This window comes from Trachemys scripta, chromosome 2 (genome assembly GCF_013100865.1).
Source record: "Trachemys scripta elegans isolate TJP31775 chromosome 2, CAS_Tse_1.0, whole genome shotgun sequence".
NCBI lineage: Eukaryota > Metazoa > Chordata > Testudines > Emydidae > Trachemys > Trachemys scripta.
Genome location: NC_048299.1, coordinates 58164993 through 58429254, shown reverse-complemented (window position 1 = coordinate 58429254; position 264262 = coordinate 58164993). Strand labels below are relative to the sequence as shown.

At 42.3% G+C, this 264262-nt stretch overlaps 3 protein-coding genes across 4 annotated transcripts; 1 reads left to right on the top strand and 2 right to left on the bottom strand.

Moving 5' to 3' along the window:
• Positions 1–40995: 40995 nt before the first annotated feature.
• Positions 40996–210617, top strand: IGF2BP3 (insulin like growth factor 2 mRNA binding protein 3). 2 transcript variants are annotated; one of them, XM_034760624.1, is made up of 16 exons: positions 40996–41087; positions 41559–41736; positions 43558–43618; positions 68232–68280; positions 131230–131281; positions 131381–131444; positions 148823–149107; positions 152557–152691; positions 153987–154109; positions 162950–163085; positions 166608–166739; positions 193086–193205; positions 198872–198946; positions 207557–207688; positions 208178–208291; positions 210161–210617. In XM_034760624.1, the coding sequence occupies exons 2-16, from the start codon at positions 41562–41564 to the stop codon at positions 210260–210262; spliced, it is 1755 nt and encodes a 584-aa protein (XP_034616515.1). In that variant the 5' UTR covers positions 40996–41087; positions 41559–41561; the 3' UTR covers positions 210263–210617. The 2 variants fall into 2 exon arrangements, with proteins under 2 accessions (XP_034616515.1, XP_034616514.1); XM_034760623.1 differs by lacking the exon at positions 40996–41087 and having other exon boundaries at positions 41407–41736.
• A 3444-nt stretch (positions 210618–214061) lies between these two features.
• Positions 214062–227673, bottom strand: MALSU1 (mitochondrial assembly of ribosomal large subunit 1). The gene is made up of 4 exons (XM_034760625.1): positions 227457–227673; positions 223495–223673; positions 218714–218795; positions 214062–216605 (listed from the first exon to the last, which is right to left on the bottom strand). The coding sequence occupies exons 1-4, from the start codon at positions 227656–227658 to the stop codon at positions 216448–216450; spliced, it is 621 nt and encodes a 206-aa protein (XP_034616516.1). The 5' UTR covers positions 227659–227673; the 3' UTR covers positions 214062–216447.
• A 5889-nt stretch (positions 227674–233562) lies between these two features.
• GPNMB (glycoprotein nmb) lies at positions 233563–260401 on the bottom strand. Its single transcript, XM_034760622.1, has 12 exons — positions 260236–260401; positions 253761–253913; positions 252522–252665; positions 250529–250702; positions 248354–248512; positions 246567–246875; positions 245156–245215; positions 243069–243191; positions 242400–242502; positions 241217–241422; positions 238898–238991; positions 233563–237002 (listed from the first exon to the last, which is right to left on the bottom strand). Exons 1-12 carry the CDS (start codon positions 260309–260311, stop codon positions 236849–236851), a joined length of 1755 nt encoding a protein of 584 aa, XP_034616513.1. The 5' UTR covers positions 260312–260401; the 3' UTR covers positions 233563–236848.
• Positions 260402–264262: the final 3861 nt, after the last annotated feature.

Genomic DNA, 264262 nt, shown 5'->3' with positions numbered 1-264262 from the left:
GGGGATCATCACCTCAAATATTTTTGCTTCATGGCACCACTAGTCTGCAATACTGGTTTGTTGCCTTGCTGCAGAGGAAACACTGTTGCTTAACCATCTACTCCGTTTGGTCACAGCACTGTCTTGTGTTACCTTGAAGTTCTCCACTGACATGGTAGGAGTCAACTTCTCTGGAACTAACATTTTCTGGACAACTGATGGGAACAAAAACAAGTGAAACCCATTCTTCTCCCTTGCTCCCTACAAGGGGTAGCATTTTTTATTAGTTAGGCAAATGATCTAAGCACAGACCCTCCTGGAGTGCCTTCTGTCAGGCATGCTGTCCTCTATACAATATCTGCAAAGTCCTCCCCAGGCTGCATCAGAAAGGGGGGAGGGGCTATATCTGTCTTAAGCTGGCAAAAGGGCTCAAAGGCTAGAGAGGAGCCTTTTCCCTTCCCTTCCCCCCCATTTCCACACAGCACAGGGAGTGTTCAGGGTGGCCTCTGTCCAGAAAAAGATACATAAAGGACTCTAGCTCTCATTCAGGGGCACCCAAGGAACACTCAGTGCAAAACCCTTCTCATGTACCAAACACATTACTTGAAAAAGACCTAGGATACTTAGGTCTCTCCTAAAGTACTTAAATGGGAGCTAACTGGCTTAGGGAAGCAGACTGGTATCTTTCAGATCCCAGGACTCCCTAGTGGTTCTTCCTGCCCCCAAAGGAACACTGCCCAGTGACACTATTGGATTGGTTTGCCCCCAGTTGAGGACGTACAACATACAGTTGCCCCACCTAAGAGCAATTAAGGGAACCATGTCTGAACAGCACAAGATACCACTCTCCCACTGCTACACAAGCTTCTTTAGACAGTAATAGTTGCTGAAACACACTAAAACGCCTTGGGTACTGAAAAAGCCAGAAGTGGTAGTTCTTATACACACATCCTGCCCTCGCACAGGGCAAGTTACCTATATCAGACATGACCAAATCAGAACCAAATTCTTTCCATCTACCTATTTTGATGCCACATTAGCGATAGAGGAAAAAGGCCTCAAAACCTATTAAAGCTAGGATGGTTGCAGATTTTTCCTCCACAACTTTATGAATATCAGGAGATCTAAACAAACACTTAGAAAAACATGAAGGCTGAACAAAAACACATTTTAGAAGTTGTGTAAGTTGCAGGTGCTTAAGGTTGATACAGCTGTGGCCTTGCTGACAAAAGACATCACGATCAGCTTGGGCAAGGGAGTCTTTTTACCAAAGGATCCCTTAGAGAGAACACTAGAAGCTACCCTCTGCAGAATGATTGCATCCTAGCCACTTGGTTAGAGACTATTGTGGCTGTATCATGGATCGTTGACAGTCATTTCCAATAGATACTCTGCACATCTAAATGAACAGACATTCCTCTCTGGAGAAAACATTAAAAATGGTGACTCCTAAAAAAATAAGGAAAATCAAAAGTCATGTTACTAAAGCCTACAAAGTTGTTATAAAAGGCTACAAAGTTACAAATTTTCCCATACCAAAGTAATCCCTGTGGAAGGGTAGGCACTTAAGGTTTCTGTCTTTAAGTATAGTATAAAGGAGGATTACAGTGCTTCTTAGGCAGCCACAAGAGCAGCCATCTCATACATACCATCCTCCTTTTCTTACTTTAAGGGGATGTTTTCCAACCTTCAGCATTTCAGACCCTGCCACAACAGAGAGCCAGAATAGTTGTGAATGTTGGGCACAGAAAAGGAGTGGTGGCATGATCAACCCATCTCGTGATCCAGGAGATTAAGAAGTTGGGTGCAGATCCTCTGTACAAAATCCCAACCGCCCCAATTTGTCAGCTGCTGAAACTTCTGGGCCTAATGCATGCAGACACAAATTCAGTTAGCTGTCCTGCATCAGACCTGTAATCCATCCTAATACCGTGGATTGCCAAGAAGAATCCATGGCACAAGGTAACACTCTGCACAAGTAACTATAATCCTTGAGATGGTGGCTCAAGCTAATTTTATCCTAAGGGAAAGTACTGACGAGATGCTCCCCACAAAAATAACTGTAGATGCATCAGTGTTGGGATGAGGCGCTTTCATGGGTCTTCACACATCATGGTAAATGGACCAGGAAGAAACATAGCAAGATTAAAAATTGGAGTCAGGGCAGTGCTGTTGGAGACCCTTAACCCTCAAATTAAATTTAGCTCCATCCTTCAGAGCAACAGCTCAGCCAGCTATTCCATCAAATTTTACTTTCTGCAAACCCTCAGTGTGTGGGAAACCTGTCTTGGATACACATAGCCAGTACAAGGTCAGCCTTCAAGTTGACTAGTTAAGTTACCAAACTCTCTCCACAAGGGAATTTGAGTTGACATATACAGTACTGATCAAGCTCTATGAGAAATGGGGAGGCGGGGGGAGGGGGGGAGGCTCAGATCAACTTATTTGTCTCAAGCTGCATTTTTCTTGATTAAGGCTCTAGGATATAGAGACTACAGAGAGTTGTATTCTCACTCAAATAGACTATTTGATGTACGTCTTTTGTTGGCATGAGTAGCTAAGAAGAGCAGGCTGAGCCCATGGAATTCTTACTGCCTTGTATTATTTGTACAGCACCATGTGTTATGAATTTGTTGCTTTCTGGAGATATCTGTATGCTCACCTTGGATAGCCCCAATCCCCAGATAACTTCTGAGGTGGGGCCCTATCTTATGTCAAAAACCCACTACTCCATGGAGTTTGGTTCACACCTTCACAAATCACTATTCTCACAAAGAACAAGGGCAGGGCTTTAGCTAATGTTCAACAAGTGGTGGTCTCAGCCCACCTCCTGATGACTGTCACTGCTAGCTAGTTCTCTATGGCATAGTGCTGTTGAGGCAATGTTATGAAAGCAAACAAGGGTAGTCTACCACACCAACACGTTCTTCAACAGCATCACCTCCACAGATCCACACTGGTCCTCCTCTTTGCTTCACCCCTAAAGCTCCTGGAGGAAGAGAAGGACTGAAGGCTGGTTGGAGGGTGTCTGTGGTCAAGGCACTATTAAGCTTTAGGAATTTGTGAGTGCCCAACTGCCCATCGAGTTACAAAAGGTTTGTGAGACCAGGCATGCAATCCTACAGCATGGTTCTGTGGAGGCAATACAGAGAACAAGAGCTACTCTGGTAAGTAAATGGATTAAAATTTGGCTACCTGATAGATCTCAAAATGTAATTGTAAATGGGGAATAATCAAACAGATGTGTGTATTGAGATCCTGTGGGGAATCTGTTTTTGTCCCTATCCTATTTAACATGTTTATTAATGGCCTAGAAGAAAACAGTCATCACTGATAAAGGTTTGCAGATCACCCCAAAATTGGAGGAGTGGTAAATAATAAAGAGGACAGGGCACTGATAGAGATCTGAATCACTTGGTTAAGCTGGCCATAAGCAAAAAATATGCATTTTAATATGGTTACATGTAAACATATCTGCCAACAAAAAACATAGGATATACTTACAGGCTGGGGGACTCTATCCTAGGAAGCAGTGACTGAAAAAGATTTTGGGGTGGTGGTGAGGAGGATCATCAGATGAACATAAGCTCCCAGTGTGATGCTGTGGCCAAAAGGTCTAATGCAATCCTTGTCTGCCTGAACAGAGGAATCTCAAGTAGGAGAAAAGAGGTTATTTCACTTCTCTGTTTGGCACTGGTGTGACCACTACTGGAACACTGTCCAGTTCTGGTGTCCACAATTCAAGAATGATGTTGGTAAATTGGAGAGGGTTGAGCGAAGAGCGACAAGAACGACTAAGGATTAAAAAACATACCTTACAGTGATAGACTCAAAGTGCTCAGTGTATTTAGTTTAACAAAGAGAAAGTTAAGGGATAACTTGACTATATTCTAAGTACCTCCATAGGGAGCAAACTTTTAATAGTGGGCTCTTTAATCTAGCAGAGAAAAGTATTACACGATCCTAAGGAGATGCTCTAGGAATTAGTTTAGGGAAGTTCTTCTTCGAGTGATTGTTCATGTCCATTCCAAGCAGGTGTGTGCGTGCCGCATGCAAGCGAGCCGGAAGATTTTCCCCTAGCAGCGTCCGTAGGGTCGGTGTTGGCGCCCCCTGGAGTGGTGCCTCCACGGTGCCCTATATAGGGGCCCGCCAACCCTCCACCCCCTCAATTCCTTCTTACCGCCGGTGACGGCTAGCTGGAACTTTGCTCGCTCTTGCAGCAAGCATAGCAGTGTCCTGTTTAAGTGTGTATAGTTTTCCTCTCTCATAGTTTAGAGTTAGTGTTATAGATAGTTAATAGTTGTTGGGGGGTTCCCCCAATGTACTCATCGCCCCGCTGGGGCATGCCCAGGTCCCCAGGGTTAAACTCTGCAAGAACTGCAGGAAGTTCATGCCGAAGAGTGACCCACACTCTTCCTGCTTAAGGTGCCTCGGAGAGAGCCACCAAAGAGACGGGTGCAGTATTTGCAGGGATTCCGTCCCAGGACTCTTAAGGACAGAGAGCAGAGTCTCAGTGCTCCTGATGGAGGCGGCCTTTCGGCCACACTCAGACCCCGAGCCTGCCGATCCGGCGCCCAGCACCTCTTCCTCGGTGCGCAGCACCCCGGCACCGCTAATAAGACAGGAGGCCCAGTCTAAGACCTCTAAGTCCCAGTACCGGAGAGAATCGGCACATAGAAAATTGGCCTCCGTAAGGCACCGATCACCATCTCCGGTGCCCGCGAAAAAGAAGAGGCCGGTGAGGGGCTGATCACCGCACCAGGACCTTAAACGGCCGGCGGCGTCCATGAGTGCGATGGGGACAAGCCGTGCCACAACCGCATCCTCCCATGGTTCCGTCGACTCCCGCCCCCGTGGGGTGCGGTCGAGTCCGGACCGGTCGAGATCCCCGGACCTCAGCGAGGATGTGCGTCTCCCATTGATGCCGGAGGCATTTGAGGTGGCCTCTGACTTATTAAGCCTCCCGGTGCCGGTCTCCCTGCACCGGTGGAAAGAGCCGCCAAACACGGCCCCACCCAATCAAGGGGCAAGTTGGCCATGATCTCGCCCCAGTCCCTGCCCCGCACCACTCCAGCGGCACCGGCGCAGAGAGAGCCTTCCCCGGCCTCACGGCACCACTCCCCGGGGACAGTGGGTACTGCTCCTCTCCGGTCCTCCTATTCGGAGACCTCGGACTCGGAGGCGGAATCCTACCGCTCCAGTAGATCAAGGAGCAGGAGGTCGGCCTCACAGGCGAGCCAACAACCTTACCCGGCGCAGTGGCAACCACCCTCCCAGTGGCCATCCTGGACTCCCTGGGCCTACCATCAGACCCTGGGACAGGTGCACGGCCCGCGCTCCAGGTCTGCGTCGGTCTTCTCGATGTCAGTGGCTCCAGCGCAAATGCCTCCACCACCAGCACCGCCGTCCAACAGGAGTGTGCCTCAATAAAACCTGGAACCCCCTAGTCAAACACCGGCACCGGCGGGGTCCATGGTTCCGATACCACAGGCACCACCCAGCACGCCTCGTCGTTCGGTGTCGACCCCGGTACCGGCCATGGTGCCGCATCTTGCATCCGCATCGGCCACACAACCACAGTACCGTGTGCCGCAGGCCCCTGCAGAGACTGAGGGCGCAGAGGAAGTCCCTTTGCAGGTGATCTCCTCCGCCTCTTCTCTGGATGAAGCAGTGGCGGGAACTTCAGTGGCACCAGCCCTAGAGGACAACCGGGTACTTCAGCAGCTACTTAAGCGTGCCGCTCAGAGCCGGACGATCCAAGCAGAGGAGATCGAGGTGGAGACAGATCCGGTAGTGGACATCCTGGCCCCCTCGGGCCCATCTAGGGTTGCCCTACCGTTGATCAAAACGATAGCTGATACGTCCCGCACCTTGTGGCAGACGCCAGCTTCGTTGGCCCCTATGGCCAAAAAGATGGAGAGGCGCTACTTTGTACCTCCAAGGGCCATGAGCACCTGTTTGCTCATCCTCCCCTGGACTCTCTGTGGATGCGGCCAACCAAAGGGAGTGTCAGGGGTTCCAAGGGTCTACCCCGAAGAACAGGGAGGCGAAAAAGTTGGACCTCTTTGGCAGAAAGGTGTACTCAGCAGGGGGTTTGCAACTATGTATAGCCAACCAACAGGCTATAGAGAGCCGGTATGGCCATAACACATGCTCGGCTTTGTCCAAGTTCGCTGAACTCCTTCCCCAGGAATCGCGAACAGAGTTTTTCACTCTAGTAAAAGAGGGGAAGCTAATTTCCTGGGCATCCCTCCAAGCATCCCTGGATGCAGCAGATGCAGCCTCCCGCACACTGGCAACCGGGCTTGTTATGCGGTGGGGAGCCTGGTTTCAGGTCTCGGGCCTTCCACATGAGGTCCAACAGACCATCCAGGACCTCCCTTTCGAAGGGCCCATGCTCTTCTCCGAAAAGACGGACAAGAGGCTCCATAGCTTAAAGGACTCATGGGCTACCCTATGCTCACTGGGCCTGCACACCCCAGCCACCCAGCGCAGGCAACTCAGACCGCAGCCGGCCCCGCGACCATACCAGCCCCAGAACCGCACAGAGGCCACGTGTAGGCAGAGCAGAAACAGCAGAAGGAGACAACAACAGCCCTCCGGCCAGCTGCGTCCCCTACCGGGACCTAGATCCCAAATTTGATGATGCGGTCGAGGACGACCTACCAGTCAGGACTCTGGATCCTACCAATCCTACATTCTCATCACGTCTGTCCCCCTTCTATCGTGCCTGGTCCCGAATCACATCAGAGAGCTGGGTGCTACGCACGGTAGAGAGGGGATATTCTATCCAGTTCTCCTTCCTCCCTCCCGCCCCACCAGCCCCCCTCCCCATCCCTCTTCAGGGACCCCTCTCACAAGCAACTTCTAATGCAGGAAGTGCAGTCCCTCCTCGTTGTAGGGGCAGTGGAGGAAGTTCCTCAGGAACTCGGGGCAGGGGTTTCTATTCCCGGTATTTCCTAATACTGAAAGCAAAAAGGGGCCTCTGACCCATTCTGGGCTTGCGGCGTCTGAACAAGTTTGTAAAGAAGCTCAAGTTCTATATGGTCTCCCTGTCCTCCATCATTCCCTCCATGGATCCAGGGGACTGGTACGCTGCCCTCAACTTGAAGGATGTGTATTTTCATATTGCGATAATCCCCCAACACAGACGTTACCTCAGATTTGTCACGGGCAACACCCATTTCCAGTTTGCAGTTCTGCCTTTCGGCCTGTCAACGGCCCCGAGGGTCTTTACAAAGTGCTTGGCAGTCGTGGCAGCCTTTCTGCACAAGCACGGAATTCAGGTGTTTCCCCTATCTGGATGATTGGCTCATCAAGGGCCGCTCCAAGACACAGGTGGAGGCTCAGGTGGTCTTTATCAGACGGACCTTCCTCGAGCTCGGCCTCCTGCTGAACGAGGCCAAGTCCACCCTGTCTCCCGTCCAGAGGATAGAATTTATAGGGGCAGTTCTGGACTCGACGGAAGCCAGAGTGTATATACTGGAATCCAGGTTCCAGTCTATGTCCGACATCATTCTCTGTCTCCAACGTTTCCCGACCACCACAACGAGGAACTGCCTCAAGTTGATGGGACATATGGCTGCGTGCACATATGTGGTGAGCCACGCCAGGCTCAGGCTGCACCCTTTTCAGTCCAGGTTAGCGACTGTGTACCGACCAGCCAGGGACGCGCTGGACTCTGTGGTGACGCTTCCCCGAATGGTGCTAGATTCCCTCCAGTGGTGGCTCGACCAGCGGGAGGTCTGCGCAGGAGTACCCTTCGCCAGCCCCCAGCCATCCCTATCCTTGGTAACAGACTTATCGGATCTGGGGTGGGGAGCGCATCTGGGGAATCTTAGGACCCAAGGCCTTTGGTCCCCAGAGGACCTGTCCTTGTACATCAATGTCAGGGAGCTACTGGCGGTGCGTCTTGCCTGCCAGACCTTCAAATCTCGCCTGGCGGGCAGGTGTGTTGCAGTTCTCACGGACAATACCTAGGTGATGTTCTATATAAACAAACGGGGGTGCACGCTCCTCTCCCCTCACGTTATGGGACCTCTGTGTACAGAATGCAACTCACCTGACAGCATTCTACCTCCTGGGGGTGCAGAACGGACTAGCGGACGCCCTCAGCCACTCGTTCCATGGTCACGAGTGGTCCCTTCGCCGAGACGTAGCACGCTCCATCTTCCGTCTCTGGGGCTATTCCCAGATAGACCTGTTTGCCTCGAGGGACAACAGGAAGTGTCGACAGTTCTGCTCCCTCATGGGGCGCAGTTTGGGGTCTCTAACGGATGCCTTCCTCCTCTCTTGGGAAGACGGCCTGCTTTACGCCTTCCCCCCGATTCCCATGGTCCACAAGGTGCTCCTCAAGATCCGCAGGGAGCATGCTCGCGTCATACTGATAATGCCGGCATGACCACGCCAGCATTGGTACGTCGCTGCTGCACAAGTCGGTACAGGCGCCCCTCACGTTGCCCCTGCTCCCAGACCTGATCACACAGGATTGGGGCCGCCTCCGCTACCCAAACCTGGAGTTGCTCCACCTCACAGCCTGGATGCTCCATGGCTAAACCTGGTGGAAATGCAATGCTCACAGCAGGTCAGGCAAGTCCTCCTCGGTAGCAGAAAACCCTCCACCAGGGCCACATACATGGCCAAGTGGAAATGCTTCTCCATCTGGGCCGAACAGTAGGGAGAAGCTCCATTGCTCGCTCCAATCCCTCTCATCCTGGATTACCTGCTTCATTTGAAACACCATGGACTTTCCCTCTCCTCGGTTTGGGTCCACTTGGCGGCCATCTCCACGTTCCACCCAGGAGCTGAAGGTGGTTCAGTCTTCGCGAACCCATTGGTTTGTCGCTTCCTCAAGGGCCTGGATAGACTGTTCTCGCATACTCGACAACCAGCCCCAGCCTGGGACCTCAATTTGGTCCTCTCCGCCCTCAAAGGGCCCCCCTTTGAAACCCTGGCTACGTGCTCTCTGCTCTCTCTCTCTCATATAAGGTCGCATTCCTAGTGGCTATCACCTTGTCCAGGAGGGTGTCGGAACTCAGAGTACTGATGTCCGAGCCTCCATACTTTGTCTTCCACAAACACGAAGTCCAATTCAGGCCGCACCCGGCATTCCTTCCTAAGGTGGTCTCCGAATTCCACATGGGGCAGGACATTTTTCTCCCCGTGTTCTATCCTAAGCCACACTCATCCAATGCGGAGCATAGGCTTCTTCCCTAGATGTTCACAGGGCACTGGCATTCTATATTGAATGAACTATGTCGTTCAGGAAGTCAACCCAACTCTTCGTAGCTGTGGCAGACAGGATGAAGGGGCTCCCCGTCTCTTCACAGCATATCTCTGCATGGATCATGGCTTGCATCCGCGAATGCTACAATCAGGCCAAGGTGCCTGCCCCGCCAATTACGGCCCACTCCACAAGGGCACAGGCCTCTTCCGTGGCGTTCCTGGCTCAGGTCCCAACACAGGAAATATGCAGAGCTACCACGTGGGCCTCAATCCACACTTTCATGTTGCACTATGCCATCACTCACCAGGCCAGAGACGATGCAGCCTTTGGCCATGCAGTGCTCCAATCTGCAGTAAACTCCAACCCCAGTGCCTAAACTCAGGCTTGAGTCACCTGCTTGGAAAGGACATGAACAATCACTCGAAGAAGAAAAAACAGTAACTCACCTTTTTGTAACTGTTGTTCTTCGAGATGTGTTGTTCATGTCCATTCCACTACCCACCCTCCTGCCCCTCTGTAGGAGTGCCGGCAAGAAGGAACTGAGAGGGTGGAGGGTCGGCAGGCTCCTATATAGGGGGCGCCAACGCCGATCCTACGGATGCTGCTAGGGGAAAATCTTCCAGCTGGCGTGCACACGGTGTGCACACGATTGCTTGGAATGGACATGAACAACACATCTCGAAGAACAACAGTTACAAAAAGGTGAGTAACCATTTTTACTATGGCTTGTGTATGCAGGTGATCAGACTAGGTGATTTCAGTGGTCTCTTCTGGCCTTTGGATCTATAAGTATGAAAAACACTATCTGCCTATGAGAGAATTGTAGTTCTTTGAGTGCTTACTCATGTCCATTCCACATTAGGTGTATGTGCTCGCCACATGCACTGGTGCCAGAAGTTTTTCCCTCAGCAGTATCTGTTGGGGAGTGGCCCTGGCGCCTGCTGGAGTGGCACCAGCATGGCATGGTATAAGGGGCGCCGCCAGCTCCCCCCACCCTCAGTTTCTTTTTGCTGCCAGTGATGGTGCAGGGAACGTTTGCTGCTCTTACTAGCGTTGCTTAGGCTTCGTTTGTACGAACTAGAGTTCTTGTAAAGTTAGTATACATAATAATTGAGTTAGTTAGCCCTTAGCAGTAGTTAGTTTGTTTCATTGCTTTAAGTCCTGCAGTCGCTGCAAACGGTCCACGCCCGTGAGCGATCCACAGAGTAGCCGTCTCTGGTGCCTCGGTGAAGGACACAAGTGATAAGTGCCGAATCTGCAAATCCTTTAAACCTAGGACCAAGAAAGAGCATGAGATCAGACTCAAAGTGCTCTTGATGGAGTCGGCGCTCACTCTGGCCCCAGAGCAAAGGTCTGACTCAGCACCCAGCACCTGTGGCATCAGTGCGTAGTGCCCTACCGCTGCCATCAACGAGCTGGCACCAATCCCCATCCATAGCCCTGGCCAACAAGTCAAAGAGGGCCGGGGTAGGGGACGGTCTCCTACTCCCCGCAAGGGGAAGAACAGGGCTGGGGGTGAGCTAAGACCTGCATCAGGTGGCTCATCTCCCCTGTCGGGAAGTCGGGCCTCAGCTCATGTCAAGCGATGCAGCCCATCCCGTTCTTTGCCTGGAAGCCCGGATACAGAGGCAAGCTTTCATCAACTTCTGGTGCCGTCTATGCCTGAAGAGCTCCAGGCTGTGCAGGAAATCCTGATGCTCCCAGTGCCGTCAACACCAGCCCCGGCGGTGCCCAGACCTTGGGGTAAGCCCGCCTTGGTACCTTTCCGTCCGCCCTCGCTCCAACCGTACTGCTCCCCATTGTGAGGGACATCCTGCCACCATTCACTCGCTCGAAACTGTCATGTCTTGAAGTTAGGGATGCAGATGCATTGGCGCTCGCTACGGTCACCAGACCTTGGGCAATGGCAGTGGGATTTGAGGCAGACTTTGCCGGTTACGTGGCGCAGACCCACAGAGGCATGAGCTACCCAGCAGGAACGTCGGGACCGGCCCTTCACGTCACCAGAACACTATTACACATCCCGGGAACGATCAGAGGACCACAGCTGCAAGCCCCGCCAACGTTCCCCAAGACGGGTGTCACCGTACTGGGGGAGATCTCCCCCCAGCGCCTGGCCTGCGATACCTCCAGGTCCCACTCCTAGTCCTGGTACCATCTCGAAGCGCCAGGTGTGGACCGCCGGTTTCCCGTCGCGGATCTGGCGAGTGCTACTGGTCACTGAGGTCCCCACTAAGGGGCACGTCCTGCTTGGACCTGTCCTCCTCTAAACATGACCGTGATTATCACCAGGCATGGGGTCGCTGCTCCAGTGGATCCAGGTCACTGGGCAGCAATCGCTCCGCATATGGCTCCGGTATGGAGGAAGGCTTCATATCAGTGGGGCAGCCTCCCAGACCCTCGTGCAGCCTGTATTGTCGGTACTGAAACCTGCCCCAGGCCCAGTGGCTGGGCCTGTGGTACCCCGGCACCCGTGGGGGTTCACCCAGCCTGCCCCGCCTGCTTGCTCGGCATCAGGAGCCTCGGACAGGCCTGTGGCATTGACCACCCAAGCCTGAGTCCCCGGGGGATAAGCTCCCGCAAGTCCATGTGGACCAAGAGGAAAAGCCTGCTGGACCACCAATGGGTGCCGTGGAACTCGTGGTACCGGCCTCCTTCTCCTTGTCACCGGGCGACGCCATCACGCAGCCTCCTCACCCGGTTCCTCAGGATGATGCTAAAGCACATCAGGAGCTGTTGAAGAGGGTCACGTCCAACCTTGGCCTGCAGGCAGAAGAGTTGGAGGAGCAAGTGGACTCCGTTTGACGTCATCTCCTCCACAGCCCCTGCTAGGGTGGCCCTTCCCCTTCACGAAGGGTTATTGAAGATATCCAGCGCCTTGTGGCAAACCCCCTCCTCTCTGCCCCCCATTTCTAAACGAGCAGAGCGTAAGTACTTTGTCCCAACTAAGGGGAACGAATACCTTTACTCCAGTCCTGGCCCAAATTCCCCAGTGGTTGAGGCAGTTAACCACAGGGAATGCCAGAGGCAACCTGAAGCTACCACCAAAAATAAAGATTCCAGGATACTCATCTAGCTTACACTTGAGGGTGGCCAACCACCAGGCCCTCCTTGGCCACTACGATTTTAATATGTGGCAGTCCGCGGCGCATGACAGGAGGAAGGCATCTGAGAGGGAGCCCTTGCTCAGGCCCTGTCAGGAGCAAAACCAATGGCACTCTGTTTCACCTTTCTGTAACTGGTGTTCTTCAAGATGTGTTGCTCATGTCCATTCCATGACCCGCCCTTCTTCTCCACTGTCGGAGTTTCCGGCAAGAAGGAACTGAGGGTGGGGGGAGCCGGTGGCGCCCCTTATACCACGCCATGTGGGCGCTACTCCAGAGGGCACCAGAGCTAGTCCCCTACGGATACTGCTGAGGGGAAAACTTCTGGCACCGGTGCATGTGGCGAACACATACACCTAATGTGGAATGGACATGAGCAACACATCTCAAAGAACACCAGTTACAGAAAGGTAACTTTTTTTTTAATCAGCTAGTCTTACAAAAGATCATGTAAAACTCCTTCATCAGGGATTAGGACATATTCAGCTAGTACAGTGGCTACCACATGGGCAATGAGAAAGTGTTTTATTACATGATGTGGACAGCAGCAACATGGCTGTCTATAAGGTGGATGTCTTTCACTTGTTGAATTTTGCAGTGTGCTATGCTTTCTTCACATTCCTATTTCATCCTCTTATCTGACCTCCATTTCTTTCTGTTTTCTAATTGCTAACAGTTCCTCTTCCTCCAGCTTATCTCACTTTGTGTATGAGAATGGGATAGGGGGAAGTTACCTCAAGAACTAGTTGCTGGTCTGGTATGCATTTAAAAATCCTGGGCACAACAATTGTCTGGCAGTTACTTCTAAATTTGTTTTCTAACAAGAATCCAGCAGTCCTAAAGACCCCGCCCTTTCAGTAAGAGTTACCATGTATTATAGCATTTTCAGGTTGTGAGTTATACAGTGTGCAATGGTTTATTGTTCAGTACATGTGCGGAAGTCTTTAGAAGCTTGTCTCTAAAGTGGGGGAAGTGGCTCAGTAAAAAAACAAAACAGAAAACTTTCTAGTGGGAGACTTCATCCCAATAACTTCCAGGAGAACTGTATTTGTGTGACTCCTTGGGACTATTTCCAGCAGTTCCTCTTCCTCCAAACGAATGAGTTCTTATCATGGGAAGATTAGTTTACGGGTCACAACACCATTCTTCTGTCACCAGAGCCCTGTGCCTTCCAGAAATTGCTGCTGATAGAGGGCTTGCTGCAGAAGTCTATGCCCTGCTCTGATTGGCTTTCTCATGCCTACGCTGAGCAGAGACATTGCTCCAATCAGTGCTTCATTTTGCCTGGGCATAGGTTCAAGTCAAGGAATGGAGTGCAAATTACAAAAATGTTTCAGTCCTCTGCTGCAGGCATCCTCTCTTTCCTTTAAATACCAGGTGGACAGCACGATGGGGAGATAAGAAGTCTACACTCACCCTCCTCCCTGTTTGATTATGTCTGGGTAGGTTAGGCATACCCATATACTATTGCCCAACGGCCCAAAAACCTAGTCCAGATAACCAATATTATTTACTGCCCACTGGACAAGCTGCCTGCCTGCATTTAAGAATTCTACATGCATTTAATTAAAGATGGATGATAATTAAAGAATAGATTATTTGGAGTCCCTGATTCTAGGAGTCATGGCTGCAGCCCCAAATAACCCACAGCAGAATCCATACATACCTCAGAATTTGTAGTAATAACCACTAAACCTGTTTATCCCTCACAAAATGAATGACTGACTTCAAGACGATTCAACTGTGAAAAAACAGAGTTTTTATAATACCCTGTTTCCCCGAAAATAAGACAGTGTCTTATATTAATTTTTGCTCCCAAAGATGCGCTAGGTCTTATTTTCAGGGGATGTCTTATTTTTCAGAAATGAAAAATGCCTTATTATCGGTGGATGCCTTATTATCGGGGAGGTCTTATTATCGGGGGGATGCCTTATATTACAATGAGAGGCAAAACTGTAAGTAGGCCTTATTTTCGGAGGATGTCTTATTTTCGGGGAAACAGGGTAGTATCTGCAATTGCTTAACGCTGACTCTTCATATTTAAATAAGAGTGGTTATGCAGCAGTTCAATCTCTTCGTACACTCAATGAACCAGCAGTAACAAAGAGCATATCACTTATCTGGGGATGAGGGAGGAGGTAGGGCAGTTTTGTTTTTCTTTCTCTGTTCTCTTTCCTCCCTAGTTCCATTGGTTGTTTCTTTTGCTGTCCCTCTTCTTTTCCCCTGCTACAGCGTACTTTAACTTCCCTTTTGCAGCTGCTCCACACACTCTACCTTGCTTCCTATGAACCTTCTTTCACTGCCTGTTTCTCCTCCATAGGTTGAGGGGAGGAGAGTGGAGACTGCTGCTTTCATTCTGCTTCCTTGAGGCACCTCTTTCCATCCCAGATGGCACAGAACCTTCCAGAACATCAATGCTAACATTCTGTCCCTTCTCCTCACAACAGGCCCCCACTTGAAACATATTGCTTGTTATTTGAATAGCAATACAAAGGAAAGATATCGCTGTTTGAACAGCATCTAGCACAATGGGGTCCTGGTTCATGACTGGAGCTCCTAGGTGCTGCTGTGGTAATATAAATAATTTGGGTGTACTCATTAAAAGTTGACTAATCTATACCCCCAGACAGCAGCAAAGAATGAAAACTGGCCTCTTGCCTCAGTTTGTTAAAAGCGCCACACAGCTTTGAGGAATGGGTGATTTGCCTACCCTTCTACTTGACTCCATTCTTTCTCGGACACCATCCAGCCGGTAGCCTCACATGCTGGAAGAATAAACATGGAAAATGGGGTGTGCTCTCCCCAGACTACTGTATGGAGGTATAACTGAGATGGGAGTCAGTACTAGATTCAGTCAGTTGACACACCCAGGGTTTTAAATGAAAGTCAGATCAGCTGCTTTGGTCTTGAGGGAAGGTAGCTAGAACAAATTTTATTTTAAAATACTCCATTCTGGTTATACACACAAATGGAGACAATCCTATTTTTCTGTTTTTAACACAACATTCTAAATTGGAGATTTACCCTGTCTTTGGACAAACCATTTTACAAAAAATGTGTAACTTATGTCTGTGGGAGGCTAGAAGAGGAAACACCCGGAAACCAAGAGTAGAATTGTTTAGAAAGGAGACAAACAACAGGGACATGTCAGAGATATATACAAAATAAAGAATGTGCAGAAAATAAATTGTGTTCTATTAATCCTTTTTAATATTACAATAGTGCAGTGAAATTGAAATACAGCAGATTTAAAATAAAGAATAGAAAGTATTTTTTACAATTAATAGCTGAAACCATTGCCACAATATATTAAAGCCAAGAGCTTAACAGAGTACAAAAAAGGATTAGACATTGGTATGGCTAATGAGAACAGGAGCCCAGGAGGTCTCGATTAAATTCTTAGAACTGCCACAGCCTACTTACATAACCTTGGACAAGTCACTTAATATCTCCTTGCCTCAAGTTCACAGATATAAAAATGGAGAGAATATTTATTTTCTCCCACCTTTTACCTGTATTAATGATGAGTTCTTCAGGGCAGGAACAATGCCTAGCAAGCAATCTCCAGGACTCTATGTACTCCTGTAATACAAATAGTTATTATTAGACAAGATAAAATTTACAGAATTATAAACCCTCATGCTCCAGGACATAAAACAGCCTCTAACTGACAAGGATTAGGAAGAAACTTCCTCAGTAGGCAAGTTATTTTGTAATTGTTCATGATGGGGTTCTCGCACCTTCTGAATCATCTGGTTCTCTTCACTGTGAAACAGAATACTAGACTAGATGGACAGCTGGTCTCACACAACATGAGTATTCCTGTGTCAAGGAAGAATTAGAGCCTTTGCAGAAAAGCTGTAGGTGATTTTTCAGAGCCCTTCACTCTGGAGCTGGGATGAATGGATGGGTTATAGTCTTCTCATTTTCCCAGTCGATAGGAAATTAAGGAACATGGAATCCTACTGCCTTGATGCAATCAGAGAGAAGGGGCTAAGGCCCCATTTCCCATCCCAAGTTTAGCACTGTTGATCTGGGTAGTATCTGGAGTAAGGGCTCCTAATTTCTGCCTCTATATATACACCTGTCTTGCATTCCATAGTGAGCTGTAAATTGCACTGCAGATTGAAATGTATGGAAAGCCATTCAAACTTCGAGGTTTATATTAAACTCAGTATTGCAGTGTCAGTTTAATGCTATTTTAATATTCAATATAACCTCAATTTTTAATGTGCCTTTTATGCTACCACAAGATTCAGCACCATGTCAGAAATTAGGCACCCTTGCTGCAGAATTTAGGGCTGATGTGCCACAGGAGCACTGGTTATCATCAGTATTAATGGAAAACAAACCAATACTCCACACACCAAGCATTAAAGCCAGCAGCACCACTAAAAAGTGGGAGCTAAAACGACACTACCGATCCCAGGTGCCGTATGTAATTATACACTCTCCACCCTCGTTCTCTCAAGGAAAAATGTAACAAAGATTTTAGATAGCAAGATTAGATAGATAGACAGACAAGGATTAAATAAGGGAGGATGGCAACACACACAGTTACTGGTAGGTAATTCTCCCTTTGTTGTCTGACCCCTCTTTTTCTAGCTTTCAATACAAGACTGAATAATAGCTAGGAATGAGAAGCAGCAAGAACAAGGTGGTGAACTTTTCTTGAGTAGCAGTTTGGAAAACTCTAATCAAAGTCAGCCTTGTGGAATGGCGATAGGTCTAGACAGCAGCGAGCTACAAAGAGTGAAACTAGATCCATATCATTTATTGAAATTTAACATTTTAAAGGATGACTATCCCAGAAGGTGCCCTGACAACCATTAAAAACACCAGTCAAAACAAAGAACAGCAACTCCCTCCCTAAACAGCAAGAACCCTTAACAAAACAGCCCCACCCTGAAGCTTTGGAGAAAAATACTTACATTCCACCCACATCCCCAAATGCTTGTTCAAATAAATGGACTACGCAGCGTGTCCTGAACGGCAATAGATTTTGGAACTGTTTCAGACCTGGGGTGCAGGGAGGGGCTGATATAGTGCCCCTAAATCCATTGCCCTCTCTGCCTCAGAGGGAGCAGTGATTTGTCTGTTGTACAGCATGTACAAACTAATGTTGAGGTACAGGGGTCGTCTGCTCATATTGACAGTTTTTATTTCACCAAGAAATTATTGCTCTAGAAGCACTTACAGCCTTGTTTTGTCTAAGGAAACAAACAGATTTGTAGACTTGTAAAGAGTCTTTGTCAGGGCTAAACAGCATTTAAAAGCCCTCTTAACACCTAGACTCTGAAGTTTATGGCACAGAGCAGTTACTGTCTGGGGGGGAATCATCTGATCCTCTCCGGATCTGTGGGGCAATCCATTTGTAACTCCCCAATAGGAAGTCTAGAGAAGCCTTAAACACAAGAATGGCCATACTGGGTCAGACCAATGGTCTGCCTAACCCAGCATCCTGTCTTCTGACAGTGGTCAGTGCAGATGTTGAACTCCTTTGTCAAACATAGTAGGATTTTCTAGTGTAGACATAGCAGTATAGTGTCACGTTTTGCAAATGCAGTGTAAAAGTATAAATTACATGTACATTAGTGGTAGGAGCTAATCCCCAGAAGCCCTGTGTTTTCAGAGATACAGTGAAATATGTAATATGGTCATTTCCAGCTGTGTAATATTACTGCACAGCTAATCTGAATTAATAACCTGCTTTGTAATGTTGGCTTTATTGAACCTCTAAGGCTAGCTCTCTAGAGACTATGTGCATCATTTATACTGGGTTGGGATTCAGTTGTTTAGCAGGAGAAGAAATGCTGTAACAAATATAATTACTAATACTTAGTATTTCCACACAAAAGGGGGCAAATAGAGGTCTTAAATGAGGTGGGCAGGCAGATGGCTTTAGAGAAGTTGTTTCAGGCATTGCAGTAGAGAAGGCTCTTTCATTTACACTGGTGAGATGAGCTGCAAATAGTGCCAGATATATGGGAAGGGCAAGAACTGCCTCATCCTATCCTCACACAAATTTAAACATTTTTCTTAGTTTATTTCTCACTGCTCGATTGTGACTTTATTAACACGTTGGCTCCTCTCCCGCCATGATCAGGAGCTAGCTTAGAGGGCAACATCTACATATGTAGTGCTGGGAGTCTAATTCACCCTGCCTCTCCATTATGGAGATAGAGAATGTGGGGGAGGGCGATTTTTACTTTACTTGTGACAGTGTCTCAGCACTGAGCTGCTGCTACTTGAGCTACTGTCTAGTGCTCTACATGTCATCACTGGAGTGACTTCAGTCCCAGCCTATCATTAGGAAATAGGAGCAAAGCACATTCCAGCCCTAAATTAAATTTAAACTTTCTTACAAATTCAAAGATAAGCCAGCTTTGCCCAGTATTCTTTTTATCTTAGCATCTGGTAACATTTATAGCCAGCCTTCTTCTCTCTAATTTGTTCACCCGGCCTCCCAGCCCACCAAAAAGAATTTAAAAAGTCCTTATCAAACACTGCACACTGTTCAGAGGTGTGCTGTGAAAACAAATAAGAGTGCCCCTCCATCCATTTCCCATGAAAACATCCTATGTCCTTTACCACTGTTCTATGGAAGCAGAGGATGCTGGGAAACAGTTGCCGCTTCTGCTGGCCCTCACAAGAGATGCTGGCTGTGAGTGTTGGGAGACCTTGCAAAATAGACAGTAGCAGATACAAACAAACAAACAAAAAGAAGTCTGAAATTCAGCCATTTTATAGTGGGAATTTTATTTATGTAACAATGTGACAGTCCCAAATGGAATATCTGTACCCAAATCCAAAGTACTTGGAGTCACCATTTCTAGACACCTCCGCTTCCCTCAAAAATAAAATAAAATAAAAGAGAAATTAATACATTTTAAATTGTATGCAGGATCTATCCAAAATTAGGTGAGATACACTTAATATGTTACCTTCTCATACAAAAAAATCAAGGCCTCCATTACACTCTCTTTGATGAGATAATTTCACTGTCCATTCCCACATACAAATTATTTGTATTATGTTGAGGATGAGATGGAAGAGGGCTTAAGAAAGAGGATGAGCAGCATGCAATAGGCGAAGCTGGGTTACCTACCTAATTCAAAATGGTTGTTTGTAACCCTGCCCTGGGTAATGTTGGGTAAATCCTTGAAGCCCAGAGTAGTTAAATTACTCCATCTGTAAACAGGGATAATTCCTTTGTTAAAGAACTGAGATGTATGGATGTGTGCTATAGTACTGTCCTGTATATTAAGTCTTTTTGATAGCCCGATGAGGAACGGAGTGGTGATCTATGGGTAGGTGCCCTTTGTCTCCCACTGAACAAATTGAAAAGGGAGGATCACTTTGCAGGCGATCGTAGAGTGCTCACTTGTTCTTTACACAGGTGCGCATCATGCTTTGCAGGTAAATAAAAGCCAGGAATCCCTTCTAGTAATCCAGTATATAATGTCTGCATCTGTAACTTTCACTCTATGCATCCGAAGAAGTGAGGTTTTTACTCACGAAAGCTTATGCCCAAATAAATCTGTTAGTCTTTAAGGTGCCACCAGACTCCTTGTTGTTTTTCTAGTAATCCAGTGGCTCAGTCCTGTAAATACATATGACTCACGTGTAGTCCCATTGACTTCACTGGGACTTCTGTGCATAAAATTACTTGTTTGTTTGCAGGACATAAGGAGAAATTATACCAAGAAGCTTCAAGTTGTGAAAGAGCAGCTGTTCCCCATTGTGGGCTTTTTGTCTTGGTGAGCTTTTCTGCTTCTCCTTTTTTTCTCTGGTCTTTTCCTATAAAAAAGGAGAAAGGGAACAGCAGCCATTTGGAAGTGTTTCTGGAAAGGTATTTCTTTATATTCTAAATGGAGAATTATTGTTTTTGTTTAGGTTTAATGTGTGCTTTCTTCCTAGCATACTCCTTTCCAGTAACTGATGTTTTACATCTGGGAGAAACAACCAGATGCAACCCTAAAATGGCCATTTTGCAGCTGACTGCTTCCCTGTCCTTCCAGCTAGTATGTATTTTGGCTTCTGTTACATTTTCACCAACTTAATTCTGCGGTTACAGTCTAACCTAATACATTTATACTTGTAAAATATTGCTCATTGAGGGAGGATTTGCATTCTGCACCAGCTCAGGTTTGTGAGTGTCTTTCAAATGTAACTCCTCAGAGATGAATCTGGTTTGGAGGTGAAAGAGCTATGGTTGTCCAGGGTAAGGTCTGTATCAAAAGGAATAGCAGCACCAATCTTCCAGCTAGGCTTTGATGAGGAATAAAACACTCTTGGCTACTGCTGCTATCCGAATAGCCAACGGCAGCCACATCATAACACTTTGCTAAAAGGGAAAGATAAACCTCCTCAAGGAAGAAGGCTGATAACCCCTTCCTCCAACTCCTGTGGTTGAGCCTGGACAGCTAGCAATAATCTAGACTCAGTCTCAGCCAAGAAATGAGAGAGTCCATCACCCACGCCGTTTGGGCTGAATGAAATGACAATATAGAGGCAAGTGTCAATCATATAATGGAGGTATTCAGTCTCCCCTACTAGCCTCTCACTGAGCAGAAGAGGTGCCAGAATGGAATCCTGCCCACGTAAGAAATCCCTCAGGACTGAAGAGCAACTAGGGCATTGATCCAATACCATTCTCTAAACCCTTGGGGAAAGAAATTGAACTTACCTACTGTTGTCTCCTTTTGTTTTCCAGGTCTGCCCCTTAGCTTCACGCAAGCCACATTCCTTACTGCCCCCTTTGTAGCCTCCTACTGTACAGACCCTTACTCCTGGAATCCACCTGTTGTTTCAGTACTAGCAACGATGGTACCAAAGGGAGCTAAAGAATCAGAATGGCCACTTGATTGTTGTTCAGTGCCAGAAAACAACTGACCTATAAGACTGGTGCATACTCTATGCTTAAGAATTAAACCAGGCTAGTAGAGGTCCAGAAACTCTGACGATTCCAATCACTGCCCAAGTTGCCTTCCAACACCCTTCTCAATAACTTCTCAGGAAGAAAGGTGAGCGACAGCTGCAGTTGTCAAGATAATACTTACATAGCCATTTCTTAACAACTGCTCATTTAAGTGTCGCTACCACTTTGCTTTCCAAAAGAAAAGCACTGATAACCTCTATGCAAAGTCTTCCCACAATCTTTTACCAATCAGAAAGATCACAGGTCAAAATGTCAAGTCTCAACCCAGACCTACCAAGAACTTCCAGAACTTCATAGACTCCAATAGATCAGACGTAAGCAGGGAAGACTGCATTTGTACCTCCTCCCACCATGGTAATGCACTGCCTCCACAAAAAGGGTCAATGCAATCTGAATCAGAATAATCTTATATATAAAGTGGTTAGAAAATTCCCCCTGTGAGAGAAATGGAGGGTAAATGTTGTTTAGAGATGGGATAAAGAAAGAAATAGACAGGATTTGGTGACAGGATGGATGTATGGGAAGAGGAATTGAACACTACACTAAGATTGTGTGCCTGAATGACTAGAAGGATAATGGAATTTGATGTGCATAAAGAAAGGAGGGAGATGGTAGAGAGGGAGTTCAATTTTTGCTATGCTGAGAGTTGGTGTTGGGACATCCAGGGGGAGATGGAGACTCAGAGACGTGAGACTGAAGGTAGGGATACACTGGAGTTGGGAAGATCAGAGGTAGGTTTGGAAGTCATCAATACAGATGAAGGCATGAGAAAAAAGGAAGCTATCCAAAGGTTAAAGTAAACAGAGGGGACAGGGATCTCAACAGATTGTCAAGAGGGGGTTTAGGAATATTTGGAGAAGCAGGAGAACCAGGACAGTTCAGAATCACAGCAATCTGAAGACAAGAATGGTAGATCATGAAGATTTTGGACTCCTGTTGACTGAGGATGGTGAATGGACTGAAGGAGATGAAAGCACAGAAAAGGTTGTCGGTTTTGGTCAGGAGGTTACTGGTGATTTTGGTATGAAGAGTTTCAGTGGAGCGTATGGCACAGAAACTGAATTGCTAGGCACACATGCCAGAACAGAGAGCAGAAATGTGCTTACAGATCTCTGAGACAGTGTGGAGAAAGGAAATAGAGTGATAGTTGGATGAGCAAGTAAGGGAAGGTGAAAGGAGAAGTTTTTTAGGATAAGAGCTACAAGAGGATAGATGAGGCCTGAAGAAAAGGAGCCAGGTGAAAGAAGTTGAGAATAAGGGAAAAGATGAGAGGAGAAAGCGAGTCAGAAAATGAGAGGAGGTGATAAAACAATAGGCTGAGGAATCAGAAACTGAGAGTAAGAGAGGTCTCTCCGCGTCAGGAAAACTCCAGCTAGAAAGAATCCATTTTTCCTGGAAGAAACTGGCAAGATCCTGGATAAACAGGGTAGTATCATGGATATTGAGTTTAGAGGAGATAGTCAAAAGCAGAGAAGAGTTGTATGTGGTTCAAATCACAGGAGTCAGACAGGAAAAAGTGAAGTTGCCGAAGCAGGAAGATAAAGTGGGGAGGAGGGGGAGGGAACAAGTCTGTAGGGCAAATCACATACTGTCCCTTGATTTTATAGGAAGGAATTCTGTAACTCAGGAAGAAAGCCAGTGGAATTGGATGCAAGAGGAAAATGAAGGCGGTTTCTTGGACTCTCTCTGAAGCTAATATTCTGTGCTCTGGCTTCCCTATTAGTAGAAACATCACACTATCGTTCTAGCAAATCTCACTGCTATCATGAAATCTCACCAACTCAATGAGCAAACCTGAGTGGCACTGTGACCCCACGCTCTAGGTCAGAATGCCCAGAGCAGGGAGCCAGGCCCAACCCTGCAGGACAGGAGCAGGCTTGCTCTGCAACCCAGCCCCCTCCCTCTCTAAAGCCCCACTGTCCCTTTCCTCTACCCATCACCTGGGTGGAAGGAAGGGGAGAATCTGCTGATGGTGGACAGACAGGGAACCTGCAGCTGGCTTTTGCTCTCAACTACTCCAAGCAGCAGGAGAGGGAGAAGACTCAGTTTCAGAAAAGACAGAGATGCAGCCTCCAGCCTGACCCGAAAGGGTACCAGCGCACTCCCCGGAGTCAGGAGGCTGCATTGCATGCCTTTTGAGTTACTGAGCCAATCGCTGTAAAAACTAACATTGGGTGTTTTTATAGCTGTGGCTAAATTAAATTGTAGGTTTTGACCTGTAATGCTCTAAAGAGTTTGGATTCTGGGTGCTATAGAAATTGCCCCTCCCCTCATAGGATACATCACACCAGCTGCAATTAGCTGAGGCAATGTGATGGGGCCAAAAGCCACCCTGAGAGCTGGGACTCCTCAGTGAGGTATCCTCAAATCTGGAATGCTTGCCCCAGTTTGCTGGAGACCCGAGTTAAGGATTTACTGCAATACTGTGTGTTTCTCTGGTTTGAGGGAGATTTTATGGGGTTGATGGGTTAATGAGGGTTCTGGAGCAGGTGGATGGGCAGTAATTTGTTTGTGTGGATAGGAAATCTTTAATGCCTTGGTACAGCACCCAGGGCACTGAATGGCGGGCATTGCAATACGTCTTACGCTTTCTTGCAGTCTTCACATCTTAGTAAACAGGTAGCTATGCTTATGCCCCACTCCCTCACTAACTGCCAAAACCACTCAGCATCTCCGTGTCTCCTCAGAACTATGAACCCTGTCAGCTAGCAGCTCCTCTAAGAACCAAGTTTCCTGTTACAGAAAGCAGATCTGTAACAAACCCACTTTAAGTGTATTCAGCTGAACACAGGCTCTTAAATATTATGTTGAATGCTATCGCTTGGAGCAGGCTGCTGGGCCCAGCCCCATGGGGCAGGAGCCACTGCTGTGGGGTGAATTTTTTATTTTATTTCATGTTCTTTCCCATTGGCAAAAAACACACTGTTCTACCAGTGGGCGGCCATCTAGGGTGCTACAGTACAGAGGGTGCCAAAGTTCCCATCCTGCAGGTTTACAGACCCTTCTCCTCTCTGCCTTATGGCTTCCTTAATTTCTTTCTCTCCTATTCTGCTGTGCACAGCTGCAGCAGTATCAGTGTGGCCAAAGAGCAGTGGCCATCCCACCCCTGATGGTGAATGAAACTGCTTTCTGCTCCCAATTGCTGTAGGGCACCACATGCTGCTTTGAATCCCCAGCCTGGCTCATTGCTGTTAGGAGCATCACATGAGCTGTTGCCTGGAGGAGGAGGAAGAAAAAGTCTGGAAGGGATGACAAGGATTGAGAAAAGGGGAGCTTGGAAGGTGGAAGGGGGCACAAGGTTTAGAGAAACAGCCTGGAAGGGGATCCTGCGAGGTGTGATTTGCATGAACTCTGGTAAGAGCCCAGTATTTATTTCTTAGCCTCAGACAGCCGACATGGGTCAGGACAAAAGGTTAATATTCCTGTCACATCCCATGGGTACTATTACACAAGGCTGGGGATGGGCAGGAACCCTGCTTAAAAGAAAAAAAGATAGTGAGGTGTTGGGGGCATGGGGAAGTTACCCAGTAAAGAGGAGAAAAGAATATAAGAATGTCCAAATTGGGTCAGACCAATGGTCCCTCCAGCCATACGTATTGGAACGAGGGGTGCTACCACACCCCCTGGCTTGAAGAGGTTTCCATTATATACAGGGTTTACAGTTTGGTTCATTGGCTCTCAGCACCTTCACTATGAACATTGTTGCAGCACTCCTACATCCAGTCCAGCCTCCTGTCTTCAGACAGTGGCCAATGTCAGATGCTTCAGAGGGAATGAACAGAACAGGTAATCATCAAGTGATCCATCTCCTGTCACCCATTCCCAGCTTCTGGGAAACAGAGGCTAGGGATACGTCAGAGCATGGTTTAGCATCCCTGCTCATCCTGGCTAATAGCCATTGATGGACCTATCCTCTATGAACTTATCTAGTTCTTTTTCGAACCTGGTTATAGTCTTGGCCTTTACAACACCCTCTGGCAAAGAGTTCCACACGTTTACTGCATATTGTGTGACGAAATACATCCTTTTCTTTGTTTTAAATCTGTTGCCTATTAATTTAATTTGGTAAGCCCCAGTTCTTATGTTATGAGGAGTAAATAACACTTCCTTATTTACTTTCTCCACACCAGTCATGATTTTATTGACCTCTAGCATATCACCCTTTAGTTGTCTCTTTTCCAAGCTGAAAAGTCCCAATCTTATTAATCTTTCCTCATATGGAAGCTGTTCCATACCCCTAATAAGGTGTGTTGCCCTTTTCTGAACCTTTTCCAATTCCAATATATCTTTTTTGAGGTGGGGTGACTACATCTGCATGCAGTATTCAAGATGTGGGCGTACCATGAATTTATACAGAGGCACTATGATATTTTCTGTTTTATCATCTATCCCTTTCTTAATGATTCCCAACTTTCTGTTAGCTTTTTTGACTGACCCTGCACATTGAGTGGATGTTTTTGGAGAACTATCCACAATGACTCCAAGGTCTCTTTCTTGAGTGGTAACAGCTAATTTTATATGTATAATTGGGATTATGTTTTTCAATGTGCATTACTTTGTACTTATCAACATTGCAAGGAAGGGGAAATAGGTAAGAGAAAAAGAGAATAGGGAGCATATAGCAAAACTTGAGAGAGACAAATCTGTGAGGGCTAAATATTAAGAGACGGGTGAAGAAGAGAAATGAAAGATGAAACACAGTAAGTGTAAGGAAAACAATAGAGAAAAGTCAGAGTTTGGGGAAGGTTGAAAAGGAAAAGAAAAAAATAGATCACATCTTTCAGGTTAGTAAATATTTGGTTTGTGTTTGTATAAAAGTGTACATGTCACAGTACAATGGGCCAACTGTGCTAAACAATTAATAGATTCCTCTGACTGAGAACCTGCAGTCTAAACACGAGTGAGGATAGTATTGTATAGTGAGAAACAAAACAGAACAAACATGCACTGGGTTATGGTAATTTACACATGTTCATTCCAATCTGCGTGTTAGGGGAAAGTCTCATGAAGAGATTATATATATTTAAATTAGGGCAGTCGATTAATCGTGATTAACTCACACGATTAACTCAAAAAAATTGTGATAAAAAATTTAAAACTGTGATTAATCACAGTTTTATTCGCACCACTAAACAGTAGAATACCAATTGAAATGTATTAAATATTTTGGATGTTTTTCTACATTTTCATATATATTGTATTCTGTGTTGTAATTGAAATCAAAGTGTATTTTTATTACAAATATTTGCACTGTAAAAGATAAACAAAAGAAATAGTATTTTTCAATTCACCTCATACAAGAACTGTAGTGAAACTTTGTCGTGAAGGTGCAACTTACAAATGTAGATTTTTTTTTGTTATATAACTGCACTCAAAAACAAAACAATGTAAAACTTCAGAGCCTGCAAGTCCACTCAGTCCTACTTCTTGTTCAGCCAATGGATCAGACAAACAAGTTTGTTTACATTTGCAGGAGATACTGCTGCCTGCTTCTTATTTACAATGTCACCAGAAAGTGAGAACAGGCATTTGCATGGCACTTTTGTTGTCAGCATTGCAAGGTATTTACATGCCAGATGTGCTAAACATTTGTATGCCCCTTCATGCTTCAGCCACCATTCCAGAGGACATGCTTCCATGCTGATGACTCATTTAAAAAAAAAAAAAAATTAATTAAATTTGTGACTGAACTCCTTGGGGGAGAATTGTATGTCCCCTGCTCTGCTATATATTTAATGTTATAGCGGTCTTGGATGATGACCCAGCATATGTTCATTTTAAGAACACTTTCACTGCAGATTTCACAAAATGTACGAATGTGAGATTTCTAAAGATAGCTACAGCACTTGACCCAAGGTTTCAGAATCTGAAGTCCCTTCCAAAATCTGAGAGGGATGAGGCATGGAGCATACTTTCAGAATCTTAAAAGAGCAACACTCCAATGCGAAAACTACAGAACCCAAACCACCAAAAGAGAAAATCAGCTGTCTGCTGGTGGCATCTGACTCAGATAATGAAAATGAACATGTGTCAGTCCACATTTGTAAGTTTAACTTTCATGATAAAGAGATTGCACTACAGTACTTGTATTGGGTGAATTGAAAAATACGATTTATTTTGTTTTTTTTACAGTGCAAATACTTGTAATAAAAAATAAATATAAAGTGAGCACTGTACACTTTGTATTCTGTGTTGTAATTTAAATCAATATATTTGAAAATGTAGAAAATATCCAAAATATTTAAATAAATGGTATTCCATTATTGTTTAACAGTGCAATTAATCGTGCGATTAATCATGTTTAATTTTTTAAATCACTTGACAGCCCTAATTTAAATATTATTGACTACTTCCCTTTCACCTTGTCTGGGTAGCAGGAGAATGCACCAAAAATTCTTGCCTAGGGTACCATTACACTTAAGATTGGGCTTGCACAGAACAAGGAGTGAGTACATGGCATTTACCTCTCTGCCCCCTATAATGGAGAGAAAGAAATAACATTTCCCCCTCCTCACAAACTTCTTTTCTCCTTGTTGATAGATCCTAAAGACTTTCCCCACGCTTTGCTTGGGACTGCAACCAAGGAGAAGAGAAACGAGTACCCCATTCCAGGCACTTGTTTAAATAGGTGCAAGCTTAAAAATACCCCTATTTAAATACAAACAGCATTTGTTAATTGGACATACAAAATATGCACATTTTAAAACACACACACAGAGCAGTCTGGGATTGTTTGGACTCTCCCTCACCTCAGGCTTGGGGCTCCTCATGTGGGGTTAATGGGGGCGAAAACATCAGTGACTCCTCTACTGCTGCTGCTTGGGAATGAGGACTTCTCTTGTGCATACCTGGTCTTCAGTGACTGCTGCAAATGCACCTCACATAAGATGAGAATTTGTTACAGCCACTGGAGAACAACCACTCCCTCTCCCCCATCCCCCTCACTCTTGCTTACACAGAGAGGGCCCCAAGCAGTGATTTGTCTCCTCTTCTCTGTCATGGCATAAGGAATCAGGGTCTGCACAGGCTTGGGAGAAAGGAGATAAGAAAAAAAAAGAATGAGGAGTACTTGTGGCACCTTAGAGACTAACAAATTTATTTGGGCATAAGCTACTCCATGGATCCGATGAAGTGGGTTTTAGCCCACGAAAGCTTATGACCAAATAAATGTGTTAGTCTTTAAGGTGCCACAAGTACTCCTCGTTCTTTTTGCTGATACAGACTAACAGGGCTACCACTTTGAAACCTGTCACCATGCAAGGAGATAAGAGAGGATTTCTATTGGGTGGGAAGGGACAGTTGGCAGCTCAGTGGGGGATGGGAGGGCTTTAGGCAGCTGGAGGAGAGAGGAGGTAATGCATTGGGAATATGCACATCCCCAATGAGCCACACTTGCAGATCACTGGAGATCTACATCTCACAGTGCTCAAACTGTTCATGCTGCCACTAGTTAGCATAGAAGATTTAAAGTTTCCACATCTATAATTATAGGATGCAATTTCTTCAAACTTGTCCTGTCATAAAATGTGGCAAGTTTGATTTTAAACAAGCAGGTTTTGAAGTTATAAACTGCACATTTGTTATGAACATGAACAAAAAAATCTTTTTCAGCTCCTCGTTCAAAAATCACACGTTTTCAAACAAACATTTGCCTTTGGGAATAAACTAAACATGACATTTCAGTCCCAAAAGGATTTTTTGTGTGTGTGTGTGTGGGGGGGCGAATTAAATGGAGTGGAAACAAGACTTTAGAATGTAAAGTTCTGGCAACTTTGACTGTCTCTTTCTGATAGTGGTGACATAATCTCATTCTACTAGTAACAGTGCTACTTCTAGCTTCTATCCTATGCACTTTCCCCCACTGGGTTTTTAGTGCCTTTCCAGCAAATTAAAACTATTACATTGTTTAGATGCCCATAGTTTTGCAGAATTTAATTCTGCCTTTCCCACCCCTTTCACTAGCCGATGAGCAGCAGAGGAAGATGACTTTCCTGTGGTTTCCTGAAGTAAGCTAGTATTCTGGCAGTTTTTATTAATTGCTAGACTTCAATTGCATTTTAAAGCAGAGGCAGAAGAGAGTCAGTTCTTAAGTCAAAAAGCCTCCCAGTTCATTTTGTATACTGTAGAATCACTACCATAAATGCACCCTTTACTCAACTGGATTTAGATTAATTAGTTGAAGTCCAATAGGTGTTCTTTAAGGGAATTGTGTGTATAAAACCAAGTTCCACCACTGCCCCTAAGTTATCTGCTAGATTGATCATAAGAACTTGTTTTATGAGCTTGTAAATGTCATTAAATCTATCGGGTTTAATAGCAGATTCCTATCCAACCTCCATTCAGTGGATTCCACAATATGAAACTGGAAGCTGTAGTTTTACAGATAAAATGGCATATATGTGGCCATCTATCACCCATAGCAACAGTGTAGGTTTATGCCTAATAGAAATAATAAAAGCAGTAACTTTGCACTTACTATAAAGCAGAATACGGTAAAAATGATTTGTTCTAAAGAAATTTTCCAAAGGACAATTCTCTCTTTGCACCTACAGCCTGGGGAGCTGGGGTGCATGAAAGACAAAAGACCTCACCTACACCACTCATCAGTCTCACAGGCAGCTATTTCCTTTCCCTTCCACTATCTTTCTAGGTCCAGCCAAACACATTGCACAGTACTTAGCTAGCGTATTTCTTCAACACTATTCAGCAGATTTGCCAGAATATGGGTGAAATTTACCAGAAAGGAAAGTACAGTGAAATTTTATTATAAAGCAAACAATACTTATTTGTGTGACCATCTTCTCTTACAGTAAAGAGACAAGACCAGTGACAGCTTAGTAAGGTAAAATGTTACATTAATGTATTTCATATTAATCCAACTTTTTCAGTTGTATCCAGTTGAAAATGTGTCAATACTTTGTAGTATTGAAACTAACAGGTGACTAAACATTAAAAAAAGTATTTTCTCTATGCCAAGGAAAAGGAAGATGGTAAACTGTCACTTGATTGCAGCGACAATCCTAACTGATGGCCACTCAGAAAACTTAATTTGTGGCCATGTCTAAAACATTTCCCTAAGTTTACAAGTATTGTACAAAGGAAAAAGAACTATGGCAAAGAATAGAGAGATCATTTTGAAAATTTTAAGTGCAGTGCCTCAGTATTTAATTTCAATAAATGCCTCATCTCTCACATAACAACATCACACCATTATTCTATTCCATTGACATTAAGAGATAATGTCTAATATTTGGTTCTAAGAAAGCTTTATATATCCTTAACATGTATGACTATAAGGACTATGGAGGACAATAACAGAAAGTCTATAAAAACAACTCAAGAGTAAAAGATGAGGGAATAACGATTAACAGAAAAGTTAAATGGTCATCGAATTATTTCTGTAAAAAGTCTTAAACCAAATACTATTAGTAAAATAACTTATTCTAATGTAACAAACATTTAACTAGACAGAATAGGGAGACAGAAAAACTCAATCTAGTAAGACTCCCCTGAAAATCTAGTAAAAAACTAAAAAAAAAAAGACCTGCTTTATTATTTCAGAAATCCAATTGTACTGAAAAAAAGAAGAAAACAAAGTAATGTAGATTCTAAAATAAATGTTGTATGTTGAGCTATGTACATGTAGCATTAGAATCTGGAATAGTAATTTGGTAACAAGACCTCAAGATTGTTCAGTGTTACACATTGTTTGACCTAGAACTTCAAAATTGCAAGCAAGACCTATCTTGTTTTATCACCTTACAACAGCCCATGAAAGACTTACCCAAACTGAAAATGTGTGTATACAAATGCAAGTGTTGCATTGTGGGCAACAAAAAAGTTAGACTGCCATTTTTATGTTTAGAAGATGAAAACCCTGATGCTCCTGTATAATAATGTTTTCATGGTAGTTTCAGTTATAAGCTTCTCATCTCTTTTAATCACTCATAATCTTGTGACAAATTATTCTTTTAGGCTAAAGTTTTCATGCTTATTTTCTGCTCAAAAGTGACTTAAGTTGGAGGTGTGTGTACACACACACACATATATATGCATCTGTGGAAGGAATGGCAGTACATTTTCTATTTTAAAAAAAGTGGCACCCCCACATCCCCAATAATTAAAAGATAGCTATACTTTGAAACTTGACATTTAAATAGTCCTCACTGGAGAACATCCATGAACAAGTCTGAAGCCTAGAAGTTAGTTTTGAACATCTGAAAGTTACATACTGGACACAGGAGACAATGTCACTAAATCCAAGAATTTGCACTTATAGAAAGATATAGTGTGTGTGTTTTTTTTTCAATAATGAGCATTTAAAAATGCACATTAATAGCTATTGAGTAGAACCTCTTAGTTAGGCTAGTATGTGCTTTGGTGAGGAACTGAGCAGGCACCTGTTGGCCTTTGACTTACTTGAGCCTGTTTTCTCTATCAGTGAACACTTTTGTCCTATTCCCACTCCTTTCTCTGTTTACTGCCGCTCGCCCCTTTTCTCTCTCTCTCAATAAAACAAAACAAAAAACAAACAAAAAAAAATCCAACATCACCAAAAAACTCCTAAAACTCTAGGGAAATATATTCATATAAAAATTAGACTATACATTGTCAAAAGATTTAATGCAACATTAAGACCTCACAGCTAAAAATCACAAGATCAGGAAACAAAAGTTAAGATTAACAGAACTAGCTTAATTTGACCATGTTGTCAAATGTAGTATTTTCTATTCCTGTTTTTCTTAAATGTATAGCTTAATACATATATTTTGATATTGTTAAATCTTAGAAGGATGTGCATTTTGGCTAGCTTCACACATCCTTGGGAACTCTAACCTGAGTTTCCTGATTTACAGTTTAATTAAGCAACCTTAACACTGAATTAAATTAGGTTATTTTGCATTTTACTTATGTTAGTACTGAAGTCAACATTTTAATTTCCTATCTTGAAAAAAGATTAAGATCTTATTTTGCCCGTGATCTTATGTTTTTAGCTCAACATTTTGATTTTAGCTTTAACTATTATTATTTTAACATTGTAACCAAAGCAGATATGAATATACAAAAGACAGTGATATAAAAAATACACTTTCTGAACCTTCTTGAAGCTATTATTGAATTTCAAAAAGAGTGATATCCAATGTTTCAACAGCATCATTCAAGGTCTCCCTTTAAAAAACAAAAACAAAACAAAGAACAAACATAAACCAAAGTATTGGTATGTCTTTGTAAAAATAAAGTTATTTTAGCAATGTTAAGTTACAGCAAATAATGTAGATGTTATTCTGCACTTAAACTACTACATATCAGAATGTGTCATAGAATGTTTACATATAGGTTGAAGTTTTATAACAGGTCTGATGCAACAAAACTGATTCCCCCCACCCCCCCGGCCTCTGTGACCCCTATTATACTATTTTAGTGTGCCTTCAGTGACCTGAGTTTTTAAATGCATGAACCACAAACCTCAAATAAGTTCACCATAAAATAACAAAATAGAGTGAATTCAGTATTAAAATTTCAGGCTTATCTAAACATATTGCTTAGTTTTTCTCTGTATTTTATTGTTGCTCCCAATTCCAACTTTAGTTCACAGGAGGCTTTATATTTGAAGGAGACACATGGGTAATCTGTTTCATTACCTATACTTTAGAAATAGGATTTTATCACTTATATTAGACATTTAAAAACAGTCTTTAAGGGAAAAAAAATCAATATACAGAAATCAGTTATTTATCAACAGAAACATTCTAATGGCCCAAATTTTACCAAAGACAATACAACTTGGATGTAAATTAGAGATTTTAAAATCAGAATTAGTTAGCTTGGGAGTAGCAGTATTTTTCTTTGCCAAATTAAGTTACATTTATTTCCACAAATTCTAATTATGACTATGCAGGATACTTTTTGGATTATGGAACTTTTTCTTCCAGGGACAAAGAATTATATTGTTGAAACAGTGGTTATCAATCTAATAAAAAAATAATCTTTATATAAATCCTAGTTACTTGGTTGTACCAGATGATGTTTTACAACATCTGGGAACATAAGTAAATTTGTTCTGACTACTTAACACTTGCAGTGCCATAACTGAGTAAAAAGGATGGTCTATGTATTTTTATTATATATTATTGTGCAGATTATTTTATTTTGACAGTGGTTACATGAATACATCATTTGTAGTTTGATTTTCTTAACATATTATTTTAAATAGCAACAATATGTTAAGCTAACCAGTTACAGAGGAAACAGTTATATGGTTTGTATGAAAAACATACAACTGAGGAGGATTTGTTTAAAATTAGGTAAAAATAACTGAAGTGACATAAAATTACTAAGGGTATAAGCACTATTGTCTTCAGGAGGAACCAATCTCAGCTGTTAAACTAAATTGAAGAAAGAACTGAAGAGCAACAAAACTGGATTGCAATTAACATTGTTACTTTGTGATATTGAGAAAAATAAAAAGCATCAAGCAATGAAACCCTAATGTGTTTGAAAATTTGCTTTAAAAAAATTACTGACCAAATGTTTCTCGTGTAAAATCATAAGTAATTTTATATTGTAAGCAACTGTTTTGATGATGATTTCTTGGAAATTTTAATATTTCAATCTAATGAAATACAATTTGTAAAAGATAGAAACAAAATCTAAGGTAAACATTAATGAAGTGAATTACACATACCAACCTCAGTCTACAAAATAAGTTACTTTTAAGACATGGGACTAATTTAAAACATTTTATTTGTAAATCCTAGGAAACTTTCCAATATTAGCAAGTTCAACTTTTCTTTTGTTGACATCACAGAATAGAGTATTACAGGTGTAAGTCTTTCAGAGTTTTGTTAAAGACTGGCAGTGCATCAGATTTTTCTTCACAAATCATGAAATAAGGTAAATTTTGAAAATCTTCCCAATGGAAATGTAGTCTATACATGTTGGTTATTTAGACAGAAAGGAGAGACCAAGATCCAACCACAAAGCACTATTAAAAAGCAAATGTAAGGCTCCCTTCCTGTAACCTACAGATATTAAAAAAAGGTTCAGGCTATGTTCATCAGGTACCTATGATGTTGAATACTAGCTGAAAACATCAGAATATGTTTTGCTTTACTAATATTATAGTGGAGAGCAGCTTCTCATTGTTCTCCAGTGGGATTTCATGCTTGGGTTGCTGTCCCATTTTACTCCATTAGTTAATACATTTTTCCCCTTGGCAAGAGACCTGCTAGATCAAATGAGTAGCAAACAAGAAACATATTTTGACTTCTTCCAAATTCATATATATATATATATATATATATATATATATATATAAAGATAAATTATATTTAAATTAGGACAAGCATTTTGATTGTTTGTGAAATAACTACTTAATTTTCAGTTCTTGATTTCTTATAAAGGGTCCATAAACCCTTTGTATATAGAGGAAGCCACATAAACAATTACTACTGTCACTTTTTGAATTTTCCTGGTTCTTCACTAGATATGTTTTACATGGGGTTTATAATTTCAGAGATATATTTTCCATACAATAATCATCTTTCCTCCTGTACAGTACAGTACTATAAATTATCCACAAAGTTTCAGATATTAATACACTAAACATTTGTAAGTAATTTTGAAGCTCAAACTTTAAATCCATTTGTGCCATGCAAATTAATATTGTGCTGAATATCTGTTTTACATATAAGCAATCTTAAAGGAGTTTAGGCTACATTTATCTAATGTAAACATACAAAAATAATCAGGTTTTCATTTTGCAAGAATTGTTTTGGGAATGTCTAACAATTAGAAACACAATAAACAGAGAAATCAGTTACTGCATAAGAATATTCTTCCATAAAATGTAAGAGCAAGTTATTTAATTTTCCACCAAAATATATAGCACCGTGTATACATTGCAATTATTTCTCTTTTGGATTATAATGGAATATTTACATTTTGTTTCTACCATTATTTTCAATTTATGTAAACTCTTTAACAACTATTTTTAGCATTACAAATAAAGCAAAAATAAATATTTTTTTTTGGTAAATCAAGCCACAAAAGTTAACCTCTATGTATTTTCTTAAAATTTTTATTAAGTGAAAAAATTAAACAGATTTCTTTGTTGCAACTATTTTTACCCCAACCACTAAAACTCAATATAGTTCTCATTTATCTGCCTCATTATTAGTAAGTATCTATAGCAAATAACTGCATACATATACACTATACTGATTTAGTTCATTCACTTACTGTTATGGATTCAAGATTAAAACTTCAATAAATAACTGTTCTTCAGTAAATGGTCTGTAAAGAATTTCTATACTGTTGTAACTTTGCTAATAGCAAAAAACAATAAAGTGGTACAACTCCTTTCATCCCAGTTCACTACATAAGTTATGAATAATTTCTTCTGTTTATCTGGATTTCATTATTTATTTAAGTGATTAATTTTAGATAATTTTCTTAAATGTTTTAAAAGTAATTTATACTAGTACAAAATACATCATTTAGTTCTCAATGGATGTTTTCACTCAGTCTTATTAGCAACACAAATCAATATGACAGGTATTGGCTGGTGTAAGTGATTATTCCAGTTAAACCTGCAAAAAAAGTTGTATGTGCTTATATGCTTGATAGTTTTTGAATGCAAATAGTAGCAATATTGATCAGATATTGGACTGCTATCATGTAATCGAGTGACAAAATGAACTGCAGCATCTTGGTGAATGCACTTTTTCAGTCTCTCTACTCTTCATCTTGAAGACTCCTATTTAATTGGTTTTCTGTTTGTCTCTGAACTGGATTTGTTTTTTGCCTTACCACCCCCATCCCCCAATTTTTACATCTTCACAAAATTAGGCTGTATCAGCCATCCTAGAACTAGCTGTTCAGCCATAAAACTGCAGCAACCTTACCTATCCTGTGGCTGTTTCAAACAAAAAGGTTCTTTTATGTATTTTGTCCATTGCAAAATAATTATGTACTGTTTGTTAGTCTTTTTCGGGTTTTTTTTTTTTTAAGTATTTTAAGATTTAGCTTTGCAAACTCTGGGAAAGCTACCAGTTTCTTTAGAAACGTTTGAATATTAGCGGTCATTTTACCAAAAAAAAAAAAAGTATTATAAATACCTACAACGGATCTTAACGGCTAAAGCACAGTCAGAACGTGGAAAAGAAAGAGGCACACGAAAATGGTGAGAAGCTGCATTGCTTGTGCTGCAGCGTGGTACAAACTTACACGTTTACAAAGCACCAGCCCCAGCAGAACCCTCCATCAGCCATTAGAGGGTGAACGAATCGCAGGAAGAACTACACATTGTATCGCTTCATCCTACCCAGTAACACTTTGTTTCCTTTTTTTAGGGGCCCAACAGAACAATCAGGGGAAAGAAACAAAAACACCCGAGAGAGGAAAGGGGGCTGTTTTCGCGCCACAACCACTCCAGTTGCAGGGAATGTACGCAGGAGGCCAATGAATGGGGAGAAGAGCAAACAAATCAGGCAGCCCGTGGCCCCAGCACAAACGAGGCTGGGAGAGCTGGTAGGTGCAGCTCTGAGCCAATAGGATGCAACGCTCACTCACAGCCTCAGAGTCATAGCTGTGAGCTCCATGCTCTGCTTACTACGATTACTACGGCGGCTCCCTCCCAGGCGCCCTGTGCTTGTTGCTGCTAAACTGCAACCTTGCTCCTTTGCTCTACGTGCTGAGTTTGCTCAACTGGCTTGTGTAGAAGGAGGCGTGTAGTTTCCAGCTGGCAAAGAACTTCTGCACGATCCAATCCGTTGTTTTTACAATTCATTGGATCATGACAATAAGGTTGTTTGATATATTTATATAGCATATATGTCTTCTGCAGCCTGGTTAGTCGGTCTCCGTGTTAATGTGGTGCTACGGTGGGCAGTGTGTGGTCGTTTTCTTTTCTCCTTCAACTGCCTTTGGGGTGTCCTCTTCGTCTAGGGTGTTAGCTTCATGCATGAGTCAGTTATGCATCCATGTTCAAGCCAATTAAAGGTCGCTGCAAGCTATAGGAAGCTGTAGTTGTGGCAAAGACAAGGCAGGGCCTTGAAGAAGGGGGAGGGGAGGATGAGAATGCACCAGAATGCTGACCAATTGAATGATATTTCTAACATTTGCTAATCACGGGTCGAGTCAAATACAATCATCTTCCCCCTTCCCCTAAAATTGTATTCATCTCTCTTTCCTTGTTTTGGGACTAATACAGTGAAAAAGAGAATTCCCTTCAATGACCTTTCAACTCCTTGCATTATATAAGCAACTGCAATATTCCTAAAACAAGTAAAATGCATATTCTTCATGCAGATCATGGATGCCAGATCTCTATCATATCCTAATCCTTATCTAATGCCAGTTGAATTCTTTCTAAACAGGTAAGAGTTTTACTAGATCATTCACAGGCCCTTCAAATACCTCTACTCCATAAGTATATTATGATTTCTATTTTTTGTTGTTTATGGCAGAGAGAGACAAAAATTCCTCCTTGTTTTCCACCTTAATTATCACTTAAACAGAAACTTAAAATAAAAGATTAAATAATGTTCTAAAATAGAATTATCTTCAGAACATACTCACCTGTATCTTTAAAAAATTTTTTTTTTTTTTTTTTTTACAACCCTGTGACAGAGCAGTATTAGTTAAATCCACATCTGATGGCAAGTACTATTGCGTCATATAAATCTATTGTGTGTACTAGTATTGAGGAAAATAATTTCTTCAACAGTCTTTCTCTCAACATCTGTAAAGGTAGCACATGTTTTGTCACTGGGGGGAGGGGAAGCTTTAGATAAATGATTACACTTTCTGTTACACAAGCGATAAAACTTTAGTACAGTTGTTACTTTTAATTTTCCTATGAAAATATTGTTTTAAAAGGAAATTGAGCCAATTAAAAGTTAGTCTCGTTCAGCTTCCTCATATGGGATAAAATTCAGTAACTACTTTAATTTTTGTTGTACATACTTTTAACATAACTCAAATGTTTTGAAATTTGGTAAAACTGGAGCCACACGTTTCTAGCATACTAGGCTTGCTAAATATCTAACTGTAAAATATTTTATTTGGGCTTAACAAAATAAATTACATATCAAATTATAAGTTTTATATCAAAAAGATGGTCATCTAATTAAATTTTGGGTGTTTTAATTAAATTTGTATATGGTATTCAGAAGGGCCCTATTTATCTAATAGCAAACAATGTTTTATGTTAATATTTAGAATTTAATTTTGAAAACACTAATTCACTTCTTTGCATTACAAAGAAAACAATATAGTTCTGTATAAACTGCTAAGTAACGTTTTTGCCCTGTGTTATAAAAATATTTCCAGTATATATGGCTGATAATATGCAGGGTTCTTCTTCCCCTCTAACAGTGGACAATTAAATATTTGTAAGTTGTTGTTGTTGGATAACTGATGTATGGTTTGACTTAAATTCCCACTTCTGACTTTTCTAAAGAAAAAACTGGGTAGCAAAACAGATTAGCTAACTAGAACATTAAATAAAATGTATACATCCTACATTTAACAGTGTAAAGAGAAAATATATGCAAAGTGCTTTTTAGACCACACATGTAGAAAAGAGCACATGCAGACGGATTGATAAATTCAATACAAATCAAAGTTCTAAAGAATAACACTAGATACTTTGAGAACACTGACTAAACCACTTTGCAGTTTTGACTAATAGATAATTTTTTTTAAATCAAGATGCAGGTGTTCTCTTTTAATCAGACTTTACAAGATATTACAATAAATACAAGCTCATTTAAGAAAAATTTCTTGTCCAGAACAGACTGGTACTGTTGAGTGAAGATTATCTAACCTAAGGAACTATTTGCCCATTTTCTACAAAATAGAAGTTGTGTATAAGGTCTAAAGAGTGGAACACAAGAATACCCTTTGTCTACTACAAGTAAAAGTCATCAATTAAACAATGGATTTAAATGATAGAGATTAGTTTCTTGATAAGCACTTGTAAAATTATACATACTGGCTTATGAAAAATTATGCCTCAAAAGTTAAACTGAATGTTATGATCCATATGTGTTTATTTCACATTAACTACTGTTCTTACTTTAAGGAATGCCACATTGAATTATACCACTCTGTGCTAAATCTTCAATAACTGTCTTTACTGTGCCTTTTGTAAACCATGTGTAACAGTACATACAGCTTGTAGTGTCCAAAGTATAAACAACAAAAGAACTTGTCAACATTCATCAACAACATAGTTTCAAGTTAAATTAAATTACAGGTATTTACTTATGTAGGTTGTAGAAATGAGGTACAAAACTGTAAGCCTTAAGGTATTTCTCTTTATGCGTATTTCCACATAAACTACAGCACATGTGGAAATTCATTCACTGTTAACTAATACACGTACTTAACTATTTTCCATGGAATACCTATTAAAATCTACCACAAAAAAATCAACCATGGAATAAAAGAAACCTTCCACTAAAGTGCATTGAATTATTAAACAAAACCTACTAGATTGCTATATTAAATACAATGCTGGCTTTCATTTCCGTATCCTTTCTTCATCTTCAGGCAACATTTTGTTTGCACTGGAAAGGCTCCACACACCCAAACCCCCTCCCCCCACAAACCCACCATTGTACTCTTTACAAATGTTAAAAATTATGAATGGTTCTTTAAACCAAAGGGGGAGGTGGAAAAATCTTTAAAGTGCTGGGTGTGTTATTACCATCCTAGGGTAACGCTGGTTGGTCATTCTTCACATTTTCTAAGATAAGAGCCACCATTAACTAGATTAAAAGAAAGAAGGAAACATTTTTCTTTTTCTTTTGGTAGGAACTAGAAGAGCACGTTATTCTCTCACTCTGGACTCTCCCACTTCTCAATCATGCCCCAACTGTCCTCCGCCCACCTCCGCCCCTTTGTCCTTTTTTCCATACTGCTCAGTTCTAGAGACACTGCAACCCACGCTAATCGACCCGCCAGAAACATTACCAGATGGGGGGCTCCTTCGAGGCTGGAAAGACCCTAATTTCCCCCTTCCCGCTCCCCTCCCTCATTTAGTCCCTTGTCTTTCTGCAGCGCGCAGCCAATGGCAAACAAGAGCCCGAAAGCCACCAAACATGAAATCGCAGGCAAAGGTGCTGCGCATAGAGAGATCGCTCAGGGCGCTGCTAATAAGAATAAGAATATTACCCCAGCAGCACGCAGCCTGCCTAAGTACCCCTCCCCTCGCTGACCCACCCACACAAAGTGCTCAAGCCATCTTGCCAGAGCAGCGGAGCTTGCACGAACGACCCCTATGAATAATACGGTGGCTTCGCATCACGGGGAGCGAGGAGGAGGGGGAGGCGTGGGCATTATATGGCATGTTTTCCCTCCTTCCTGGAGTCCCCTCGGCGATTGCACCCGCCCCGAGAGACAGCGCGTCCTCGCCTCCCCCCGCTGTTTGTGCACGCTTGCAGGGGAGCGAGCTCGGAGAGGTTGGCCCCAGACAAGCGAGGCCGGGCGTTATTTGTGGCGCTCGGCGAAGGGGTCCGAGCCGCTGTCAACAACAGTGGTGACTAGGGGCAGAGCGGGAACACGCGCTCAGGGCCGGCGCCCATCAAACTCCTGAGCTCCCTCTTTCTCGTCCCCAGCAGCAGCAGCCCTCTCTAAACTTGTCCCTGTGTGTGCAGCCAGGCTCTCTCCTCCTCCCTGCCTGTCCCTCACCCAGTCTCTCCTCCTCCTCCTCCGGTGAGTGTGAGAGCCGAGCTACAGCTACTATCTAATTGAGGCGCTGGGATTCCTCACGTGAGAAGTTGATTTGTAGTTTGAACACGTGGCTCATTCAAAAAGCCGGAATATTCAAGTAATTTTCTTCCACTCCCCTCACCCTCCTCTCTGGGGTTTTTTTTTTTTAATTGAGAGGCGGCGCCAGCATGCACGTAGTGTGACATTTTCATAGTCCGCCTGCTGCTGCCGCTGCCAAACGGGCTTGGGGGCAAGACAAAAAAAGTAGTTTTCCCCTTCCTTTCTCCGCCCGCCATCCTGGTCCCCAAGCTGGGTGTTTCCCCCCCTTTCTCCCCTCCGCGCCCGGATCACACAGCAAACACTCCGGATTCCGATTTGGATACAGTTTTTTTACCCCGACAGACGAAGGGAGGGTGGGAGGGACTCAGGCTGCAGATCTGATTTTTTTTCACCTCGCTCTCGCTTTCTCTCTCTTTCTCTCTCCTCCATCGCATTTTATTTTATCCCCCCTCCCCACCTTATTTTGCAAGCCGAGGCTGTAAGTTGTTGGGCGTGTGTGGATTGTGTTTTTTTTTTTTTAACGAACAAGACCATGAATAAGCTGTACATCGGCAACCTCGGCGAGAGCGTGAGCCCGCTGGACCTGGAAAGTCTCTTTAAGGAGTCCAAGATCCCTTTCAGCGGCCAGTTTCTGGTGAAGACGGGATACGCGTTCGTCGACTGCCCCGATGAGAACTGGGCTATGAAGGCCATCGAAGCACTTTCAGGTGAGTCCCTCCGGGCGCTCTCCACCCCCGGCCCCCTGTACCCTCCACGCCGGCCCCGGGCACCCACCCCCGCACCTCTCGCCATCTGCTTCCTGCCCACCCACAGAGAGGGTCCCCCCTGTCCCCCAGCTTCTCTCCCCCACCCATGTGACCCCCCCTTTACCTCGCCGGTTCAACCCGAGGGGGGGGGCGGAATCTGCCTCTGCCCCTTTCCCTGCCAAGGGGATGGGGGCGAAGCGAGAGCCGGCTCCCCGGGCCGCGCGGGGGCTGTGTGTGCACGGGCTGCAGGCGGCCGGGGCTGGGGGGCTGCGGATCCCGGGCACGCCGGCAGGTAACGTGCTCGCTGCCGTTTGACACCCAGCCGCCTTCTGGCCTCCGCAGCTCCTCGCGCCCGGGGGTTACGCTGCAGCCATGCGGGCTGTGGGAGGGGGCCCGGGGGGCGCTAGGCTGGCTGGCTCTAGCGGCGGGGAAGGCGGCCAAGGAGGTGTTCCTCTCCCACCCACCCCCGCTCACAACAGGCCAGGGCAAGAGGCAGCAGCCTGGGCCCAGAAACATACCACGATGTGGCTCCCCTATACCCCCTCCCGCCCCCGACGGAAAAGCCTGGCTTCTCTACGAGCCTCCCGGGAATTGGGGGTGGGGGAGTATTTGGAGGGGGGAGGCCATGCGATTTAATGTTTGCATGGTGCGAAGGCAAGGCTGGCGATGGGGGGTGGGGGGGGAAAGTGAGCCCTGCTTCCGGCATAACGTGCAAGGACGGCGGGGCGGACGAGCCTTGCTCTGTATATACAGCGCGCACCTATAGGCGTTCTTGGCCCCGCATCTCCTGCCCAGCGTGTATCCCCGGCAGCCAGGCTGCGGGCTTGGCAGAAGCCGCCTTCTGGGTGCACTTGGAAGGAGTTGGCTGGCGAAGCTCCCAGCCCCACGCGGGTTGTTGCATAGAGGCGACGCATGCTGTAGCTTTCCCTGCAGGGAAGGAGAGTAACCCAAACTTGGGAGGGAAAAGCCATCGCCCCCCTCCCCGCGCCGGCCAGAGGGGCTGGCAGGGCTCGGGCCCTAGAGGGCTGCATTCCTTCGGGATTATTTATTTCGCTTTCCCTTTGACTGCCTCTCCCGCACCCATCACCGGTTGCAGGAGCCAGGCCGCCTCTCTGCCTCTACATCCTGTTTTTGTGTAAAATGTAATGTTGCCTGTTTAATACGGTTTGCAGAGGCTTCAGGGGGGAGGTTCCCAGGGCTGCGGGAGTCCTTCTGAAATGCGCTCTCTTCACCCCCATCTCCCTCCAGAAAATGCCATGAAGTTTAAATTGAGGCCTGTCGCCCTGCGGGACGCGTTGGAGGTAGCCGGGGGAGGGAGGGGTGCCCTGCCCAGAATAGGCAAGCAGGGAAGACACAAGCATTTTCACACAACCTTGAAGCATTCCCAATCCCTCCTGTCTCCTCTCTTTGGGTTGAAGGGCCCAGATCAGCTCATCTGATCGAAATGTGTGTATCTATATTACAGAGCCCTTGGAGAAAATGGCTCAAATATAGGAAGAGGTCCACTTTAAAACAGCGTCATTCACTTAACTCTTCGGACAATTATTGTGCTAAAAGGAATTATTAAAATTCACGTCCTTGGCTTGTGATAGCAGCAGCATAGTGGCAAACTGCAACACCAGTTATTAATGAATAAGCTAACATGTTGCACTTTTAATTTCCTGTGCTGTTTTAAAACACCACAAATTAAATTTGGGAAAGTTGGGGAGATGAGAGAGAGAGAGAGGGAGACATTCAAACACACTTAAAAACACTTCTCCCTAATTTTGATTGTATTTGCAGGTAAAGTGGAACTGCATGGTAAACTCATAGAAGTTGAACATTCAGTCCCTAAAAGACAAAGGTAAATAATGTTTTTTCTTGCCCTCGATGACCAGTCTACCACAATAAAAAAAAAAATGCTTAAGATATGTTTGCCTTCTTTGTGGATAAATTAGCTACTTTTATTAAACTAAAACCCCACCATGATATCAGAAATAATTCCAGAATTCTACCCTTATATTTTTAATGTAATGTATTATCAGTCTGCACTGGATTTATAGAAACCAACTCTCTTCATGGAGGAAGCAGGTTGTGATTGAATGACAATTTATTAAAAAATTTAAATTCCCGAGAAGAGTTACATTTTGTGCGTTAGCAGGAAATGAAATGGGATGTTTTGAACTGTGTAACAGGCAAGCATGTGAGCTTTGCTCTGCAACAAAAAGCATCTTGTAAATATACTTGTATACATACAGTTTTTTGATCCTGCCATGCTGGAGGCTGCAGCATTTTATAACTAAGTGGTGTAAGTTTCATCTAGATTTAAGGAGGAATTTTTCTTTACTGTTTTGATCTGGCATGTACAGACATATGAGGAAATGCCGATTTCTCTTTAGTAAAGACATGATTTATGCATACTTCATGTATGTGTGTGTTTCATTTTTGCAAAGTGAGTACTTCAGGGCTCAGTAGCATGTAGTTTTGTGGGCCTGATGTGAAGAAACAATGCTCAGATTTTTGCAGCAAAGCAGACTAGTACTTCTGTACTACCTAGAGCATTGTATTCTGCTTTTTTTCCCACAAATGTTTAAATTATACTGCACTCTAGGTTTTCTAGAGAGTAATAACAAAATAGATCAAACTTTGCACTTACTTGTTCCTGCCCTCCATTATACAAACAGCCATACTTCCCAGATTAAATAACTTTATTTAAAAAGTGCTCCTAACACATCCCTTAGACTTTTACAAAAAGACAGAATTTCTCAAACAGTTGATTAAAAAGGTGTGTATAAATATTAGTTGCTTTATTGTTGGAAATCTGATTGTGGGATTAATCTTTGTTTAGCAGTGGAGGGAAGCTTTGCTTGAGAAAGTATGATTGTGGGATTTTTGTTGGTTTAATGCTAGTAGGAAAGTCTTTGTATTTATAGTGTCTGGTTAGTTTTGTTATTTGGAAACTAATGTAATATGCAGTCTTGTTTATGATGCAAGATGAATGTGTCAACTGCAAATTACAGTAGCATATATTCAACTTTTTGAATGTATTATATTGGTTAAATACATTCTTGTATACTTCAAAGGTTATTAGGGTTAAATAGAAGAAAATGCAATGGCAAATGTAGGAATTGATCAGTCTCAAAAGTACATTCCAGTCTTTGTAATATATGCCAATATAGCAATTAAGTTGTAAACAGAAATTTATTAATTTGAAGGACATACAAAAAGTGCACTGATACATACACCATTCTAAACACACTAATTTTATAATCACAAATGTAGTTTAGAAAAACTTCTGTACCATTTTTGATGTGTTTAAATGCGTATTTCCCTGCTTTTAATAGAGTTCAACTGAAAGTATAAAAACACATTGTTCTTTGTGTTGGGGTTAGGCATGTTTTCATATTTGTGTGTGAATTAGCACTTTCTCTTCTACAACTTCCTTTTTTTTTTGTTTGTAATTCTGTAATTTATTGGAAGAAATGTTATATAAAACTTGAGAGTAAAGTTAAGTTTCCAAAATATATTGTAGGGATACAGGTACATACTCATCTTTGTATTTTTATGAATATTTAGTTACCAAAATATCAATATTTCCCCTTCAAACCATATGTATTAAACATTATTTAAACATGCTGTGTCTGATCAGAATATTTTTGAACTTTTTTATAGAAAATTAAATTGCATTTCTCATAATTGAAAATAAAAATTCTTGCCTGTAGAAATCTACTTTAAAATGAATTCAGTAACATCCATGCAAAAGTAGTTTTCCTGGCTTTCCTTTGAAAACTATGTAGTATTTCCCTGGCACCAGCTCAACAAGTTTGATTTTTTCCCCCCCTCTACCATGGATCTCTCTAAGTATTGCCTAGTTGTTATGTTTCCAGAGTTACTAGATACCTTTAAAAGTTAAGCCTTTAAATGTTGAGCTAAATAAGTAATTTAGGAAAAAAGAGATTATTTACATGTGTTCAAAGTATGGCTGTAAAAGAGATGTATTTTAAAAAAGCCTGTATATCTGTACCTGGTAAGTGTGGCAAATATAGTTGTTAATGAGGTAGTCAGTCACAGTACTGTGGAGAATCCTGTGTGGTGGTGGTCAAAAGACCCACCCAGTTTGTTAGTATGTTGAAAGTCTAGGGTTAGTTTTCCATGGAGCCCAGCTTGTACCAGTGTGTTTTGTTTGTTTGTTTAAATAGATGTTACAGTAAAGAAAATTATATGGAATATAGGTCATGTCCTTCTTTTAGCATGCATAGCCGTACAATTAACAGCATGATCAAATTATTGCTTCATAAGAATAACAGCAAAAGTTGTTTGTAGTGCATTTAAATCGTTCAGTGTATACTGTTGTATTAACCTCTATAACTGTGTAGCTGCTGAGTGGGAAGTTCCTACTCAGTTTTTAAAAATATTTATTTTTGCATTTGCCTGCATTTCTCCACCCCCCCCCCAGAGGCTGGTGAGGTTGTATATGAGGGGTGAAGGTAGGGAGCTGGTAATCCATAACCTTATCATGGAAAGGAAGGTCAAGAGGTGGTGTCAGTTAGGTTTCCCATAATGTTGTGGAGTGTCCAGAAGACTCGACATTGCGAAGTGTGGTTTGTTATTCAAAGTGAAATTCTTAGACCCAGTAGTCACTGTATTCCAAACTTTATTGGACATTCCAGTCTGAAGTGGGCACACCCACATTTGCAAAAATTACCTTTATACCTGCTGTGAAAGGCAGGTTGGGGATATGGTACTGAGGAATGCCTACTGAAGCGTTAAGATAGATGCTGGGTACATTGCAACTGTAGTTGGGGTGGGGAGGGCTGGTAAAGGTTTACTTGCAAGAAGGGTGGAGATTTTTGGGTGGGAGGTGCCTGCTGTTTCATAAGCCAAAAGTTTATTCCTGATTTACTACTGAAATCTCAAGGGAATGTGAAAGGGAAATGTGGAATTTTTGCATTCAGACCTTATGAATCATGGAAGACTATTGCAGTACTTCATAGAACTTTAAGTCACTTCATTCAAAACTTGGAGAAGGCGTTGTAACAATTTTGAGTGCTAGTCATGCTTCTCAAGAGAACACAGAGCATTGTTAGTTCTGATCAACCCTTCACATTAATTTTGTTTTGAGAAACAAAAATGCAGCAAGATTGATATATATGTACACTTGTGGTGGAGCCCTTTAGGGACCCCCTTTCTGTGACTCAAGAGCAGCTGGTATCTAGTGGGGCAATGTACATGCTGCAATCTGATTATTCAGATAGCACTGATGTCACTGGTGTGATGTGCAGTTTAGCTTAGTGGGGGGAAGGGTAGGGAGCGGACACTAGCTACCTGAGCATTGCACATTGAGTCAGTCCTTTAAAATTTCTGAGAACATTCTTAAATCTCTGACAAATGTATAGACCTTCACCTAAAATTAGGATTTTTTATTTTATTTTATTTTTTGCTTTAGGGAAAGCTTGCTGTGACTATCTTTTTAGGAGCTTAAAACGTTAGTTTACACTTAAAACTCAAATATTATGGTACTAGTGAGGCACTTTTCTAGCTGGGAGGATAGATACTGTTCCACCTCTGTCTCTCTTGCTTTGTTTTTAAAAACAAATCCTAATCTGATGCCTTTTAAAATATATATAATTTATTTATTTTGTGGTAGTGGGGGAGGAATGATGAGGTACAGCAGATAGGTCACAGTCAGTGCATTTTAACCAGTAATTTTGGCCACTAGTAACTCTGTTACAGGAAACCTAAATAAGCTTCTAATTATACTTCACCTAAAATCTCAATTAATGTGAAGTTTGGTTTGAGAAGAAATAGACCTTTTTTAAATAAAATTGTTTAGTGAGATGCATATGAGCTTCATACTGTCAGTTGTGGATTAAAATTTGAGTATAATTTTAACATGAACATGGTATATGTGTTGGGAGCGAGGGGATGAATGTCTTATATCTGAAATGCTAAGGGGTCATTGAACTGTATGTGGTGATTATACTCCAAGTGATCAGATTTTTAAGTTAGGGACGCAATACTTGTGGATTTTTGTTTTTGGTATAGTATGTGACTATAAGGCAGGGATAAGAACACCATGCTAATGTCACATGGGGTTAGTACACTGTACATAAATACATAAAATTGCAAAGTACAGAGCACTTTTTTGTTTTATGACATATTAGTGATCTGTTCGTTATGCTCAGTGTCTGTTACATGGAGGGGCTGGAGCACGTGACTGAATATCTCACATGGCTCAAAATGAGCGAGAATCTGTTGCAGGAATTAGGAGTCAAAATTCTGCTTAGCAAGTCTGGTTCTTAGTGCCTCATATCTACATTTGTTTTTGCAGATGTGAATAGTGTTTTTTTTTTTTTTTAAGGGAAGTTAATTATTATTAATGGTGGAAAACATAAATTTGGCCAGTTGTTGTGGCATGCAGTATGTAGTTATAGTGAGTATAGATTATTATTTACCCAGTTTATGGATAATTATATTGTGGGAAATTGCATTTTTGTAGATCCTAGATTAGTATTCTCACAATAAGATAGAGGTGCACATAAGATCACCCGTTTTTTCTCTCTCTTAAAGTGGGGTGAATTATAAAAAGCACATGGCTCTTTATTTAAATTTTAGGGTAAGCTTTAAATGTTTTTTCCCTCTCAGCATTGTAGACCTTCAACTCTGCAGGCATGCTAAACTTGAATCATTTTAAGTAAAGCATAATTAAAGGACTGTAAAACATGGTCAGAGAGTGGTTAATCAGCTTTTATTCTATATAGTAATTAAACTCCCTGAAAACTACAGCAGTGCTCTCTACATGGGGGTACAGCTTGAGGCCTTTCAGAAGCTGAAATTATTACAGAATACAAATGCCTACTTCATAAGTGGTACTTTGCATAGAGAACGTTACTCCTGTGCTCTAGAGTCTTTCCTTGCTTCCAATTAGTTTCTGGGTGGAGTTTAGGGGATTGGCATATAAATCCTTAAATGGTTTGGGACTTGGCTACACAAGAGATTGCAACTAGGAGAGGAATCACAAAAAGAGACGTAATCAGGGGAGCAAATATACCCCCAATTTAGAGGATATAGGGAGCTTGGTGGCAGAGTATTTTCTGTGGTGGATCCTCAACTTTGGAAGTTGCTTCCTTTCTTGGTCCAAAGAGTATCTTTTTTTTTTCCTTTTGGCCTTTTGATAAGGCAGTGTGTGACAGCATAGAGAGTGGATAGATGTGTTATGATTTGCTGTTTGGGCAAGTATGGCGTGTCAGGTGCAGAAGACTATTGGGGTGTGTCTATACCGCAATAAACACTTCTGGCTGGCCTGTGTCAGCTAACTCAGGCTCATGGGGCTGTAAAATTGTGTAGACATTTGGGCTCAGGCTGAAGCCCAAGCTTTGGGACCTGAAAGGGGGTAGGGTCCCGGAGTCTGGGCTCCAGCCTGAAGTCAGATGTTTACACCACGGTGTTACAGCCCTGCAGCCCAAGCCTTTTGAGCCCAAGTCAGCTGATATTGACTAGCTGTGGGTGTTTAGTTGCAGTGTAGACATATCTTTGGTACGTTTTGTGTATTTAACGCTTTGTGTTGTACGAGCCATGTAGGCTGTGTGTTAGCCATTCTAAAAAAATGGTAAAGAAATGAAAATAAATTGAAATTGGTTACAAAATATTAGATGTTATGAAGCAGAAATAAAGAAATTGCTTTTCATTTTTCTCTGAGAATAAGACATAGGAAGATTTGTACACAGTACAAGTATTTACAAAAAGTTGAAATACAGTTCCATAATACTTTCCCAGAAAACCTCAATGTATTCTTTCAATTTTGTGCTTTCTAAATTTCTGTATACATAAAAATCTATTCCTGTATCTGTGAGTCAGTAAATTCTTTGATTGTCAAATCTGCATAAAGCAGTACATAGTAAAAACTGTGAGTTAACTGCTGATGAAAACTGGTATACAAATGTCTCTTTTGTTCCTGCCTCACTTTTGAAGGAATCAATATTTTTTGGAAAACTGGCTTTGTCAAGTGGAATATTTAGGACGTATATTTAAACCTGAGGCTAAAGGGTCTACTTGTGTATTTTGCCAGTTATCAAGCATATATATTTTTCTGGCCTTCTATCCTATGGTTGTTTCTGTGTGTGAGCCTTCCTTTTCCTACCTAAATAGGGCAAAAGGTTTCAAAAAGAGTTGCAGCATATAATAGAATGTCACGTGGTCTTACATTGAAGCTTGTGATGTGCTGGGATGGAGGTGGTAGTAAGTAGTTCCATGCTTACCTGTGTCTGTAATTTCCAATCTACCTGTCCATTTAACCTGCCACTGAGGCAACTTCTATTTCCTTTTCTCAGTTGATCTACTGAAAGGACCATTTTGGCTTTTAAATACTGTCTGTGCAGTAAAACTTCTGTTTTACTTTTGGCAGGTTAAGACAATTTTCACAGCTTTTAAAATCTATTTAATCACAGTCATCTTTTTTCTTTAACCCACTTTATTAGCAAGTTAAGATGCAAACTAGTTTGCATATGTTTATTATTTATCTTAATGTTGAAGTAGCTATGTATATTATGAATCAATTTCTGTAGGCTGCTGGAAATAACCTGCATTATGGGTTTTATACCTATAGTACTTTAGTGTCAAATGAATGATGTTCCCCTACAGAAGAGGATATTCATCATATGTTTACAATAGAAAATCTATAGTATAAACTAAAACACAGCACACTTGTATTCGAATCACTTTGCAAAAGCTAGTTCCCCTTCAAAATGGTTATTATGAGAAAGGTCTGAAATACAGAATGTAAGTTACCTTGTGTTCTGTATAGTTTTCTTTAGGAATCTTCCCTAGCCCCCTTTCTGTTTGCATACCTACTGCTATTAGATGTCGCCTCTTTATTTTAGGTGTAGTGGGGTTGTACTCAACTAAAAAATGGCCTTCTGTAAAGATATATTTATGATTGCTCAAAATAAGATGCTCTTTTCAAAATCAAGAGTATTTGGTTCTAACACTTGGGTGGAGAAGTAGTTGTGTTTTATAATCATAATTTGACAAGACCATAAATTACGAAAATTATACAAAGAATAATTCATTTTTCAATTAGGAAATGAAATATTAAAATGTTCAAACATGAAAGGTGGGAAAGGACTTCAGTTTCTATTTTAATCTTTACATTTTGGTGTGAGAAGTGCTTGTGATCATGGTATTTCAAAACAATCAGACAATAATATGCAGAACAATGTTTCAGATAAAATGCCTTTTAATCAAGATTACATCACAATGAACCACTTGCTATTTAAACAGAAAATGGTTTAGTGTCTAAAGAATTTTATCAAATTGGTTAAATTTCCTTTCTTCAGTATTAGTACAATTGGAGTTGAATATTCACTTTTGAAAGATTAATTTTCGTGCTCAGCTGAACTTTTGGAATGCTATTTTAAGATATGTAAATCTACCTTATGTATCTAATCTTTCCCTCCTGGCAATAGCTGGTTTTATTGTTTTGGTAAATAGATGTTACTCTCATATTGTGTATATGTAGGTAAAACTGAAAAGTGGTATTTGTTCATGGTGAACTCTGAGAGTTCTAAAATATACTAGTGCATGTCAAGTGTGAATGGAAATTCTGGTTATAGCAAACCTGCACTTACGGTGTTCACTGTATGTCTACAAAACTTGGTTTTAGTTGTGTTCAGTTTAAGTGTTCAGAAAGGCATTTATCTGAAATCTTAGCCTAAAAAATTTAGTTTTAAACTAAATCGGAATAAAGCTTTTAATGTTTCACTGTAATCATTCTACATTTATGGTATCAAAAAGGAATTCTAACCTGTTAGATATAAGCAAGGCTAGAGGACTAGTTAAAAGAAAGAGTGACACACAAACACTATATAACAATTCTCTCCTCATGGGATCTGATCTTACAAAACTTTTTTCACCTATGTAGTCTTCAAAAGTCACATGAAGGCTTTTAGATGAGTATGAATTTTCAGAATTGGGTCCTAACTTTGGGACTGTTACTGCACAAGAAATTTAGGAAAAGTAACCTGAGTTTAATTAGGATTTGTCTCCCCTCCACTTTTTTTTTTTTTTTTTTTTTTTTTTAAGTTTAAAGTGACATGGAAGTTTATTTTCAGGATGGGGCTGTTTGCTTACAAACAGACAGGTTGCACCTAGTTAATGAACATTTTCTTTTTCTACTTTTTTAGAATAAGAAATATTCAAAATTAACATTGTTTAGAAAGGAAGAATTTTTATCTGTTCACTGACTTTCTTTAGCTTCTGAATTTAAACCATGCTGATATCAAACACTCTTGTTTTGTAATTGCCCTTCTTTACTCATGTGAGTAGTAAAGAATGTAAGTATAATTCTGGTGGAAACTACTGGAGGAAATTTCCTGTGAAAGTTCATTGACAATCTGAATATATCATGGCGGCTGTTGCAGCACTGAAATGGCAGAAGGAAACTTAAAAAAAATCTCTTGTCTTTTGGAATCATATTACTCACTTTGAAGTTGCCTTCCAAATGTCTAGTTGCTAATATCACATGTACTGTCCACAGGCTGACTTCTTGCTGTATGTGTTCTCTGTTGCTTGTGTGAATTACTGCAGTATAGAACACTTAAGTTTATATCATCTTTCTCTTCCAGTGAGTTGATTCAGATACGTTGACAATGATAATACGCAGACTGTGGATCTTAATAGAAAAATTTAATATTCCTGTGTGTGGAGAGAGCTTTCCAGTGTGTGTTCCTTTTGTTAGTGTAAATTTTGTTAAATTTTCTTAAAGCTAACTAGTGAAAACAATTCAATACTAAAAGTATCTTACAGCAATGCCAGTCAGTCTTACTGCTAGTCGCTAAAAAGCAAGAAAATTTGTTAAACCAGTGTATATGGCATGCTTCACAGAAGTGATTTTTAATGAATGTTAAGATATTTCCCCCAATTGTATAATTCACTAACAAAGAGCTAAAATTTGCCTTAATCAAGCAAAATTCTATTGAAGTCACCAGGAGCTTTCTTGATTAAGAATGTCAGAATTTGGCCCTAAAAGAAGCCATTTTTATTTAGCAGTTGTACATAATTATATTTCATCATATGTGCAGAAGTTCTTAACCCAGAACACTTGTAAGAGAACCAGTAATCTTTCTGCCAGGTTGGACACTTAAGTAAACATGTATAGATTTAGATTTTTATTTCATTTGAATTGTGTGTTACCAGAAACTAAGTGTATAGTTGAGCATACAGTCTGTATATTTGATGATAATTAACATGAGGGGATCTGGAAGTCTAAGTCTGTATAGCAGAAAGCAAAAGTTATAAACACTAAATTTTATTATAACTCAGACAAGACAAATGAGAAGTACAACAAAGTATAAGCAGGTGGCTGCCTTTCTAATAGATATGGTAATTATTTTTCTTAATTTATGTTCTATCTGCCAAACTGATAATTCTCTCAAAACTCCTGATCAGTTTAATCCCACTTCTCAAAGATTCAATAGCAGAGTGATGTAACAAGGTCTCATATTGTGAAGACTCACTCTTACAAAAAACCAGACAAACATTTAATAGTATACTAAGTATTATAACATCCCCCTCCCCCATCTACAATTTTCTAAAGTATGGAAGTATGATATGGTACTTGAGTGTGTGTTATTGGTTCATTTATTCACTAAGTACCCAAATTTGGTGATCCTCAGAGGACTTCCTAGCCATTAATGTAAATTAGTAAGGTTCTGCTCTACTTCAGTAACCTTATTTTAGGTTGATTATTATGTGCACATTGGCATAAGTCTACCTAATTACAAAAAATATGCATTTTTGGTAGGTTTGACCAATACTCATTGTAGTAGAATTTGCACAGATTGTCTAAATATCTATGTTGGGGCATTTGGCCACTGTTTGAACCAAGAAACAGTGTTTATTTTGCTGCTTAAACACTCTGAAAACCTTGCATTTAGTATAGAAATGGAAAGTGCACTCTAGTATAACTTTTAACTTGTGTGCACTCATACTCACGTAGCTACTCTATTGGTCCACTGTAGAGTGCCACTAAAACTGAGTCATTGTCAGCTATATGGGACAGTACTGTTAAGAATGTTTCAAACACAGAACAGTTGAATAAGCAACAGCAAATTGTTTGCCAAAATAATAATGGCAAAGGCTCTAGAACTAAAATTAGTATGTTGACTCCTTTAAGTATGTAGACATTGGCTAGTAAAGATAACTTTACGTGTGTGGGGTTTCTTCCTGGCTTGTTAGTAGAAAGACCCACAAACTAATATCTTTGACTTTCACTTCGACAAATATTTTTAATGTACATTGCCTTTTGTCCCTGCCTCCCCCCACCCCCACGTTTACATCACTGTGCAGATACAGTCCAATTATTGCAAGTCTATACTGGTGCGTGCATGGGATTAAATCCAGTGATTTAGAATCCGGGACGCTACTTTTGAATTCATGATCAGTAGTAGAGGTCCATCTTACTACTTAGAGCTACAGACAGCTTTCTGGTCTATACCAGTGGAATGTTTTGAACCACAGGTTTTCAAAATTTTGACTCTCTTTAACTGTTGCAGGTTGCTTGAAATTATGTGCAAGGTCATGTGTCAGCAAGGAGTTCTGTTGAATAACCCTGACTTGCATCATTATAATCATTTTGGGCGGAACCTTAGGAAAGTTGGGCATGTAAGATACTGTCAAAAATGTAGTGACACTTCAGCATAGAAAGTTCCTACAATCCTGAAAATGTAGTGGGGAAGGAATGGCTTAGAATGGGGTCTAGTTTTCTGAATACCAATATGGGTGCTCTGTCACAGGCAATATTTCGACTTAAACTAGATAAAGCTCTTGTGAATATTCACTTAAGGAAAATCTTGCCTGGTTCTAAGGGGCTGATTAGAAGATCTGACCCTATTTCTTCCATCTTTAACATACAGTTCTATGAACTTTACTTTTGCTCTATAGATAACATGCATATGTTTGAGAACTGTGTACTCTATTAAACCACTTATTTTGGAGTTTCTCTGTCTTGAGGTTCATAACTATAGTTCTACTTATTGCTGCTAATTTGATTTATATTGTCTTGTTGAGTACTTGGAGGAGTAGGCATTCACTGTTCTGAAATAAACTAAATCTTTGCAGTCTTTTTGTTATGCAAACTAATGTAGAAGTTGGACAGTAACTCTAGTAAATAGTGATAATCTTATGCTTGGGTTTTGAACATTTGTTAGATTCCAAGATAGCTTTCCTCATGATGATCTCGGGTAATCCTGTATTTTAGTGCTCTATTGCCATTTCATAGTTTAATGGGGCTTGATTTTGGGTCCTAACCTGTTCATTTTAGGATGAATAGCTGATTTTTTTCAAGATTTTAAATGTTTTCTGTTTACATTATTGATCAAGTCCAAGTTTCTGTCTCAAGGGAGATGGGTGGGGTTATACCTAGTGGTACAGAAAGTTTATCACATTGCTATGGCAAATAACACATCTTCGTTCATAATGGAACTACTAAAATTATAATGTGATAAAACTGTAGTGTAATTGTTGAAGAGAAATGATATCTTCTCTGTGTGGTAATATCGTTCCATAGCTATAAACAGACTCATTTTTCAGTTTTTTTTTTTTTTTTTTTTTAAATTGGTTAGTTTTCTTAAATGTGAGCAAATAGTCGTTGCAATCAGTACATTGATCTTACTTAGGTCTTTAAGTATCCAGCAAATAAAATGAGGTGCATTTAGTAGACCTACAAGTCAATAAATACAAACAACCTTAAACTCTTAACTATATTACTAAGTTAACAGGTACCAGGATAATATATTTGGCTGTGCTATACTCTGGTGAGTCTCAAATAAGGTAAAATAAATAAAACCAATTTAATTTTACAATGTTCACTGTAATTGAAAATATGTAGCAAGTCAAAAATGTAATTGATGAAGCTAAGATCAATTTCAGTGTTCCTTTTATGATTATCTTTGGGGACACACAGATATAAAGATATCATGACTTTGAATAGCGTAGTAGACAAAATAGTAGAAACATACTGTAACTTTTGACGTAGTTCTCTGATTATACAGTAGCTCACGTTCTAGGTTTACACTGTACTGTAACATGGAAACCACTTACATTTTTACCAATGCAGTATGTGGCTTAAAAAAAAGGTCAATATTTGTTATTATAATGTCTTTTTGTCTTCAAAATATATTTATTTTCAGGAAAATAGGAAAGGAAATAAGTTGTTTGAAAGTTGGTGGTGAGAGCTAAATTATCATTTAATCTATGTGTCTGATAAACTCCATAGTAATTTTTCCTACTGTTGTGAAGCCAATGGATGAAAATCTTTATTTTGTTAAATAGAATTCACAACTATTGTGTAAAAGGGAAACTTACATATTTTGTATACATGTAACCTTACTTTAATATAAACTGCTTCTGAGGGATAGCTTAAAATATAATGTAAAACTAAGTATGACTGAAGTATTGCAGAGTAATATTTTTGTGAGCAGCTGAATTTGTCAATGGAATTGAATAAAATCTGTTAGTGACACTTTTTGTAAGGCCTGATGCAAATGTTCAATTAATATCTTTAAAATTTCTGTGAGTTACAGTATTGTTTAAATCAGTGGGCTAAACAAAGCTTATGCAAATACAGCATAAAAGTAAAACACTAAATTATGATAACTTTTATTGAATGCCTTATCTGAAAAATACTATGACTAAAAATAGTTTTATATGAATACTGAAATAAGCTACCTTAAAGAAATACACTGGGGCGGGGGGGACATGATCTAGACACAAATTGTATTATTTAACTATTACAGTATAGTTAGAGCAGTCAGACACACCCCTTTCACCCCAGTGTAGGCACAAAGTGTAACTGTGTTTAGACTGGTTAAACCTTATTCCCATACAGGAAGGGTGAATAGTCTATACTGGTATAATTGCATCCACACTGGGAATTGTACTGGTATAGCTATTTTGGGGAAGTGTGTGGTGGTGGGGGCTTCTTCTTAGAATATGTGCAACATGCCTCAGGTGTCACATGACCAGGATTCATCACCAAATTTGGTCAGCTGGTTGGAGCATTAGCTTTCCCGGCCTGGGCCGGATACTGACCAGGAGTGTGACGTGAACGCTGATTCATGCCCCCAGGGGCTCCTAATCCAAATAAAAGGAGTGGGCTGTAGCCCACGAAAGCTTATGCTCTAATACATTTTAGTCTCTAAGGTGCCACAAGTACTCCTGTTCTTTTTGCGGATACAGACTAACACACAGCTGCTACTCTGAAACTAATCCAAATAGTTAGATTGATACAAAATCTTGTCTGAGGGCCAGGCCTTATTGCATAGAGATTTTATACACATTCCAGATACCTAGACCTATTAAATTGTTAGATATTGGTCATCTTGCTGAACATGAGGGTGCATTTTCTATTATTGAGGTAATAGGGAATTTATTTACAATCTGAAAGCTCTTGTTCTTTTGTCCCTTTTTGTAGGGAAAGGAGAGGCAATTTTTTCAAATGGTAGACTTAAAATAATAGAGAGATTACAGATGTGGAATAAATTCCAGGAGACTGTTGCTAATCTGTTTTTCCCATAATTCACACAGTCCACTTGAGGTTTCTAACTATAGAGAAAACTTAAGGTTAAAAATCATAATGTGATTCTGAAAACTTCTAAGCTATGTTGTTTTTGACAAGTAATTCTTAACTATTTACTATATAAAATTTAGTCTAGAGAATTATTACTTTTGTTGGTTTGTTCTACTCTGCTTTTGAGAGTATTCTGCATTTGGGGTTAGGGAAGAGACATGCAGTGATTTAAAAAAATAGATTTCAGTTTGGTGGTACAATTGAGTTGGGCTCCTAAAAGGGAGCAATAAGCTGATACTGTTTTCTCTTACAGCTATTTAGATTTTAGTATTTCGGTAATAATTTGCTACAGAACAATTACTAAAGCATTATCATCAACTAATACTAACTAAACTTGCCAAAATATATGAACCATTTATGATGCATTGGCTTGTTTTAATTTTGTTTTGCTTACTGAATTTTGTGAAGTAGCAAATAATTTACAATAGTTCGTGGTGTGAATTCATATGGTTCTACTAGTTTGAGTGAGTGCAAATAAATCTCTGGTCAAACTTGTTTAAAAAAATTAAAAACCTGTTAATGGAAATCTGCCTGGTAAATTTACCAGGCAATCTCTGCTGTTGCGGGATAGATGAAGTATAAATTCTGTTAAACTTATTCCTGTTCAGAGTTCTAGAAGCTCCACCAGTAACCATCCTCATTCCTTACTTATTCTTTCTTCTTGGAAGGTTGGAGAGTATAGGGTGGAAAGGAAGGAGGATATTTAACCGGCTTATTATTTGGTAATAATTAATCCCTTTTTTTAGAAAGGAAATATTAAATTGTGACCTCTGTCCATACAGAGCTTTATAAAACTTTAAGCTTATCTTGTTTAACCATTAAATCATTGACCTAATACACTTGCATCTGAAGAAGTGAGGTTCTGACCCACGAAAGCTTATGCTCCCAGTACTTCTGTTAGTCTCAAAGGTGCCACAGGGCCCTCTGTTGCTTTTTACAGATTCAGACTAACACGGCTACCCCTCTGATACTTGACCTAATACAGTATTTTTTAAAGGCACAGCTAGCAGAACTTAGTAAAAAGTTACTCTTGCAGTTAATTTTTATATAAAACCTCCCTATTTAAGAAACGCAAACAATGTGTGTTTGTATATCCATACAACTATACTTCCACAATGTGTCCCTATTGGCTAAAACTTCCAGTTACCAGAGGTGGTTAAAAGCTAGATAGAACTTAAAACATAGTCACTAATCATATGACAATACCTTAAACACTGTGTTTGAAGAACTGAGTGCTCTTATAAATTCTGCTTTTAGTTTTTCTTTGTGGCTAATACTTCTGTGTTTAAAAAAACAATACTTCTGAGCATTAAAAGTATTAAGATTTTTGCCATCTAGTCAAAGAAAATAATCTGAATCTGGAGCTGCCTAATCAAATTACAACTTTTCACCTTTATCAGAGGTAAACCTAACGTTAATTACAAATCTTCCAAAATGTCATTGTAAACTCTCTAGTCTCACAAACGTGAATTTCAACTGAAAATTACACTTTTCTGAATGTTCGCCCACTCTTGTTACACCACCTAAGATTTGTTTTAAGTTTAGTCTGTGCATTTTCCAGCACTTAGTTTCATTCCCTGTGTAGTCATGTAAAGTCTGGTGATCTTCCATTATGGAGCTCGTTCCAGGATCAGGGGCTTCATTTCCCATCTTTGTCAGGGTCTCTCATATAGCAACACGAGAGAGAAAACAATTTTTTTTCTGTAAAAGGAAAACAGGTTTGTGTATAACAGTGATACTCAGACCTCAGTGGTTCATTAGCCAAATTAGTGATCAGCATTACCCAAAAGAGCCACAGTAGTGTGAATTCATTGTTTCATTTACTATAGTACTATATATTCATATTTAAACAGTATGACATGAAATACTTAGTGCGTATGTCTATAATGTATATAAATAATTATCGCATCAAAATGACCAAGTATTATTTTATCAACTACAATTGGTTATTAACATAGTAAAAGCATACTGATTGGTTAATAATTTAAATCAGTGTTTTAATATCACGTGCTGCAAAGAGCCACAGAAGCGCATTGAAAAGCCGCTTGTGGCTCCCGAGCTTCAGTCTGAGTATCACTGGTGTATTAAAACAAACAACTCTCCAAACACTCAAAGAATCAAATTTGTAATAGCAAAGGAGAGAGACTAGGGTAACCTTAATTGCTAACTTGATGCTGTTGAGCCTGAAGAGCAGAATGTACTGTGACCAAGTATCACAATATCTATTTTTCTCAAAGCTCTGGATTCTGGCATCATGTGACTATGTGAGAATCTAAGATTCCATTGTAAAAAGTTTCTAGCCCTTATAATTGTGGAGAGAACCTTGAAAATGTGACATTAAAGGCTAGGAAACCAGAAGGCAAATGTATTGTTTTTAAGCCAATCTCAAGATTTTTGAACATGGGATTGGAAATACTTAGAATAGTAGGTTTAACTATAAATATTATTGCACTCATTGATTATTTAAATTTAGTCTTCAGGACGTTTAGTGACTCGTCCTTCCTGGATTAACCCCACATCATCTCATCTCACCAAAAATCCCCTCCTCCCCCAGACTTTATAACCGTGGTCAATGAGATAGATCCATACATATTTACATCAAGCTTCTAGCTGATGGGCACACAGGCAATAACTTCTCTGAGAATATCTGTGAAATAGATGTTTTGATTGTTTCTGTTCAGCAGCTGCTCTTTGAAGTGAAGTAACTTGTTGACTTTTTTAATTACAGGCATTAGTGCCTATATTTGCCTAAAAATGGCTTTAATATATGCTTAGATGACTTTTTTTCCCTCTTGAAGTGTAAAAATAGCAGAACTTGCTAGTGAAGATTGTAAATGTCTCCTTTCCTTAAACACAGTCCCTCCAAACCGGCTACAGTTTGCAGCAGAGACTTTGTATGCAAGTTTCAGCTTGGAGCCACTTCTTATGGCTGATACAAATCTGTGAAAACTGGGTTTGTAATGGAAATGCTGATGGCTTCAACGCCAGCAGCACTAGTAGGCACCACTAAAATATTTGAGGAGGTAGAAGAGCCTTTAATTATGTTGGTGTTTAAAAAAAAAAAAAAAAGTTGGGGGTGGGAAAGAAGTTAGCATTGTGTGCTATTACTAAAAGGATTAGAAGGCTATGCAGCTAAGATGATTCATAAACAATCCTTTTGCATATTTGCAAGTGTTTTTCTGCTGGCAAAAGGCATTGTGTTTGGTTTTTCATGTAGTCTTTAGGTGGACAACTTACAATGATCCAGATACGAGTTGGTGGGGAGTGGGAGAAGTGGCAAAACCTGTATAATTTTAAAGCATTCGGTCAACAAAATGAGTTTAGTTAGAGGTACAGTTGTTTGAAGAATACAGATCCTTCATCTGAGAGGAGGGTGGGGCAGGCAGAATCTAGCTTTCAATAAAAGTGAAGTTTCTCTAAAGGAGCGAGGTGGGGGGGAATAAAGGGGACTGTGGAGTAGCATCCACAGATCCATTGAAAACTCAGTGGCTGCAAAATTAAAGATCATGTTCTTACTGATGTATGATAGAACTCACCACAGCATGGTGTATCAATTTTTAAACAAGTTAAAACTCTTAAAACAGCATTTCATTATGGTAAAATTCCTGGAAAATGGAAGTATTTTTCTTTAAATAACTGAGAATTTAAATTGAAATATGGTAATAGTTGCAGTGTCTTTTAATTATTTTCCATATTAAATCTCTTTATGGTCCACACTTGGGAATTTACAAATAATGAATATACGATTAGTCTAATTAGAAAAATAGTCAAAATTATGTCTTGAAGTGGCCTTAGCTAAAAGCCTATTACCTAATTTATTTTTATAAATGTAAGGACTACAGGCCTATGATTTGACTATGCAGTGTGAACTAATTTGGACATGCTGATAGATAATAGCCTTTAGGTTTCATGCATTCCAAAGCAACTCCCACCCTCAAAAATCTAGTCTGCAAAACAAAAGGGGAGAGAGAGGCTTGGCCTTTCACACACCAAAAGATTTCTCTCTTAGAATATAAGCCTAGACTGAAACTAAATTGCTGCACTGGTGTCAAGTAGCATGGCTGGTGGTTTGTGACATAAGAATGGAGAGATATAAAACATTGTCCATATGTGTACTTCAGTGTTACTCTTAAAAATCTCGGGTAGAGAGATCCAAGCACACACAGGTATTGTGTACATCTGGGGTGTGGGGGAAACAATTGATCATACCTTGACATTTTTGTAAGGGAGAGCGGGATGTTCCTTTGTGCGACAAGATAAGGGCCACATTTTCGTCTTGAATGTTGCATATAGATGTATGCAACTCTCCAAAGCTGCTTCTGTGGTTGGGTTTGTATGCGCGAAAGGAAAATGAGACATGCATCATGTCTGAGATTAGAATCAGATCCTCAAATTTAAATCTAGCATGCTTTGAGTTTTTAAGAGATCTATCTTTGTTGAAACTTTAAAACCTTTCCTGTTCTGCATGTAGTGACGCATGGTGTTCTTAAACTGGGGGAGGGGAAGTGCGGCAGCTGTGTAACACATAACTTGTTACCTAGGCCTCCATTTGTGTGAATAACAGTGTTTTTAATCTGAATTGCGGCAGTAGGATTTGCAGTTCAAGGATGCCCCTCTCCATTAAAATAAAGATGCTATGGTGTATCTGTGTTTTAGCATTTGAGAATCTACTTGTAGTTAGCAACTATCTCTTCTTGTTGAACAATTTCATTAAACTTGCTCATCTGGTATTTTGAGGGGGAAAATATTTCATTGTTTCAGAAAAAAATTAATCTTAAATATTAACTATATTATAATGTTGACAACTTAAGTATTTGAAGCCTGTTCCCCAATATTCCTTCTGCTGGCAAGCATTTTGTTTGGTTTTATGAGCTTATGGCCCAAATTAGGTAAAATATAGCAATTATTCCCCTTATTGTGTTGTGTAGAAATACACATTAGAAATTGCTTAGCTTTTTATAGAAATAATGTAAAACTTCACTAGCCATTTGTCAGTTCTAAACATAGTTTCCAGGGTAACAATCGTGTGTGTGTGTGTGTGTGTGTGTGTGTGTGTTTTTAAAAGCTATGCAGTGTAAATTCTCCTTTTAGCAAAGGGAATTAAAACAAAACTTGGTTTTTAAAACATTTATCAGAATTGCTCATTAGGAGCAAATGAACTGGTGGGGCCACAATTTTATTTGAAACTTGTAGGTGACTTAAAATATGGAGCATTTATTCAATATCCTCATTCAAAGGATTTTGTGTTTTGCTTAATTTCTTATATGTCTTTTTAAAAAGAGGAATTAAATTTTAACTACTGTATCTTCCCAGTCTTTCAAAATCACTTACCTGACTTAACTGGCAAGCAAATTCACTGCAATATTAATTACAGGAAAAGCTATTCCATTGCTAGCTTAAAAAATCCCCTACTGTGATGTTACTTTGGTGCTTGGTGTGACTGCTTTATATTTGCTACACAGAGAATATTGTGAGTTCTTGTGAATAATTAATTTGTGTAACTGTAGAATGTGGGCCTGATTCTCCCTCTCACTGGTATGAATCAGAAGTAACTCCGTTGTCACGGTGGCTGAAACTGTTGTGGGAAGAGCATTAGGCACTGTCTAGATAAATAGAGTAGCTTTAAAAAACAAAAATCTACAGAGTGGCATTAATAACCATTTTAATTAATTTTTGTTTTATGGTTAAACAGTAGGTGTAATAAATAATTAAAAATATAAATGTCATGTTTATTTTTCCGGCAACCAGAAAAATCATTTGAAGTCTGATTTATTAACAGGAATTTGCTGTATTGGTACAAGAATCTTTAGCTTTACACTCACTGTGTCTGGCTAATCCAGTTTGAATATCTGGACAGCTTTTTAGATACTCCAGTCCTTTATTAGACCATATACTATTTGTAACAAATCTCAACTTTAAGTTTTAAAATACGAGTATTTGGTGTGTGGTTTTTTTTATTATTATTTTTATGGGAGTTGTTTGTAAAAGGCTTTGCGCACAATGGCAGTATAGAAGCAAAATCAGTTGCTGTAAAATGCTGGATATAAAGATTAGGAACTCTGAGCAAAAGTTGGAGATGTTTTTGGTATTCCTTGTAAACACATTTGCACAGCAACATCGTAATCTCCCCTCCCCTGAAAAAACGCAAACATCTATGAATTTGCCTTGGCCAGTTATCACCCAGTTCATCATACAAGAATGAGAATGCTGAAATGTATTTAAGCCAGAGATATGTGCATGGCGAGTGTTTGAGCATCTTTACCCCAAAAGAAGTTCTTGGGAGGTGAGGGGAGCAAATCATTTCAGTATTTCCTTTCATTTACAATCTCTGCTTAGCGCTGTTCTAAACCTTTAGGGTTCTCCTTGGCCACAGGCATTGTGGGTCCCTAAACATGTTTTGAATGTATCCTCATTCAGAAGTTCTTTCTAAGATACATAAAAATTGCTTTATTAATTGAAACAACGAGGAGTCCTTTGGCACCTTAGAGACTAACAAATTTATTTGGGCATAAGCTTTCGTGGGCTCGTTGAGTAATCTGTGTTACACTACTTTAAGCATACCATTGTATAGTTACTTAATAAAGAACTGCACTTTTCTCTGCCAGTGAGCACAGTGAAATCTGTAAGCATATAAAACTGATGTGGGCATAGTATAAATCTGTTCATGTATTTCTTCAAGTCACTGTTGATACTTGTATTTGGATCCAGTTTCCAACACTGCACCAAAAGTGTAATTGAAATAATAGTATTAGAGTTTATCCAGTTCTTTTCTTCAGTTGCAGTTTCAGAGGAAGTCTAATACAGGAACTAAAAAAATGTATATTTCATTCTCTCTGGTAGAGGATTGTTGTGTGTATTTTGAGAGAGAGAAATAACATACTTTTCAAAAGTTAGATGTATGTAAATTATCTGAACACCACATTATTAAGATCAGACGCATATGTCTGATTTTAATAAGTAACTAACTGTATAACTCAAGTGAACCAGAGAAATTGGTCACAATGATTAGATTTATTATAAAGCTCTATTAAGATGCCCACACACTCTTAGGTATCAGGTTATCGCCAAAAATTTCATTCAATAAGTAAAACCTTCATGAAGTTAAGAATGATTCGGTCATTTCTTTAAATCTTGGGTGACTGCAGTTGTCTTAATTTTTATAAATTAATTCATTAATAAATATTAATATAACAAAAGTGATTGAGCATGACCCAGGAGCACAATCACATTATAGTATTAAAATCTAGCATGTTATACCTTGCCAAAGAGAGCAGCATCATTTAGAAGGGATGTACATGAGCTAATGGTTACTGAAATAGAAAAATGTCTCTGGAATGAGATTGAGATTTCCATCCCCCCAGGATTGAGGCATCTTTTTAAAATGAGAATTCCATACCTTAAGCACCCTAAGTGTGTATTTTCTTGGAGAAAAGTCCTGGTCTAATGAAAGCTAGATAGTGGTGTCTGTCTCACTGAAATCAGTGACCAGGATTTGTCTATGGACCATATTAGCAGATTTTCCATGTGGTTTGGTTCATGATACTTTCTCAGAAGTTATTGAAGTAAAATTGTGTGGTGATCCTGAATGGGAGTGTGTACACAGATCAGATGAACATAATTCAATAAAATATTATTGGCACGACAAGCTGTTAAACAATGTTGCCAAAGTGTACAACAGCAGTGGTAGGTACAATCCTGTCCAAGTTTGAGCAACTGAGAGCCTCATGCATTTATCCCCCCCCATTGCTTTTGGGTGAAAAGCCTTAAACCTTTTTACTTTGAAGAAATATTTTTTGCACTCACTTTCTAGAAAGTGTCTGTGGTCTCTCTGTCACATTAGTTGCATTACGACTCTGGGTGTGGACTGAACTTTGTGCGTGTGTGTGTGTGTTCTAACTCCATTGACTACAGTACAACAGTAATGTGAAAGGATTCCACCCCTTCCCCCCAACCTTTCTACTTATATTTTTATGATCTGCATAAGAAAAACTAGATGATGTAAAAGTCTTGTTGGCAGTCAACAGAGTTGAAGTTAGGGCTGTTATGTTTGGAGCATGGCTGCTGAATGGTACAGCTGATTGTACTGACCTTACTTTAAACTTATAAGCAACAATGTGAAGTGTTCATTTAAAAAATGTGACCTTTCACTTTCACAGGGTATTAAGTGTCTTACTATTGCCATAAATTTGGAAGTGCATAATGTGAAAGATGCACCTTTTTGAGTCTAGCTTTCAGAAAGCTTTCCATCCCCCTAGATTTCCCCCATCTCCACAAATGATAGGGGATCTGGTCATTTAGGAATATGGTGCTCCCCCACAAATGCTTCTCTGTGTGGAAATAAACTGACTGGCCAAGTTAACTTTCATCAACTTTTTTTGTGTTTTAGTAGAGAAGAAAATTGAGACCTGGTAAAAGGGCATAAAACTAGATTTTTATGTTGTCTTGTGTTTTGAGGTAAAATTGAAGAAACACAGGATTTTTGTGCTAGATGAAATGGAAGGAGGGATCTATGTACATAAAATTCACCAGCTGATATACATTCAGAATAACTATTGCCTAGTTCTGTATCACGTGTTGAGCTCTTTCAGTTACATCTGCTGTCATGTGGTATATCTTGGATCCTTCTATAGCAAGTAATGACACTCAGAGCTCTCTAGTGAATTTTAATTGGAATCTACAAATGAGCAAGACTATAATAACATTCCTCACTTTTGAAGCACATTAAACAGCATTTAGATGACTGGTACTTTGCCTTGGAATGTTCTAATACTTTAAACTGTGATTACAGACTTGACTATAAAATATACATTCATCCATTCAGTTTTACTGTTGTGTTGATGAGTAAGAATATTTTGATAATGCAAGACAGTGGATCACAAAGGTAGACTTTTTAATCTTATTATGAAAAGCCTTTAACAATAAAGTTGCATGAGATTGCAAAGATTTCTCCAAATACACCTCTACCCTGATATAACGTGACCTGATATAACATGAATTCTGATATAATATGGTAAAGCAGTGCTCTGGGGGGGCAGGCTGCGCACTCCGGCGGATCAAAGTAAGTTCGATATAATGTGGTTTCACCTATAACGCGGTAAGATTTTTTGGCTCCTGAGGACAGCGTTATATTGAGGTAGAGGTGTATTCATATTTTTCACGTTGCTCCTTAGGCTGAAGTAGCTCCAGACTTTTACCAGCAGACTTTGTTCTACAAATCTTGGAAATCAAAATTCAGAGGTCTAGTTTAGTTTATTAATTATTTATACTGGAGACCACTTTTATTCTGTCTTTGTGATTGTGAACTCCACCATGAGGTGGCCAAATATGTGTTTTACCTATTTAAGAAAGTAGATTTGTATAAAATACTTCTACAGTTACATTGCAGTTGGTATCCGTTCATCTTCAGAGTTAACTTTTTTGAGAAGATAGCTATTTTAGTCAATTTAATTGCCCATCAAAAATAGATGATATGGAAGTGGGCTATTTACACAGTATGGCTAGAATACTGGGCCTGTTAATTATCTTCTGAGGGGAACCTTCACGCACCAAAAATGTTAAGGATACAACTGGAGTTTGGTTTAATACAAGGGGCCTTTTGAATAGAGTATTTCAAGATGTAAAAACTAGCTGGAAAGGTGAGTAAGTGAGGGTGAGAGAAGGTGTCAATTCTAGAAGAAATTTGCATAGAGAAAAAGAACGCTTCCATGCCATTGTTGGGCAAGAATATCCTTAGAAGTGAGCATAATCTGCTTCGTCATAAGACACTACTTGGCTATACATGTTTGTTTTATTTTTAAAAATTATTTGTTACTTTTTTGCAACATCACAAAACTTTGATACAGATCACTTTATAAACTTTAAACTTTTAAAACATTGGAAAGCAAAATAGTATGTGTTTGAGCCAGCTGTTATGTATTCTGAGGCAAAAGTGTTTCTTCAGCTATTCTTAGCCAACTAAGACTTAGTTGCACCCCATATCCCTCCAAAGGGCTTTTAGTGATTCTTTTTATGGTATAATGTTATCAATTTTCATGATTTCTTACAAGAATAGCTTAACCGGCCACATGCGTGCACACTCTACCTGAGTACAGCTAGAGCTGTGTTAATCTACACATTCTTGAGAATCCCAGGGGCTATGTGGCATCTCTGGCATTTATTTGTTCTTTTGCTTTGGGGGAAGGGAGGAGACAAAGGATTTGGCCGAGAATCTAGTCAGAACATTATTGGGCTTTGCTGTAGTACTTCAAAATAAATATTTTATTGACTAGATAAGTGACTGAAAGCGAATATAAATTTGACGTGAAAATATAGTGATTCTACTTTGGAGGCAAAAAATGTCAGGAATTCAGGTGTTAATGTGATCAGTTAGGCAAGCCCTTTAATCTCAAACCAAACCTATTTATCCAGGGGTTTTGTTTTTGTTTTTCTTTTTGCAGGGGCTGTAGAATGCAGTAAATATTTGAAGTTTCCTCTTGGAAACCTCCTGGTATAACATTTTTTCTCAAAAACAGTGTGGGGTGGAAAACTAGTATTTTGTTTATGCTTTTGTATACAAAAAGCTAGATACTCGTGTTGTGCTTGAAAAGGTTTAATGAAAATAGCTTTCAAGCTACATGCTTTTATGAAACATCACAGCTGCCACATGTAAAACAAATATTACTGTAACAGTTTGATGGATTTAGACTTACATTGGTTTTGATCTGACTTCCTCCCTTTGCACTTCATTGTTTTGCCTTTGTGTACTGTGGATCTGCTTCTGCCTAATTTATTAGAAAATATGCTTAAATGTACATTTTTTGCTATTAATGATGCTTTTTCTGTTTTTTAACTATTTTCTTTAATTCGTCTGCAGGAGTCGGAAACTTCAGATCAGAAATATCCCGCCTCACTTGCAATGGGAGGTAGGATTTCACATTTTAAAATTAAGACATCCATATCTAAAGCTGTATATTTCTGTTTCTTTCCTCCTCCACAAGACTTCATGCCTTTGCCCTTCCCTCCGCTGGCTTCACACATGCCCCATTCTGTTCTTGGGGGAGAGGGGAGAGAGGGCATGGTATCCTTTGAAAGTGTGAACAATAGAGCCTTCTAAGCAATTCAGATAACTGTCTTCATTTCTACTCTCTGAGTTAACATACATTTTTTTGAAATAGATTCTTGGGTGAATACTGACGTCCTGATTCAGTCAGTCTCTTTGACAGAAGGTTTGTCCCTTTCAGAATTTTCTGGTATATGAACTCAGTAATCTTATGGAAGTTTGGATTTAAACACTCGGCAAAAAAACTTTCAACAGCAAAACTTTAATACTAGGCCTTTTGTCTTTCAAATATTTTTTTTTTTTCCTTTCCACGGGTGGTAACATAATGGTAACTCTACAAATAGAAACTGGTTTGCTTATACAGTACAATTAAATCATCCACTCCGTCACCAGTCATTTCCATAGCAATTGCGTGTGATGCCACAAATAAACTATTGTGATTTTTACAGTAGGTAGGAGCAGGATGGGTTCTTATGAAGAGAAATCTTTGTTTTACACACACATACAGTGGGAAACTATAGTAAGTGTATTTTTCAAGTGTCCCTCTAGTCTAGCCTAGCTGATGGTAAGTCGTCATGCTGGCAGATGGAGATCCGAGTGGGTAAAGAATTAAGTTCTTACAATGTCATTCGTCTGATGAAGCAGGTTGGCCAAACCTGTTCAGTTGTCTTTCTGTCTGCAACTACTTCATCTGCAAAATATAGACTAGGTTTTGCCCTGTTCTCAATTAGAAGAATGGAGACCGGGCTCTCTCAAGTTCAGGCTCCTCATTTAGGGGTTTGTGTGCTATGAACACAGCCCTAAAAAAAGAACAGGAGTACTTGTGGCACCTTAGAGACTAACAAATTTATTAGAGCATAAGCTTTCGTGGACTACAGCCCACTTCTTTGGATGCACAGCCCTGTTCACCTATCCCCTCCTTCTGGTTTTCATTGTCAAATCTGGCAGTTGCAAAATAAGATACTGCACAACATTTTGATTAAAAAACATAAAATTATCTCTGATAAAGTTTGCAGATGGCTCAAAAACTGGGAGAGTGGTAAATAATGAGGAGGACAGGCCACTGATTCAGAGCAATCTGGACCTCTTAGGAGACTGGGTGCAAGCAAATAGTATGCATTTTAATATAGCTAAATGTAAATGTCTAGGAACAAGATGAGGGATTCTCTCTTAAGAAGATTTCGGGGTCGCAATGGATATCAACTGAACCTGAGCTGCAGTGTGATGCTGTGGCTAGAAAGGTTGATGTGATTGATGGGTGGATAAACAGGGGAATCTTGAGTAGGAATAGAGAGGTTATATTATCTCTGTATTTGGCACTGGTTTGGCTGCTGCTGGAATACTGTCTGTCTCTGGTGTCAACAATTTAAGAAGTGTTGAAAAATTGGAGAGGGTTCAGAGACGAACCAGGAGAATGATTTAAGGATTGGAAAACCTGCCTTATAGTGATAGACTCAAAGAGCTCAATGTATTTATTTTAACAAAGAGAAGGCTAAGGGGTGACTTGATTACAGGCTATAAGTACCTATGTGAGGAACAGATACTTAATGGGCTATTCAGTCTAGCAGAGAAAGGTTTAACATAGTCCATTGGCTAGAACTTGAAGCTGGACACATTCAGACTAGAAATAAGCTGTACATTTTTAACAGCGAGAGTAATTAACCATTGGAATAACTTATCAAGGGTTGAGGTAGATTTTCCATTACTGGCCATTTTTAAATCAAGATCATAGGTACTGGAACTAGGAGTGCTGGGGGTGCTGCTGCACCCCCTGGCTTGAAGTAGTTTCCGTCATACACAAGGTTTACAGTTTGGTTCAATGGCTCTCAGCACTCCCACTACAGAAATTGTTGCAGTGCCCCGATCAAGGTTTGTATGTTTTTGTAAAAGAGATGCTCTCGGAATTGCTTTGGGGGAAGTTCTATGACCTGTGTTTAATGCAGGAGCTCAGGCTAGATGATCGCAATGGTCCCTTCTGGCCATGGAATCTGTGAATAAGAATATCCATTATAGGTAGGGTGACCAGACAGCAAGTGTGAAAAATCGGGACGGGGGTGCGGGGTAATAGGAGCTTATATAAGAAAAAGACTCAAAAATCGGGACTGTTCCTATAAAATCGGGACATCTGGTCACCTTAATTACAGGTCACTCCTGTGTTTTCCCCAAGTTGGACAGTAGCCATCTGTATATCTTAGCGTTTTATACTGCCCCCATCATCATGGTGACTGAATGCCTTCCATGTAAAGACAATACAATAGCAAATTCTCTAGTGGACTTTGTGGATTCTTTGGCAATGCTACTTATTTTGGGGGTAAAAACTCTGCCTGGGAGGGTAGGGTTTTTGGCTTTGGTTATGTGTGGATGTTTTGAGGTTTTTTTAATAGTTTTGTTTTTTGGTCGGTAAGGGCTTAATGGTAGCAGGTAGTGTCAGTGTTATGCCATTCTTCAGTAGCAAACTTTCCCCAGATTTCTGAACTTTTGTCGTGCTGGCTGTGCCCAGTTCCTTGAAATGCCTCTGTGTACCTCAGTCTGTTGGTCTGAGTCTCTCTCACTAAAAGGTATATCATTACCTTTATATTTCTGACCTCACTGGTAGATGTCTGTCCTGCTTTCCCTCAACTCCTAGTATAATTGATCCCCAAAATGTTGTAACTGTTTTATGGTGACATTCTGGTTGCATTTCAGTTAAGGTGAGCATCTTTCTGTATGGGCTGTGTCTTTCCAAAAGGTTCCTAAGGCCAGGTCTACACTACAGACTTATATTGGTATAACTGCATCTCTCAGAGGTGTGAAAAATACACATACCTGAGCGATGAAGTTATATCCCCCCATGTAGACCGCTCTATGTCAAGGGGAGAGCTTCTCTCCTCATCATAGGGACCACCTCTCAGGAGGCGTTCTGCGAAGTACCTGCTTAGCACAAAGGTGGGGTGAGTTCAGTCACATAAAAAAGCTTCTAGCAAGTGCTGAAGAGGAGCATGTTCACTATTAATGGTATAGGAAGGTATAAGAGAAGTGTCCTGGAATTACCTCTGCAGTATCTTTCTCCTAAATGCTTCTGCTTCCACACACATAGTCAGCTAGACATGAGGAACTTCAGGGTCTCTGTGTGTGAATTAGATGTTAAAAAGGCAAAGTTTAAATTCATTAGACACTTCGGGATTGTCTTCATGTACAGCACTACAGTTAGTGAAGATGCTCCTACATCAGTGGGAGAGCTTCTCTCATCTGTGTAGTTACCACATCCTGGTGCTAAAAGCTCTTGCAAGAGCTCCCTTTGAACTCTGTTGGAAGGGTCTTGGATTTGTCATCCTTAAAACTGCCTTTCTTGTGGCCACTTGCTTGGTGGGGAGAGTAGGAAAACTTTAAACCCTTGAGCAGGGATCCCTGCCTGTCTCTTTATAAGAACAACCTCTTTGCATGACCTTTCTCTGTAGCCCTGTATGCTGCAGCTGGCTACTGCCCCATGCCCCAAAGTACCCAGTGTTTCTGCTGAAGATGGGCATTGCTATTCAAGTGCCCACACTGTGGGCTGGCATAACGGATGATGGAACAATTTTACCTATTTTTCTTATAGTCATTCTGTGCTAATCCATTTATTTTATGGTTCTTTTGTTGCATTGGTAGAGTTGGGGCTGTTTTAATTCTTTATGTATTGTTTTGAAAACATTACATTATATTGCTGGCAAAGTCTCTAACCAGTCAGTCCTCGTAGAGAGAAGGTGTCAATGTACAAAATCTTTGCTTTTTCCTGTCTCCATATGCTGGTGAGAGAACTCAATCAACTGCTTGCACTGGCATAGAGGGACTTGGAGAAACCAGGTTACAAGGTAAGAAACTAATATTTGTGTGTGAATTAGTATGTTTCTAATACTGTTGTTTTAAGGAGGTTATCCTATATTGTTGTTTTCTGCATTAAAGTCCTCTTTCAGTTCCCTTGAAAGGAAGGAACTCTGAGGGATTTTAAAAATAGGGCTGCATTTTATATAAGAGAAACCAGACCAATGTATCACTGTATTGAATGGTCAGTGAACACGTTATACGCTGATGCCTTGTAGTTTGTTGGTAATTTGTATTGTGGTGGTACCTACAGGCCACTGTCAAGGGCCCATTGTACTAGGTGTCCTCTCGCATTCCCCTTCTCGTACCAAATAGGTGCCCCAAAGAGCTTACAATCTTATTTTTTTAAATGCAGGTCACTGTTTCACGAGGAGCTTGGTAATCTGTTTTGTGCTAGGGAGACTTGGCAGAAAACTATATGAATTTGTGCGTTTAGACAAACACTTGAAAATAGCTTAAATGAAGTTTATTGCCTTTTGTCTGAATACAATGGATTTACACATTTGAGGCCACAATCTGCCCAAAATCAGGTCCTGGCAGGCCAGATCTTAGTTTTGCCTCCTCACTATACCATGTTGGTCATAGATCAGATTAGACATCTCAACAAAAATATGCGACTGTTTAACCTGAATGTATGAGTGTTAGCATTAAACAACATTTATATTATGGTAGCATCTTCAGACCTCAACAGATTGGGCACTGTTGTGGTAGGCGTTGTACAAATCTCAGCTCACTCTGGAATCAAGGAAGGAGAATGACTTGTGGCTGAGCTTTCAGTTGTCTCAGTTGATGGTTTACTCTTGGAAGACTAGGATAACAAATATCTTTACTTGCATTGTAACGTTTGAAATTAACCGAATTTAAGATTTTTTTTTTTTGAGATTCTTGTTTTTATTATATGGTATCATCATGCATAGTATTAAAGTTCCTGCCACAGTGTCAACCCTCTTCTCTTTATTTGGAGGCATTAAAATGAATAGTGAAGGATAAGAGTTGTCACTGAGTTCTTAGAGAAAATCACTTGCTGAGAGGCTGCTGCACAACTCTGGTGGTATCAGATGCTCTGGGAGGCAAAATGTAAGATTTTACTGTTATTTTTCATTGTTTTTGAACTGTCCTGCTCACTAGTGACAAACAAGAGGGTCTCCAATGTATGCAGCGTCTAAGCCATAAAATTTCTGTAGAAATTTTAAACTTGGATGTTATAAACAAGGTAACTTTTTTTAAACGTGAGCCGAATGTAAACTTTTATGTTGTCTTCCTGAAAACTTCAGTGCCTCTGTTGCTAGTAGCTTTACTAGGAAGCAGCAGAGAAATTTCAAGTCCTTGGGCAGCTTGACTTCTGCTTCTTTAGATAGCAGTAGTGAAACTGTTAAGTGTTAGGTCCATTCCACACAGCTACTTGGGAGAACTATCAATAGGACCCCAAAAAAGGAAGCTAAGAGAGTGACAGAATAAGGGATCCATTTCTCTTTATCTTTCCCTTTACAGCAGTCTAGATCAGGGAGAAGAGAGAACTTCTTGACCCTTCCCAGCACTTATTTTTTGGATTTTCATGTTATTGGACATCTACTAGTTTAGTTAGGCTGATACTTAGGGCTTGTCTTCACTACCCGCCTGGATTGGCGTGTAGAAATCGATTTCTCGGGGATTGAATTATTGCGTCTTGTCGGGGCGCGACAGTCGATCCCCGAATCGACGCTCATACTCCACCAGCCCAGGTAAGAGTAAGCGCCGTTGACGCGGGAGCCGCGGCGGTCGATTTGCCGCCGTCCTCACAGCGGGGTAAGTCGGATTGGATACATCGAATTCAGCTACACTATTCGCGTAGCTGAATTTGCGTATCTTAAATCGATTTCTCTCCCCCCTCCCCCCAGTGTAAGCCTAGCCAAAGACAGAGCTACCCAGCAGAGTCCACACACAGCAGCTGGGTAGAAATCCAGTGCCTTCCCTCCTGGACATTACTTTTCTGCACATGTAGCAGGGATAGTTCAGAACTGATGGTTACAAACTCCTTAATGTGGGGGAACCCTTTCTCCCTTAGATTCCCTACTGGACGGTCTGCTTCCTGTGTGGAATGTTGTAACTAATTCTGCAGTCTCTGGAAAATTGTAATATAGCAGGATTTAAAGCAGAGAATTAACTCCTACGCATTAATCTCTTTTGGTTCAATTTTATAGTTTTTCATCCAAAAAGCCACAGATATTTAATTTGTTGCCAGAGTGCTAATGTTAATGGCAGGCAAACAGACTTTGTGGCAAGGGCAAGAAATCTTCTAAATTCCATGGACGAGGCAAAGCCACCTTTTGTTGTTTGTTATAGGTTGCATCTGCACATTATGCAGGCAGGGTACTTTTAAGGGGAGAAGTGAAACTGAAACACGAGTGGTAGAGACACCTGTCCACCCAGAGTTGTATTAGTTCTGCTTCCCTTAGTCATGTATGCATTGCTTCATTGCCTTTCAAGTCCAAGACCTGTCACCCTTACTCTTGAATTGTTGCCAGAGGTTTGCTGTGGATAAGTGACAATATCATACCTATTTTTAAGAAAGGGGGGGAAAAATGATCTCGGAAACTACAAGCCCGCTAGTTTGAACTGAATTGTATGCAAGGTCTTGGAACAAATTTTGAGAGAGAAAGTAGTTAAGGACATACAGGTAAATGGTAATTAGGATAAAATACAATGTGGTTTTACAAAAGGTAGATTGCACCAGACCAACCTGATCTTCTTTGAGAAGATAAAAAAAAAAAAATTAGTTAAGACAAAGGAAATGTGGTAGATCTAATCTACCTGGATTTCAGTAAGGTATTTGATATAGTTCCACATAGGAGCTTATTAGTTAAATTGGAGAAGATGGTGATTAATATGAGAATTGAAAGGTGGATAAGGAACTGGTTAAAGGGGACTACAAAGGGTCATGCTGAAAGGTGAATTATGAGGCTGGAAGGAGGTTACTCTTGGAGTTCCTCAGGGATTCGTCTTGGGACCAATCTTATTTAACGTTTTCATTCATGACCTTTGGCATAAAAGGTAGGCGTGCACTAATAACATTTGCAGATGACACAAAGTTGGGAAGTATAGCCAGTATGGAGTTGGATGGGAATATCATGCAAGAAGATCTGGAGGACCTTGAAAATTGGATGAAATTTAATAGTGCGAAGTGCAAGGTGCACCTCGGGACTAACAAAAAGGGTTTTTTGCTATAAGCTGGAGACGTAGCAGTTGGAAGGAACAGAGGAGGAGAAAGACCTGGGTTTATTGGTTGATCATAGGATGACTGAGGTGCCAATGTGATGTGACCATGAAAAAGGCTAATGCAGTACTAGGCTGCATCATAGAATATCAGGGTAGGACCTCAGGAGGTCATCTAGTCCAACCCCCTGCTCAAAGCAGGACCAATCCCCAGACAGATTTTTGCCCCAGATCCCTAAATGGCCCCTTCAAGGATTGAACTCCACATTTCCAGTAGAACAGGGAAGTATTATTACCATTATACAAGGCACTGGTGAGACCTCATCTGGAATAGTGGGTGCAGTTCTGGTCTCCCATGTTTAAGAAAGATGAATTCAAACAGGAATAGGTGCAGAGAATGGTTACTAGGATGATCAGAGGAATGGAAAAACCTACCTTATGAGAGAAGACTTACGGAGCTTGGTTTGTTTATCTCAGTGGTTGTCAACCTATTTACCATTAAGGGACGCGTATGCCGAGTATACCTGCATGGCCCTGAAGACGTCACATGAGACATAACTCTGTGCTGATTGGGTCGCAGGTTGAGAACCACTGGTTTAGCTGAGCCAAATGAAGGCTGAGGTGAGATATAATTGCTTTCTTTAAATACATCAGAGGGATAAATTAATTTAAATAACTCCTCTCCCTTCCAGGTAAGTGCCAATGTTGACACAGGAACAAATGGCTATAAAGTGGCCATTAACAAGTGTAGGCTCGCAATTAGGTGAAGGTTTCTAACCATCAGAAGAGTGAAGTCCTGGAACAGCCTTCCAGGGGGAGTGCAATGGGGGCAAAAAACCTAACTGGCTTCAAGACTGAGATTGATAAACTGATGATGGGGATGGTAGATGAGATTATCTACAATGGTATGTGGCCCATTAGTGACAGCTAATAGCAAAAATCCCCCGTGGCCAGAGATAGGGCATTAGATTGGGAGGGCTATTAGTTACTACAGAGAATTCTTTCCCAGGTGTCTGGCTGGTGGGTCTTGCGGACATGCTCAGGGTTCAACTGATCGCCATATTTGGGGTCAGATTGGCAAAGACCCTGAGGTGTTTTTCTTTCCTCTGCATCATGGGCATGGGTCACTTGCAGGTTTAAACTTGTGTAAATTGTGGATTCTCTATAACTTTAAGTCTTGAAATTATGAATTGAGGACTTCAGTAACTCAGCCAGAGTTTATGGATCTATTACAGGAGTGGGTGGATGTGGCCTGCAATGTGCTTGAGGTCAGACTAGATGGTCATCATGGTCCCTTCTGGCCTTAAAATCTGAATCTATGAATGTGTCTATTGTATTCAAAAAGAAAAGGAATAGTGGAGCTGGATGATTGAGATCCTAGACTTTTCGTATGGCACCACTTAAAGGATCATGTATTCTCAAAGCATGGGTAAATAATCTCTAAAATGAGAAGAATGTGGACAGAAGTTACTTTTTTAAAAAAATACTGTACTGCACTTGATTTCCTAAAACATCTGCTTCTACTGACTTCTCTTCATCCTACAAAAAACTCTAAAATAGTACAAGTTACTTGTTGAAACTAAAGTCAGATATGTAGCTCCTTAGCATTTGGGGGAACTTACATACGCTGAGTAAATAAACTGAAACTAGGGTAGAGGGATTAGATGGCTCCATATAGAATTTATTGGAATCATATTCAAGAGAGGAAAACACCATAGAGAGATGGGGGATGAGGGGGAATCTGCAAAAAGAGGTGTATTTTTGGCAGGTAAATGGGATAAAAATTGTTAACTTCTTTCTTCTGTTCATCTATGAAGTTTATCTTCCTAGCCAAAAAAAAAAAGGGAAGAAAATGTTTCAGACAAGTAAATGTGGATCAGCTGATCTTTCTTAAATTTTAACAGTCAAAGCCAATCCTGGTGTGTTTCCAAGGGTGCTGTAGATTTGGAATCTAGCAGAAGCCATGATATTCAGGGAAAAGGATTTCTTCACAATAAACCAAAACTAAAGGAAGAAATGTCGAGATGGTTCCTGCAGCTCTCTGGACATCTGTAGGTCGATGCTATGCACGGCTCAGGTGGAGCCTCATGGTCTCAGACACCATCCGGTGGTTCAGGGACATCTACATCAAACGCATCACCAGCCACCGACAGTACCAGGAGGTGTGAGCTGGCGTGACATCGTTCTTCGACTACAAGAAAGGGACCAAGAGACTTTCTCCGTTGGATCATATGAACTGGAACCATAAACTCCCTAAACATTAAATCTCACCAAATGAGGGTCAATCCATCCTCCTCCTCATATCCACTCATGATAACCCACACCTGAACATAGCCATTATATGAACTTCATACCCTCATATCTCAGTGCCTGAACTTTGACCCATCAACCATTTACCCCCAATCGGGGATATTGCAGATTATGTATTCCCTGTGCCACCCAATCTTAAACCCAACTTCGCACCCCTCCATAATCGGTGTGTTATTCCCTGATAACCAGAAACTTCTATGCTTAAACTCTGTACCATTAATTTTTTTTTAAACCTCATCTTAATAACATTTTTAAATCTATTCTTTGCCAAAGCAGACCTGGCTTTGTGCAACCAACAGGGACAAAACATTTAAAATTCATCCTTAAAATTGATGCTAATGACAATTTATACAGATACATCCACAGCCTCCCTCAAATTAATTCCACACTACTAAATGTTATCCTTCGCAAGTGGAGAGGAGGCAGTGTAGTCAGAGAAGCTATGAAAAATTATTTGCTTAGGAGCTGCAGATATCAGAAGATGATTTTGGATCCACTCTCTTACAAGCAAGTATTGGAACAATAGGATGAGATAAGCCCAGACCAGACTGGTCTGTCTTATTAAACAGTAGCTCTAGTTCCAATGTACAACTCTCCCTGGCATCCCAATTGTCAGCATGTCTAGTGGTCGGGCTGATGTGCTTTACAACAGAATGGGAAAAATTCCACTTATGCCAGGTTAGTCCTAGACATAACTCAAGGTTTACATTCTGAAAATGAATCAAGACTTTCTTGCTGTTTTGGATCTAGACGCTGCAGAAAATGCCCCCACCATTAGAAACTGTCAAGTGTGGCAATGTTAGGGAGATGCTAGCTCTTGGAATTCACTAAATATTTGAGAGAGTTGAAGTTTCACACAGAGACCCTGAAGCACTTCACTGGGACACTTATTGACCTGAATTTGTCTGTGAGAGAGATACTGTACCTGTCTGTTGCAATAGCACCATGCCTCTGAACCTTTCTGCTGATTCTGCTCAAGTAACAGCCATTTCGGTTACCTAAAGTAAATGGTATTAACCAAACTACTAATTATTGTGGTAGAAGAGTTCAAGTCCCCTGGTGTATCTACACTCCTATTTGGACAACCTATTTTTATGGGTTTTGCTACAAAGCAATCAAGTGGGCACTACTGGCACCTGGGTTAATTCTGATGCAAGAGTTGACCAAATTCAGCCCAGTCATTGGAATACAAGGAGTTCTAGGAAAGATTCAGAAAAGGACTCTGACAAGAAGAGCCTCCCCCATAAGGTCTGGGCCCACTCTAGATAATGCTTTATATGTGAGATGTTAGGAAATTCCTTCTGCGGTAATGTACTTGGACTCCTACCACCATAAGCAGGAAGTTGGAGAGGCACCTGTGCCTCCATATGCAACTTCCAGTCTCTTTGATAACAAGGGAAAAAACACATACTGGTATACACACTTTGGCTCCTTCTTGGGAATTTTTTTTTTCTCTTTCATTTAAGACTCTCATGCAGGGCACCTGGTGCCTACAAGAGAAGTTATTCCATATAGACTGCCTAGAATTGAGCAGGCAGCACAACTGGCCAAACAATGGGCAACATTATGAATAATGCACACCTCTACCTCGATATAACGCTGTCCTCAGGAGCCAAAAATCTTACCACGTTATAGGTGAAACCGCGTTATATTGAACTTGCTTTGAGCCGCAGGAGTGCGCAGCCCCGCCACCCAGGAGCACTGCTTTACCGCGTTATATCCGAATTCGTGTTATATTGGCTCGCGTTATAGCGGGGTAGAGATGTATTTTCCTAACTAATCTTGCTAATTTACCTGAGTAGTGAGTCGTCAACCATCTGTGTGGGTGGTTGAGTATTGGAAAAATTTATTCACAAATAATTTACCCAATTGATGGATGAGAGGGGAAGATTGAATAAACTATCAAGGAATACTGCAACTTGCCACAGCAGTTGGGCTCCGATTTGCCTCGTCATAGTTCCATAAGAATTCAGTTTGTATTTATTGCTTATCAGGTTGGGCCACTGTGGTGCACACACACAAACAGGGAGGGGAAATGTATTCCATGTTGCATCCTAAATCCCAAGTGCTGATAGAGTGAGTGGAGAAGTACCCAGCATCTGTAAAAGGTCAGCAGAAAATCCCCATAGCAGATAATGTGTCAGGCTCTGAGCTAACACAAGCAGGCACGGTCTCTGTCCCAAAGAGCTTACCCTTTAACGTTTATTTTTAATTACCTTTTAATGCATCAAAGAACACTTGGCTAGATTAGACTTGTACCTCATTTGCTCAGTTGTGTTACCTGAGCCTCTCTCCATTCCTTCTCACAACAAAGGTGGGAGCCTTTTCTGTCAATGGGGCATTTTTTGGCCGAGTCCTATAGGTTGTGCCTGTGTTTCATTTTCTTTAGAATAAAACAACGTTCACGCTTTCTTCTAGCTGCTTTCCTGTTAGAGATTACTCTAACTGCTGTTCATGTACTTCCTCTCCATGTATGTAGCCTCCGTAAAACAAAAGCTACAGGTGTTCTAAACTAGAATGTTTAATAAAATTTAATGGTTGCAGAGAGTTACTGTAGAGTATTGTTAAAGCCCAAACAGTACATCACTTGTTTTTTCTCTTGGAACAGCACCACCCTCTTATTGAGAGATCTCATCACTGCCATATTTTTGCCTCTTTTCCCTTCTCTTATTGACTGCTTGGACTTCTGTATTCTGGATGCAGTGTAAGAAAAAGATGTTTTATCTGTTAACTTCTCAAATGTGTACATATCCCTTTCCTGGAGTGTCTTTCTCCTTTGACCTTTATTTTGTACTGGTGTACTTTTCAAGTTTATTTGGCAAGGATAGTTGTACATTCCTGAGCTATATGTTGTTAAGGACAGCACAAAAAAAATACTAGATGAGCTGTATATCCTTCAATAGGAGGAGGATATAGAAAGTGAACAAATTTTATAAACAAATTGTCCCATTACAAATTGAATCCCTATATAGAAGAGTTTTCTATACATGGTATGCACTCCAAACTTCTTGGTGGGTGGAGAGCCATTAAACTGATGCTGTTTTTTCAAATAATAAATGTCAAAATCCTGATTCCAGGCTAAGAACATTAACACTCAGTTTAAAGGACCTCGCTCCAAGACTTTCATATTATTCACCAATAGCACTCTTCCTTCCCATTTTGGGGATTGCAGCTTTGGCTTTTAAGGGTTTTGCAGCACAAAACATGTCTTGCCATCCCTTCCCAGCCTGCAGTCACTCGCACATTAAGAACACTCTAGACATTTGTGACCCCTAATTTTTTTTCTGCCATAGACCACCACCTGTTCAGCTTATATGAGAAAGCTGGGGGTACAGTTGTAAGGCAACACTATCAGTCTTCTAAAAGAAGAGTTAAAGTAGTTTTAAAACCAAAGCGTTTAGAGTTTGCATTCTTAACACAGCACACTAGGAATCTGTCTTTCTAAAGGGTGCCAGGTTCCCTTGTTGGGGCCACCTGAAAAGTAACTATGATGTTAAGTGTGGTGTTGCTGTTGTAAAATGACTCTTGCAAAAGCATTTATAAACTAATTTCCTCAAAGTGTAAGATGGTTAGAGAAACTGCCTTTCAAAATATATTTCTATGTAAATATAATGGAATGAAATTAAGTGTCAGGGACACATTGGGGTGCTGTCAGCCCCACCCACAGTCCACTCCTGCCCCTTCCAGGCTCCGCCCCCACTGTGCCCCAGGTTCCGCCCACTCGCCCCTCCACCTCACCCTTCTTCATCCCCTGGCCCACTCCTGGCTTGCTGCGTCCCTCTTCAGTCCCCCACCCGCCTCTTCATCCTCCCCTCCCGCCACTCGCCTCTTCACCCACCCAACCGCCATTCACCCCTACGGCGCCGACTTCCCCTCTGCCGGGTGGGTGCTCGCCCACCCCCCGCCTCTTCCCACCTAAGCATCCACCCTCGCTCCGCCCCCATTCCACCCCCTTCCCCCCAGTCCCCTTCCCTGTCCTGCCTCTTCTCCACCTCCTCCCCTGAGCGCACCGCGTCCCTGCTCCTCCCCACTCCCTCCTGGAAAGCGCTAAGCACCACCAAACAGCTGTTAGGCAGCCAGAGGCGCTGGGGGACGAGCGGGGATGCAGCGCGCTGGGGGGAGGGGGGCAGAAGGAGGTGAGAAGGGGGGAGCTTTGGCTGCGATTTTTCCCCATGGGTGTTCCAACCCTGGAGCACCCACGGAGTCGGCGCTTCCCTCCTGCTCACCTCCTTACCTGAATATCTGGACAAATGGTGTCCCGATCGTACATTGATCGGGACGCAGGACAAAGGGTTAAATATTGGGACATATGGTCACCCTAAAACCAGCTCTCATAGCTCAGTAGAAAGCCAGCAGCTGGAGTTGAGTTCTCTCTCCTCTGCTGCTGTCTTCCAGTTCCAGTCTTCCTCACCAGCTTACGTGGAGCAGATAAACAATCAATGGCAGTAATTAACTTTGTTGTCACCACGTGAAGCCTGCAAGCCTGTGCAGAATGAAGGAACCAGATTGACTGAGCAGAGAAACCAAGAGATGCACTGATGTGTAGAGATTCTCAGCCTGGACTTGGTCATGTGACTTGCTGGCTGATTTTGGAAGAAAGAGGACAGAAGATGAGGAAGGAGGCACGAAGTGGTATGCTTTCTGCAGGTGCAAGGATGTTGCCAAGTAGAGCTTAGACCCACTTGCCCCTCTCTGTGAAGAGGGCAGAAGTAAAGCTTCTCAGATATATTGGGTATTCTGGGGCTCTGCAGCCTGTTGTATTGAGTACTCTATGTGTAATGAAGAGGGGATAAATGCAAGTCTCTGGGCTATATCTGGAGGGTGAATGGGGCTTGTACTGTTGAATTTCTGGCTCATGTTGGAAGAGTGAAGATATATCAAGCTCTTCTGCACATAGCATAGAAAGGACTCTGTGTTTTCTTTACTTCCGAAGGAACTTAAAATTTGCACTAGCTGTGGGTGTTACTGAATTTCAATACACATACGTGCCTGGTGGTGCTGGGGCAACATGCAGGTTTGTCAGAGGTTTCTATCTTGAGAGATCACTTGGGTCAGAAAAGCTGAACTGTGAGTTAGTCTCCCTTTCCAGTGTTGTTTTATATTTAAGCAGTGTTTAAAGCTAATCTTGCTGAGCAGTGCCTGTGAATCCTGAAACTAGTAATGTCAGAATATCAGAATGCTGGAGTGATGGGGTAGTGGCTAGTGTTTGTTAAAATGTTAATACTTAGATATTTTTATCATAATACTTATGGTTTATATAATCCTAATTCATAAAGTGAGTTATGGCGGGAGGAAGAACCAAAGTAAGAGGGGAAAATTGCAGTAAAAGTGATTTTAGGAGAAGTAAAATTCAATAGCAATGGAGTATTAAAACACAACAAAATAAATGACTTCTAAATGAGGTGTGAGCCGATAGCTCACAGATTAATCCATTACTGTATTACTAGAAACTATCCCGCACAAGGCTGAACTGTGCAGCAAAATGGAATGCCAGGCGCGCACATGAAGTATTATCTCGTAGTCAGCCATTCTGTTTAAGCATGGAAAGACTTCCACCCTGTTCCTTCTAGCGCAGGCTGCACCTGGTTTGCTTCAGTTCAGTCCCAAACCAACTTAGCTTGCTTGCGTCTGTGCGAGTGTGTGTTTGGTCCTGGGCTACTGGACCTAGTGTCGTAGGACCCAGCTGAAGCCTATGTAATCAAGGTTAAAACATATTCTTAACTATTGATGAGCCAAATTAGTGAGCAATTGAATGCAAACCTAGTCCCAGTGATTGTGCTCTCATTGATCTTCATGGGCCTAAGTAGTTTGAGCAGAGCATCATTCATGGATGTGCTTTATTCAGCATAGGTACTCAGAAGCATCATTTCAACCTTTCTCTCCCTCCCTTCTCCCATCCAAACATTTATTAGAAGGCATGTCTGCCTGGTTCTGATGGCAGTCCACTGAGTGGTGCTCTGTAGCACCCTTTCCCATTAGCCAGGTGAACCCACTGGGTTCACTAGCCACTTCCCCAGTGTCCTCATATTCTAACATTACTAGCTGCAGGATTCCCAGGCGCTGCTCAGCAAGATAAGTTTTAACACTGCTTAAATATAAAGCAAAATTGGAAAGGGAGACTTGATTTTGAATAATCAGCTGTCCAATATTTTGAGCTGTGCATGTCTCACAGCATGAAGTGGGATTTAAATACTACGTGGGCAATAGTTAGGAGATAGTGTCCCTATGGTGGACTGTCCAATTCTGTGTATACTCCAACATTGTGACTTATCTTGGGGTTTTAATCACTCAATTTAATTCTGGGAATGATCATAGTGAAGGTGTATGTGAAGCAATAAACACTACTTGCAACTGGCTAAAAGTGGGGAAAAAGTAGAGGTCCTTGAGTAATCATGTAATAAACACTTTTGGACATCTGAAGAGATGATTATTCATATAAATGTGATGAATGCAAGGCTCTTCCAAGCCTAGATGTAGTGTTGCTATTGTGACACTGTAATTACATAAACAAGGAAAAGATCTATCAAGCAGGAATTTCTATTAGTTTTTTAGGGGTTAGATTAAAAAAGTACAGGAAGTTTCTTCACGCTTTGCCCCAAATCCCTAAAGTAGCTGCTCTAAAATGATCAAAAGTCAATGTTTAATAGTTCATAGTGATACTCTTACCAACTGTTTATCAATCACCATTTGGATTGAGTTAGCATTGTTATTGGGAGCAGGTAACCCCACTCGTGTAGCTGTAGGCTTAGGAAGACAGCACTGCACTGGTTCACTTTTGGTAGATTATTCCTATTCCTTACTTGGGTTTCAGTTGTTTATAGAAGCTGATTTGTGCGGGGCACAATACAGACAAGATAAGGAGACAGCTTTGCATCTCTGAAACCATAAGGACTAAAACATTTAATTTTTGGTTTCAGAGAAACAAAAGGGGCCATGAAGGAAGTGCTGGTCTAACTTGCTAAGTTTGTGTGACAGCTTATTGCGTTGCCTCTTTCAGCATGCATCATTGCTGGCATGGGTGGGTGATAACTGTTTGAGCAAGTGGTCTGTGTGGAAATGGGAATTGTAGGATTGAAATCACTAGATGCTGCATCCAGTGTCCGATGATGTATTGTATAGAGTGTATTCTCTTGGCTGTGATTGGCTAAAATCTTTAAATAATGAGTGACTTATACAAAAGCTAAGTATAAGTAAGACAAGTAAAGGCTATACATCTTTGAAAATTGTATATATAGTCAATATTTTTCTTTTTCCTGACAATATCCCCTTAAAGAAATAACTGTTTAGTGCTTAAAAAGCCACTTATGATTCCATTTAATAAATAAGTAGTAATAATAAGCATCTGATCCAGCTTCTTTTCATATTTGCTATATTGTCTCGTAACTGAGGCGATATGAAGATTCTTTCTATAACAAATTCTCAATCTTGCAAGATACAGGAGGATACAACCCATGATTTTCTAATTTTCGTAAATATTTTCCTATTTAAATGGCTTTTACTGTACAAGAGAATTTTGACCTTACAAACCTTATGTCACTTGACAACATTAAAACAAAATTAGTTGCCTGTAAACCTGGAGTAATATGGTCAGTTGATTCCTGGGGTTTCTTCATATGCAAAACAAAATGGACGGAAAAAGTGGAATCAGCCGTGATTAGGGTTGCCAATTTTAGTTGGACGTATTCCTGGAGGTTTCATCACATGACATAATCTTTAATTAGTAGAGACTGCAGGACAATCCTGGAGGGTTGGCAACCCTCGAAAAATCCTCCTAGCTCAGAACTTTAGAGAGAGAGCTACAAACAAGCTTCAGATATTTAAGATTCCCCCTCCCCCCCCGTCCCTTTCAGGATTTTCAGTTGTAGAAAGGTGATTTGTAAAGACCTTTGTGTCCTTTCATGAGCTCAGTGGTCAACATTTCATACACCTGAGCTGTAACCTTTATCAGGGAGTTTTCTTTCTTACACATCAAACTATTTAGTCAGCATTGGCAAATCATCCAAGTAGAGTGTCAAGTATTTTCTTCATTGTAGTGTTGTTACTGGAAATTAAGTTGAACTTGGAGTCTTTGCAAGTCTATCACCTGCATGAGTTGGAGAGAAAACATCTCTGGGAATGGTACTGAATCTTTACAGATTTAATAAAAAAAAATTTTTTTTATTAAAGTTGCAAAATGCTACTGGCTGTGTTCCCTTATGCATTATGTTAAACAAGTGATACTCAGGCCTCAGTATTTCAGGAGTCAAATTAGTGATCAACATTACCCAAAAGAGCCACAGTAATATGAATTTGTTTCATTTATTATAGTACTATCTATTCATATTTCAACTGTGTGAAGGGGAAATATTTAGTGTTTATATATAATTATTCTTGCAGTAAAATGACTGACCAAGTATTATTTTATAAACTACAATTGGTTAATAACCTAGTAAAAGCATCTTGATTGGTTAATAACTTAATTGGCTAATTAAATTACACAGTGTTTTAATGTCATGTGCTGCAAAGAGCTGCAGGAGACATATCAGAAAGCCTGAGACTCACGAGCTGCAAATGGCTTTGTATACACTGGCACTTCATTTGCAAAACTTTTGTTGTTCAGGGGTGTTTAAAAAAACACACACACACCCTCCCCCACCCCGAATGACACAAGTTTTAGCAACGAAAAGCGCTGGTATGAACAGCGCTTTGTCAGCAGGAGCGCTCTCCTGCCGACAAAGCCGTTGCTACTTGTGGGGATTGGAAGATTTTTGTCGGCAGGAGAGCTCTCTCCTGCAGACAAACAGTAGCTACGCTGCATGTCTTTTAGCGGCACGGCTGTAGCAGTACGGCCATGTCGCTTAAAGCCTCGTAGTGTAGCGATAGCCTAAGTCTGAGCATCACTTTTGTTAAACTAATCCATCTTCACAACTGCAACCAGATGAGGAGGATAAACAAATCTTGGACTGACTAGTAAGGGTGGAGTGCTGATGACCCACATTTTGACAATGCCCCATGTGATCTACTTTTTCTTGCAATTTTTTTTTTTTAAGTCAAAGCTGCTACAAGTTTTCATGTAGTAGAAGTTGTGGCTGCCAGAAATGGCTATAATTTTGGAGGCCGCTCCACTTGGGTGAATTACAACAATTGAGGCTTCTGATAACACCACTTTTCTCAACTTACTAGAGTTTCTCGTGTGATTTCTGTGGTATCATCAGATGCAGTATCTCTCTTCCACAGCAACTTAGGCCTTGGCTACACTGACGCTGTACAGCGCTGCAACTTGCTGCGCTCAGGGGTGTGAAAACGCCCCCCCCCCGAGCACAGCGAGTGCAGCGCTGTAAAGCGCCAGTGTAATCAGAGCCTGCAGCACTGCACACTCGCTTGCAGCGCTGCAAGCTATTCCCCTCGGAGAGGTGGAGTACATACAGTGCTGCGAGAGAGCTCTCGCAGCGCTGGCGGCGCGACTACACTCGTGCAGCGCTGGGAAGTCGCGAGTGTAGCCAAGGCCTTAGTATTCATCACTTCCACTGTTCTTCACGGTGGTGGCCTGTTAATTTTTACTAATTTAGTTCATATCTTTCCTTGTTGAAATAAGGAGCCAATACAGGGTGAATCTTTGTTGGCATTGGGACTTTTGTGAAAGTGTTGGCTAGATGCTGAGATTTCAGCCCACACGTTCACGATGGAAGGAATTAGATGAAAATAACATTGTTGAGTGTACAAGTGAATGTGTAAACCTACCACTGACCTAAAGATACGTGCTCTTTAAAAACAACCAAAACATTTAAAGTTGATTATTTATAATGGTGATTGATATTCTCCTGCTTAAGAGAAGCTCTGAAATGTTCTTCTTGAGCATGTGACCTCAGAGGAAGGTATTACTTACTAGACCTGTGCCTTTACATTTACAAGTCATACACTTGAAATGAATTAATAGAGATTAACTGTAAATGGCTTGGTATTTTGGGCACTAATACTGCTAATCTGAGCTCTTGGTCCTGGTAACCAGAGGAATTGAAAAACATTGAGTTGTGCTAATGACTTGTGTAGTCTAGGAAGTGAACTACATAGCTGTGTAAATATAAACTGAAATATTGCACACTGTCTATTCTAAGATCTGTGTGTGTGTGTATGGGTGTTGGGTTTTGCTACTGGATAAATTAGGGAGTGATTGAAACCACTACAATAAAACTGGTGAAAATCTAACCCTCTGATAACTGGGGGACATGGCACTTTTGTCTTAGGCCTTGGCTACACTGGCAATTCACAGCGCTGCACTTGCTGCGCTCAGGGGTGTGAAAAACACCCCCCCCCCCGAGCACAGTGAGTGTAGCGCTGTAAAGCGCCAGTGTAATCAGCGCCTGCAGCGCTGCACGCTCGCTCGCAGCGCTGCAAGCTATTCCCCTCGGAGAGGTGGAGCTCTCGCAGCGCTGGCGGTGCGACTACACTCGCGCTTCACAGCGCTGCCATGGCAGTGCTGTGAATCCACAAGTGTAGCCAAGGCCTTATAAAGATCAACAGACAATCCTAGGAAACGCCTATGTTATCAGTGGAGCAGACTCCTTCTGGACTTGGTGGTTACCAAGAAATGTTACATTTAATCCCACATGTAGGACCTAACTTGTTTTGTGTGGTGAAAGAAAAATAAGGTATGCTTATTCCCATTCCTTATTCATGTCGTCGTCTCTTTTATTTATTTATTTGTTTATTTAAGTTCTTAAAACCCAGGAGTCCTTTTTTAAACTAACATTTTGGTACTAATGAATAAAGTAAAATGATCAGTAACACTGAACTTTGGACTTTTTCTTCAGAAGGTGCCCTCTAGAAGTGTGCAGAGAACTTTTTGAGCTGCTCTGTGAATTGGTTGAATAAAACAACCAAATCAAATGCACAGTCCTTGTTTCTATGTTATAAAAAATTTGCGTGAAAAGGATGTGCAAATTACTGAGAGTGCCATTAACTGGCAAACTACAAATCTTGTAACTGGAACAGCATCTGACATTCTCACTTTTCAAATTTCTACTTTAGTAGATGTAAACACAACAAGTGACCAGCAACTGTCCCCACAGCATTTGGATTACTTTCTAATGTTTATGCAACAGAGAACGTATTCTGTCAGACTTTAAATTGCATTTAGCCAATATCAAATGATTGGGGTGAGAGGGAGCGGAAACAGCTGTTTTACCTGTAACAGAAGGTTGCATTGCTTCATTTCCAGCAGAGTTTTTTCCAACTCACAATAATACAGTTAATGCCTGTTCTTGTGTTTTGTGCACTGGTGGCTTTCTACCAAATAATTCCAATAGATTTCTATCACCTCATTTATTTGGTGCCGTTGGCTTTTCCTTTCTAGTTGGCAATTTGACATGACTTTTTTTGTCATAGTCTTAGAACTATAAAAATGGAGGTTTTAATGCAGTTTTTCAAGGGTGCTAGCAAGGAAGTCCTTCACACAACTACTTTTTTTTTTTTTTTTTTTTTTTTTTTTTAATGGTCTAAATGGAGCAAACAAGTACTCTGCTTTACTACTTCTTGAGTGTTCCCTCTTTGAGGTAACCTGTAACTTCTTCACAACCAAGTGGTGGAAGACCGCTTTAATCATAGGTTTCAGGAGGGCGATGCCACTGAATTTAAACTGTGAGGGGGTTTTAATTATAGATGTGTATACAGTAATTTGTTTTTTCATTTTTTATATCTTAAACTTGGCTAAAGGAAGCTCGTGAGTTATAAAATGATTGAAAACTAAAGCTTATATCAGTTCCAACATCTCATGCACTTCCCTTTCAGCTAGAAAATGCTTTTAAATATATTTCAAAAGTGCCATTCCAGTACCAGTGGTGAACGGTCCATAGTTTTTTTTTTTAATACTACAAAAGTATCAGGTTTTTATTACAAGATGAGATGCGCAGTTTTAAAGGGACACCATCAAATTGTTTAGTCCCCAAATTTAGTCTGTAAAGAAGAAAAATACAATACAGACTTAAGAAAAAAATTCATTACATAATGTTGTGGTTTAAAACTTGTTAATGCATATTTTCACCTTAACATTCACTCTGCTCTGAAAGAAATCCAGCAAAGTTATATTGGTTCACAAGAACCTTGAAGTGAAGTGATATATCCAGGTCAGTCCAGTTTCACTGTTCAGTCTGAGTCGAGTAGGTAACTCAGTCAAACCTTTCAAATTTTTCTCCTTTTGTCCAGAACAAGTCAGTTCTGATCTGGTATTTTGTAAATTTAACTGGAAAAAACTTGGCTTCTTCATAGGTCTAGAAAAAACTACAGAACTAGATTTATGGTGAGCTCCAGAGGCCAATCCAAAGACCTAATGCCTTCCAAATAATTTGATTTTATTCTCAGATTTCTTGTAAAGACACAGGCAGCTAGCTTCCCAGGGTATGTCTAAGCCGTGTAGAGGTTCCAGCTAAGACAGAAACTCAGGCTCTGAAGCTCAGGGAGGAGGGGGACAGTTTGGGACCTGAACTGGAATGTCTACACTGCAATTTTTAGTCAGAGCAGGAAACTGAATCTGTAGATCAGGGCTCTGAGGTCCACTGACATTATTTCCCTTCTCCCCCAGTGTACCCTACATTTAGTGTCTGTCCTTGGCTTCTTTAAAGGTGGTATTTGTGCGGGGTTGGGGGGGGATGGAAGAGGTAATGCAAAATACCATTAATTAATCTCCAAAGGTAGGTGGTTCATCTTTTCATGGTGGGGGGGACTGTTTTTTTTTTTTCTTTGTAGCGGTCTGTCCTTCTGAACCCGCCTGCTTTTTCCATAAAGGCAAGATGGTTTTCAAGACCTCCCTCCCCCTGACTTCATTTCAGTTGTTAAAGTATGAGCAAGAAGTATTTTATTTAAAGCAATGTTGCCAACCTTTTTTAAACTTCCACTAATAACACTTTAGATTATTAAAACTGATTTTTAAATATTTATCTTTTATTACTGTTTTCACATATCACTCAGATTGGACGGGAAAACTAGACTGGTCAGTTTTGCTTGTTAGCTCACATGTACTGATTTCACAACATTGCTGGGGAGAAATATCTATCCTCTCCATTGAAAGTAATACAATTTTAATGAAAACTGATGTATCCCTGTTTTCTGAAAAATAAATGTTGAGCCTAAAAGTCAAGTTTTTAAAAAGAACGGAGTTGCATTGAGACATGCTCAGACTTTATAATGCTATTTCATATTTAAGTAATTTTTCTGGATTGAGTATATATAAACAAATGTTTTTTCGTAGGGGGGCAAGAAGGAAGTTCTAGTTTTGATCCCGCGGTAAAAATATTTGTTTTGACCAGCGACAAATCAGGGCTATTCTCAGTTAAATTGTGTCCCTGGTCTAGTCAAATCCTGCCTTGAAGATTTCTTGTATTAAGGCCACTCTCATGATAATTGGAAACAGACTGTTTAAAAAGTTCCTGTTTTTATATTTGTTGTTACAATTACTTGGATCTCATTTTAATGTTTGCAAAAGGCAACTTAAATTACCTAATTAAATGTATTTTTGTCAGACCGTTAATCTAGATTTGAATGAGCTCTGTTTCTGCACTAGGATTTACCACAATGTCTTGAAATATATATGAAGATTTTGGATATTTGACTGACTTCTATCTTCAGACAGTTCTAAATACTAATCACATCCCTTTGAGAAACTTGGAAAATATTTTTCTCGTAATCAGAGCTGGAAGGATATGATTGAAACATTTTGAACCACAAGGACTAGCTATACTGTGGATAGTGAATTAGTGTTAGAAATAACTTCTTTGGTTAAAACATAACCTTTGTTTATTTCCATGCTGAGTAGTTAGCAAGCTGTAACTTCCATAAACTTCAGCATTTGTTTCTTTCATAACTCTGCATGCTTGATTCCTTGTGGGTTTAATGTATGTGTAATGCAATTACTAGGACTTACACTAATAATTGACCGCTTTCTTCATAAAGCTGCACTGAAATGTAAAGTATCACCAGTATTAGTTTGCTTAACAATTGTCTTTCAATACCCCGGTTTCATTTTGACTGATTTATCAATACAAGTGTCTTCTCAATTCTATTTCTAGTGAACAGTAAAAACACCAGATATATTAATACCTAGTTCTCTTTTGCCACTCTTCATCTATAGCTTTCAGAGGAAATAAGTATTCTTATTCCCACTTTGACAGATTGGGAAACAAAGGGACAGACAGTCAGTCAGCGGGCCAGTGGAAAAATCCAGAATAGAATACTGTATAAATGGATACTAGTTACATCCAGGAAACACATAGCCAGTACTTCCCTTTACTGTCAATGTGCTGTGTGTGGAAGCAGAGCTTTGTGAGAAATGTTAAGGATTCCTTGCTGTTTCTTGCTCTTCCTCTGGTCACCCACCTCTAGAGAAAAGGGGCAAATGGACGACACCAAGTTTTCCCTTCCATTTCAAGGGTGTTAAAGGCATTGCAAACCTCACGGGCAGTCAGAGGGCTGCCTGTCTCTAGTGCGACATCTCCACCTTCTCACTGGACTAACTCTCATCAGGCCATAACTTGTTCTAGGCCATCACCATGTCATGGGATGCCTGCATTTGACTTTTCACTGTGTTGTACTGACTTTTGAGCTGGCAGAACAGTGGTAACTAATGTGGCAACACCTGTTAGCTTTTGCCCTTCTCATCTATCTTTGTTAGCAACTTTACTCACCCCTGAGCTGTGTCTTGTTTGCTTTTGTGGCTTGTGGATATCTAGCAGCATCTTCTGTAGAGGTGTCGCTTTTCAACTCCTTCACTGATCTACCCCTCCTCGCTGTTTATCCTTACCTTCCTCTTGATGATGGAAATGCCTACCAAGCAATTCTCGGTGGGAGGGGAAGGGTCTTAATCTCAGACAGAGGGCAGAAAGCAGGATATTAAAGTTAGGTGGGAAGTGTAGGAGGTTAAAAACATGTATAAATACATTTACAAATCAAAGATTTGTCTCTTATCTCCAGTGTTTATTCGAAATGATGACTAAGGAACCCAACTACACACCAGCTCATCAAAATATCTGACACCAGCTATAAAATAGAGAGACTGCTACACTTTGAGGACATTGGAGGTCTAAATTGTGATTACACTGTAAACTGTCTGAATCTGTGTTAATATATTCGAGCATCTTTTATTTATTTTTATTTTTTTAAAAGACCCTGATCCTGCAATATGTCGTATGGGGTAAGAGGGACCTCTGTACCCACACTGAGCCCCACTGAAATAAGTAGGGCTGTTTGTGTGTGCAAGATTCTACCAGCAAGCAACATTTTTCCTGTTTATGGCCCTGCTCATTTTTAGCATGTTTTTTATGGGTGATGCAACTTTTCATTCCTGAAGTGTATGGTGTTTAATTAAAGAGACGAATGGTAGTTTAGTCATCTGTCACTCTTTGGTATACTTTGTTTACAACTCTCCAGTCACAAGTTATTCTAGAACATTAAACAGTACATGTATAGTCTTAAAAGCGCACTTATAATTCCATTTAATATGAAGAACTTTAGTTGTTTATATATAAAAATTATTGTAGCTTGTATTTACATAGTCCCTGATTATGCGGTTTATAGTGCGTAGGCAGACTTCGGTGTCCACATAGAGACCTCACTGAAGTCAATGGGAGCTAGTCCACCTTTGCTTTGTAAATTGTAGTACTGGAGCTTCACACTGTAAACTCTTTGGAGCAGGGACTCTTTCTGATGTGTTCAATCCCAGCTCAGTGTGATCCTGAACCTTGACTAGGGCTTCTAAATGTCATTACAAGACAGATCTAATGTTGTGAGACAGGAGAATTGGGCAGCAGGATCCATCTGTCTCTATTTCATTTAGGAAAAAAAAAGTTTTTGATTTTTTTCATTTTGTCCTTAAAATTATCTGAATATCATGTCATTTAACTTTTCTGATGTTGCCTAATTATCAATCATTCTGTTACGTTGCTATGACATAACTTCACATATATGTGTGTGATCTATGGGCTTTACCTCCATGAATCTCTGCTTTGCCCCTCAACCCACCAATTAAAAAAGATGTTAATGTCCCTGGAGGAACAAAGCATCATCTGTTGAAACATCCTTATTTGTAGAAAGATCAAGTTTATTCAAACTGGCTGATGAATGTGAGGGAAGAAGTCTTTTTTTTTTTTTTTAATATCAAAGTTCATTCTACAGAAGGCTTTATTGTCTTATGTAGGCATGTTACAAATAATAAATGACAACCTACAAAAAAATACCACAAATTGTTTTCCATATTCTTCTTCTTCACCATATTATGATGTCTTGTTCCTGAGCCATTGCTTCTGGTGGAGAGGAAAACTTTGTATAGGCTACTTAAGGTTTTTTAGTTTTTGCTTTAAAACCTCAATGGTAAATTCATTAGCAAATTCAGACCATTAAGGAGATTGGAAAAGTACAATTATTAAAAAAAAACAAAAGAAACCCACAAACTAAGTTCCTACATACCTCTGATTTAGCTTGAGGTTAAAACTACAGAGCTTGTGTTGAATGTATAAAAAGATTCCTCTTTATGAAGTCCAGTTTACTCTCTGCAACACTCCTTATAAAAGTAGTGTGAAATTTGATGTGATTTAGTGAATGACTTAAAGGGATATAGCCAAACTGAAATGTAGTCAGTTTTTTTTAAAGGGTTAAAAATTGTTTCAGGAGGTACACTTGCTCTTGATTCTCCAGTCAATCTTTATAGTTTTACACCAGTTGTCTATTTAAAAATATTTTCTCTTTCCTGCTGCTCTGTGAAAGACCATACAAACAGGGGACTGCTGACTCCAGAGAAAAGTGAAACTCTCCATACAAAAAGTACAGTCAAATGTATAACTAAAAAAAACCAAACCAAAACAAAACAAAAAAAGCCCATGCCAACTGGAGAGGGGGAAAAAGAGCTCTTGCCTGTCTTTCAGTGATACTAGTCTTAAGTATTACTTGTGACAATAGGAGGTGCAGTATTTTCAGATGATTTTAAGTTGATATCCCTTTAACTTCACATCGTGTGTTGTGTACTTGTACAGGCTAAACTTTATTGGGTTGGCTGACTTGATGATGATAGTGTGACTTTTTAAATAGTTTAGTACGTCTTTCCTCCTAGATGACCAATAATTCTCTGTGCTAGGAAGAAACAGTTCCCTACAGGTAGGTAGCAATACTAAAACATTGCAAAGGAGAAAGTAAGTAAGCCTTAAATTAGGGTTGCCACCTTTTTAATTGTTGGTAACTAGAACCCTGAGGCCATGCCCTCTGCTCCGCCTCTTCCTCCCCTCTCCTCCCCCCGATTTAAAAAAAAAATGGACATGAGAGCTTGTCAAATGGCATCTGGACTGTCTGGGTGAAAACCGGACGGGTGGCAACCCTGCCTTAAATGCTACAGAAAGCACAGAATAGTTTAGATGTCTGGCTCTTTGTTTTACATCTTCTGTAACCCAGTGCTGAGGCACTTTCTCTTGTAGGTCATAGAATCACGAGTCAGTCTAAATTTTACTAGTTTATCTGGCAGTTCAGTGTAAGCATTGGATTTTGACTAGTTTTATTTTGGACTAGTGTATGAGTTAAGAGTTGCACTAAGCTTCAGTCAATGTTTAAAAAACAAAGTTGACCCAACTACTTATTCATTTGATTAAGACGGAGGTTTAAAAAGTTTTAAATCCTAACTGCAAGATTACAGTTGCTAAGGTCCAGTTGTAAGACTCCTGAGATGTTCTAGGTTTATGGACACATCTCAAAGATTGGTCTTTTTATGTAACTGCCTCTATACAGTGTCAGAGAGACAAGGTGGGTGAGGTAATAACTTTCATTGGATCAGTTTTTGTCAGTGAAAGAGACAAGGTTTCAAGATATACAGAGCTCTTCTTCAGATCTGGGGAAGGTACTCAGCATGTCACAGCTAAAAATGTATTCTGTATGTACAATACAGGTTTTATCTTTAAAATAAAGTACTAACTATTTGGTGCAGTTTTTTCACAGAATATCTACTATTTATTCACCAGAAAGCACTTTTTTTTCCTTCAAGAAAACATTCATAATAAATGTTTTATAATATTTCATTAAAAAAAATCACATTTTAAGATCCCATCTATAGCTGGTTTATAAAGGGTTAATAAATGACTAATAGATGTTATGAGTATGTTATAGATCAGGAGTTCTCAGCCTTTCTTTCTGAGACCCACCCCAACATGCTATAAAAACTCCACGGTCCACATAACTGGTTTTCTGCATATAAAAGCCAGGGCAATTGCCTGGGCCCCCACGTCACAGGGGCCCCCACAAAGCTACTTTGCTCAGGCTTTGGCTTCAGCCCCAGGTGGCGAGGCTCTGGGCCCAGGGCTTCAGCCCTATGCAGTGAGGCTTTGGCTCTCTGCCCTGGGCCCCAGCAAGTCTAACACTGGCCCTGCTTGGTGGACCCCCCTGAAACCTGCTTGCAGCCCCCTAGGGGGCCCCTGGTCCCCTGGTTGAGAACCGCTGTTATAGATGATTATAAGCCAGGGCTTGTAAACAGTTTATTGACCTGTTGCACTATAACAATTGATAAATAAGTTAGCATAAAAGGGTTAAAACATTATTTGTAAATGAAACCTGAATTCTATTCTACATATAAAATGAGCCATAAAATATATATATTTTATCATGCATACCCCTTTAAGGAACGATCTTAACTTCTAAAAGCAGCAGCAATCTGAGATAAAAGTGAAGAATGATTGTTTGAGAACAGTTCTTTCTACTGACTATTTTTAATCCGCTTTATACACTCTTTTTTTCTCTGTCCCTCTAATCTCTTGATTTTTTTTTTTTTAACTCTTGCCTTGTTCACTCCTTGCTCATCTCCTTCTGTCTGTCTCTCTCTCTCTCTTTTTCTCTCTCTCTCTACCGATTAGTGAAGTTCAGGCCACTCTCCACCTGTGTCACTGTTCTGGCTGCTGGAGGGCATGGCAGACGGTACTCAACCTATTGATTGTGGCATTAAGCAGTGTAGTTTTTGATAGTATTATGTCCAAGAGTTTAAGAGCCTGACTTGAATAACTGCATGTATGTGATTGCTCATGAAACGGGCACACTCAGCTTTGCATTTCATTGGCCTGTACAGTTATTATGACAGTGCAGATAAAGAAGCAACTGCATGTGAATGTGATCATCTTTTAGACTTTCTAGAGGAGAAGCTGCACTGTGAGGAATTTACACAGATACAGCCTTGAGTTATTTTAGGGCTTGTCTCCACTGGCACTTTACAGCACTGCAATCTTCTCGGTCGGGGTGTGAAAAAACACCTTCCCTCTCACCCACACCCCGTGCAGCAAGTTTCAGCACCGTAAAGCGCCAGTGTAGACAGAGTGCCAGCGCTGGGAGCTACGCCCCCCGTGGAGGTGGTTATTTTTTTAGAGCGTTGGGAGAGCTCTCTCCCAGTGCTGTGCCGCGACTATACAAGCCATGTTAAAGTGCTGTCATGGCAGTGCTTTAGTGTTGCCAGTGTAGACTAGCCCTTATTAAAACTAGCATACAAGAACATCCTGTAACTTCCAAACTGTTCTCTCAGTGTTGTCAACCCTTGCAAGTTTACCACGAATGTTGCGATATTTGCTGTATTTTTCTTATGGACCCCCCCCTTACCGCCACCCCGTTCTCCTGGAGTTAAGTGAGAATTTCAGCTTTCATTTTTTGAAAAAGGACATTTCCAGCCCTCATGGTTGCAGAGAAGAGCTTGAATATGTGAACCTTAAAGGTGTAAAACCCAGAAAGCAAATGAAACCCCAACACATTTGGCTTAAAAATCTTGAGTTTTTTAAAACTCATGATTTTGTTTTCTCCGTTTAGTTGTAATTTTTGAATGTTTGTAGTCTATAATATTGTGTGAGTATAAGGTAACCAAACATACTCCCGGGGTGTCACTGTGAGTACCCCTGGCCTCTAGGTGTTCAGTAGTGTGCTGTGTGTACCGTGTACTGTAGATTTTTCCAGGCAAGATGCTTTACAGGCTCAAACCTCCTGTGGGTTCCCATAAGCATTCACACACTTTGAGTAGCTGAGGATTCCTTTAGTAGGGCATCCAGAAATAAGAGGCAAATACCCTAGGTTTTGTATACGTCTACACTGGAGTTTGAGCTGTATAGTTTCCTTCAGGGGTGGATATACTCACTGGTAGAGCTAGTGGACAAAAACTAGAAGTGTAGCTCTGGCAGCATGAGTGACAGGACAGGTTAGTCACCTAAGTATGTACCTAGGGTTTCAAACGGGATTGTATTTAGGGTGGCTAGCCTGATCATCTGCTTGCACTGCCATTGCTACGCTTCTGTTTGTAGTGCACTAGCTCGATCAGATTTAGTGTGGGTAGGTCTGCCTAAGCTGGAAATTACACCTCAAGCTTCAGTGTAAACATAGCCTCAGTTGCTTTAATGGTTACATTAAACTATCACAATAGTTCTGAACCTAGCCACTAGGTTTGGAGTCCAGTACAGGGGTAAAAAGAAAAGTGTCATTGTAGGGCTTCCGTGCTATCCTGCTTGCCTCTCAGCACTGTGTCTACTGCTGATCTCCTGCAAGCAACAGCATGTCTCATTGTCCAGCTCTCAGGCACTTTAGTCCTTCCAAGCTGCTTGTTAACTGGCCCTGTCATCTGGCCATTAATGTGTATAGCACTGGACAGAATTGTGACTGAATGAATAGTACCTGGAACCCATTTTTGGTCCCCATGGAAGTCTTTGACAAATATACAATTACATAAGATGGCATGTAGTCTACTGGCAGCTTGTTTTAATTGTTGCTTATAAACAGATCATCAAAAGATCTTGTTTCAGGAGACCTAGTAGACAACAGAGTCAAACAGACTGGCTAATGCTGCTGTGGAAGGTTTCTCTGTGTGAATAAGCTGGTTAGTTTCTTTCCCTGAGTTCCCTTTTCTGACTTCATAGACTGCAGTCCTCTTAATGTTTGAACAAATAGTTCATCCAAGGCATTGGTGGATGGATGGCAGGGGGCCATGGTTAATGTGTGATTCCTTTTAATACAATTGAAATTAGAGAAATTCATGAAGTAATATTGTGGACTGTTATCATTTTATCTTCTGTAGTGTACCAGTTCTTCATTGGCCTGTGCCAATGTTGTAGATGACACACGAGATAGATAGCTTTTCTGTAGGCATGGGTCAGAATACACATTTGGTCATGGAAATGTTCCATAAAATTTATTTGTGCTAGCGTTGTACCCTTTATCACTCTTATTTCAGGCCCTCTTCCTGCTATAACTCTCATGATGGAATAATGCCCTGTTCACATTTGAACATACTGTACATCCTTTGGCCAACTTCTCGATCTAGCTCATCAGTTTTTGGCTATCAGACATAGCTTCTTGCCAAAGCATTCTTTTTAACCATCCATAGATGGTCAAATACAACTCTTCTAGCATTTGTTGCTGCAGCTTCCTAGGGATGGTTGTTCACTTGCCTCATCTTAGACATCCATCATAAAGGATTCTGCTAACAAAATAGAGAAGGAATAAACTTGTATTCAGCCTTCCATCCTTTCAGAGAAGCCGTATACATGTGTCGTAAATGGAATCATTCCTAGTTTTTGGCATTGCACAGGTTATTGGTAACGTCTCTGTGTGTTCTGATCTACTACCACTGTATGGTGAATAACTTGCTTTCAAAACAAAGTATTTAAAACCTGAATTTTATATTCAGTTTTATATTGATATCCATAAAAGAATGAAGTCTGATGTTGAACCTGAGCAGCAGCCTTTATGGGAATACCTTTTCTGGGTTGAATACAAATGATTGGTTGTCTGCTTTTAAAGTAAAGAGATGACTGTATGAATATTGGTAAACTTTTCCACTCTGTAAGCCAAATGGGGCCTCTCTCTTTGTGCATAATTATTATGGCTAGAGTAAATGAACAAGATGCAAATCTGACTGGTCTTTTGTAAGTACTTGGCCACCGCAGCTTGTGTGCAATGGGGTTACGCATTGCAAGCCAATCTCAAGGTGAAGGCTGGGTTGTGTGAGCACTACATCTGAAATTATAAACCTCATGGCTTCTTTAAATGCTTCTGCACAAGCTTTCATCCACAGCCACTTTCTAGGTTCTGAAGCAGCTGATGCTAAGGGTACTGGATGACTGAAAAGGTTGATCAAAAAAACTCTAGTAATTATATAGATTCTGAAATGGAAAACACCCGTGTGAACTTTTGTAGGATATAGGGATTTCTTTATAACAGTTACTTTATCCTCTGACACTTGCAGGCCATTTTGTTTCTTATCACATGGACATAATACTTAATTTTCTCTTAACAATTGAATTTGGTCTCCCACCCCCCTTTCCCTTTTAGCCCATACTGTCCCAGCCTCAGTAATGCGCTTCTAAGGTAGACTGTGTTCTGCATGAATTTTCCCCTGATATGAAAGTAGCACTGAGTTCCAGGGATTCCATGCAACACTTGTTCCCTGTCTCTGCCATATTAATAGATTCAGATTCCAAGGCCAGAAGGGACCATTGTGATCTAGTGTGACCTCCTGTATAACAGGGGCTATAGCGTAGGAGCTAATGTTACACTAAAGGGCAGCCTATTAGATTGACGAAACAGTCTGTTTAGGTATCACTATGAACAGTGCCTGAGATTCAGCGCTCATCTCCACCAGTAAATAAGCATGTGCTTTGTCCACTTTTCACTCCTGCCTATTGCTAATATAGGGATATTTGTCTGTTTTTAAAATCAGGATTAATTTGGTGTAAAATTGCCACAAATCCTTACACTCTGATTTGTCTTAAAATACCCATTGGCCGCCCTGTGTTTATGTCCAAAGATAGAATAGTGTACACAAATTAATCCAAATACCCTTTTGTGATCCTACCGGAAGAGAATTCATGCTGCAGACCCTGTGTCTTGTTGCATTGTTTAAGGATTCCTATCCATTTGCAACTCTAGTCAAAGGATACCTGAGCTTTTCTGCACCACCACTAACAGAGGACCTCTTATATGTGATTCCTAACTTCTTTACTCTCTATTAAATTTGTCATAATTGTGTTACTATTACATGTGCTGAAATTGTCCTTTTTTTAATGGCACTTCTATCACACCTCTCCTTTGAAATGACCTATCTGGCTTGTTTGCTACAGTGAAAATATTTCAAATATAAGTTGCCAATACTGATTCCTAGCTATTGTGACACTGATTTTTTGTGAACATCATCTTTATCTTGGGACATTTTTCCCAAGTCTCCATTAATACACAACAACCTCCACAATTCTGTAACATGTAATACCAAACCTCTGTTACAAAGCCAAACAGCAGTGTTTTCTATTTCTGATCACCCTCCAAATGATCCCTCACAGCACCGTCTGAACTTGCTCCAAATTCAGCGTGTGCTTTAATTTCAGTTCTGCCACATACATGCGTACTGTCTGGACTCAGCAGGCTGTTGGATCTGCTTACAGAACCAGAAACCATTCTGCTATGAAAAGGTTCTGAAAACAAGTGCTATTTTCTTTTTTGTTTTAAATTAACCGTGATCTTTGTATAGCTTTTCTCTTTTGGTTTCAGTGGTGGTGTTGAGTGTATGCAACCACCCATTCAGCTTTCTTTATTTAAAAAAAAAAAAAAAATCTCAGTGCTCAAAAGTGATGGAACTATTTTCATTATCAATTTATCTGCTAAGATGGGGGAAAAACAAAAACAAACTAAAAAAAACACCCTCACTGCGTGCACTATCAATGTGGTTTTTCAGTCCTGGCAGGCTTCATCACAGCCTGAGTCCTGGTTCAGAAAATCAAGTAGAATTCAGTATAAAGCTTCCACCTGTTTCTGATTGCCTTGTTTTCTTAACTGGCCAGGGAAGTGTTAACACAGATGAATTATCCAGGAATCCCGTCTTTGCAGACCTATCAAATGTTGCACATCTTACATAACGGTCTTTTGTTCAGTTACCTGGTATACAGTTGTGTGTGCAAATTAGGCAGGAAGTTGCATATATCTTTATCCATGCAGTTGCACACATTTTAAAAAATCACGTAAAGATTTGCTTTAGATTTGATCTACCTTATAGCAGGTTGATCTATTTCAGCTTCCTCATTTAGCAGTTGACCATTACAAGATTTACAAATGGGACCCAATAGAGATTTCAGGTCACAACTTTCAAACCCACGTACCTAAAATTAGGCTCTTAAATTCATAGTTGGCAACTAAATAAAAGTGGCCTGATTTTTTGTTTTGTTTGTTTTTCAAAGGTGCTGGGCACTTGCTGCCCCGAATGATTACAGTGGGATTTATGATGCTCAGCCTTTTTAACTGCCTGAATGTGAATATTTAGGAGCCTAACTTTAGGCACCCAGACCTGAAAACTTTTGTGTTTGTTCCTAATAGTATGGTAGCTTACCACCATTATATTCTAGCAATTTATACATCCATGTGATATCTAGTAAAGAGAGGGATACATAATATATTGGGTTTTTTCTATTGTCTATGCCAGTATTGAAGTGTACTGTAGATGAGAGATTTTAGAAAGTATAATCTTTCCTCCTTTAATGCCTAATTTACTGGTCAGAATCTGAGAATTATACTTCTAGCAAAACTTTTAGATGGTAGATACACAAATTGAACTAGTTGTTTTCTTATGCTTTAAAGGCTAGAAAATGTAATGAGTTTTTAAATAAAAGGGTTTAATGTCAGTTAGTATCCTCTCCCTCTCTCTCTGGTATAACCCTATATTACTGTATGAACAGTCTTATCTGGGGTGGTTGCAGTTACAAAAAGCACCATTGAGTTGGTGACTGATGTGCTTAGAAAAGGACATCTGTGCTGCTCTGAGGAGGCTTCTTGTGATTGCGTTTCAGTGGCTCTATAAATGTGAGGTCCATCCCAACTTTCTCCACCCTAAAGTGTTTTGAGATGCTTTATTTTCTGAGGATTTTTAATTGCTAAAGTTTGGGGATTTTTTTCAGCCTCTGTTGGCTTAGCAGAAAACTAGATTCATTTTAAATGAGGTTGTACTCAAAGAATCTAAAAATTTTATTAAAGCTAATGTTAAAAAAATTATATAATACATAGGTTGAGAAATGGTCTGTACATCTGTGTGTAGTGCTTAGATTATCCACAAATACAAAGTCATGAGATACATATAGTGCATAATCAGCAATAACCCAAATTTAGGTGAATGAATTTAAGAATACAGTTTAGATATTTAGTATCCATGCATTCGGGTACGGCCGTTCTTATGTTATTACTCAGAAAAAAAGCTATACAGAGAGTTGGTGGAGGAAAGCAAAATATATCAATGAGTGAAAACTGTCTACATAGTAGATTAACAGTTTGTGGTCTCATTTTGTAGCTTACTATTCCATAATGTGCTGAGTGTTTAACTCGACAGTTGATTCCCATGCGTATTTTTAAAGATACGAGAAGGCTGTTGTGGGTGGGTGCGGGGGGGGGGGGGGGGGGGAGAGGGGAAGTACATTTGAAAAAATTCTCATTTGACTTTTCTCTCACCATAGCAGCTTCTGCTAAGTTTCTTGAAACCTGGCACACAACATGTTTGTTTCCTTGTACTGCTATATACATGCTTAACATAAGAACGGCCATACTGGGTCAGACCAAAGGTCCATCCAGCCCAGTATCCTGTCTACCGACAGTGGCCAATGCCATGTGCCCCAGAGGGAGTGAACCTAACGGGTAAGGATCAAGTGATCTCTCTCCTGCCATCCATCGCCAAACAGAGGCTAGGGACACCATTCCTTACCCATCCTGGCTAATAGTCATTAATGGACTTAACCTCCATGAATTTATCTAGTTCTCTTTTAAACCCTGTTACAGTCCTAGCCTTCACAACCTCCTCACTCAAGGAGTTCCACAGGTTGACTGTGCGCTGTGTGAAGAAGAACTTTAATTTTTTTTAAACCTGCTGCCCATTAATTTCATTTGGTGGCTCCTAGTTCTTCTTCGAGTGATTGCTCCTGTGTATTCCACAGTAGGTGTGTGTGCTCGCCACGTGCACCGCTGCCGGAAGTTTTTCCCTTAGCAGCATCCATAGTGGGGGAGCACCACTGCGACCCCTGGAATCGCGCCGACATATCGCGCCATAAAGAGGGTTGCGTGCTCCCCCACCCTCAGTTCCTTCTTGCCGCCAGAGAAGGTAGTCGGAACTTTGTGCTCCAGCCTTGGCTGCAGCGCTTATAGCCTTAGTGGTGTCCAGTCTCACTGAATTTTTTGCTGAACTTCTTCCGTCGTTGCCTGACTCGGGGCATGCCCTATGGCCCAGGCGTCAAGTCATGCGACTCTTGTCGCAGCTCTATGCCCAGAAGCGATCCCCACAGTCAGTGTTTTCGTTGTCTGGGCGAGTCTCACGTTAGTGAGAAGTGCAAGATGTGCCACTCCTTCAAGCCGCAAACGAAAAAGTAGCATGAGATTCGACTCCGGGCTCTTTTAATGGAGTCAGCATTGGCCCCAGCACCGGCAGGTCGAGCTGACACCGTGCGGGGCTCCGCATCGTCGGCACGTGGTGAAGCGTCTCCTGGTGCACCATTCCGAATTGGCACCTGGCACCATGTCCTCGGTGCGCAGCGAAGCACCCTCGATGTCCTGGCCCGCTCCCCAGCTAAGAAGCCAGGGAAGTCTCAGCGACGCTGGGAGAAAGACCGGGGTGAGGCCAGACCCGCATTGAGCAGCCCACAATCCCCATCGGGACTGAGACCTCCGACTCGGGTGGAGCGGAGTAGTCTGGTGCTGTCCACACGCGCCTCGCCAGAGGGGAGAATGCCTTCAACGCCGGAGGCAGCTCAGGCCGCGTGCAACATCATGACGCTTCTGGTGCCGGGAGCACCGCCTCAGTCAGGCCCCCGATCCTGTGGGAAGCCACTGCTGAGTGCCCATCAACCTTCTCCGGACGTCTCCGAGGCGTCCCGAGTCGAAGGGCCGAGCCACGGACTGAAGCGCGCCTCCACGCAGCGAGCAGGGTCGTCTGGGAGCGAGTTTACCTACTCCTCTCCGGGAGACCGTAGGGGTGGCACTAAAAGACGCCGCTGCTCCTATTCGAGCCTTACTTGCAGGGACAGGTCTCGTCGCCATCGGCACCGATGTTCATACTCCGGCACCCGCCATGGAAGGCGCCATGCTTGGAGTTCGTCACGGGAGTCCTAGGCACCGAGGCATTGTAGTCTTGGGCACCAGAGGGAATACAGGGACAGTACTCCCAACTCCTACCTGTCCTCCTCCAGGGGCTGGAGACATCATGTTCGGGATCTCTCCAGCTGTTCATACAGCACCATGTGTTTGTCCCGGACCTCTGCCTCGGCACGCCCCTCCTCAAGCCGCTCGGTACCGCAGGACCAGCCAGCCCTTCCGGGCCCCATCGTGCCCCAGGGCCAGGCCGTTCCCTGGCAGGGACAGTGGGCACCGTGGCCCCAGGCACCGCCGGGACCCTGCTCCGTGGCGGAAGCGTCCCAAGCCCAGCCGATGTCACCGCCTTGGCACCATGATGAGGCAATGGGCACCGACCCTCCGGCACCGACTCTGGCCCAGGGTCAGGACGTCGAGCTACTGGTACCGCCGGGTGCCAATGACACCGCGGCACCGACCTCCTCGGCACTGGATGACTCTGTGGCTGTCTTCCTCCAGTCTCTCAGGTGGATTTCAAGGCCCACCAGGAACTTCTCAGGAGGGTAGCATCAAACCTCCAGCTCCAGGCTGAGGAGATGGAGGAACCATTGGACACGTTGTTCAATGTCCTTACCTCCTCGATGCCGGGGCGTGTGGCCGTCCCACTCCATCAAGGGGTGGCCAATATCACTATTGGCCTCTGGCAGACCCTGCATCCCTCGGTCCTATTTCCAAAAAGGGCGAGCGGAAGTACTTTTTGCCCACAAAGGGGCACGAGTATCTCTACTCTCACCCAGCTCCGAACTCTCTAGTGGTGGAGTCTGTTAACCACCGGGAGAGACACGGCCAACCTGCTCCCACCCCTAAGGACAAAGATGCTCGCAAGCTGGATTCCTTTGGGAGAAAGGTTTATTCGTCTGTGAGTTTTCAGCTCAGAGTGGCCAACCACCAGGCACTCTTGAGCAGATATGATTTTAACCTTTGGGGATCCGTTCCCAAGTTTGAGCCCTCCCTCCACGAGAAAGACAGGAAGGAGTTCCGGGCTCTGGTTGATGAAGGTACGGTGGTGGCTAAAGCAGCGCTCCAGGCCGCCTCAGATGCGGCGGAGCAGAGGCGCCGGTCACAACACCAGTCCCGTTCGGCTCCTTGTCTGTGGCCCTTTAAGGCCAGGAGGCCAGGGAAGCGGGGTTTTTGACTGCTTGCGGGGAGTTGTCGGCCGGTTGCCAGGTCAACCCTCCCCCCGACTCAGTTAATAAAGTTCAGGTTTGCCAAATGTTTACCTGCCTTCAGTCTGCAATGGTTCCGTATTACTACGGACCGCTGGGTCCGCCACACTATATCCCTGGGGTACAGGTTGCAATTTCTTTAGTCTCCTCCCAGTTGCCCTCCGGCCAGGGAGTTGGCGGAGGACCCGGAACATGGACTCCTTCTAGATCAGGAGGTACAGCGCCTCCTCTCCCTAAGAGCCGTGGAGAGGGTACCTTGGCAATTCCAGGGCAAGGGATTCTATTCCAGGTATTTCCTCATCCCGAAGGCGAAGGGCGGGCTTCGGCCCATCCTCAACTTGCGGAAGCTCAACCAGTTCTTGGTTCGCTGCAAATTCTGCATGGTGTCCCTAGCCTCTATTATTCCCTCCCTAGACCCGGGGGATTGGTTTGCAGCGCTGGACCTCCAGGATGCGTACTTTCACATCCACATTTTCGAGGGTCACAGGCGCTTCCTCCGTTTCCTGGTGGGTCAGGTCCACTACCAGTTTACGGTCCTCCCGACGGCCCCCAGGGTCTTCACGAAGTGTATGGCGGTGGTAGCGGCCCACCTCAGAAGGAGAGGGCTGCATATCTTTCCCTGCTTGGACGACTGGCTGCTCAAGGGCAAGTCATGGTCCCAGGTGCAGCAGCAGATAACCTTCCTGCTACGCACCTGCTCAGCTCTAGGCCTAGTGGTAAACAAGGAAAAATCCACGTTAGTACCGGTCCAGCGTATAGAATTCATAGGAGCGCTGTTAGATTCCCGGGCGGCCACGGCCTCCCTTCCAAGGGACAGGTTCGAGGCGCTCAAAGGCCTCATTGCCTCGGTCATGGCCTTCCCGGTGACCATGGCTCGGGTGTGCCTTCAAATCCTCGGCCACATGGCCGTATGCACCTCGGTGGTGCGACATGCCAGGCTCCAGATGTGGTCCCTCCAACTCTGGTTGGCCTCCCGGTACTCCTAGGCCAGGGACGGCCTGGACAAGGTCGTCACGGTGCCGCCAACTGTGGTGGCAGACCTACAATGGTGGTCCCTCCTGAGCAACTTGCTCCGGGGTATCCCCTTCTGAGAGCCCTCTCCGTCGCTAGATCTAGTCTCGGATGCCTCGGACCTGGGCTGCGGAGCCCATGTGGGGAACTTCAGGACCCAGGGTATGTGGTCACCCAAGGAACTGACCCTGCACATAAATGTCAGGGAATTCAGGGCAGTGCGCCTGGCGTGCGTGGCTTTCTGCCAGCGCTTACAGGGGCAAGTGGTCAGAGTCCTCACGGACAATACCACTGCTATGTATTACATCAACAGGCAAGGGGGCACGCGCTCCAAGGCCTTATACCAGGAAGCCCAGCTCCTGTGGGAGTTCTGTATAGCCCACGACATCCTTCTCCGAGCGTTCCACCTACCCGGCGAGAGCAACACGCTCGCGGGATCGCCTGAGCAGGGTGTTCTCACAACAGCACGAGCGGTCCCTACACAGGGAGGTAGCAGAGTGGATCTTCCTACAATGGGGTGTTCCCCAGGTAGATTTGTTTGCCATCGCCCAAAATCGCCTGTGTCCCAGGTTCTGCTCCAGGGTGGGAGAGGGCGACAGGGCCATGACGGACGCGTTCCTGCTCAGTTGGTCGGGGCCCCTGATGTACGCCTTCCCGCCTTTTCCCCTCATAGGCAGGGTCCTACAGAAGGTGAAATCAGATGGGGCAAGGATTATCTTGATAGCCCCAGACTGGGCCCATCAACACTGGTACGTGATCCTACTACAACTATTGGCGGCCTTCCCTCGCAGGCTGCCGCTCTGCCCGGACCTCCTCTCCCAGGAGGGAGGTCGTCTCCTCCATCCCAACCTGGCCCTGACAGCATGGCTTCTCCGTGGCTAGATGCGGAGGAGGGGAGGTGTACTGAGGCTGTTAGACGGATACTGCTTGAGAGCAGGAAGCCGTCCACATGGAGGTCCTACCTGGCTAAGTGGTATCGGTTCTCTATATGGGCGATGGAGAGAGGTTCCTCCCCCGCGTCTGCTCCGCTCCAGCTGGTTCTGGACTACCTCCTGTCCCTTAGGACCCAAGGCTTGGCCACCTCCTCGATCAGGGTGCACCTGGCGGCCATCTCGGCCTTCCACCCTCCGGTGGCAGGACCGTCCATGTTCTCCCACCGTATGACTTCCAGGTTTTTAAAGGGTTTGGACAGCGCGTTAGCATATGCTAGACCCCTGGTCCCACCGTGGGACCTGAACCTGGTATTGTCATGCCTCATGGGGCCACCCTTTGAGCCCCTGGCCACGTGCTCCTGGTCCCACTTACCAGAGAAAGTGGCGTTTTTGGTGGCTATCCCCTCAGCCCGCAGGGTATCAGAGTTTAGGGCACCGACCTCTGAAGCCCCATACACTGTTTTCCATAAGGGGAAGGTCCAGCTTCTCCTGCACCCGGCCTTCCTGCCGAAGGTGGTCTTGGCATTTCATATGGACCAGGACATTTTTCTGCCAGTCCTGTGTCCTAAGCCCCATTCCTCCAATGAGGAACGACGCCTACACATGCTAGATGTGCGTAGGGCGCTGGCCTTTTACTTAGACCGAACGAGGCCATTCAGGAAATCCCCTCAGCTTTTCATTGCTATGGCCGAGCGCATGAGAGGGCAACCGGTCTCCACCCAGCGGATCTCCCGCTGGATCACCTTGTGCATATGCACGTGTTATGACCTGGCTGGGGTTCCCCCACCTCCTATCGTCAAGGCGCACTCGACGAGAGCCCAGGCCTTGTCAGTGGCCTATGTGGCTCATGTCCCTACTCGGGACATCTGCAGGGCTGCTATGTGGTCCTCTGTCCACACTTTTTCATTGTGCTATGAGATCGTCTCCCAAGCAAGGGATGACGCCGGGTTTGGTAGGGCGGTGCTCCGCCCGGGTAACCCTTAATACAGAGATTGGCAACCTTTCAGAAGTGGTGTACCAGATCTTCATTTATTCACTGTAATTTAAGGTTTCGCATGCCAGTAATACATTTTAACGTTTTTAGAAGGTCTTTCTATAAGTCTGTAATATGTAACTAAACTATTGTTATATGTAAAGTAAATAAGGTTTTTAAAATGTTTACGAAGCTTAATTTAAAATTAAATTAAAATGCAGAGCCCCCCAGACTGGTGGCAGGACCCAGGCAGTGTGAGTGCCACTGAAAATTAGCTCGCGTGCTGCCTTTGGCACTTATTTAGATCTCCTACCTACCTCCGTTAGGTATAGCTTGGAGTCACCTACTGTGGAATACACAGGAGCAATCACTCGAAGAAGAAAGGACAGTTAGCTGTTTCATAACTGGCATTCTTCGAGATGTGTCGCTCCTGTCTATTCCACATCCCTCCCTCCTTCCCCTTTGTCGGAGTTGTCTGGCAAGAAGGAACTGAGGGTGGGGGGAGCACACAACCCCCTTTATAGCGTGATATGTTGGCGCCACTCCAGGGGTCGCAGCGATGCTTCCCCACTACGAATGCTGCTAAGGAAAAAACTTCCAGGACCGGTGCACGTGGTGAGCATGCACACCTACTGTGGAATAGACAGGAGCAACACATCTCGAAGAACACCAGTTATGGAATAGGTAACTGTCCTTTCTTATATTATGGGAACAAGTAGGTAACTTTTCCTTATTCACTTTCTCCACACCACTCATGATTTTATATATCTTTATCATATCCCCCCCATGTCTCCTCTTTTCCAAGATGAAAAGTCCTAGCCTCTTTAATCTCTCCTCATATGGGACCCGTTCCAAACCCCAATCATGTTAGTTGCCCTTCTCTGAACCTTTTCTAATACCAGTATACCTCTTTTGAGATGAGGAGACCACATCTGTACACAGTATTCAAGATGTGGGCTTACCATGGATTTATATAAGGGCAATAAGATACTCTATCTTCTTCTCTATACCCTTTTTGAATGATTCCTAACATCCTGTTTGCTTTTTTGATTGCCTCTGCACACTCCGTGAACGTCTTCAAAGAACAATCCCAAGATCTTTCCTGATTAGTTGTAGCTAAATTAGCCCTCAATATATTGTATGTAGAGTTGGGGTTATTTTTTCCAATGTGCATTATTTTACATTTATCCATATTAAATTTCATTTGCAATTTTGTTGCCCGATCACTTAGTTTTGTGAGATCTTTTTGAAGTTCGTCACAGTCTGCTTTGGTCTTAACTATCTTGAGCAGTTTAGTATCGTCTGCAAACTTTGCCACCTCACTGTTTACCACTTTCTCCAGATCATTTATGAATAAGTTGAATAGGATTGGTCCTAGAACTGATGCTTGGGGAACACCACTAGTTACCCCTCTCCATTCTGAAAATTTACCATTTATTCCTACCCTTTGTTCCCTGTCTTTTAACCAGTTCTCAATCCATGAAAGGATCTTCCTTCTTATCCCATGACAACTTAATTTACATAAGAGCCTTTGGTGAGGGACCTTGTCAAAGGCTTTCTGGAAATCTAAGTACACTGTGTCCAGTGGATCCCCCTTGTCCACATGTTTGTTGACCCCTTCAAAGAACTCTAATAGATTAGTAAGACATGATATCCCTTTACAGAAACCATGTTGACTTTTACCCAATAATTTGTTCTTCTATGTGTCTGACAATTTTATTCTTTACTATTGTTTCAACTAATTTGCCCGGTACCAACATTAGACTTACCGGTCTGTAATTGCCGGGATCACTTCTAGAGCCCTTTTTAAATAGTGACATTACATTAGCTATCTTCCAGTCATTGCTGCTTTTTCTAGGATTAGCTGAATTTAACACCACAGCAGAATAGAAGCATTTGCAGTTTTGTTTTAATTCAAGGAAAGAGAAGTACCTTTAAGAAATCCCATAAAAAAAAAAAAATCTCTTTCCCAATAAAATTATTATTACTTGTAAAACATTTAACTGCATGTGGATCTGCATAGCTGTTTCATTCAAGTATGTAACTTTTGCAGGATATGCTGACAGTTATCCTAAAAAGAACAGGATGATGGATGGTGACATCCTAGTACTCTTTTCTGTTTCAGTATGCATTTTCATATAATCTCAAATTGAAACACCCATCTTTTTGAAAAATATAATGCAAATGCCCCATTTAGTAACACAGTTTTGCTAGATGGAATTTTCATGATAGTCCAGAATAGCAAAAACTGGGACAGAAAGATGTTTCTCATACACAGGATTTTAAAATGCATATGATTGAAAATATAGTGAATTCAATATATAGCATTGTCTTAAATCCGAATCTGGCTAGAAATTGCTTTTTTAAAATGCTGTATAACTTGAACTTTGTATTTGGCTGTTGGTGGGAATGAAACTATAGAGTTTGCAAAATCGCAGTTTTATTTCTAAAGCGATAGCCAGTATATTGTGAACACTATAATGTGTACAGTTTATGGTTTTACTTTCTAGAGGATCTTTGGCTTTTATGTAAATTTTATGCAAGGTTTTGATGGCTACAGACTTCCAAAGAATTCACCCAAAATTAACATTTGGCTTCTTGCCAGTGTAAGTTGCAAACACTGATAGCTATTTGTTTTATAGTTAATGATCTTTGGTAACCAAAATTAACTTAATAGATAGAAAAAACTAAATTTGCTAATGTTTTATAACATTAAATTTAGCATATTGTACTATTTAGTTACTAGTGGAAATATGGTTCTGTTTATACTTCACTTCTAGATACTACAATAAAATGTTAAGTTTGCTTGTGAAATCTGTATATGTAAGTTTAGAGACAAGGAATTTATTTCTTTGTCTACATGTTCCTTTGACAATAACATTATGCTAAGAAAGGCAATTTTAAGAAAACTTTTCATTAATATATAAAATTAAACTTTAAACGTATGAACAATAAAGGGAACAGAGCAAAAGGGGAACGGGGAGAAAAGGTGACTATGATAGCATCCAGCATAGTAGAGCAAGAGGCTGGCCAATGATTTGGGTATGAATGTGAAAGATTCAGAGAAAGGAAGGTAGAAGCAGATTTTCAAAGGTATTCAGGCATTTGAAGATGCAGATAGATGCCTAGTGGGATTTTTAAAAGTGCCAAACGGCCTTTTAAAGGCTGGGCCATATTGCCTTGAGAGAAGAAATGAGGGAGAGAAGAACGCCATGCAGAAATGAGAAGAGAAGTAAATACTATGGAATTAGAGTGAGTAAGGATGAAAGGAAAGGATAAAGAAATCAAAGTTGGGAACAAATGAGTAGAGAGACAGATCTGGCACATTATTTGTGCTTTTTTTTTCTTTTCTTTTTTTTTAAATGCTGCGTGTTTTCCTTTAAGTTTTGAGCAAAGGGGCTGGCATTTGTACATATATATATATATTACATTAGTATTCCTGGCTATTTTGGATTCTACAAGTAAACAGCTGGAGAAAGACAGAACCTAAAATTCACCAGAATGTGTACAAATCTCTGTGGGATTTGGGTAGAGTGGATTAATTTAAATTCCTTTGATTTAAATTATTGATTTTTAATTGTGTTTTGCATTTGTACTGTTTAGTTATTTTCCTAAAGAGAGATGGATTCTTATCGGTTGGTAACCATTTAAAACATGTTGATTAGCTATGAAATATAGTCTTTACCCTAAATTGGATACTTCTTTTTGCTAACCAGGAGCACTATACCTATGCATATTTATTTAGCTTAAGGTACATTTATTCAAATTATTATTTTTACATTTTATATTTAGAAAATGGTGGCTGATGCATTTCTTATTTAATAGACTATTAATATTTTACTTGTAATTTGTGCCAAGCTCTCTTCGGATGGAAATTCAAATTCAATTAGAAATGCACAAAAAGCAGTAAATACAACTACTTTAAATATGCTGGCAAGATGAGAAAAAAATGATCAAAACATGTTTTCCATTTAAAACTAACAGACTTATTGAACAAAGGAAGTATTAACTGTATATAATTAATTGAACTGTGTGTTTCTGGTCACTGTATCCTTCAAGGTGGTCAGTTACAAATTTAATTTTAACAAATAAACAAAAACCCATATTTAATAAAAAAATCTGATTTTAAATTTTAAAAAGTCCAGTTGTTAACAAAATCGTTGGTTTTTATCAACCCTAGTTTTGGGGACCCTAACTTCTAAGGACACTTATTTGCTTTTTCTTTTTTTTTAAATATTCACAACTGTGCATAAATCCAAGTATAAGTAGCTGGACAAGCAGCAGTGGGGGTTGGTCATAGTCTGAAGATTTGGGGGAAATGTGAAGCATCTTCTCAGTGACCCTCTTGAAAATCTCAAGGCTGGATTTGCTAGTATTTACATTGTTTAACTATTGAATCACAGGCTGCAGTGCTTCTTGAATCTTATTGTAACAGGTTTCTGTGAATACTTACTGATTATTCAAACTGCTACTACTTTAAAATCCAGTAATATTTCCCTCATGCAAATTTGTTAATGTGCTTATTTCTCAAATGTGGTTAGACTACTTCCTTTTCATTCATTCTCATGCAAGATGACATGAGGGTAGCACACTAGAGTCTTCTGATAATACTCTTTTAAAGGCCTGATCCAGCAGTGCTTATTCCAGCAAAAATCCTATTATACTTACTGATGTCAGAGAGAGAAGGGAGAGATGTACTACAACAGATACCGGTGTGTCTTCTACCAGAGTAAAAAGCATGAGAGGAAAAAGTACTACGTGTTAATTTAGGACTGGTCTGCATATTCATATAATGCACAGGAATATCTTTGCCTACACTTTGAATCGAAGTTAAATCAAAATGTTTGCACTTTTCCTATTTAATTGTAGTTTAGCATGCTACTATTTCCTGACTACTTGGCTAAAGTGTAAAATAACATAAATGTGGTTGTTTTTATGGTATTTCTAATGCAGCCAGAACAGTGAGTTACTTGAGGTCTCAGGACAATTGTTCTTGTGAGATCAAGTCCCATTTTCAGCTGAATGTGAGTAGCAGCTTTTCGTATTTGTACAAACAGAGGAGAGGATGCTGGTTCTATGAGCTGAGCTTTTTTTTCTTAACAAAGGAAAAAGTTGAATTAAATTTCTGAGTTGGTAACCAGATGCCATGTATCACTTCAACCACTCACGGCTGCCTGGCATTTACCCATTTGACTTCCACACGTTCTATGCTCTTTTCATCATATAAGTATATTAAGCAGAGCTCTGTGCCCTGGGTTTTATATTTGAGACAAAAAAGTTAGACAAGGCAGGGCAAAAAATAAACCTTCTCTCAGTAGCTGGATGAGGTTGAGGAAATAATTGTAAAACAGGTACAATCTGGCAAATCAATATCCACAAAGCTGGACTTCTACCAGACTAGAAATAGATCACTATCTGGTTTAGTGGTTCTCACTTTGAACAGGGCATGAAAAAAATAACTCTCAGCCTCTGAGCATACAGAAATGGAGAGTGTACTCAACCCTCCAGAAAAATCTGCATCAGTAGATCCTAATCTAATCAAGTCAGATGCCAAAGACTGGAGAAGAAACCATCAGAAAGGAAAGCTATGAAGTCTGTTTAAAAGTAAATAAAGCTTTAGTTGATATAGCCTATAGAGTAAACCACAGTGTGGATGCTGTTTTATACTCGTAGGTTAAAAGAAATCCAGTATTAGTAGGAAAACAAACAAACAAACAAAACTTATCTAAATCTAATCAGTCTCCCTTCACTCTTCTATCTGTGCATATTGACAGTGAGGAGGATGCTATCAGAATGTTAACCTCTGGATGGTGAGGTCTGTACTGAGTATTGAGAAACCACCAAAGCAAGATCAGTGTGAAGGCTCAAAAAGAGCAGAGTCTGTCTTCAATAAATATATTTAATATCAAACAAGGAAACTCCTTCCATGTAGTCTCGTGAGTTCTCCACGTGCTATGCCGTGACTACGCAAGCCGCGGCAGCGTTTTAATGTTGCCAGTGAAGACGTGCCCTTAGTCATGCTTCATCTTTATTGCAAGGCCACTTGGGAGATGGGGGGGGGGAACCTTTTTTGTCTTTTGGGGGGAAGAAAGGAACTATTTGTCTAGTGCATCCTTATGAGAAAGCTCACTGGTTCAATTAATGATGAATGCTGTAGCTTCACTGCCCAAAAGATAACAGCAGATAACTTGGAACCCACAACTAGAATGAGAATTGTAGAGTGTCCGTTTACAAATCAAATATTGGCCTGGCCTACTATGCTTTTTTAGGTGGTGTATTAGGCCTCTTGTAAAATGGCAGCATAGCAAAGTTTGTCTACTAAATTGAAAGAGGAGGCTGGTAGTGGAGGAATTCCACCTGTCCTGTATTGGGCTCGTTGGTTCTACAGCATGTACCGGTACTGTGTTGCTGGCATCAAGTACCCAGTACAATTACAATAACACATTGTGCACCATTAGATAAGAGCTCAACAATAAGGAAATGGAAAAAACCCACTTTCCATTCATGAGGTTTTCCAGAAGGCTAAATATGACCAAAGTTATCTCTCCAAATTATAATCAGGAAAGCAACTCAAGGGGTTGCCCTGCATCTGCAGCCAGACCTCATAAAGTTTTGGTTTCCACAGATTGCTGTAGCACACTGAGCCGTGCTACTCCATCCCAAGCATAAAATTATTCTCTGCCATTGCTGTACTTTACTTTTGATGATTGTTTGATCAAAGTGTAAGGCATGCTTTCAGACAAGCAGAGGGAAAAGTAATTTTGCCATCACTGTGGACAAGCAGCCAAAGGCTTGTACAGGTTTCTCTTAACAGTGAGCTTTAATCCTAAGGAAAGGGTGCTCACATTTCTAACACAGCTTCTGGGCCTGGCAGCAGCACTCCCAGGACTGCCATTAGGCAAAGGCAGTAATATACACAGAGCTGAGTAGGGTGCCTTGGCCTTGGAAGAGAGAGTGAGGTCCCTCTGGTCGTACTGGCCTAAACCTGGCACACTTAATGGATTCTTGTAGTTGCTACAACCTGTTCTAAAGACTTATAAAAGAAAGCTAATGTAACAGTCTTTGTCTTTGCTTTAAGGCAGTGGTTTTCAAACTTTTTAGGCTGTGTAGCCCTTGCCAAATAATGTAGTCCACCGTGTACCCCGTCTGAGATAAGGTCATTATATATCTATGAAAACAGGAAAAAAAGGGTCTGTAAGGGATAACACGATACACTGTCTGCCATTACAGATTTTTGTCTCATACCCCCTGATAAGAGCCTGCGTACCGTAATTTCAAATCCACTGCTTTAAGGTACTGAAGAATCTAAACAAGGCTATCCACAACAAACGCTCATGACATTGTAACTTCGTTAAAATGATGTAAAGGTCTCTGGGCTGTATCCTTTGCCGCACTTCCAAGACTTATGAATGACTATTCTGTAACTTTTGAGGAAGGAGTTCTGTGTTTGGTTTGTTTTGTTTTTTAAGTTCCAGTTTCCCTATTTAAAAATTCTGGTCACCTATTGTAAAGTTAATTCCTAGTCTCATAAGGAGAAATTTCAGGATTTTTTTTCCTGGCGTTTAAACACTTCTGATTTTGATTAAGTGGCATGCTGAGCTGCACACGTCTCATGTCCGTTATTTGCAAAAACAGCTTGTCTTCATTTTAAAAAATTACAATGAAACATGTACAAGAGGCCACCCTTATTAGGCCAACTCTTGTCTCAAAACAGCCTCAAAGGATCCCCGATCGTACTAAGCATAGCTTCGTCACACCTTCATTAAAAGGTCTTTTCTGTTAAGCACCCAGTTTTAGTTGTTCCTTTAATAGTTAGGTGACAGATTCTGCTATGTTAACTTTCCCTGTCACGTGGCCTGTCTTTCCTAGCTTTAGAACTAGTCACATCCAGTCACTGCTACATGTATAAATTCTGCCATGTCCCTGATTTCAAGAGTGTGTGTGTGTGTGTGTGTGTGGGGGGGGGGGATGCCAAACCTTATTTGGCAGGTTGATCGCGCATCTGCTGCAGCGGTTTACAACGTGTACAATAATCACTCTAGTGCTGCTGTCACTGCTTGCCTCCCTTAACTTGATACCTTACGGTTAGAAATCACTATTGTGCACTTAAGTGCAGATGTTGGTTTGAAACTGTTTCTACCTCTATCCCGCTCAACAACTCACTACAGCACTTACTTTAGTCACTTGGTATTGCAAACAGAGTAAATCCTACAGTCCTGTATTTTCTCCAGTTTGTCTGTTGAATATTTTGGTGTCACTTTTTTTTAAGTTTCCTGGAAATGAGGAAAGATTTCTCATACACAGGTGAAACCATTCCTGCTTCTTACCTCTTGTCTGTTCTGACATATCAACAGCAAAACATTTAGGTGTTCAGTTTTTCAGCTCTTAAAAATCTGCTTCCCCGTATTTCACTGAGTCAGTGAAAAATCTGAATGAAATGCACACTCAACAAAAACACAACTGATGACTTTCATTCCCACTTCTCTTATCTTACGTTGTTGGGTAGGTGGTTTCTTAATGTCAAAAATTTAACTTTAAAGGTGGCTGTATTGACAGGAGGAGGGAGGGAGGGAGGCTGCAGTTGCTTCTGTGATACATTGTAGGACTGATAAGCCTCTAAAATTTTTGATTTCCTCATGTTTTGCCCATCTCTAGTCTTAATGTACTGTTCCTGTAGGTGAGTTACTGACTGCAGTCCATGGGGACTATTGTTACAGAAAGGTAAGAAATATCATTTTAGTAGAGAGATTCTTCAGAAATGTTAGTGAAACAGAACCTTTCAATCCATTTATGTGAATGCTTGCAGTTTCTCTTTCAGGACTATTGGACGAAAAACGAACATACAGCTAAAGCATTCTAAAAAGAAAGCTCCCACCCCTCGCCCCACCAAAAAGGAATACATATTGGAATGGAACTTTGAGTTACAAAGCACTCAGATGTTTACGAAGTGTGTCTTTATTATTTGAGGGACTCCCCAACTTTCTCTTCAGTTGGCAAAACCTGATGAGTTGAGCAGAACCAATTATTTAATCAAATGAAAAAAGGAGAGGTTTAGTCAATCTTTACTTTACCCTTTCTCTCTTCAAAACTAACATGAACTTCAGTGCTTGTGAAAAGTGACAGATCCTCTGTTTCCAGGGCTGCAAATCTATCTAGCCACTAAAATGTCATTGCCTCGGTCTTGTTCCAGTGGGATTGTTTTTGTGGATTAGAAAGTAGTCTAGACTCCATGTTCATTAAATACTTATAGTTTTCAGATGTTTGAAAGTTTTTGCACATTATTGTAAAGTGAGAGAAGCTTATTAGTGCATAGAGATGTATTTGTTAATGGGTTTCCATCACAATTACATTATATTCTGTAAAACCGTGAATGACTAAACTTAAGTAGAAACAGGCATTTATTTTATTTCTAAAGTGAAGTTAGAGTGGAGTGTGTAAATTTATAATCTTATTTGACTTCAGCTTTCATTCTCAAATTGCAGCAACAAGCAGCTTAACAATTTCTCAAACAGTTTGGAATGATTTAAATTTTTGAATAATTTGTAGTCTGTAGGCTGTTTGCAAGTACTCAGTATTGAATTATTGGCTGTTTTTGACTAGATACGCAGGTCAAATGGTATTCGGGTAATATAACTCTTGGAATCAATTTTCTGGTGTGCAGATACTTGCATTTATAAATTCAGAAGTTGCTTTATTGTGACTATTCTGTACTTCACTTAAATTTTGATCCCACAGACATTCATGTCAATGAATATATTGGCCAGAATGTCTGCATTTTCAGTCCATACTTTAAATCCTGATGCTTTTTCAGGTAAAATGGCTTAGTACAGTTTGAAAATTGTCATTCCATTGAACTCTGGTCTGTCTTAGGTTATTTTTTTGATATCTCATTGATATCATTTTGATATCTCTACACTGTTTCCTTTGTTACTCTTGTTTTAAAAAGTGAATATTTTTTGTCTTAGGTTTCAGCAGCAGCCCCAAGAAAAATCTCTACTAGAGATCTAGGATTGTCTGGCATATGGATAATTAGGATCTTTCTTTAAATGTAGAAAAAATAGTTCTAATACTAGACGTTTATAATCGCAGGAGGTTAACCACTTACCTACAAAGGAACATATTTATCGGTAGCCAGAGCTACGGATGCTCTTGGGGATAGCTTCCCCCCCCCCCCCCCCATAGCCCTAAAGTATTTTCTAGTCAAAAGTACTTCCACTATTCCAGAGGGTCAGTTTTTCTCCCATTTTGAAGACTTCATGCCAGCAGTGGATGTTTTGTTTTTGTTTTCAAGGCCCTTATCTCTGCTTTACTGTGAACAGGCTTGTTCTCATTGCAGAAGACCTCTGTAATTTGTTTCTGGTTCCAATCTGTTCTCCCAGCTCAAAATACTTCCAAGTGCATGATTCACTTGTGCTACAGGTGTTGATCTTAATACAGCTTTTCTGATGGGAGTTGCCTTTGAAATTCTGTTCAACAGCAGGGTTCAATACTTTGCTTCCCTGCCCCATTCTCTTCTTCCCTCTTGTGGGGTTTAAACCATAATCATAATCCCCACAACAGAGGACTGGATACAATTTATTTTTTCCTACCCAATCTGGCAGTAGTTGGGTGGGTACAGAACTTCTCTTCTCCAGCCATTAGGTGTGGAGTATAGACTGGACAGCTAACAGACCCATCCCACATGGCAATACACATTACTACCAGTAGTGTTTGTTATTGCTGCAGTGACAGGCAGGCTATCAAAGTCAGCAAAAATGGTAGCTTGGGTACAAGTGATCATAACTTGATTACATTTATAATGTGCAAACAGAGTAAAGTCCAGATCAATAATCTATATACACTTGGTGCTTTAAAAAAGCTCATTTTTGTAAAGCTGAAAACAATTAAGAGTCAGAATCAGCTGGGAGGAAGAGTTTAATAAGAAAAATGTGAATGATAAGTGGGAATTGTTTAAGAACACTTTCCTAGATGCCCAAAAAGCCACAACCCTACAATTAAGGAAGATGGCCATCTTGGTTAAAAAAACAACCTGGTTTAGAGGAGTAGTGAAGACAGCTATATAAATAATATATAACACATGAATGAAAGGGGAAGTTGGTAGTGAGTACATATCAGAAGCTAGGAATTGTAGAAAAATTTTAAGGGAAGCAAAGGGACAAAAGGAAAAAAAATCTATGGCTAGCAAAGTTAAGGACAATGAGAATTTTTATATTGGGGAACAAAAAGAATCCTAACAATGGTATTGGTCCAATACAAAATGGAAATGGTAGAATTATCAATAATAATGCAGAAAAGGTAGAAGCATTCAATAAATATTTCTGTGTTTGGGGTAAAAACAGAGTATGTTATATGATGATGATAACACTCATTTCATTCCACTAGTATCTGAAGAGAATTTTATACAGCAGCAAATACAGTTAGACATTTTTAAATCAGAAGGTCCAGATAACTTGCATCCAAGAGTTTTTAAAGAGCCGGCTAAGGAGCTCTCCAGACCACTAATAATGGGTTTCAATATGTCTTGAAACATTGGGATGGTTCTGGAAGAAAGCTAACATGGCAAAATTTGGAAAGGAGAAAGGAGATGACCTGGGTAATTATAGGCTTGTCCCTCTGACGTTAATACTTGGCAAGAAAATGGAGCTGCTGATACAGGATTTGATTAATAAAGAATTAATGGAGGGTAATGTAATTCATCCAAATCAACATCCGTTTATGAAAATAGATCCTGTCAAACTAACTTGATATCTTTTATTGATGAGATTACAAAATTTGTAGTTAAAAGTGATAGTGTTGATCTATTGTATTTAGACTTCTGTAAGGTATTTCCCTGGGTACCACGTAACATTTTGACTTAAACTAGAAAGATATAAAATTAACGTAGCCATCTTTTAATCCATTTGATGTGTGCCAACTAATAAGTCTCAATGTCATTGTGAATCGGGAATCATCACTGAGCAGGTGTGTTTTTACTGGTCCCCAAAGGAATCTGTTCTTGGCCCTATACTATTTAACATTTTTATGAATGCCCTGGAAGAAAACATAGTAATCACTGATAAAAGTTTGCAGATGAGTCAAAAATTGGTGGAGTGGTAGATTGATAACGGAGCATTCAGGATCTCTTGGTAAGCTTGGCGCAAGCAAATAATACGCATTTTAATGAAGCTAAATGTATAAACCCAGGAACAAAGAATTTAAGACGTACTTTCAGAACTCTTTGTTGGGAAGCAGCAACTCTGAAAAGATTTTGGGGTCATAGTGGATTATCTGCTGAACATGAGCTCCCAGTGTGATGTGTGGCCAAAAAGGCTAATGTGATCCTTGGATGCATGAACAGGGGAATCTCGAGTACAAGTAGAGCAGTTATTTTACCTCTGTATTTGGCACTGGTGCAACCCCTGCTGAAATATTGTATCCAGTTCTAGAGTCTATACTTGAAGCAAGATGTTGATAAATTGGAGAGGATTCGGAGAAGGGCCATGAGAATAGTTAAAGGATTAGAAAACATGCCTTACAGTGATAGACTTGAGGAGCACAATTTATTTAGTACAACAGAGTTAAGGACTTATATAATCAAGTCTATATAAGTACCTACATGGGGAACAAATATTTGATAATGGGCTCTTCAGTCTAGCAGAGAATGGTATAACATGTTCCAGTGACTGGAATTTGAAGCTAGACAAATTCAGACTGGAAATAAGGCATAAATTTATAAACAGCGAGAGTAAATTAACCATTGGAACAACTTATCAAGGGTTATGGTAGATTCTCCATCACTGTCGCTTTTAGATCAAGATGGGATGTTTTTCTAAAAGATGTTCTCTAGAAATCATTCGGGGGAAGTTCTATGGCCTGGGTTATACAGGAGGTCAGACTAGATTATCACAATGGTCCCTTCTGGCCTTAGAATCTATGAATAAGTAATTTTACTAGACGTTTTATTTTTCTTAAGTCCTAGTAAAAGTGAAACACAAACTGAAGTTAAACCCTTGGGTTTATGATTTTAAAAATATTTACCAGGGACCCAACGTGGGGAGTCGGAGTCTCCTATCAAACTCCAGCAGCCACTAAGGGATGGGGAGCAAGGAGCCCAGATTCCGTGGTGAGCAGTTGGGCAATGCGTTGCTAAGTCAAAGTAAGAATAATGCTGCAGTGGTTCCATTGATGTTATAGCTCCAGACTGGGGTGGGGGGAGAATCTCTCTCGCTCTTGACTTTTTTTCAGACCCACCTTCCCAACAATGACTGCTGCAGTCAAAGGCTATACACTGCCACAGCTGCTGCTTCTCCTCCCCCCCCCACTGTGCACTGAACGTGAGGCACCCCACCCTCCCCATAGCCCAGAGGCTCTATGCTTTAAGGATGGACAGGAAGTGAAAGTGCACTCTACCCACATTTATATCTGCTGTGTTGCTCCAGTGTATGCTTGAGCTACATACCTGAGACCATAGAGACTAAGTGGTTGGTGGAGCATCTCACCCTCAGTTCCCTATTAAGGCTCTTTGTTTCCTGGGAATTCATTCTCCTGATTGGGAGCCTGAGAGAGCACTTGGACCGGGAGCCTCCTGGGGAGAACAGACAGGAAGCATGGGAGAATGGACAGGGTTAGGGTTAACCACCTTTTCAAAATGCAAAAATGGGACACTTGCAGGAGCCACGCCACACTCCATGACGCTGCCCCCTGCCTCTCCTCTTCCTTGCTAAGGCCCTGCCCCCTGGTCAGACCAGAAGCCGGAGCCGCCCAGAATGCCTTGGCTGCTGTGGGGAGTCCCGGACCCTCCACCTGCACTGAGAGGTGGGAGGTGGTTCCCAAGAGCAGCCCTTGGGGCATGCCTCCCAGGGCAGGTGGAGACTCCGGGACTCCAGGACATCCCACAGCAGCCTGGGCTCCATGGGTGGCTCTTACTACTGCCCGTCTTCGGGGCCTCGGAGGGAAGAGGAGGAGGGGGCCTTGTGGCGAGGGGGACTAAAGCCCACCTCAGCTCCCTTCCCCCGGGGAAGAGGCTGGTGCTGCTTCTGAGCCTCAGGCAGGCACAGAGTGGCACTGCAGGAAATCTGGGACAAATGCTGTCCCGGAGTCATTCAACCTGAGACTTGAAATGTGCATTTCAGTTCTGTCCCACCCACTTAGGGATGGGTGGTCCCCCTAGATAGGATGCTGGACTGGGCCTTGAGAGACTGGGGGTGAGTTTCCGTAGAGGTGACCCAGAGCCTGCCTGTGACTTTGGGCAAGACACTTAATGTGGCTGTTACCTCCACTATCCATCTGTAAAACGGGGATAATACTTTCCGACCTCAAAAGGGTGCTGTGAGGATAAAATCTACTAATGATTGTGGGGTGCTTGGATACTGGGTGATGAGCCAGTACTTAAGACAATCAGTTCTATGTGTACTGTAGCTTTGGCACTACGGAAATGGGCAAACACAAAAGTCACGTGTGGAACCACAGTGGATTGATTATTCTGAATGATTTTCTTTCTACCTGGTATAATGCAAAAGTCACTGTCTAATGATAAACAACGAGGAGTCCTTGTAGCACCTTAAAGATTAACAAATTTATTTGGGCATAAGCTTTCATGGGCTAGAACCCACTTCATCAGATGCATGGAGTGGAAAATACAGTAGCAGGTATAAATACACAGCACACGAAAAGATGGGAGGTGCCATATGAAGTGGGAGGTCAGTCTAACAAGACAATTCAATTAAGAGTAAGATACCAAGGGAGGAAAAATCACTTTTGTTGTGGTAATGAGTGGCCCATTTCAAACAGTTGACAAGAAGGTGTGAGTAACAGTAGGGGGAAATTAATATGGGGGGAATTAGGTTTTGTAATGACCCAACCACCCCCAGTCTTTATTCAGGTCTAATGCTTATTTTTCCAATGTATCTTATGCCCAATCACACTGCATCTCCCTGAGCTGTAAATCAGGAAGGCAATAGTGTACTCTCCATTTGGGAGATAAGCAACTATCTGGAGGCCAAACATTCTCTAAACATCTGGCTAGATCTTAGCAATGCTTTCCATTGGGAGGGCAGCTTGTGAGTGGAGGAAATATGTATTTTACAGAAGGTTTTGAAATGACTGAAGCTCTTTAATAATATAGTTTATGCATGACCCTTCAATTTTGTATGGTTTTTTTTTCCCCAGGCTTTGCTTGTAAAGAGATCTGAGAATTCTTCTTAGTCAGTTAGCCATGAAGTGGTTGTTAAAGACTTTTTTCTTTAAAAGCCTATCATTTTGAATGTATACTGTACACAGTTAATGTCTTTGATATAGTCTCCATCTGAGTTCTAATACTTATTTTATCAGAGGAAATTGTGAGCTAAACCTACTTCCCCCTGTAATTAGTGTTCTCTTCTCAGATAGCTGTAAGTGGATACTGTAGGAAATGCTAAATTCTGGAAGAGCAAAACTCCTGGGGTAGATTTGCCGAGTATCCATCACAGAAGTGGTCCCTGTTTCCACAATACAAATATACAGCAGTACTCACAAAAACATTTTTCCTCTATATGGTCTTATTCAAATTAGTTGTGCTCACAACTATATAAGCTTGTTCTCAGTGATTGTTTCCAAAAGATGATTCAAAAGCCAATTTTGCTGTTGCAACTAATTTCCTGTAGTTGCTGTAGTCACAAGCTTTCAGCTTCACTTTACTTTTGTGCTATTGTGGCTTTGAAATTTTTTAAACTAACAAAAATTATGCTCTCAAACTGAAAAGTTCAGGTTAGTGCAAATCCTTTAAAGCAATAACATTTCAAACCAGAGCTTTTTAATATCAATAGAAAATTGTACAGGAGCAAAAAAGTCAATTTTTTTGCAACCATGGCTCTCACTCAGTTTACAGTTTTTGCCATTGTGTGCCTAAAAGTCTCTGGATGCCTTAAACAAGACTTGTATGAAGTCAAAATTGACATGTAAATACACCCAAGCAAAAGATAAATCCAGTGCAGAAAGGAGACATTTCCTCCCTTGCAATAAACCAGATTTGAAATTGACACACAGTAGAAAGATACTAGAATGGTGCTATGGCAGATGTTCTTAGGGAGACACAAAATATCTAAATTGAAGTAATATTTTTGATCTGAAATATGCTCAGATATCTTTATACTATAAAACTAGAGCAGGTCAAAATTTCAGGTTGATGAAAAATGACTTTTTAAAATGGAAATTTGTATTTCTTGACATTTTAAAGTTTTTGACAAACTGAAAATCAAAAGCAATTTTTTTTCTTTCAAAAACTTCCATGGAAAAAGTTAGATAAAATTTTGGGGTTTTTTTAAATTTTTTGGGGAGGAATACTTAACATTTTCTGACCTGCTTTATATAGTGTTGAAAAGAGACCTGAGCTTTGCCAAACTGGATCAAAGCAGCATTCAGTCTAAACCCTTGTCCTGTCTCTCACACTGACCAATGTTGAATGCTGCCTTCCTGGGAAGGTGTTAAAATGTGATTCAATTACATAGCACTGTTAGGTGCTTTCTTGATAGTTTAGGTACAGCTATGTCAATAATGCAGAAAATACACATTTCATCCCTCTCCAAAACCCCCACAGAATTTGCCACCTCCCACACTTTGCACATTCTCTCACTAGGACAGCATAATTTGGGCAGTATGAGCAGCACGTTTAGCATTGGATCCTAATATTGTTACATCTAACGTTGATACTATAGGGATAAGGAGGTGGGAGCAGTAAATAAAGTTTGCACTTGGATTCTGTTCTTCCTCATGAGATCAGATGGATAGATGTGACTTTACAGTCATACTAATGCTTTCCACAACAGCCCAGCAAGCCAGCTGTCAGGTGATATCTCCTTTACCTGGACATACTTATCAAAACTTGGAGAAAGAGGTTCTGGGAAAATTGCTTCACCTTTAAAATAAATAAATAAATACATTTGTGGGTTGTTGTTGTTTTTTTAAAGTAGGGTCCTATCTGTGCTGCATTATTTTATGGTGAGTTCTTCTTAATCCCAGATGGTCATCTGTTTGTGCACTGAATCATAGACATTGATAGCTGAAGGGGAATTAACTATAATGTAACACATATCCTGAGGCATTTAGTTGGACTGGTCATACATTGGATAAACACGTATTTGCCTGGGTTTGTTTTAAATTAACTTTCTTTTACTTTAGATAAAGGGTAAATGGGAGCTACCAGTTTGGCTATCTCTACATCTCTCATTCATCTGCTTTTAAATATCAATTTCTTAGACCTTTTAATCTCCATGTTATCTGCGAAAATTTCAATTTGTATCAGGGAAGCTGGGTCTGAAAAAAAGTCGAGAGAGAGATGGTTTCTCCCCCCACTCCCGTCTGGATTGGGTAACTACTTTTAAAAAATATCTAAACTTACCTTTCTGTCTTGCTTCTAACTGTTTTGGTTTTCACCAAACCCCCATCCCAGATTGTGGTATCCAAGCAAGGATATTCTTAAGCAGCTTCCATGCTGATGGGATTTTAACTTCCTAATTTTATTCTCCACACTATTTCTAAGGTGTGAATGCTTTTCTTAAAAACAAAAAAAACCAACAATCCAGCAACCTCAAACCCTGCGAAGGTTGGTGTTCTAGGACTACCTCTCGTTATAATCTCCCTTTGAAGATACTGACTTTTTATATTATGGCTACCATTTCTTACTAAGGCTTTGTCTGCACTTAAGTTTTGTCCATATAGCTATGCTGGAAAAGTCCTTATAGCATAGTCTCAGTTATAGTGCCAAAAGCACTTAATTGCGACTATAACTTTGGCCACACTAGGCCTTTTGCAAAAGAGCTATGTTTTAAAAAAAAAAAAAATTCACACCCCTGTCTGACATTGCTGTGCCAGCAGAATGGAAGTGTAGACCTGGCCTTAGGGGCTGAAGTGTGTTTACCTTGAGCCAGTCCCTCGACCTCTGCTTTCTTCCCCAACCACCACCTCTTTCTCACCTCACCAGCGTTCGTTCTTCTCAACTCCTTTTTAAAAGACACATTACAAACAACTTCATTTTTCCCCTGATTGTTTGTAAACATTCCAGGGGATTTTTAAAAGTGTTGGGGAAGTTCCCTGGCTGCATTCTAACTCAGACTAGATGATCACAATCATCCTTTCTGGCCCTTGGAATCCCTGCATCTGTTAAGTGCCTGCAAACACCCGCCCCCCCCCTCCCCCCAACACACACAAAAAAATCCCCACATGGTCATACTGTATGACCCTCATCCTCCTTTCATCTGTCCTGATCTCATTGTTTGCCATTTTGGTTGTGTTGTACGCATGTTTGTTAACAAATTCATGAAAGACATTTGGACAAATTAATCTAGTTGCTCTATGTGAGAAGAAAAAAATTCAGAAGTTAATGTTAGAATCCAGCTCATCAGTGGAAGAAATATGGTGTGGCTCTTTAATCCTCTTTTGCTTGTGGTCTTGACATCTTGAGACTGATGTGCTTTGCCATACCACAATAAAAGGCCTAGAGCTAGAGCAATAAGAGTTGCGTGAAATACCCATGTTGCTCTGAAAGTGCACAGTCCTATGTTCAGCTGAACAATTCAGTTAGTTAGAAGTAGAATCCCTTGAATGAATAAATATGCAAAACCTGCATGGGAAACGAAATATTTGTAAACTGTAAATTTGAGTTACCCTGCTATTCAAGAGTGAAATTTTCTTGTCGAGCAGCCGATAAAGCAGTTATGATTGGGACTCAGTTGGTGTACGGTAACAGTATTTATAATGAAGTCAGAGTTGGCTTTAAAGTCTGATGAATGAGAAAGTCCACTGTATAAGGCTGCAGCTTTTTGTGAGAGAGACATCTGTGCTATAACAAGAGAGGGAGACCCAGTTTAGACAAATGCTGGAACCAGGGCTTTAGGAAAAGGAATGACTTTTTCTTCTAGCTTAGATTAAATATTTATACAAATGAACTTTTCTTTTCAGCTGCTCATCAGAATTGCGGCTGCACCACCAACTTGGCTTTGAATTTTGTTCTGATTGCCCAACAAGGCTGTACATGGAGAGAGTGTTGCAGAAGAGCCACTTAAACAAAAAATGTTTGTTTTACAGCAGAACTAGAGGCTTTGGGTTTTAGGGATGAAAATTAAGGGGGGAGGGAGAAGGTAAGGCAAAACAGAATGGGAAGTAAATCTGGAAGAGGAAGGATGGGAGTAGAAACTAGAGTTGATATAAAAATATGGAGGGAAAACAGAACATAAAGATGAGCGAAAAGTACAAGAATGGAGTATTTGGAGAGAATTGTGGTAAAGGGGCTACTTCTGTCTTTCAGCAGATACACACACCAACAGCTGCTATTATTTTTTTTTGAATACAGTTAAATACAATTTGATTAGGTGTTAATCTTTCAGTGTTAATCATCCTTAATGACTTACTGCTTGAGACTGAGATGGCCAGGAAAATAAAGGTTTATAATGAAGACAATGCTATCATGATGACATGTTTCTTTGACCCAACAAGATTACTACTGTTTTTCTGAAAGGATGTTAGATTTGCTTCCAGTCCTTTGAGGGAACTTCTTAAATCTGTTTGGTAAAGCAATTCTTTTGAGAAAAAGGGAACTCAAGTTACTTATGTGTTAAAACCATGACTAACTTTGTCCCTGTTTGTGGCAGCACAGAAGGGAAACGGGGAAGAAAATGAGTGGTGGTAAAGAGGAACCTGGGTGAAGAGGGTGGGATGCTGAATGTGCAGGATGGATAGCTTTATTAATCACAAAAGTGTAGTGTGTTGCAGATATGACTTTTTAGAATGAATAAGAAGCTCCTGTTGTGTGGGTTGTTTTTTGTTCTGTTTTGTTTTTAGTGTTGTGTAGGCAACATTCTGAAAAAAAATGAGGAGTTTTGGGGTTTTCCCTGAAGAATTCAGTATCTGTAAAGATAGTAGTATCAGTTATGTGTTGTTAGAATGAAATAAATTAACTATAAATCTGAAACATCATTTCCCCATCTCCTTCAGAGCTTTCCCTCCCCTCAAAAGCTGGTGGCATTTTCTGAATTGTGGTGTATATTTAAAAATCTTTGGGACAGGACACAAATTTAATACACACATATAACCAGTTTACAAAATATTGGAGAAATTTTATTCTGCAAAGCTGTACAGAACACTGGGAATTTCAGTCCTGTTCTTATAACAGATGGTTAAAATAAAAACAAAAAATTAAATGTAAGATATTGCAGTTTTGGACCTGGGTGAACTTGAGTTGGCTGATCATTAGAGTTTAATTGTAACTTTAAATGTAAACTTGTGAAAAAACAGAATAGTTAAATTATTTTATAGTACTATCAAGTCAGTGACACTGCAGTGTTGTTGATGTAATGTAGAAATGAAATTGCCTTATCAGACAATGGACTGTCTAATCTACTATCCTATCAGAAGAAAAACACTTATAGAGGCTTTTTGAAGCCAGGACCTGCCTTGCTTTTGCATTTTGGACAGCACCTAGTACAGTGGGACACTGATGTTAATGGGCGCTCTGGATATTCCACTTATTTTTATTGTGGCAAGTTATTGCATAAATTATCTAGAGGAGACGTTTTCTCTCTCTAATCCTGGGCAGTGAGTGAGTAGCTGGTTTATGTCCTAAAGCATGAAGTCAGAAAATCCTATGACTTTCACATTTACTCTAGTTAGTTAATTACTTAGTTAGTTCATATATATATTATATATTTTCCATATAAATATCAGATCCCTTTTTTTAACCCTCCTGAAGTCTTGGCATCAGTGATACTTAGTAGTGTGTTTGTAAGTGTGAATCAGTTTTAAATTTTGGAATTTCAGATGGGTTTCAGAGAAGTCTCCAATTTCTACAGGATTGTCCTAAAAGGAGCTTGTTTAAATTAATAACACAGACTAAACAAATTTCTAGTTGAATGAAGGAAGAGTTTAAACTTTTAACTATTGTGTAATAGACCAAGTGCTGTCAGAAAACTCTTTAATAGTTCCTAAATGAAGTAGATGGGAAAATACTGCTGTTCAGGGTGATTCTTCATGACTAAATTTGGGGAACAATGTACTGCCATTTATGTGTCTGACTAGAAAAGTTACATTTCAAGTGTCTGCATATATTTCCTATTTAACAAATGGCAGAGAAAGGAATAAACTGCAGTTCAATTCAGAATTGTTTTTTACATTGTACTAAATGTCTACAGTACATCAATAAATGTTTTTCTTGGTACAGTTCTAATTTCTCATTGAAACATACCATGCTTTGAAGTCTTACTTATTTTATTTTAAAGACCAGTTATTTTGCATGTTTATCTTAGTTGTGGTTGTTAGAGATTTATAGGAATTGTGAACTGTGCTGTTCTGATGCATGTGGATTTTTTCTTCATATCAAATGGTTTTCCTCCCCTCATCAGTATTATGCTACATATTTAACATTAAGTGAATATTTGTAGAGAAAATGGTATATGAGACACCTTATAGGTTGCAGATTTAGTTTTTGTTGCTCAATGTGAATTGCAAACTGCTTAGGCATTGCTTTAGTACCTTAACAGGATTTATGACTTGAGATAAAATGTTAAAATCTGATGAACCATAATAACATGATTGCAGTCTATACCAGTTACTGCTGTTCAGTTATTTCTATTATTCAACAAATTCTTAATGGGAAGAAAATTAAATTTTAAAACAATGTAGGTTTAGGAAAAGGTTAAAAGATTTTGAGATAGAGGAAAATGGGGCGATAACTGAGACTTCTAACTTTACCAAATATATTTGAAAACTGGCTCTGTCTGGAATATTTTATATTTTCTCACCCTTTTCTAAAATTATGACTTTTTCCATTATGGTTATGGAGAAGGCGATTGCTCCAAATGAAACTTTAATTATTAGACAAGGAGCTAATTGGAATTGTAGTTCTTCCCCATAATCTTTCTCCATACCGGTTTCTCCTCCTGCCCTTCTTCCAAAACACAAGGCCACCACAACTTCTACATGGTTGTCAAGTGATTGCTGCTTCTGGGTCACCCAGGGCTTTTCAACATGGGGAATTTGACCAGAATAGCTTATTATTTTTGTCAATCACCTCATGTAGATGAGAGCTCAGGAAAAACCAAATATATGAGATTTCAAATGCAGATCTCGAAGTTGGGAGGGATGGAAAAAATGAACAAACTGCATGCACCCTTCCATGAATATCCTCTATCCACAACCCCAAAGTGGGAAGTTCTTTTGAATATTATGCATTCTACAGTTTACAAGTTCTAGTGTATAGTGTAATGACAGGTGATGCCTTTTTGTCAAGAAATTTTGAAACTCAAATTTGCAACTTCTTTTCCCTTTGATAGGTGCTGGATAGTTTGTTAGCTCAATATGGAACAGTGGAGAACTGTGAGCAAGGTACACAAGCTCTAAACTCAAATTGCTTTCAGATTTATAGAGGGTGAAGTGAGTGGGAAGTGAACTTAATTTTTTCTTCTGTTGCATTTTCCCCTCTAGTGAACACTGACACAGAGACTGCAGTAGTAAATGTAACATACGCCAATAAGGACCAGGCTAGACAGTAAGTATATTTTTGTTCACTTTGCTTTTATAGCTTAACTCATAAATCTGAGCTCAGCATATCTTGATGTAAAGTAGTACAGACACCCCCCAACTTACGCAATCGTTCTGTTCTGGAAAGTCTTGTGTAACTTGAATTTTGCGTAAGTCGGAAACGTATACTCGTACGTTACGCAAATATTTCCGCAACTCGAAAATCCTATTTTGGGCTTATGGAACTTTTTCCGTAAGTGCGAATTTGCATAAGTCCGGTCTTGCATAACCCGGGGAGTGTCTGTATGTATATTTTTGCTTCTGTTCAATTGCACCTTAGGAAAGCTTCTCCGCTTTACCTCAGTTTACTGTCAGTTGTACACTAACTTTCTTTCCTGCTTTTTTAAATATTTGAAATCCTGAAGATGTGAATTCAGAATTGGGAAAACTATTTACCACAAATCTCTCTTAGGAGCGGATCAAAATCCCACTGACTCCAATAAATACCCTCATTTTCTGTCAGTGGGCTTTGGATCAGGCTTGTAAAAACATTGCTAAAAACTCTTAGTAAAGCTAGAGGCCTGGTGCATTTTCATTACCTCTTGAGGGTGTGCCCTCTCTTGATTTTTTGCTAATTTTGGTTAAAATCTCCCCTGAAGATTGAATGTTTTGTCAGTTGGAAAGTTGCTGCTGCTTTTAAATAAATATGTAACTTGAAATGATCCTTATTCTGATTTTATGAATTATTCTGTCTTTTTTAACTTAGCATCTATTACCTGTTGATTTATTTGCTTGTATCTACGGTTTTTGGCGTCTTTTAATCCAAAGATATCGTATTTTAATCTTTTTAAATTATTTTTTATAATTTCACTTACTGGATAGGAGAAGATTGCCTTTGTATTAACATTTTGTATCACATTAGACATATTAATGTATGTATAATTTTGCCTTTCAAAGATGGGTGAGGGAGTGTCTTCCTTGAGACATCTCAGATATTCCATCTTCTTATCTGTGGCATAGGCATGCTCTTTCACTCTCCTAACCACAACAGTACAAAAAACATATAGAAATGTTGGGCTCTTTTTACTTTGAAATTCCTGCCACCTTGTGGCTAACTATAAGCAGCAGTTGAGATGCACTCTTACTTCTTACGGTACATAGTGATATAACATTTGCACCAACCCATAATTCAGTAATTCCATTTTGCTCCCCAGAATTTTTTTAAGTGTTTCTGCCAATTAATGCAATCTAAACGAATTTCACTTGTGGAACATGGGACATAAGCAGTTTTCCTTTAAGAGGAAGTGTATCAGGGATCCAGAGATTGAGTTGCTGTTTAATTTTTTTTTCCTTTCAGAAGTTCCATGTTTTAGGAGTCTATCTTGCCTTGAAATTCTGTCTTAATGATTTTGTAGTAAAATTTATGAATGTTTTTAGCACCAAAAGAATAAAAGATATTGGAACCACATTGAAACTTTGTCATGTGTCAGAACATGGCTTTGAACAAAATGTGAACAAAATGTGTCTGAAAATACCCCATGGAATTGTGTAATCCATGCTTTGGATCTAGAAACTGACATGACTTCTTGAATGTTTCATGTCTTTTTGCTAACCTTAGAGGTAGGTGCAACAACTGGCAACTGTCTTGATGCTACTGTACTCCTGAATATATTCCTTATTAAAATACAGTTTTTAAAGTTAATCACAAATAGACACAATGATAAGACAGCCAGTCACTGGTCCATTGGGAACAAACTTTGTTATACATGGGGAGAGGAAATCAAATAATTGAAAATAGCTCATTTGAGGCAGATGAACTAGAGGCAAACGTAAACTTTGGAGGAGGGACTGAAGTGAATATTGGATGGAACTTTTGAATAATGAAGGGTTGTGTGGAATTTGTAGTACACTCTAGCATAGCTGTCAGTACTTGTATTGGATAGAAACCTAATGAACAGATGGATGAAGAGAATGTGTTGTGAATGTTAAAATGTGGATTCGCAGGTTACAAAGGGTGAATTATGGTTCCTGATAGAAAGTGTGGTTAGGCCTTTAACTATGGTTGGGTAGTTGGATATGAACTCTCATCTTTTAGAGAGACCACAAACAGGAGAGGTAGCCAGGTGCGTGTGTGTGTGTATATTTAAAAAGAAAAGCTCTGTGAGGCCTCTGTCATGAAAATTAACTGTTGAAAGGGTACACATGGCTTTTCTCTTTTATTGACTGATGTTAAGTTTCAGTTGGCTGGATTTCCAGGCACAGATGAAGTTTGCTACTTGAAACAGGTTCAAGTGGGAAGTAATGGCTATAAAATTAATGAGCTCTGATTTCACTAAGATAGTGGTCAGTCTGAATATGAATGAGAACTGGGCTTTATGAAGCTGCTTATGACAATTGAACTCAACAGCTGATACTGGTTTCACATTTAGGATATGTTTAGGATTAATAAAGCTCTTAGATTGCAAACTGCTTTGAGCCAGAGACCATGTCTTCATGTGTATTTGTATAGTGCTTCCAACAGAGGTGCCTTGATCCTGATTGGGGCATCTAGGGGCTACTGCAATGCAACTAAATATAAAGGTAGCATTTAGTAGGGTTGGTTTACAAACTATGGCTGGTAGTAACATATAAAGCTGACCACATCTCAGCTGCAGCACCATTTGCTTAAGCAATAGTTGAATTTTATGGTGTATTTCCTTGTTGAAGTGTGTATTAGCAGAAATATATAACAGCCTGTGTGTTGGTAATGCTATAATACAAGACTGAGATGATATTGAACCTGTTTGCAGTTGTTTAGAATCTTTAAAAGCATTATTGTTTTGAAATAAAATGTCTCTTGGTTTTAGTTCAGAAATAAGCTTCTGAGGCTGCATTTTGTGTTATCAAAATGTGGGGGAAATTGCCAAGTTAGTTTTTTTAGGTTGTGATCAGACAGCTCAGACATGTATGCCTTGGTGTTCTTTGTATTGAACGTTGGCCTGTAGTCAGTGCTGAAAAAGAGCTGCCAGAAGAAAACTGTTTCAAGAAAGACAATGTTTTGAACTTTGAAAATAGTAGACTGAGTAAATGCAGGACATCAAATTCTGGATGGTACAAGAGTGGATAGGGCAGCTGTCAGGGGACTCATTCCTCCTTTGCTGTGTGCTCCCTGCAAGCTGTTTTGGGTGGGCTGTTGCTGGTCATTCCTAGCGGTGGTGTCATTTGGAGTCCCATGGCATTCCATCTAGTCTCCTCTCTTGTGCCATGTTTATTTGGGGCCATTGGAACAGTTGATGAGGATGCTTGAGTTGTCCCTCAGCTCTGTATCCAGCTCAGCCTTTTTAGCCAGTGCTGTCAAATGCTTAGCCAGTATCTGGGTGAGATGGGGGCGTGGATGAGTTAGCTGGTGGAGATGATACTTGCATTCTAAGGGAAGCAATCAGAAGACAGGATTCTATCTGCCCTTCTGATAGATGATTTGTCTGTTTCTGGTGTCTAATCCCCACTGGCTGTTAGTGTAGTAGCAGTGACCAGAAATGAGGGGTGGTCCCCTTCCTTCCCTTCCTCCCTCCCCCCAAGTCTTCATCTGACTAGAAAATTCTGACTGTTCCTTTCAGATGCTGCAAGCCTAGCTAATGTGATTATTGTGTTTGCCATCTCAAAACAGGAGTCCTGTAACATATTCTACCTGGGGCTACACATCTTAAATCAATCCAGATACTGATACAGAATGCTGCAGCTCTCTTCAACAGCATATCTCAGTGGGAGCATATAAGCCCAGTGGTCTGTGACTTGCATTGTTGGCTTATTGATTTCAGGGTAGAGTTGAAGGGAATTTTTTTGACCTACTGTATAAGTCCCTAAGTGGCTTGGGAGACCTGCCTATTGAGAGATTACCTCTCCTTCTGCCATCTTGACAAACTCACAATCAACATAGGCACTGGAGCCCATTTGTGTAACAGAAGAGCCTGTTGATTGTGAGGTCCCAAGCCACTTAGGGACTTATACAGTAGGTCAAAATCATGCCCCTTGCGGTAAACTTCAAAACCCTACTCTTATCATTTCCCTCGATCTAAAATAATCCACATTTGTTGACCGCCAAGGCATGCTACGGGACCCATCTCTTTACCCGGGCTTTTGCGAGGGCGGGTCATTTTATGGGTGAATGTTTGGGGGTGAAGGGAGGGAAAGGGGTATTGTTTGGATCTGGTTTTATTGTGGTTGATTATTTTCTTTGGCTTGGGGATGAATACATGCTGGCTCTATTTTTGAACTGACTATATTTTAATTTCTGGCTACAGTGCCTAGACCTTAAGGATGTATGCCTTTTCAGATATAGTATAACCTGATAAGTATTATTAGCATCCGAAAGCTGCACTGAAGTATGTTTGTTTTATGAGACACATGTATGCATCAGAGTACGCTGTTATGACACTGGACAGTATATAGTGCAAAGAAACCATACCTTTTTAATGACAGGTACACATCTGAAACATTTTGTGGTGTTGCATAAATTCTTGATCATGTATCAAATACTGTTGCAATACCTGCTGCAAGGGGGCAGAACTAAGGTTGCTATGGGAACCAAACCGTGAAAATCCTGAGTTTTGTGAAATTTCAGTCTGTTATATTTCTATTGTGGTTTTATGTTGTTTTTTTAATGTTGAAAACTACTTATGAAAGAAATACCGGCATTTAAATGCAGAAGAATATAATTATGCAAAAGAAATGCTGCCATCCAAGACCTTCATGCAAATGTGTCCACTGGAAAAAATTTTTAGTATTGTAGACACAGGTTGGGCTTGGGAGTGAAATACCTTGCCCACATAGTCTTTGGTGCCATCAGAACACCAGTGAATAACTGGTTAACCATAAGACATGGAACCTTAAGGGAGAAGGGGTTGTGTTCAGCAGTTGAGAATATTGTTTAGCCAACCCCAGCATGAGAGGGACAGAGCGACAGACACACTTGCCTTGGAAGCTGATGAGAAGACCATAACAAGACCTGCTGCTCTTGATTTGAAACCAAGAACTTATATGAAAACATGATATACCAAATATTTCTTTCATTCTAATGCAGGAAGCCATTTATTTCTGAGCAAGTTCACTGGTTTTATGTCTAACAGGTTATGAACAATGGCCATTGCCCTCTGCTAAACATACTGTTTTATCTCTGATAAAATACTTGTACTGTGAGCATCCTGTCCAGCTGATCACCGCTTCTCACTCTTGCAGTTGACTGGCATAGAGATGTTGTTGTTGTTCTTGTTTTTTTTTTTTTTTTTTTTAACTTAACAGACTGAATTAAACAAGATTTGGGGTGTCGTCTCCTGGTGTTAACAGGTTCAGTGCTCTCTATTTAACACTTCTCTCTCAACTTCTTCCCTTTATCTCCACCAAGCCACTTTTATTTTTTTTCACATCAGTAGTAGATAGTTTGTAGGTCAGAGTTTGGCAGGCACAAACTGGTGCCTCCTGATACAAGTTGTTCACCAGCCTTCCATTAAACAAGTCTTTCATGTTGACTATGCAGAGTCTCATGAGGTCTGAGCTAAGGATGACTAAGTAGCATTTGTCCTGTTTGATCACCTCATTTTTGCTCTATTGAATTGGTGTTTTGAAATGGCACTGGTCTCACAGGTGCCAGAAGGAGAGGTTCTGAATGTGTGCAGTCTCACTATTGTCCACTCTGCAAATAGTGCTAGATATATGGGTCGCAAAGAACAGGAAACATTTTCACCCATCAGATTTTTTTTTTTTAAATCCTTTGTCCCCTTCCATCTGCAGACATTATTATTTCCTATTTGCTTAGGCTGGAAGGCGCTTTTAGTGGGATTGAGATACCACTTATTTCTTTATGCCATGCTGATACCATTGAGATCAACAAAGGTGCTAGAGTCCCCTTGTTGTACATGAGTGGGAGCTTCTGAAGTGTAGTTTGCTTCCTCACTTTCTCCACTGAAGCCTGGGTTAGTTAACCTTCTGCTCACACTGCAAGGGCCATCTTTTCTCCCAAGGATTTGGGAGGAGGTGGTTGAAGAATACAGAGATGTGATAGCTGTTGGGATTTGGTGTTTAAATTGTTGGGCAATTGGTTGGCTCTGCGAGGAGCAGCTTTATTACAGAAGGTGGGTTTAAAATGAACTTCAGTGGTCTATTAGGGCATCCAGAGCGTGGGATGGTCACTTACTGTAGTTTTAATTAGTAAAAATAAGTAAATCTAGTCCAGTAGTACACTTCTTCCCACTCTAGTCCCTACTCATCTTTTACATTTATTTAATCTCACCCCACCCCCCTTTCCAGTTCTCACTACTTTCTTTGTATTTAAGCGATGTACTGACTTAATGAAATCACAGCAATAAGTTCTGATCTATATAGTAATTTAAAAAATCCTGCTTATGTTGCACTGAAAACACACAGGGCTGCACAGTCGTTGCTGTGTCATCTATGGTGTGTAGAAGTGATATATATGCAGATGGAGATGCAGGCGGAAATATTTCCTTAAACGTATGTAAGAAAGCTATGCACTGGTTTGGTGTAGGGTTGCTCATAACAGTGCTAGGATTCTGCCATAAAGCTTTTTTCTTGAAGCAAAAGCAGCTTGAAGCATTTTGTTTGAGGGTTAGAAGATGACAGTACGTGAACTTGGCAAACAAATGTGGGAAGGAATAAGGTATAGGCGGGGGGAATCAGCAATGGGCCTACCACCACCTTTGTAAAATGACTTATTTTCCACTCAATCCCCTCGTCATCTTTTTATTAAGCACAAAATATATAAAAACATTAAGGTTGCAAAGTCAAAACACTCAGAAGTTGGGAAATGTCAGAATTAAAGTTGCCTGTGCAATCTTAATCTGGCCCCTTGTGCATTATGATACAGTCTTTAATTCCATGATCACATGTTCCTTTTTTTGCAGGACACCTGCCTCATACAATGCAGAGTATGGATGGCGGTCAATTAATGAGCAGCTAGTCAATGTGTGGCCTGTGCCTTATTTACTGCACACTATTCAAACCTCAGAATTGCTAGTTTCCTCATTGACTTTTCTTTGGCAGTCCTCACTATATAGCATCCTGGTGCTTCACCAATATTAATTTATTTCCATAACGTCCTGTGAGGTCAGGGGGGTGTGGTATTCCTATTTTATAGATAGGGATCTGAGGCAGAGAGAGATCAAGGTTAAAAGTATCCACTAATTTTGGGCGCTCAATCTGAGCCTCCTAGGTCCCTCTGCATCCAGGTCAAATGCTGCCTGCACCAGGAGGGAGGTCTTTAGGAGCACAGGAGAGAGTGTTTCCCTACTCTCAGTTCAGGGGCCTGGACCTGCCTGGCATGGTCTATAGCAGCCCAAAACTGCAACTGCAGTCCTGCTCAGCCCCAGACTGGAACATGCTCAGTGCAGATGGAATCTTTGAGCAATTTAGCTGCTAAAATTCAATGCCTGGTCTACGCTTAAAAATCAGATCAACCTAGCTACGTCTCTCAGGACTGTAAAAAATGTAATGCCCTGAGCATTGTAGTTAGGTTGTCCTAACACCTGGTGTAGATGCACCTCATCTGCAGAACAGTTCTTCTGTCGATCTAGTATTGCCTCTCGGAGAGATGCATTAACTACATAGACCGAAAAACCCCTTCTGTCAGTGTAGGAAGCATCAGCGGTTCTCAACTTCATTGCACCACGACCCCCTTTTGACAACAAAATTATTACATGACCCCTGGTGGTGAGGGGGGCTGAACCTGAGCCCGGCTTCCCAGGATGAAGCCCTCAGGCATCAGATTCAGCCCAGGGTAGAGGGCACTCAGGCTTTGGCTTCAGCCCCGGGCCTCAGCAAGACTAATGCTGGCCCTGGCGACCCCATTTAAATGGGGTCCTGACCCACCATTTGAGAACCACTGAATCTACACAATTGCACTATGATGGCACAGTTGTAGTGTGCACATGCCCTGAGTATTTACTGCACGTGTGTGAACTGCGATTTTCTTGGTCTTACAACCCTGCTCTAAAGAATGAGGGCACTAGAGCTTTTCAAAGAAGAGGTTGCCAGAATTTGTAACATGGGCATAATTATGTATTTTTTCTCTAGCCTTGTTCTCAAACTGTTCTGGCTGAAGTCTTAATTTTTTTTCCAGGATTATGTCTGCCTCAGGTGTAAAAATCAGCATGAGGCAGACATGAGCATAGAAATCTTCACCCCAAATGGATAAAGTTTTGCAAAGTTACAAACAACTGATAACAGGGTCTATAATGGAAAGTGTCAGAAAACCTTAATAATAGGCAGCACTACCAGCCCCACCTATGACATAGCAATAAACCCTCCCCACAAATAAATAGCTTTGCTTGGAAAAAAGTTACAAAGTTAGTGAAGATATATTTACAGCACTATGCATGGCACTCAGTTTTTTTTCTAGATTCAGTATATCTCCGACCTAGTGCATCCACATTGCTGACTTTTTCTGCTGTAAACTGTAATGGCATTGAAATCCAAAAGAATCCTGCTCTCAGAAAGCTTTTCTAGCCCAGGGCAATCCTGGGCTATTTAATAATACTAATTTTTAAAAAGATATTTCTTTTCCCTGGGAGTAACACCGTAATGGAAAGAGTATACTGGGGACACTTTCTACCTATGTGCTATCCCTGAAACTCATTTGACAGGCACCTTTGGTGGTTAAGGTTAGTGTGTTCCTCCCCTACTTTAATGGGAAAGGAACAATGCTGTCATGCTTGCCCCACAAAGTGGGTTTGTTTTTCAGTGTCCCAGGGTCTTTTCTACACTGGAAAAGAACATTGCATTGATAACACATTAACACGAAGCTAAACAGAGCACAGTACTTGGTGTAGACAAGGGATGTTTCTATACTACAAGCACTATAGCGGCACTGTGGCGTAAACACTTGATATAGCGGCAGGAGGGGTTTTTCCATTGCTATAGCAAATACACCCTCTCAAGAGGCAATAGCTAGTTTGACTGAAGAATTCTTTCATCAGTCTAGCAGTGTATGTGCTGGGGCTTAGGTCACCTTAACTATGCTTCTCAGGGGTGTGAATTTTTCACACCTCTGAGTGATATAGCTAGGTTGATCTATGTTTCATGAGTAGACCAGGCTGAGGACTGTTTATTTTAAAAATGTCAGCCGGTTGTGGCTGACCCGAGATGGGTCTAATGTTTTGTATTATGGATAACTGGGAAATAAAATGGCGAACAAAATTCAACACTGATAAGTGCAGAGTAAGGGACATGGGAAAACATAATCCCAACTACACACACATAATGGTTTCTAAATTAGCTATTCATAGAATCATAGAATATCAGGGTTGGAAGGGACCTCAGGAGGTCATCTAGTCCAACCCCCTGCTCATAGCAGGACCAATTCCCAACTAAATCATCCCAGACAGGGCTTTGTCAAGCCTGACCTTAAAAACCTCTAAGGAAGGAGATTCCACCACCTCGCTAGGTAACCCATTCCAGTGCTTCACCACCCTCCTAGTGAAAAAGTTTTTCCTAATATCCAGCCTAAACCTCCCTGACTGCAACTTGAGACCATTACTCCTTGGTCTGTCATCTGGTACCACTGAGAACAGTCTAGATCCATCCTCTTTGGAATCCCCTTTCAGGTAGTTGAAAGCAGCTATCAAATCCCACCTCATTCTTCTCTTCTGGAGACTAAACAATCACAGTTCCCTCAGCCTCTCCTCATAAGTCATGTGCTCCAGCCCCCTAATCATTTTTGTTGCTCTCCGCTGGACTCTTTCCAATTTTTCCACATCCTTCTTGTAGTGTGGGGCCCAAAATTGGAAAGGGGAACAATCATGTCCTTCGATCTGCTGGCAATGCCCCTACTTATACAGCCCAAAATGCCGTTTGCCTTCTTGGCAACAAGAGCACACTGTTGACTCATATCCAGCTTCTCATCTGTAACCCCTAGGTCCTTTTCTGCAGAACTGCTTCCTAGCCACTCGGTCCCTAGTCTGTAACAGTGAATGGGATTCTTCCGTCCTAAGTGCAGGACTCTGCACTTGTCCTTGTTGAACCTCATCAGGTTTCTTTTAGCCCAATCCTCTAATTTGTCTAGGTCCCTCTGTATCCTATCCCTACCCTCCAGCGTATCTACCACTCCTCCCAGTTTAGTGTCATCTGCAAACTTGCTGAGAGTGCAGTCCACGCCATCCTCTAGATCATTAATGAAGATACTGAACAAAACCGGCCCCAGGACCGACCCTTGGGGCACTCCGTTTGAAACCGGCTGCCAACTAGACATGGAGCCATTGATCACTACACACTGAGCCCGCCAATCTAGCCAGCTTTCTATCCACCTTATAGTCCATTCATCCAGCCCATATTTCTTTAATTTGCTGGCAAGAATACTGTGGGAGACAGTATCACAAGCTTTGCTAAAGTCAAGGAATAACACATCCACTGCTTTCCCCTCATTCACAGACCCAGTTATCTTCTCATAGAAGGCAATTTGGTTAGTCAGGCATGACTTGCCCTTGGTGAATCCATGCTGACTGTTCCTGATCACTTTCCTCTCCTCTAAGTGCTTCAGAATTGATTCCTTGAGGACCTGCTCCATGATTTTTTCCAGGTACTGAGGCGAGGTTGACTGGCCTGTAGTTCCCTGGATCCTCCTGTTACCACTCACAAAACAGATCTTGGGGTCACCGTGGGTAGCTCTCTGAGAACTTCAGCTCAAAGTGCAGCAGCACTCGAAAAGGGTTAACAGTCTGTTGGGAACTATTAGGAAAAGGGTAGAAAATACGTCTGAAAAATATCATAATGCCACTATATAAATCCATGGTGCACCCACACCTTGAGTACTGTGTCCAGTCCTGGTGGTGCTATCTCAAAAAGGATATAGTGGAACTGGAAAAGGTTCAGAGGAGCGCAAGAAAAATGATCCAGGGTATGGAATGGGCTCCTTACGGGGAGAGACTAAAAAGATTAGGGCTGTTCAGTTTAGAAAAGAGCTGATTAAGGGATGATAGGACAGAGATCTATAAAATCATGAATGGTGTAGAAAAAGTGCATAGAGAAGTGTTGTTTACCCTTCCCCACAATACAAAAACCAGGGGTCACCCGAAGAAATTAATACACAGCAGATTTAAAACAAACAAGTACTTTTTCATGCAGTGCACAATTAACCTATGGAACTGGTTGCCATGGGATGTTGAGATGGTGCACAATTAACCTATGGAACTGGTTGCCATGGGATGTTGAGATGGGCAGAAGTATAACTGGGTTCAAAAGATAATGGAGGATATGTTAATAGAGGATAAGTCCATCAATGATTATTAGCAAGGATGGTCAGGGATGCAACCCCATGCCCAGGGTGACCCTAAACTGTGACTGCCAGAAGCTGGGAGAGGAAGATGGGGTGAAGCCCTCCAACTGCCCTGTTCTGGACACTCCCTCTGACGCTCTGGTACTGGCTACTGTCGTCCGAGACAGGATCTTGGGTTAGATGGACCATTGGTCTGACCCAGTATGGCTGTCCTTATGTTCTTTCTGTTAAACACACATTTTATAACAGTGTTACTTCCCAGAGTAGATGAGACTTGGTGAAGGGAGCAACACTCCATGCTCTGCCTCTTGTATGAGGCAGAGTGAGGAATGCTGTTGTAATTGCTCTGTTCCTCCTTTTGCCCAAAAACAATGAGAATGAGGAGGAAAGTGGGAATTAGTGGAGCTTAGTGGGAGAGGCTCGGTATTAATTAGTGGGTCCCTCCAAGGGGGAAGGTGCCCTTTTTTTTTTTTTTTTTTTTAAAGTCCTTGTAGCACCTTGGAGACTAACAAATTTATTTTGGCATAAGCTTTCGTGCTCTAAAATGCACTTCATCAGATGCATGGAGTGAAAAATACAGTAAGCAGAATATATATTATAGCACATGAAAAGATGGGAGTTGCCTTACCAAGTGGGGGGAGGGGGATCAGTGCTAACAAGCCAGTTCAGTTACGGTGGAAGTGGCCTGTTCTCAACAGTTGACAAGAAAAGGTGAATATTAGTAGCTATTACTATTTGAAACACCATTTAGCAACTAGTGCAAATGCATTTCAACACCTTTCGATTGTGTCAGATGGCTGTTTTGTAACCTATGCTCCCGACTAAGGGCATGGCTACACTTGCGAGTTAGAGCGCATTAAAGCAACCCAGTACGCTCTAACTCATGACTCGTCCACACTGGCAAGGCACATAGAGTGCTCTGACTCTGCGGCTAGAGCACTCCTGGTACTCCCCCTTGGCGAGTGGAATAACATTTGATGCGCCCCCGCTGGAGCGCTGTGGTGCCAGTGTGGACTCCCTGGTCCTGTACTGCGCTCTAATCGGCCTCCAGAAGTGTCCAACAATGCCTGTTCTAGCCACTCTGATCATCAGTTTTTAACTCTACTGCCCTGCCCTCAGGTGACCAACCGTCAGACCTGCCCTTTAAATTCTCTGGGAATTTTGAAAATCCCCTTCCTGTTGCTCAGCCAGGCGTGGAGTGCTCTCAGCGAATCTTTCTAGGTGACCATGCCTCCACGTGCCAGGTGATCCTCAGTATGGAGCAATGGCGAGGAGCTGGACCTCATCAGTGTTTGAGGGGGGAGGAAGTTATCCTGTCCAAGCTGCGCCCCAGCCGTAGGCATTACAATACCTTCGGGCAGATATCAAGGGACATGATGGAAAGGGGCCGTGACTGGGATGCACTGCAGTGCAGGGTTAAAGAGAAGGAGCTGCGGAATGCCTACCGCAAAGCCCACGAGGCAAACAGCCACTCCGGTGCTGCCCCCGCGACCTACCGTCTTTACAAAGAGCTGGACGCGATACTTGTGGGTGACCCCACCTCCACTCGGAGTACCACCATGGACACTTCGGAGCTCAGTCCAACAAGGCAGGAGGAGGAGGAGCAAAGTGGGAGCGAGGATGCTGAGGAGAAGGAAGACACCCCAGCATCCCTAGATGCATGTAGCCAGGAGCTGCTCTCAAGCCAGGAGGGAAGGTAGCCAGTCGCAGCGGCCGGTGCTTGGGGAAGGACGACCACCAGAGGAGGTTCCCGGTAAGCTGCTTTTATTTTGGAAAGGAAGTTATTCGGTGTGGGCTCTTGGGACAAGGAGGATTAGGGCTGCATGCATGCATGCCTAGATGCGAAATAGGGCGTTAATGTGCTCTCTCACATTGCGGTAATCAGCCTCAGTGATCTCTTTAAAGGTCTCAGCCAGAACTTGGGCAATGCGCTTGCACAGGTTTCATGGGAGAGCCACTGTGGTCCTTGTCCCAGTCAGGCTAACATGCCACTGTGCCATGAGGGGCGAGGGGACCATTGCTGCACACAGACAAGCTGCATATGGGCCAGGGCATTGTAGTAGAAGACCCACCCTTGCTTCCCAGGTCACCCTCAGCAGCGAGATCTTCCAGGACTAACTCCTGTGGAAAATGTGGTGACAGTGTTCAGTATAGGGGCCCCCTGCAGCTCTTGGCTCTCCCCAAGGCACAGGAACCCAGAAGACAGTACAACCATGAAAGAATCAGTCCCCCTTGACCCTGTGCTTACTCACCATTTTGGGACTCCCATGGGTTATGTGCGCTCGCTTTGGGACGGGCGAATTATGCTATTGTGTAGACTGTGCTTGCCCAAGTACGGACGAATCATTGCTCTGTCTGGTGTGAACAATGCTGCCTCTGTTAAGTGTTGCATTTTGCCTTTACAGATGCAACCTTGAGATCTCAGCCGTCTGTGTTACCACCGGCCGAGAAGCTGCAAAGAATCGGGAAGAGGCCATATAGAAGCAAAGGACATGCTGCATGAAGCCATGCAGCACCCCCTTAATGAAAATCAAAAAGTGCAGGAGTGGCGGGAGAGTTAAAGGAGGGTCCGCCAGCAGAATGTGGATTGCCGGCACCAAAGCACGAAGCGGCTGATAAGCATCATGGAGCGCCAAGCGGACTCGATCCAGGCATTTGTAGTCATGCAGGCGGAGCACTACTGCGCCCCTCCCCTGCAGCCCTTGTCTCAAAACTCTTTCCCTTGTGCCCCCCATGTCACCTCCAACCCACTTTCCCCAACATCCGGGTTCTTATCACCACCAGCTGCCTCCTACACCCGTAGCTTCACCACCCAGCCCTGAAAACTATGACCCTTACCCACTGCACTCAACCCCCATCACCATGCGATATAGCCATCCTGAAGTGCAGCACTCATTGCACAGCACTCCAAACAGGAAGGCTGAGTATGATAACAGGACATACGTAAATCTGTGATTGTACCATTCCTCACCCCACCCCCTTGCCCTTTGTTTCCCAAGCAGTTTTTTTTTTTTTTTTCAATACAGGGATTTTTTTGCTGTGAAAACATTCTTCATTATTGCATAAAGTAAAAGATACCTTAGCCCAGGAAAGCAACAGGCACTGCAAGTCAGTGTATGTAGCAAACACAGATTCCTATTCACATTGGAACCGCTGCACTTCCCTCCCGTGCAGGGCACCAGACATTACTGGTGGCTTTCAGCCTCAAATTGCTCCCTCAAGGCATCCCTAATCCTTGCAGCCTTGCGCTGGGCCCCTTTAATAGCCAGGGCCGGCTCCAAGGTTTTTGCCGCCCCAAGCAGCCCCCCCAAAAAAGCCATGATCGCGATCTGCGGCGACAATTCAGCGGGAGGTCCTTCGCTCCGAGTGGGAGTGAGGGACCCTCCGCCAAATTGCCGCCGAATAGCTGGACGCGCCGCCCCTCTCCGGACTGGCCGCCCCAAGCACCTGCTTGCCAAGCTGGTGCCTGGAGCCGGCCCTGCTAATAGCCCTGCTCTCTGGCTGTTCAGATTCAGCCTCCAGGTGTTGAACCTCCGAGTTCCATGCCTGAGTGAATCTTTCACCCTTCCCTTCCAAATATTATGGAGGGTACAGCACACGGGTATAGCCATGGGGATGCTGTTATCGGCCAGGTCCAGCTTCCCATACAGAGAGTGCCAGTAGCCCTTTAAACAGCCAAAAGCACACTTCACAGTCATTCTGCACTGACAGCCTGTTGTTGATCCGCTCCTTGCTGCTGTCAAGGCTCCCTGTGTAGGGTTTCATGAGCCATGGCATTAAAGGGTAAGTGAGGTCTCCAAGGATCACAATGGGCATTTTGACTTCCCCTATGATGATCTTCTGGTCTGGGGGGAAAAAAGTCCTGGCTTGCAGCTTCCTGAACAGGCCTGTGTTCCGAAAGATGTGTGCGTCATGCACCTTTCCGGGCCAGCCTGTGTTAATGTCAATGAAATGCCCACTGTGATCCATAAGCGCCTGGAGAACCATAGAGAAATAGCCCTTCCGATTAACGTACTCAGAGGCTAGGTGGGCTGGTGCCAGAATTGGAATATGCATCCCATCTGTTGCCCCTCCGCAGTTAGGGAAACCCATTTGTGCAAAGCCAGCCACAATGTCATGCATATTACCCAGAGTCACGGTTCTTCTGAGCAGGATGCAATTAATGGCCCTGCAAACTTGCATCAATACAATTCCAACGGTCGACTTCCCCACTCCAAACAGGTTAGCAACCGATCGGTAGCTGTGTGGAGTTGCCAGCTTCCAGATTGCAATAGCCACCCGCTTCTCCACGGGCAGGGCAGCTCTCAATCTTGTGTCCTTGCGCCGCAGGGTGGGGACGAGCTCATCACACAGTCCCATGAAAGTGGCTTTTCTCATCCGAAAGTTCTGCAGCCACTGCTTGTGATCCCAGGCTTGCATAACGATGTGATCCCACCACTCAGTGTTTGTTTCCTGAGCCCAAAAGTGCCGTTCCACGCTGGTGAGCATGTCCGTGAATGCCACAAGCAATCTCGTGTCATATGCGTTACTTGAGTTGATATCGTCGGAGTCCTCACTGTCACTTTGGATCTTAAGGAATAATTTGACTGCCAAATGTGATGTGCTGGCGAGACTCGTCAGCATATTCCTCAGCAGTTCGGGCTCCATTCTCGCAGACCGAAAGGGAAGACAGCGCGCGTAGTACAAAAAGCGTTGAAAGATGGCACCAATTGTGGATCGAAGCAGAGGGATTGCTGGGATGCGAACCATGCATCACGGGGCGTTGGGACAGGACCCAGAATGCCCCACACCCTTCCCACAAGCCACAGCACCATGCTCTGTGGGATAGCTGCCCACAATGCACCACTTCCAATGCTGCTGCAAATATGGCCACGCCAGTGTGCTTGCAGCTGTCAGTGTGGACAGACTGCCGCGCTTTCCCTACTGTGCTCTACGAAGGCTGGTTTAACTCAAAGAGCTCTACATTTGCAAGTGTAGCCATGCCCCAAGTGAATTTCTTGGCTAATTCTCTCACAAGGTTACAACATAATTGGCTGATATTATTGTACAGGTGTTAAACTCTGTCTAAAATAGATGCTGAGTGGTATTTCAAATCCTGTTAGCTAGCTGTGTTTTAAAAAAACTTTTTGTCTTCGGCTACGTCTACACGAGAAACTTCAAAGTGCTGCGACGGGAGCACTCCCGTGGCAGCGCTTTGAAGTGTGTGTGTGGTCATGTGTGAGTGCTAGGAGAGAGGTCTCCAAGCGCTCCTGGTAATCCACCTCCACGAGGGGAGTGCTCGGAGCTTGTCCACACTAGCACTTTAAAGTGTTCAAACTTGTTGCGCTTGGGGGGTTAGAGCACTATAAAATCTAAGTGTAGACAAGCCCTTAGGGTTAGTCTACAATGCAAAGGCTTTGCTAGTATAGCTCTGTTAGTATAGCTAATACTGGCAAACCCTCAAGCATAGACTTGACTTGTACCAGCAGAAAGAGTTAATTTGCCATTATAGTTAAACCACCTGCCTGATATAAGATATACCAGCAAAAGGAGACATGGCTAATGTCATTTTGGGAGGTGTTGTCAGTGTAGGCTGTGCATATGCTAAGGGGCTGTGCTGACATAGACATGTGGGCTTAGGCTCCAGAGTGTAGACATACCTTCAAACTTTGCAAGAGCATATTTGTAAGTTTGTGCATAGTGCTTTCTCTGTGTAATTGTATATCATGGATCTTGGGTTGTATAAGGCCTGATCTACATTTAAAAATGCAGTCGACCTAAGTGTGGCACCCAGGAGTGTGAAAAATCCACACCTCTGAGCACTGTAGCTATGCTAGCCTGTGTAGACACAGCTAGGTTGATGGAAGAATGCTTCTGTTGACATAAGTACTGTTGCTCAGGGAGGTGGAGTTCCTACAGTGATGGAAAAACTCCTAGTGCACTGTAGTCTCTCTCTACACTCTGGGGTTTACAGTGGCATAGCTCCGGTGCCATAACTATGCTGCTGTAGTGTAGACAAGGCCTAAGTGTATAACTTTTAATGTAGGTGTCAGTCTCTAGTTTCATTCAAGCAGTTTACAATGAGCAGAAGCCCATAACTGAATGATTTTTCATTTCATAAGGTCCCATGTGTAATTCTCATATTTTTCCCCTTTGCAACTGTACAGAGCAATAGAAAAACTAAACGGATTCCAGCTTGAAAACTATTCCTTGAAAGTTGCATATATCCCAGATGAAATGGCAGCACAGCCACCTGCACAACAGCATCCACAGGGGAGACGTGGATTTGGACAGAGGGGTCCTCCGAGGCAAGGGTCACCTGGTGCAGCCACAAGGCAGAAACCGCAGTCGGATGTTCCACTGAGAATGCTGGTTCCCACGCAGTTTGTAGGAGCCATTATTGGGAAAGAAGGAGCAACTATCAGAAATATCACAAAGCAGACACAGTCCAAGTAGGTTATTCTACAGAATTGTGTTGTGGGCTTTAATTTTTCTTTTGGCTGCCTTTGTCTTTTTCCCTACACACCCAACAAAAGTCTATGTTCTTTCCCTTCCCTCTCTCCCACATGGAGTGGTAAATACATTTGTGGACTAGCCAAAAGTTCAGTCTATCTGGCACAGTTCTCCCCCCCGCCCCCCCTTAAAAACTTGCTCTATCAATCTCCTCTTGTCTGATGTGTAAACTTAAACGTTCCTCTGGGATTGATTGCCACTTTCCATGTCTTCCAAGATATTTTTGGGAAAAGCTTGGCTTTACAAATAGAACACAGTACACCGTACTGTTGGGACAAGCATATGAAACTAGTTTGTCAAGTATGTATCATGTCTTGTCTCCTCTTTCTGCAATGCTTGGGCCAGATCTACACTAGAAACTTTTGTTGGTATAATATTGTCAGCTAGGATTTTTTTTACGACAGTTACACTGGAACAGAATCTTAGTGTAGATGTAGTTACACCAGCAATGAAGTCCTTCTGTCAGTACAGCATGTTTCATTTGGGGAAATGGCATAAGCAGCAGCTGTACTAGAAGGTTATTTTTGGTATAACTATACTGGCAAAACCTTTTGAAGTGTAGACTAGCTAAGTGACTTCTCCGTTACATTTCTACTGCCTTGGAGGTGTCATTTTGGAGATTTGGTGTTTGTATTTTATGTTGAGACAGCCCCTGCAGGGTGTTGCCTTGCCAACTAAGGTGACAATTAGGGTCACTCTAAAAACATGCAATGCTTCATAATTGGCTTATGTGATAAAAGGGCAAACTAAAAGAATTGTGTGTAACAGACAAATTAGCAAGCTGTGTTTAGTGGCCACCTTCTGTCCTTGGTGTGTTTTTCTTCAGAACTTTCACTTTGACAGATTTAATTTCATTCAAAGCTGTGAGAAACCAGCAGTACTAATAGAATGGTCCCCAATTACAGAGGTGTTTTGCTTCTCAGCGTTCTAATGGTAAAGTTCTGTGTATAGAACGTACCTTTGTTAAAGAGTAGCTATCTGGTTACTGGAAGGGCTATAAGACAATGATTCTGGAACTAGGGTCCATGGACCATTGGTGGTTTACAGAGCACACTCTGGTCTGTGGAACCAAGTATTGAAGTAGTAATGCATCTGCTAGCTATAGCCCTTTCCAGAGTGCTCTCAAGGCTGTTTTGTTTAACTAGTGGGGGTGGGTGGGTGGGTTGGTTTTGGGTTTTCATGTCCGTCTCCCTTGTTCCTCTCCCCTGGGGTTTCTTGGCGTATGTCTACACTACCACTTATGTCGGTATAACTTATGTTGCTCGGGTGTGAAGATGCCACCCCCCTGAGTGACATAAGTTACACTGACCTAAGCATTGGTGTGGATAGCACTATGCTGGCGGGAGAGCTTCTCCTGCTGACATAGCTATTGCTGCTTGTTGGGGGTGAATTAATTAAGTCGATGGGAGTGTGGCTCTCTAGAGAGCTTATAGTGGTGCAACTGCATCGGGGGGAGTATGTTGGTATGTTAACCTGGAGGGATGGATTTTCTTGGGGTTGGGGAGGCAGATGGACTGCAGATATGTATCATGTCAATGACTTAATAGGGGGAGGTGTAGTTTCAAAAATGAGTGTTATTTCACATCAGACCTCCGAATTTTGTATTTAACCAGACTTTAATGGATAAATGCATACAGTAGCCTAAAAATCTTGTTACTGGTTTTAATTAAGTGGATTTAAAATACTGAAGGTGGACAAAAAAGATTGTTTAATGGAGAGTGCTCTACGCATCAGGAAACTAATTGTCGGGGGAGCCCTAGGACTTCCAATTCTCAGACCAGCAAAGGCTTGGGAAGTATTGTCTAGGGAATGTTAAAGATTAAGGCTATGATTTTGGCGCAGAGGTCACAGTGTTCATGGTAATCATGTATTATAATAAAGCAGTAGCCGCTCCTGTGGGCCTGGTTTCTCACTCTGGGCATTGTGTCCTGGCCCACGTGGTCGCAGTGCCATTCAAGTTTGGCACATGCATCCCTCCATAGATGGAGATGGAAGGGTGGATGTGACAACCCTGCGTGGTGCTGTGACCTAGTGCATAGAATTGCGACACTCATGGCTGGGTCTACCTCCCTGCTTTGTGGAACAGAAGCCACTGCTATAGGGCAAATGTGGGGTGGGCTTGCTCTCCAAGATGGGTTCACTCTCTAACACACTCATGCATGTGCTCATGCTGAGACCTTTTTTGTGACTTGGGTTTTTCCCCTGAACCTCTGCTGTTTAAAAAAAAAAAAAAAAATCTAAAAATTTGCATGACACAATTGTAGACTTACTCATGATCTCTGAAAAGGGCAGAAGAGAGCAGAAGTACTGTCACTGGCTGTAAGCAGATATGACTTCAGAGGATGCTTTCTGCCTTTTTTGTCACTTTGGGAAGGCATACACAAGAGAAATGTCACCTTCCTCATCTTCTGCCTGACAATTAGTTTGTGGACTTTGCACAAAATGCTGCACTATGAACCAAAATGAAATGTCCATATCCAGAAAGGGTTGACAAATTGGAGGGAATTTAGAGAAAAGCAATACAAATGATTTAGGGGTTTGGAGGTATTGACTCGTGGTTAGACTTCAGAAAACTGTAGCTTCTCACCAAGGTGAGAGCAGTGAGTAGCCTGCAGGTATTTGAAAGATGCAAACACTCAAGGCCCTATTGTGTCTCTGCAGGCCATGAGTAATTCTTAACTTTACTGGAGTTACCCTTTGTTGTGCAGGATGGGGCCCTGGTAGTGAGGGGAGAGGATGTTTAGGATGATACAAAGGTATAACTAGAAGAAATGGGATGACACTAAGAAGAGAAACATTTAGAGTTGAAAACCAGGGCAATATTCCTGATGTGAACATTAGTAGGATATAAAATAGTCTTTTAACAGAAGTGCTGGAAAATTCCCATCACTGGGGACATTACAAAGTAGGCTAGACAAAACACTCATTGCACTGTTGGGAGGAATTATTCATTTGTGGAGGATGGACTGGGTGACCTCACAGCTGTTCCCTTTCTAATTTTGTGATAGGAAAGCCAGGTGGAATGCAACACATGCTTAATAACTTGAGAGAGTAATTTTTCTATTTTATATAAAAATCTCGCCAAAATATGTGTTGGGTAGAATCTGGTGGGGAAGGGAAAATCCACTTTCTAATGTGTAGAGCTTCATCCAGCAAACCAGAATTTGTATCTTTTAAAAAGGAAAATATTTAATGGAGTGTTGAGTTTTATGTGGTGTTAATAACTATATGGTGTTAATAACTATATTTATATGTTTCACCAAATGAAACCTTGGTTTTGGTATTTTTAAAAAATCCATATTAACTCAAAATAAAGTGTATCTATAATCTCAATTATCAATCCAGAATAGAATAAATGCTTACAGCTAATGTTTTTTCTTTCCTCAAGAATTGATATTCATCGTAAAGAAAATGCAGGTGCTGCTGAGAAACCAATTACTATTCACTCTACTCCTGAAGGCTGCTCGACAGCTTGTAAAATTATTATGGAGATCATGCAAAAGGAAGCTCAAGATACCAAATTGTAAGTAAAGGGTTTAAAGAATGCAAAATTCCAAATCTTTTCCCAGTCCCATTAAAGAAGTACTCTTAGCTTTATTTGTCAACAGGTGAAGGTGAAGTTTCTCCGAGGTGTCCGGTAACAGCATTTAACTTTTGGCTTAAAGAACTTAATTTTATTTTCAGTGCCACCCTCTTTGCTCAGTTAAAAAAACCACACTTCCAGACATTGGCTGTTTGGGCGGGGGTGGGGCGGAGGGGGGTTTGTCGGGCAACCTGCAGTGAAATTCAAACTTTCACAAGCAATTAATAGTTTTTAATGTGGGCAGATTTTGTATGAGCTTTCACAAAAGGCTCTGTGGCGGCACATCAGTCCGTACCAACAATATGCTTGTTATTTCAGTCTGTGACGTCTATTGAGTAGCTGAACTACAATTAATTTTATATGGTGTTTTATAACGTGCGCTATTTGGTCCAATTTTGCCTCCAGCTAAACTGGTATATGGGAATGGGGGTACCAATATAGCTGAGAGCAGAATTGGCCAGTGACATAAGTCAAAATTTGTGTTTTGGTCTCCAGAAGGGAAAAATTAATATAGTAAGATACTAACCCACTGCCTTGGTTGAGCTCCATTTCAGAAGTAGATATTATGATGTTTGTGGCTACTAGGTGTGTCATCTTTATTTAAAAAAAAAACTTGGTTAATTTGGCTGCAAAGTATTTTTAAATAGTGGACACTACTGAGACAACAGCCCCGGTCTTTAAATGGAGAGAACAGTGAAAAGTACTTAGTTTTAAAAGCTTAGACCTGGTCTACGCTACACAGTTAAGTCAACATAAGGCAGCTTACGTCAACCTAACTATGTCAGTGTACCACTGCAGCTGTGCTCCCGCCGATGTAAGTGCTCTACTGCACCGACATAATAACTCCACCTGCACAAGAGGCGTAGGGCTTATGTCAGTATAGTTAGGGCAGCGCAGTGTCTGTGTAGACACTCTGTTACTTACATCAGCTGTTGGCCCGGGCTCTCAGCCCCTCACACTTCCCCTCTTCAGTCGGTGGAAATGCTCCTGGTGAAGATGCACACCACTGACAGAAAGAGGGTAGTATGGACATCAGCCACTGCAGTAATTACATAGGGCTGTAGTGTAGACCTGCCCTCATTTTTAATCTCTGTTAGTAAATATTTACCTGTATAAGTTATTGCAGCAAACAGTTAAGATTTTTCATTCAAGTGATATTACATTTAAAACCTTGCCTCTTTCAACTGCTTTTTAATAGTTGGCCATTTGTCTGAATTCTGTAACTTCTATTACAGTACAGAAGAAATTCCCTTGAAGATATTAGCACATAACAATTTTGTTGGCCGTCTTATTGGCAAAGAAGGAAGAAACCTAAAGAAAATTGAACAGGACACAGATACTAAAATCACAATATCTCCGTAAGTTTTCAATGGCCTAAACCTTGAAGTGCTGTGCTCAGAAATAGTTCCTTGGGTTTTGTAAACATTTTGTCCATTATGTAAAGGCTGGGATACCAACCATTCAGACCCCCCTCCATGCTGGGACTTAAACTGTTATTTTAGCTGAATTTAAACACTTCTCGACTTGTCTAAAAATAGTTTAGGCAAGGGCTGGTCTAAAAATAGTATTCTAGCTAGTTTAATCCATGTTTATAAAATGTTGTCTTGAAACTGTTATATGCTGGACAAGCAAGCATGTTTTATAACTGGACTAGTTTTGAAGCATGTATAGAATGAGTTGAAATAACATGGTTTAATCTCCTATATCGGCTGGGCTTTGGAACAAGGGAAAGGAGAAAAGCAACTGAATAAATAGGAAGAGAACAGTAGTATTTTAGGTAGTAATTTTCTGTCTGGGTCAGGTCCCTTTCTGCTTCAGCCTCTAACAGCTAAACTGCAGTAGGGTAATCAATCTATTGTTCATTTAGACAAATGTCTAGGCAAACAGCTCTGCTTTCTGCTATTAGCTGTCCTCACCCATGGGTGGAAGTGACTGCTGCAATGAGCTGAAACGTCTGAATACTGCTCTGTCATGGAGCTACATGTGGACGAGAGGAGTGTGGACTTCTCCTCCTGAATAAGTTTGGGGAAGTGAGAGCAATAAAGGAGTGAACACACCAAAGGAGGAGGGACAAGAGGAAAGTGAGTTAGGAAACTGGATGGAGGAAGGGGAAACAAGAAGTGTAATACAAAAGGGAGAAAAATAAAGGGAAAGAGGAAAGTAAATAAGAATTTCTATAAAGAAGGAGAATTGGAAAACAGTCTTGAAGATTAAAGAAAGAACCTGATAGGTTTTTTTTTTTTTAGCATGGGCAAAATGTTTGAGAGAAGGGAAAATTACCAGAAGGCAGAACAAAAAGATGCTTGTGACTGTTATAGAGTCCTTCTGGAGACTCTTGGGACAGAATGGGAGCGAAAACCATTTTGCCCCAGATTGAGATGAGGGAAGTTGCTGTGGGGTCAAGGAGGCAGAGGACCCTGTCTGACAGAACAGAGATGGGACTCCCCAGGGACTGGTGAGCTAGTGAGGGACATTGCATTTATGATGTCTTATTGTTTTATATAATACTGTACTCTCCTGTGCTTTATCTGTTAAGTAAAGAGCATAAAGATGTTAGACTGGACTATGTCTGACTACTTCACAACTGCTGCTGCTTGTCCCTTAGAGAGTTAAACTGTAAACCAGAAGGTTCGCACCTTTTGGGTGGAGTTCTAGGTGAGGGGTGTCTTTAAGTACCAGAGAGTCTGAAGGGTCAGTGCGATACCCAGGGGCTGGACAGCGGGTTCCAACACTCAGGTGGGGGTGCTAGATAAAAGGTCTGTGCCCGGAGAGTGAGCCTAGGCACCTTTAGATTGAGGCAGTGACTGGACTTCATTCAGACTCCAGAGGCTTGAAACACCCTTGGGATCCAAAGCACATGGGTTTGGATTCCCCTGACAGCAGTCCTAGTGTGTGGCCAGGAAGGGATAATTCTTCTTCTAGTAGTGTCCCTATGAGCGCTCCATGTCCGGATGTGTGTGCACCTGTGCGCGCTTCATCTGAAATTTTTGTCAGCAGTGTATGTGCCTGCACCCCAGACACCCCTGTGCCTGAAAAAAGGGTTTATAGGGAGGGGCTGACCTGTCACCACTCCAGTGCCTTTTCAGCTGCCTGTGGCTTGAGACTGAGTGTTGCAGTGTTGAGCCTCTTGGCTTGCTACGCTTTGCTTTCTTTATACCTTTTCTTTTAGTTTTTAGTTATTAATTTTTTCTGTTATTAGCAAAAGTTTGTCCTTTGAGGGAGTTTCTCCCCTTCCCTGCTCCTTGTTTGCCCTTTGGGCCTCTAGGTTTTCTTCCCGGGCCACATCCATGGCCTTGAGGTGCAGGTTTATACCCAAAACTCTGGACTTCATACCCTGCTAGACCTGTCGCAGGTCCTTTCTCCTCAGCAACAGATATTCAAGCTGCCTTCGCTGCTTGGGAGAAACCCACATTCCTGTAAATGTAATGCTTCGGATTTAAAAACAGATCTAAAAAATGGAGGGAGGACAGACTTGAACACCTACTTATGGGGGGCTCCCTGAGACCCACAGGAACCGAGTTACCCCTGTACATCTGTTGCACCGACCACCTCTGGTTCAGCAGTCCCTGAGGACTCCCCATCCCTCCCAAGAAGAAAAGACCACATTCTCCAGCCTGAGAAAAAAGAAGGGCAAAGTTGCATCCTTGATCTGGGTCTCGGGTATCTCGTGTCCCAGTGTGGGCATTGCAGAGGCTCCCAGTCCCTCTGATACTGCAACCATGGTACCAACTTAGGAGGTTCTTTTGTATACTGAGAAGGCATCTAGAGTGGGACCAACATCCCAGTACCTGACTCAGTGCCTCCAAAAGCCAGAACCAAGGTAGTCTTTATCTGTACTGTCTTCCATAGCCTAAGGTAAAAAGCATACCATGCTTATTTCAGTGCAGTCTCCAGTAACACCGGATATTTTTACTCCTGAGTAACCATATCCAGCGTCCCCAATATCATCCAGGCTTCTATTTCACGGGAACCTCTGAATCCTCAAAGAACCCAAATCACTATCATTTAGATATACTGAGAGATACTCCTCCCCAGTACCAACTCATCTCATGGAGACTACTCACCTTCCGTCCATTTCTTCAATGGTGACTCACCCTCTGGTATTGACGCTGTCCCCATACAGACTCTTTGACGGTACTGAGGGATACTTCGAGCTGGTACCATTACAAAATTCACCACACCACCTCACCAATCTCCCTGTCTAACCTCGGTAACAATGGAAGCACATATCTCTTCTCGGAGCGTGGTACTGACCCAACAACCAGTACCTACACCACTGGCCCACTTTATGGATACAGATGCGTCTGTCATGGTTCCTCCAACTTCCAACCTCCCTTCCTAAATGACCACACTGCAGAAGGAGCTCATAGCAGGAAGAACGCCTGGTTACCCTGGCAAGGACTAACTTGGGGTTCTGCCCCATTCCCTTATGCTTCATCACAGTTGGCTTACTGGAATCTGTGGAGACCATTTCTACAGGGTGCCATCCCAAAAGACCTCACATCAGAGACATCAACTGATGCCCTAGGTCCTGCCACCCAGATACCTCCAGCAGAGCAGGAAGCAGTGGAAGAGGAAGAAGCATCCCCTTCCCACAAATCCTCCTTATCAGATGAATCTGTTGTGCCTCCCTGCCATCTTACCCTGACGACTTCCAGGCTTTTCAAGAACTCATAAAAAGTGAGGCAGACACCTTACAAATCCCGTTAATGGTGGATTTCCTGAATCTCCTCTCTTTGGATGGATATCCTTCATTCACCTCCTCAGGGCAAGGATTGCCTTGCCCATCAATGAAGATTTGTTTACCCGAGCATGCATGGTATGGCAAACTCCAGCCACTATCCCAGCCACATATAAAGTGAGCTGACAAAAAGTATTACATCCCTCCTACAGCCTCAGAGTACTTTTTTTTTTTTTTTTTTTTTTTTTTTCTCTCATCCACCTCCCAACTCTTTGGGGTGGAGGTTGCCAACCAATAGAACAGGCAACTCCAGTTCCATTCAACACTATCTGATAAGCAGCTGAAATGATTGGACCTTCTCGACAGAACTACTCCTTGGCCTAGTTGCAGTTCAGAGTGGCCAATTATCAAGCACCAATAGCAAAGTGTGACTTCAGTCTAGTCAAAGTTTTCATCTTTATTGAACACCTGCCTCAGAAGCAGAGAGAACAATTTCAGGCCCTCATTACAGAGGGACAGACAGTTGCCAAGGCATCTTTCCAGGCCTTGCTAGATGCCGCTGACACAGCTGCATGTTTTGTGGCTATGGCTAGTCATGTGCTGAGCTTCCTAGCTGCAGTCTTCCGGCCTCCCCCAGGAGATACAAAATATGGTCAAGCACCTTCTTTTCAAAAGCCTCAAGTTGGTTAGTGATGCCATGGATGGGTCCCTCCATTCACCCAAAGCCTTCCTGGTGACACTATGATCTTTGAGCATCTATAAATCTGTGATGAAAAGAAAATAGAGCAGGACAATTCAGTGACCTCGCATACTTCACTACCAGCCCACAAGACTGGCTGAACTCCATGATGAAGCCCAGATTCCCTAAGAAACAGCCCTCTCCCAGCCAGTAATGTCTTCAAAATGCCTGTTTTGACCTATTGGTCAAGGATCACAAACTACTTCTCATTTTGGATCCTAGATTACATTTGTTCCCTTCCTACCCTTATGGGGGATCATCTCTTCCATTTCCTACGTTCCTGGGAGTTCATTACCTCAGACAGATGGATCCTGGAAGTGATTTCTACGGGCTATTCCATCGGTTCAACTCCTTACCACCTCCTCTCTCTCATCCCTCTTCAGGGAACTTGCTCACGAAGATCTCTTATGAAAGGTACAATTCCTTTTAGCTGGGCACGATCAAATCTGTCCCATGGGACATCATTGGGAAAGGGTTCTATACTCAGTATTTCCTTGTCCTGAAGACAAACAGTGAATAGAGACCAATTCTGGATCTCAGGACCTTAAACACATTCAGCCGCTCTCAGTGGTTCAGAAAGGTGACCCTAGCAACAATAATTTCCCCTCTGGATCCAGGAGGTTGGCTTGTTTCCCTTGACCTTCAGGATGCTTATTTTCATGTCATTCATCTCTTGCACAAATGATTTCTACGTTTTATGGTGGGCAGGGACCAGTACCCGTGTCACATCCTGCTCTTCGGCCTCTGCACCACCTCAAGGGTCTTCACCAAAGTTCTCTCAATTGCAGCAGCTCGTCTTTCCTTACCTGGATGATTGGTTCCTGAAAAGAGAAGCAGCATCCATTGCGTCAGTTTGATAAAACCCAATAAACTCCTCATAAATCTCCCAGTCTTCACAAGAAAAGAACCTTAAAGAAAAACTTACTTGTTCTTTTCTTGACAAATTGGTAGTCTAATCCATTACAATGGCATAAAACTTTGAAGCCTTTATCTTTTGCACAATTTATCTTAGCACCATCGTTGCGATTATTTCGTTAACCTCACATGACAGCCACTTGTATTTTGTGCAACTAAGCCACTGTCTCAGTTCCTCTGAATCTGTACTGCGTAGCAACAGGAGCTGCATCAAATTTGAATCACTCTCATGTCCACGTAATGCTATTGCTTGCTGAGCTAGGTACTGAACACCGTTAAAAATTTTGTGCAGTGCATTCCTAGCTGATTGTGATTCTTTTCTGTAATTGGCCGACATTAGTGCAGAAACATTTACCTGCGATTGCAGAGCAGCATACTTCATTACCACTTCCTTGTGACAGGAGGATTTTTCGTGTGATGTAACACTACACAACACATGTCTCCAATCTTGAAATCTGGATGAAATAAAACTTGGTTCGGCCTTCGTAGAAAATATTAAGATCTTCTTTTCAGAACAGTTTTTGGAGACTGAGCAAAAACCTTTGTCTAATTCACTGTTGTACTCCAACCACGTAAACCTTGATAGCCAAGATTGCTGAAAACTCCTTTTCTTATTTTGTAGATTTGCTGCATCTTTCTTTTGTATAACTTCAGTTTGACAGCTTGGTGTTGAACTCAGGCCGTCACTTGATGAATTACCCTTTTCTTCTTTTTCTCTGGGTAATTTTATTAAAAATTTATCCATTGTTGATTATTATTGGTCCTACAAATCAAGAATTTGTTGCTGGGATAAAATTAAGCTACAATGCACTGGCGCTACAAGATCACAAGGGCCAATTAAAAGTGGAAAGTCAGAAGCAGCACTTACCTGCTTCAATACATTACATTTTGTTGTACCCGTATACAACCAATTATATACTTTAAAGGGTGTAAAAAAATCAAGTATCGTGCTAAACACGATCATACCCTAAACTGACTGCCAAATTTAAGTTGCATGTTTTTTCCCTCAGGTGAGAGCTTTGGGGTGGGGCTGGGGATGAGGGGTTCACAGTGCAGGAGGGGGCTCAGGGCTGGGACTGAGGGTTGGGGTGCAGGGGGTGAGGGCTCTGGCTGGGGGTGCGGGTTCTGGGATGAGGAGCTTGGGGTGCAGACAGGCTGCCCCGATGCTAGGGCCAGAGAGGAGGACTTCCCCCAAACCCTTTCCCCACTGGCAGCAGCAAGCTCTGGGGGAGGAGCCCCCGTCTCCCCTCCGCTCCGCCCCTCCCACCCCCCAGTCAGCACCTCACCTCACACTCACACCACTGTCACTGCACATGCTCCTAGGACCCCTCTCAGGTCCAGGAAGCCCCTTCCACTATGGTGGGGGGAGGGCTACCATCATGTGTGGTCTCCTCCCCTGCTGGTGTCCCTCACCATAGCCCCACTGGGGTGGGGAATGGGGCTGCCCCTTGCCTAGCGTGGAGCAGGAGTGGGGGATGGGGGGGGGCAGATCAGAGGGGCAGACACTCACCAAAGCCCCAGCAGCTGCTCAGGTGAGTAAGATCCACTCCAGATGTTTCCTAGCTGGAAGCCCCCTCGGCGTCACCTCCTGGTGGGTGCTTGGGGGGGGGAGCTGCCAATCATGTATGTGCCTCCTCCCCCTCCTCAGGTGCAGCAGCAGCTGGCTGCCTCAGTCTGCCGCCAGCACCGCTCTTGTGCTGTAGCCTAGCCTTAGGCAGCAGCAGCTGGCAGTGCAGGCGAGGGAGAGCAGCGCGGAGCAGCAGGGCAGCCACCTGCTTTCAATCAGGCAGGGACGGCCTGGGGGAGGCACACAGGGGGTGGAAGGCGGGGGCCAGGGGACGCTCTGAGGCCTGGGGGAGATGCATGCGTGGATGAGGGCTGGGGGATGCTCCAGGCAGGGATGCGGGAGAGACCTGGCTCCAAACATTGGTGGAGCCAGGCCCTTGGCTCTGAATATTCCTGGAGCCCAGGCACCATGGGCCCATATAACTCGCTGCCCCCGCTCATAACGCCATCATGGTTGAGACAGGTGTGGTTCGTAGAGCTGATTCATTTGTCCCTGCAGCCTCCTCTCTGCCTTCCTGTAATGTCAACTCTCCTCACCCAGGATTTGGGTTTGGTCACCTACCACAATCTCACAACACTTTGCCTCAGTGTGGCTATTCGGTGGCTGTCTGGTATAGAAGAGATCTGCTCTCCAGAAGTTAAAAGGGTACTGCTTAACATCAGAGCCCACAGCTAGGAAACAAGAGAAACAAGGTGGGTGAGGTATTGGACCAACTTCTGTTGGTGAAGAGACAAATGTTTGAGCTGAAGAAGAGCTATGTGTAAAATCGAAAGCTTGTCTTTCTCACCAACAGAAGTTGGTCCAATAAAAGAGATTTCCTCACTCACTGTGTTTCGCTAATATCCTTAGGCCAACGTGGTAACAACAACACTGAATACAGGAAAATTTACCTGTAAAAGTGGAAACGCTTCCAGGCTTGGTGCAACCATCAAGCTATGCTTTCTCTTGAATTCTCTTTGTCTCACATCCTTCATTACCTTCTGAATTTAAAGACCACAGGCTTACTGCTAAGCTCTCTCAAAGTTCAGCTAGTTGCCATCACAGCTCCTTGTAGAAGTGTTCAGTCTTCATTCACCCTACCCCACTGCAAGATTTATCAAAGGCCTATTCAACCTCTTCCTTCCTATCAAGAAGCCAAGTCTGCCATGGGACCTCTCCTCAGTGCTCTGAGGAAATCCCCATTTGAACTGATGGGGATGTCCACATCCTTGCTTCCTTCCTAAAGTCTCTTCTGAATTCCACATTAATCAAAAGATTTACTAGCCACTATTTTACACCAAGCCACACTCACAATGGATGTTAAGAGCTCTTGCCTCTTACCTTGACAGGGCCAGGTCCTTTTGGATTTCTCCATCTCTGTTTCGGAATGAATTAGGGGACATCCAGTATCCTCCCAAAGATTGCCCAAATGGGTTCCAGGTTATGTCGTCATGCTACGAAGCCTCATTCCCCTCAGATTCAGCAATAACTCTTGATCTCTGTAGCTCTTCTTAAAAATATACCATCTCAAACATCTGCAGGACAGCCACCTGGTCTTCGCTGCACATATTTTACCAGCATTATGCTCTCATGCCTGATTCCAGGACTGACATGGCCTTTGGTGACACTGTCTACAGTCCATATTGAATCCACTTCCTTGGCACTTTCCTCCATGATAGAGGCACAGAGAGTTTCCCGACCTGGAGCACCCATAGGGACACTATTTGAAGAAGGAGATTACTTACCTTGTGCAGTAACTTGTTTTTCAAGATGTGTTCCCCTGTGGGTGCTCCACTACCTACTCTCTTTCCTCTCTGCCTCAGAATCTCTTTCTTTGGACTTCTGTGGTTGAGAAGGAATTTGAGTGGTGGTGCATCTGCCCCTCCTTTTGGAGCCCAAAGGTGTCTGGGGCACAGGTGTTGATCCGCAGACACTGCTGACAAAGATCTCCAATCAAGAGCAGATGGGTGGGTGTATATCCTGATGTGAGGCACCCAGAGGGACACATCTCAAAGATCTCAGGTCACTGTACAAGGTAAGTAATCTCTCCTTGCTAGAATCTGAGACACATCCAAGCAAATCTTAACCATTTGACACTGAATCACATTGCACTAATTTTAGTCCAGTCTTTTGTGAGGGAAGCATTCTTCCAGATTCTGTTAGAATCATGTTTGAGTTCTGCTGCAAATTGATCTTGTATGTTCCATTGTTGCAGGGCAAATCTGCCAATTTCAAAATTCCCCAGCCTTAATTGATAAGTTTTGATTATCATCTACTGTTTGAATGGTAATTAATTGGATTTCTGTTTTGTCTGCAGACTGCAGGACTTGACACTCTATAACCCTGAACGGACCATTACAGTTAAAGGCAGTATTGAAACTTGTGCCAAGGCCGAGGAAGAAATAATGAAGAAAATCAGGGAGTCCTATGAAAATGATATTGCTGCTATGAATGTGAGTCTTTTTATGGCTTGGTCATTTTTGAAAGTTTATTTCTGAGAGATTCTTTAAGTCTATATATATATATATAAATCTCTTTTGGATAGGAAAAATTGAGAACATTGACTTAGATGAAGGAAATGAAGAGTAATTTTACTTCAAAAGTACCTTCCTTTGTTGTGGACACTGGAAAGGAGTTTTTATTTGTGTTATGAATGTTCATTTGATGCTACAGTAGTATAAAGTACTTGAAGGAAGTGCTTTCTAGTTTCCTGATACTGTTCTGTTTTTAACATAATAAGAGCAATTTTTTTATTTGGTAACTTTAATCTGTAAATGAGACTTTCCTTAGTTTCCTATTTTCTCATGTATAGGACTCGCTCTTTAATTTGGGAGTAGAAGTATGTCCTTTCTAATTTGGAAGGTAAAGAACTGTACACCTATGAAGATAATTGCTGATTATCTAATGCAAAAAAATATTACCCTGTAATTCAACAATGTCACAGGTAGAGATTGGTAGACCAGAGAAGACTTGGGTAAACCATCCTCCAAAATGTGGAAACATGGACAAACTGCTAACTTTAAGAACAAAAGAATAGTACAAGCATGTAGGGAGAAAATCAGAAAGAGTAAGGCACAAAATGAGTTACACCTAACAAGGGACATAAAAGGATATAACAGGAGGTTCTATTAGGAGCAATAGAAAAACAAAAGAAAGCGTAGGTCCACTACTTAACGGGGAAGAAGAGCTAATAATGGATGACACCAAGAAGGCTGGGTGTTTAATGCTTATTTTGCTTCAATCTTCACTAAAAAGCTTAATTGTAATCAGATGCTTTTACACAATAGTAACAAAAAGGGGGAAAGAACACAAGCCAGAATAGGGATAGAAAAGGTTGAAAAATATTTCAATAAGTTAGATCTATTCAAGTCAGCAGGACCTGATGAAATTCATCCTAGTGTGCTTAAAGAATTAACTCAAGCAATCTCAGAATCACTAGCGATTTATCTTTGAGAATTCATGGAGGGCAGGTGAGGGTCCCAGAGCACAGGAGAAGGTCAAATATAATACCTATCTTTAAAAAAGGCAACAAAGAAGACCTGGAATTTTTAAACCAGTTAGCCTAACTTAGATACCTGGAAAGATACTGAAACAAATTGATTAAACAATGAGTTTAAGAACCGAGAGGATAATAGGATAAGTAGTATCCAATATGGATTTGTCAAGAACAAATCGTGCCAAGCCAACTCAGTTTCCTTCTTTGACAGGGTTACTGACCTAGTGGATAGAGGGAAGAAGTAGACATGATATATCTTGACTTTTGTAAGGCTTTTTATACAGCCCCACATAACATTCTCATAAGTAAAGTAGGGAAATGTGGTCTAGATGAAATTACTATAAGGTGAGTGCACAAATTACTATAAGGTGAAAGCAAACTGTTTATAATTACTCTGAGTACAGCCTGTCAAACTGGGATGAATCTAGTGGGGCCCTGCATGGGTCTGTCCTAGGTGTGGTACTACTCAAAATTTTCATTAATGTCTTGGATGATGGAGTGGAGTATGTGTTTATAATATTTGTGGATGACACCAAGATGGAAGGAGTTGTAAGTACTTTGGAGAATAGGATTGGAATTCAAAATGACCTTGATAAATTGGAGAATTGGTCTGAAATCAACCAGAAAAAATTCAATAAAGGCACATGCAAAACACTACACTTCTGAAGGAAAAAATCAAATGCACAACTATAAAATGGGGAATAATTGTCTAGGTGATAGTGCTGCTGAAAAGGACCTAGGGCAGTGATTTTCAACCTGTGGTCCATGGACTCTTGGGAGTCCAGAGACTGTCTGAGGGATCCACAAAAGGTTATTACCATAGAAGAGTGGTTTTAACCCTGTGGTCCGCAGAACCCTATGGGTCCACAGACTGTCTAAGATTTCCAAAGCAGTCTAGATCTCCATTTGAAATTTTTTAGGGGTCCGCAAATGAAAAAAAGTTGAAAACCACTGATTATGAGGTTGTAATGGATCACAAATTGAATAAAAATCAGCAGTGTGATGCATTTGTGATGCACAGGAGGTAATTGTTCTGCTCTACTCAGCACTGTTGAATCCTCACTTTGAGTACTGTGTCCAGTTCTAGGCACCACCTTTTAGTAAAGATGTGGACAAAATGGGGAGAGCAACAAAAATGATAAAAGGGAATGAGGAAAGGTTAAAAAAAGACCTGGGCATGTTTATTCTTGAGAAAAGACTGGAGGGGGATGGGGATGGGGACTGATAAGTCTTCAAATATGTTAAGGCTGTTATAAAGAAAATGGTGGTCAATTATTCTCCATATCTGCTGAAAGTAGGACAAGAAGTTATCTGCTTAATCTACAGCAAGGGAGATTTAGGTTAGATATTAGGAAAAAACATTTTAACTCTAAAGATAGATAATACTAGAATAGGCTTCCAAGGGAGGTTGTTGAATCCCCATTATTGGAGATTTTTAAGAACCGATTGGACGAACTCCTATCAGGGTTGGTCTCAGTGTAAATGTTCCTGCGTCAGTGCATGGGGCTGGACTAGATGACCTCTTGAGATCCCTTCTAGCCCTACGTTTTTATGATTCTATGAAAAATTCAGCTATATATATCAACACTTAACCAAAACATTCTGTTCTGGATGTCAGGTGGGAAATGTCTTTAAGTTGCCAATGTCAAATTGTATTGCAGGGAAATAACTTGGTGGGGGAGGAGGGGAAGAACTGGAGCTTAACTGAAGATTCTGGAGTGTGTTAGAATGTTACAACACCGCCTAGTAATTAGGCACGATCAAATTGCCCAGGAACAGTCTAGTCCCGTGGTTCTCAACCCATGGGCTGCTTGCGGCCCGATCAGCAAACAGCTGCGGCCCATGTGACATCCTCAGGGCCATACAGGTAGTATATATATTGTGTGGATGTGGCCCACATAACTCAGGGCGTTGAATATGTGGCCCACAGAGGTAAATAGCTTGAGAACCACTGATCTAATAAGTGACATGCAGCATCTTTATAGTTAATGCTCACCCTGTGAGCACTGTGGGGGAATTTCACACTCCACACTCTGCAGTCCACCTCCAGTTTTAGCAGTGTGGGAGGCAGGGAGAATTAGTAGTTATGGGTAGAGCTGCTCTGTTTCTAAAGGACTGTTGACTTTCTATCACAAAGTCAAGCGGGTTATTGTTTTTGTACTAAACCTCATTCTAAGCATGCGGTCTAAAGGTCTGCCTGTCACTTGGATTTCTTTTCTCCAATCTTGTGGGCCACTTCATTGAAAAATAAAGTTGTAGTGAGAGACACCTGACTGTCACATTAGAGCCAAGCTTTTAACCTTATTGGCCTAAGTGAGTTGTCTGGGTTATAGATCTGAAATCTGAATCCTCAAGAATGTAGATTTAAAATAAAACATTGGCATCTTTACAAAAGAGGCTATTACATTGTCCCAACTAGGATTTTGATTAAGTTTAATAACTTACATTGTAAAGCTAAATAATTCTTCTACCGTTGCAGCTTCAAGCACATTTAATTCCTGGATTAAATCTGAATGCCTTGGGTCTGTTCCCACCTTCTTCTTCAGGAATACCACCTCCCACAGTGGGTGTTGCCTCTGCTGCCGCTGCTACTTCATATCCACCATTTGGGGTAAGAAGTCTTCTTACTTTTGGCTATATTATATTGGCAAAAAAGAGTGCTGTCAAAGTTTGACTACTGTTGAAGGGTAACTGTAACTATAAGGTGATGCTGGTCAAAGCTTGAAAAAAAGAAAAACTTGGCAAAGACCCAGGTATGTCAGTGTTCTGGCAACAATTTACTAGTAGCACAGTTCTTTTGTGTTTTTACTTGATGTAATGTGCTGGGTTTGTTTGCTGAATGCTTTCATCTTGGCTTGTTTATCCTGTTTCCACATGAAAATTATCTAAGGTGGGTGCAGAAGAGTACAAACACTCAGTGACTGTTGTGTAAAATTATCAGTGATGAATTTATCAGTGAAATCAAACAAGTGAGATTTGGAAAAGTATGAAACCCTGTTTTCTAAACACATGATAGAGATTTTCTTTTATATCCCTGCAGAAAAATAAGTGCAAGTTTATACTTCTCTCTTAAATCAGTTAGAAAAACACTTGGTCAGCGGTTACAAGAAATAAAGCAATCTATATAAGCCTATCCCTCCTATCTGGTTTCCTAATATGAAGGAAAATATGGCATTTGATAATAGATTAGAATTCTGTGTAGCAAAAACAAATTTATCTTTCAATACAGCATTTTTGTGTATGTACAAAACCTACTGGTATAAAACAACACTAAGTACAGTAGAGTTAGGAACACCAGAGTTACGAACTGACCAGTCAACCACACACCTCATTTGGAACCAGAAGTACACAATAAGGCAGCAGCAGAAACAAACAAACAAAAACAAATAAAGCAGATACAGCACAGTACTGTGTTAAATGTAAACTACTAAAGAAAAAGGGAAAACAGCATTTTTCTTCTGCATAGTAAATTTTCAAAGCTGTACAGGTGAGTCTCATCTTACGCAGGGGTTCCGTTCCGTGGTTAGCGCGTAAAGCGAAAACTGCGTATAGTCAAAATTACATTGAGTTGAATGGCGGGCGGAATCGCCTGCACTACAGGTACAGCATTAAAATTGTTATTTTTCTCTTGTTTTTGTTTTTGCCGACCGTGTAAAGCTGAAATCGCGCATGTTAAATGCGCGTAAGATGCGACAGACCTGTATTAAGTCAATGTTCAGTTGTAAACTTTTGAAAGAACAACCTTAACGTTTTGCTCAGAGTTGTGAACATATCAAAGTTATGAACAGCCTCCATTCCTGAGGTGTTCGTAACTCGGAGGTTCCATATACAGGTGATGGTTTATAAATACAGATGAATCTGTTGGAACGTATGTGTGCATAGTATGATGCTTTCTGAAAAGAGAGTGTGAGGAGTCATGGTGTTCTCTTGTTCAAATTCTTTGCTTCTTAATGTTCTTCGGGGAACCATTTGCTTGCTCCATAGCAATATTTTGCATCACATGGACCCTCCAGGAATCATTCTAACAAGGGAAGGTTCTTATCTGCAAACTCTCTGCAGTTTTTGGAGGCGGGGAGGAGGTAATTTTTCTTCACTCCTCTATCACTAGCCTCCATGGTTACCAACTCAGTAAAAGATTATTAGGTTTTCAAAATGAACTACACCTCTACCTCGATATAAAGCTGTCCTCGGGAGCCAAAAAATCTTACCGCATTATAGGTGAAATCGCATTATATTGAACTTGCTTTGATCTGCCGGTGTGCACAACCCTTCCTCCCCCACCCCCAAGCACTGCTTTACCGCGTTATATCCGAATTTGTGTTATATCGGATCGCGTTATATCGAGATAGAGGTGTATTAGATCAAGCAACTGGTAAGACTTTACAAAGCCCAGAGACCTGACAGAACTTTTCACCATCTTCTTTACTGAGAATTCCTTTGAGTTAACTTTTAAATTGATTGATTAATATTGAGCAACACTCGATGGGCAAAGATGCAGTGCTGCATATTGGCTATGGAGGCCCACAGACAGTGTGTTCAGGAAACTGGTTGCACTATATATTCACTCCCATGTCAAAGTCAAGGCTTGGTTACTGCTTTGCAGAAGGCTTTCTTAGCAAATCTCATCTCTGTATTTACCATGCATGCTGTACATGAAGCCAAATCCACCATGAGATAAGAAATTATGAACTTGAGTAAATAACTGCACTCAGATGGGCTAAATAACTATACATATGGTAGTAGGGGTTTCTTTAATATTTTTCCCAGAGAAGTAAGCCAAGGAAATGTCACTGAAAGAAAGAGAATAAATACCACACTCATAACATTGTTCATGGGAATGAACGATTTGAGTGTAGGGAGATTCTATACTGAACATAGTTTATAATGTTAGTAGACTTATCAGGAAAATGTTCCAAAAGAGAGCATGGGAGGCAATCTATGCTATGTTTATACCGCACAATCTTACTATTAAAAGCAATGCGCCCATGAAAAATTTAATTAGTATTGAAGATGAAACTAATCCAAAAATACTTTTTCTGGTTGAAAACTAAAACACAGCCTTGGCTTCATTGCTTTGCACAAAATGTCATCTGTAGAAGCTGATGGTTTGTGTTTTGGAAACGAAGGATGGTTTTGTTTATGCTGGCAGTCAGTATTTCTCTTTACATTGGTAGTAGTTATAAATACTATTTTTCTCCTTTACCTGAACTTGCAAGCTGTCCTACTACTCCTGCAAGCATTCTTACTTCAATCCCATTTTCCTATTCTATCTTATTCTTCTCTCGGTTCTTTGTTTTGCTTTCCCTTCCTTTTATTACTGTAAATTGCTACTGCCAATATATGTCTCTCTGAGTGCCGAGTTTGAGAACTTCCTGCTACCTTTTTTGAAGTTGGCAATGTCAATACATCTTTGTCCCATTTTTCTCTTTTAATCCATCCTCCCCCCTCTGTCCCCCCACTCCCTACGACCAACGAAAAAGCTTATCCAGGTTACTCTTTAGAATCCTGGCCGGTTTCCAGGTGGAAGATTTCTGGAAATAGGACCTCAAAACGCTGGAAAAGCCCATCAAGAAGCAGGTGCTATTTTATAGCAATGTAGAATTTTTGCAGCTGGAAAGTGGCACAGGCTAACATGCGTTTTTCAGCAGATTCCTAACTTGCTTCCCCATTGTGCTGCTGCACTCTCAACCTCCTGAACATGCTGCTGTCCCAGCTGTTTATTCAACTGGGTTTCTGGTTGCATGGTAAGTAGATATGCAAAAAGCTAAGGAATAAATTGGTGGAAACAAAGGGTAGATAGCTAGGAACATCAAGCTGGGGTTTTTTCATGGAGGTTGGGATTGGGGACTGGCAACAGGAATGGGGGAGGGTGTAGACCATTTGCATTGGGGTGCCTTGGTAAAGTCTGCATGGCTCTGACCCTTGCTGCTTGAAGTCTGAGTGGTTCATCACTTTCTGGTGGTGAGGGGCAGGGCTGAGCTGGAAGAGTTGATATAAAAAGTCACTTACTAGGCAAACGCAAGAGCCATGAACAGAGGCTGCTAACAGGAGTGTTTTGGAGGTAGGTTAAAGAGAGAGGCTATCCTCTCAGGTTCAGCTTTGTGTGATTTCACAGTGCCCAGCGATGGAAGCGTGGTGGTGACCTGCATGTTTTCTTTCTTGCCTGAGCTGGAAGGGATTCCTGTATATGAAATGGAAGTTGGTGGTTGTGCTGGAAAAGATTCTTGGATTGGAAGGGCAAATAGAGATGCTACTGAGAATCAGAGAAGCTGAGTAGTTCCTAGATAGCCAGGTTTGGGAAACATCAGTACCCCAGATTCCAGGAACTGATCACTGTCAGAGACAAAACACTGGGCTAGGTGGACTATTGGTCTGACCCAGGATGCCCATTTTTATGTTCGTTTAATGCTCTGTTACCCAACTCCCTCTCTTCTTCAGTGCATCTACTAGTGGAGCAAAACTTGGGCAGCAATGCAATAGGATAGGCATAACAATGCACAGGGCAGGGGGTAAGGCTAAAGGGAACAGGCTCTACTGGGTGGGGGGAGGGAACGGGGTCTGGGAGAGGAGGAGGAGAACAAATGGGAGCAAGTCATAGGGGAAAAGTTTCAGGGGATAAGAGAGCAGATTGAGATGAGGAAAATCCAAGTAAGTTGTAGGACGGGAAGAAGGATCATGGAGGTGAGGCAAAGGGCAGGCAGGAAACATACCAAGGGAGGTTAATAAGGACCAAGGGGAATGAGAGGGGCCTAGAGGAAAAGAACCAAGGAGATCAGGAGGCAGTCAGGCTTTTCGGCTGTAATTTTCTGCCAGAACTTTTAATTTAAAGATCTTGACTAGCAACATCCTCTTTCAACAGGAATTCAGTTGTTTGTGCAACCAGGTGGAGTTCTCATCCCTCTGATATGAACGCACACTATGGTTATTATTTACAACGTCCTCCGCTTACCTGAAAATAAAAACACTGCATACGTAAACTGCCCTGCACCAAGTGAGCGAACTGCTAAGGTTCTCCTGGAAGGACCTCCTGTTGAGAAGCCACCTGGCACCCTTTCCAGGCAAGGTCAGGGAGCCCGATGCTTTGTCACAGTTCCTTTTTAAGAAGGGAAAGTAGCTTGTTGTGAAATCAATACAAATGTGTACTTCTTTATTCTTTATGTTGTATTTGCACCCTTACATTTTGGGTTACATGAGATCAGAGTGGATTTGATTTACATCAAATTGATTTAAATCATGATTTAAGCATGGATTTCTACATCAGGGATCGGCAACCTTTGGCATGTGGTCCGCCAGAGTAAGCCCCCTGGCGGGCTGGGTCGGTTTGTTTACCTGCCGCGTCCGCAGGTTTGGCCGATCGCGGCTCCCACTGGCCAGGGTTCACTGCTCCAGGCCAATGTGGGCTGCAGGAAGCAGCGCGGGCTGAGGGATGTGCTGGCCGCTGCTTCCCGCTGCCCCTATTGGCCTGGAGTGGTAAACCGCGGCCAGTGGGAGCCGCGATCGGCCAAACCTGCGGACGCGGCAGGTAAACAGTTTTACAGCTATATCAGAAAATGAATGATTGTTTGGTTATTTCATTTACCAAAGGTAACTGAAGCCGATATTTATGAAGTCACTGGGAGGTGAACTATCTCCAGTTCAACAGGTTAATCATTAATAAGCTGAAGATGGTGCTTGTCCCATTCGTTTTTTTAATGCTTGTAATTTAACTGTCACTGCATATTTCTCTTTTTAAGATCTCACTCAGTTCCTTCCAAATTTCAACAGCGTCAGCAATAAACAGCTATTTCCCTATGGTTACCATATTTCAGCAAGCAAAAAAGAGGACGGGAGGAGTCCTGCCCTAGCCCCGACCCTCCCACTTCCCACCACCCTCAGAACCCCAACCCTCCCCCCTGCTCCTTGTCCCCTGACTGCCCCCTCCTGAGACCCTCCCCCCATCCTAACTGCCCCCCAGGACCCTACCCCCTACCTGTACCCTGACTGCCCAAAACCTTATCCCCCCCCCAGGAAATCCCCCCCAAACTCCTGACCCCCCCATCTCTTCACTGCTCCCTCCAAAACCTCCCTGCTCCTTCTCCGACCCCCTGGCTCCCTTGTTGTTGGCCTTTGCCTAATGTCTCTGTGAGCTTGCTCAGAAATAGACTGAGCTGTTCGTCCCGGCACGCTGGGCAACAGTGGAGGAGGAGCGGGGGAGGAGCTCCAGACTGCCGGAGGTGTACTACGAATGCAGGGAGGGAGTGATCTCTGCTGCAGGGGAGAGGAGGAGGAGCTCTCTCTGGCTGTCAGAGCCCCATGTAAGTGGCACCATCCGGCCGGCTGCCCTGTTAGCCGCGCGTGCTCTGCGGGGGGGGAGAGGGGGGAGTCCGGACATTTACAAATTCCCCCCGGACACTATTTTTAGCTCAAAAAGCCGGACATGTCCGGGAGAATCTGGACGAATGGTACCCCTAATTTCCCTTCATTTTGTTCAAGGCTACAGAAATAGGCTTCAGGGTACTCGGCATGTGTTCAACATTGCACTGTCACAGCCATTGGGCTTAAGAGAAATCTATTTTTTCATGATTTTGTCCACAAACTGTCATCCGATTAGGCCAGTTCTTGATATAGTGCTCAAAACAGTCCACTACTGAGTTTCATCGCACGTCTTGTGGGAGAGTTAGCTTGGTTTCTCCCATTTTTTTCAGAGCAGCTGCTGTAAAGTGGTTGTTACGGAAGTATTTTGCAACTTCCACATTAGCCTTTATTTCTGGAACACTGAAATCTTTGGCTAGTAGGTGCATCAAATGAGCACTGCAGCCGTATGTTATTAGCTTGGGACTCTCTTCAAAAATTCTTCTCATCTTGGATACATTTGCATCATTGTCTGTGACCAAGCTGCATACTAGATATTTGAATTTTTTTTTCACAGCTTGTTCTAGCTTTTACTGCGACTTCTTGTAAGTATTCTGCTGTGTGTGCATTTCCTGACGTATCAATTGTTTTGTAAGGAAGACATTCCCTGCTCCTATTGTCACACAAGCGCATACAACAGGATCATTGTGGACATTGCTCCACCCATCAAGACTCAGGTTAACAATTTCACCCTCTAGACCTTTTGCACACTGCTCAATTTCTTTCATACACTTTATCCAGCGGTTTTCCTGTGACATCTGCTCTGTTGGATGGACTGTATCTTAATGGTCTTAATGACTGAACCAAGTTAATGAAGTGTGGGTTCTCAATCATACGGAAAGGGGAGTTTGTTGCATAAACAAACCGGGCAATTTTTTCATCAATTATCTCTTTTTGTAATCTGCTGGTTCTTATCACAAACATATTTATGGTTGTTTCTGGATGATGGAGATTTTTTTCTTTTTGCTACACATGATATACTGTGACTGTGACATACATGATGTGATTGAAACACTATCATTGGCAGATAACTGAAACTATAGAAAACTATAGTGATCTTGAAGGTGGATAGTCTTCAGAATCCTGTACGCTGAGGATGGATTCTCCTAAACAAGTCAATGCAGTTATTAAATTATTATTACCATACAGCTCATTTAGTATTACTCATTGCATTCACCGATCACTCAGTACTACTTAAAGGCAAAATTGTAAAAAGATGATCTGCCTATTTCAGCAATTCATTTTTTTATCACAACTGCATCTAAAATGATAGTACCATAGAGTAACAACTTTATTTTTTCCTCAAACGTGAGTTTCAAGAATAGTCCAGAAGGAAGACAGGCAGTCCTTAAGAAAGAAGTATGAAATAAAAAAGTTTACCAACCTGAAGATCCTGCATGTTCAGACATGTTCCTTTCATCATCTTCAACACAGCTTTCTCCTGAGAAGGAACACTTCTCACAATGTCGTTTCATTTGGGCAACCAGGCCTTGCATTTCTTTGTTGCACTGTTTGCATTTTTCACGCATGCCTGTCTTACCCACAGGTAGAGGAACTTCATTAAAGTATTCCCAAACGGGGTTTTTTTTACGGCCTGCTGTTATTGTAGGTTTTCCCTTCTAGTGAGAGAATGGTTTGATAGATCTCCAATCAATGAAGGCTACACTCAAAGACCTCAAGACTTCTGGAATATGCTGCTCACAGTTTCACTTTTGTTTCTACTGCCTGTCCCTCCTTTTTCGCATTTTTCTCAAGACTTCTTCTCCTTGTCCAGATCTATTCCGCCCCCAACAGTCTTCTATTCATGGAACTTTTTGAAACTTTGCGTTTTTAGCAAGAGGTAAGGGATTGACTCCGAGTACACAAATTTGCAGAGGGACAATAGGGTTGAGGTCTGTTGTTTCTCACCTCTATATATTTATTTATTTATTTAAAAACATTTTTGCAGTTAACAAGCATGTGATCTCTGGAGTCAGAAATCCACAGTTTGAGAACTGCAAAACTAAACATCTCTGAAGGTATCTTGTAGACTGAGCACTGAGTCCCATTGGGTAGATAGAAAGATTAACCTAAATAATCTATACAGAAGCCCCTGGAACTCCATAAGATTGGGTCCCTAATCCATGAACTATTGGAACTCGTTTACAAAACTTTTCTTAAACATTACATGAATATATTGTCTCATAGTATAGAATTAGAATTTATAATCCCTATTCCATGATGAGATATCTTTGAGCTATAATGTATCTTATCTAAAATTATCTTTAGATAACTTTTTTCCTCAAAAAGTATTTTATCAAAACCGATTTAATTTATTTTTTTAAAATCATTGATTTTTATTCACCCTGCATGAGATCAATTTAAAATGATGCATACAGAACCCGTTTAAAAAAAAAAGGCCATCTTCTGTACCAAGAGAAAGCAAGTGCTAGGCTTGAAGGCCTTCTAATTTTATTGTGCCCTCATTAGTGAGTCAGGCTGCTAGGTTGTGCCTTATTTTACTCCTGCACCCCTCCTACAGGATGGGAGACTTGGAGAGAGCTTTTTGTAGCCATGTTACTTTTCTGCAGAAGAGGTGGTGACCAAGAGAGATTCCCCTCTCTCTGGGGTGTCAAGCTGGAATGGGTCTCCTGTCTCACTTCTGTGCATGTGACAAAATGCTTGCTGCACTGCTTCTCTTGGAGGAAAGATACTTTTTAAAATGAAAAATTGCTTCATGAAAGATTTAGATAATAGCCTGAAGTATTGGGCCTGGGTGAGAAGGAAGGAAAGTAAACTGTTTCTAATCCTCTAGTATCTTTCATGTCAAGTCTGTCTTGGAGTTTGAACTTTTGAGATATAGATGTGAAGAGATTAGTTCCTGCAATTGTGTATTTAAAAGCAGCGTCTCTAACATGTGCAGGTTGTGTGTGGTTGGTACACCAATTCATTTAATTCACTGTAATTCTTCTGAGTTGCATTATACCCTAATCATTTTGGATAGCTTAATAAACAGCAGGTAGTGGTTGTTGTGGGGAGTCATCCTACAGCCAAAAGGAGGCAGGGCTTCAGGTGCAGTTGTGGGGAGGATATACATTTCTCTAACCTTGTTCACCTGTCAGTTGGGCTTCTATGCAGTGGAGACGGCACTTCATTAACACCGGAAGGTGCCAGAGCCAACGAGCAGTCTTGGTGGATTAGTGTGAGGTTGAAAAACTGCCTTCAGTGATTGATTCCAAATGATTAAAACTGTGAATTTTCCAAGGCTGTAGGTTCAGTGTCTAGAATTCCTCAACATCTTTTTTTCTTTCTAAGTTCCCTCATGCTGCTATTGACACCTTACAACATGTAAGAAAAATTTGCTCCACCCTGCTGCATCCTGCTCCACCCTGTCTGATCAGTCTACCTCGTGGAGCCAAATGGATGGATCTCACAGCAGTGCAAAACTCTCATCCCTGCCATGCTGAATTGGCATTGCTCTTGGTGAGTGAATGACAGGAAATACTGTTTCCTGAAATGCTCAGACAGTAGGGGAGAAGGTCTGGCAGCCAGTGGAATGGACAACAGTGAAATTGGCACCGTGAACAACAGAGAGCTGGCAAGTTAGCAGTTTGTTTTTTCACTGTCTTGGAGCCTCTGGAACTATTCTTGGTAGCAGCTCTGAACAATTTTAAGGCTGCTACAGTGCTTCTAGGCATCACTGACTAAACATAGAGCCCGACCATTTTTAAACAAAAATAATTACGCCTTCCTCAATGCAACTTCGAACCAGTTTGCTCAAAGTTCTGTTTGAGGCTCTTACTCTGGATCAAGAAATGGAATTTTTTAGATTTAATTGGATCTAATAAACTTTATGAAAGGGAAGAAACTTAATTTGAATAAAATTTATTTTCCTGAAGGTCCCCTAAATCCTGAGCCACTCTATAACTGCCAGCGTCAGCATCCTCTAAACTAAGGACTAGATGGGATCACTCCACGGAGCCCATGAACACCATTTTTTAAGCTGACCAGTGATTGCCTCTACTGTGCACTCAGTCCCTGCTGGATTGCAGCCAGAAACCAGGAATTGAACCCGAGCATATCCCACTTGGTGCAGACACTGACACAACACTTCTGAGCTGGCCCTAACTTTCTAAGGAAACATTTTTGCTATTTTAAAACTTGGTGAAACAATTGACCTTTGGGGATGTTTCCGGAGATTGATCAGAACTTGGTTCTTTGCTCGCCAGTTCCTTAGAAGCAGCAGAGTTATTACAGACCAGAATTTGTGGATACTCGGATTCTGTAAAGGAAGGATTTCATGGGCAACTTGCCAAGAGCCCAAAGGACACATTCAGCTTGCTTGTACATTACCACACATTTTAAATCCAAAGAAATTGTTTCTAGAATAATAGGCATTTCTGTTGTGGCCATCAACAGTATTTAAGCACTAAATACAACTTCATGAACTTACTGAATTTGTTCATAATAGACCTGGTTCATCCCACTCCATGACTCACTGTTACCTTGACGATTCCCCTCGCCTGTTTCTTTTTGTCATCTGTCCAAAATTAAAGAATGACAGGTGGTTCGTTGTCTTCATTGCTGAATGTTCCCTTTTGTGAAAACATGAGATTTGTCATTTTCTGAAAACAGGCTTGTTTCTGTTGGGAATTCCCTATTGCAAGATTGTCCGAATACTTAAGGAACTAGCTGAAGCAATCTCAGAACTAGTAACAGTTATCTTTGAGAACTCATGGAGGGCAGGTGTGGTCCCAGAGAACTAGAGAAGGCCAAACATAATAGCTATCTTTAAAAGGGGAAACAAAGTGGACCCGGGTAATTATAGACCAGTTAGCCTAACTTCGATACCTGGAAAGATACTGGAACATATTTTTAAACCATCAGTTTATAGGCATCTAGAGGATAAGAGTGATAAATAATAGCCAATATAGATTTGTCAAGAACAATCATGCAAAACCAACCTAATGTCCTCCTTTGGCATTGTTACTGGCCTAGTAGATAGAGGGGAAACAGTAATTGTGATATATCTTGATTTTCAATAAGGCTTTTGACACTGTCCCATGTGACATTCTCATAAGCAAACTTGGGGCAAGTCTAGATGAAATTATTAAAAGGTGGGGGCACTACTGGTTGAAAGACTGTGTACTCAGATTAGTTATAAATAGTTCACTGTCAAACTGGGAGGACGTATTTAGTGGAGTCTGCAGGGGTCTGTCCTAGGTTTGGTACTACAGTAGAACCTCAGAGTTGCAAACTGACCAATCAACCATACACCTCATTTAGAACTGGGAGTATGCTTAAAAAAAAAAAAGGGGGTCAAGTTTTAAAAAATTTTTTACAAGGTAATGAAACTGTTTCTGTGCTTGTTTTATTTAAATTAAGATGGTTAAAAGCAGCGGGTTGTTTTTGGTATAATAAAGTTTCAAAGCTGTACTAAGTCAACGTTCACTTCCAAACTTTTGAAAGAAGAACCAGAACATTTTGTTCAGAGTTATGAATATTTCAGAGTTATGAACAATCTCCATTCCCAAGGTGTTTGTAACTGAGGTTCTGCTGTAGTCAATATTTTTATTAATGACTTAGATTGTGGAGTAGAGAGTATGCTTATAAAATTTGTGGATGACACCAAGCTGGGTGGAGTTGCAAACACTGTGGAGAATGCTACTGGAATTCAAAAGGATTTTGAAAAACTGTAGAATTGGGCTTTGGCTACACTAGCACTTTTGTCAGTCGGGGTGTGAAAAAACGCCCGTTCTTCCTCTCCTCTCCTCCCACTCCCTCCAACCGACAAAAGCCCCAGTGTGGACAACGCTATGTCAGCAGGAGTTGGTCTCCTGCTGACAAAGCTATCACCGCTTGTTAAGGGCGGGTTAATTATGCTGTCGAGAGAGCCGGCATAGAATGGCTACCCGGGAGACCTTACAGCAGCACAGCTGCAGCCATACAGCTGTACCACTGTAAGGTCTGTAGTGTAGACAAAGCCTTGGCCTGAAATCAACAAGATGAAGTTCAGTAAAGACAAATGCAAGTTGCTACACTTACGAAGGAAAAATCAAATGCACAACTATAAAATGGGGATTAACTAGCTAGGCAGTGGTACTACTGAAAAGAATCTGGAGGCTATAGTGGATCACATATTGAATATGAACCAACTGTGTGATACAGTTGCAAATAAAGCAAATATCATTCTGGGTATTAACAGGAGTGTTGTATGTAAGACACAAGGCAGTTGTTCCATTCTATTCAGCATTGGTGAGGCCTCAGCTGGAGTATTGTATCCAGTTCTGGATGCCACACTCTAGGAAATATGCAGAGAGAATCCAGAGAAGAGCAACAAAAATGATAAAAGGTTTAAAACAGGTTCTCCTCACTTTTCTTTGAGGACCCCCCCTCAAAAAACTCCATGGCCCATATGTGCCGCAACAACTGTTTTCTGCATATAAAAGCCAGGGCCGGCATTAGGTGGTAGCAAACAGGGCACTTGCCTGGGGCCCCACACCACAGGGCACCCCGTGAAGCTAAGTTGCTCAGGCTTCTGCTTCAGCCCCAGGTGGTGGGGCCCAGAGCTTAGACTTTCTGCCATCGGCCCCAGCGAGTCTAACACTGGTCCTGATTGGAGGATCCCCTGAAACCTGCTCGCAGCCCCTGACCCCTGGTTGAGAACCACTGGTTTAGAAAACCTGACCTATGAGGAAAGGTTTAAAAAAACTGTGCATGTCTGATATTCAGAAAAGATGACTGAGAGGGGTCCTCAGGGCCCCTCTCAAGAGGATAATGATCAGTCATTCTCTATATCCACTAAAGGTAGGGCAAGAAGTAATCTGCAGCAAGGAAGATTTAGGTTAGATATTAGGAAAAAATTGTCCAGCTTGAAGGATGGTTATAAGTACTGGGATAGGTTACCAAAGGAGGTGTGGAATTCCCATCATTGGAGGTTAAGAACAGGTTAGACAAACACCTGTCAGGGATGGTCTAGGTTTATTCAGCCCTGCCTTGGCATGGGGGGGTCTAACTCTACGTTTCTATGATTCTGTGACTATTCCTCCTCTGCTTCTGAGATTTACACTTTGGGCTCTATTAACAGCATTCCTGATGGGTACAAGTCTTTTGGTGGTTTGCAGCAATAGAGGATGCTGCTTAAGATAATCAGGCTCTTGTCCATTAATGGCTTTAAAGCTTAGGGCCAAGATCTGGAGTCAAACTGAGGCAGTGGAGTGAGTAGAACACTGGTGTGATTTGCCCCTTTTCTTAAAACTGGCTGCTGTATAGTATTCGAGTAGGTCTCAATGTGTCTTTCAGTGCCAGGTGTTAAGTTACAATAGTCTAACCTGGAGGTGAATTGTGTGCTCATTGGCTGGATGGATTGCAATAACCTGGCCAACTAGATTGTGGGGGAAAAAGCATTTCTAATCTTTGGTGTGTTCCCTGCATGTCCAGAACCCATGAGTCATCCATAAAACACACAGACTCTGTACCACCTTAGTGATTGGAGGGTAGCTTTTCTCAATGGAGGACAAAGTTCATGTCCCAATTAACTCCTTGAGTGTATCCCTGGTTCTAAAAGCATTACTTCTATATTACATGGGTTAAGAGTGAGCCAGCTGTTTTCATCCATATGGTGATCTCAGACATGGAATAGTGGGTCAGTGTGGTGGGAGGTGTTGTCTTTATAGGCATTGAAGTCTCAAAGGACATCTCATCTAGGAGAGCTCAGTGCCATACTGAAATGTACTTCAACTTAACTCCAGCAGGAACACTACCAAGCTTTGGGGACACCAGAGTGCCACTAAGATTTCTATTTCCCCCCTCCCCCCCCCATCTCCTATCAGGCAGGAATGGACACTAAGAATTTGTCTCCAGGGTGGGGCTTCTCTGCAGTTGAAGTTAGAGGTGAACAGCATTCTTACTTAATTTTTTTTCTTGACGGCATTCAGTATTGAAATCCACTTTATGCCTTTGATCCTTACCTTGAAATTACAGAATACTAGCAGATGATTTTAGAATCGGAGGATAAAGTATAAATCATTTATAAACTAGAATGCTGGGGAACAGCTGACTTGGGTTCTAGCTTGTTAGTCTCCATTGGCTGCATCACTTTATCTAATATAGTAAGTAGTGACCCAGGAGGTATTTACAAGGAGGTTATAAAACTCAGTGTATGGCACATTAGGACTGTATAGCAAAATCTTAAATAAACTTTTCTTAATGAGCCTCTTGTTTCCAATGAAGGCTTTAACATTAAATGTTGGTATGGGGGGAAATAAACTCACTTTTTTGACCAATGTCAGAAGCTTATTTTGTATTAATGCATTGACTCTTACTGGAATGTCTTCCAGGATACTAGGCTTAATGCTATTTTCCCCTTCCTGCAAACTTTTATTACTAAATAAATAAAAGCATTTACTATAGCTGTAGGCCAGTGTAATTCTTCGAAGCGCGTTGAAAAAGTGTGGTTTAAATTTTGGTTTTAGGTCTGGTAGGGGTTGAATAAAACAGTTCATCAGTTTTTGATGAAGTTTAGAGCATTCTGAAGACCAAGTGAGTCACTTATGTTGAAAAATATAAATCTGCTTTGCCTTAGTGGAGGTGATTGTGATTGGTGGGGAGGGGAAATGGCAGAGAAGAGCTTTTTAATATAGTGCCTATTGCACAGATTCTGTTCCATTAAGTGGATTTGCTCTGTATATTTTTTTAAAAATAGTATGCTAGGTTGGAGCCAAACACATTAGATGGGACTGTTTCAGGCAGACTTAAAATAGTTTTGAACTATTTCCCTCACAATTAAAAACTGACCTTGGTTGGGAGTGAGTAACGTGACCTGGTGATTTTGAAATAGATGCCTCATCCTAAGATAACTGTGCTCCAGCACATGTAGGGTAAATAAACCATATATTGGAGATACGTAACAGAGGTAGAACGCAGAGAGGGTCCAATTCCTTACCCATGGCAGTATGGCAAAAATACCATATACTTCAGTATTTGCAGGATTGGGTCTTAAAAGATAAATAAATGGTAACCTGAATGTTGTAATAGACTGCACCAGTATTGGGAGGAGATATGAGCCCATGAGAAGTTGGTAAATAAAAATTCTTCATACCAATATCTCTGGGAGGTTTCACAACAAGGTTGTGAGTAACGCTGAAATGCTGAAGTTAGTAAGAGGAACAGAAATGGCAAAAAACACTTCATGCTTCCTAATCAAAGATGGGTTGCTGCTGGAACTCTACATGTGACTGAGAGAGTTGTGACAGCTGAGCCTGAGCTCAGTAACCTCAGCAGCAGATAATTGATGCAGCACATTCGGAAGAGAAGGAAGGAAATGAAACTGCATTTTATATATATACAAATCTGACAAAATTCCAAATCAGAACCATGTCCAGCTCTCTTATATTTGCAGGGAATCTGACCAGTCCTTGTGGCTTTTGTTTTTTCCCCCCTCCTTCTCTATTCTCACGATGTCTTCTCCAGTTTCCCCCAGTTTCCTTCTTGCCCCTGGTCCCCAGTTCTACACTTCCTAGAGCCTTCTCACTTTTGAGGTCTTCATGGGGGCTGTTCACTACTACCCCTACTAGATTTTTAGGGGAGGTGGTGACTACCCCTCTTCCCAACCATATTTCTGTGGAGGTGGGAAATTGGTAGACCAGTCGTCTTCGGCTATCCCTCAATGCTAGAATGATGTCTGCCAAGGGGATTCATTGGTGAGTTTTTAAGTAGCTGAGGAGTCCAATTCTTCTGTCTCATGAGCACATCTGTTCTCCTTAAAGTGATCTGTGGCTTGGTGTATGGCAAGGCCTAGACAACAAGAATTGCATTTTGGGACTAAAAACAAGAATTTTTGCTATAAATTGGGGACGTATCAGTTGGAAGTGACGGAGGAGGAGGAGGACCTGGGTATATTGGTTGATGACAGGATGACTGAGCTGTCAGTGTGATGCAGATGTGAAAAAGACTAATGCAGTCCTGGGTTGCATCAGGCAAGGCATTTCCAGTAGAGACAGGGAAGTATTAGTACCATTATATAAGGCATTGCTGAGACCTTATCTGGAATACTGTGTGCAATTTCTGGTCTCCCGTGTTTAAGAAAGATGAACTCAAGCTGGAGCAGGTGGAGAGAAGGGCTACTTAGGATGATCTGAGGAATGGAGAGTCTCCTCCTTATGAGAGGAGACTCAAAGAGCTTGTCTTGTTTGCCTAACCAAAAGAAGGCTGATGGGAGATATAATTGCTCTCTAGAAATGCATCAAAGGGATAAATACCAGGGAGGGAGAGGAGTTATTTAGGTTAAGCGCCAGTGTGGACACAAGAACAAATGGATATTAAGTGGCCATAAACAAGTTTAGGCTTGAAATTAGATGAAGATTTCTAACAATCAGGGGAGTGAAGTTCTGGAACAGCCTTCCAAGGGGAGCAGTAGGGGCAAAAAAACCCCTAATTGGCTTCAAGACAGCCTGATAAGTTAATGGAGGTGATGGTATGATGAGACTGCCTACAATGGTATTTAACCAATCTGTGACTGCTAGCAGCAATTATTTCCAATGGCTGGTGATGGGACACTAGATGGGGAGAGCTCTGAGTTACTACAGGGAATTCTTTCCAAGGTGTCTGGCTGCTGGGTCTTGCCCACATTCTGTGGGTCTAACTGATCGCCATTTTTGGGGTTGGGAAGGAATTTTCCCTCAGGTCAGATTGGCAGAGACCTTGAGGGTTTTTCACCCTCCTCTGTAGCATGGGGCATGGGTCACTTGCAGGTTTAAACTAGTGTAAATGGTGGATTCTCTGTAACTTGAAGTCTTGAAATCATGATATGAGGACTTCAGTAACTCAGTCAGAGTTGATGGGTCTATTACAGGAGTAGGTGAGTGAGGTTCTGTGCCCTGCAGTGTGCAGGAGGTCAGACTAGATCAGGGATTCCCAAACTGTGGAATGTGTACCCATGGGGATATGTGAGACATCTCGGGGGGGGGGTATGCAGGAGAAATTGTGTAATGGATGGTTTTATTTATTTATTATTTATCGCATTTTCACAATAGGCTATTCAGATGAAGGTTTAAAACTCTGTGGGAATTTGTTACATAAAATACAGTAGTTAATTTACTTCAAGATGTGCCGGTGAGAACACAGAGACACTGACATACAGAGCTCTCACTTCCAAGCACCGTACAGTGTGGGTTCAGTTGCCCAGTAATTGTCCAGTCTAAGTGAGCTCAGAACTGAGACAGGTTTTTTTTATTTCCGTTATTATACATCACACTGTAACTATATACGTAACAGTGAAATATGGGCAGATGGCTAAAGATGGGTAGCGTTCAGAAGAAGACGCGAAGTATCAGTGATGAGAAGGGTAGGGGTACGCAGGCGGCTGGGGGACCTGGAAGGCAGTACGTGGGTGGCTGGGGGAGCTGGAAGGTGGTACGCGGGCTCGGGGAGCTGGAACACGGTACACAATAAGAAAAGTTTAGGAACCTCTGGACTAGATGATCATGATGGTCCCTTCTGACCTTAAAGTCTGAGACTGAGACACAAGCAGCCTACCAGGGTCCAGAAACCTTTCCATTTGTGCAGCGATTAGTGGGCCTTGAAGTTCAGCAGTGGCTCCAGTATGCTGAGCCACTCCTTGCTGCCTACCCCAAAGATGCTTGGATGGAGAAGGTCCTTTCTTGGTAGCTATATCCCCTGGAGGTCTGATTTGGAAGGGTAGCTAACTAGCTCCTGCTGAAGAGCTTGGGAGCCCTGTGGAGCCATGACTTCCCAGTGCGTGTACATGTGCATGCTATGCAATGATCCTTCTGCGATTAGAAGTGCTGTAAACTTGCCTAAAAACACATGATCTTTGTGGTCTTGAGAATCTCTTTCTACTAAAGCTGGGAATGGCTCCCTCTTTGAAAGGTGAGCTGCAAAGGAAACTATTGAACTCTTTTTGTTCTTTTCATATAAATTCATAAAGATGTCTCGGGATTTTTTGGCTTGGTTTTTTACCTTAGAAATAGTAAGATCTTCCCCCTCCCCTCCCCCCCCACCCATTTTTGGTGCAGGACTCTGGAGGATTGGGGGCATTGTAGTAGGCCAGAACCTATGCTAAAGCTATTCTGGCCTTTTAGTTAAGAAGGGAGGGAACACTGAATCTTAGACTGCACGCAGTGGAGAATGATTTAACTGAATTTAGTTCTCATGGTGTATTTGTAAGATTAGGAATTTAATTGTGATGCCATCTCCCGGCTAGAGGTTCCTGAAAAACAGCATGACTAAGTGGCATGGCACTGAGGAAACTGAATGATGATTAAATGCCTAATTTGAAAGATTGTCCAAGAATTCCAGTAATTTGCAAAGGTAGTGATGTTGGGTGGCTTAGTCATCACACTATATGCTCATGCATTTTCAGTGGAGGACAGTCTTCCAATCAATACAAGGATATTTGGTGTGGGGAAGTAGTAAAAATTCAATTTGAATCTGATGTTCCCCTGTTTTGTCTGCACTACGGTCAGACCTTGCCAGGGGAGCAAGAAAACCCCCATCATTTTGACATCTGTGCTTAAAACAAACAAAACAACCCTCCCCATCCCCCACCCAACAACAACTTAATTTATTAGTTGTAGACTAAAATGGCTGGTTAGAAGAAATTAAATGAAAATGCTTCTCTCAAATACGATACCTGATGGTAAGATCTCTTTTATATAACTGCAGAGTAGAATTTGAAAAACGCTGATAAATTAGAACATCACTCATTAGACTTCTCCCTTTCTCCTCCCCTAGATTCTATTATTATTCATCAAGAACCCATATATATTCTAGGGCACCTCAGAAAACTAGTAAACTGGTCCCTGCTTTGAAAAGTTTGCAATCTAAATTTAACATGAGATGAGTGAAGGTTGTAAACAGATATGAATAGGGAGGGAGGAGAGGCAGGACTAGTGACATATGACACTGTTACTCAGTAAGGCATGTAGTTATTGTGATCATTCATTTACCGTTCTTCATTTTGTTGCCCATTCTTCACTTATAAGTGAGATGACAGAAGTGAGGTTTTAGTAGTGAATTGGATTTAGCAGAGAAGTAGTTTGGCAAACATGTTTGAGAAGGAACAGTGTTGCAAACATGGGGCAACGTGACAAGGAGGGCATGGAAATACTTATTAAAGAAGGGAATGAAGTTGGTGTCACTGGCAAGGCAGGGAGAGTGAGGGAAATGCTTAGGAGATCAGGTCGGAGATGTAAGAAGGGGCTGCATGCATGATGGAGGGCCTTTAAAGCAACATCAAGAAGTTTGCGTTTGATTCGAAGCACAGTGCAGAGTCAATGAAATCACTCAAAGGAGTGCTGGGGGCAAGTTGTTGAAACAACTTAACTCGTGGGAGAGATTATTTTGGCAGTGACATTTTGGATGGATTGGAGTGGGGCCAGGTTGGTATTCAGAGAGACCAGAAAATTGGAGAAGGCAGTAGTTGAGATGAAACAGAGTGAGGACAAGAGGTGTGCCGTTTGGGTTGGAAAGGAAGGATTGCTACTAAACTGAGTCCATTTCATGTAGTACTTTCATAGCAGTGGTTCTCAACCAGGGGTATGCAGAGCTCTTCCAGGGGGTACATTAACTCACCTAGATATTTGCATAGTTTTACAACGGGCTACATAAAAAACTAGCAAAGTCAGTAAAAACTAAAATTTCATACAGATAATGACTTGTTTATACTGCTCTATATACTATACACTGAAATGTAAGTACAATATTTATATTCCAGTTGATTTATTTTATAATTATATGGTAAAATGAGAAAGTAAGCAATTTTTCGGTAATAGTGTGCTTTGACACTTTTGTATTTTTATATCTGTTTATGTAAGCAAGTTAGTTTTTAAGTGAGATGAAACTCAGGGGTATACAAGACAAATCGGACTCCTGAAATGGGTTCAGTAGTCTGGAAAGGTTAAGAACCACTACTTTACAGGAATAGGGCCAAAAATGCTGATTTATTTCAACAAATTGATACTGCTTCTGAATGATGAGTGAGTGGCATTACCATGAGGTCTTTCATGGGATCTGATGTGATAATGAAAGAAGGAGTTCTGTTTCCTGTGATTTAATGTGTAGTTACGTTACTGCTGATTTAATTTGAAATAAGTGGTTTAAAATTCCAGTTGCCCATGTGCCTGTGAAGAAAAACATGTCAAGTTATGTGTCATAGTTATCGGAAACAACTGGCAGAGTTTATTTTCATTCTAAATATGTCTGTTTTTATACTCTTTACCTGGTCCTTGGAGCTGTGCCTAGAAGATGTCTCCTTTCCACCCCCAGATTATAGTTGGCTTGTGTTTTATCAACAATGGAAAAGAAAAAATTGAAACAAGTATGTTCTTCTTCGAGTGCTTGCTCATGTTGATTCAATTCTAAGTGTGCACATGCCCACGTGTGTGGTCGTCAGAGATTTTTCCTTAGTAGTATCCATAGGGTTGGCTGTGGTGCCCCCTTGAGTGCCACGCTCATGCATCAATATATCAGGCACCGCTGGCCCTACGCCCTCTCAGTTCTTTCTTAACACTCATGGTGGTTAGTCGGAGCGCCTTTCCTTGCATAGCAAGGGCTACCGGTTTAGTCTCTTCTGACTTTGAGCCTTAGGGCCTTGTAAATAGTTGTTTACAGTTGTTAGTGTCAAGTAATTAATTGTAGTTAGAAGTTAGAGTCCCAGTGGGAACTTCGCCCCAGGTACGGCATGCCCCGGTCTCTGGGGTTTAAGCCCTGCGTGGACTGTAACAGGCCTATGCCTGTAAGTCACCCCCACAGCAGCTGCCTCAAGTGCTTGGGGGCATCACATGTGAAGGACAAGTGTCCTATCTGTAAAAAAATTTTGCCCTGGGACTCAGAAAGAGACGAATCTTCGTTTGAGGACTCTCCTTATGGAGGCTGCCTTCCGTCCGGCTTCCAAGCTGTCCCACCAAGATTTGACTCCTACTGCTTCGGTCCCTGGCACCAAGCTCCTCCCGGCATTGCTCCCCATCACCAGTGCCCAGAAAGAAAACTAAGAAGCACGGCTCCCCGGTACCAGACAAGAAAGGCCGTGGGGCATTGGGCAAATGACCCAGTTCGGGCTGCCTGGCCACTCCAGAGCCACGTGGACCCATAGCCCCTTAAAGGATCCACCACCGACTCCCAGGAGTGGTAGGGGACCCAAACGTATGGCGGCATCGATGACTTCCCAAGTTTCCCTGGTGCTGAGAGAGCAGAGGCCTCCACCTGTGCCGCTGGCACCACGCATGCTGCAGGAGGCGGCAAAGGCTCCCTATGAGGGCAAGCCAGCTGCTAAGATCCCCCAGGGGCAGTGGAGCACTGCTGATCCCCCGAGCCAAAGCAGTGCTCTCCATCTCCACATCACAGATCTCCAGTGTCACAGCCCAGGCCCGCTTGGGCTCACCCTCACCACATTTGCAGTCCCTGCCATCTTGACACAGATCACCTGGGAGAGGCGCTGGTCTCTGTACCACCAGCACTGTTCACCCTCCGGCTGGTCATCCTCTTGGCGCAGATCTCCGTCGCCTACCCTGTGGGAGTGCTCCCCATTGTGATACTGGTCCCCTCCAGCCCCGGCACTGATCCTCCTCCGAGCACTGGTCTCCAGCAGCAACAGTTAGCAGGCAGACACAGGCGGCAATGGCCCCGACATGGTCACCGGTAGGGGATTCCAGCATGGCAGGGCAATTTAGCCCCTTGCTGATACTCCACCGGCAAGATTGGGCACCTGAGGCCGTGTCAACGTCCATGCTGCTGCCTTGGCAGCACAGCCAGTGCTGGTGATGATGATGCCCCCTTCACAGCGCTTAACTGCTGGCACCTCGGAGAAACAGGTGACGGCCTCGGGCTTGGTGCATGAAACATGCTCGGAGGTAGGGGTAGAGGAGCCCACTCCAAAATCCCCACTCCCCCATGGGGGTTGATGCCCCGGAGCGCACCCCCCCCCCCCCCCCCCCCCTTCCCCCTCAGTACAGTCGTTGTCGTCTCCAGATGAGGCAGTCGTGGGATCGTCAAGAGCCAGCCTGCCAGACGATTTTAAGGAACACCAGGCCCTGCTTCGACAGGTGGCTGAGAATTTGGGCCTAGAGTGGAGGAGATGGCCGAGCAGGTGGACATCTTGTTGAGTGTGTTCTCTACCTCTACCCCGCCCGTGTTGCAGTACCATTGCATGACAGGGTCCTGAAAATTAAGGCCCTCTGGCAAACCCCGTCATACATCCCTTCTACCTCCAAAAGGGCTGAAAAGAAGTACTTCATCCTGGCCAAGGGGTTTGAGTACCTTTTTACCCACCCACATCCGGGCTCACTGGTTGTCTCTGTGGCCAACAAGGAGAAGCAGGGGCAGGCCAGTTCAACTCCCAAAAACAAAAAGGCCAAAAGACTGTACCTTTTCGGGACAAAAATCTATTTTACAGCCCAGGCTGCAATTCCGGGGGGTGAACCACCAGGCACTTTTGGTCAGGTATAACTTTAACTTATGAACTTCCTTCGTAAGTTAAAGGAGTCCCTTCCTCAAGGTTTCGCTCAGGAATTCGGCATCCTGGTGGAGGAGGGTACCATGGCAGCAAGATGCTCTCTCCAAATGGCGTGGGACGCAACATACTCAGCAGCTAGGACGGTCACTTTGGCAGTAGTCATGAGGCACAGCTCTTGGCTTCAGACTGCCGGCCTATCCCAAGAGACGCAGACCTTGATCCAGGACCTCCCATTTGGTGGGAATGGACTTTGCAGAGCAGATGGATGCAAGGCTGCATGGGTTAAAAGGACACCCAGACACCCCATTGCCAAGGCCTTGGCAGCCTTGTCAAGGGTCTTCAAGGAGAAGGGATAGAGACACGAACTTTAGTCGTTACCACCCTTCCTTCTCCTGCTCACCCGCGCAGCCCAGCCCGGCAAAGCATCCTGGGGGCTAGTAGCGCTCATTTTGAAAGTGTGCTTGAGCGCAACGCCCCAGTCAGCTCCCAGGATCCACCTTGTTCTTTCCTCGACCGTCCTCGTCCCTACCATTCAGCCTGGTCACAGGTCTCCTCAGACTGCTGGGTATAGTATCTGAGGGCTATACCGTGCAATTTTTAGCCGCCCCTCCGACCCATTTCCTTCCCTCCTCGCTCCCCCCATCCCTCTTCAGGGACCCATCTCACGAGCAACTTCTCGTTCAAGAGGTCAAGGACCTCCTGCATCTGGGGGCCGTGGAGGAGGTTCCTTGGGACATGAAAGAAAAGGGATTCTATTCCTGCTACTTCCTAATCCTGAAAGCAAAAGGGGGCTTCAGACCCATTCTGGACCTGCGTCGCCTCAACGAGTCTTTCAGAAAGTTGAAGTTTCACATGGTCTCCCTGGCTTCCATCATCCCCTTCCTGGATCCGGGAGACTGGTACGCCACCCTCCGCTTGAAGGACACTTATTTCCATATCACTATATTCCAAGGTCACAGGCGTTTCCTCCATTTAATAGTGAGCAGACGCCTTTTTCGATTCATGGCACTGCCCTTTGGCATCTCATTGGCCCCGAGGATGTTCCCAAAATGTATGGTATCAGTGGCTGCTTACATGAGACGTTGAGGGGGTCCAGGTCTTCCCGTATCTGGATGACTGGCTCATCAAAGGCAGGTCTCGGGAACAAGTGCAGAGGAGCCTTGATCTGGTGCGTTCCACCTTCTGCAACATAGGCCTGTTAATAAATGAGAAAAAATTCACCTTAAGGCTGGTGTAATGAATAGAGTTCATTGGGGCAATTCTCGACCCCACATGAGCCAGAGCCTTTCTTCCGAAAGCGCGTTTTCAGACTATGGCTCTCACCTGTCTGAGTTTTTTGGGCCGCATGGCCGCATGCACATACATGGTCAGTCATGCCCAGCTCCATCTTCGGCCTCTGCAAACGTGGCTGACTTTGGTCTACATCTCGAACAGGTACGACTTAGACCAGATAGTCAGGGTGCCAGAGCATATCTGGGAGTCCCTGAATTGGTGGGTTGACCCTGGGTCGGTGTTTGAGGGCGTTCCCTTCTCAGCCCCATCCCCGTTGCTAACCCTGGTCTCCTATGTTTCAGAGCTGTGCAGGGGAGCCCACCTGGGCGAGCTAAGCAACTAGGGCCACTAGTTGCAGGACAATCTGGCCCTCCATATCAACGACAGGGAGCTCAGAACAGTTTGTCTGGCCTGCCAGGCTTTCCTGCCCCACCTGAAGGGCAGGGTGGTGCAGATCCTGACAAACAACACCGCCGCAATGTATTACATCAACAGGCCGGGCGGAGCTAGGTTGTCGGTGCTTTCCAAGAAACTCTCAGCCTTTGGGATTTTTGTGTGCAGCATGCCATTCGTCTGGTAGCCATGCACCTGCCTGGAACCAAGAACATATTAGCAGATCACCTCAGCAGGACCTTCTCGTCTCGCCACGAGCAGTCGCTCCATCCGGAGGCGGTCAGCGTAATCTTCCAGAGGTGGGGGACACCCCAACTGGACCTGTTCGCATCCTGGCAGAACAGGAAATGCCATATGGTCTGTTAGTTCTGGGGGATGGACAGGCACCCTCATCAGACAGCTTTCTACTCCTGTGGTCGGGGGGCGGGGCGTGGGGTTTGATGTATGTCTTCCCAGTGCCGTTAATTCACAGGGTCCTTGTGAAGATCAAGCAGGACAGGGTGAAGATTATCCTAATAGTCCCCACGTAACCTCACCAGCACTGGTTCGGCACGTTGCTGAACCTTTTGGGAGCTGCCCTGCTGCAGCTTCCCCGCTGGCTGGACCTGCTGTCCCAGAACCACGACAGCCTTCTGCACCCAAACTTGGAGGCGTTGCACTTGACAGCATGGCTACTACATGACTAAACGTGGACGAATGGAAATGCTCAGCCCATGTTCAGCAGGTCTTGCTGAGTAGCAGGAAACCCTCCATGAGAACGACTTACCTGGCCAAATGGAAAAGGTTCATGTGCTGGGCCTCGGAACAGTGTATCTGAGCAGTGCAGGGCTCACTGCAGGAGATCCTGGATTACCTGCTACACCTCAAACTCCAAGGTTTGTCCCTTTCATCGATTAAGGTACACCTGGCTGCTATCTTGACTTTCCACCATCCCTTCCAAGGCAGTTCGATCTTCACTCATGACGTGACAGCCCGATTTTTGAAAGGTCTGGAGCATTTTTACCCACACATCTGGGATTCCTTCCCTCCCTGGGACCTGAATCTTATGCTGTCGAGGCTCATAAAGCTGCCAGCTTCCTGTTCTCTCCTGCTTCTCTTCTGGTTGCAGTTTTGTTTCTGGTTGCGATAATGTCAGCCCACAGAGTGTCCGAGATCAGGGCACTCACTTTGGAGCCGCACTCACCATTTCTGCCCAAGGTCATTTCGTAGTTTCATACTGGCTAGGACATATACTTACCCATCTTTTTTCCAAAGCCTCATACGTCAGATGAGGAGCGTAGGCTACACACCCTGGATGTCAGGAGGGCACTGGCTCTCTATTTAGAAAGAACAAAACTGTTCTGTAAGTCATCTGAGTTCATTGCGGTGACAGACAGAATGAAAGGTCGCCCAGTATCAGCCAGGAGGATTTCATCCTGGATTACAGCCTGCATCCGCTACTGTTATGAGCTGGCGAAGGTGCCTCCGCTGGCGATCGTGACGGCACACTCGACTAGGGCACAAGCGTTGTCCGCAGCATTCCTGGCACAGGTACCAATCCAAGAGATCTGTAGGGCTGCTACCTGGTCATCTGTCCACACATTCGTCTCTCATTATGCGCTTACCCAGCAAGCTCAAGACGATGCTGGCTTTGGCAGAGCAGTGCTGCAAGACCATGAACTCCGAGCCTACCTCCATTGTCACTGCTTGTGAGTCACCTAGAATGGAATCGACATGAGCAAGCACTTGAAGAAAAACGGTTACCTACCCTTTGTAATGGTTGTTCTTCGAGATGTGTTGCTGATGTCTGATATCCTGTGGTGAGATGGAATGGTCCTTGCGATTTCAGAAACTCTTAATCTTGCATTTAATTTACTGTTTTGGGACTGCTGCCAAGACTCCAACTGTTATATAATCTTACACATGAGGGCTCAGTGGCAGTTTTAAAGTTGGTTATGTATCATTCCAGATCACTCCTACACAAAGGAAGCTGTAAAATGTATGTAACTCTAAGGCTCGTTATGCAATTTGTGTGTCAAGGTCAGTGTAATTTACCTTCAAAATTAAACAAAAGGGAAATCTAGAAATAGTTCACTTATTTAACCTTCAGTCAATTTAGTTTTGCACACTTGCAACAGTCTAATCTGCCCAGTCATAAACTGGAGAAACACCAAGGTAGAGTTGATAGCCAAAAATGAAACATCCCTTTTAAAAATCTCTCAATTATGGGATTAAAGTGGAAATGTTAAAATCACAACTCTTTTTTTAAGACTAAAAGAATCATCTTAGACTTGAATTGTTCTTTCATGTACAGTTGGATTTCATGATCGTCATTAAACATTTAAATTTAACGGGATCAAAGATTTCTCTCTCATTTCCATGTATGTGTGCTCCATACCTCTATCCTGTCAGTCTGATTCATAATGTTCAAAAACATTCATGGCATATTATTTCTTTCCTCCTTCTCCACAGCAACAGCCCGAGTCTGAAACTGTTCATCTGTTCATCCCAGCCTTGGCGGTAGGAGCCATTATTGGCAAGCAAGGACAGCACATCAAACAACTTTCTCGTTTTGCAGGCGCATCTATTAAGGTACTATTAACTTGACGAGATTTCTGTCTATTCCTTGTGATGCTTCCAGCAAGTTTTCACAAGTAACATTCCAGTGAATCTGTATTCTCTCTCTCCCCACACTCCTCACATTGAGTTATGTGATAAATGGTATATTTGTTTATAAATTAAGCTTTAAATACCCAGAGAGATAACATAATTAGAATCATGTTTTCAAACCTCTCTTGAGGTCTGAAATATAAGCTACAAAGAAAGCTACCTTGGTGGTCTCAACTTAGAAAAAGCCTTTAGCCAAGTCGTAATGATGTGTTCAAGGCTTCCTTGCCACATTGTTAAGGCAAAAAACAGTACCTCTAAATTTTCTCTTTTAATAACAAATAAGTCAGGAAAACCTTTAACTACTGTGCTTTGTCTCTGGATGCCCAAAAAGGATCAGTCTGAGATATTAAGCTCTGGTGGCTCCACTCTGAAGTACTGATTGTTGGAAAATCCGTGCTGTGTACGCTAGGCTCCTGTGGTTGAACCCATTATTTATCACCACCTTTAACTGACATGATGGGTAAAAGAACTAGAAGCTGCTGGATCCTTGTCTGCACTCAGGGGATAGCCCCAGTTCAGCAGTCTGTGAATTTAGCTGCACAAATGCTGACCCTGAACGTAGACAAGGGCAAGTGCATGTACCAGAGGAACTAATCCAGGCATAAAGCTTGACTTAGTTCAGTCAAGACAATCCTGGCTCACCTGTGCCCACCTGTAGAGTTGGCATCAGTGCAGCTCTGTCAATTAATGTGCTGGTGCTATTTGTGCTCCCACCAGTGCTGACATGGAGGCTGTCAGGGCTGATACCCCACTCTGGCACTTTGAGTGCAGAAGGTGGGGGCCCACAAGGATTCTAAAAAATTAATACTGGCCACTCCAGGCTTATATTAAACTCCCAAGGTTACAGATTCTCTCTGACCTTGGATGCGTAGATGCTGCCATCACCCAAATTCAGAAAAACCCTTTGAAACCAGAAAGGCGCACTTGGGAATTCCTTCCTGTGGGGTACCCTCAAGCTCTTTCTCTCCCCCCCTTCTCTTCCTCCCCCCCCCTCCCCCATGGGAAGACCTGAGAGAGAAAAACAAAGGGGTTGATGTGGGACATTGAGTGAGTTTGTCTATGAAGCCAGTTAGTTTGATTCAATGCATTATAAAATGTATCCAGAAGGAGGGTGATCTGGGCTTATGGTGTAATGTGCTTTTGTAGAGCAATATTAGAAGTGAAGCCGATCACAATTAGCAAGGAGTCGCTAGTTTTTCTCACACAGCAAAGTGAAATGCTCTAATAAGGAATAATTTATATTTCTCATGTTGACCATGGTGGTTTTGTTTCCTTGTGTAAAAATGTTGCCTCTCCAATCTCTGTTGACAAGCATAGATGCCAGTGAGTACTTTACAGACCTCCATTCTAGCTTCATCCTTTATTGTAAGAAGTTTCTTGTCCAAAGGTAATTCTGACGACCCTGAATGCGGAAGACCTACTGCAAAGTTTGAGGAGACAGTGTAAGAGTTATGGCACTCCTGCTTGAGTACAGCTCTAGAGGGACTCATGTAGGCCCCATTTCACAGTGCATGGAGGGATGAGCTGGTGGATCCATTATTACTCTGGCTGTTTTCCCCATCTCATTTCTGTGTGTCACTGCGTTAGTGGCGGCTACTTCAGCCACAGAGTAACAGCTTTGATGGAAGGATCCCTGCAGTTCTCCGCTGCATATAGCCAATATTCTTGGCTTGTGTAGAGATGAGGTTTTGACCAAACTTTTGGTAGTATATCTGTTTCAAAGTGCAGATTGGTTGCAGCTGGATTCCTGCTCTTCACTTGCCACAAATTCTCATTCTGTCACATAAATCAACCAAATGTTATTCTCTTGTTCTCAATTTACTTGTTACCACTTTCCCAGCAACTAGGGATGTGGGAGTCAGGCAACTGTGGAATCTGTGGGGTTGTGTGCATGCAATCATTGGGTCGAGACACATCCAGAGGTAGGGGCCTGTCTTGTTCTGCAGTGCTCTTTAAACAGGCATCAGATTTTGGAAGAGCAGGGACTGAGCATTCCTGAGCTGGGGAGCAGGAGTCAGGTAAGAGTGGGGAGGTCACTCAATTTTCAGAAGCAAGAGAGGCTTGCACCAGGAGGTGAAAATTTGCATATTTTTAAAAATTATCCAGAAATCATGCTGCATGTAAATCTTGGTTATGACATGCTACATGGAGCCCAGATTTTCTTTATTGGTAAAAATAAACACACACCATAACAATAGGATCAATTTATTGCCTCACTTAAAACTTCTGAATAATAACATCCTGTATTTTTAACATATGCATCCCTTAAAAATCTTTGTTCTAATATTTGAGCAAAGTAATATGTTCAGAATTATGAAACAACGTGTTCAATCTTACCTAAGAGTTTAAGGAACACTTGAGAATTTTTAGGTGGCCAAACTAGAAATCTGATTTTTTGGTATGCAAGAATTAGGATATCCCTCTGTATATGGCAGTCTGGACCTGTTTGAGGTGTGTACAGGATGGTGTGCATGTAAATGTTTGAATCAGTATGAAATCTACTTTTGTGCAGTGCTGAAGTTTGTAGATCCAATAAAAATATTCAGCCATAAAATGGGATTTCAAGAATATATTAAATGTACATGTTGCTGTTGGAGGGAATGTATAGGGATTAGTCTGTTTTTTTATAGATGCTGTGAAATTTTAAATTAAAACTTCAGAGAAAACATTTGTGTATATAGATCTCTAGTTTACACATTTCAAGGATAAGAAAGACAAAAATAACACAGAGGCTTTTGAATGTGCCCCCTGCAGGCACTGTAATGTTAATGTAATAGTGAGTGTTATTTTCTAGCCCCCAATGCTGTTTGTCTCTGGCTATACAGATAAAAAGGGAAGAGTCTAAGATTTGGAGTCTAAATCTTAGACTCCTCCCTTCTGACCTGCAACCTTGTAAAAAAAAAAAAAAAAAAATTGTAGCATTAAAATAATAATAAAAAATACAGAAATGAAACAGACTTTATAGAAAATACTTTTCCAACATTTAATACGGGAGTTAGTGGCAAAAAGGGTACCCTTGGTATGAAATATTGGAGTCTGTGTACAAGTGAAATGTAAGGTGACTGCATGAAGTGAAACAATCTCAAACATGTCAATCTAATGTGGACAGAAATTATCTTCTCAAGCCGTGTTCAGTAAACTAACTGCAAAGGTGCCTTGAAATTTGGCACCATTTAAATACTTTATGAAAGTGCAAGAATTTGGACTGACTTCCTGCTGTTGGCGCATTTCCTATTTTGGTAGCTTAATAAACGTGCTGCAGTTATACCTGTATGTAGTTATAAAATAGCTAATTAGATTACAGGAATTGATGTGCAAAGTAAATAGCTAGTGTGTGTTGTATTCTCAGTGTAGGATATAATGTGAATGATTGTTCACCAAATTTTTACTAACTATATTGGAATTAGAAAAGGTTCAGAAAAGGGCAACAAAAATGATTAGGGGTATGGAACAGCTGCCATATGAGAAGAGATTAATAAGATTGGGACTTTTCAGTTTGGAAAGGAGACGATTAAGGAGGGATATGATAGAGGTCTATAAAATCATGACTGGTGTGGAGAAAATAAATAAGGATGTGTTATTTACTTCTTCTCATAACACAAGAACTAGGCACCACCATATGAAATTAATAGGCAGCCTAGAAACAAAAAAGTATTTTTTCACATAACGCACAGTAAACCTGTGGAACTCTTTGCCAGAGCATGTTGTGAAGGGCAGGACTATAAAAGGGTTCACAAAAGAACTATATAACATCATGGAGTATAGGTATATCAATGGCTATTAGCCAGGATGGGCCGGGATGGTGTCCCTAGCCTCTATTTGCCAGAAGCTGGGAATGGGCAACTGGTTATGGATCACTTGATGATTCCCTGTTCTATTCATTCCATCTAGGGCACCTGGCATTGGCCACTGTTGAAAGACAGGATACTGGGCTAGATGGACCTTTGGTCTGACCCAGTATGGCCGTTCTTATGTTAACCACAGTGTAGCGGGGTGATGATCACCCCACTTCAGTCCTGGAAGGGTGAAAGCAGCCCTGGAGAGGGCTGCAGCAGGGTCAGAGGGATTAAGAATGGCTGGGGAAGCTGAGTGGGTAGCGGACCACAGCTGTGGCCAGCTTAATCCGGGCCCAACTGGCCCTTATAAGAGGGCTGGGGCCAGAAGCCAAAAGAGAGTCTCTCTCTGAATGTTGAGAGGGATGGGCCTGGCTGCTGGGAGGTGAGCAGGGTACCTAGACTGGAGCAGGGCTGGGGAAAGGCCAGAGGAGCTGGGGAGCTCCGGTCTGGAAAACGCCCAGGCTGCAGGCCTGGGTAAAGGCCAGAAAAGGTACTAGGGTTGCGGTGGGGCAGCCCAAGGGTAGGCAGAGGCTGCAGGTCCAGATCCTCCTTGTCGATGATGAGTGGCAATTATACTGCAGTCCACCCCAGTTAGTGGGGGCTAGATGGTGACTGGCAGTAGCCAAAGACTGAGGCAAGGTGGGGGTTGGGGGTTCCCTGGGGAGAGGAGACCCAGAGAACTCTGTAGTGGGCAGAGCCCCTGGGTAAAGAGCACCGGGGTCTGGCAAGGACACGGGGCCAGTGGCATGCGAGACACCGGCCTACAGAGGGTGCTCCAGAGGCTGGAGAGCTAATTCCCTGGACAACCAGCAGGGGGCGCCACAGCAGTGAGTCGTCGCCTTGTTACACACAGTTATGTAAAAGTGATACATGATGACTAGTAATTTGTCTGAATTAAACCACAGCTGTTACAGATGAAAAATGTCCCTTGGCTGTTGGCAAAGATGAAGTCCTGTAATGTTTAATACATTACTTGTTCAACACTGGCTGTGTAATACTAGCTGCAGCAATGGAAATGTCAGTTGTGATAAACAAAGGATTCATCCACAATGTCAGAGGCTGGGTTAAATTATTTAATGCTATTGGAGTCTGAGAACAACACCCACAGAAATCTGATTTTATGATGAAATGAACTATTGAAGAGCCTGTAGGCTTCTGTGGCTCAGCCCTAGTGGAGCTTAATTTTTTTTTCCAGGAGACAAAAACATCTGTGTATCTCACAATCTGGAGGAATGTTTGGATAGTCCCAGCTAGATAGGTTGGTGCTTCCTTATCTTGATCCCCAAGGGAAAGTCTTGCTGATGGGCAGAATTTGTTAGGAAAATGTTCTCCTTTCTCTTTCTTGTTAGGACTTGTTTGATGGTAGCGAGTAAAGTTAAAAATCTTGGTTGTTCAACAATGTCTTTCCCTGGAAAGCTCTCTCTTTATAGTAGGTACACAGTGCCTAGGAGATTTTACCATGGGCTACAGATCTTTTTGAGTGGCTATCCCTTTGTTTCATTCTCATGATTTTTCAGCGGTAAATTTGCTTGTGACTTAGCCATTTTTCCCTCGATAACCAGTACATTCATTTTAAAAAAAAAAAATCCTAGCATGACCAAAGCTTAATGCTGCTGGTGTAACGAACGATTTTGCACTCGTGGCAGAATGGAAGTGTTTTACTGGCAGGGAAAAGTTCTTCCTTAAACTTACCTTGCAGTTAGGCACCTGTCAAAACCAAGCAGCTGTGTTAATCTGAACTTTGTGTTGCAGATAGCTCCTGCTGAAGGACCAGATGCCAAGCTCAGAATGGTTATCATCACCGGGCCTCCGGAGGCTCAGTTCAAGGTATTGAGTATGAAAACTTCCATCCCATTTGTCAATTTGCAGTGGGCTTTGCCTTGTAGGAAGAAACATTACTGAAATACTTAACTGGCATGCACCATTTTACTCAGAATTTTAATAAATAGTTGGTATGCAGTATAATTGTAGTCATGGCGGTCCCAGGATATTAGAGGGACAAGGTGGGTGAGGTAATATCTTTTATTGAGCCAGCTTCTTTTGGTGGGGGGGGGTGTGTGTGTGTGTGTGTGTGAGAGAGAGAGAGAGAGAGAGAGAGAGAGAGAGAGGCTTTTGAGCTACACAGAGCCCTGTGCGGCTTGAAAGCTTGTCTCTCTCACCAACAGAAGTTGATCCAATAAAAGATATATTCTCTTCCACCTTGTCTCTGTAATAAACATGTTGGTCAAATGGTTCCTTTTTCCCCCGCCTCCCCTCCCCTTCCCTCCCTCTCGGCCAAAAGAAAAGTCATACAACCATTAGAATTCTACCTAATAATAAATACACAAGAAAAAATAACCATATGACACCCATAATCGCAAGTTACTAATTTGTTCTAGATAGAAATGTCTTTTTGGGCAACTTTTCCGATGAGTGGAATGATTCTGATTGTATTTAAAATAAAATGATGCTAGGATGCCCCAACCATCATTTGCCTCTCTTAAACATATCAAATGATTGAGCTGCCTTCTACCTGAGCAAGGGTAACAGGTGAGTATAGTATAAGCACAGATATCAAATGAATTTCAGTTGGAGAACACTAAGTAAGAGTGCATCAAAAGCTGAAATAAGTCACTCTGTCATATAGCAGCCTGATTGCTTTGCAGGTAAGGCCTGTAGCAAGTGGAAAAGTCACTCACAACTTCACATCATTGCAGTGCTGTCTTGCTCTCATGGGTTTACAGCCATGCTTGTTCTTCGAGTGCTGGTCCCTATGTATATTCCATTGTGGCCATGCATGCGCTGTACATGCTTGGAGTTGGAGAATTCTTGAAAGCAGTAACTGCTGGTCTGTGCACGTGTCCTCCCTTTCTTTGTGCCTCCAATCAAGGAGATAAAGGGCAGAACGGACTGACCCCTGCTGCAGTTCCTCCTTACCACCCATGACCTGGATCAGAACCTCCAGTGTCCAGAACTTTGTCTTCCTTAATTCTTCAATATGCAAATATATAGAAAATAGTTTAGAATTTTATTCTATAGTTTAAGTTTTATAGTTACATAGATTCCCTGTACCAGGGAACACTGTCCCGTCTCGCCTCCAATTACGATTACTGGACTATGCCCAGAATGCTGGGCTTCAAAAGCTGTGCCGCTTCTCAGTCAGTGACAACCATCAATACTGCCTCAGGGAGGCTCACGTCATGGCAAGCTACAGTATCTGCCACTCTTTTCCCAATTGTATTTGTGAGGGTCTGAAATTTCATCTTCAGAAGTACCTAATGGAGAAAACAATGAGGCTGCAGTCAGACCCAGGCTGGGGGAGCCCCCTGTATGTTGACCTTGCTCAGCAAAGAGTGCACCTTCTGCCACGAAGTCTGACTTAGCAGCCAGGGAATCTCCCTGTTTGGGTCTTGTTGGGAAAGCAGGGAGTGTTCTTATAAACACGAGAGCAAATCCTCCTCTAAGTCCACTTCAGAGAAGTTGGATCCAGCCCTGCCCAAGTCAAGCAAGTCTTCCTGTTCAGCCCATGAACACTTAGAACGGGGTGGGCAAACTATGGCCTGCGGGCCACATCCGACCCATCAGACCATTTCATCCAGCCCTCAGCTCCCGCCGGGAAGCAGTGTCGGGGTTTGCCCCACTCCAGCTGGGGAGCAGGGTTGGGGGCTTGCCCCACTCTGCGCGACTCCCAGGAGGCAGCTGGCATGACCCCCTCTGGTTCCTACGAAGTATGCAGAGGTGTGGCCAGGCAGCCCTGCGCACTGCCCCGTTCGCAAGCCCCGCCCCCGTAGCTCCTATTGGCCACGGTTCCCGGCCATTGGGAGCTGCAGGAGTGGCACCTGTGGACGGGGCAGCGCGCAGAGCTGCCTGGCCATGCCTCGGAGCTGGAGGGGGGACATGTTTCCAGGAGCTGCTTGCGGTAAGTGCTGCCCAGAGCCTGCACCCCTGAGCGCGCCCTCCCCTCCCCAGTGCCCCAATCCCCTGTCACAGCCCCGATTCCCTTCCCACCCTCTGAACCCCTCGATCCCAGCCCAGAGCCCCCTCTTGTACCCCAAGTCCTTCATCCCCAGCCCCACCCCAGAGCCCTCATCCCTCCCTGCCCCATTCGTGATCCCCCTCCCACCCTTTAAACCCATTGGTCCCAACCTGAAGCCCCCTTCTGCACCCCAAACCCCTTATCCCCAGCCACACTCCAGAGCCCACACCCCCAGCTGGAGCCCTCACACCCCTCCCCCATACCTCAACACCCTACCCTGATCCCCCTCCCTCCCTCTGAACCCCTCGGTCCCAGCCTGGGGCCCCAGTCCCACCCCAGAGCCCTCACCCTTCCCGCACGCCAACTCGGAGCCCCCTCCCGCACCCTGAACTCATTTCTGGCCCCACCCCAGAGCCCGCACCCCTAGCCAGAGTCCTCACCCCCTCCTGCATCCCTACCCCCGATTTAGGGAGCATTCATAGCCCACCGTATAATTTCTTTACCCTGATGTGGCCTTCAGGCCAAAAAGTTTGTCCATCCTTGACTTAGAATGTCCCAAGTCTCAGGGTCATGACAAGAAAGTCCACAAATCCAGGGCTCCGTTGGTACCAGACCACACTCTAGTGACAACTGTGCGTCCAGTAGCCACTAAGCCTAAACACCAGTAACTTATGGCATTGACAAAAAGCAACCATTAGGAGCCTCAAGCAGTGATAGTACCGCTTCTGCCTTGCCTCACTGTGGTACAAACTGAACTATAAATACTGCAACTCCATTGGTTTGGGCGGACAGGACCCCTTGCACTCCAGGGAGAGCAGAGACTCGCATTACACTTGATCTCCCTGATCCCTAATCTCTATTGCCATCAGATCCTTCCTAAGATGCACCAGGAGATGCAGCTAACGGGAGGAGTCTGTCCCCCATTCTATCACCCAGCCACGGTTTCTCTCCAACAAAACCATTGGTACCGCAGATAGATCCAAAATCTGCATTTTCTTTCTTTGGAGGCTCTAAGGCAGGGGTCTCAAACTCAAATGACCATGAGGGCCACATGAGGACTAGTGCATTGGCCTTAGGGCCACATCACTGACACACACCCCCCTTGCTGCCCCTGGCTCCGCCCCCACTCCACCCCTTCCATGAGGCCCCGCCTCTTCCCTGTCCACATTCCAACCCCTTCCCCGAAGTCCTGACCCCAACTCTGCTCCCTCCCTGCCCCCAGGGGGTGCAAGGGGCTCAGGGCAGGGAGTTGAGGTGCAGGAGGTCAGCAGGGGGTTCAGGGCAGGGAGTTGGGGTGTGGGGTGCAGGAGAGGTGTGTGGGATGTGGCAGGGGGCTCTGGACAGGGGTTGGGGTGCGGAGTGCGGGCTCCGGCCTGGCACCGCTTATCTAGAGCGGCAGCGCCGCACACCGTGGCCAGAGCAGGCTCCCTGGAGCTCTGCTCCAGGAAGCAGCCGGAGTCCCGGGGGTGGGGGAAAAACAGCGCCGTGTGCTGCTCTTGCTGCTCCTCCAGGTACCTCCCCCAAAACTCCCATTAGTCGCGGTTCCCCGTTCCCGGCCAAGGGGAGCTGTGTGTGTGTGGGGGGGGGGAGTGTAATGCCTAGAAGCGAGAGCATGGAGCCCTCTACCACCCCAGCCCCCCCCTCCCCCCCCGCCCTGCCCGGGGCTGCAGGGCCATAGTTCCAGCCGCTTCGGTGAGCGGCACCATGGGGTAGGCAGAGGGGCGGGGTGTGTGCAGGCAGGGGGGGCACGGGGAGCTTGGCGGGCCACACGAAAGAACCCCGTGGGCTGCGTGTTTGAGACCCCTGCTCTAAGGCTATGTCTACACTACAGCTTATGTCGGCATAACTTTTTTTGCTCCAGGGTGTGAATAAACCACCTCCTGAGTGACCCACGTTACACCAACATAAGTGCCCATGTGCACAATGCTATGTCAGCAGGAGAGCGTCTCCCTCTGACACAGCTTCTGCTGTTTTCAGAGGTGTTTTTATTATGCCAATGGGCGAGCTCTCTCCCACCGGCACAGGGCATCTTCACCAGACGTGCTGTAACGGTGCAGTTGCATCGGTACAGTTGCAGCGCTGTATGTATAGACATGCCCTAAACCAGTGGTTCTCAACCAGGGAATGTGTACCCTGGGGGTACGCAGATGTCTTCCAGGGGGATACGTCAACTCATCTAGATATTTGCCTAGTTTTACACCAGACTACATAAAAAGCACTAGTGGAGCCCATACAGACAAAAATTTCATACGCACAATTACTTGTTTATACTGCTCTATATATTATACCATAACGTAACATGCATATACACATTGTGTTAGACATGCGGTTTATGGCAATTACTGACGTGTGCAAGCAAGTTAATTACCTTGAAGTTGTCTTGTGTATGCAGTTGCGATGTAAACCTGGATAGTTGGTTGGGTTTTTTTTTATATGAGGAGCTGGAAGAGGAGGTAGTAGTGTCAGTAGCTTAAGATTTTTTTCAAAGCAGTGCAGGGGATTTAGCCAAACATCTTCCTTAAATTCCTTGCACTGCTTTGAAAATCTCAAGCAGAAGAGTGAAATCCAATGATTTCTACAGTTGGGCCTTAGTTTCATGCCTTCTAGCGTGTGCTTGGGACACTTCCTTGTAACATCTTTTTGAGTTTGAGACTAAATGTCTTCCCACTCAGGTAGCTCTTCCTACAAAGACAAATCTAGCCCACATCTTTTTCTTTAGATAATTTGTTTGACAAGGGTTTAAATAGTCTTGTATATTAAGATCTTGAAGACAGGTCATAGATTTATTCAGCTATGAGCTGCTTTCAAATTAGGATGATACGGTAACTTCAGATTCCTGGCTTTTTGGTTCTGTTATGAAAGAATGTAATTAAAGTCTAAAGCAGTGCCTCTCAATCTCTCCATACTACTGTACCCCTTTCAGGAGTCAGATTTGTCTTGAATACCCCCAAGTTTCACCTCACTTTAAAATTACTTGCTTACAAAATCAGACAGAAAAATACAGAAGTGTCACAGCCCACTATTACTGAAAAATTGCTTACTAACTCACTTTTACCATATAATTATAAACATAAATCAATAGGAATATAAATATTGTACTTAATTTCAATGTATAGTATATAGAGCAGTATAAACAAGTCCTTGTACCACAATTTAGTTTGTACCGACTTCGTGAGTGCTTTTTATGTAGCCTGTTGTAAAACTAGACAAATATCTAAATGAATTGATGTACCCCCAAAGGTACATGTACCCCTGATTGAGAACCAGTGGTCTAAAGCACAAAGCAAATTCATGAAGTTTCTTCCCCTGTTGTAGAACAAACCTTCATGGGAAATGGACAATGATTTACTTGACTGGTAATTTTGTATCTCTGAAGTTTTAAAAACAGAAGGTTTAATTTGGCACATTTTAAGATGCTGGGGTAGTAGAAACAATATAAAAACCCTTTAAGACTTCAGGCATGTTTCTTATAGAAAGGAATTTAACATCTGTATGAAGGTGGACAGCCATTAGAAATGTAATCAGTTTTCCTTGGAGTTCTTGGATCCATCCATGTGTAATTTAACTAATGCATTTCGAGTTTCTGAGACTTGTTATTGTAAGAGTGTGTCTTATTCCTTTTCAGAGAATTACAATCAATATTGTAAATTTTGGTCAGATGGGTTTATCCCATGTTAGCAAAGTCACTCCATGGTGGCCCAGAGTACTAATTAAATCTAATTTACGTTACTTTAGGGTCTTGTGTTCAATCTAAAATGGAAGGGGAGAGGAATGATGTCACATTCATCTTGGTGCTAAATTGGCTTTTCAGATGTAAAACTGTCCATTTCTTCAGTGCATTACTACAAGCTGAAAAAAAGTGTTCTAGATTTAAAATGCGGTGAGAGGAAGACTGGCTATTTCAGACTGAGATTTGGTGTTGTATGTGTCAATTTTACCCCTTGCATTTTTAACCAACCTTTGTACTCAAATGACATAAGGATCTATTTGAGGTTGGTGTATCCCTTTCTGATCAGGGCCCTAGACTTCAGTTTTAGGGACAGATACTGTCATGTTCTACTAGGACAGCAGTAACAGTCTTAAATTTCCCAACCTTAGACAAGAATACTTCTGTGGACAAAACACTGGACTAGGAATCACAAGATCTGATGTTTATTCCTGTCACGACCACAGGCTTCTTGTAGACCCTTGGACAAGTTGCCTAATATCTATGCTTTGGTTTTCCTGTTTGTAAAATGAGGCTCATGCCTCCCTAGCTCTAATGGCTGTTGTGAGGAGCTCAGATACTGTCACTGAGCATCACAGAAGAGCTATAAATAAAACAAATTGTGTTGACTGTTGTATCGGATGTGCAAATCACCTTTCCTGATTTTCTATTACGATTTGCTATATTGCTGCAGTTTCCGTGGCCCATAAGATATCTAAGGCTATGTCTACACTGGCAATTGAATGACAAAACTTTTTTGTCTTTCAGAGGTATTAAAAAAACATCCCCCCGAAAGACAAAAGTTTTGCTGACGACAATCGCCAGTGTGAACAGCGCTTTGTCGGCAGGAGCCCTCTCCTGCCAACAAAGCTAACCCCGGTCCTTGGGGGGGGGGGGGGGGGGGAGTTTTTTGTCGGCCAAAAAACAGTGGCTACGCTGCGCAACTTTTAGCTGCACAGCTGTAGCGGCAGAGCCGTGTCGCTAAAAGCTGCGTAATGTAGACATAGTTTTAGAAAAGGGAGGATTTGAAGCAGGGCTGGTGAATGGCCTGGGGAAGAAATCTCAACCAGTCTGAACAAATGCTGTTCAAATCTGCTATACAGAACCTAAACATTACTGGATCGGGTACAACGGATAGTGAGCTCAGTTCTATTAATGCATTACACCATCGAGAGCCCATCTCCATAGCACAGATGACAGGAGGGGGCCTGCCATTTTCCAGTGTGACAAGCTTTCTTCACCTACCTATGCACCTTCTGTGGAGCACTGAATGGGTGAAAATTTTACACAACCATGTACCTCAGGTTTTCCAGATTCTGTTAGGGTCTGATGGCCTGACTTTCTGAGGGGGAGAACATCTCTAACTCCCAGGCCACAAATTTATTTGATTTCACCCACCTCTAGTTCAGTGTTTCCAGAGTGTTTCTCTCTCTCTCTCTCTCTCTCTTTTTGGTGGGGGGGAGGGAGATTAGATGTTTTCAACAGATATAATGACATGACAAAAAGTTTAAGGTTAGAATCAGTTGGTGGACTGTAACAGTTTTGGGATCTTTCATGATCTAGTAACATTAACTGAAGTGTGGAAGACTGTTCTTCTGAGTTGGTCACTTCTGAGTTTAGGGTGTATTACTGGTCCTGACAGTCCATCAGTAGACACATATTTGTTAGAGCCCTGCTAGTAGCTAATTGATTTCTTTCCTACCCATCACTTTTTGTGTTCTAGTCCTGCTGTGACTGAGAAAGGGGAGGGTGGTAAATGGAAAGTCTCTCTGATCTTTAATATACATCTCTTGGAGATCCTTTCTACCACTGTCCCATTGGACTTGTTTTGTGATACAGCTTGGGAAGCGTCAACCTGACGTTGACAGGCATAGGGTGTGGAAGAGTGATCTAATGTTTCTCAAGACTGCCTATAAGTGACAGGGAACAAAGAAATAGTTGCTTGAGAAGCCACTAAAATTATTATAGCAGAACTCAGAGAAAATTGGAAAGGTAAGAGATTCAGCTGTCCACTTGTAATAGGCAAACCCTCCTGCTTTATTGTCTTATTGCCCACCACTACCGTGTACCCAGTACTGCAATAGGGTGATGCATGTTGGTTAAAGTGACACAACTTCCAAGGTGCCACTCATCTGTATACTGAGAGACTCCCACATTAAAAACGAAAAATCAGAGCTAACCTAAAGTAATACACATTGCATTTAATTACTTGGTAATTAAATGTAAAGGCATAAAATCTGGTGTAAATTAAGTCTTTGTCATGTGGTTTTACTTTGAATTCACCATCCTCTGAAGGATGAATTTCAGAAACTTCAACTGCTTAAGCCAATAAACTCCTTTATGTGCACCTGGTGATAATAAAAACATAACATCTGGCACATCGTTGTCTTCCCCCCGTGATTCTTTGCTGCTGCTTTACCTGTAGAGAGAGACATTCTAATAATAATTCAAATGGCTGGATTATTCTACTGGAAAACAGAATGTTGTTCATTGTTATGCCGTTACTTTATATTCATTGATGGCTTGTCAAGCCTTCTTTCAGGGTTTGACTGTGGTATCTTCTAGTTAAAAATGTGAACACTCCATTCATTTAAAAATAAATTACCAACTACTTTTATAAGAAGAAAATCTTTTCATTTGTACATAGTAGGTTTGCGCATTTGTACATAGTCAGTTTCCCTTTGGATGGGTTTTAATTGTTTTTTTTTTTTTATTTTAAAGGTGACTTTATTTCAGAATGATGCTGTCCCTTTAAAAATATTAATTACTTTTGCAGGCTCAAGGGAGAATCTATGGAAAACTTAAAGAAGAAAATTTCTTTGGACCTAAAGAAGAAGTGAAACTTGAGGCTCATATAAAAGTGCCATCCTATGCTGCTGGTAGAGTTATTGGTAAAGGAGGCAAAACGGCAAGTACTTGAGCAAAACCTAAATAATGAAACACAAGAAATCTAGCTGAAGGACATTCAACGTGTAAAATCTTCTCTCTAGCTAATTCACATTTTAACTCTTTGCATGTTAATTTCAAGGTTGTACGTGCTGTTTAAACTTATTTTGTTCATTTTAAACTCTCCTTCCCTCAAAAAAAATTTTTTGATTACTGTGGAAATTGTAATATGTAATTTAGAAATCTTCATTCTTTGCTTATTTGTGTTTCTAATTTATTAAGTTACTCGCATCTCTCTACATTGAACTCTTGGCCTTTCTTTTTTGTGGTGGAGAAAAATACTTACTTTTTCATAGACAAATATCCATTTAGGTTGATTTCTAATTGTATTGGTGCTGCTTTAATCATTCAGATGGCCAAGCATTTTTTAAAAATTCTCATGAATTAAAGATGGCTGCATTTTTCTGATTTTTTTTTTTTTTTTATTTTATTTTTTTATTTTATTTTACAGGTAAATGAGCTTCAGAATTTAACAAGTGCAGAAGTTGTTGTCCCTCGTGACCAGACACCTGATGAAAATGATCAGGTTGTTGTGAAAATAACTGGCCATTTCTATGCATGCCAGGTGAGCAGGTTTCGGTGGTGGGAGTAGTAATTGAGTTTGAGTGAATTTTTATACCTCATCTAAATGTATCCGTGAATCTTAGGTTTACACACACCACACAGATCCCCCAAGGAATAGTTGCTACTACAGTAGAACCTCAAAGATACGAACACCAGAGTTCCGGACTTACTGATCAACCGGATACCTTCTGGTTCCAGAAGTAATCAGGCAACAGCGGAAACGCACGCAAAAAAAGGGGGGGGAGCAAATACTTTACTGCCTGGGGGCTCAGGGCTTCAGCTGGGAGGGGGGAGGTGAGGGCTTCTGGCCCTCGGGAGCACCAGGGCTCAGGACTTTAGACCTGGGGGGAGCGCTGAGGCTCAGGCTTCAGCCCTGCGGGCTCCGCTCCCAGTTTCAGCTACACGGGGTGTTTGGGGCTTCGGGCTTGAGCCCTGTGGCTCCGTTCCCGGCTTCAGCCACACGGGATTATAGGACTTGGGGCTTTAGCTACGGGGGGGGAGTGCTAATCAAGGGCTATGTTTGTCATTTTCCCAATTTCCCTGAGTCCTAATTTTTTAATAACATTTTGATAAACTTTGTACACTTCCTTAAATGTGTTTTTTCTTTATATATTTGTATTACGGTAGCGTCTAGGGGTTCCCATCAGGGACCCCTGATGCTAGGCACTTTACACAAGGCAATAATAAACAAACAAAAAGGAGAGAGAAATTATTGCCCAAAACAGTTTACAGTCATATTTAGAGCCCTGCATGGATACAAATTTTGTATCCACATCTGATTCACGCTCCACAAAAAATGGTCTGCGGATATCCGCAGATTTTTAGGGCTCTAATAACAGCTCCACAGGTCACTGCGCACCAGTGACACAGGGCTGTGCCCAAGCCCCCAACTCCCAACCGTCCCCCACTTCTCCCCAAAGATCACCTGCTCTTTCACCCACCGCATCCCCCTTCCCCTCTCCAGGCAGGGAGGCTACAATCCTGGGCCCTTGTGTGCAGTGCCACCCTCTCAGTGGGGCTCTCAGACACCCCTGCACCGCCCCAGTGGCTCTCACACACGCAGACCCAGCTAGGACAGACAGCAGCAACAACTTCTCTCCTCACAGCGCCTGCTGTTGACGCTAGGGTGACCAGACAGCAAGTGTGAAAAATCGGGGGTGGCGGGTAATAGGAGCCTATATAAGAAAAAGACCCAAAAATCGGGACTGTCCCTATAAAATCGGGACATCTGGTCACCCTAGTTGCCGCGCACTAGTTCAAAGTACAATGACACCTCTTTCAAAATGGCACATGGCTCACTGTGCAAAAGCACACGGTCACACTCCCATCTGGGAGTTGTAGTTTATCTCCTCTGAGCAAGCTGAGGACTACAACTCCCAGAATGCCTAGTGGGCTGTTGCCACATATTGCAGCCCGCTGTGTGATTGAGAGCGCCAAGCTGGAGAGAGTGTGTGTGTGTGTGTGTGTGTGTGTGTGTGTGTGTGTGTGTGCTGCAGTCAGAGCTCTGTCCCAGCCACCTCACACCTGCCCACTTCCCAGACCCCTCATACCTTCTACGGTTGGGGCCAGAGCCTCTGCCTTGTCACCTTTCCTGTCCATTACAGTGTCACCCTGATTTCTGTGGGGAGATCACTAGAGCCCTGCGGAGATCCAAAATTTGTATCTGCATCTAAGCCCCGAGCTGCAAAAATGGCCCACGGATATCCGCGCATTTGCAGGGTTCTATCCCTATGATAAGGGACAACAGGCAAATGCGACAAACAAATCATGGTGGGTGGAGGAAAAAGGCAAAGTAACAGTGAAACGACCAAGTGTAGCGTAACCAGGACCAGTTGCAGCATAGAAACATCTTTTTGTTTATATCCTACAGCTTGCCCAGAGAAAAATTCAGGAAATACTGGCTCAGGTAAGAAGGCAGCAGCAACAGCAAAAAACAGCGCAAAGTGGACAGCCTCAGCCAAGACGAAAATAAAGGTTTAGGAAATGGCCCATCGGAGACAGATGCCAGACCAAAGACAGACTGTGTAACAGACAGGTTTTGAACACCTGTTGGAGTTGTATGCAGAAGCTTCACCAAGCCAGTCACCTGTTTGAGGACCAGGCAACCATTGAATGCTGTCTCTGAGAATGTATTCTTTAGGCTCTCTCAAACTTTTGAAACCCAGCTTTAAAATAAGGACCCCTTCACTTCCCTTTTGTTCTATTCTCACAATTGAACATAAACTTGTTAGTCTTTTTTATTGTTCTTATTATTCCCCAGCAATTTTAGAACTTGGTTTAATGAAGCTTTCTCTTCTGAGTTCACTGGTTTAAAAAAAAAAAAAAAAGGCATTGCTCTTACAGGTCCAGTTGTAAAAGAAGAAACACAATTGGAGGGTGGGGTAGGGTTAGAGCAAGGGTATTGACAAGAGTTTAAGTGTTAGTCCCAATGTTAAACAAGTGGCATTTTTTAAAAAATTTGGTTGCATTTTTACATAACACTGCCATGAATAACCTAAGGGAAGTGTTGAATGGTGTTGGCCAGGGCATAAAAAGATAAATATGCATTTTACTAAACTACCTCAGGCATTTAGTACCTCAATGAGAAATTGTTCCTTTTTGCGCTTTTTTTTGTATACTTTATAAAGCTAATAGTTCTTGAGCATTTTATTTTTTTAAAAAAAATTAAAATTTGATCAGCCACCAGCCAGGAGTACTACAGAATTAGTGGGGGTGGGGGTGGGGATATAGTAGGATACTTCTAGCTGCTGGCTGATGGGAGTAAGATGGAAAAAAAAAATATAACCTCAGATTTTCTGAGCGTTTCAACACCACCATTTGTTTAAAAAAAAAAAAAAAATTCAGCGAATGTTCAAAAGATAGCGAATGATGCCAACATTCTGATAGCAGCAATGCCGTTTATTTTTCTTTTAAGATGGGATGAAAAAGTTTGACGGTACTTTTTTGGGAACAGAACAAGGAAGTGATGGCAAGAGGCTGGGGTTGAGGGAAAAATTAGGAGACTGAATTTTTTTATTATTTTTGTGCTACTTTGATTGAATGCATGGAACCCTTTGTGCCTTTGACCATCACTACCTAATAATGCTACATGTAAACATTTGCAGCCCGTTTGGACTTTGCCATTCTGTTCAAAGAGCAAGCTTCATCTTCAGTTTGATAGAACACTTGATCTGCTGGAGTAGTTTCGAGGCTGTATGGTCTCTGCTTCCTGCAGGTCGCATCATCCTGCTTTCAGTTACCACGATGGGGGAAGGTCAAACACTGTTTGATCGTGTTTAAAGATAAGGAAAGGCTAAGTTTACATATCCAGCCGCTGTTATGGGCCACACTAAGCCACTTTGGAAGGTTTTAAACTATATAACACAACCTCTAGTCTGGCTTATATAGATGCAGCAGGATTTATGCACATTCTGCAACCAACCATTAAAGGAAGAGACAAATTGTCAAAAGGCAGGGATAACAGGAAAGCTACCAAATTTTTTAATTTCAGAATGTAATTTGAATAATGATTGTGGTAATATAACACATTCAAGTTTCTACAATAAACTTCAGTCTACCTCAGTTTTAAAGATGTGGCAACACATGGTGCATAAAGACTGCTGTGTGTGCGCGCGTGTGCGCCTGTATGTGTGTGGTCTACAGAGCCATGCTATTACCTCTGAACCTTTTTTTGTGTGATGTTTTTGTGCATGAGATGATCAGAATCACCATGCTGCACTGATTTGAGGGGCACAACTAGCAAAAACGTTTCATCATTTTGTTGATCTACCTCTTAGATTCATATTGAAATAGAGGCATTTCACATAGAATAGATAATTTTCCCAAAGATCATTGTTGTACAGATTAGATAATTTTGAAAATGGTCTGAAGTGTTTTTCCTGCATCTCTTCTTTACTAATTGGTTTAAAAACCATAAACTTATGTTGTAGTTTTAGCAGAGAAAAATGAGGGGTTTTTTTTTTCCTTTTTTGACAGTGACCATCTAGCCTTTAGGAGAATTTTTTCTTGCAATGAATTTAAAATTACTGAAGTTATAAAAAGTCATAGCATTTTAATTTTTGTTGAGGCTTAAGTCTAAGTCCAATTTTCCTTTCTTAACATTTGAAAAGGATTTGACTTTATTATTTTCCATAAAAGTTATTTTACAAATAGGCAATGCATTTACATTTGCTGATTTAAATACTGTCATCTCTCTTAAATTTCTATACTTAGTGTGGTAAATCATGTTCTTATTTTCAATTGAGACTTGGTAATTTGGAGTATTTGGGAATAGCTAGAAAGTAAATACTGTAAATTATTTCAATATCCGCAAAGTATGGATCATTTTTTCATCTGTAATGTGCCCCCCAACGCAGCTCCACTTGCCAGATGCCTCTGAATGGAATAAAGAGTTTAACTCCTATCATCAGATATAGTTGTGTGTTTTTGTTTTTAAACTAAAGATGTGATATGAATAGTGCAGGCATTTGTTTGCTCTAATTATCAGGTTTTTTTATGGCTTTCTTTTAATTTATTTTTATTAATATTTATATAAGGAACTCTGCAGCAATCCACAGGTATTCCACAATCTTTAGGGTAGCCAACAACAGTCTGATGCAGTCAGAATTTTCACCTGGCCCAGCACCAGCATTCATCTCTGTGGTTTATAACTTTTTCTTCTCTCCTCCCCTATATCAATATTATGCTGCCCACAGTACACTTTGCAATTAATGGCTTCATTTTTATTGTGTGGGATTTTGTTCTAGGTTGCCTAGATCTTTTTGGAAAGGCTCTGTGCCTGCCCGTCACAACCAAGCATATGAATGCCAAGGAATATATAACAGCCCTTAGGAAAGCGATCTAGATTTTCCACTTGGAGTTATAGACATTTTATTTTTGGCTGCCATTTGTTCTGGTCTTCTGCTTTGACCCTCTTATTATGGACAAGACACACAAATAGCTCTTCCTTGTAATTTGGAGGGCAGATGGAATCTGTGATGGTAATGTGCAAAAAGTGGCACTGTATCTTATTCCTTCCCCCCAACTTCTGTGAGGTGGCATCTACTCTTGACAATTAGGCTTAAGTGCTGGTAATAAAATCATAGAATATCAGGGTTGGAAGGGACCTCAGGAGGTCATCTAATCCAACCCCCTGCTCAAAGCAGGACCAATCCCCAGACAGATTTTTGCCCCAGATCCCTAAATGGTGCCCTCAAGGACTGAACTCACAACCCTGGGTTTAGCAGGCCAATGCTCAAACCACTGAGCGTAACGTTAATGGAGAATTGAAAAGTGATTTGTGTATGTGTGAGTGAGAGCGCGAGAATAAAGCCGTTTTACATTCTGTATCTTTAAAAATTAATTGCAAAGCAAAATCTAGAACTGCTTAGCAAGATTTATTTTCCTCAAACATCTTACTAGTCAGAGGAAAGATTCCCAAACTTTCCCCCTTGTATAATAGCACCCACCACTAATTGAAATACCCAGAAAATGGTAAATTCCTGATATATTTCACATTGCCATGGTTTTTATTACTGGTAATTTTTAAGTCTGTACTCTTCTAAACTCCTTGGAATTCCTGTGCAAAGCCCCATGAAAGTAAAGCCTTCCTCATTTGAGTTACGGAATTTTGTGTCTTTGGTCTCAGAGGCAGTGTTACGCTAGTATTTCTGTATATGTAACTGCCAAAGATGCCAGGACATGATTTGATGTATCTTTAGGGAAGGTTTTTCTATTTAACAAGCTACTGCTTTTCAAACCATTTACAATGGACAGAAGACAATGAAAACAAGTGTCCTTCAAGAGTTTTTTTAATACATATTCAGTGGGCTAATAAATACTTAGTCACTTGCACTCCTTACTACTAAACTAGTGCTACAAGTGTAAAATTTCATGTGTGAATCTTGGAAGGGTTCTAAGCCTAACAGGGTTAAAGTAGCCATGAAGACAAATATAATGTAGATCAGGACAGGCTCATACCTTGTAATTTGAGGCAGGCAAAAAAAGCAATCTGCAATACATTTGGCTACTAACATATTTCATTGTAACATCTGCTTAATTTGTGTACCGGTCTTGTCATCAATTGGAATATTTCTTGCCTCAATGGCTTATTAGAGAACTGTGCAGACTTTTCATCATGTTACAGAAAATCCTGCCAAAGACATCTTTATTAGCATTTCTATGAACAGTTATTGTGATAGTCTCTCACGTTAAACTTCTTGTTGTGCCTAGCGTTCATTAATCATTAGCTCCTGCATTCATGGCTTTTAGGGCTGATTTTTATTTTGATCAATAATTAGTTTTGTCTGAGTTGTCTGCTATATTGGTGTTAGAACTCTGCCATTCATAGGACAAGGACACGGTGCTAATGCTACATGATCACCTCCAAGGTAGGTGACGAGCACCTGCTTTGCATTGGCTTTATAGCTAAAGTGTAGCCCAACAGTTGCATAACTTTTGAATGCAACTAGACCTTGTGTAATTTCTACTTGTATGCCTGCAATAGCAGCTTTGTGGTACTGTTTGGGGCTAAGAGATAGCTGTGGCTGTCTGCACTACTACTCAAGATTTCAATGTAGTTTTGTATGATACTTGTCAGAGGACTCTTGGCTCACCCTTTTGTGTGTTTTGACTAAAGCTGGGGATGCTTGATGGAGAGATTAAACTTCTACTTCAATTTGTTTCACATAAGAGCAGATTTTATTGGCAAAATATTGAAAAGGAAACTCTCCCAATAAGTAATCTGAAATTCTCTTTGGACTGGGTGCTTTGAAAACACCAGAAGGCATCTGGAAAGCAGAGTATCCCAGTACTGTAGAACATGTCATCAATTCTGAGCACAAGTGAGCCTCAGCTAATTGTTACAGAATAGCAGACTATACCAGAGGTGGAATGTCTCTATCTTCAAGAGCACAGTGCTTCTGTTTAAAAAGCATCAAGTTATTTACGATGTTGCTTTTCCCCAAATCATTTTTTCTGCCTTGACTTGCCCTCTTCAGCGCTGTTTAATAGCACTGGTCCATCTCCTCTTTACTCCTCTCCCGCTCCTTTCTTAAATTAGTGACCTTTCCCTACCTTAATGACTTCAAGGTACCCCTTTGGAATGAATTTAGACATATCTGCTAGGCAAAGCTCAACATTAGCCAGAGTGGTTTTAAGCACTCCTTTCCAAGTTTCTTCCTTCTGCTGAATGTGTAGAGTTTTCTTTTCAGGTTCAAGCATCTGAGAAAATGTTAAGCTAAATTGCACAGGAGCTGTTTGGTTTTAGATACAACATCTCCTTACTTTATCACAAAATCCCCATTAAGGCTCATCTACATGATCAGTTAATGCTCAACAAGCCAGGCTGTAAATCTACAGCATTCTAGTCTGCCACCCACAAAAACCATTTCAAACAGCAGTACATCAGCATGCACCTTGGAACTCTTAGTGCATGGCATGTTAGTATAGTGCTGTAGATTTACACCTTAGCTTGCCCCATACTAACTATCACTATAAAGGAGCCCCTCTCAATACTACTTTGCTTCCCCTACTTGTACTTTAACCTCAAATTAAACAAGGTTTGGGCTCTGCTCACTATGGATCTGTGCCAGTAAATTGTGTTAAAGGGACATAGTAAAATTAACCTTCAGATCAGTGTAATTTACATAAGACCTTGATTATTGGAGTAAAGAGGAGGTTTCACTTTCACATACAGCAACAGCAGAGGGAGATACTTTCAGTATTAAAACCAAACACTGGTAGGAAGATTCAGGGGCAGATATAGTACCTGAAGTTCCTTTTAAACTGATTTTCATGTTGACTGTCTCTACTATTCAAATAGCTGCTACTCTTCCTTCTGCCTCAGTATACTTTCAGCTACAACTTCAACTGAGATGCTGACTACTTCAGTCACCAGGTTCCCCTGCACTTCTGGAAGAATAAGGGGGCTTAAATCATAATACCCACAATTCTAGACAGATTCAGTTAGGTACTTTGTGTCCTACGCTGTATTGCTGTAAGCCTAGCCCCTCGCTAACTGCACAATGGAGAGGCATTCAAGCACAGTGGCTCTTTGCTGTGTCCCCTCTTCCCAGAAGTAACCAAAGAAATTGCTTGTTTCATTCTTTTAATCCTGAAGTGGTGAGTGCTCTAACTGCATTATTTGTATGTATTCCTTTCATGAAGGAAAGATTTTGATCATTGCTCCTGGTGAGTGAGTCCAAATATGAAGTCTTCTGGTAATGACTCTGGAACCATCTGTGCTAACTGGTCATCATAAGAACGGAGAGTCCATAACTTTTCCAACTCATAAATCTCTCGTGTCTCTGGAAGCATTAAATGGATCACTATGCTACCTGTACAAGACAGAAAAAGACACAGCCAAAAATGGACACACATACAGATTAAATTTCAGGTTAGAAGCAAGAGCTGTGACATCTACTGGGAATCTAACTTCCAGTGATACAAACTCATTTCTAGTGTGGTTTGTGTGTATAAACTGAGTATACATAATATGAATGTTATAACATATATAAATTCAATATAAGTTGAACAAAACACCCATTTATTCTACATCCCTTAGAATACACATTCTACCACATTATGTAGGTTTTGAATCTAATGTGGAAATTTGAAGAGATAGGCATCTTGCTCTGAAATGGTGTAAGCATGCTATAATGCTAAATGTGTACTTACAAAATATAGGTGTATTCAAGTTTGTAAAATAGAATAACCTTGGCAATGACGTTTAAGTAAACTTTTTTTTTTCCCTGAGGCTCCCCCAACATGCTATAAAAAACTCCATGGCCCACCTGTGCCACAACAACTAGTTTTCTGCATATAAAAGCCAGGACTGCATTATGGGGCCCCCAGCAAGCTAAGTTGCTCAGGCTTTGACTTCAGTCCCAGGTAGAAGGGCTCAGCCCCATGGAGTGGGACTTCAGCTTTCTGCCCTAGGCCGCAGCGAATCTTAATACGGGCCCTGCTTGGTGGACCCCCTGAAACCTGCTCACAGCCCCCCACCCCCCCATGGGCCCTAGATCCCTGCTTAATAACTACATTCAGATTAACAAATCCCTAGTAAATTATGTAAAAAATCTGTTTACTCTTTAGGCTTTTCAGTTGGCTTGCAGAAGACTGACCTTTTTGTAAAATAGGGAGAGGGACATAAAGCGCTGATCAAATTTAACAGCTGAAAATGAAAGAGACCCACAAGACACTAGCAGCAAGGATGTTTTATGTTCAGCTACCTTATAAGAGTTGTATGGGGAAAAAATGCCTTAAATGAATTTCAAACAAAGTATATGTGCAAAAACTGTACTATGTGACAGTGTGTAGTATTAATTTTATACACTCAGTCAATGAGAAATCATGACTCTGTAGGTAATGTAGAACTCACATTTCTCAGCATAAGTCACTTTTAAAGGCAGATGTCAAAGTTTCTGATCACTGATTTTAGAGCTCAAAATCTCATTGAATTAGTGTTTGTATAGGATGTCTCACTAGTGTACTATTGTCCAGCAATAATACTTGAGAGCCAACTCCAACTAGTCATCTCTGGAGTTGTACTCTAAGGTAACAAAGTTTGTCCAGACTTGGGTCATAATTATCATTTCATTGTTCCCTATTTTGACACACAGCTTTTAAAATGATAGATCTGGTTCCTCTCACTTGAACACATGCACCAGAAAATTGCACATTTATTAGAGGAACAGGGAAATGCATTGCAATTCTTTAAGTATTAAGAATCTATTAGCCAGAATCTTGGCATTAGCTGAATAGTGAGAGTCTGAATGTAGTAGTAAAGTACTGTTAATGTAGGCAACCTACGGCACACGTGCCGATTTTCAGTAGCACTCACACTGGCCGGGTCCTGGCCACCAGTCTGGGTGCTCTGCATTTTAATTTAATTTTAAATGAAGCTTCTTAAACATTTTAAAAACTTTATTTACTTTACATACAACAATAGTTTAGTTATATATTATAGACTTATAGAAAAAGACCTTCTAAAAATGTTAAAATGTATGACTGGCATGCAAAACCTTAAATTAGAGTGAATAAATGAAGACTTGGCACGCCACTTCTGAAAGGTTGCTGACCCCTGATCTAGGCAAAAAAATCCATCAATTGAATAATAGGGTTTATACAATGAAATTAACATTTAGAGAAATCTATAATTATTGAAACATCCTTGCCTATCTCCTTCCACAACTTTCAATCCTCACTCTGAGAATTAAGAATTATTTTTTAGCGACTGCAGAGTTGTTAGTCTACAGTGTTCAATGCCAATGTTCTCCTATGAAACTTAACAGTGGGAGAGGACTCAATGGAATTCAGGCAATAAAATTATACTTGGAGCTATGTATTAGGACTTATCTGCAGCAACTAGATTTTACCAGTGAAATGCTGCCCTCAACACATGGCTCACATGGAACTAGCATCTGTGAAATTTGTAAATATTTACCAAAATCAATGCACATCCAGTCATCTGTGTCTTTCCCTTCAATCTGAATGTGAGGATCATTTTCTTGTTTCAGCTGCTTGTACTGTAAAAGAAGCAGCAAATCAGTGTGAAGACAGATACTTCCAAATGTTCAAGCCTATCAGGCAGCTAAAGCCTGACAAATTGTTTAAGAAATAAACTTTGAATATGTCACTGGTGAAACAGCTACTGGAATCTACCCCCAGTTTTGGTGTCCGTGCTTTCAAAAGGATGTTAAATTTGGAAGAGAGATTAAAAAATAAGGTCTGGAAAACATGACAATCCCTTTCAAGGAGCTTCATCTATTTTGCTTATTGAAAAGAAGTTAAAAAGGTGACTTGATCATAGTCTATAAAGAACTCCTGAACGATTTCTCTTTGCTAGGAGACAAAGAAATAAACAATCCAACGACCAGAAGTTAAAGGTAGAAAAACGTAAACTGGAAATAAGATGCAAATATTAGCAGTGAGCAAAATTACCCATTGGAACAGCTGCCTAAAGAACATAGTAAATTCTCCCTCTGAAGTCTTTAATACTGGATGCCTTTCTAAAAAGTAGGTTGTAGTTCAACCAAAAGTTATGGGGTTCAAGCGAAGAATTCCTTAATGAAATTCTCTGCCCTGTTATGCAGGTGATTAGGCTGGAGGATTACAGTTGTCCTTTCTGGCCTTAATAAGCTCTGAAAACAACTACATGCAAATAGTGCTGAGGAAGTCAGTAGATGGACATGGCTGGTGAGGGAGGGGGGTCTGACTTCAATAGGAAAATATCACAGATGCAGTCCGTTTTGGTAGTGCACAAACACTTAACATGGTAAAGGGCCTCGGCTTACAAAGTTACAAGCTAAAATTGAGGGTAATAATAAGTGGTACAACACATCCCAGTAAAAAAATAAGCCCTTTCCCTTGCTTGACAGCATATACTTCTAATATTATCCTAGTCCGTCTTTAGCTGTTGAAATACTATCTGCATTTTTGCCTAAACTAGAGCAAGGGTCAGCACACACTGCTAAGTGGGTAGCAATGTGTGGAAAGGTTGAGTTGAGGTATTAGGGCTTTTTAAAATGTCTCACTGAAAGATAAGCCAAAGCTGCAGTAGGGCAAGACTAAGTTTTAGGCTCCCAAATGCACCTGCCCTGTGACTTTTTATTTTTTATTTATTTATTTATTTATTTAAGAAAGGTAAATAGTAGTTGTCATCATGCAGTTTACAGGATCTGGGCTCACTAACAAATGCACTGGGAGGTGGGGATGGGAGAAGAAATGGACCTAACTAGCTTCCAAGCTCTCCTAGGTTTGTTAAAACCTGTGGTTTGTCTAGAAGACTCCCACTTTCAGGCATTCTTTTGTGGGTGCTCAAGTAACTGCTCAAATTCCACCTTTTTCAAGTTACCCAGGAAAGGGGAGCCCAAATCTCTTCCGAGGCTCTCCCCTCTCGCAGGGACTTCCTCCTCCTGTAGAGCTTCAGCTCAGTAGTACAGAGCTGGTGCTACAGACAGTAGCCACCAGGGGGAAGAGAAGGCTGCAGCCCAGAGACAAGAAGCCCTTTCCATTAGGCTGGAGAGGAAGGATAGAAAAGGAGGCTCCCCGGACTTTAGGGGAAAAGGCACTTCTGTCCGTAGGGGGACATGGAAACAGCAGGACTGACTGCTATAATACTGACCATGCAAATGAGGTAATGCAGGGTAAGTATTCAATTTAGTATGTTAAATCACATCAATATGAATACCTGCTTGCAGTGATGAATGGTGTATGGCACAGAACACAGGTGGCCCTAGGTTGGGGCTTAACAAAACAGAGTTCAGCTCTACTCTTCCAGTCCTACTTCTCACTGTTAAAACTCACCATTTTGGAAGAAGAAAAACAGAAGACAGCCAGGAGTGAGTGAGTAGGATGATTGGGGAGCGGAGATTCAGAGGGGAAAAAAGGAGAGGTAAAAGTGGGGGGAGGGGTTAGAAAGAACCCAAATGCTTAAGTGATCAATGTCAGACTGAGGAACCCACCCTCAGGAAGTTTAGACTTGAAATTAGATGAAGGTTTCTAATCATCAAAGGAGTGAAGTTCTGGAACAGCCTTCCAAGGGGAGCAGTGGGGGCAAAAGACATATCTGGCTTCAAGACTAAGCTTGATAAGTTGATAAGATGGAGAGGATAGTATGATGCGGGGCAGGCAACCTGCCGCACGTGAGCTGATTTTCAGTGGCACTCACATGGTCCGGGGGCCTCTTGCATTTTAATTTAATTTTAAATGAAGCTTCTTAAACATTTTAAAAACCTTATTTACTTTACATACAACAATAATTTGGTTAGATATTATAGACTTACAGACAGACACTTTCTAAAAACATTAAACGTATTACTGGCACACAAAACCTTAAATTACAGTGAATAAATGAAGACTTGGCACACCACTTCTGAAAGGTTGCTAACCCCTGAGATAGTTAATTTTGGCAATTAATTGATCTTTGACTATTAGTGGTAAATATGCCCAATGGCCTGTGATGGGACACTAGAGAGGGTGGGATCTGAGTTACTACAGAGAATTCTTTCCTGGGTGTCTGGCTGGTGAGTCTTGCCCACAAGCTCAGGGTTTAGCTGATCACCATATTTGGGGTCAGGAAGGAATTTTCCTCCAGGGCAGATTGACAAAGGCCCTGGGGGGGGTTTCGGCTTTTTCTGCAGCGTGGGGCACGGATCACTTGCTAGAGGATTCTCTGCACCTTGAAGTCCTTAAACCATGATTTGAGGACTTCAATAGCTCAGACATAGGTTAGGGGTATATTACAGGAGTGGGTGGGAGAGATTCTGTGGCCTGCGGTGTGCAGGAGATCAGACTAGACCATCATAATGATCCCTTCTGACCTTTAAAGTCTATGACTCCATGACCCTACGGCCAAGGAAAATACAGGAAATAAGAAGGAAAACTGTGGTTCACCTTTTGGATGTTTGCGGCTGGCAGAATCAGCAACAAGGGCAAGTACAATACAAAGCTAGTGTCAACAGCTACCACTGGTGAAGCGTATAAGTTACACATCCTCTGTGCTGCATGAGTAAGAGCAAACCGGCCTATTACAAGACATGAAACCTGCTCCAGCTGCTGTAAATCTTTTGGGCAGACCTGTAATGCTATAAGCCTCTTCAACCCCATCTTTGTTTTCAATACAAAAATCCAGCCAGAATAAAAGCTCCCAGGATTCAGATGTGATGAGCAGATGGACTATTTCCTTTCTAGATTTTGCACAGATTAATAGGTATAATTCCAACTAAAAGAGGACTGCTGCTCTCCCTTTCCCTCTAGACAGGCACAAAGCTAACTCCCATGAGCAAACCTTGGAATGTGTAATTTTATAGCAATTGCCATTTAAAGGGAGCTAACTGTATCCTATGAATCATGCAAGCTTCATAGGTAATATGCACTTAATTTAAGATGATCTAAAATAGCAGTACTCAAACTGTGGTCCACAGAATTGAATATTTTTGAGAACCAGGCACTAGGGGAAGGATTTGGGTGTTACGAGATGGGAAATCTGTAAGATCCAAAAGCAGTTTGCAGAATCCCTGTTCCAAAGTCAATAACCATTATTTCACTATCCAAGCGCTTTTAGATCTTCTCACAGAGAGACAGAAGAGTTCTGTTTTATGGAAGAGGCCAGAACACTTGCCCCACTCTTATGAAAAATCAAATCAGAGAGTTAGGGCCAGGTCATTATAGCTCTGTGCAGGTTTTTACACCAGGTACAAGACAAGAAAATGAGTCTACACATCTAGGTTTCCAACACATCGTAGTATTAGGATGTGTGAGAGTCACCTCCCCCTCAAAACTGGAAGGTAGTTTGACCTCCTAAATCTCAGATCCCATGAGATCCATCCTTTACCATGCTGCCATGGGCTCTTAAAAGTGCCCTGAGCACAACCCTGCTCCAAAGAAGATGGGGCTGCCACTCAGCACAATGGGAAAGCAAAGAAGAAGATTCTTAGTCAGCAACCACCACAAAGTTAGGGGTGGGTATGATGCAGAGTATAATGCCACAATCCCAGCCCCAATACTTCCAGTGGATGGCTCTAGGGTCAAGGAAGTAAAGGCAATTCCATGAAGCTGTTGCTCTCCTTCTCCCCACAGCAGAGCGGGATTCTGTTTATTTGTATCAGAGGGGTAGCCGTGTTAGTCTGAATCTGTAAAAAGCAACAGAGGGTCCTGTGGCACCTTTAAGACTAACAGAAGTATTGGGAGCATAAGCTTTCGGGGGTAAGAACCTCACTTCTTCAGATGTACACTCCAGTGTTTAAGGCCATGCCTTCCTTTGAAGAAATATGGTATTTAAGTAATAAAGCCAATTTTGCTTAGATCGCTCAGCTGCATTTTAAACTTTGAACATTCTAGGATGTCACATATAACCAGAACAATTATCACTCCACCACCAGTTACCATCTTCTGTGTGTGGGGGCCCCAAATTCTCATTCCACAAAACTCTGCACTGCAATCGTCCTCCTTCCTCGTATAGAGAGGTCTCCATTCACAGTCTACGCTTTACATTTTATTTCCTTACCTAAGAAAGCAAATTAGGTTCAGCATCTCCTATTTGTACAAAGGGTAATACTGCATAAGAACAACGAACCTCACTTTGTCTGGTTGCTACTTTAGCAGATAAAATTTATATATTTTGCTATGTTTAATTCTCACTTTTGCAAATATATCACAACATACATTTCCAATTAAAACTATTCAGAATCTAAAGCAAGTGAAGAGTGGAAATAATTGTCCTACCATTTTCAGCATGTAGTGCGCCATAGCATAGAGGTGTCTTGAAGAAGATCCGCTCACAATTATAAAATAATCACTGTATCTCATTTCTGGAGGCACCTGGATAACACAAATGTTGCTAGCATTTTCTTGCCTCAGTAGAGAGATGATAAGATCAATATTGAACTTGGAAAGAGCATGATCTGAAACGAAGAACAAGACTTCAAATTGTGATTTCCCTTTTAAAACAAATTACAAAAATTGTCTACTTAAACTCACTGAAAAACAATGAAGAGTGAGGGTGAACTAAATTATAATCTATGGTAGCCAGCCATTCTGGAATTTGAGATGATGCTAAAAACAAGGATTGAAATGTGAACTCGAGTTGCTAGAATAATGATACTGAGAAAAACCAAACTCTTGGAAGTTAAAAACAGGGAACTAAACTGATGCTTATGGTTAATAATACTCTGTTACTAGACATCAGTTATTTATATAGTATCCACAGTGTGCTAGACACTTCTCTGACAGCTACAGTAGAACCTAAGAGTTATGAACACCAGAGTTACGCATGAATTGGTAAACCACACATCTCATTTGGAACCGGAAGTACGCAATCAGGCAGCAGCAGAGACCCAAAAAAAAAAAAAAAAGGCAAATACTGTACAGTACTGTGTTAAAAGTAAACTACTAAAAAAAAAGGGGAAGTTTTTTAAAAAGATCTGACATGGTAAGGAAACTGTTTCTGGGCTTGTTTCATTTAAATTAAGATGGTTAAAAGCAGCATTTTTCTTCCACATACTACATTCACTATGCGGGGGGTGTTGTGATAATAATGTATTAAATCTGTATTAAGTCAATGTTCAGTTGTGAACTTTTGAAAGAACAACCATAATGTTTTGTTCAGAGTCAGGAACATTTCAGAGTTACGAACCACCTCCATTCCCAAGGTGTTTGTAACTCTGAGGTTCTACTGTAGACAGGAAGCATTAAGATACAGTGTTTCTTTAGATGACTTGTAAGACTTAACAAGAGATAACTAAGTCACTATTTGTAATTATTGTATATAATATTTCAAAACAATGCTTAAGTTCTAAAATGCCTGTGATAAGGAGACATCAGGCACAATGGTAACAAGTGCATTATCAAATCCTAAGTAGGATAAACAAACATATAAAAATTGACCTAGCATAACACACACAGTGTGGAAACAAGTCATCTTATAAATAGGGCCCTACCAAATTCACAGCTGTGAAAAACATGCCACAGAGCGTGAAATCTGATCTCCCTGATGAAATCTGGCTAGTGTAAGGGAGACCAGATTGCACAGAGCTGGGCAGCTGAAGAATGGTGGCCGGTAGCTGGAAGCCCAGCTCTGAAGGTGGCGCGAAAGTGAGCATGGCATGGTATGAAGGCTGGGGTTTGTCACTGTTTGGGATGACATTGCTGGCCTTACAGGTGAGCTACCGCCCAGGGCCCCATGATCAGGGGGGTGCCATGGTCAGTCCCCCCCCACACACACAGCGAGCCCAAGACCCCTTTAACTCCCAAGCACTGGGCCTGGATCTGGGGAGGGGCAGGGCTGCGGGTGTCTCTGCCAAGGGCTCATACGGTGTGCTGGGCTTCAGCTGCTAGTCCCGGACAAGCTGGGGAGGGACAGGACTTCCTCTCCCCTGCACAGGCACCTCCCAGGGCCAGGTCAGACCCACCTCTGGGATCCTCACCTGGCTGCAGGAAATTCCACGGCTGCTAGCCAGCTGCCCAGCTCTGAAGGCAGCAGTGCAGAAGTAAGGGTAGCAATACCATGACCCCCCTACAGCAGCCTTGTGACACATACACACACACACACACACACAAAACCCTCTTTTGGGTCAGGACCCCCACACTTACAACACTGAAATTTCAGATTTGAAACCGTTAAATTTACAATTTTAAAAATGCTATGACTGTGAAATTAACCAAAATGGACCATGAATTTGGTAGGGCCCTACTTATAAAGTTCCCATTCTTACCGTCATACCCTGATCTCACCTTTATCTCATCATTTCTAACAGACCATAGAGCCTTTTCTACAGACCCACTCTGACCAATTTAACAAAATCCATTCAGAAACTGACATAGATCAGCACAACCACCTTGCATGTACAGTTTTAACTAATTTGTTTCTAAATAGATTTATTCAAATGGGTATCATTTATATGTGTAGCTAAGACCTAACTACGTAGGGCAAGGTCTGTTTCTATTTGTCACAAAGGTGCAATGCCCCTTCCCCTACCTGGAACTGTAAAATTAACAGAGCATTGCTGAGTTCATATTCACCACCTATCAGCCTCAATACAGAGAAAAGGCCAAATAGGAAGGCAATAACCAGATGTATATAGCATGAAACTGATCAGAGGCCTGTAAAACAAACACATGAGCCCCTCCATGCACAGGATTACAATGACTGCTACAGATAGGTCTACTCTAGAAGAGGTTTGCTGATATAGCTATACCAGCAAGCTCTCCTAGTGCAGACACCACTTATTCTCTAAGGGAAATAAACTATAATGGAAAGAGTACTTTTATATCAGTATAAATAAGTATACCCTATGGTTTTTGCAACTATGGAAATGTGAGTGTGTCTGGTTCACATTGCCCTCCTCCCACTGATATTATACCAACAATAGTTTCTAGGGGAGACCTGGCTTACATATGTGGCAAAAGAGTTTATCTTCTTCAGCAGAGATGTGTGAAACAACTTGGTATAGTATACATACCTGTACCTCTATCAAAAGCTATATTTCACTTAAACACTTCACTAGAATACTTCACTGATGTTTTGATCCCTTTTGATCCTCCCCCTTTTCTGCAAGCCTAAAGCCTCTGTCCTCAGCAGGAATTAGAATGTACATACAAAACATTAAATACAAATCATCTTCAAAGATTTGGATTCCACAGCTGAAGAGGACCCTGAAATCCAATAGTTTTACTGTCATCTTTGACTGTAGGAGACAGTTTATTTTTCTTCCTTTTTTCCTGTGTTCTATTTTAACCCTGTTCCACTGGCTTGCCTGGGTGGGGATGGTTTTGTGTCACAAAGCCAAGACACACAGGTCAGAGGAGAGGAACCTTTAATTTATATAGCATGTTCATGCCCAAACTTGCAGAATCTACAGTAACAATATTTTATCTACAGCTGAATTGGAGATTCATGCTAATCCTCTTTTACTTTTTATTTACAAAAACACTAATTTTGAACAGGTATTGAATTCCTAGCAGTGAAACAATGTGCTTTATTGGAAGAAGGATCTTAGTGGTGTGAAATGACAGACCTTAGTAGTATGACTGATCCCACTGAAGATTCTTAGGATCAGAATTAGCTTTTAAACTAGAGTCATGCATATAGATCACATGTGGAGTCAAACAAGACCACCAGCGCTCTGTGTGTTTAGACACCTCTCAAGATTTACTCTCTGGGAAAGGAGGAAGGGAGACAGAACCCCCCACTGTCATGGCCATGAGGCGGGGGGACGGAGGGGTTGAACTGTTTTAAAGACAGTGTTTACTGAAATGACAGAATATTTTGCTCCCTCTTCCATAGAGGGATTAGAACAGTTTGCATTTACACCCAAGAAGCGCCCCAGCCAGTTTACTCCAAATGGGTCTTAGAACATGGGGAGATGATACTGTCTGCAAGTCTGGGGACTTGTTCTGTCTGAGCTGATATGGACATGGACTAGCTGGTCTACAGTACACCAGCCATCTTCTAACATGTCCCAGAATGCACTGTTTCTGCAAGCTGTGGGGCAGGTGCCCAGAAGCCACTGCACAGACACAGGTTTGGTCTCCCCCACGCCAGGCATTGCCTAGTGGGATAGGAGCGCGGGGAGGGAGGGGGCGGCTCAGCCCGGGGAGGGAATGGGGACGGTGTGCAGGGGGACGGGCAGTGTCTAAGGCGGAGGCGGCACTTGCGCCCCCGCCCCACAGCCCGGCACACGCCGTACCTGGGGCCCTGCGCTCCTGCTCGGCTCCTCCGCCCGCCCGCAGCTCCGCGCTGGGCCCGCCGCCGAGGGCCCGCCCCGCCAGCCCTGCCCAGCAGGGAGCGCAGCGCACAGCGGCCCCCGGGGCCGGCCCTGCAGGGCGCAGCCGCAGCCCCCTCACCGCCGGCAGCACCAGCCCCCGCAGCCAGCGGCTGCCCCGCCACATGTCGTCGGGACACGGAACGGAACTCTGGCCGCGCCAGCGTTCTGAGACCTCCCACTACCCCGCCCTCATGGCGATCCCCGCCCTGATTGGCTGTCGTAAGTACCGCCTCCGACACTGACTGGCCGCGCGCCGCCTTCCGGCCGGAGGAATGACGCAGGCGCAGTGACAGCCTGGAGCTGGGCGGGGGGGAGATGGGATGGTCCCGCCCCCATTGGGGCGGCCCCAGGGGCTCGGGCACCGACTCGGGTTACCGCCTTTGACCTGCAAAAAGCCGGACGCCCCTCCCCCGGGCCAGCCACAGGCAGCGCTGCACCCCGCTTCAGCAGCCACGTCCAGCGTGTGGAGCGCGCGCGCGCGCAGATCCCGTCCCTCCGCTCCCCGGGGCTCCAACCCGCCCTCGCGCGCGCCCGGCGCCTGCCGGGGTCTTTTCTGAGCAGGTTTGATCGGTTAGCGCTAAACTGGGGCCACCGCAGCTGGACACAGAAACTTTGAACATTCGCTCTCCGTCCGAGGCTGCTGTGATGATAATGCAAATCTTACACCCATGTTAAAAAAACAACCCGGACGGACTACATTGTTTTTCTGGCAACTGGCAAAAGATATAAACAAAAACCTGGCCAGGCCAGTCAGATACCGGCTAGATGGTAACCCTAGCACCCCTGCCCATTGCTTCTAACCCCGGCCCTGGGCACCAGGGAGGAACCGCAGCAAAGAGCCCCAGGGGCTGTCGGTGCATCAGTGCGCTAGGCCAGGAGGGATCCTGCTGCTGACCCCTGGGGCATTGCGGGGCCCTTTGCAGGGGTCCCATGTGTGCCTCCCCAGCAGTGGCAGGAGGATGCTGAGGAACAGTGCCGGCGCTGCCAGGTGTAGGGTGAGTCTCACAACCAGGGGTGTTTTCCTGACCGCCCCAGCTCCTGGAGTCACGTTATTCGTGAGCCATGCAGCTTGCTGAGCAATAGAAGTACGTTCATAGCCCTGAGGATCGCAGCAGTGTTTAATTTGTGCCAGGGCTGAATCCCGGCATCTCTGGGCTTGGCATGTCATAGTCCCGGCACCTCTGGGCTTGCAGCATCAGTTATGAAAGTAAAAAAATTGACCCCAGCACCTAATCACTTGAGCCCTGGCCCCTCTTTCATGACACATTAAGCACTACACCCAAGTGCCCCCAAATGGGTTGAAAAAATAAACAGAGCAGAGAGAAACTACATGTCCCCGACCTCCAGCTTTACTCTTCTTTAAAAATATCTCAGGCTTTATAAACCAATCTCAGGCTTTTTTGGGGTGGGGGGGGAGAGAAACCAACTCATGATTTTTGAACACTTGGGGTTGGTAATAAACTCCCCCCCCCCAGTTCCCATATTTGCCCTCTGACTCAGTCCCCTGCTGTTAGCATCTCTCTCTCTCTCTTTCCCATTGTTCTTGGGCTGTGGAGGAGCAGCCACACTAACAGCTGCAGAAGAAACCAGGCTGGTCAGTTTCCCTTCAGGATGGGTCTAGAAAGGAAAATGTGAACTGACAATCAGTGACATGTTCCCAGTATTTTATCAGAAATATTACCTTTAACCTGTGATAATCTCAGTTTCCCAGGAGTGCTGCAAGATGAAGAGATGGAGGGGGAGGGTCTGTAGAATCTAGTCATTTGTTCCCCATTTTTTTAAACTAAAATCTTTTTTGTGGCCAGTGAGAAAGCAAGCAAAAAACACTTGCCAAACAGATTTATGTAAAGGATCTGTTGTCCGCAATGTTTATACTTTGTTCCTGAAAAACAGCCAGAGCATATAGATAGTTTAGCACTATTGCTCACCTTGTGTGGTTTGAAATGGGTGGTTGCTCCTGTGTGGAACATCCCATGGCACATATTTTGTGGAGCTGGTCAGAAAAATTGAAAAATATATGTCAAAGTTGTTTCCATTTAGTAGTGTTCTAAGTGGAACCGTTTTCTGGGTTGTTTTTTTTTTAATTATTGGTAAACATTTCTCAATTTTTTTAAATTGAAAATACTGCAAAAATTTATTTGCAAACAACAACAAAATCTCAAAAAAACCCTCATTTTTCTTTAAATTTTTATTTTCATAAAAGGCCCCATTTCAACTTAAAGCCTTTGAAAATTTCAGCCAGCAATAATATTTTGATAACACCTGCTCTTTGGCAAACTCTGATCTATTCAAATAGGTAAACAAATTATTATGAACTAGGAGTAAAGCATCAATGGTAGTGGAAAGGGTTGCATAATAGTGCATAACAGAACAAGACGCAATGGTCTCAAGTTGCAGTGGGGGAGGTCTAGGTTGGATATTAGGAAACACTATTTCACTAGGAAGTGGTGAAGCACTGGAATGGGTTACCTAGGCAGGTGGTAGAATCGCCATCCTTAGAGGTTTTTAAGGCCCGGTTTGCCAAAGCCTGGCTGGGATGATTTAGTTGGTGTTGGTCCTGCTTTGAGCAGGGGATGGGACTAGATGACCTCCTGAGGTTTCTTTCAACCCTAATATTCTATGATTCTATGATAGTTAACAAAATGTTGAATTTTGCTTAATGTTGGAAGGCCCAGTCTTGTAATTCTTGTTCATATATGTCATCCTTACTCATGCAAGTAAGTCTTCTCAACGTTAATGGAAATACTTGCATGACGACTAAATGTGTAAGGGTTTGTGGGATCAGGTAAAGCTGTCACTTTAAAGAAAAACAACATAATAGTTTGAGAACTCAGTTTTTCTTCTCTTTTGCTTTCATTGCTATACATTTTGAAAATAATGATGCTCTTGGAGGAAACTAGAGCTCTTTACAAATTGATATATAAACTCTATGCAAGTATCATTTCATCCACCACTGAACTGCAACTAACTCTGGGGTGAAACGCAGCAACTATTTAAAAGTACACAGCAACACTACACTATGGTGTAGATTAGGAAGAAAAAGAATACATTTTCCAAGAGAACTAATAGGGTAGATTTACATAGACAGAATGAAATGATCAGAGTTGCAATTTGACCAATACATCAGAATTAACAGCTTTACTATTATGAAGTGTGTGTTGCACTCTTTATGATCAACACTGATCACCATAGTGTACGTAGCCTGATTGCAAATCTTGGGGACAGATTAAATAATGGAAACCTCCCAGCTGTTGCAATGTACACTCTGATCTGCAAACTAATTAATGGCTTGGCCTAACCCAGTTTATTTCTAAGGTGCCACAAGTACTCCTGTTCTTTTTCCAGTTTAGCTTGTGATTTCTGTTAGGATACTGTACATCTAACATGTGCTATGCATAACTATGGCACTAAATAAATAATAATAGTATCAGACTACAAGGCAATTAGGTTGCACAGTATAAAACTAAAAAGCAAACATTTACATGTGGTGGTTGGTTACTCATAGACTTTAAGGTCAGATGGGACCATCATGATCATTTAGTCTGACCTGCATGTTGCAGGCCACAGAACCTCACCCATCCATTCCTGTAACAGACCCATACCCTCTGGCTGAGTTACTGAAGTCCTCAAAGCATAATTTAAAGACTTCAAGTTACAGAGAATTCACCATGTACACTAATTTAAACCTGTAAGTGACCAGTGTAGGCTGGAATCACGGCAAATCTCCTGTGTAGCCAAAGCTCAATACCACCCTGCTGAGCAAATCAGGCCAAAGCACCAGGGGCGGCTCTATGTTTTTTGCCGTCCCAAGCACGACAGTCAGGCGGCCTTTGGCGGCATGCCTGCGGGCAGTCCGCGGTCACACAGATTCGGCAGCGTTTCTGCAGGTGATCTGCCGGTCCTGCAGCTTCGGCATACCCGCCACCGAATTGCCGCCAAAACCACGGGACCGGCGGACCTCCCACAGGCATGCCCCCAAAGGCCACCTGACTGCCACCCTCACAGCGACTGGCAGGCCGCCGCCCCCGCAGTTTGCCGCCTCCCACATTTTGCCGCCTCAGACACGCGCTTGCTGCGCTGGTGCCTGGAGCCGCCCCTGCAAAGCATCTACTTTCACTGCTTCCTCCAGCCTACTTTGGAATAGCCACTTTAGCTGCATTATAACACTGATTTAGTAATATATTGTGGTGTTAACGTACACAGTACCAAATATATCAGGCTCTGGAAATTATTTTGGACTGAAAAAATTGTATTAATGTGTTTTCGCTGAAAAAAGGAAAGGATCAGGAATTGGAATACTAAAACAAAGGAAAGAAAAGTCTTGTGCAAACTATAATCATGTACTCAAACTTTTTGTACTTCGCTTTCAAACAATCCAGCCTCATGTGGGAAGCCACAGTTGGTACAAAAACAGTTTTTGTTATTTCTTTGTGCATAATGTGAATGTGTTTATGCACTTTATGAATAATAGGTGCCTACAAAATGCATAATTTATAGCCATATAATGCACAGGCAATGCTAATTAATATGCTTAGCATAATACAGAATAGTCTTGCTAAGGCAGGCTGAAATCAAGTGTTAAAAAAAAACAAATGTCAGCAGTTTATGACAACAGAAAGTATAGCAGAGTCCAGCTAATGCTGAGCTCCCACCTCACATATTTACTGAAACAGAACTGGATCAAATGCCACCAATTATAGAGGAGAGAAAGAAAATTAGCCCTACAGTTATGAGACTTGTTCATAAGGCAGCATATGTCACTGGGCTGAAGTGAGTGAAAAGATACTTAGAAGAAACTAACTCTGAGATAAAAGATGTCGTGAGACTGGAAATAATTCCAAGCCAGCTCTTCTTTTGAAGGAAACTCCTCCCCCGCTCCCAACCCAAAGCTAGCATCATGAAGTATTGACATCTCATTGTGTGTCTGTGCTAAAGAAATTGTTTGGTTCAAACATATCTTGAAGCTGCTGCAGACTCAAGCATGAGCTAGTGTCTAGAAACATCTGCTTTTGTTCTGCACGCCACCTGCCTGCATACAATTCCCCCCTCCTCTAAGAAGTTAAAGGTTAGAGGGCGCTTCTAAGTTCACTCATCAAGTTATTCCCTGTTGCGGCTTCAGAGTCTTTATCTGACAGTTCATGTGCATACATTAGCATATAATATTAGGGAATACCAGTTCCATGGTAATGGAAGATTAACATTACAGCCCAAGCTGGAGTCACAGCACTCCCATAGTGGAAGGTTGGATGAGCAAATCTGTTTTAACCCCTAGTTTTCATTCCATTATAACTGTCTGAGGGAAAGCCTGAAAGGGGTGAATTTTCTTATGCTTAGCCACTGCCTACATGTGACCTTTTTTGTATGAAAAACATTAAATCTGATGAGGCATTTTTTTTAGTTATGCTGCTGTGAAAAATATGTGCTTCTGTTTTCTAAAAAGCTTGTTAATAATAATGCACTCCTGTAACTCAAAGCCAGCTTGCTCAGCAACATGTCATACAACTTATTCTTGCTGGCATGTTTGAAATGATCTTGTTTCCAAATAAGAGATTTATTCATGTCTGAATTCCCTCTCCTTTTGAGGTAGAGATATTTGCTAATGGTGACTCTCCTAAGGCGTGCATGAGAACTGTACATCTCCTAGCATTTGTGTGTTTTAGTCTTCATCACATGCTGTTTCTTTTAAAGGTGCTGAGTTCCATGATTATTCTGGATCTCTTCTGGAAGTGGGTTCCACAGTCATGGGCCAGTTGCTGAGAAAGCTCGCCTCACTCCTAAGATTGCTAGCACCTTTGTTCTAGTTAAGGTTGAAAGGAAAAAGTGCAGCAGGAGGCTTAGATTCCCACCACCAAACAAGCAATGGGATGGCACCTGTTACTTTTGATTCACTTTACATTTACAGTGTAACTGCAGGTTCCTTTGGGTCATCTCTTAGGAGTAGCGACTGTCCTGGTGCCCAGTAAGTAGGTGACTCATTTGACTAGGTCACTCTGACTACATCTCCTTACAAGACAAAGGTAACATCCTGTTTGAAATCTCCAGATAGTTTATTGTCCAATACAGCATCAGATCCCATTAGATAAAAACAAATATGTATTTATTGGAAGTTACAGCAGAGAAGATAGAAAATAAAAAGGCGTAAACTTTAATCCCTTAACATGAGATGTAAAGGAAGTTTCTCTGAGTTGTTCCATATACACAGGTTAAAGTATAAAATGTATTATTTTTCTAAGCATGGCTGAAAGCTGCCTATTGTATAAGCACTGATGATGCCTCTGAGTTCCTGTATAGCACATAGCATTCTCTGGGAAGTAATATGCTATCTGCTTAGAACCTAGGTCACCAATAGCCCACATCAGCTTTGATTCAAAAGTGATACAATTGCAACCGAAGTGAACTCATACTAGGTTTTTATTAAAAACTTTCTCCTCTTTCAAGTTAGGGAAATGCATCAAAATTACAACTGTCCTCTTTCCTGTCACTAAATCCGTAATCACTTTTATTTAAAACCATAATCTTTATTATGCTCTTTCAACCTGAAAAGCAGGATCATGTATATGCACAATGTATTTCACTAACTCTCTTTGTAAGGCTAAAAGTTGCATTTGCTGAATTTCTGAAAGGAGTGCCATCAACATGCAACTGAACCAGTACTCCCTATTCTGTGCCACTAGTAGTTTTAGATCCCATCTGCGCTACCAAACGATAGTCCTCAATTTTGTACTAGAAAAATGCAAACTAAGGGCCCTGTCCTGTCAACACTTTCTACTCCCATTAGTAAATGTTTGAAGGATTGGGTCCTTAAAACTCATGGGCCAGATTCTTAGCTGCATCAGAGCTCCCATCAGTTCAGCTGAGGGGTTAGGAATGGGCAAAGTTCACCTTTAGCTTCCTTGAATTCTGGAGTAACTTAGAACTGCCTAAAGGCTGCTTTATCTTATGCCTGGCTGCAGTGATACCCAATGGGGCACTTCCTCAGCCAAGATGGTAGAGTTCTGACTATGCCCCGATGTGATCCCTGTGCCAGATCTGGTGGGCTCCATCAGGTCTACACCCTGTAGGGATTCCCCTACACCAAGGCAATCGCAATGATCCAGTTAAACCAGCTTTTATCAGGTGTTGGGATCTGACCCCATAAGTATAGCTATCAAACAGAGTCATAGTGCTCCAGTTGTTCCAACTTGACACAACTGGTTTAACTAAATTACTCCCAGACTTTGAAAAAGCTTCTAGTTTGGATTAAGAGATGGAACTGTTCTTCCATTGATGATGAGTTGTAATTAAATTAGCGCTTAGATATCAAGTTGATTGATGTCACAAATACCTATGATGGGAAGCTAGACAGTAGTGCATATATCAAAAAGAAAACGTTACAGTGGATTTATCAGAGAGAGAGAGAGAGAGTGTGTGTGTGTGTTTAAATTCAACTTTGTTTGCAAGAGTCCTAGATTTGTCCGTTTTATCATCAGAAGGGACCATTATGATCATTTAGTTTGACTTCAGCATAACAGAGGCCATAAAACCTCACCCAGTAATTTCTGCATCAAGCCCATAAGATAAGTCATTTAATGTATAAGGAGGGAAGACAGTGACCAAAAGGTTTTTTTTTAACTAATATTTGTGCAGTGGCCAGTGCGGAACTAAAAAATACTGCATCCTGAAAGATTTCTAAGCAAAGCACTAACCACATAAGTGTTTGTACAATTATTGATATTCTCAAATTATTAACAAGTGTGTATGGTGGAGGGTAGGGCTTATTTTAGGGCATTAGGCAACAGCTGTCAGGAAAACAGCAAAATATGGTTATGTTTATATCGCTCTTCAGAGACTGAGAGAGGAAAGATGTATTAGGGATGTTCCAAATTAGAAGGAATAAAGGAGACTCCAAAATTGTTCACAGTTGGGTTGGCAATGAATAGGTCTTCAGTGACTGGTGTTTAGAAATGGGTAAGTGAAATTATCCACTAACTCCCAAACTAAAAGTTAGTTTTGTTCTGCCTTAAACTGTTATATTAGGTATCAGGTTATTATACAGAGCCTTGAATTTAGAGCATTTCTGGCTGTCTTCTCACCCTGCAAGGATTGAACCTTCTCAACAACCCTTTTCGCCACAGACAAGACACTTTCCTCTTTTGATATCCCCCTGTGATCCAGTCTTCAGAAGAGTGTTTTTATTTCTAAGAGCTAAGTAGAAAATTGCATCCAGGGCTAAACTCCATGATATGGAATTACAAGAGTGAGTGGCTAAAAGACAGGGTTTTACTAGATCACTTGAGAAAGATATCAAAGTGAGATTTGTGTTGAAAGTTAACACAGCACAGCAGCTGCAGTAAGCAAGCAAAGGCACATCACCCTGCTAGATATTGACAGTTTCTCAGCTGCTTAGTGGACAAGCAGAAACTGGAGCATATTGCCCTACCCAGCTTGGGGTTTTCATTTATTTGAAGGGAATGGTCAAAAAAAGAGGGACAGGAGGATCAAGGAGAGATTAGTGGCTGTTTACAGAGAGCAAGATGAAATTGAAGAGAAGGAGGGTGAAAAAAGCCCCTCTTAGTTCTCTTAACTAATAGTTGAATGATACAGAATCTGGCTCCTGTTACCACCACTCTGCTGGGCCTCATCTTTGTCTGCCCTCTGGAATACAGCAGCTCCTTCTGACACAGATAGGACACATTGTTGCGGATGGCAGTCAGTTCAGATGGCACAAAACCAGTAGAAACAACAGCTACAAGAGGTAGCAGCAACAACTACAGTAAGAATTTTAAATGGAACTTTTAGTAGTTGGTTTAGGAGGAGCCAAGTAGATTGGGTTTCTTTGTTCACCTGTTTTCCTGATGTCAGTGATCTAGTTTTATAAAGTGACTGAGGGTTGGCCATTATGGATATTCTCTCTGTCTTTCAACCCCACAAAGCCCAGACTGCGGGATGCATGCAGAGGGGAGTAAACTAGAACACTGGGACTGTGCAATTCTTATTTAAGATCTAAATACTGAGGAGATAGAAAGTATCTAGCCTCTTCTCCCAAGCTACAAATTAACCGAGGTGAACTGAATAATCATGCCCAGTCTAGAGTGGTTTATTATTCAATATTTTGTGACCCAGATCATAAGCAAGAACAGTGAGTAATCACAATGGCTCCATTTTTTAAAAGAAGCCATTTTCCATTTCTAAATAAATTGAGCTACAAAATGTACCGACCCATATTTGGAGGTTACCCTAATCCTTTGTTTTCATAGTAAGTAGTCATCCATTGAAGTACAGTTCAGCCATAAACCCCGTATATACACTCTAATATCAGCGGTTACGCTAAAGATTTAAATAATTCCTGGTTTGCTTTTCAGCAGAGGATCTCTCTCATTGTTCCCAGGGAAGAGAACAGCCTTGACATTGTTGAAGTAAACACTCAGTCCCTCCCTGTTCACCGCTTGTTCTGCACTTCTTTCAATAGGTTTGTACTCTTTGTACCTCCTGCAAGGAACATTGTAAAGTTAGTTACTGAAATGGATTCCAGTGATGGTGCATATTTAACATGGTACTGTGAATATGTGAGAGAGCCAAATATTGATACCATGTCCTCCTCCATCCTCCCCCCACAACTGGACACCACCACAGGAGGCTATTGTGACTAATTCTGAATGATCATGTGAGAGCTGCCAGGTCTAGAGAGGTTATTAAGGAAAATAATAGAGGTCCAGAGATGATTTTGACTTGTTATGCACACAGTTCTGTGTTTTACTGGGAAAGAGAAGTTGCTGTACACCCAGCCTTACCACACTGCATTCTGGGGCTGTGGCATTGGAACAATTTTTATAGTGGAGGTGCTGAAAGTCATTGAACAAAACGGTGAACCCCGTATATGATGGAAATAACTTCAAGCCAGGGGGTGCTACCACACCCTTTGTTCCAGCACCCCTGTTTTGGGGGCAAACACTTGAACTCTTTTCAGGGCCCTGCTCACCATGGAAGCAAAACTGTGCTAGCTGTGACTTTGTGTAAACATGTTTTGTTCTGACAACGTTCTAGCATGATTTCCCTCACCACTGTGAGTATTGTCACCAATCTGTGCTCTCGACTACTCCCTTATTATAAGTATAGTCCAGGGGTGCCGGAAGAGGGGGGCCCAAGGGGCCATGGCCCCCCGCACATTTAAAAGGCCACAAAGGCAGGCGATGGGGGAGGGGGGAGAGGAGTGAGCTTGGGTGGGGTCTTGGGGGGAAGAGGTGGCACTGGAGTGGGGCCTTAGGGGAAGAGGCAGTGCAGGGATGGGGCCTCGGGGGAAGGGGTGGGGCGGGGCCTCAGGGAGAAGGGGCAGTGCAAGGCCGGGGCATTGGGGGAAGGGACAGTGCGAGGGCAGGATTTCAGGGGAAGGGGCAGAGGCAGGGCCACGGGGGGCACGGATTGGGCTCCTGTGGACCCCCTACACACACTTTTAGGGTGCTTCTGCTGCTCCTGGTATAGTTTTATAATCTGCTTCTAATACAGTTCACAGACAAAAAAATCCCTGTTCATGCAGGCTCAAAGAAACTGTATTAGAAACTTGCTAGTAACAACCATGGTTAAACCTAGTCATAGTAACTGGTAGCAGGGTTCTGCTCTCACACTAAATGAGAATGAATAGTGAACACCGTGATAAAGGACAGGGTAAATGCATGCAGATGGTAATAAAACGTAAGCCTGAAGAACAAGAGTACTTAGTAATTAGAAAGAGTGGGAATACTCTTAGCTAGAGCTATGCAAATAATTTATATGATTAATTTGACTTTTTTTTTTTTTTACTGTAAGCTCTCTGGGACAGGGAATGTCATTCACTATATGTTTGTACAATGCCTAGCACAATGGGATCTTGAAGGCCTGATACCGCAATATAAATGTATCTGTTTGTGAATTGTCTGCAAGCTCTTTACTATTTTCTCAAATGTATTTATTAGTTAAAGTTATTTGATTAACAGTTTTGATGAATATTCTTAGTCTGCAGATCATTCATACACATTTTGTTATGAGTATTCTAAATCTGAAACTTAAGATGTATTGGCTATTTTTGATTGGACACATAAGTCACCTGGTATTATTTCCTCTCTCTGATTGGATGAGTAAAATTTATAGAATCATGTTTCCAGTATGACTACTTGTGTTGATGAATTCAAAATTTGTTTTCCATGATATTCTTTAATATTCACCCACAATTTGCTGGTTTTATGAGCATTCCGGACAATAATCTCGTTTGCTGAAATATTTGTGGAAAGCAAACCCCAAAAGGATGCAAACATAGCCAAAGCAAATTCAGCTTTTTATCCATCTGAATATTCATGGAATCATTTTTGTCATCCTGGTCTATGTCTTAACTGTTGGAACCAGCAACTTACTTGTAAAGAAGGAGAGACACAATGATGACAAACGCCACCAAGAAACCTGAGGCGATCAAGACACCTTCCACTGTCCTCGAAGATGACCCTGGAGCTTGAATAACAAATTTGTTTTAAATATTAGCCTCATGTTCTATACAGCGAGGTACAATTTTCCAGCAGTACCATTCTTTCTGCCACATGACTCTAGAAGGTGCAGTATATTTAACACTTACGCTAAACAATAGGGCTCAGCGGCATTCGCAGACTGTAGGGTCCAATTCATCTTTGATACCAACTGGGTTATAGTAAAGGTGAATACTAAGAGTGCCTTGTATGTTTCCATATGAAATATATTGTTTGCTGACTGTAACATCAAATACTTTTACAATGTGCAAAGGAACTGCAGGGCTAGTTGGCATCCCACAAGATTTGGAGTTACTTTGCTACTTGCCCAGTTGTTATGCTACAAAGGGACTGTTTAAATTAAGAGTGCAAAATACTTAATCATTTTATAACCCACAGAATAAGAATTAGCATGTCATTGAGGAGTAGAGTTTGAGGGAGGAGAAAGAATGGACTCTCTCTGGTATCTTTTCATTTGCCCTAGACGAGCGTTCTAGTGATTCCCCTCTCTGGCCCAGGATTGGACAGGGCATCCTCCTGAGAGGACTGAGTGTCCGTAGATGGGGTGATTGTTGATGATGATGTAATGCCCCTCCTAGGGGTTGAGTGTTCTGCCTTTGTAATACTGGCAGCTTGGGGAATTAACTCTTGACCCAGCCTGTGATTTCCTCTGTCGCTCTGCCACCAAATTTCCAGTCCACCTCTGAGAATGGCCTTAAATTCAGAGACCATTGCACTTGGATCCAGTCCTAACCCCACCAGATCTGGCCACAGGAGAAACTGAATAAATAAATACTGTTAATTATTATTTACATTTATGATCTCTATTAAGCATCTTAATTCTCCAGTCCAGACGCTGCTCTTCAATATATGTGGTGAGTTTACTGATGCTCAGTCATGCTCTTGCTTATCATGTTCACAACTATGTTTATAAAGCAGAGTAAACTAGAGATACACATTGATTTGGACCTAATTTATTAATCCATAATTACTATGTAAATATATTCAAATCAAGGTCTTAAATTAGTGTTAACCGTTGACATAATCTATGTAAACCATACCATCTTGCAGTGTGTTATTATAAATGTTTGGATAAGCCCGACAGTAACGCTAGTTTACACCGTTGTCCTTGTGAAGACAGCAGCCAGGGATGTACATTCCTGTGTGAATCACATATACCCTTACGTGATTTGGAAAGCATTATACATCCAAGGGGCACGTATACATTGTGGAACTACATCCTACCTAACAGTAGTTTAAATACACATAAACTGGACTTTTGTTAAACAATCGTGCTGTACACCACACCAATTTAGGGAGGGCACAATCCTGCAAAGCTCTGAGGGCCAGATTTTCAAAGGCATTTAGGCACCTAAAGATGTAGATAGGCACCCAGTGAGATTTTCAAAAGCGCCTACGCCCCTCACTCCTATTGAAATCAATGGGAGAAAGTCCCACTAGATGCCTATCTGCATCTTTAGGCGCCTAAATACCTTTGAACATCTGGCCCAGAGTGCCCCCAGCTGTTACGGACTCACCAGATTCGGCCCAAACTAAATCAGATCTGCTGAAAACAGTGTTGTGAATGAACACCAAAGGCCACTTCCTCAGATTATGTAAATTAGCCCAGCAATATTGAAGTCAATGGGGAGGCAGTGTAGTCTAGTGGCCAGAACACTAGCCCAGGACTTGGAGACCAGGCTGCACTTTCCAGCTCCACCCCAGATTTCCCTATGTCATCTTGGGTAAGTTCTCAGCTTCTCTGTGTCTCAGTTCCCCATCTGTAAAATGGAGATAATGGCACTTCCCTGCCTTACAGGGCTGTTGTGAGGAGAAATACAATAAAGATTGTGGGGGCATATGAATACTTTAGATTGATAGAGGGACCTAAATTCTAATCCTGGTTTTACCATTAACCTGCTGGGTAACCTTAGGTAAGTCACTTTCCCTGTCTGTGTCTTTGTTTTCTCCTCACACCCTTTGTCTCTCTTTTCTACTTAGATTAGAAACTCTCTGGGGGCAGGGACTATCTCTTACTATGGGTTTGTATAGTTTCTCACATAATGGAGCCCAATCTCAGTTGAGGCCTCTCAGCAGTGTCATAATGCAAATAATTAATAATAGACACTCTTCTCTCTCTCTCTCTCTCTCTCTGAAATGGCCATGAAGAGAAGCTATTCACAGATCCTCAACATCTGTTCTATTTGAACTCACCTCCATTTACAGATATAAGGGCACTTGTGAGGGCTTGGCTTGCATCATCACCCAATGTAATGTTTACACAGTAGGTTCCGGGCTCATTGAAGGCTCTTCTGATGGTCAGTAAGCATTGATCAGTAACTTCAACGGGGTCACATACCACATTCTGTGACACCTGGCATGTGGGGTCAGAGACTATTGTACAGGCATCTGTAGGAAGACTGGGGAAAGTGTGAGAGAGAAAATGAATATATACTATTACTAATCCAATTCATAGATTCACTGGGCCTGATTCTCCTCAGTCGGACCTGTTTTATGCTGGTGCAACTCTGTTGGAATCAGTGATGTTAGACCAATATAAAACTGGCCCAGTAGCCTTAATGTTCCATTAAATTAGCTGCTTGGCATAACACTCATTATTTTCTGAGTACAGAGGACTTTGCATTTTCCCCACTTCACTCCTGCAAGCATACATAATTTCACAACTATGTCTGGCATCATTTAGACTCAGTTAATATAATGTTACCAGCAATTACACTCATTTCTCAAAGCACAGTATCACCTGGCCCCTAGTTAGTTGATGAAATCTATTAATTTTGGTTCAGTTCACCAGGCATACCAACTCTTTGGAGATTCTTAGCTGTACTAGTATATGTGGCAGGAATGTCTTGCTAGTTTTAGGATTACTTTCAAAGTGATTATTTCCCAGTTATGTTGTCAAGACTCATCTGTACCTCTCAGTTCTCTCAGATCCACACACTTTCCAGTGGCTAGGAATATTAATGCAATGCTCTTTGCATCCAAGGAATTCCTTTGATGCAAGTTTTTAGTCCAAATTTCAAAATACCTATGGCTAGAAAGATGGCTTCTTCCCAGTTTGAGCAAGCCACTTCCCTTTTTAGTATGAGTGCTGAAGTCTTCCATCTTTGTCTGGAAAACAGAGAATTGCTTCTGCTCACCAACTAGTTCTATTAGTTTTGCTTAAGCATGTCATTTTGGTCTGAAGCCGAAGAACCTGGCAACAATTTCTCTTGATATAACTCATAAATTAGACTTCTATTATCTTAATTTCAGTCAACAGATGGTAATTGCTGTGTTTCTAACTGTTGTTCATGCAACTGCATATGAATGTGGGTAGTATTCTAGTAACATCCAAGTACCTAATTTTCTAAAGAGGGAACTTAGTGAATATACTTACCTCCCTTGGCAGGTAACAACAAAGTCAACCAGGGAGTTTTCACCTTGAGCCACTGTCATCTGGACACTTGTCATCTGAATAATGTTTACCTGAAGGATTCCCTCTAAGGGAGGAAAGAGCCCATCAACCTGTTATGTTACTCACTCAGTGACATGATACAGCAAAAACAATCCACTTAGAATCATAGATGGTCTGTGTTTGAATTATCCTGACTGGCTCTGAAGACTACACCTTTAAAAACTCAATAAGATAAGTGGTTTGTTAATGGTCAGCTCAGGTCTGGTCTCTTTACTATACTCTATCTCACCCCAAATTCCCCTCAAAAAATCTTGGACATTTTAAGATGTTACAATGCACATAATCTTGCACCCCATTTTGAATAGTTGCCCTCCACTCTAATTAGTGACAAACTCACTCAAATCCTCTACTGTTCATATCTTTTGAGCTTAGCAACTGGATAAACTGGGTTGTAAAAAAGCAAACAATGCCAGTCAGCTAACTGTACGTTAAATTATTAAACCAGACCCAAGCCTGCAGAATAGGTTCTTATAGTTCCTTCTTGTGGTGTTTACACGATAGCAGGTAAACTGAACAAACAAGACAGCCCATATATATGTTCAGTACCATATCAACCAATTTTCCTATTCTCTTATTGATTTAGGCACTTACCTACAATGGAGATAGTAGTTTTATAATGTCCATATCTGTAAATATGGCAGCCTCCATCAGGAGTGTCTTCCATTACACCAGCACTGGTGGGAGAGTCCAGGTTATAGGGTGGTGTAGTAGTGACTGTTGGATTGAGCAGGGGAAAAAAACATATTGCTAGTTGCACTGCTTAGAAAATATTTTGCACAATCTATGTTATGGAGACAAAGTCTAAGTGGATTAATTTCTTTCACACCACCAATGAAGGGAAGCCAAATGATTAAAAAATTAGGTTTTTGCCCTTCTGCTAAATGCACAGTGTGTAAATAAGTGATGCAGTTTATCTCAACGAGATCTTGTGCAAAACTTAAAGAAAACCTGCTTGCCCCAGTATTCTGCAGAGCCATGCAAGAGGAGTAATTTGAATTTCAGATCCCTAGGTCAGTAGGAGCTGCAGAAGTAGCACATTCAGCACATGAGGTGGGGAAAAGGAATTTATGCCCCAGCTCACAGGTGATTACAAATGGAATCCAGCATTCTGCACAGAATGAGTTTGCCACTCTTCTCTCTTTTTTTTCCCCTTCTTCTTTTTTTTCCCTCTACTACTGTTAATCATGTCTGTTCCACCCACCTGCAGGTACTTTCACTATATGTTATCAGATGCATTCCAGTCTCCAGATATATTGTGACACAGTATATAAAGGCCTTCCATTGTCTTGGTCTGTCTCTTGTTGCATACAGTATAGGTTTTACATTGTACTTGTCTGTGAGATCTGTCATTTCATGCTCATATTGTTTACACTGTTTGGATATTTGTATGTACAATGAATTACATCCATTAAACTGAGTTCAAAAACAGTTGTGTTCATCAAAGACCTGGTCCAACACCCATCAAAATCAACTGAAAGGCTCCCACTGACTTCAGTGGATGTTGGACTGAGCCATAAGTTATTACATGAGGCTTTAAGGGGTATTTGATATCAATTAGACAGAAAGTGGGTCTATCTCCATTTGCATGGTAATGAATCATTCTCTTCCAAGAGATATTGAAAACAACCAACCAGCTAATGATTATGTCCAGAAGAAGGTGGTCAGACACCTTTCTGGGACAACAAACATAAACTTGCAGGGACAGACATAGGTAGTTAGATCTGACAATGTGCTGCTTTGTCAGGTTTTAATCTTCTTCAAACATACAGGTAAACTAAGTTTAGAGCTCCACTCAGCACAGTGATTATCCTAGCTAATGAATACTAAATTAGCCTAACTAGTGAGCTTTCAATAAGCATCTCTTTTTATTTTTGTTCAAAATCCAAACAAACCAATAGCTAAGCCAGAATCACTACTATCACCCCTTTGTACTGCTCTGATGATTAAAAGGGGACATAAAGCTGCATTAAAAAGCCTCCTAGAGATTCCCTTTATATAGGGGGATTCCCTCTAAGTGTTATAGAGTCAGCATCGAGGCTCTAAGCCACTTCTCTCCTAGCTACTGATGTAAGGAGCATGTCTGGTGGGGGTGGGAAGGGCATGGCTGGAGAGTCATCTGCTCTGCATTTGGCCAACAGAACAGCATCTTGAGGCTAATCTAAGAGGCACTGAGGGCCATCCGCAGGATTAAGGAACCACAAAAATGGCATGAAGACACCTTTGTCCCCTTCCCTCTCTGGTCCTGGGTTGAGTGCCACTCAGCCAGACCAGAGCTCCTGCACCATATGCTCTATACTTTGTTTTTTCTTTTTTCTTTTGCCCCCTCTTTCCCCGCCACACTTGCTCCTATCCTGTGCCAACTGAACTTTTATTTAAGATAACTGGGATTGAATGTTGTGACTTGATGTTGGGGGTTTGCCACTGGTGTCCTACTTGGGAAGGGAGGACTGTGCACTGGGTCCTGAAGGGAAGCCGGCAGAAAGAGAGGTGAACAAGCTGAACATGCAGACAAGGCAAGAGGGTTGCAATCCCTTCCTCAAGTTAGTGCTGTGAGGAAACTGTGAGGTTAGTATGAGAAAATGAGCCCCTGACATTCTGAATCAAGCTGTAAGAATCATAGAAAATCATTTACTAGAATATGTTTCTAATAGTCTCCACAGGAGGAGATATAAACTTACTAGCAGGAGTGGTTGACTCAGTTTTGTTTGCAGCACTGGTTGAGTTTTGAGTTGTTGCCCCTGTAAAAGACCATTGTGATAATTAGCACAGCCAAAAATACAACAGCAGTATAATCACCTTTTATTTAGTGTAAAGGGTCGTTCTGGCACAGTGCTGGATTAGTTTGTTTGAATCACACACATTTGGTAGCCTCCCACTAAACATACCCACATCTTAGCCCTGGTCTGTGGGAGAAAATTAGGTTGGCTAAACTTCATGGAAAAACCCACAGTCCTTAGTGGCGTAGTTAAGTCAACCTAAGTCCCCTTGTAGACAGCGCTAGGTCGACAGAAGAATTCTTGTGTCAACCTAGCTCCTGCCTCTCGGGGAGGTGGATTACCTAAGTCGATGAGAGAACTCCTCCCATCGGCGTAGGTAGTGTCTACACTGAAGTGCTACAGCGGCGCAGCTGCAGTGCTGCAGGTGTCCCACTGTAGTGTTTCAAGTGCAGTCATCTGTCTCTAAGCCAGGGAAGGTAAACCTGCAAAGTATGGGGAGATGAAAATGCTTGTTTAAGATTCCCAAATCAATAACAACAAATGACAGATTCCGTTTTTTTCTTAAAATAGGTATTTATCTATTAATTTACACTGGATTGAAATATCAGGAGAAAATTGTGAAAAATGTTATTGACTTTTTCCCCATTTTTTGATTGAGTCTCAAAATTTTGGAGAGAAAAAAACCCATTGACATTTCAAAATTTGAAACATACTGACCCACTCAACTTTACACTGTAATGGTGGTAGCTTTATAATTATCAAAGTTGGAGCTGCAAAACTTTGCAAGTATAAAACTTCTATGAGATTATAAATCAGTAACTGAATAAAGGTGACAATTTGGATAGATTTACAGTCAAAACAAAAATCTTACAAGCTTGATTCTCATTCACACTATTACAAAGGCTTGTCCACGCTAGGAAATTGTCTGGAATATCTATTGCAGAATAAGTTATTCCACAATAGGTATTCTGGCACAGGCATTGCGCTTTAAATTCACACCCTACCTTATTCTGGAATAACTTCCCCATGTACGCATGCCCTGCTCTGCCAGTGTTGAGGGGCCATAAAGTGAGTGCACATGTAATTGACTCCCCCTTGAAAGCTCCTTTACACTGTCAGGGTATTGTAAATTGGTTTTAGCATAAATTAGAATCCTTTTATATCTGTAACTTTAGACTACATATTTATCCTGTTATTGATTCAGACTCTTAAGTAAGTGTAAATATGTTATGTTTACAAAAACTGTGTAGCTCCAACTTTGATGACCATAAAGCTTTTAAAGGTATGTAATTTTAAAAAACCAAAATGTTGGTCTATTAATGATTATTATTAGTTTATTTCCTAATATTCCTATTGATTGACAGACTCTTACCTGGCGAGGTAGGAAGTGGTGGGGTAGGTGTTGCAGGCCCACAAGGTACAGGTATAATAGCTTGGACGGTCAAATTCAGGCTGAAGTTTCCCTGCAGCGTATAAGTGTGAGTTGAAATAGAGCTGTTGGATATAAATGAGCCACTGCCATCTCCATAATCCCACTTGTAGAAGATCGCAGAATTATTAAGGTAGTGACTGGGATCATGGATCTTGACATCAAATGTGATAGGAGAATCCTTGATGAAGACAGAGTCTGAGGCATTGCGGTCATTCTTCTGGGACAGGTTCACATATAAAGGAATCTGGTCTGCAGGAAAAATGAAAGAAAGTGAAGCTAGTGTATATGGATGCAAATAACAGACTGCTTCACAGCCCTCAGACTGCAAAGATCGCAGTGTAAAACACAAGCCTGCATCATGTTAACTGCCAGGCTTAATTTCTTTAATACAGGTTTCTTCTTTAACTCACTTTTCAATAGATTACAGTAATAAAGTGAAACACTGCAACCAGGTAGAGAGTCATGTGCATCTACTGAAGACCCTATATCTAGTCATCTGGAGGTTCCCTGTCCCATTCATATTGTTCTATCCTGCCATTTAGTGCAATCTGATGCATTTAGAAAGCAAAACCTTTGCTTTTCAGTAGTATCTTTATTACATCAATTGTATTTCTAAAGGTCCTATTGTAATTTCCTACATATTTCCCCCAAAAGAGAAGGAAAAACCCTTGAAACTCAATTCATTAAGGAGATTTAGTGAATTTGGGTTGGGGGACATTATAGGACCTCATCCTGCGACCACTGAAGTCAATGACAAAACTCCCATGGGCTTCAATGGGACCACTTGTGGCGAAAGTTGCTACCCAGCATGAGCAAGAGTGTCAGAGTGTGGCCCTTCGTGAATAAGATACTTCGCCTTAGCCATTATTTTATCTGAGATTGTCTAGATCATAGATGAGAGCCTGAGAATGAGGTATAGTGAGCAAGTCTTATACTCCATGTGCAAGAATTGGTTTGTCTGTTGACTGAACAGTTGCAGTGTGTGCATTTGGGTTGATGTTGGTGGGCTACTTAAATTTAAGAGACAGCCAGAATGAAGGGATAGAAATAATCCCTGGAATACGTTAGCCAGCCTCATCCAGAGAAGGGTGGTGAATTTCATCCAGAGAAAGGGTCAGGAAGTCCCTCCAATTTCTTTTCTTTGGACTATTAGTACTAGGGATGCATGTGGGATGCAGACAAAATAAAGGGCAATTTGCATTATATCCATAGGTTTAAGCTTAGATTCACATTCCGTATGAAAGGTAAGTTAGTTTATGTACACCACAGATTTCTGCTGCTTATTCAAACATTTCAGACAAAGAACAATAAGTAGAAATTGATCTTAAATTTTATTTGGGACAAGTCAAATTGTAGGATAGCATGAGGTAAGACTCTGGAGTATCAGATGTTGTAGATAGATTAAAAAAAGTATTCTCTATAAGGTTCTGGATAAATATAATTAGCATAATTCATTTCCATCCCTACTTATATATTTGCAGTGTTAATATCTATAGTTAAGGACACATTTTTCAACTAACTCTTAACAAGTCTGCTAAGAGGACTTATTGCATACTGTTTAGGGTAGCCTATTAGAGATTTCACATTAAAGTTAAAAGCATCACTTGTTTCAATCCCTCCTTATATCCCTCCCTACTCTCCCAGATAGCACTTTAGTTGCATTTATGTAACATCTCCACTACAAACACTGCCAAGTATTTAGTTGTGGTTTAGTCCAGCCCACTCACCTGTCACAACATAGATGCCACTTGCTGTTGCAACTGGAACATATGTTCGATGACCTCTTCTGTAAACAGAGACCACCATCATCTGTTTGCCAAGGGTGATATTTGTTGTGTTGATGGAAACAGTTGCTGAAGAGCCTCCAGTTTTTTGGTAGTACTGGCCTGTGAACAGGACATGAACTCATATTTTCCTCTTGTGATGAGATAGAAAAAGTTTTATAAAGAGAAGCAGCATTTCTGTGAAATTTTGGATTGTCTAAATCAAAAGTGTATATTTTATGCTCATCCTTCATTTGTGTGAAATGTACTTTTCAAACACACTTCATGTCATTGTTATGTTCCCTGCCATTAAGTTTTTTTTTCTGAGTTTCAGCAAAGCAGCCAAAGGCATTAGAAAGATGTGCCTGCTCCCACTGATCCAAAAAAAGGCATTTGCCAAGGCACCTTCATCTCCCCAATGCAACTAAATTAGATTAATACCTAAAATAATTTTGCCAGATAAGTTAGGAGCCTAAGATTTACAGTGTAGTCAATAGCAGGTAGGGTTACCATATTTGAACATTCAAAAAACAGGACACTCCAGGAGGGGTGTCGGCCCCACTCACAGTCCACCCCCCATCCTCCCATGCTCTGCCCCCACTCTGCCCCAGGTCCCGCCTCCTCCCCGCTCGGCCCCGCCACCGCACCCCTCCTCACCCCCAGCCCACCACTGGCTTGCTGTGTCCCTCCTCAGTCCCCCACCCACTGCTCGCCTCCTCCCACCTGCCACTCACCTCCTCACTCCCCTGCCAGAAACCCCCATGCCTGCCCCGAGAACTCCCGCCTGCCACTGGCTCGCCACTTCTTGCCTCCTCACCCCTGCCCGCCCACCCGCTGCTGGCTCCCTCGCTGCTCGCCTCTTCAACCCCAGCTGTCCCCCGCTGGCCTTTTCACACCCCCGCTCACCTACTCACCCTCACCTACTCAACCGCCGCTGCTCACTGCTCCCCTCTTCACCCCGCCCTGCTCGCCTACTCACCCTTCCTGCTGCAGGTCCCTCTGGCTCTTAGGATCAGAGGCAGCCAAGGGGTCTTCACGTGCTGCGCCCACCACAAGCGTGAACTCCGTGGCTCCCATTGGCCGGGAAATGCGCCAATGAGAGCTGCTGGAGCTGCAGAGCAGGGTTTGCAGGCACCGGCAGCGCACAGAGAGCCCTCTGCCCCTCCCATACCCGACCCAACCCTAAGAGCCAGAGGGACCTGCCGGGGGGCGAGGTGGGGAGTCCTGTCGGTGCTTACCTGGGGTGGCTTCCGGGAAGCATCTGGCAGATCCCTCTGGCTCCTAGGGTTGGCTTGGGTTGGGGGGGTGTTGGAGGGCTCTCTACCTGCTTCCGGCGCCTGCAAGCCCCACCCCCACAGCTGTGATTGGGCAGGAGGGAGCTGGTGCAGCACACGGAGACCCCCTCCGCCTCTGTGCCATGGGGCCGTCCACAGTGCAGGCTCCTGCCGGCGGGCAGGCGCCGGGAGCTGCCCCAGGAAGTGCCACCAGCCCTGGGACTTTGGGTTACCATATGTTCATATTTTCCTGGACGTTTTTAGATATTTAAAAATTCCTCCCAGATGACAATTTAAGAACTAAAAAGCTGGACATGTCTGGGAAAATACGGACATATGGTAACCCTAATAGCAGGGATGGGCCAATTATTACACACTCTGTTGCTGGAAGTCACAATCAGGACAAGAACAGAACTATATTCAGCCAGCTTAGGAGTGCTGAAGCAAAATGCACATTGCACCTTCTTTCTAGAGGTGAGGAAACCAGTCTGAGGACCTACAAGCACAAGATCACTCCTGAACCTCAGACTGTTACTTGGTAGTGCTAATTACTAAATCATCTGGCTTCCCCCTTTGCCCTGAAGATTTCCTCTAAATGTTCTGTCCAAATTGTGATTGAGAAAGAAGTTCTTTTCAACAGTGGTAGCTCTGTGCATTTGCGGTCTTACAGAACATGTCATGGTAGTATATGACTTCCAAACCTCAGAGGAATTAACAGAGCAGCTGCTATTCTCACTGAGCAGCTCGGAATGTGTTTAGTATTCTCTCACTCAACAACTGTTGAATTCCTCTTTGGGGATTGTAATGCACGGCATTAGGGAAACAAGTTAGGACACAAAACCAAGAGACATTTTACTGGACTCACCAACTGTATGAAACAAATAGACTAAGTTCCTCCTTCTCCAGCCAGGATGATGAGGGAAAGGTCTCCCATCTGGGAACACATTATGGGTATTGTTGCTTGTGCAGTTTTCCCAGCCACAGTCATCAATCCACTTAGTCCAGTTGTAGACATACTGGTCAGGAAAGTCTGAGGAATCTAGGTGTAGAAATAGATCACAGATTATTAAGTGGCAAATTTATAAGTGTTTTTATATAAAAGCAGAATGTTTCCCCTTCTTTATTTCTATGGGGCTCATTCATGGCAACAAAGATCCTCAGACACGTCCATTAACTTATCTTTACAACGACTCAGTGAGGCAGGGAATGGAGGTATTATTATTTCAATTTCATAGTAGGCCTACGGCACCACATGCTTAATGACTTGCCCAACCTCACACAGGAAGTCTGTGCTAAAGCCGGACACAGACTGCAGATATCCTGCGTTCCAGTCCAGTGCTTTAACCACAAGACCCCTTTTTCGCAGCACAGTATTAAGACAGATTAAGTGAAAGCTCATGTTGTGCCTCAGTTAGGTGCTCATGAAACTGTCTGGACTATTGTACATAAGCAAATAACAAGGACTGGGTTATGTAAAGATGTGGGAACCTATGGTGCATCATGAGGAACAATGCCGAAGACATGGGGCCCAGTCCTGATTGCACTGAAGTCAATGAAAAATACCTATTAACTTCGGTGGATATGATCATGCCCAGAGAATTTACACCACCAAAGCAGAACATTTATTACATTTAAACCACAATATTGTTTTTCGGTCGTTTTTAAATATGGAGCAGGAGGAGGGGGCATTTTCAGACTAATGTTCACTACATCAGAATTCCTCTGTTCTTTCTAATTATAAGCCTAGATATTTGCTGCTTGGTATGTTTTTATTCCAACGAAAAAATGTAGTTGTTTTCAAGAATTCTGTTGGCTCACAGAGAAGATGCCAATTGAAGCTGTTGGTCCAAATTCTGCTGCCAGCCCCTTAGGACAATGCCGTCTCATTGAGGTCAGTGGGGTTCCACGTGCATTCTGGCCCAATGGGAGCTGCAGCTGTGAAACTCTCAGTAGAATTTGGCTTGCTCTTTATTTTTCTTTCTTTCTTTCGTCAGAAGAGCCAGTTGTGTCATTTTTAAATAAGTGCCATGTAAACTGCAAGCACCACTAGAATCAGAAAAATATATGTTTCTTCATTGGAAAAGCACAAAATTAGTAAGCATAGGAGAGATACAAGCATTTCAGTCATTACACTGTGAAGTAAGTAGAAACTATGCTATTCAAGTAGTGATTGACATCTCTTGAAATTGATTGGTAGAAAGTGTTATTTAATCTATCTGGACGTTGGAACAAAGGTTTATTTCTGCCAAGCTGCAGCAAATAAAAACATTAGGTTTATGACCTTTTTTCCTAGTTTAAGAGGTATAACGAAGGCCAAAAACGTTTTTTATTTTAAAAAGATATTTTCCCCTGCTTGTTTTTTGTTTTTGAAATATCAGTAATGTAAGATCTGCTCTTCCTTCGGAGGTAGCCATATAAAGATGTTATTTAGTGAACTCTAAACTCCTTATTGAAGAGTCTCAGTTTTACAAATCCAGTTAGAAAAACCCATATTACTGATATAACATGCCAGTATTCAGTCCAGTGACTGGGCAAACTTGCAGCTGAGCTGAGCAGCAACGGTTTTTCTGGGAGCCAGATTAAAACATTTGATAATGGAAAAAAATCCATTTAAAGTTCTTGACCATTATATGTAGGTGGTGCAGATGGGTAAAAATAAGACAATCATCTTCTGAACAAGGACCTTTTGTGTGACACAAGTCAGACATTATTGTAGTTCTCAATTTAACAGGGATAGAACTGCAGCCTGGAAGCAGAATGCTGATGGTTCCAAGTGTTCATGACAGTTTTGTAGACCACAAATACACCAGTACCATTGCCAGACTGGTTCATAATATAAGGGTATTATTGTTACCTACCATTCCTGCAGTTCCTGTCATATACTATGTTGCTGTCATTATCTTCTTTCTGGCACCTGGGAAACTGTAGGGTCACAGTAAAGGTCACATTTGATCCTACTAGAGCTGGGCTGTCAGAGGTCAATCTGGCCACCACCTTTCCTCCTGAAGAAATTAAGATGAGATTTCATTTATACATCAGTCTTTTTGAGTAGCTATTATTTTTATTTGTGCACAATGTAAACAAAAAAATCATGTTAAACTTATTACAAAGACTGTAAGAGCCAGACCCCCAGCTGCATAAACTTGTATCACTCTATTGGCTGCAAAAAGAGCTACACCTATCTACACTTGCTGAGGAGATGACCCTAAGTGTCTCTATCACTTCTTAAAACATACTATGCTCCATTGTAATGACCCTCCTGAAGGCTCCCTTTTGCCCCGCATTTAACCATCTGAGCTACTGCATGCCCTTAATATCTAACCAGAACAACAAAAATTAGAAACTTTGTACTTAAATAGTTTGGAGAAGACCAATTAGAAATTATTAGTATGATTTTTTTTTAAAGTACTATGTAACTTTGGGGCTCAAATCTCATGTACTTTCAGTGGAATTTGTGATCCTAAGTCACTAAGGTGCTTTTCAAAATCCAAAACTATACCAGTAAATTAGATTTATTGGGCCAGATTCTAAGCCAATATAAATCAGTGTAGCTACACTGCAGCCAATTGAAGTCAACTGTTCTCTAGACATTCCTCTACTATAAACTAGAATCAGATTTGTACACAAAAGAGGCAGCATATTCCAGAGGACAGCTCTTTTGTCTCTATCAGAAGGTGTAGCCTTTAGTCCTGGGCTCATAACCAGTGGTGATAAAACTGCCATACAATGTGCTGGTTCTTCATAGAAAGTGTTAAACTGATCCAGTGATGTGCCTTTGGGGTGGAAGTTGAAGATCCCAACCTACTGGCGCTTTTCACAGAGAACAGGGGATTTTCCCAGTGGCCTGGCTAACGTTCCTTTTCAATAAACCAGATTTTAATATCTGAGGCTGTGAATTATTACTGAGCAGATTTTGTAATGGCGGCCATGGCTGCTTCGTCAGACAATGTATTAAGTACTATTATCTAGCGCATTACTGTGTAGAGCAATTTTGGGATATGTACAGTACAAAAGGCACTATCTATAACTTTCTATTCTATCGTATAGAATTTCTGGCTACATTTCCCAGAGCTTTAGGATTTCATATCTAGACCTACCTCTCCAGCAGTCCTTCCATCTAGGATCTCCTTTTTCCCAGAAAGGATAAAGCTTTTCATTCCACTGATTTTGATCAGGATACCAGCCATGTAGCTTCTTATGGGACCTGACATGAGAAGAAGATCTTCCATGGCTCATCACATCTCGAAACTCTAGATAGAAATATGAGCAACATAAAGTATGAATATTTCCTCTGCTCCATTTCACAATACTAAATTCTTGCACTGAACGCAAAACTCTTAATCGATGGACGTGCTTGGAACTTTATCACTATAAACAAAGCTTATGTCTTCCAGTCTATTGACAATGGAAATTCCTCTGAATTTAGGCTATACATATTTCATCCTTTCCTTACTTTAGGACATGTTCCAGTTATATGAAAGGGTTCTTGGAGGGATAAGATCACATGGATGAACATTTTCCAACCCTTCTTTTGCTCATTTATACTTTCTCAGAACTTTTAAAAATATTTTCAGTGGCTTATAAACCAAAAAAGTTACATGTAAACTGTCAACAGGTGATTATTAAAAGATACATTAGGAATGTAATAGTGAGCTATTAGGCCCCAATCTTGCAATGAGTTCTACACAGGTGGACCCCTGTGTCCATTAAAGTCCATGGGAACACGCATGATCATAGGTATCTGCCTACATGGAATGCATTGCAGGATTGGGGCTTTACTTATAGTTTAGTACCTAAGGTACCTGAAGCATTCAACAGAAGGGGGATGGGAGGAGTGAGGACACACCGCGCAGGCCCCCCCTCCCTTCCCTGCCTCCTGAACACCGCAAGCCAGCTGATTGCTGCGGGCAAGAGGCAGGGGAGGTAGGTGGGAGGTGCGCTGCATCCTCGCTCCTCCCCCCTCCCTCCTGCCTGCGGCAATCAGCTGGCTTGCAACGTTCAGGGGGCAAGGAGAGGGGAGGAACGACGACTTGGCACGCAGGCTCTTCCCTCCCTCCCCTGCCTCCTGCCTGCGGCAATCAGCTGGTTTGTGGCGTTCGGGAGGCAGGGGAGGGAAGGGGAGACTGCATGCTGAGTCCTCGCTCCTCCCCCTCCCTCCTCCCTCCTGAACACCGCAAGCCAGCTGATTGCCGCAGGCAGGAGGCAGGGGGAGGAAGGGGAAGGCGCTGATCTGCGGGGTCTGCCGGTGGGTGGGAGGTACTGGGGGGGGGTGGCGTAGGGGAGCTGATGGGGGACTGGCAGCTGTGGACAAAGCAGGCAGCCAAATAATGTTATGGCGAAGTATTGCACAACTTTAAATGGAACATGTTCTGTAATTGAGCAGGGACATACAATCGAAACAACGTTAAGCAAGAGGACGTTAAGTGGGGAGTTACTGTAACTTAGATTGATCCCCTCCCCCCCCCCGGCTTCCCAGGGTAGACCAGGCCTAAGAAGGCTGATGTGTTTAATGCCTATTTTGTTTCAGTCTTCACTAAAAAACTTAATTGTGATCAGATGCTTAACACAATTAATATTAAACAAGAGGGAAGGAACACAAGCCAGAATAAAGAAAGAACAGGTTAAAGAATATTAGATAAGTTAGATATATTCAAAGTTGGCAGGACCTGATGAAATTCACCCTAGGGTACTTAAACTAGCAGAAGCAATCTTTGAACCATTAGTGATTATCTTCAAGAACAGGACAGGTGAGGTCCCAGAAGACTGGAGAAGGGCAAGCACAGTACCTATATTTAAAAAGGGGAACAAAAAGGACCTCAGGAATGTATACTAGTCAGCCTAAATTCGATATCTGGAACAATCCTGGAACAAATTATTAAACAATCAATTTGTAAGCACTTACAGGATAATAGAGTGATAAGAAATAGCCAACATGGATTTTTCAGTAGTAAATCATGCCAAACCAACCTAATTTCCTTCTTTGACATGGTTACCGGCCTAGTGAAAAGACGGGAAGCAGTAAATGTGATATATCTTGATTTTAGTAAGCTTTTGACACAGTTCAACATGGCATTCTCATAAGCAAACTAGAGAAATGTAGTCTAGATGAAATTACTATAAGGTGGATGCACAAATGGTTAAAAAAACATACTCAAAGGGTAATTATTAATGGTTCACTGTCAAATTGGGAGGTAATATCTAGTGGGGTCCCTCAGGGGTCTGTCCTGGGTCCATTACTATTCAATATTTTAATTAATTACCTGGACAATAGAGTGGATAGTAGGCTTATAAAATTTGCCAATGATGCCAAGGTGGGAGGGGTTGCAAGCACTTTGGAGGACAGGATTGAATTCAAAATAACCTTGATAAATTGGAGAATTAGTCTGAAATCAACAAGATGAAATTAAATAAAGCCAAATGCAAAGTACTACACTCAGGAAGGAAAAATCAAATGCACAAGTACAAAATGGGGAATAACTGGCTAGGCCGTAGTTCTGCTGAAAAGGATCTAGGGGTTATAGTGGATCACAAATTGAATATGAGCCAACTGTGGGATGCAGTTGTGAAAAAGGCAAATATCATTCTGAGGTGTATTAACAGGAGAGTCATATGTAAGACATGGGAGGTTATTGTTCCACTATACTCAATACCAGTGACACCTCAGCTGAACTATTGTGTCCAATTTTGGGCACCACATTTTAAGAAAGATGTGGACTAATTGGAGAGTCCAGAGGAGAGCAACAAAAATGATAAAAGGTTTATCATGCAGACATGTTAAAAAAACTGGGCATGTTTAGTCTTGAAAAAAGGAGACTGTGGGCGGGAGAGAACTGATAACAGTCTTCAAGTATATTAAGGGCTATTATAAAGGAGATGGTGATCAGTTTGCCTCATAACCATGGAAGATAGGACAAGAAGTAATAGGCTTAATCTGCAACAAGGGAAATTTATGTTAGATATTAGAAAAACTTTCTAACTGTAACAATATTTAAGGACTAGAATAGGTTACCAAGGGAGGTTGTGGAATCCCTGTGTCTGAAGGTTTTTAAGAACAGGTTAGACAGCTGCCAGGGATGGTCTAGATATATTTGGTCCTGCTTCAGTGTGGGGGGATGGCTAGATGACCTCTTGAAGTCCCTTCCAGGGGATTTCTATGATTCTATAAATGGGTATGGAATACTCTGACTCTTCTTAGGGTACCCAGAGGCATGTTGCTACCATCTGTCTTTAGTGTGAGGAAACTTTGTCTGTGCCTGCCATGGGTCAGACCCCAGCTCTACCAGCCCTGGGCAACACACACACTCCCCTCTAGGTCTTGTAGCCCCGCTGTCACTCTACAAGTTAGCAGTTGACACACCCAAGCATCTCCCTGGAGTGTCCAGCTCCTGGTCCACTGGGCACTTGCAGTATTCACAAATTCGCTGCGTCCAAAGAAACAGTACACCCCCAGCTCTTGGGCTTAACACTCAGCACTTAGATACGTTTATGGTGAAATCTAGTATACACTTATTTGACAATAAAGGAATTCAAGGGAGTAGAAATGTTGGAAACAAATGGTTACATATAAAACAAAATCATAACATGCATTCTGAGCAAAGATTTAATTAACAAGATACTTTCATGTCTTGTGGAGAATCCTTACAGCACTTTTCAGCTAGGCTGGCTTTGACCCTCCTTTCATGAGACAAGCACACCATCAGTTTGGATCCTAGATGAAGGATTCCTTGTGCATCTTTGCACCCCAAGATGTACTAGAACAATCCTTTGTCTTCATTCATAAACAGGACCCCTCCTGCTGTTTTTTTTTCCTGAAGAATTCTTCTCTGTAGATTTTATAATGTCTTAATTTGCATCTGGCTCAGTATGCAAACAGGCATACATTGTGAGGCACACAATACACAATATACAGATGGCCAGATACGGAGATAAGTAACAGTTACCTCCTGATGACCTACCTTAACTCCAAGACCTTAAGAATATAATCTCCAGTACAGACACCTAACTTCTTTGCTATTATTGGTACATACGCTTCTCAATTATTATGATGACCAGTGGGCTACTGTCTCTCGGTAGAGACCTCACATGCCACCCTTTGGTGAACTATTATGCATATATCTGACCCAGGGGATCCCTGTAAAACCTCATGCACCCCTTGTGCAGTTGTGCCCTCTCCCAGTTGGCACCATGGGGTCCCTGGGACACACATACCCACACATCTCACTGTAATCTGTTTAGAAGAGACCAGAGCATACTTCCCCCTGTCCCCATTCAAGCCCTGGCAAGAAATATTTTACATCCCAAAGTATTAAGACCATCTGTACATTTTTCTAGATGCTGTGCTGTATTATCTTACCTAGCTAAAGAGAAGAAAGTTTCAACAGGCATTTTTTACTGTGAAATTTGCAGAAATTGTTCATATCGCTGGATGTACCGCTGCAGTCATGGAGTTGGTTCACTTTATAAAGAGAAGGACTGCTTTATGGATGGATCACACAGAAAGCCATGAGAGCAGCCCCTGGACCATGTCCCTGTTCCCCGGAGCACACTGCCCAGAGCATGTAGAGGGTCCAGAGCTCCCCACAGCAGCCTGGGCTCCCTGGGTGATTCTTAGCATGACCCAGCTCCAGCTTCCAGCTTGGCCAGGGGGTGGGGACGTGGTGGGAAGAGGAGGAGCAAGGGGTAAGGCCCTGTGGCAAGGGAGGGGGTTAAAGTCCACCTCAGCCCCCCACTGGGAAGAGGCTGGCACCACTTCTGGCACCCCTGTGTCCCTGGAGTATAGGGGAGCCCAAATGTTTTTTGTTCCCAGGGCACCAATAAATCTTAATTTGCCTCTGTGCCTATAGTGGTGTGTTATGTGCTCAGGGGTCCTGTCACTTCTCTGTAGTTTAGAAGAGGCACCCGTGCAGATATAGCTGGATGAAGCGGTGTCTGCACAACACTGTGATGCCTGAGGTGGAGGCAGGGAAGCAGTGCTGAAGACGAGGCAATAGCTGCTTTTTTTCCACCCGCCTTCCTACTCACTGAGGCTGCTGCCAGACTGGAGTTCCTTTTGACTGGTCCCGTGTGCACCACTCTCTGTGCTCGGCCAGCGCTGCTGCTAGCCCCTCCCTGCTCTGTGGGGAATTGTGCCCTACAAGGTCTTTGGGAGGGAGCAGCCTTTGACCTCAGAAGCATGCAAGGGCTGCAATTGTGCCTGGCCTCTGCAAAAGGGGTAGAGGGCTGGGGAAGACTCCTGGCCCCCTTCCCTCTTCATGCACTCTCCCTATGGCCAGCCACAACCTCACGCTTAATGTGTGAAATAAATTGTTATTGCCAAATGGATAATATCTGGATTCAAACAAAGTGCCCTGCAACTTTTGGCATTTCCTGCATGACTGGACCGTGGCTTGTATGTTTTTTCCATGACAAACCATCAGCCCTAATCATAATTTGGCCATCACAAATTCTAACAAGGTAAGCTCCTATGGCATTTCTTCACTCGTTTGTAATTTGTTTATCTCAATCAAATATAAGAAGTTTCACAAGCTTTTGGATTACACAGCCAAGGCATTTTTCACCCTAGCATCTACTTCAGCACCAGTCCCTTTAAACCACATGGAGATGAACTGAGGGGTAAGAAAAAAGAGACTTTATTGAAGTTTTTTCCTCCACTTAATTATACACAGCCTTCATAAGCAAGTGTCCGTCATTACCACATGTGGAGCAACTGAGTCCAAAGCAGCCAGTCTAATAATAAAACCCAAGAAAGTGATTCTTGTTAATAATGACACCATACTTTAGTGCTATTGGAAGAGGAGCTGGCACTCCGTGCACCCTGCTCCCAACTCAGCTGAGCTCCCATCCCTGAGCTTGTACGCTATCTCTGGTGGAGAAATGGGGAGGTGAGGAGAGGTTCAGCATTCCCTGAGACAGTGTGTTGCCCAGGGAAGGGAAAGGAGGCCAACTGAGGCTCAGTCCCCACCCCTAGACCTTTATCCCTGAGCCAGTACGTCAACCATGGACTCCTGGAAGGTCAGCAATAGCTCAGTCCCAACCGGTCCTGCCCCTCTGTACTCGAGAGGGTCTGTCAGACCTAGAAAAGAGAGAGAGAATTCCAAAGAGACTTAATCCCCTCCCCAAGATCCACGACCCGTTGTCAGTGTGGAGAGGGAATGGGCTCCTCCCTGAGACCCTTGTTTCTGAATTGGTGAGTCACATCCAGAGGACTTTTCCAGAGATGGGGAAATCAGCAGAGGCTCGTTGTCCCAGTCACTGAGCTGGTGTGTCTCATCCGGAGGTGTGGGGAGATCAACAGAGGCTCAGGACCCATCAGCCCGTCACCCTGCCCCAGGTGTTACAACAGGTAGCAGAATAGCTCTCTTCATTCCTATCCCAGCTCAGATCACATGTGCAGCCACAGCGGCAGATAACCCCGAGCTGGGTGGGCTGCAGCCTGAAAGCACCCAACCCCTGAGCTGCAGCAACCAAAGCAAAACACATTTCAAAATAGTAGCATAGTTGTGATCACACCATCTCAGCAAATTAAACCTGGGGAAGTGGGGGGAGATGAGGGGAAGGAACCAAGGCACTCACGTTTGGCAGCAGCATACAGAACTCCTTCGGCCAGGAGCAGGACTCCGAGGAGGAGGAGGAGGGAGAGACCCTTCATGGTGTGGGAGTGTGTGTGTGTATTGTGTCCCCAATTCCTGCACAAGTTAACTCCCTTCAGAAAAGTGAGAATAATGTTTATCTGCTGCCCTCCTTGACTGTGATTAAATAGAGAGCCCCAGGGCTCATCATGTGATGGCATTAAGCAGAGATGCATGATTTCTTGTCTTCAACTCAACTCCCTGCTCATGTGCTTATGACTCACTCCTCTCACTTTAACATTCACTGGCATTTTTAAGAGACACACTTAGAAACATGCCATTCTCCCCACAGGCATTCTTAGACCAAGTTTGCCCTGTTTCCAACTTTTGTAGATGTTTGTTTTCAAATTAAAGCCATTTCCCTTCAGTTACCTCTCACCGCAGCCCAGATTGTAATTATTACTGCAGTCACGCGTTCCCTTTCTGTAAACCTGGGAGCGACCTGTGTCAGGTCCATGAGATGTGGTGGGTAACATTTCTGGGTTAAAAGGTGAATGCTTGATTCCAGTTCATCACCAGGACTTGGGCTTATATTTAATGCTCGTTTTAGGGAAGTCATTCTTAAAAGTATCTTCACTGAGGGAGTCAGAACACGAGTGCATTTGATGTTGCATTTTTGTGATATGTGATGCTACATGGCAGCACATTGTGATGTTGTGATGACATCGCACTGTCCCCCAAAACATTTGCTGCTATTAATTGTTATTTGTATTAGGTAGTGCTATTATTATAAGGTTTATTAAGACAGCATGTAAGGCTCAGAGGGTTTTGAACACAGGCCTGCAGCGCTGCAAACACCTCCCCTTCCCCCCAAGGCCCTGCCACCATGCCACCCCTTCTCCCCAAGCCCTCATCCTCGTGCTGCCCATTCCCCTGATGCCCCACTTCTGTACCACCTCTTCCCCCCAAGATCCTGCCCCCCGCTCACTCCTCTCCGCTCCCTTACCCCGTTGCTTGCCCTTACAGCCAGTAAAAAGTGATGGGGCCATTGTCCCCGGACTCCCCCTGTTCCAGTGCTTCTGTCCACTACCATGATCTGCTGGAGACACAGACCACAGGAAGTAGCACTTTAGTGAAGACGCTCCTACGCTGATGGGAGAGCTTCTCATGTTGGCGTAGTTAATCCACCTCCCTGAGAGGTGGTAGCTATGTCGACAGGAGAAGCTCTTCCATCGACATGGCACTGTCTACATGGGGGGTTAGGTCGGTATAACCACTTTGCTCAGGAATATGGATTTTTCACACGCCAGAGTGGCATAGTTATACTGATATAGGTCTGTAGACCTGGCTTCATTCTAGATTTTGTGCATTTTCTTTTTCCATTTACTTATGTGGTGGAAATCAGTGCTTTCATGGACACCCGTGTAATTGGAGGAGAAATCCAAATACACTGTGAGTTGAGTAAACACTGAAATGTGGCTGTGCTGCAAAGATCTTGGAATTTGTATTGTGTCCTCAGCACTTATGCTTCAGACCAAACATTTTCAAAATGAAACAGAAAATGTTTGGATACTTTCACTCTTTGGTGTGGCCAGCAAAGCTAACAAAACTAAAAATGATGTACTTAGCCCTCCAGACTGAATGGATTGCCTGAAAGCTGGATTGAACTTCTCAAAGGCTGATTGATCTGACAAGTCTTCTGCTAGCCCACTTCAACTGACTTCTTATTATTTGTACATGTGTAAACTAATTCCTCTGAAATACACTGCAGACCTGTTTAAATCAGTTTTCATCAGACGAAATTAGTTCATCATTGCCAAAGCTTTCATTCGCTTTATAGGTTTCACATGAGAGCTAATCCTGGCTTCCCACTGAGCAGTGGGTTTGCAGTCCAAGAAAAGTTCATGTATAATTACAATTTGAATAAAAATTCTATGTCTATATCAGAGTTAAGGAAAAGAGGAGTTAATGAAAAATTTCTTAAACATCTAGATAAACAAAGATAATACGAATAAAGGGAAGTTTTAAGGACTTGACCTTACAAAGAGCTGAGAGTGCAGGGTCCTCAGAATATCACAAGAAGTGTTCTGTATGTCACAGGATAAAGCCCTTATTTATTAACACACATAGAGATATATATAATCTGTACTGCAAAAAGGGCTGTCATATGACAAGAAATCCTGAAAAATCAAGCCTGTGTCTGCATGTCAGATCATAGTTTGGCATGTCCATGCCCTGATTGCTACAGAGTTGGCAAGTTCTTGTTGTTCTATCTTTCTATCTCCTCAACACCAATACAAGAATGGTTATTTTGAGCTTTGATAGGGTGATCATATTTCTCTATACTGAATACGGGACACCTGGTAAAATTACTCGTATTCAAGTGAGTTCAAAGGCAAGCAATCATACAAACATTTAAATTAACATCAAGTTGACTGATCCCCTGTTAAAAAGAGATACCGTGTAGTTGGATTCTTTTTATTTACCTTCTTATCTTGAAGGCTTTAGGGTTCACACCACATGGGGAGGGGTGACACATACACCCTTCCCCCTCCCCCAGACACTGAGAGGTGACACACACACACTCCCATACAGCTTTCTCCCACACAGCAGGAGTGACCAACCAACTTGACCCTCCCTGCCTGGTGCTCTCCACCCTCCATGCCTGGCTGGTACCTGGCACCACATCTTCCCGAGGCAACACGTGGGTGGGGGACACACAGGGTCACATGCCCCCCTCTCCAGATTTCTGTCAGGATTCACACCAGAATGTGGCCAGCAGCAGCCTTTTGGCACTGTGAGGGAGGGACGGGACAGGAGCTGCTTCCAGCTGCAGGGGGAGGAGGGGAAGAGGATGACCTGCCTCATGTGTTTGCAGAACTCATCTCTACCCCCCCCCCCCCACCCACCGCCATGTGTGGCTGGAAGAAGCTTATCCCTTCCTGCCTGCACAGTGTTGAAAGGCAGCTAACACTTCTAGGCTACTGCTGGCCACCAACATAACCCGGCTGCCTCCTGTCCCCCCAGCTATAGCACGGGCAGGAAGAGGTTAAGCCCTAAGGATGCATTGGGAACCTGACTGCAGGGGCTTCAGCGAACTCAGCCAGAGAGGTGCCTAGGGGATGGAGCAGCCCCGTGCTCCCTGGGGGCAGGACCCAGGGCAGAGGGTGTGTATGAAGAGGGTGCTAAGTCCCTGCCCCAGAGGCTGCTGTGGAGCCAGCAGGGTTGAGGCACAAACAGGCTGGAAATCACTTCCCTCCCCTGCTGCTCCAGCGCTTAGTGAGGGGCGGAGAGGCTTCCCGTGCCAGCGCTATGCGGGGCTTTGGTACATGCTTGGCTCCTCCTGGTCAGTGCCCCAGGCCGGAGGGTCTTGGGCTTTCCCAGGGCGCCAGCCCAGCCAGAGGCAGTGGGGGAAGGAAGGAGCCTGTCAACCAGGCTGATAGTAAGCTGAGCACTCCGACCAGGGGCTGGTTCTCTGCACAGCGCTGGGAATGAGATGCACTCGGCTGGGTGGGATATGGAGGAGCAGCAGGGCTGGGGGGAGAGGAAGGGGCAAAGCAGAGAGGACAGCTAGAGGAGTAGCACGTAAAGGGCCGATGGGTGGGCAGCAGAGGCGACATGTAACCGGTCGCCGCCTGGCGCCTGCCCACACTCAGCAGCCACCGCAGCTCACAGCGCACAGCTGGTGCCGGACGGAAATGGGACAGGCTGGTGTGGTCCTGCTGGTCGAGAGCTGGCACGCAGTGGGGGCTGCAGTGACTGACTGGCAGGAGGAATGGCTGGCCCCACACATTGCATCTTCACCCTGCTACCAGCCTTGCATATCCGCACCCATCACCAGACACCTCCCCCCGCATCACCACTGGTGGGCGGGCAGCTGGCAAGCAGGGATCCAGCCAGCAGCAGGACCCACCAGTACTGATATGGAGAGACAGAAAATACAGGACAATTTATAAATATCTTCTTGCTGTATATTCCAGTCTATGCATCCGATGAAGTGGGCTGTAGCCCACGAAAGCTTATGCTCAAAT

Bases quoted from the DNA above. Each gene is read 5' to 3' on its own strand.
- MALSU1 (XM_034760625.1), bottom strand. From the start codon at position 227,658: ATGTGGCGGGGCAGCCGCTGGCTGCGGGGGCTGGTGCTGCCGGCGGTG. The intron at 218,796-223,494 runs GTAGGACAATTA...CTTCTTTTACAG, and splicing joins CGCACTACATGCTGAAAATG to TACAAGCAGCTGAAACAAGA. The intron at 216,606-218,713 runs GTAAATATTTAC...TGTCTTGTACAG, and splicing joins CTGGATGTGCATTGATTTTG to GTAGCATAGTGATCCATTTA.
- GPNMB (XM_034760622.1), bottom strand. From the start codon at position 260,311: ATGAAGGGTCTCTCCCTCCTCCTCCTCCTCGGAGTCCTGCTCCTGGCC. The intron at 253,914-260,235 runs GTGAGTGCCTTG...ATTTCTATCTAG, and splicing joins TCTGTATGCTGCTGCCAAAC to AGTTTCGAGATGTGATGAGC. The intron at 242,503-243,068 runs GTAAGTGCCTAA...TTCCTCCCTTAG, and splicing joins AACTACTATCTCCATTGTAG to AGGGAATCCTTCAGGTAAAC.
- IGF2BP3 (XM_034760624.1), top strand. From the start codon at position 41,562: ATGAATAAGCTGTACATCGGCAACCTCGGCGAGAGCGTGAGCCCGCTG. The intron at 68,281-131,229 runs GTAGGATTTCAC...TCCCTTTGATAG, and splicing joins CGCCTCACTTGCAATGGGAG to GTGCTGGATAGTTTGTTAGC. The intron at 193,206-198,871 runs GTACTATTAACT...TTTGTGTTGCAG, and splicing joins TTGCAGGCGCATCTATTAAG to ATAGCTCCTGCTGAAGGACC.